General features: G+C 39.4%; 2 protein-coding genes and 3 long non-coding RNA genes across 10 annotated transcripts; 1 reads left to right on the top strand and 4 right to left on the bottom strand.

The window, feature by feature from the left end:
- Positions 1-44,296: 44,296 nt before the first annotated feature.
- Positions 44,297-46,730, bottom strand: LOC137073276 (uncharacterized). The gene is made up of 3 exons (XR_010904767.1): positions 46,235-46,730; positions 45,436-45,643; positions 44,297-44,771 (listed from the first exon to the last, which is right to left on the bottom strand). It is a non-coding gene; the product is annotated as an uncharacterized lncRNA (long non-coding RNA).
- A 429-nt stretch (positions 46,731-47,159) lies between these two features.
- On the top strand, positions 47,160-49,012 carry LOC137073275 (uncharacterized). Its single transcript, XR_010904766.1, has 3 exons — positions 47,160-47,300; positions 47,731-48,520; positions 48,831-49,012. It is a non-coding gene; the product is annotated as an uncharacterized lncRNA (long non-coding RNA).
- Positions 49,013-59,584: 10,572 nt separating this feature from the next.
- LOC137073274 (uncharacterized) lies at positions 59,585-61,879 on the bottom strand. Its single transcript, XM_067441598.1, has 2 exons — positions 61,398-61,879; positions 59,585-61,125 (listed from the first exon to the last, which is right to left on the bottom strand). Exons 1-2 carry the CDS (start codon positions 61,747-61,749, stop codon positions 60,080-60,082), a joined length of 1,398 nt encoding a protein of 465 aa, XP_067297699.1. The 5' UTR covers positions 61,750-61,879; the 3' UTR covers positions 59,585-60,079.
- A 17,701-nt stretch (positions 61,880-79,580) lies between these two features.
- Positions 79,581-276,510, bottom strand: LOC137073273 (MSL complex subunit 3-like). 2 transcript variants are annotated; one of them, XM_067441596.1, is made up of 13 exons: positions 276,303-276,508; positions 275,432-275,514; positions 275,106-275,201; positions 268,712-268,812; positions 236,296-236,390; positions 197,126-197,254; positions 189,897-190,057; positions 180,556-180,714; positions 158,990-159,300; positions 100,772-100,884; positions 96,657-96,756; positions 96,452-96,536; positions 79,581-81,248 (listed from the first exon to the last, which is right to left on the bottom strand). In XM_067441596.1, the coding sequence occupies exons 1-13, from the start codon at positions 276,399-276,401 to the stop codon at positions 81,149-81,151; spliced, it is 1,632 nt and encodes a 543-aa protein (XP_067297697.1). In that variant the 5' UTR covers positions 276,402-276,508; the 3' UTR covers positions 79,581-81,148. The 2 variants fall into 2 exon arrangements, with proteins under 2 accessions (XP_067297697.1, XP_067297698.1); XM_067441597.1 differs by lacking the exons at positions 79,581-81,248; positions 96,452-96,536; positions 96,657-96,756; positions 100,772-100,884 and adding an exon at positions 157,967-158,133 and having other exon boundaries at positions 276,303-276,510.
- On the bottom strand, positions 138,571-145,290 carry LOC137074031 (uncharacterized). Of its 5 annotated transcripts, XR_010904869.1 has the most exons (8): positions 144,924-145,290; positions 144,446-144,524; positions 143,984-144,088; positions 142,417-142,479; positions 142,035-142,152; positions 140,592-140,671; positions 139,361-139,420; positions 138,571-139,085 (listed from the first exon to the last, which is right to left on the bottom strand). It is a non-coding gene; the product is annotated as an uncharacterized lncRNA (long non-coding RNA). The 5 variants fall into 5 exon arrangements; XR_010904870.1 differs by lacking the exon at positions 144,446-144,524 and having other exon boundaries at positions 144,924-145,289; XR_010904868.1 differs by lacking the exon at positions 144,924-145,290 and having other exon boundaries at positions 144,446-144,915.
- Positions 276,511-288,358: the final 11,848 nt, after the last annotated feature.

Here is a 288,358-nt window from a genome sequence, read left to right as displayed (position 1 = left end):
TTCTGACCCTAGATTCTATACAGACTTTATGACTATCTGCTGTTTCATCAGTAGGTCAAGGAAGACATTTAAAAAAAAAAAAAAAATTCTGACCCTAGATTCCATGAACTTGAACTTTCTATACATAGAAATTGATTCAGTCGGATGTTTTATTAGTTCTTCAAGGATGACTTTTAATCTTATTTTTGGCCAAAGAGTCTTTGAACTTGAACCTTCATTACAGACTTATGACTTTCTGTTGTTCATCAGTAGTTCATCAGTAGATCAAGGATGACATTTTCTGACAAAAAATAAAAATAAATTTGTGACCCCGGATCCCATGAACTTGAAGTTTCTTATGCATACTAACAGATTCCTTCTTCTGTTTCATCTTTAGTTCAAGTATGACTTTTTGAATATATATTTGGACAGAGAGCCTTTGAACTTTAAATTTAAATTCACACTCTGGCTCTAATTTTTTTAAAATCAGAAGTTCAAATATGAATTTTTGAAAAAAATAATTCTGCCCCTATGATTACATGATTTTGAACATTCTATACATATAAATTGATTCCTTCTGATGCTTTATTAGTTCTTCAAAGATGACCCTTTGAACTTACTTTTGGCCAAAGAGTCATTGAACTTGAACCTTCTTTACAGTCTTCTGACTTTCTGTTGTTTCATCAGTAGATCAAGGATGTTATTTTTTGACAATAAATAAATAAATCTGTGACTCCGGATCCCATGAACTTGAACTAAAGATGAAACAGAAGAAGGAATCTGTTAGTATGCATAAGAAAGTTCAAGTATTACTTTTTGTATATATTTTTTGGACAAAGAGCCTTTGAACTTTAAATTTAAATTCACACGTATAGGCTTTCTGATTTTTTTTATCAGAAGTTTAAATATGACTTTTTGAAAAAAATAATAATTCTGCCCCTATGATTACATGATCTTGAACTTTCTATACATATAAATTGATTCCTTCTGATGTTTTATTAGTTCTTCAAGGATGACCCTTTGAACTTACTTTTGGCCAATGAGTGTCAGGGTTCTGCTCTGGCAGCTCTGTCTGTTTTGTCTTTGTTTAATGTTTCTATGTTTGTGTTGTGTCTTAGTGCATGGATCTGTCTCTCTTTGTGTCTGTCATGTGTTCCTCTTGTCCTGCCTCCTTGTTTACTGTAACCACGCCCCCTTGTTTAGTCTGGTCTAGTCCTCGTTTCACTAATTGTGCTCACCTGTTCCTCATGTGCTCTGGTCCCTTTATATTGTGCTACCTTCCCTCATGTCTTGGCTGGTTCGTTGTGTATGTTTGTGAGCGTTTGCTTGTGCGTACATGTCTCTAGCTCCTTGTCTAGCCTAGCCTTTTCTAGTTTTAGTGTCTCCTGTTTTTCTAGCTTTGGATTTATTTTCAGTTTTTTCTTTGTTTCTGAGTTTTTGAGTCTAGTGTAGTTTCTGTCTTTATTTTGCTCGTTTTCTCCAGGTTTTATTTGGTCTTTTCTCTCTAGCCTTATTGTTTAGTTTTCTTGGTTTTGATAGCTTACCTTTTTATTTGATTTTTCCTGTTTTCCACTTATTTTAGTTCAGTCTTTTTATAGAGATTGATTTTGTTTTATTTTTTCCTTGTTTTCTAGCTCCAGTTATTATTTTTAAGTTTTTGTTTAATTTAGTCATAGTTCTTAGTTTGTCTGTTTCTTGTTGTCTTGTCTAGAGTCTTGTCGTGTGTGTGTGTTTGTGTCCTTTGTTGTTTCTGTCCAGTGTTTTTCCCTGGCCGCTGTCTCCACTGCCTGTCAGCCAAGACTCCTGCGTCTGTGAGAACATCAAGCCTCAGGTTCCTGCCTGGATTGGTCCAACACCGCCCTGCCTGGTGTTGCCTCCCAAGCTGTCGTGAAGTTCATTGGCTGCCTGGACTGGTCTCAGTGGTCATCCTCCCCTAACCGTCATCGTGGTGTCTTTCCCCTGCCCTAGTGGTTGGACTGTCACTCATCCACTACCCCATTGTGTCTGTTGATCTGTCTTGTTAATAAACTGTCCTTGTTCACTCTGCATCTGGGTCCTCCACTTCCTGATCCCTGACAGAACGAACCAGCCACGATAGGACCCAGCAGAATGAGCTTCAAGATCCGTCCCCCTACCAAGGCTCAAGAGCGACTGTCCCGTCAGCAAGGTCTAGCAGCACTTCGCCAGGGGGGTCTAGATGAGAGGGCCTTTGCCCAGAAGTTCTGGACTATGGCTAGGGGTCTAGAATATCAGGATGCAGCCCTCAAAGACATCTTTAACCTCTGCCTGGACGACCCCTTGCCACAGTCGGAGATGGAGGGGCTGAGATACTTGGGGTATTGGGAATTCACCAACTATATACATCTTCGCAGGCAGTGGGCAGCACTGACACGTCCTGAATTCTTTTGTAATGACAAATTAACACTCTCAACCTCATCAAGTCCAGTTCTAGGCTCTTTACCATCTTCAAAGAAGAGGCGGAGGAGAGCGAGTCGGTCTGCTGTATCTGTCTCCGAGTCAATCTCAGTTGTTCCTAAGCCAGCTCCTACTATTTCATGGTCCACTCCCGTCAGTCCAGAGCCAGTCGAGCCCGCACCTGTCAGTCCAGAGCCAGTCGAGCCCGCACCTGTCAGTCCAGAGCCAGTCGAGCCCGCACCTGTCAGTCCAGAGCCAGTCGAGCCCGCACCTGTCAGTCCAGAGCCAGTCGAGCCCGCACCTGTCAGTCCAGAGCCAGTCGAGCCCGCACCTGTCAGTCCAGAGCCAGTCGAGCCCGCACCTGTCAGTCCAGAGCCAGTCGAGCCCGCACCTGTCAGTCCAGAGCCAGTCGAGCCCGCACCTGTCAGTCCAGAGCCAGTCGAGCCCGCACCTGTCAGTCCAGAGCCAGTCGAGCCCGCACCTGTCAGTCCAGAGCCAGTCGAGCCCGCACCTGTCAGGCCAGAGCCAGTCGAGCCCGCACCTGTCAGGCCAGAGCCAGTCGAGCCCGCACCTGTCAGGCCAGAGCCAGTCGAGCCCGCACCTGTCAGGCCAGAGCCAGTCGAGCCCGCACCTGTCAGGCCAGAGCCAGTCGAGCCCGCACCTGTCAGGCCAGAGCCAGTCGAGCCCGCACCTGTCAGGCCAGAGCCAGTCGAGCCCGCACCTGTCAGGCCAGAGCCAGTCGAGCCCGCACCTGTCAGGCCAGAGCCAGTCGAGCCCGCACCTGTCAGGCCAGAGCCAGTCGAGCCCGCACCTGTCAGGCCAGAGCCAGTCGAGCCCGCACCTGTCAGGCCAGAGCCAGTCGAGCCCGCACCTGTCAGGCCAGAGCCAGTCGAGCCCGCACCTGTCAGGCCAGAGCCAGTCGAGCCCGCACCTGTCAGGCCAGAGCCAGTCGAGCCCGCACCTGTCAGGCCAGAGCCAGTCGAGCCCGCACCTGTCAGGCCAGAGCCAGTCGAGCCCGCACCTGTCAGGCCAGAGCCAGTCGAGCCCGCACCTGTCAGGCCAGAGCCAGTCGAGCCCGCACCTGTCAGGCCAGAGCCAGTCGAGCCCGCACCTGTCAGGCCAGAGCCAGTCGAGCCCGCACCTGTCAGGCCAGAGCCAGTCGAGCCCGCACCTGTCAGGCCAGAGCCAGTCGAGCCCGCACCTGTCAGGCCAGAGCCAGTCGAGCCCGCACCTGTCAGGCCAGAGCCAGTCGAGCCCGCACCTGTCAGGCCAGAGCCAGTCGAGCCCGCACCTGTCAGGCCAGAGCCAGTCGAGCCCGCACCTGTCAGGCCAGAGCCAGTCGACTACAAATTGTCATGCCCTCGAAAGCGGAAGAAGAGGAGAGCCCATGCCTGCAAGTCAGCTGCCATTCTAGATGCCCCTCATCTGTTGGTCCAGGAGGGCCGGAATCAAGCGGCTCCAGCCCCTGAGCGCAGTCCAGCGTCGGCTCCAGCCCCTGAGCGCAGTCCAGCGTCGGCTCCAGCCCCAGAGCGCAGTCCAGCGTCGGCTCCAGCCCCAGAGCGCAGTCCAGCGTCGGCTCCAGCCCCAGAGCGCAGTCCAGCGTCGGCTCCAGCCCCAGAGCGCAGTCCAGCGTCGGCTCCAGCCCCAGAGCGCAGTCCAGCGTCGGCTCCAGCCCCAGAGCGCAGTCCAGCGTCGGCTCCAGCCCCAGAGCGCAGTCCAGCGTCGGCTCCAGCCCCAGAGCGCAGTCCAGCGTCGGCTCCAGCCCCAGAGCGCAGTCCAGCGTCGGCTCCAGCCCCAGAGCGCAGTCCAGCGTCGGCTCCAGCCCCAGAGCGCAGTCCAGCGTCGGCTCCAGCCCCAGAGCGCAGTCCAGCGTCGGCTCCAGCCCCAGAGCGCAGTCCAGCGTCGGCTCCAGCCCCAGAGCGCAGTCCAGCGTCGGCTCCAGCCCCAGAGCGCAGTCCAGCGTCGGCTCCAGCCCCAGAGCGCAGTCCAGCGTCGGCTCCAGCCCCAGAGCGCAGTCCAGCGTCGGCTCCAGCCCCAGAGCGCAGTCCAGCGTCGGCTCCAGCCCCAGAGCGCAGTCCAGCGTCGGCTCCAGCCCCAGAGCGCAGTCCAGCGTCGGCTCCAGCCCCAGAGCGCAGTCCAGCGTCGGCTCCAGCCCCAGAGCGCAGTCCAGCGTCGGCTCCAGCCCCAGAGCGCAGTCCAGCGTCGGCTCCAGCCCCAGAGCGCAGTCCAGCGTCGGCTCCAGCCCCAGAGCGCAGTCCAGCGTCGGCTCCAGCCCCAGAGCGCAGTCCAGCGTCGGCTCCAGCCCCAGAGCGCAGTCCAGCGTCGGCTCCAGCCCCAGAGCGCAGTCCAGCGTCGGCTCCAGCCCCAGAGCGCAGTCCAGCGTCGGCTCCAGCCCCAGAGCGCAGTCCAGCGTCGGCTCCAGCCCCAGAGCGCAGTCCAGCGTCGGCTCCAGCCCCAGAGCGCAGTCCAGCGTCGGCTCCAGCCCCAGAGCGCAGTCCAGCGTCGGCTCCAGCCCCAGAGCGCAGTCCAGCGTCGGCTCCAGCCCCAGAGCGCAGTCCAGCGTCGGCTCCAGCCCCAGAGCGCAGTCCAGCGTCGGCTCCAGCCCCAGTCCCAGGGCACACTTCAAGGCTGGCCGTCCCAAGAGCCCGCTTCAGAGGAGGCCGTCCAGAGCCCACCCCAGAGTCAAGTCCAGTATCTGTCCCTGAAGTCATGTCCAGTCAGAGGTCCCCACCATTGAAGAGGCCCCATGCCTTTGTTGGTCGCGTGCCTAATAACCCTCCCATCCCACCCTCCCTGTTTCCTGGTCCTTGTGGGTTCCCTAGGTCGGCACCCCCCTGGTCAGCCCCTAACCACTCCCCTAGATTAATTTCCTCCCCAGTTCTGCCTCCCATGTTTCCTGTCTGCCCTGGTACTCCTAGTTTTGTTCCCCGCCCACCCTCCCAAGTGTTACCGCCTTTGTTTCCCTTGCCTAGTTTGGACGCCAGGGGGCGTCCATTGGGGGGAGGGTACTGTCAGGGTTCTGCCCTGGCAGCTCTGTCTGTTTTGTCTTTGTTTAATGTTTCTATGTTTGTGTTGTGTCTTAGTGCATGGATCTGTCTCTCTTTGTGTCTGTCATGTGTTCCTCTTGTCCTGCCTCCTTGTTTACTGTAACCACGCCCCCTTGTTTAGTCTGGTCTAGTCCTCGTTTCACTAATTGTGCTCACCTGTTCCTCATGTGCTCTGGTCCCTTTATATTGTGCTACCTTCCCTCATGTCTTGGCTGGTTCGTTGTGTATGTTTGTGAGCGTTTGCTTGTGCGTACATGTCTCTAGCTCCTTGTCTAGCCTAGCCTTTTCTAGTTTTAGTGTCTCCTGTTTTTCTAGCTTTGGATTTATTTTCAGTTTTTTCTTTGTTCCTGAGTTTTTGAGTCTAGTGTAGTTTCTGTCTTTATTTTGCTCGTTTTCTCCAGGTTTTATTTGGTCTTTTCTCTCTAGCCTTATTGTTTAGTTTTCTTGGTTTTGATAGCTTACCTTTTTATTTGATTTTTCCTGTTTTCCACTTATTTTAGTTCAGTCTTTTTATAGAGATTGATTTTGTTTTATTTTTTCCTTGTTTTCTAGCTCCAGTTATTATTTTTAAGTTTTTGTTTAATTTAGTCATAGTTCTTAGTTTGTCTGTTTCTTGTTGTCTTGTCTAGAGTCTTGTCGTGTGTGTGTGTGTGTGTGTGTTTGTGTCCTTTGTTGTTTCTGTCCAGTGTTTTTCCCTGGCCGCTGTCTCCACTGCCTGTCAGCCAAGACTCCTGCGTCTGTGAGAACATCAAGCCTCAGGTTCCTGCCTGGATTGGATCTAACACCGCCCTGCCTGGTGTTGCCTCCCAAGCTGTCGTGAAGTTCATTGGCTGCCTGGACTGGTCTCAGTGGTCATCCTCCCCTAACCGTCATCGTGGTGTCTTTCCCCTGCCCTAGTGGTTGGACTGTCACTCATCCACTACCCCATTGTGTCTGTTGATCTGTCTTGTTAATAAACTGTCCTTGTTCACTCTGCATCTGGGTCCTCCACTTCCTGATCCCTGACAATGAGTCTTTGAACTTGAACCTTCTTTACAGACTTATTACTTTCTGTTGTTTCATCAGTAGATCAAGGATGAATTTTTTTGACAAAAAAAATTTAATTTCTGACCCCGGATCCCATGAACTTGAATGTTCTATGCATATAAATAGATTCCTTCTGATGTAGTGGTTCAAGGATGATGTGTTGAACTTATTTGTGGCCAAAGAGTCTTTGAACTTGAACATTCTATACAGACTTTATGACTACCTGCTGTTTCATCAGAAGGTCAAGGAAGACATATTTTGACAAAAAAAAAAAAAAATCTGACCCTATATTCCATGAATTTGAACTTTTTTATACATATAAATTGATTTCGGCTGATGTTTTATTAGTTTTTGGATGACTGTTAATCTTAATCTTGGCCAAAGAGCCTTTGAACTTGAACCTTCTTTACAGACTTATGACTTTTTGTTGTTTCATCAGCAGATAAAGGATGACATTTTCGGAAAAAAAAATTATAATCATTTTTGACCCCAGATCCCATGAAATTGAGCTTTCTATGCATACTAACAGATTCCTTCTTTTGTTTCATCTTTAGTTCAAGTATGACTTTTGAATATATTTTGGACAAAGAGTCTTTAAACTTTAAATTCACACGTATAGGCTTTCTGATTTTTATCAGAAGTTCAAATATGACTTTTTGAAAGAAAAAAAAATTCTGCCCCTGGATTCCATGAACTTGAACTTTCTATACATATAAATAGATTCCTTCTGATGCAGTGGTTCAAGGAGGACCTTTTGAACTTATTTGTGGCCAAATATTCTTTGAACTTGAACCTTCTATACAGACTTATGAGTTTCTATTGTTTCATCAGTAGTTCAAGGATGACATTTTTTGAAAAAAAAAGTTCTGACCCTGGATCCTATGAACTGGAACTTTCTATGCATACTATTAGATTCCTTCTAATAGGGGTTTCATCTTTACTAAAAGGATGACTTTTTAAATATATTTTTTTTGGGCAAAGAGTCTTTGTATATTAAATTTAAATTCACATGTATAGGCTTTCCGGTGTTTTATCAGAAGTTCAAATGTGAGTTTTTGAACATTTTTTTCTTCCCCTGGATTCCATGAACTTGAACTTTCTATACATATAAATAGATTCCCTCTTTTTCATTAGTACTTCAAGTATGACTTTTGATCTTATTCTTGGCCAAAGAGTTTCTTGAACCTGAACTTGAACTTTCTATATATACTAATATATTCCTTCTGATGTTTCATCACAAGTTCAAATATGCCTTTTTGAAATAATGTTCTGCCGCTGGATTCCATGAACTTGAACTTTCTATACATATAAATAGATACCTTCTGATGTTTTATTATTTCTTCAAGAATTACCATTTGAAATTATTTTTGGCCAATGAGTCTTTAAACTTGAACCTTCTATACAGACTTATGACTTTCTGTTGTTTTCTTCAGTAGATCAAGGATGAGATTTTTTGACCAAAAAAAAGATTCTGACCCTGAATTCCATGAACTTGAACACTCTATGCATATAATTCCTTCTGATGCAGTGATTCAAGGATGACCTTTTGAACTTATTTATTGGGGTTGCCTAGCAACGAGGGGGAGAGGACGCTAGCGTTGTCTGTTTGCCGCTTTTCCACCCGATTTTAGTTTATATACGTTAAAGGTGGGATAGGTAGGACTGATCTAAAATACTTTTGTCCAGATTTGTTTACATTTTCTTTATATGTCAATATATAATTAAAATGTAAGCACTCTGAAAAGGAGAGTATAAAAATCGAGTGACTCTAGACTTTTTAATCTGCAATAAACACCGCTCATTATTTTAATTCGGGACGAAACAAATGATTGGCTTGGGCGACTGTCACTCTCTCTTGCTACCATGACGACCACCACTTTCGCTACAGGATCTGCCCACATGCTCGCGCTCGTTTGATCTCCCTTGATTGGGAGGGAGGGAGGGAGGGAGGGAGGGAGAGTGAGATTGAGTTAGCGTTCACTTCAGTTCGTTACACAGACCCCTTACGGAGTTAAACTCATCCCAAACGGGAATAACACGACCTTTTTAACAGCAGTTTGGATTGTAGAAATAAGAATACTTGCTTTGGTTTTGGCTTCTCGCGTGTGTGCGTGTATTCTGAGTTCAAATGTCCGCCGCGTCCGGTGGTTCTTTCCGAGGTCGGTTTGGTGTGGCGGGTCTCTTGGAAGTGTGCTGAATTCTCCTCTCTGAAGAATGCCCCTCAGGGGCTGGAAAGCGGGTGGCGGATTGCCTGCGGCGGGCGATGCAATGCAAAAGGCAAAAAGTGAGGGTCACATTGGTACTTGTAGATCAGGTAGAGTGACGCCCATTTCTTGGATGGTCCAATCGATCTGAGCGTTTTTGGCGCGAAACAAAGTTCTTTGTTCGGCTGGGTTCCTCCTCCTGGCTAGGGGAAGGGGAAGGTATGCTCATGCATTTTTCTTTACAACGCTGGTATTTTTGTAATAATGCATGTTCTGTAAATTCTTTTACAAGATTCGGTACGATCGCATTTTTCTGATTACAAGGATACCATGGATCATAAGTCTGAGATCTGGGAATACACAAATACAGGCTTTCCACTGCCTGTTGGCCTACACAGCTTGAGTTACATTCATATAATCCTCCTAATTATTCCAGACACATATAAAAACACTTCAAGCAGAAAAACATACATTTGATACGTTTTTGGGGTGGCTTTTAATCATACATTCCCCTGATACTAGTGGAACCTCTATGTGTGTGTGTGTGTGTGTGTGTGTGTGAGAGAGAGGTGTTTGTGAGGTGTCAGATATCCTGCAGGGCCATTTGGGGGCAATAAAAGTCACTACGGAGCCTGCTTTTTATCTCCCAAGGGAGATCAAAAAGTGGTCTTGCAGACATCGTGGTGCCATTTCGGTCATCAATCGTATTAACATGATCTGATAACGCGCCTCACGAGAGGCGAGAGACATCTGGCCATTTGCCAGATGAACAGACATCGTCATTGTGGCTACAACAGTATAACTGATGTCATTGGGAAAACATGATGCTACCCTTATAAATATACACAAATATATTTTAAACTTTACCAGTAACGTTACCGGTATTCTAGCTTGATAGTGAGGACTTAAAGACATCTTCCCAGCTAACAAAAAAAGGTCCCCAGAACGTCCCCTAAACAGCCTCCGCGAACGTCCCCCCGACGTCCATGTGTAGGGTCCTCTTGACGTCCCGCGGACGTCCTCAAAGACATCCTCCGGACATTCACGGGGACGTTCACAGGACGTCAAGCGGCCATTCAGGACGTTTATGGGACTTTCAATTTACCAGCGTTTTATTCGATTTTATTTTGCATTTCGGGAAACCATAGTAAACAGACACATAGGAATTGTAACTAACAAAATATATTTATTTTATTTGAACAACTGTAAAGGTGATGTGCTCTTTCCATGGGTGTTTGTGTGTGTAAACCATGGTGTACGCGCAGGCAGCTGTGTGTGTGCGCGCAGGCAGCTGTGTGTGTCTCTGGTCATCAGCTGTGTGACTGCAGTTCGATGGCAATTATTCTCGTTGGCTTCTAACCTAAAACAACAAAATGAACACATTCAGTAGTGTTATGATTTTATATGTCTAATACTAGACGTATCATCGTTTGTCCATTGAAAAAAAACTTAATTTCGTTAGACCATGGTCCAAGATAACGTCAGGCCGTCCCAATTTAGGCTTTTGTCTTTTGCCTCAGTGTGTATTTACTTTGGAAAGTTCGGTATTTAGTTACTATATTTGTCAATATCAGATAAAGTTGTCTCATTTCAGTTTTAAAAAGTGTTAGCATAACTTAACGTTAACGGTTTGCAGCTTTAACATTAACTTACTACACAAAGGAAACCTTTTGAAATGTGAAATTGTCATTTTTTAAACTTTACAATATTAACAATTGTTATGATAGCTAATGTCTACTAATCTAAAATTATAAATACCTTTTTCAACCGACGAAAGAGAAAACTAAAAGCCGCTTCTGAGCTGAGAAAATCCGGCAGGACCGTTAACGGTAGGGCTGGGAATCGATTCCAAAAAGAATCGATTCCTCGATTCCAAGGCGTTGGGAATCGAGAGTCGATTCCAACGTTTGGAATCGATTCCATCGCGGGGAATCGACTCCTCTTTATTTACTTGTCTCTCGCTTACAAATAATGATTGGAAGTCTATTTAATTTTGCAAAAGGTTCTTTTGAACAGTCAGTTTCAAATAACGAGTTAAAAATAAAGCAATTCAGCGTTTTTTTTTTTTTTTGCGTCATTGCGTGATGACGTCACTAGAACGTAATTCTAACTACTTATTTTTATGGTATGAAACGTTCAAATCAAGTCGTATGTGAACGCATATCGCTGATTATTACTATACCTTTCATTCACTTAGTTTAATAGTGTTTATTGTCATTGTTTCCTTCTGTGATCCTGCATCGTGGACAAGTTTGCTACATTTTGCACACAAAAACTCCATAATTTTAAATTGTGAAATGGTTCTGTTGTCACGGTAGGTTTTGAGCGCTGCTTACAGATGCAGATGTGAGGGTCTTATTTTCATTTTCTATTTTCTTTTATTGTCACGATTCTCTGAAAGAGGACTCAAATGCAGGAATGAGTGATCAGGGGTTTATTGACATAACAGATGATGAAGACAGGGAATGGTGAGGAGGAGCACACAGTCCAAACAGTGGCAGATAAGGAACACAATAGCAGGCAGAAAGAGCAACCACTATAACCAGCTCCAGTAGATTGTAGACTGGAGAGCAGAACTGTCAGAACACAGCAAGACCAGAGGAAACCAGCGATGGCTAGGCAGGAATCCTAGGGCAATGCAATCAGGTATCTCAGGAAACACACCAAACTGCTGCTAGACCAATAGAACAGGCTGCCAGGGAAGCTCTGCTTGCAGGACAGAAATTAGAGACACAGGAAACAAGGCAGGACCAAACAGCAGTACTCACATATAGCCTAACAGCACACGTAGGCACAACAAATAACGAACCAGCAACACATGAGGGAAAAAGCACTCATTATAAAGGGAGCAGAGGACATGAGGAACAGGTGAACACACTCAGACAACCAAGGAGCAGGGAAGGGTGAGCACACTCAGATAAGGAACAGGTGAGCACACAATTAGTGAAACAAGGACCTAAACAAGGGGGTGTGGTAACAGGAAACAAGGAGGTGGGACACAAGGAGCACAGGGCAAACACAAACTAAGATAGAGACATGTGTTCAAGCACAACACAAACAAAGACACACTAAACAGAGACAAAATAGACAGAGCTGTCAGAGGAGAACCCTGACAGTACCCCCCATCCAATGGACGCCTCCAGGCGTCCAAACCAGGCATCGAAATCCCCGATGACACCAACTGGGGGGGCAGGTGGGGCATAAACATTGAAGTCCCAAACTGGCCAGGGAACACAGAAGGAAAGGAGGGGCGGGTGGGAATAGAACCGGGCAAAATTTTACTGGCTGGATTGGGAGGTGCTGGCTTAGGGAAACCATAACCAGAAAACACAGAGGGTGGGAACTTGACTGGGGAGACCCTTCGATACAGGGAATGGCCTAACGGGTCTGGGTTTCCAACTGGGCTTGGTAGATTCAGGGGAAATGACAGAATATGTAAAGGCTCCTGAAACAGACTCTAGGACTTCAGGGACCGACACAGTCTTAGGGATTAAACCTTGATTGGGGAAGGACTTGGGAGTGAACTCAGGGGCCATGGCCAGACTGGCAGGAAGGGTGTGTGTCAGGGGAATGAGTTCAGGAGAGACATAGACGGCCTCAGGCACTGACACAGAACCGTGCCCTGTGGCTGCAGGGATAGCTACTGGACTTAACTCTGGGGTGCCCTTGGGGACTGCAGAGATGCCCTCAATGGCCTCAGGAACAGATCTTGGGCTTGACTCGGAAAGGTCAGTCTGGGCTGCACTGGTGTTCTCTGGGACAGACTTGGGAGCGCCCTCCTGGGCCGCACTGGCCGGCTCGGGGACTGACTCTGTAGCGGTCTCCTGGGCTTGACTGGCAGGCAGTGGGGCGGCCTCCTCTGACGCGGGCTCTAGAAGGCCTCCTCTGAAGCAGGCTTTGGGACGGCCACCTCTGAAGCGGGCTCTGGGACGGCCACCTCTGAAGCGGGCTCTGGGACGGCCACCTCTGAAGCGGGCTCTGGGACGGCCACCTCTGAAGCGGGCTCTGGGACGGCCACCTCTGAAGCAGGGCTCTGGCACAGAAGGCGAAGCCCTTACTGGATTTGGAACAGGAGATGGAGCCGACACTGGACTACACTTAGGGGCTGGAGCCTCTTGATTCAGGCCCTCCTGGAAAAATGGGCTAGGGACCCCTAGAAGGGCATCTGACCTGCCAATATAGGCCCTCCTCTTCCTCCACCTGCGAGGGCATGACAATTTGTACTCGACTTCGGGCTCGGGGACTGCGCTCTCGGCAGCGGGCTCGGGGACTGCGCTCTCGGCAGCGGGCTCGGGGACTGCGCTCTCGGCAGCGGGCTCGGGGACTGCGCTCTCGGCAGCGGGCTCGGGGACTGCGCTCTCCGGAAAATTTAACTCTGTAGCCAGGACAGGCTTGACCAAAACTTGTGTGGCCTTGATAAGACCTGCAAGACATTTAGAGAAAGCCTCAGCAGCACTGTCAATGGGCAGCTTGGGGACTGCCTCTGTGAATATTACAGGAATGGCAGAAATGGTCTCTGAGGGCATGACCTGACTGGTAACTGGCTTAAAAGCTTTCACAGGACTTGATACCGCTGGAGCTAGAGAATGGAGAATAGTAGGCTGCTTTGCACAGGCCTTTTTCTTCTTACGCTTTCGTCGGGTTGACCCTGTGTGCTTGACTGCCTCTGTAGTATCTGCAGCCAACTCGGCCAACCCAGGCAGGATAGCGGTGACCTTCATCGACTCAGTAACTGAAACAGGCCTGGCAGACTCTGAAGTAAAAGGAACAGATCTAATTGACTCAGGGACAACACTTGACTTGCCTGACTCAGGAATAATCTTGGCAGACACCGGAAAACCAGAGGTTGATTTGGGAGACTCTGAAGTGGCTGGAACGGCCATAATTGTCTGAGGCGCAAGTGCGGTTGACTTGATTGGTTCTTGAATAACAGAGGTAGACAGGTCTGGTTCAAGAATGGCAGAACGTGACTTGGACTTAGTGACTGCAACTAACCTGGTTGCCTGGGAGAAGATAGCAGTTGGCTTGATTGGCTCTGGGGCAAGGTTATTTTCGTAAACGAAAACTGAAACTAAGACTAAAACTATTGGTCAAAAAAACATTTTCGTAAACTGAAATAAAATTTAAAAATCTGAATAAATAAAAAACTAAAACTAAACGAAACTAACTACTCTTACTAAAAAACTAACTGAAATAAAATAATAATTAGCAAAAATAAATATTCGTTTTCGTTGTTAATAAGCTCTCTTTAATGTGGTGGAAAATCTGACTGCGGCGGTTGAGGGAGTGTCTATTGCGCAACTGCGCGTGAATTGAGCTGAGGAGATTAACCGCTGTCCTGTGACGGACGCGTGCAGACAGGCAACCCATCGCCAGTCCTAATATAAACGGGAGTTCACAAAGAATCAATGCGTCCGTGGCAGTGAAAGGGGAAAACACAAGGTAATGAGATGCACGTTGAACTTCTTTTAAGCTCACTGTTTTAGAATGCCATTTCTTACTTGACGAGAGACGCAGGCGCAAAAGTCAGCAACTATATTAGCAAATAACGTTACTAGCCTACTGTGCGTTTGAGATTTCATGTTTGCATAATATTGACAGGCTCAAAGGTGTTATCATAATCATTTACTACTAATAATATTATTATCTGTGTGGAGACATTTCCCCACAAAGTAGGGAATACCAGGACACACACACACACACACACACACAGGTTTGTTTCACTATATAAGTGAGGACATTGCATGGACTTCCATTGATTTTATATCAGGTTAATTATATTTTATATCCCCTAACTCAATTCCTATCCCTAAACCTACCCATCCCAAGAACGTGCAAAACAATAGATTTAAATAAAAACATGTTTTGGCCGATTTATAAGCCTTTTTAACTAGTGAGGACCAGTCAAATGTCCTTACTAGTCAGTTATCATAATATTTTACTAGATAAGTGAGGACATTGGTCCCCTTTACAATTATAGCACAACAAACAAACACACACACACACACACACACACACACACACACACACACACACACACACACACACACACACGCACACACACATGTCTGGTGCGCTATCTTTGTGGGGACTTGCCATATAGACGGTTTTTATACCATACAAACCATATATTCTATCCCCCTACACTGCCCCTGCCCCTGCCCCTAAACCTACCCATCACAGGAAACTTTCTACATTTTTACATTTTCAAAAGAACTCATTATGTATGATTTATAAGCTTTTGTACCCATGGGGACCTCAATTTAGGTCCCCACGGTGACACGAGTCCCCATGAGTCTGTGTGCATTCAGTTTGAAGTCCTCACCAGGCTAGAAAAACATGTACACACACACACACACACACACACACACACACACACACACACACACACACACAGAGCAAAACAGTGTGTAGACACTGCTAGCCTACATTGTACTACTGAAGAAGTTAAAATAAGCTTTTAATTGTTTAACAATATTTCATCTGTTATGAGTGAGTTTGTCTGGAATTTATAATTTTTACTTTTATATTTTACGTTGCATCTATTTTGTTCTTTAAGATAGATCCTCTGAGTATTAGCCTATGTCAAAAATATCAAATATCATTTTTTAATATCAAAATATAATTTCTTTCATTTTTAATCTCCAGATCGTTGTTTGTATAGGTCATAGTTTGACTCAAGCTTTTTTGCTCAAAGGTGAATACCCTACTTTACTGCATGTTTGGTAAGACCGTCCTGGGTTTAAACAATAATGCTCGTTTATAAAGTTATTTCACTTAAGGATGTTTAGTAAGATTAAACTAATCTGTTAATTAAACTTTGCTGAAATTAAAAACCTTGATTTGGTCTCTACACTTCATTATGGTAACTCTGCTAAACTATAATTACTAGAACTAAAACTGAAACTAAATAAATAAAAACTAAATAGAAATGTATTTGCAAAATAAAAACTAAACTAAAACTAGCAAAACCATTTGTAAAACTAACTAAAACTAAACTGAAATTTGTAGCAAAATTGAAAACGATAATAAAATAAAAACTAATTTAAAAAAGCAAAACTATAATAACCTTGCTCTGGGGTAGCCAGAGCAGTCTCAGATGACTCCGTGGTAGGGGTGATGGACTGGACCACCTTTCTCTCTCTGGACCTTAGTCTCTTGGTAGAGGCCAGGAGAGGATCATGAACATGACGTGACAGCCGGAGAAGAGTGGAGAGTTTCCTGCAAGTAGATTCAGATGGAATTGGCATACCTCCATGACAGCGAAGACAAAGGTACCGGGAGAAACCCCAGAAATCTAGACTCCTGAGAGAATCCATCTCCCATGCAGGCAGGGGGTCATCTAAGCAGGTGTTAAATATGTCCTTGAGCGCAGCATCATTATAATCTAGCCCCACAGCCATGGTCCAGAAAAACTGGGCAAAACCCCCTATACCCAAGCCCTCCTGGCGAAGAGCAGACAGGCATCGATGGCGGGCCACTCTCTCCCGGAGGTTAGCAGGTGGCAGGATTCTGATACTCATTCTGCTGAGTCCAATGCTGGCTGGTTCGTTCTGTCACGATTCTCTGAAAGAGGACTCAAATGCAGGAATGAGTGATCAGGGGTTTATTGACATAACAGATGATGAAGACAGGGAATAGTGAGGAGGAGCACACAGTCCAAACAGTGGCAGATAAGGAACACAATAGCAGGCAGAAAGAGCAACCACTATAACCAGCTCCAGTAGATTGTAGACTGGAGAGCAGAACTGTCAGAGCACAGCAAGACCAGAGGAAACCAGCGATGGCTAGGCAGGAATCCTAGGGCAATGCAATCAGGTATCTCAGGAAACACACCAAACTGCTGCTAGACCAATAGAACAGGCTGCCAGGGAAGCTCTGCTTGCAGGACAGAAATTAGAGACACAGGAAACAAGGCAGGACCAAACAGCAGTACTCACATATAGCCTAACAGCACACGTAGGCACAACAAATAACGAACCAGCAACACATGAGGGAAAAAGCACACATTATAAAGGGAGCAGAGGACATGAGGAACAGGTGAACACACTCAGACAACCAAGGAGCAGGGAAGGGTGAGCACACTCAGATAAGGAACAGGTGAGCACACAATTAGTGAAACAAGGACTAAACAAGGGGGTGTGGTAACAGGAAACAAGGAGGTGGGACACAAGGAGCACAGGGCAAACACAAACTAAGACAGAGACATGTGTTCAAGCACAACACAAACAAAGACACACTAAACAGAGACAAAATAGACAGAGCTGTCAGAGGAGAACCCTGACATTTATTTTCTTTAATCCATTGATAACTGAAAGAAATGCGCCTAGACTAGAGTACAGCTTAATGACCGAGTCTAATGTTGCTATAGTAATGAACGCAACTTGCTCGTGCATCTGATTGACTAATAAACTGCGCACTCTTATATTATTGTTTTTGTTAATATTGTGGTTATTTTGCCTCGTACATTCTGTGCAAAAGCACTTATTTGAATGTAGTCATTTAACATTTAACTAACACATGCATTTTAGACATGTCATGTAGTTTTAAACATGCAATAAATGCACATCCATGAATAATGTGCTATCCTTTTTATTTATTAGGCTAAATCGCATTTACTTCTGGGCTATGGGCCATTTCAGGAGAATCCATCATTTAAAATTCATCAGAGTTATGGAAATGTATCATCATTTTACAAATAAAGTTTCGGAGAAGCATACTTTCTACATCCTTGTATCCTGCGGTCACAACTAGGTTCCTCCATCAATTTTGTTAAAAAAAGAAGAATCGAAGAATCGAAAAGGAATCGCAAACAACAGTGCGGAATCGATTCTTGGAATCGACTCCATCGATTCCAGAAACAGGAATTGGAATCGGAATCGATTCCAAAAATTTTGGAATCGACCAGCCCTAGTAAACGGTCTCTCGCTCAACGCAGCTAAGCGTTGCCATGGATACGTGCTGCGCATACCCCAAAGAATGACATCACACGGTTAGGCGCATTTGATCGACTCAGTGGAGGCTATATTTCACTTTTTTTCTTTGTGTGTGTGTGTGTGTGCTTTTTTTGTGACATATCAGGACAAAAATGTGTATAATGACATGTGTATGACATAGGTATTACAGAAAAGGGTGACATATGAGGACATTACCCCATGTCCCCACTTTTCAAAATGCTTATAAATCATACAGGAGGAGTTTTTTTGAAAAAGTAAAAATGCAGAATGTTTGTGATGGGTAGGTTTAGGGGCAGGGGCAGTGGCAGTGTAAGGGGATAGAAAATATGGTTTGTACAGTATAAAAACCATTATGCCTATGGAATGTCCCCACGTGTGTGTGTGTGTGTGTGTGTGTGTGTGTGTGTGTGTGTGTGTGTGTGTGTGTGTGTGTGTGTGTGTGTGTGTGTGTGTGTGTGTGTGTGTGTGTGTGTGTGTTATTTGAGGTGAATTAAAAGTCTTAAATCAGTTATTAAAATATTTTTCTTAAAATAGCCTTTCTTTGAATAAAACCAATCGCCTTCATCTGACCAACAATTTGACAAGTAAATGGGTAGGAAAATGTTATTTTTCTTACCTGTGTTATTTCCACCTTCTTTCCAGGAATGTGATTTTTCATTCTTCACGTTTTCATTGACTGCATTCATCAGTTGAAGTCGATTCAGATCCGGAGATTCAACCTTAATTTTTTTTATGCATGTGAAATACATAATAAATTGTAGCCTATGTCCTATTAATATTATTGAAGGGTATCGTATTTATATGTTTAAATTATAAAACAAACTCGTGATTTAAAGACGTCTTTCATTAGTGATACTATTCAGATCATATTTTACTAGGCCTTGTTTATTTGCAATATATTGTCAATCTACAAAACAAAACAAAAAAATTTGCACACTTTCCATTATCACATTTTAAGGAATAACTAAATCCCCTTTTAAAATACAATATGGGTTTATTTTAGTACAATTTGTTACAAAGTGTTACAAAATTTGTTACAACACAAAGTGTTGCTAAAAAGGCAGATTCTGGGCGGATGGATTTTGCAAGTGTTGTTATGGAAATGGCATGCCATTGAGGGACGAAATAGGGACGTTCGCGAACTGAACTGAACAAAATGTCCTCGGAACATCCGCCAGCGAACGTTCCAAAGCGGACAAAATGCGAACGTCCGTCGAAGGTCCGCGAGCGAACGTTACAAAGCGTACCAAAGCGAACGTTACAACTCGGACCTACTGCGGACCTAAACGTACGTTCGCAACGTCCGGGGGACGTCCCCTGTTTGCTGGGTTATTTGTTTATATTCATACTGATAAAGTTAGATTTTTTTATTACATGTGATTCTGACATGATGTCACTACATACACACTGCTCGTCTCAGGTCAATAATGCGTCTTCCAGCTGATTGGTCGGTGAGGCGCGTTCGTGTGTTTTGGGGGCGTGGCTTTGGAAAGAGCCCAGAAGGGAGAAGGTGGAGTGAATGGAAATAATGAGCTGTCTTTAAAACAGTTGTGAGATGTCTACAGACACTAAATTTTATACTTTCTTTTTCAGAGTACTTACATTTTAATTATGTATTAATATATATAGAAAGTTTAAACAAATTTGGAAAAAAAAGTTTTTTAACCAATTCCTACCTATCCTACCTTTAATTATAAACTGTATTTTTATTTTATTTTTTGTCAGTAACTAGTACATTCAGTCAGTGCTAATTTTGGGACATTTTGCTTAGATCTTATCGTCTCAGATAGCTCTTCTCGGCTGTTGACAGTTGGCAGTTTGAATGGACTCCCTCATGACAGGAGAGGACTCTCATTGTTCACTACTTTTATACATCTAAAACCTTTTTTGTACAGATTTTTACATTTTTTCTCCTAATTTCAAAGACTTTTACTCACCCCCTGCTATCTCTTCTAAAAATCGGCTGTTTGCTGGGATTGCTGGGAGTTGGCGCATACACTCCTCTGCTATGGTATGGACCATCATCTCGACAGTGTTCCAGCTCTGTGTTTCTATAATGCAAAGCGCTAGTCAAAACCTTCCAGCGGCCATCATGAAGCTTAAATATTACATCCCACAGCTGCTAAATTTCAACTACCGCACATTTACGGCGTGCATCGCGGTCATTAAGGAACTTGGACTTCTGCGCAGACCGCGTTGGATCCATAGAGGCTCTCGTCGCGGGCTAGTTTATCATCAGCCTGAAAACTCTGCATCAGCCATACCATCCATCTGAACCTCCGTCGCACATCTGCCGCATCATCACAACAGTGTTGCTCTCCGTTTTGGTAACACTGGAATCACCGCGAGATCTCACCAATCTAAGCTGGATTGCACGGGAAACACAGCGAGATCTCACCAATCTAAACTGGATTGCACGGGAAACACCGCAAGATCTTTTAGCACAGCGCATGACAGAAAATGTGGAGTGGATTTTTGTGTTTTACGGCCAATAACGAGATTCACCACCCCATCAACGCTCAAAATAGAACTTTTTAATGCACAATCCCTCACAAATAAGTCATCTTTCATCCAAGACCACATCATTGATAAGAGATTAGACCTTATGTGCTTAATGGAAACATGGCATCAGCCTGCAGTTTACTCAGTACTTATTAATGATGCCTGTCCTCCTGGTTACAGCTACCTGGAGAAAGCCTGCTACACTGGTCGTGATGGTGGCTTAGCTGTAATTCATAGGCAATCATTGGAGCTGTCTTTTCTCCCTCTGCCCACAGTGTCATCATTTGAATACCTTGCTTTTAAATGTAAACCCCCTTTTTCTTTGACAATACTGCTTATTTATCGGCCCCCAAAAACAAATTCTGTTTTTATCTCTGAGATGCATGACTTTCTCACAACACTCTGCTTTACTTCTGCCAACATTTTCATATTAGGAGATTTTAATTTTCATGTAGATACCCCCTCCTGGCAGCTGAGTTTCTGCAATTATTGGACTGCCTCAATCTCCAACAGCACGTGGTTGGCCCCACTCATTCTAGGGGGCACACTCTGGACTTGGTCATTTCCAACTCTCCTCATATTAGAAACCTCTTGGTGTATGATCTGGGTGTGTCTGACCACCAGGCCATCTCATTAGAGCTGCCACGCCCCTCTTCCCTTACCAAAAATACCCGTCAAATTTGCTTCAGGAACCTGAAAAAGATTAACCAAGTCTCTTTAACTACAGACCTTCAGCAATTCTCCTCTGTTGATCTCTCCTCAGTCTCTGAGTCGGTTGACTTCTACAACAAGTCTCTGAGCAGCCTTCTAGATCTTCACGCACCCGTCAAAACTAGAACCTTCTCGCGCTCAGCACCCTGGTACACCAGCGAACTGCGGAAGATGAAGACGGTTGGGCGTGTACTTGAGAGGTGTCTCAAGCTCTCAGGACTCACTGTTCATAGGCAAGCCTATAGAGATCATCAGAAGGCCTACGCAAGGTCCTTGAGCGATGCCCAGTCACAGTTCTACTCTTGCATCATCAACAATAACCCTGGAAACTCCAAGAAGCTTTTCTCCACTATAAATCACATCCTCAAACCGCAAACTCACTCTTTTTCAGAAGCCACAGAAGAGAGGTTCATGACCTTTTTTAGGAACAAAGTAGACAACATCCACTTGCTTCTATCTAGCACCTCCACTCTGCCTGTCCCATCTGTTGATCCACAGCCAGGGACCTTCCAACATCTCTGCTGCTTCTCCATCATTACACAGCTCAAGGTTGAGGACATCATCAGAAAAATGAAACCATCCACCTGTGCACTGGATCCTCTTCCTACAGCCTTGGTAAAATCTAACCTCTGTGTCTTAAGTCCATTTATTACCAAGATTACTAATAATTCCCTCCAGGCTGGCCTTGTTCCTTCATCTCTAAAAATTGCTATCATCAGACCACTTCTAAAAAAACCTACTTTAGACCCAGATGTTATTGACAACTGCAGGCCCATCTCCAACCTCCCATACCTCTCTAAGGTGCTGGAAAAAGTTGTTGCTGCACAGCTTCAGGTCCATTTGGAGCATAACAATCTTTTTGAGAAATTTCAGTCTGGTTTCCGCTCAGGACACAGCACAGAAACAGCTTTGGTCAGGGTCACAAACGATCTATTGATGGCGGCAGATGCTGGTTCCCCATCCCTTCTCATCCTCCTGGACTTAACTGCAGCTTTCGATACAGTTGACCATAACATCCTCCTTCACCGTTTACATTCCACCATCGGTCTCTCTGACTCGGTCCACAACTGGTTTTCTTCTTATCTCACTGGGAGAACTGAATATGTTGCGTTAGGAGAAGCTACATCCCTGTCACACAATGTCACCTGCGGTGTCCCTCAAGGCTCTGTGCTTGGACCCACCCTGTTCATACTCTACATGCTTAACTTTGGCCGTCTCATCAGCCGGCATGGGATTTCTTTTCACTGCTATGCTGATGACACTCAACTTTACTTTAGGACAAGTTCATCTCCCTCTGCAGACCTCACACCATCCAATGTGGGCCACATACAGAACCCTTATTGGGCCTAAATGAGTTGATGACGGTCTATTGATGGGCTCATACTGGGCCCATATGGGTAACCCAGGTAGCACCCATTTGGGGCCTACATGGGACTGCCCATATGGGTTGATGACGGGATCCAGATGAGTGTTATGTAGGGCTCTTATGGGCCACAATGGGAATATAGATGGGCTACCATATTTTCTGTTTGGGTTATCTTATAGTAAACCCCTAAATACAAACATTACATGTAATTCACTAACTACACTAAAATGTTAAAAGTATTCAATGAACAGAAACCAGTAGTTCATGCTTTAGTTTATTATGCAAGGTTTATTTGGAATAATTTGAAAATGACCACATTTACAACTTTATAATACAAAAGTACAAATAATGTACTAAATGTACATGTAATGTAAATAATGTCTAAAATAATGTATTTCACAAACAAATAAAAGAAAAACAGTGCAGCTCCTCACTCCTCTGTCATCGCTCTCCAAACAGCCCTTTGAAAAAGACCAAAGAAATGAATCAACCATTGTGCCACCTTTTGGTACCCCACGTAAGACAAAAACAGATGGCGAAGAAACGAAACACGCTAACTGTAAAATAATTCAGAATGAAGGTGAAGAATTAGGTGTGAAACCATCAGAAACCCTTTAGTCTCCAGCAGCACAATTTCCTAGAACTGCAACCTACCTGGAGTCTCCAGAAGTGAAGGTGTCAGGATCTCAGAGACTTCAGTTAGCTAAAGAATCCTAAAAAATGACCCTCACTTGATAAGAATCACAAGCAGATGTGTCTTAAAATACATGGTTATGGTTATGGTTGCAAACCTGTCTTGGAGTATCAGGTATCACCAGCCCTGCAAATGTTGTATGTCTCCCTATATCTGACACGCCCATTTCAGGTTTTGCAGTGTAATGAGCTTCATTGTTATTCTGACGATACTTAGCTCTATATTTCTTCACGCCCGGACAAAACTCACCAATTCACAAGATTAACGGAATGCATTGCTGATATAAAAAATTTGATAAATAGTAATTTCCTGCAACTTAATTCAGTTAAAACTGAATTTTTAATTATTGTACAGAGAAGCTCCACAAGGCTTCCGGTTATGACTCGCTGCTAAAATATTCACAAAAAATCCTTTTTGAAAGACCAGAACTAGTATACAAGCGTCGGCAAAGTATATACAAGTTTTGCAGGACGAAATGCCAACCAAAACCAGCTACCAAAAAGCTAGTCGAGGCACAAAGCGAACTTAACGCGGCTACAAACGATGACATCCTCAGCGCAACCTAGTCTTTAAAAACTGACCTTACAAAACAATCCACTGACATGCTAGATGGCATAAAATCAGACTTACTGTCAAAATCGCAAAGACTAGGAGAGGCAGAAGAGAGAATCGCACAAACCGAAGAGGACGTCTCAGCCCTCCAACACAAAGTTAAAAAACTCGAAGAAACAAGTGCATTTCTACCAAACAAAGTACAAGATCTGGAGGACCGCGGAAGGCGTTCTAACCTTAGATTAGTTGGATTGCCCGAGAAAACAGAAGGATCTAACATGTGCGCTTTCATTGAAGCTATGCTCCCCAGGGTCCTGAACGACACGGTCAGTTCCACTCCTGTCATCGAACGAGCGCACCGAGTAGGACAAGTCAACCTGAATCGCCCGGCGACTCCAAGAGCAATCATGATGAAGTTCTTGAATTACCAGGATAAGGAGAAGGCTTTGAGAGCAGCAAGAAAATTGAAGGAATTATGCTATGAAGGTCAACGGATCAGCCTGTTCCCGGATCTATCAGCCGAGACGCGTCAGCTCCAACGGCAGTTTGATGGAGTGAAGAGGCATGGAAAACTTAGAGGGCAACTTAGAGGCATGGAAATTTGCAACGGTATGCTCTACCCAGCGCCCCTAATAGATACTCACTCCGACCAGCGCCACATCTTTAAATCCATCCCGGAGGTGGAGGACTTCATTCGGTCATTACATACCAATGCTTAAACACCGAAAGCAAGTGGAGTTTTATTAACAAGACTCATTTCCCAAGTTTATTAAGCAAAGGTTAGGTAGTAAAACAATTGAATTTATGTGAAAACATGATCTACCAGATTCAGAACTGTGACTACTACCTCTACAACATAGCTTATCTATTTAAATGTAGTTTAACATGACATACATATGTTAGGTAAATACATTGGTGATTAAGGGGACTCGGGTCAAATTTAAATTATGCCTTTGTTCTATGAGGGTGGACGAGTGATTGAGTAAGGTTCATGGCCCACTTTTGTTTTTGTTCGTTTTTTTTTATTAGCGAGCCCAAAGGTAAGAATAATGATTGAGGGCTCGCAAAATGTTGCTCCATATTATATGGATCAACCGTGTTTCATAACCAAAGTTGGTTATTGGGGGTACTTTCATCTAGCCTGGTTTTACCAGACTCTCGTACATTTCATTTGTACATAGAATCTGGCCACTCTCCATTGACAAGGGTTTATTTCCGCGAAGACGGGCACCCTGTTGAGGTTTAAAACTATTGGATCTGCCCTGAGCCACTCTGGATCTGCCATAACCAATCGCTAACGTTTGGTCGTGACGTATGTCATGCGCCCTTCGCCTGTTTCACTCATGGAAATCCGACAAAATAAAAGTGCACATGTGCATGCCACCTCAGTAATAAAACTATAGGATAAAACCTAAAACTCGTGCATTCGGATTGTGATTTATTCACGCCACGGTGGAGAGGAGAGTTTTGTGATTGGGTACGCGGCGCTCACGTGGTCCGTAACATCATTGCATGCTGTAAAAAAAATGTCATATGCTTGGTATGATAATAAATGCTGCTATGAATAAAAGTTCAAAAGTTCAAAGTGTGTTTATTGTCATATGTACAGACAGAAAGCATGTTTCCCTGTGCCGTAATTTAGATATATTTTTAAGATGATAGAATGCGGTTTTACAGATGCTAGAAACGTGGCTTTCAAATGAAAGATTGGTATCAAAGAGCACACCCAGGTTCCTCACTGACGACGAGGGCTTGACAGAGCAGTCATCAAGTGTTAGACAGTATTCTCGGTTACTACGTGTGGAGCTTTTCTCTCCAATAATTAAACATGTAGTTTTATCTGAATTAAGTTGCAGGAAATTACTATTCATCCAATTTTTTATATCAGCTATGCATTCTGTTAATCTTGTGAATTGGTAGGTTTCGTCAGGGCGTGAGGAAATATAGAGCTGAGTATCGTCAGCATAACAATGAAAACCAACGCCATGCTTCCTAATGATATCTCCCAGTGGTAGCATATACAGGGTGAAGAGCAGTGGTCCTAACACTGAGCCTTGTGGTACCGTATACTGAACTTGTGATCGGTGTGACATCTCTTCATTTACTGCTACAAACTGATAACAGTCAGATAAGTACGATTTAAACCATGCCAAAGCAGTTCCACTAATGCCAACATAATTTTCAATTCTATTCAGAAGAATATTGTGATCGATAGTATCGAATGCAGCGCTAAGATCGAGTAACACTAATAGAGAGATACAACCACGATCAGATGATAAGAGTAAATCATTTGTAACTCTAATTAGAGCAGTCTCAGTACTATGATACGGTCTAAATCCTGACTGGAAATCCTCACATATACCATTTCTTTCTAAAAAGGAACATAATTGTGAAGACACAGCCTTTTCTAGTATTTTCGAGATTGGCCTGTAATTGACTAATTCTTTAGGATCAAGTTGCGTTTTTTTAATAAGTGGTTTAATTATAGCCAACTTAAAAGTTTTCGGTACATATCCTAATGTCAAGGATGAATTAATGATATTAAGCAGAGGATCTATGACCTCTGGAAGTATCTCTTTTAATAGCCTAGTTGGTATAGGGTCAAGAATACATGTTGTTGATTTTGATGATTTAACAAGTTTAGCCAATTCTTCTCCTCCTATAGTAGTGAATGAGTGTAATTTTTCCTCAGTGACACTACAATGCTCTGTCTGAAGTGATAATGTAGTAGACGGCTGCATGGTTATAATTTTATTCCTAATATTATCAATCTTACTAGTAAAGAAGTTCATAAAGTCCTTACTGCTGTGCTGTTTACAAACATCAGAAGTTGAAGCTTTATTTTTTGATAATTTAGCCACTGTATGGAATAAATACTTAGGGTTGTGTTTGTTTTCTTCTAAAAGAGTTGAGAAATAAGCAGATCTAGCAGTTTTTATAGCCTTTCTATATGCCATCATGCTCTCTTTCCACAAATTGCGAAAAACCTGTTTTCTTCCAGCTGCGCTCCATTTTTCTGGCTGCTGTTTTAAGGGCCCCAGTGTGCTCGTTGTACCACAGCGTTGGATTATTTGCTTTAATCTTCTTTAAGCGCCGGGGAGCAACTATGTCTAAAGTGCTAGTAAAGAGAGAGTCAATAGTTTCTGTTGCAGCATCCTCTTGGCTATCTGTAATGCTGAGGAGATGGAACTGATGAGGAAGATTATGTACAAAGCAATCTTTAGTAGCAGCGGTTATCGTCCTGCCATATTTGAAGCAAGGGGATGGCTTTGCAGCCTTAGGTAAATTAAGTATACATGATATTAGGTAATGATCTGAGATGTCATCGCTCTGCTGCAGAATTTTATCAGTATCAACATTTATTCCATGTGACATTATTAGATCTAAAGTATGATTAAGGCGATGAGTGGGTCCCGAATCTCCCGATACGTGTTGTCTAACTCCAATAGAGTTTAGAATGTCTTTTTCATTGTCTACGTGGATATTAAAATCACCAACAATTAGTACTTTATCTACAGCTAATACTAACTCTGATACAAAACCAGCAAATTCTTTGATAAAGTCTGTATTGTGCCCTGGTGGCCTGTATACAGTAGCCAACACAAATGTCAAATGGGATTTATCATTTACACTACACAGCGTAACATAAAGCACCAAAACTTCAAATGAATTATATTTGAAACTAGACTTCAGAGTAATACTGAAAATATTATTATAAATTACATCAACACCTCCCCCTTTACCTTTCAGACGTGGCTCATGTTTGTAACAAAATTCTCGGGGGGTGCACTCATTTAAAGTAATGTAATTGTCAGGTTTTAGCCAGGTTTCTGTCAAACACAGCACATCTAAGTTATGATCTATAATCATATCATTGACAATAAGCGTTTTTAGAGAAAGGGATTGAATATTCAGCAACCCAAGCTTTATCAATTGTTCATCCGTATTATATCTGTTGTTTATTTGTTGGACATCAATTAAATTTTTACTGTTGAATTTTACTGTTTATTGTTTTTGTATTTACTAATTCGGGGAACAGACACAGTCTCTATGTGATAATATCTAGGTGAAAGAGTCTCTATGTGCTGGGATTTAGCTGACTTTGGTGACGTGAGACAGCTAGCAGACGGTTGGTTTAGCCAGTTTGTCTGCTTCCTGACCTGGGCCCCAGTGAGTCAAGGTTTAGCTCGCTGAAGTAAACCTTTAAGTAATGACCAATATTCTAAAGTGTTACCCACTTCCTTATCAGCCCAAAACAGACCAAATAATTATTGTCTAAAAAGTCTTGCATCTATGACATTTTATGTTGCATCAGGATTCATATTTAATGTCTTTTTCCTGAGGTAAATTATTCCAGGATCATTCCTCACTGCATCTCAAAATGATGTTGATGTGTTTGAGTTGATGTTGAGGTGTTGTGGGCATCACTGGATTGGTTTACATGTACGTTCTTAAGCTGATTATGCCTAATAAGCCGACAACGAACATGGTCATGTAAACGCGGTAACCCGGCCTAGCAATAACCTGGTCGGAACAGGTCGTTTTTTGTCTCTTATCCCGATTTTACACTGCATGTTAATGCATTAACCTGTTTTCTGTCGGCTTATTGAAGTGCGCATGTGTGATAGGTGACAAAAACGCAAACTTAGAGCAGATTTAAACACATCCAGAGCTAGCGAGTTAGCGTTTTGCATGAAATAAGGACATATATCGCAAACGCAGACTCTTTTAAGACCCAGAAAATTGTAAAGATGTGTTCTCATCTCATACAGCAGAAGTAGAAGAGGTTCAGTCAAAATGCTGCATAATTTCATGAGGGATAATATGAGCCGTAAATCTCCCGATGTGCACGCTTTATTTAACATCACAACTGACGTAACATTTAGAATACTCAGAGTCAGATACGGACATAATTATTTTTGACGTCACTACAAAGAAATAACCTAGTCAGGGCCGTGCACAGGGGGGTGGCCTGGTGGCTAGAGCCACTGCGCCTCTGCCCTCATCGGCTAAGGTGCCCCTCTTGCCCCCTTCCCTTCCCCAGAGGATTCCCATAAAAGCGTTAATCCACTAATTCCTCTAATCAATTCCGTGTTTTGCTGCTCGCACCACAGCATCGCTCAAACTCTGCGGCTGTGTCCGCTCTCTGTGGAGACGGCAGTTAAAGAATGTCGTCTCATTAACAGATATATTACGAACTACAATTGACATTACAGACAGTAGTTGATCCGCAGAATTAGATGTTTGGTAGTTTGTTTGTTTCAACATTTGTTTGTTGCAAACATGGATTCAAAGCTCCAGCATGTATATCGTAATATAGCCTACTGTATAGCCTACTGAATATTTAGCTGACAGTTTGTCACTCTTTAACTCCTGTAAAATATATTTCAGATTATTATAAATTTTATGAGTTAATACTAGTATCTATAAGATAGGTCATATTAATGATATTTTATTAAGGCCATATTACTCGTATACACAATTAAAAAAGATAATAAAGGCTATTATAAATATAAATGAGTTGTATCAGGGTACAGAACATTTTTCATACTTTTTCAAAAAAAATCTTTTTAGCAAAGTTTGCAGTATTTTCTGTTTAAAACACTAAATGAATGAGATCCCGTAATAATTTAATAAAGTTTTACAGTAGTGTCATCTAAATATATTTGTATTACAAATATGATTATCATATTTTTATTATAAATATGATTATCATCTCTAAGATGGGCACCCAACTAAATATATAATATTTACCGTCTGAATCTTAACCATGTCATGTCAACAAATGTTAAAGTCAGTCAGCTGTTTATTATCATGTTAAATACTTTTACACATTCTGTTAATTATTTTTTGTTGTTGCTTTATTTACTTTGAACAACATTCATAAGAGCATTGTCTCAAAATATATTCAATAATTTTGTGATTCTCATTTGCTACTTAAATCTCCAATAGAAGAAAAAAAAATCAATTTAGCACAGAATCAACTTTTTGAAAGCATAATTATACAACCACATAAATTAGTACTAAATCCTAACAATTGTATTTACAATATGATTATAAAAGGATTCAATCTATATATTAAGATGACTCAACCCCCTTATAGTGCCCCCTTTTTTGGTTTGGGCCACTGCCCCTCAAAATGCCTGTGCACGGCCCTGAACCCAGTTTATTAATAAAGTCATGTAAACGCGGTTTGCATGTAAATGGGGAAAACTGGTTATTTCAATAAGCTGACTTTCATGATTAATCAGCTTACTGGTGTGCATGTAAATGTGCTCACTCTGATCTCGCGTCAGATTTGAATCTCTAAAGAAGACAGACATGGTGCATTAGCAGATAATGAGACACTTGCGAATGACTGAGATCTCTCCCTTTTCAAACAGATTACATAAACACAGAATATTTGTTTTCGATTTGATTAACATTTAAAACCTGACATTTCAACGTTTCTTTAGACATGTGTCTCATGTTTGTGAGACAAGTATTTACTAAGTTAGAGTTCCTTTTCCGAAGACTATCTGAATGTTAAGCTCTCTCTCTCTCTCTCTCTCTCTCTCTCTCTCTCTCTCTCTCTCTCTCTCTCTCTCTCTCTCTCTCTCTCTCTCTCTCTCTCTCTCTCTCTCTCTCTCTCTCTCTCTCTCTCTCTCTCTCTCTCTCTCGGGAGTGTTTGGGTGTGTGTGAGAGTGTTCACGAGAGGGTGAATGAAAGTGGGTTTTCTACTGTTTTCATTTCTTCTTATTTCTAACTTTTGGGGTTTGTGGAAAAAGTGAGAATTTAGGAAGTAAAGTGTGTAGCATATAGTTTGTTTGTAGCGTCAAGTGTTGACGGAGTTGAGAGATGGCGTCTCGGCCTGAGGGTGGAGGGGCGCCACTGTCACTTCGTCACGGCGTCAGGTGTGAGGTGGACTCAAGTGTGGCGGTGGAGGAAGTTTTAGTAGCTATTGGAGATCAAGTTGGATATGAGAACATCTCTTCAGCGTCCAGAATGAACAGAGCGGTAGTGGTTTTCTTAAAGGACGAGAATTTGGTTAACCGTCTGGTAAGCAGCGGGATTTCGGTAAGTGGACTTTTTGTTGCTATTTCCCCGCTAGTTAACCCAACTCGAAAGGTTATCGTTTCTAACGTGCCCCCGTTCATCCCTAATGATGAAATTGAGCGTGCACTCTTAATGTACGGAAAGTTTGCTAGTCCGTTAAAAACGATTCCTCTCGGATGCAAAAATACGGCATTAAAACATGTAATGTCGTTTAGGAGACAGGTGGCAATGTTTTTGAAGCAAGCTGAACTGGATGTGTCATTCAGAGTATCATTTGAAGGGAAGACCTATATGGTTTATGCTAGTACAGGCAGTCTTAAGTGTTTTGAATGTGGAGATGTTGGCCATAAAAGGTCTACATGTCCACATAAGGCTGGCGGTAGTGGTGTTAGCGTTACACCGAATGTTGTTGATGTAGAGGCTAATGTATCCAATGAAGAGCAAACGATTCGTATTGTGGATCCTATTGCTGATTCAGAGGAAAAAAACGAATCCAAAAGTGATGTAAGTGCGTCATGTGGTGCCGAAGGACATGTAAATGTTGTAGAAACAGGGAAATGTCTCGATGATGTTTCAATGTTAAATTTCAATGCTCAGATGAGTGAAGTGGTTAATGTGGAAATGAATAGGATGCTAAGTTGTCCTGAGGTGGTTGGAGAGGAAGAAACAAGAGATGACGATATGCTTTCAGATATCTCTGAGATAGGGTCTCAGAATATGGAGGATTTGTATTCGTTGGATGACATTAATGATTTTTTGGACACAACATTTGGAAAATCGGTAGAGGTGAAAGATTTTTTTACAGATGAGGAAAAGTTTGTTGTTTCAGTGAAAGCACTGCAGCGTACAGTGAGTTATGATGCATTGAGCAAACAGAAGAGGTTCAGGTTAAAGAAACTTGTTACGAAGTTGAGGAAAAGTAAAGGGCCATCTATTTTTAAAAAGTAATGGTTAAAACGCACTGGGTGACTCCAGTTATGATGTGTTTTCTTTTTTTCCTTCCGTCTCTGTCCATTTTATATTTTAACCTCTTGATGGAGAACTTAAAAGTAGGTTCTTTAAATATAAATGGAGGAAGAGATAGAGGTAGATTAGCAGTAGTATCAGAGTTTTTAAATATAAATCGGGTTAATGTTGTGTTTCTACAAGAGACTCATACTAATGATGAAGATGAAATTGAGTGGAAAAGATGGTGGGAGGGAAATCTGGTATTGAGTCATGGTACAAACAATAGTGCGGGAGTAGCTATATTATTTAAAAAAGGCTTGAATATCAATATTGTGTATACTGAAGAGATTGAAAAAGGAAGGGTTCTTTTGTTAAAAATTGAATATGGGGAACATGTTTTTGTTTTAGTGAATATGTATGCTCCAAATAATGGGTCGGAAAGAGTAAGAGTTTTTGGTAAATTAGATAAAGTGCTTCAAACTTATGATGATAATACTTGGTTAGTGTTAGGAGGGGATTGGAACTGTACTATTAATTTTTTAATTGATAGAAATGGTGAAGAGCCACATAGTCGCTCTGGTGAATCACTGTCCAATATAATGAGAAAATATGATTTAATAGATGTGTGGAGGAGAAGGAATATTGGAGTAAGACGATATACATGGATTAAAGTAGTAGAAAATATGGTTAGTGGGGCTAGACTCGATAGATTTTATTTAAGTAAAATGGTGGAAAATAGAGTAATGAGTGTATCAATACTGCCAAGTGGCTTTTCTGATCATCATTTGATCATTTTTGATTTTAACATTAAGCAAACTTTAAGACCAAGGTATTATTGGCATTTTAATGAAAAAATGTTGAAAGATGTGTTTTTTTGTGTTAGTTTTAAGGTTTTTTGGGAGAATTGGAAAGAAAGAAAATGTGATTTTGAAAACCTTAGTCAATGGTGGGATGTGGGTAAGGTACAAATTAAAGAGTTCTGTCAAAATGTTTCTGCTTATAATTTTACAAATGTGAAAAAGACTATACAAACTTTGCAAAAAGAAATTGAGTGTTTGGAAGATGACTTGATGAATAACAAAGGAGTACAGAACAATGGTACAATTCTTAATAAGAAAAGAAAAGAACTTGGAACTTTGTTACAAGAACAAGTTAAAGGGGCACTTGTGAGATCAAGGATTTGTTCCATTAAGGACATGGATGCCCCAACCTCATATTTCTTTAACCTGGAAAAAAAGACTGTTCAATATAAACAGATGCATCATCTTCGTTGTCCAAATGGAAAAATAACAACAAATCCAGTTGAAATGAGGAAGTTGGCGGTGGATTTTTATTCTATGTTATATAGTGCTGAGGAATGTGATCTGGATAGTACAAATGATCTACTTAAAGATCTACCACAGTTAGAACAAGAAAAAAGAAAAGTTTTGGATGATATAATCACATATGAGGAATTAACAGAAGCAGTGCAGCAGTTATCTGTGGGACGATCTCCAGGAATTGATGGTTTAACAACTGATTTCTATAAACATTTTTGGGGAATATTAGGGCAAGATTTTTATGAAGTTGTACTAGAATGTTTTGAAAACAAAATACTTCCTGTTAGCTGTAGAAGGGCTGTAATTTCATTGTTACCAAAAAAAGGAGATTTAGGACTTTTAAAAAATTGGAGGCCAGTGTCCTTATTATGTTTAGATTATAAAATAATATCAAAATCTATAGCAAATCGGTTAAAAAACTGCTTAAACATGTTGATTCATAAGGACCAAACATATTGTATACCAGAACGATCAATAATAGACAATTTGTTTTTGTTAAGAGATGTGATTGATTATAGTTGGTTAAATGATTCCAATCTGGGTCTCTTGTCTCTTGATCAAGAGAAGGCATTTGATCGGGTGGACCATGGTTATCTTTTTAAAGTGTTAAAGAGTTTTGGAATCGGTGATCAATTTATTTCATATGTTAAATTGTTATATTCTGATGTATCAGCACTAATTAAAGTTGGTGGAGGAATAAGTGCCCCTGTAATGGTCAAAAGAGGTATTAGACAGGGTTGTCCTCTTTCCGGACAATTATATAGTCTTGTATTTGAACCTTTGTTGCGTAACTTAAGGAGAGATTTGGGAGGTTTTTCAGTTGCAGGTGTAAAGGAAACTTTTAAAGTGTATATGTCTGCTTATGCCGATGATATAACGGTTTGTATTTCAGGACAAGATGATGTAACAGCTTTGGAAACAAGCATTAGGCAATATGAGAGGGCTTCCACAGCTAAAGTAAATTGGGAGAAAAGTGAGGGGTTTGCTATTGGCCAATGGAGAGATACTGGACCTCCAAAACTTCCCGGAGGATTGATTTGGGGGAGGGAGGGTATAAAAGTGTTAGGTGTTTATTTAGGAAAGGAAAGTTTTAAAAAGAAGAATTGGGAGGGAGTGCTGGAGAAGGTAGTAGCTAGATTGTCTAAATGGAAATGGCTATTACCACATTTATCCTACAGAGGGAGAGTCTTAGTGGCAAATAATCTGGCAGCTTCCACGTTGTGGCACAAAGTTATTGTTCTGGAACCACCAAGTGAACTTGTATGTAAGATTCAGAGGACCATTGTGGACTTTTTTTGGAGTGGTGAACACTGGACTCGGGCTGCAGTACTTTACTTGCCAGTATATGAGGGAGGACAAGGTCTGGTGGATGTAAAGAGTCGAATCGTTGCTTTCAGACTCCAAGCAGTACAAAAAATGCTCTATCAAGAGGATTTAGCATGGACACAGATAGCATGTGTATTCCTGCAGAAGGTTGAAAAGTTTGGGTTGGACAAACATCTGTTTTTATTGAAAATGAATGAGTTGAGACTGGACAATCTTTCTTCCTTTTACAAGTCAATGTTACAAGCTTGGAGTAAGGTTTTGAAAGTGGAGAGAAATTTGAATGAACTTGGACAGTGGATTAATGAGGAACCTTTGTTTCATAATCCAATAATTCAAACCAGATTCTTGTCATCAGTAAGCATTCAGAGAACCCTCATAAAGAATGGAGTCACTAAACTGGGACATTTACTGGACAATGGCGGTTGGAGTTCAGTGGAACATTTTAAGGAACTGTCTGGTTTGTGTTCAACAAGAATTGCTTCAAAATTGAGAGACGAGTTATTTGCTGTTTTGCCGAGCAGTTACAGAAACATTGTTGCTGGAGGAAGTGTACAACAGCTGAAAGAAGTCTTTCCAAGGGTAAAAATCATTCCTGCTGTCAGTGGAGGACAAGAAGAAGAACTTGATGGATGTATACTGTCTTTTAAGACTCCGCAGCTGGAAGAGTTTGATGTGGCTTCAAAAAAGGCATTGTACTACGTCACAGTGAAAGTTATTCACATAGACTCACTCAGAAGGCAAACATTTTTGAAGTGGACAGAGACAATGGAGCCAGACTTTCTAGTACGGGATAGGTGGAGAGCCCTGTATAAGCCTCCCATTGAGAAGAGGACTGCTGATTTACAATGGAGGCTTATTCACAGGGCGATAGCTACAAACAGACATGTGGCACACCTGAATCCAGCAGTCGGGGTGGAGTGTAGGTTTTGTAGTGATGAAGAAACTATAGAACATTTGTTCTTAAGATGTTTGAGACTTGGAGGTCTTTTTAGGTTGCTTGATGCTTGGTTTCAAGGTTTTGGTGAGGAGTTCTCCCATAGAGTTTTTATCGGAGGACTCAAATACAAAGTGTTAGATAGAGGCAAAGTGTGTTTATTAAATTATTTAATTGGTACAGCGAAGCTTGCAATGTGGAAAACAAGGAAAAATAAGGAGTTGGAACTTGGTTCAACAGATGCAGAAATAATGTTGAAGTGTATGGTAAAAGGAAGGATAAAAATAGAATTTTCATATTTTAAACTGATTAATAATGTAGAGTCTTTTTTAAAAGTTTGGGGTATTAATGAGGTTTTATGTGTTATTGATGATGGAGTTTTATTATTTACTTTTTAAATGTAATTGTTGCTGAGTAAAAACGATAGTGTTGTTGTATATACTGGATTAATGTTATAATAAAGATCTATTCAACCTCTCTCTCTCTCTCTCTCTCTCTCTCTCTCTCTCTCTCTCTCTCTCTCTCTCTCTCTCTCTCTCTCTCTCTCTCTCTCTCTCTCTCTCTCTCTCTCTCTCTCTCTCTCTCTCTCTCTCTCTCTCTCTCTCTCTCTCTCTCTCTCTCTCATATAATAGAAGACCAGGATTCTCTCACTGCTGTTTATTAAAGGGGAGTTTATTGATATCCACACTAGCTCAGGAGCAGATCTCATCTGTGGATTAATGTGCACAAAAATCATATCTCTCCCACTGACATTTCACAAGATATGCCTCTCCACAGCATATGCAATGCAAACTGATTATGTTAAACAATTTGCAAAATGAATGCTAACATTAAAACATTATAGCATTATTCACAGCACAAGAACATAAAAAGGGAATCAAAGTACAATACCAGTGGATTATAGTGCACAAAGATCATATCTATCCCATGGACATTTCATAAGATATCCCTATATGACATAACTGTTAATAGAAGACTCAAAATCATGCCAACAACATATCATGCAATCTACTCAACATAACGATGGGTTACTTAACGTAATCCTGGGTTCTTTGATAACAGAGTGAGGTGTTTCACTGTGGGAATTGCTTTGGGCGTGACCAACTACGGAAGCTCCAATGACACCACGTCTGTCTTGACAGACAGGTTGACCTAAGGCTCCGCCTCCACCTATATCACTCAGGTCGACCCCTAACTAAGTCATTACAGAGAGATTTGCCGTTCCTGTGTGAGTAGGGAAGTTTTGGTGAAACACCTCACTCTGTTATCAAAGAACCCGGGATTACTTTAAGTAACCCATCATTCTTTTTCTAACTTCGCTCAGTGTTTCACTGAGGTAGATATAGACCACTCCCGGATTGCACAACATACGCTATGCTTAATCATAGATGTCACAATGTCCTTGCCCCTAGCACTGCATAAGTAACTAAAGTTACTCAATCCCACAGATACAAAAAGCTGGTCATTCTTTCTTAATCCTTTTCTAAGGATGGCTCAGATACATCTAATCTATAAAACCGCACGAATGTGTAGCAGCAAGCAGCAACTTGCTGCTGCACATCTCCTGAACTGAAACTCCCTTAAGTAAGACCCATGATGTAGCCATGCCCCTAGTGAAGTGGGGCCCTTAAAGGTGCCCTAAAATGAAAAATGTAATTAACCTTGCCATAGTTAAATAATAGTTATAACATCACATACTGAGAGTCTCAAATGCCATTGCCTCCTACTTCTTGTGTAATTCTCGTACATGCAATCCACTAATCTTTGGGACTGCAGGTAAATAAGCTTCACGAGAGGATAGCAAAAACAGCAGCTCTCATGGACACAAATGTCATGTTCCTGGCTGTGCAGGGGACGTGATGACTTTTCATACCCTTCCCACAGATAAAAAATTTAAACAGTCATGGTTGATCTTTATTATAATCTGATACCACAACAATTTAATTCAAAATCATTCGTTTGTTCAGCCCATTTCAAGCATTCTTCTCTCAACATCTTAAACTGAAGAAAGTGGCAATTACAACTATATTCCTACAAGCAGTAAGTAGTGATTTTATCCACTTATTGAATTTTAAACAATTTCTGATTAAATTGAAAGTTTCTTAGAGACAGCATTGTCTAGATAACACAAGATGCAAGTACCATACAAAATAAAATAGTGTGTCTAATGACAAAGGTTAATATTATTTTGTATTACAAAATACAACCGTAGGTACGTTGCTTACAGATCATTCACTCGATCCTTCTAGTAAATGTCACCTTTCCCACCATATAAGTTAAAACAATAGTCATTTGACAAGGCTATTCATTTTGTGTGTGTGTATATATATATATATATATATATATATATATATATATATATATATATATATATATATATATATATATATATATATATATAAAACTTTCAATATATATATATATATATTTTTTTTTTGAGAACTGAAGTATGATGTTTTTCAGAGGACATCACAGACACTAACATTGTGACCTACATTGTGACTAACGTTATATAAACATGCAATATCATTGACAAAAAAGACAAGTCTAAAATGTAGTTTAAAAAAATAAAAACTTTTGTGAGAGGGAAAGAAGAGCGTTCTTGCGGTTGCCAGATTTCAGTAATATAAATCCAAAAAGAACATGTATACTATCCGGTGTTTTACCTAAACATGTACAATCTGGCAAGCATATGCACACGAGCTCTCTCTCGCGGGTGGATGATCTGAAAACAACAATAAACAAGTAGGCTGCATTTTATCAATCCCCATTTGAGATGTTCTGCTTAAAGTGTTATTCAGTCGGTCTGTGTCAGGACTCACGAGCCGCTTTGCTAAACAACTGAACTACTGTGCTGGGAGCTGCTGAAATAAGCCAATCAGAGCAGAGCTCAACATTAATATTAATGACTCTTCCAAATAAGGCAAAAACAGAGCCTTACATCCAAGGGATAATTTATAGGGTTGTAAATGGACCTGTAAAACTGTATCTGGACAATTTTTGCCCTTAAATAAGCCACATACCCTCTATGTAGATATCAGAGAACAATTTAACATATTGTTTCAACTCATTCTAGGGCACCTTTAAGCCCTCAGGGGGTTGAGAACCTCTGCATTTATAAACTACAGATATAATGTAGCTTTTACAATCCAATGGGACAGTTGCCGAGATGATAATGACTTCCCTTTGTGAGGAGTAGCCCAAGATACAAAAAGATGGTCATTCTTTCTTAATCCTTTCCTATGTCCTTTCCATTGTACCTATGAAGCACCCATATTGGACAGAGAATTCAATGGGTGGAAAGCTGTAAGTTCTGTAGTTGGACATCTATAAGATGCATCCTCCACTTTAGGTACAAAAGCAGGGTAAGGGCGAAAGGAAACCCTTGTGAGCCCTGGAGAAAACTGCAAACAAGACAGGCTGATAGACATGGCATTTAAGTCGCTCACACACTTAGCTGTCACCAGCCCTAACAACAGTGCTTTTTTAAAAGAGAAAAACTTCAACCCTATGTCTTCTAAAGGCTCAAAAGGATGTTGAGATTAGAGCTGAAGGTCTTTGCCCGAACCCGAAGGAACCCGACGAGACCCGACAGGTTTGGTCTTAATTTCTATCATTTTACACGGGCTCGGGCCGGGCTCAGGCTTGCGCGGTAAATGAGCAGTCAGGTGATGCGTTTTTCTTTTACCGCGAAAATGGATGCTGAGGAGGTGAAACGGAGGCTGGCCTCTGGCGATTACATTTTGGCTGCACCGGCAAAGAAAGCAAAGTCTGAGGTGTGGAAAACGTTTGACCATGTGCATAATGAGAATAATGAGCAAGTGGGTTATGTGAAATGCAAAAGATGCAACATTCTGTTAAAGAACGACAGCAAAACGACAGGGAATTCGTCGCTGATAAGGCATGTTGATCGAAGCTGTACAACACCTGCCAGTGCCCAGGATCAACCTACAATCACATCGTTTGTTACAGCATCAAAACCCATACCTGCAAAAGTGAAACAAACGGTGACAGAGAAGTGTGTCAGCTTTTGCTGTGAAGACATTAGGCCTTTTAATATCGTAAATGGCGAGGGGTTTGAAGAGCTGACGCAATAACTAATCAATATCGGGGCTGCGTATGGGAGGGTTCCCATAAACTCTGTTATTTCCCGCCATGTGACAATTGCGAAAAGGTGCACTGAGATGGCAGAAGAAAAGAGGGAAGTTTTAGTACAGAAACTTAAGACTTTGTTGAAGGATGACACAGTCGCAATGACCACAGACATGTGGACAGAGGATTATAGGAAGATTAGTTATTTGACAATCACATGCCATTTCATAAGTGAGGATATGGAACTGGTGAATAAAACCCGGACAACTACAATGTTCCCTTTGGAAGAGGCAAAGACGGGAGAAAATATCAGACGGGAGATACTGAAGCTACTGGTGACAAAGCAAACTTTGTCACCAGTAGCTTCAGTATCTCCCATCTCCTGTCATTGACGCTTCCTCTCTCAGCAAAATTGTATGGGTCACCGATGAGGGTGCAAACATTAAATTAGCTCTGAGGCCATACTAGAGATTGGACTGCATTGACCACGTCATTAATACAGTACTGCGCCATGGACTCGACATTGTCAAGTTATCCAAAGCCGACGATGCTCCGGACATTGGAGATACCATTTCTGCTGGGAGACACTCGGTTCAGTACGGTGTACCTCACACTGACTTCTATACATTCCATTTATCATGAGCTCCATGAAAAGCTGGAGGCACGAGGGGAGAGCGCGCGCATTGAAAAAATAGCACCGGACACACTGGGCTTTGTGATAGACTTTCTGAAGCCGTTCTATGAAGCACAGAGGGAACTTGAGGGAGACAAGTATCCAACACTTAATAGTGTGTGTCTCTGGTGTGAGAAACTGAAACGCCACTGTCAGCCCAATGCCTTGGACTCCCCTCAGCAAGCTTTTGTGCGTAAACGGCACGAAGACTGGCTTGCGCATAAAGTGATAATACAAGACCTCCACAAGATCGCGACATTCCTCTGGCCAAAATGTAACCAGCTGAGAATGTTCTCACACTCAGACAGGAATGCCGTACGTGCTCATGTCCGCACTCTTCTGCAAGCCATGGCTGCAGGTGCACCAGATGTGGAGAGCTCTCCGGAGTCGAACCCACTCCTCCGGCAAAAAGGGCGAATTTTGTGGAGTGGGAAAATGTCAGGCAAGCTGACTGGGAAGATGACGAGGTCACTCGCTATATTGAAACGGCTGTCATGGAAAATGAAACGGATGTTCTTGGCTGGCGAAAGGCCAACAAACCAACCTTCCCAAAACTTGCTAAATTAGCCAGATCAGTATTATGCATGATTATGCATCATGCCAGTAGCAGTAGCAGTGAAAGGGTGTTCAGTGCTGCTGGACGCACCATCAGTGAGCGCAGGACTGCGCTGAAGCCATCTACAGTGGATTCAATAATTTTCCTCCACAAAAACATGTAGCCTAATCTTGGTGAGTAAAGTTTTTTTTTTTTTTCATTTTATTAAAATTAAATATTAATTGAGTGTTAAATGCATAATGTAGACAGAGTATATTGGCTAATGCTGGCATTATTCTTTTATTAAATTTCAGCTGCTTGTGGAGAGAAGGGCCGAACCGAATCCAGTGGAGCATTTATCTTAATTTAGTTATTACCAAATGCCCATCTTAATTTACGATTTATCTTAATTTAATTTTTTAATAAATACAATTTTTTATTGGTGCATTGGCCTATTTATATTAGTAGCTATTGGTGATTGTGGAGAAAGACGGCTGCAAGCAAGTCCCGGTTTCGTTTATCTTAGGCCGCCGCCTAATCTCAATTTTATGTAACTTTTAGTTTTATTTCATTATTTAATTTAATTAATTCGTTAAATTTAAAATTTATATTGATTTCATTTGTTAAGAAATACTTTTTTATAGACCCGTAAGCCTATTTAGGCTAAGTGTAAAGTTAAGATGGTACAGAAGACTTAGCTATTTTATTTCTTTGTTCCAACTTTCTGTGGCCTATAGCTTTGTAAGTCTTGAATAAATGATGTTAAAACAATGTAAAAATGACTCATTCTTGACAAAAGGCAAAAGAGCTGTGTGTGTGTGTGTGTGTGTGTGTGTGTGTGTGTGTGTGTGTGTGTGTGTGTGTGTGTGTGTGTGTGTGTGTGTGTGTGTGTGTGTGTGTGTGTGTGTGTGTACACATTTCAATAGCCTAATGTCGGGCTGTAAACGGGTTCGGGTTTGTGAACTTGTCAATCAAAATATACTTTTTTGGGCTTGGGCCGAATTCTGTCAGGCTCAGTCCTTGTCGGGCCTAACTTTTAAGGCCCGATTACAGCTCTAGTTGAGATAGGGCCTCTAACACCATGGACAAATCCCACAACGGGACCATCCTCCTGGCCACTGGCCTCTCACGCCGTTCTCCTTTCATAAAACTACATACTCTTCCTCACAAAAGTATGATGACGATGACGATGGCGCCTGTGTGTTGGGCTTGCCGTCTGCCGCTCTTGTGGTTGCTCGTCTGGTTGTCTGTTCTATTTTTAAACTGTTACACGCTTTTAACCTATGACCGTCAAGCACTTTTGGATATTCGCAACTCGGTTGCGACCTCACTTTCAACCGTTTACACTCTAGATGTGGACTGCTCTTTTAACAATACTGATGAGTCGTCCACATCGGCTGTCCCATGGCATATTCGCCGATGGCCCCTCAGCATCCCGCAGAAAAAACGAAGGAGGAAACGAGGAAACCGCGGAGGTTACATCGTGAAGCTAAAAGCTCACCTGCGGGCTGGTTTTCTCTCGGATCCTTCACCCGCATCACTTCACGGCGGTTCTACCTGGCGCCCACGGGACGTGGCATACCGGTGGCTTCGTCATGTGCTCCCTGTGCACCCAAGCCCGGTTTTTCGTTCCGGTGTCCACCGCATCGGCCTCGGCTCCGGATGTCGGGGACGGGGAGTGACTCACAGTAATCTGCGCACGCTGGAAAGAGCGTCCTCATCTCCCGCTACTATCCCTCCACCGAAGATGGCATTATTAAATGCCCGTTCTCTGGTGAACAAGACCTTCCTTCTAAATGACTTTTATTCAGCACACAACTTGGATTTTATGTTTATCACGGAATCATGGATAAAGGTTGGTGATCTAACTCCGTTTTCTGAACTGATCCCGACTGACTGTACATTTTTTAACTCTCCTCGTCCGAGTGGCCGCGGGGGTGGCATAGTAACTATTTTACGGAACTCGCTCTCTGCACGCTGTCGATTGGTCCCTGGAACGGCCTTCTCCAGCTTCGAAGCTCAGTTTCTTCACTTGGACTGGAACGGTCCTGTATGTTTAGTGGTGATTTATCGTCCTCCGCACTCCACTAAGGACTTTATACAGCATTTCACTGAACTGATTGGCAATATTGCCATAAATTATGACCGCTTCCTATTGGTGGGCGACTTTAATGTCCATGTCTGCTGTCCTTCTAACCCCTTATCACACGAGTTTCTTAACATTATTAATGATTTTAATCTCTCACAGTGGATCAGTGACTCTACACATATTTTGGGTCATACGTTGGACCTTGTACTATCATATGGGTTTGATGTGACAGATGTTGTGCTCTCAGATTTTATGATTTCTGATCATAAGCCTATATTATTCACACTATCCCTTCCAGAGCTGTCACTTTCTTCTAGTACAACTGTTAATCTTTCTCGTTTCTATTCTCCTCAGTTTAGCACAAATTTCAACTTGTGCTTTGAAGAGTATTGTTCCTCACAATTAAATTTGGATCAACCATTTCTTGACTTGGATGCTGATCAACATCTGAGCCTTCTGAACTCTGTCTGGCTTAAGGTAGCAAATGCAACTGCACCACTTAAGCCTCACAAACTGAAATCCAAAACCATACTGTGGCAAAACTCTGCTACCCGCCTTTTGAGACAAAACTGCAGGAAGGCAGAACGTAAATGGAAACAAGACAGGCTGCATATCTCTCTTCAAATGTTCAGAGACTCGCTAATTTCATACCAGGCTGCAGCCAAGTCTGCTAAAGCTGCATACTTCTCCAAATTAATTGAAACGAATCACTCTAAACCTAAGGTTCTGTTTTCTATTATTCAATCTGTTACCAATCCTTCCGTGAACACCCCACCGGTGGCTTCTGATGCTCTCTGTGAACACTTCGGTAACACTTTATTTTGATAGTCCATTCATTGAGACTCTACTAATTATTAGGAGCCATTCAGTATCTTGTCAACAGTGCATCAGTTGACATTCAACAAAACTGTTTCAACAGACAAGTAACATACATTCAACTAACTGCCTATAGACTATAAGGTAAATTTCAAGTGTTAATCTACAGATTTTACAAAAAGTGCCTGTTGACTGTCAGTGTTATTTTGCAAAAGGTTATTTACCAATTGTCAACTAACTTTCTGTAGATTGAGTCACCATCTTCTAAGCTGTCCACCAACAACTTGTCTACCAACAACTCAACATCAATCTATCAGTTGAAAGTCAACAGTCATGTCAGCATATGATCCGTTTATGATAATGTATATCTTACTCAAGGGGTCTCAAATGCATCAAATTAATGATTATTAAAACTGATTAAAAACTTAATTCTTAGAAAAAAATCTTTAGTTTAGCATTTGTTGATAATCTGTTGATAGTCAACTAAAGATTACTTGCTTATCTGTTGCCTGTCAACAAATATATTGTTTACGATCAGTAGACTGTTAATAGACATTCTCCACTAAGGGTTAGTAGACATCTTTTAGGACTATCTAATTAAAGTGAAAAACAGTTGATATCAGTAGAAAGTCTATAACCTATCAACAGATTGCATACAGGTTTCCATTAATTATATGCAACATATTTACCATTTAAAATGAGTCTTGCAAATCTGACTGAAGTAGAACAAACACTATAGGCAGCATATCAGAGGGAGAGAAAAAATCACTTTTATTAAGTAGATACAAAAAAAAAAAAAAAACACTCCAAATAATACAACCCATCATTTACTATGGTATCAGGTTCACATCGGGTTATGTGACAAAATATATTGAGTTTTTCAAAATGAAAACTCTCTTAATACTTGTCTACAACAACATTTCAAATGCCCAAGGCCAAGATCAAAAGTTGTAAACAACAACAAATAATAATAATGATAATAATAATAATAATAATAATAATAATAATAATAATAATAATAATAATAATAACGAATTAATACATTTTGCCTTTCATGACAGTAAGGTTTACAGAAAGTTCCTTAACTTATCTGCGGTTAACATTCCTTATGTCTTTGAGAAGTCTTCCAAGTACTCCATGTTTATATCTTCTTGCTAACCAGTAGGTCCACTCTATGAAGCTGAGCTGTTTTTTTAAGGCCTTCTCAGAACGATTACCCCGCATACGCCAAACTTCTTTCTTGTAAGTCTGCCACGCTCTCTCAATGTTTTGAGTATGTAGTCCTGTTTGTGGGTCTACATAATTCTGGCTGTGGTTGACTCTGACATGCTTGTAGCCCTCCTGGGAAAGACTGGCATATGCTCTCCACTCATCACTCACACCTAGACTTTGAAGTTTAACATGTTTCTTGATAATGGGAACAAGGGTTTCCTTGTTTCTTTTCTTCACAAGGCGAAGAATGGGGCGTCTGCTTGCAGCTTTGATCTCAAGTATACCAAACACCCAAGTTCGCTTTCTTTTCCAGGTGTTACCAAAGCGTCCTCTTGCATACTACCAAAAAAACAGCATGAACAGTATTACAAAATAAGAAAATCTCTGTATCATGTATCAGTTTTTTTCAAATCAGGTGTAATTACATGAGATTGTTTAGTTTATCACTAAAACTCTTTTAAATTCCATATAACACAATAACTATGTTTACATAATAAGAAAATCTTTAAAGGGTCAGTTCACCTAAAAAAGAAAATCTGGAGATTCATGGTTTTGAAAATAAAGTGGAAAATAAAAATTGAGATTAAACCACTGGAGTCAAATGGAGTAGTTTTATGATTTATTCATTAATTTTTTTAAGCGATAGTTGCATAGCTGTCAATGGAGGGACAGGAATTGCTCAGATTTCATGAAAAAGATCTTCATTCGTGTTCCGAAGATTAAATAAAGTCTTACAGGTTTGGAACAACATGCGGGTGAGGATTTAATAACAGAATTTTTATTTTTAGGTGAACTAACCCTTTAATAAAATTTCTTGTGAACAAGTAAAAAAATATTGAGATACATTTTGCCATTAAATTAAACGTTGAATATTCATTTTATTTTTGTGTTAAGAACACATTCCTGTTTTATTCTACTTAAGCATGAGATAACCCTTCTTTGGGTTAAACAAAATAAATAAAATGTCAGTGAAAGTGAAAATTGCACATTTAGATTACACTACCTTGCGTTTGTGGCAAAACTTGCTCTCATCAATGTGAACAAGGACATTAACTCCACCAACTATCTGTCTCCTTTTTTTTCGGTGCTTCTTCAGGCTTTGTACACAAATTCTTCTGAGTTTCTTTGACATCATGGAAAGTGTTGCTGTGCTCTTTGCAATGCCATCTTGAAGCATGTCTACTTGCCGTAGATGTAAACCCTGAGCAAATCTACAAAGATTAACAATAATTATTATTTTTTAAATAAGAACATTGTATTTTCACAAAAAAATAATGTGTGCTTTATCAACCATATTTGTACCAAGTACCTTGTATTTTGAACACTAGTTTTTTACTTTTTTTTTACTTTTGACTCTAAGCATAGCAAAACATACATAGCTGATTAAACAGTACAATATACTGTAAAAAAAAAAAAAAAAAAAATTGAACACATCTATAATCACCAGCATAATCTTCTGTTAGAAGCTTCTGTTGAAGATGTTTTATAAGACATCCTAAATACTAATTCAAAGTATGGTCAAAATATAATCACCTTGATACAATTTTAAAAAAAAAAGAGTTTGTTTTTTTAGTTTTTGGGTTATTGTAAGATATCTGGCAAAGTATGGTGAGATATACAGTATTACATGAAATGCTTTTGCAATAGGATATGCTATGCTATTAGATTGACTATCATATTTTTGTATGCCACCAAAAACTATAACGTGCTGTAATGTAGTTGTGTTCTGTGGACTCAAAAAACACCATACATATAGTGTAATATGTCAAATACTAGTTATGTAATATATTTGCATTGCTTACCTATGTATATACTTCATCCATGTGAACAGACTGCAGTGTGATTGTGAGAAAAGTGAGTTTGTCCGAACACTTCTTCTCAGCCGTCCACATCTTTTACGTCGACACTCCCTGGAAGTTTCAGGACATAAGATTATATAATAAGTTTAAATGTTTAACATAATGTCTTGGACACACACACACACACACACACACACACACACACACACACACACACACACACACACACACACACACACACACACACACACACACACACACACACACACACACACACACACACACGTGTGTGTGATGTTGAGTAATATTAGATTTATTTATCTTTTATAAATTGACTGATTATTGTGCTGATACTTGAAATATCTGTTTTATCTTCCAGCTGCTTATTCAAACTGATTAGATAAAATAGAAATACAATCGTGATAAATTTGGCACTCTTACAACAATCTACATTACATTACAAAACACAAGTATTGTCATTATTCATTAATCGTAAGCAATCACTTGACGTCTATTCATTGCCAACTGAAACTATCCGCCTTATTTTCGAACGCGGAAGTAAACATGGGTCCAACTTCCGGTTTTTGTGCGGAACTTCCGTTCCCTCGCTTCCCTGCGCTAACTAACGTTATCCGAACTAAATTAGGTGACTATGTCGTGGGAACATTTCCAAAAATCGCTGCATAATCGAAATGGCAGGTCAGTGCCTCACCCTCAAACTATTCACGAGTGGGAGGATGACATGAAGAAGTGGCCTCATATAACGTACGAGGACATATTTAATTATTTTGTGTTGTCACTTGGTGCGGATGGGTCTACAATGCGCAATTACAAAAGTACTGAGGCGTATCAGTACCTCCACAGTGGAAAAGTTGGCAAGGTGTTAATCAATAACAACATCGATGACCTGATTTTCATGAAGGCTGATGTCCAACCAAGCCAAAGCAAGTCTGACGTTCACTCTGCGTGGATTCTGACTACATCAGCCGGCACTATTGAGACAGCCGGGTGCTCCTGTGTCGCGGGTCAGGGGAAATCCTGCAGTCACGCAGCGGCGATCTTATGGAAGGTAGGCTAATTAATTGTCTGTTCAGTTGTCTGTTTTATATACAGTATATGGTTCAATGCCATAACATACTAGCTGTTGCCTCGTTGTGATTAGATTGCTAGTCAGTTTATTTTATATAGATAGCCATGCTAAATGTTTGGGATTGAACTAACGTTACAATTTGATATCAAAACTGTAACTGAACTGTTGTCTACCTCATAATATTTAGGTTTGAAGTTTGACACATTGTACCAATCTGATGTGTACCCACAGAGCTCTTGATGCAAGTTTGTCACATTAAAATTTAAGCTAGATTTACATTGAAGCTTCAAGTTTATTTCTATTGTATTTGTACTGTTTGGGTATCAGCGCTGATGAAAACATTGGCTGCTAAGGCATTTGTAAAATAATATTTAGTGTATGACTATTGTTTTTATTTTTTAATCAACAGATGGCGCACCTTTTCCAGATAAGTAAAAGTATAATATCTTGTTCATTGATGCTGCTTGGGTTAAGGTAAGGTCATTCAAGTTTGACTAAATGTAAAATTCTGTCAGCACACCACATTTTGGTGAACCACCACTTCCTTTCTGTGTAGGTAAGTTAGTTTTTATTTTCACTAATTCTAATTCAGACCAGTCTAATCTCGAATGGCAATTTTGGTAAGTACATCATCAAGGTGAATTTAAAAAATATGGACAGTTGTCACCATAAACTGTCCATATTTTCTATATAAGTGTTGTGACACCAAGGACTGTAATACATTCATAATATGTAACTGTTTGTAACCCAGATGATCTAGGTAACCATTAAATGAGTTGAGACATATGTTAAAAGATGGAAAAATAAAGGAAAGAGAAAAAGAGAGAAAAAACGAGTGCTTTAGAAGGAAAGATGTCTTGTCCAATCATTGATTGCGCTGCAGTGACAGGCACTCCAACGAGCCAATGGTAGCAGCGCATTCACACTGTGGCCGGGACACTGCCGCTGTCAGGGTAGACAGAGAGGAGGAGGGAGCGAACGAGTCAGACAGAGCACCTGCACGCTGAGTGATCACCAAAAACTTTGAGAAGATTCTGAGAAAAGTTACTGTAAAAGTTACTTGAATGCAATGAACGGACTCTGATTTCGGGAAAATGTGATAACTTGGAGGAGCTGTCACGAGTGAGAAGAGGACGAGGCAGATATACGGAGCATCAAAGCACCGCAAACTTCCTTTATAGATTAAAATTATTGCCTTGGTGAGTTACATTTCAAATATTGACTTGACATTTTGCAACAAAAAAACTGTTGTGCATTCGGCAGCAGATAATTTGTGATTTTAGCGTTTATATAGGCTGCTTATGCATAATGTGCCAGCTGAGTGCTAATTTGCACGTGGGGTAAAGCTAGTCACATGTAAAGATGCAACGAGTCAATGAAGAGTGACAAATGTGTATTAATGTGAAGATATCGAGTTAATGTGTTGTTGAAAATGTATACATGATACTTGTTTTATTGAAAGTGTTTGAATGGAATATTAATCATTGTTCTGCCTTGTGTTTATACAAGGCTGGGTTTTTTTTCTTCTGGAGAAAATTGTCATCACCTGGACACGTGTGACGCATTTGAGTGTGTATGAAAAGGCGAGCCACCCATGGATTCGATTTATCTGTCTGAAATTTGCTCTTGAACTCATCGAAACTGGTAGGAAAGTCCTTTTCCTTTTTGTTTTGGACAAAACGGGACGTGAATACACTGAGACTCTTTTTTCCCATCTATTTTTTCCTTTGAATGGAGAGACATTGACTCTGAACTGAACGATTCTAAAGAATCAAGACCCTTTTGATACAAGCCAGCTGATTCTTGAACTGACTAACTGAATCAATTCAGCGAATTTTGAATGTTTGACTCATCTGGCTGGAAAAGTGACATTTTCAAGGGAAATACTGACTTATTGAGTTGGGAAAGTTGAAATACGAACCCATACCTTGTATGCTGATTCAAATTGACTGTTCAAATTATTTCTGAGTCATTGAATGTGTAACGTTTTGTTTTGAAAATATTGTTTATCATTTTTTTACATTTTATTGGGTTATAAACAGACCGAGGCTTTTGAGTTTATCAAAAAAAGAGTTTATTTTATCATTTCCATTGTACAAAGATCTGTTTCTCAGTTGAATTGATCTGGTTGAGTCCAATTACCTAAAATTCAAAAAATAAGAGTTATTACAAGCATCGTCATACATTGTATGTTGTTGATGGACAGTATTTGAGATTTGTACACTACAAGCAAACTGTGAATTGAGAAATCCTTCAACGAAAACAAGACTTCAATGAGTAAACAAAACTTTTGCCTTTCACCTACCTGCTGTGTTGTCTCCCTCTCTCCAGTAGTCGCATCTTTTCTTCTGATCAATTGGCCCATATTGAACCATATGCAAGTGTGATACGTCAGACCATACACACACGCTACAACTTTGGCGAGCCAGCCAGGAGAGAGGGTGCAGCAGCGACTTGAGGTGAATAACCATTGTGATAGGCACGTGCAGTGAACCTGACAGAAATGGATGTTGTGGAACGAGAGAGCGTTAATGTGAAAAATGCAGTGCTTGTCAGTGGCATAACACTAACTGAATTGGATCAAGTTCTAGAGGCATATCTTTTGAGGTTTGGATCTATACAGCGCAACTTGCTAATTGATGATCCACGCTCTGAGTTTCATCGTAACGCAGTAGTTGAGTTCTCGCACAATTCTGCCATGTGCAACCTTGAGCCCCACCTGCCGTTAACCATGGTAAATCCCACTGATCCAGACACTGTGTTTCGTGTGCGCACACTGAGTAGTGTCTACACTCCCGCTGTCAGTAACGCTGCCACAGAGTATTTGGAGAAATTGCAAGCAATAGCCAGTGTAAATGGAGAATCCCTACAAGATATGCTCCAAAGGGAGTTGATACGGGTGAGTGGCATGAGAACTGGTGCGTCACCTAGAACAGACCTTGGGCTTGAGCATCGGCCTTTAGAATCAAATCTCCTGACATGTGTGACTAGCACCCCCCAGCGATTGGAAGAGTGTAAGTCACCTTCTGTGCTGAGAACAGAACCCGAAAACCCAGTCAAGACAAGCATAGGCGCTGTGTCGCCTCACTGTTCAAATGACCCTAATGTCAGCTCTGCTGAGACAATCTCTGTGAAATTTCCCATGACTGCTGCGCATCCCCCAGGCATCCAGAGGGTGGTGATGGAACACATTGTGAGGACGAGTGATCCTGTGTCCCCGCACAATGCTTCGTTCCGCCTGAAATCTTTCTCTGGGAGGAGCCCTCGTCCAAACAACGAGCCCGATTTCGACACATGGCGGGTGAGTGTTGATTATCTGTTAAACGATCCATCCCTTCCTGAATCGCACAAGACACGCAAAATTCTAGATAGCTTGTTGCCACCTGCTTCAGACATCATCAAGCATGTGAACCTGAATGCCCCATCAATAGATTGCCTCAGGCTGCTGGAGTCCGTCTACGGGTCAGTGGAGGACGGAGACGAATTATTAGCCAGGTTTATAAGCACCCTGCAGAATCCAGGTGAAAAGTCGTCTGCCTACCTCCACAGATTGCACGTAATCCTGAGTACTACCATCAGACGGGATGGTGTTGCAGAGAGCGAACGAGACCGCTGTCTGTTGAGGCAGTTCTGCCGTGGCTGCTGGGACAACGCACTGATAGCTGATCTGCAGCTCGAAAAGAGAAAAGCAGACCCACCTCCTTTTGCTGAATTAGCAATTCTCATCCGCACAGCTGAGGATAAACAAACATCAAAGGAAGAGAGAATGAGGAAGCATTTGGGTATGAACAAGCATCCATCCGTTCCCCTTAAACTGCGTACAGCATCACACCAACAGTCTGCTTATTGCAGCACATCGGAAGAAGACGCTGATTCCCCAGTCTTCGCTACACCTAATCAGAAAGCCTCTAAGCAGAAGGTTAAAACTCACTGCCCCGAAACGTCTGAGGTTGGTGCTCTAAAGAAAGAGGTTGCTGCACTTCAAAGCCAGGTTGCGGCCATCAGAACAGCTGCCAATCAGGACGTGAAAGAACGAGCCCAAGCAAGTGAACTTCAGGAGTTGAAAGGACAGATAGCGGAGCTGAAAATCCAAGTCGCTACTTCTGGTACACCGAGAAACCAACCTGAAAGGTCCTCTCATCTGAGAAACAGTCTGAGTAGATCCAATGCGAGGGAAGTCGATGGAAGGGCAAATGGGAGGCCACAGTATGGAGAAGCGAGCACCAACCGTCCTCGGCCGTGGTATTGCTTTCGCTGTGGAGAGGATGGTCACTTAGCGATCAACTGTGAGAATCCCCCGAATTCACTTAAAGTTGAAGAGAAGAGACGTAAACTGAGAGAGAGACAAGCTGAGTGGGATCTTCAAAACAAAACTACCACAGTGCCTTTAAATTAAAGGCAGTCTCTGTCGCTGGGCGGATGGAGACTGGGAGAAAGAAACAAAGCCCTAAGCATCGACAAGTTTTTAACAGGCATGCTAATGTCGGAAATTCTTTGAAGTTACCAGCTGGACTGATAGGGATGAAATGCACTGCACAAGTCAAAGTAGAGGGGAAGGAAGTGAACTGCTTGCTAGACACAGGATCTCAGGTGACGACAATTCCCTTGTCTTTCTACAACAGTCACCTGTCGCAGCATCCTATGCAGCCATTAAATCACCTGTTGGAAGTTGAAGGAGCAAATGGACAAGCTGTTCCCTACCTGGGGTACGTTGAGTTAACCCTGAAGTTTCCTCAGGAGTTTTTAGGAATGGAGGCAGAAGTTCCAACATTGGCTTTAGTGGTCCCAGACTTGACACATGTGCCTCAAATCCTCATCGGCACCAATACTCTGGATGTCTTGTATGCTTGTCATGTGCAAGGAGACACGCCAAAGTTTAAGTCATGCTACCATGGGTATCAAGCTGTAATAAGGGTCCTGGAAGTTAGACGACGAAGAGCAGGGACAAGTGTCTTGGGACAAGTAAAGGTGAAAGGAGGCACGCCTGAGGTGGTATCGGCTGGAAGTACTGTAGTTCTCGACGGGTACGTTAACGTCGTTGGACCGCTATCAGAGACCTTGGTGACAGTAGAGCCATCGACCTTATCTCCCTTACCTGGTGGACTGTTAGTGGCGAGTTGTCTCCATTCCTTGCCTCTGAAACGTAATGTCCAAATACCAATAGTGTTGAAGAATGAGACTCAGACGGATTTAATGATTCCTCCTAGAGCCGTGCTTGCTGAAGTTCATGCAGTCCAACATGTGATTGAGGGAGGAAACCCCAAGCATGATCCTGTGTGCAAGGATGTGAACCCCACGATAGCAGAGATTGCTGTCGACTTCGGTGATTCCCCTCTATCATGTGAATGGAAGAGGAGAATAACGGATCTAGTGAGCTCTATGCCTGATGTATTCGCGCTGCACGATCTGGATTATGGCCACACTGACAGAGTAAAACATCGCATCAATCTCAGTGACAATACTCCCTTCAAGCAGAGGGCTAGGCCCATCCACCCCCAAGATGTCGATGCAGTAAGGAGACACCTCAAGGAATTAATCGACGCAGGGGTCATCAGAGAATCCGAATCTCCCTTTGCTTCTCCGATAGTAGTAGTGAGGAAAAAGGATAATGATGTGCGCTTGTGCATCGACTTCAGGAAGTTGAATTCCCAAACTATAAAAGATGCGTATGCTCTGCCAAATTTGGAGGAAGCCTTCTCAGTTCTAACCGGCTCAAATGGTTTTCAGTCCTCGACTTGAAATCAGGTTTCTATCAGATCGAGATGGAGGAGGCTGACAAACAGAAAACGGCGTTCGTATGCCCATTGGGGTTCTGGGAGTTCAACCGAATGCCACAAGGGGTCACAAATGCGCCGAGCACATTTCAACGGCTGATGGAGCGGTGCATGGGGGATCTTAATAGAAGAGAGGTACTGGTCTTCATCGACGATCTTATAGTCTTCTCTAAGACTCTGGAGGAACATGAAACCCGGCTTCTGCAAGTTCTGAAACGCTTAAGGGAGTACGGACTGAAGCTTTCTCCCAAAAAGTGCAAGTTCTTCCAGACGTCAGTCCGATACCTGGGCCATATAGTGTCCCAAGATGGAGTGGAGACGGATCCGACCAAGATCGAGGCCCTCAAGACCTGGCCAAGGCCTAGAAATCTCAAAGAGCTCAAATCCTTCCTTGGTTTCGCTGGGTACTACAGAAGGTTTGTCCAAGATTTTTCCAAGATAACTAGACCTCTTAATGACCTTACTGTTGGATACCCCCCTTTGCAGAAAAATCAAAAGCAAGACCCGAAGAAAAGCATGCAGTACCATAATCCCAAAGAACAATTTGGAGACCGATGGACACAGGAATGCCAGCAAGCGTTTAACACCATCATAGAGAAGCTGACTTCAGCTCCAGTTCTTGGATTTGCCGATCCCAGTCTCCCTTACCTGCTAACCACAGATGCTAGCACCACCGGACTTGGGGCCGCCTTGTATCAGGAACAGGAGGGAAGAATGAGAGTGGTAGCATTTGCGAGCAGAGGACTGACCAAAAGTGAGGCTAAATATCCAGCACACAAGTTGGAATTCCTAGCGCTCAAGTGGGCTGTTACCGCAAAATTTAGTGACTACCTGTATGGAGTGGACTTCACTGTACTAACAGACAGCAACCCGCTTACCTACATCTTGACATCTGCAAAGCTTGATGCGACTAGCTATAGGTGGCTGTCCAGCCTGTCAACGTTCAGTTTCAAGATCCAATATCGTGCTGGTAGGCGAAACCAAGACGCAGACGGGCTCTCACGACGCCCTCATGACAGGCCTTTGGATGATTTTGTGTCCCAGAAAGAGCAGGAGAGGATCAAGCAATTCACCCTTCACCATTTGGCGGAATCAGAACAACTAACGATTCTGCCTGCAGCTGTGAAGGCCCTCTGTGAGAGACATCAAGTTTACCAGGGCTGTGGTGATCCTGAACTTTCATCCCTCCAACCTACAGTGTTTGAGTCCTTGTCGCTTAGTCCTTGTGCGGTACCTCAAGAGTTTCAGCAAGAGGACACGCATAATCTTCCAGTTCTTCCCCGACTGTCTGAAGAGGAGTTAAAAGAAAGACAAAGAGTTGATCCAGAGCTTAAAGTAGTCATTAAGTACTTGGAGTCTGGGAAACGACCTGTTAAGAAGGTTGAACCTATAAATGTGGCTTTGTGGCTGAAAGAGTGGAACAGGTTGATGTTCAAGAATGGCGTATTATTTAGAAAGAGGCAGAATCAAGGAAGTGTGTCATATCAACTGGCATTACCAGTGGACCTCCGGGAGATGGCCTTGACAAGCTTGCATGACGACATGGGCCATCTGGGAATCGAGAGGACTCTGGATCTGGCTAGGTCCCGGTTTTATTGGCCAAAGATGGCGACGGCGGTGGAAAACAAGATAAAAGCCTGTGAGCGTTGCGTAAGGCGAAAGACCCCTCCTGAGCGAGCTGCACCCCTGGTGAATATAATGACTAGCAGACCCCTCGAGTTGGTCTGCATGGACTTCCTGTCGCTGGAGCCTGATCGGAGCAACACGAAGGACATTCTAGTAATCACAGACCATTTCACCAGGTATGCTGTAGCGATACCCACCAGAAACCAGAAGATCCAAACAGTGGCCAAATGTTTGTGGGACAACTTCCTTGTTCACTACGGGTTTCCGGAGAAACTACACAGTGATCAGGGGCCCGACTTTGAGTCGAAGCTGATTAAAGAGCTATGCAGTATAGCAGGCATCCGTAAAGTGAGGACGACCCCTTACCACCCAAGGGGAAACCCAGTCGAACGCTTTAACAGGACGCTGCTCCAGATGCTGGGAACCCTGGGTGACAAAGAAAAGACCTGCTGGAAGGACTCTGTCAAGCCATTAGTCCACGCGTATAATTGTACACGTAACGATTCCACTAGATTTTCACCATATGAGTTGATGTTCGGGAGGCAGCCCCGGCTACCAATCGATCTAGCTTTCGGCTTATTTGCTGATGACTCACCGCAGTCTCACTCACGCTACGTGAGGGATTTGAAGGAGCGTTTAAAGGAGAGCTATAGGGTAGCAACGGAGAACGCCTCAAAAGTGGCAAAACGCAACAAGCAGAGATTCGATGAGCGAGTGGTTGCTTCATTCCTTGAAGTTGGCGACCGTGTTCTGGTGAGGAACGTCAGGCTGAGAGGGAAGCATAAGTTGGCAGATAAGTGGGAGCGAAAGGTCTACGTTGTGGTCAGGAAAGCCGGTGATTTACCAGTTTACACAGTTCGGCCTGAAGGCAAGGATGGGCCACTTCGCACATTGCATCGTGACTTGTTACTTCCCTGTGGATTCTTACGAGAAGATAAACCCGAGGAATCAATAAAACCAAAAAGACCCCGTAGGCCTAGAACTCGAGCCAATCCTAGCGCAGGAGAGTCTGAAGATGAGGCTGAGGATTCTGAGTCTGAAGATGACACTATGAGTTGTTACTTACCAGGGTACCTACCAAACATTGAGAGCAGGATTCTTTCCAACCTTAGACCTGAGGATCAGTTAAAAACTGTGGTGACACCAGAAGTTCCTCCTGAAATGCAAACGGCAATTAGTACAGGAATCGAGCGCTCTACCTCAGAGGAATCACAAGGGAATTTATCTGACCTACCTGATGGTGAAGATGGAAGTCTATCTGATGAACCTGAAAAGGAAAGATTGCAGCCAAATGATCCTATGGGAACTGATGTTTTAAGTTACATACCTGTGCAGAATGAACAGCAGGACCAGGAATCTGATAAGCCCCCATCTGGGACCCTCAGTGGAGGAGATGAAAGGCATGATGGCCTGATACAGAATGAATCTGCTAATTTGAGGAGTCCCCAAGATGACTTAATGGAGATTGGCCAGAGTCTGGCAGATGTTCCTAGACGCTCACAAAGACATTGTGAACCACCAAGAAGGCTACAGTACCCCAAGTTGGGAAATCCCCTTTCCCTGGTCGTGCAGTCATTATTGCAGGGGCTCAGTGCAGCTTTCACTGTGTCATTGGAGGAGCCCGATTCTCTTGGAGATACCCCTCTGAAAGTGTGTAGTGGAAATCATGCTGCAGTGACTTTGCAGCCTAAAGGATGCAGAGGGACCTGCATATCTTCTAAGCGGGGAGAGTGTAACCCAGATGATCTAGGTAACCATTAAATGAGTTGAGACATATGTTAAAAGATGGAAAAATAAAGGAAAGAGAAAAAGAGAGAAAAAACGAGTGCTTTAGAAGGAAAGATGTCTTGTCCAATCATTGATTGCGCTGCAGTGACAGGCACTCCAACGAGCCAATGGTAGCAGCGCATTCACACTGTGGCCGGGACACTGCCGCTGTCAGGGTAGACAGAGAGGAGGAGGGAGCGAACGAGTCAGACAGAGCACCTGCACGCTGAGTGATCACCAAAAACTTTGAGAAGATTCTGAGAAAAGTTACTGTAAAAGTTACTTGAATGCAATGAACGGACTCTGATTTCGGGAAAATGTGATAACTTGGAGGAGCTGTCACGAGTGAGAAGAGGACGAGGCAGATATACGGAGCATCAAAGCACCGCAAACTTCCTTTATAGATTAAAATTATTGCCTTGGTGAGTTACATTTCAAATATTGACTTGACATTTTGCAACAAAAAAACTGTTGTGCATTCGGCAGCAGATAATTTGTGATTTTAGCGTTTATATAGGCTGCTTATGCATAATGTGCCAGCTGAGTGCTAATTTGCACGTGGGGTAAAGCTAGTCACATGTAAAGATGCAACGAGTCAATGAAGAGTGACAAATGTGTATTAATGTGAAGATATCGAGTTAATGTGTTGTTGAAAATGTATACATGATACTTGTTTTATTGAAAGTGTTTGAATGGAATATTAATCATTGTTCTGCCTTGTGTTTATACAAGGCTGGGTTTTTTTTCTTCTGGAGAAAATTGTCATCACCTGGACACGTGTGACGCATTTGAGTGTGTATGAAAAGGCGAGCCACCCATGGATTCGATTTATCTGTCTGAAATTTGCTCTTGAACTCATCGAAACTGGTAGGAAAGTCCTTTTCCTTTTTGTTTTGGACAAAACGGGACGTGAATACACTGAGACTCTCTTTTTTCCCATCTATTTTTTCCTTTGAATGGAGAGACATTGACTCTGAACTGAACGATTCTAAAGAATCAAGACCCTTTTGATACAAGCCAGCTGATTCTTGAACTGACTAACTGAATCAATTCAGCGAATTTTGAATGTTTGACTCATCTGGCTGGAAAAGTGACATTTTCAAGGGAAATACTGACTTATTGAGTTGGGAAAGTTGAAATACGAACCCATACCTTGTATGCTGATTCAAATTGACTGTTCAAATTATTTCTGAGTCATTGAATGTGTAACGTTTTGTTTTGAAAATATTGTTTATCATTTTTTTACATTTTATTGGGTTATAAACAGACCGAGGCTTTTGAGTTTATCAAAAAAAGAGTTTATTTTATCATTTCCATTGTACAAAGATCTGTTTCTCAGTTGAATTGATCTGGTTGAGTCCAATTACCTAAAATTCAAAAAATAAGAGTTATTACAAGCATCGTCATACATTGTATGTTGTTGATGGACAGTATTTGAGATTTGTACACTACAAGCAAACTGTGAATTGAGAAATCCTTCAACGAAAACAAGACTTCAATGAGTAAACAAAACTTTTGCCTTTCACCTACCTGCTGTGTTGTCTCCCTCTCTCCAGTAGTCGCATCTTTTCTTCTGATCAATTGGCCCATATTGAACCATATGCAAGTGTGATACGTCAGACCATACACACACGCTACATGTTCTATTTAAAATTTGTTAAAGGTGCAGTTTGCAGTGTCCAAAGATCTGACTGGATTGTCCTGCACAGATGAACAGTGCCACTGGAACTCAGGGACACAGCGCAATTTAGTCCCAAAAAGGTTGGCAAATATATGTTTCAGGCACCACAAAGTAAGTTCTGATGTCTCTGAGAACATCCTGCCCATCTCTCCACCTCTACCGCCAACCCCTGCCTACAGTTCACATGAAGCACTGAAGATGAGCTTAGAAGTCGCCAATGTTCCAGTGGGCAGCCTTCTGCACAAATGCATCTCTGCTGCACCAGATCAAATTCCAGCAGCTTCCACACAGCTCCAGCAGCCTCATAGTGAACATGGCACGGACATACAGTGCCAGAAATGCATGTCATTTTATGATACGTACATTAAATTAGATGGGGATAAATGTGCCAGTTTGGAGGCGTTCACTAAAATGCAGAGTGCCTCCCACTTGTGGTTTGATGCACGTAAATTAAGAGTAACTGCTAGCTCTGCAAAAAAGGTCCCCATGCGTGCATCTACTAAGCCAGATAATTTTCTTAGGGATCACCTATTTCCTAGGTTCCATGGGAACACTGCCACCAGGTATGGCAAGGAGAATGAGGAGGTGGCCTATGCATGGATGGAGAGCTGTGGGTTTAGTGTTGAGAAGAGAGGCACTGTAGTTAGTGTCACAGAACCATGGCTTTCTGCCAGCCCAGATGGTGTGGTTAACTCCACAGAGCTGCTGGAGATTAAATGTCCTGTTCTTACCAAGAACTGTGCATCTCTGGCTGAAGTGTTTTCCAGCAAGCTCACAGATGTGAAGATGGTGGATGGGGCTCCACAGCTGCAACCAAATGGATCCCGTGGTTACTACCTTCAAGTCCAACTAGGTATGTTTTGTACAAGACTAGAGAGATGCAAGCTGCTAGTCTGGGCTCCATCTGAAAAAGTTGTCATTGATGTGCCATTTGATTTGGAGTATTGTTCACAAGTTCTACCTAAACTCAAGTCCTTCTATTTTAGTCACATGCTACCAAGGATTGTAGATGAGTTTCTGTCAGGCAGACTCGTACTGTCCCATAAATATGTCCATATGTGTAAATAGACTCATGTTGTAGTCTTTAACCTGCTGTACGGGCATGCCAGACACCAGCTTCCCTGTGTCTGTGATGTGTGCAGATACCTAATTTTTAATAGTTGTTCCGCTGACCCTTTGTTAGGCTAGTTCCTTGGTGTTTTTCTTTTTATAGTTTGTGCTCAGTTTTACACATTAAGGTGATGTTTTGCCATTTTAATAGTAATTGTGATTATAATTAATATGTATAATAAATTAAATGGCCTAGAAATAATGCCATACATGTGTGAAATGTTTAAATTGAGTGATGTTTTTCTATTTTAAAAGTGAATTATTGTAATTACATTCAATGTAAACAAATGACATGAGTTAATAAATTCCATTAGTGAAATACTGTATTTTCTTGCCATTTTATATACATGAGTCATGACACTTTGTTATTTACATGTGGTTAGGACAACATCCACTCAATCAAAATACGACTAAATAACAAATTACATTAGCAATTAAATAGCAATTAAAATTAAAACCGATTGAAAAATGTAATAATACACATTTTAGTTGGACACAAGGTAAATAGCATGTTTTTGTATCTATAAACATTTAAATAGTCTTAAAAATAAGTTGCTATTATACAACACTTGAAAAATTATTTTAAAAAATTAAAAAACATCAAGGTGCCAAACACAGACTATTTAGTATAAAACCTGAGATCAAAAACACCTGCTTGTGCATTATAATTACATTGGTTTACAGTAAATAATCAGCAGTGCAGAATAGAGATAGAGAATAGAGATACCTGAAAAATAATTATTTACAAATATTAAGCTACAGTGGAAATCCGGATCTTTTTGACATGTAAATGTCCAGGCTCATTCAGCATCCTCATGGATGATTTCCCCCTGCATGTTTACCAGGGCTGCACAGATTCTGAGGATTTTGTCCATTTTGTGTGCCAAGTTGATAGGTACAGTCTGGGAGATTATTTTAAACACTTTGAGCCTCCTGATAACTCTTTCCACATGTATGCGCACATTCGCAATCCTTCTTGTGGCAGTTACATCCTCATCAGACAACTGCTCTCCTTTATGAGTGAACGCTGGTAGAACAAGGTTAACCCTTCTCTCAAACAGCAGATCTCTGATGGTAAAGCCTCTGTCTGCCATCACTTCATCACCAGGACGAAGATACTCCAGGAAGCCAGACTCCTGAGTGATGAACTTGTCACTACACCTGCCTCCATAAGCAGGAGAAATGAACATAACAAGCCCACATGGGGCAATAGCAACTAAATACTTTATAGTATTGCTAGAATAATAATGGCTGTATGACTCGCCTCTGGAGTCAAGGTTGTGTGGTTTCTGCAGGATGGTCTCAGTGCAGTCAATGATGCAGGTGGTGCTGGGGAACTTCTCCCTGAAGCACTGAGGCATTGTGCTCCGGATTGTCTCCCGTGGCAGCCATGGAATGTAGATTCTCATGTGCTCCTCCATTGTGTCTATCCAGTAGGAGAGGATCCTGCTCACTAACCCCTGGGACACAGCAAAGCGTTCTGCAAGATCACCCTGGAGCAGATTCAACTTTAGTTTCATCATGGTCATCAATATTTGATCCATTACGTACATCTTAAAGTTTGCTTTATAGAACTGTTCCAGAAATTTAACATGATCAAAAAAGGCAATGAGAGACAGGCCTGTGTACAACACACAGCTAGTTTCATTTTTCAGGATGGCATGGGCAAGGGGTTCTTCTCCACCACATTGTGTTTCTCTGTCGCATACGTCTTTCAACTTTTCTCCTAATGTGTAGGTGTGATCCATCAGTGCCTGAACCTCCCACTGGGTGTCAGCATCTTTATGCATAGGTGACTCGGACTCTGGAACGGTCGGGTCAGCCTCCTCATCACAGTGGCAGTCATCTGCCAAACACAAGACCACATAAGCCCACAACCAGTTTAGCAAACAACATAAAACATACCTAGACTACTTTAAACTACGTTAGCACCAAGCTAATATAGCAAAACCTGTATTAGTGCTAATTCAAATAATTATATTGCATTTATTGCTTCAAATTTATACTAGCAGGGATGAAAAAAATAAAAATATATTAAATTACAATATACTGTTGTCAGTGATATACATAGTTCCTTTAACATTGCCCTGTGTAGCAATTAAAAATCCGTTATCTTACCTGTCTCTGCTAACCTCTTAACACGTCTCCTTGGATTTTTTATCGGGACTTCGTAGCCCAGCCACTTTTCTGGTATCGGATGGTCTTCTGTAGGTCTCGAGTGCACGAAATGAAAAGAACAAACATACGGTCGCTTCGGTGGTTTCTTCAAATTTAAAGCTTTTAACCACAGGCGAAGGGATTCCTCATTCTTCGGCGGGGGGTAAAGGTCGTAGGGCGCCTCGCATCCACATTCAGCTCTCGTACGCGTTTGATGAACAAAACACTCCTGCTCCAAGTAAATCTTTCTTTTGTACCAGTTATTATGACACCCTCTAACTGCACAAACAATCCCGGTCTTCCTCGAAGCCATAACGACGAGTTAGTTGTTACGAACGAACACTTGAAAAGTTGTTTCGCTAGGAAATGCCAGACCGGAAGTGCCAGACCGGAAGTCTCGCACAAAAAAACTGTCAAATGGCCTTGTACGTATTTCCGTTAAAAATAAGGTGGATACGAACTAGCGCTACTATAGCCTACAGCCAGGACCCGCACCATTTATTTTTATTTATTTTTTTAATTGTGAAAGTGTGAAAAATTTAATGTGAAAGTTAGCGCTCACATTAATTTAAATAATAGCCTTTTGAAGTTTATTAAACACATTAAGTCATTCTTTCTTCTCAAAGCACCTCTTAAAATAACAACTAATACTATTTTATAGGCTAAGATATTTAAGAGTTTAATCTTAAATCATAAAAATAAAGCATTCTTACCAGACGTAATGGTCCTTGGACTGGAAGGCAACCATGTTCATTTTATGCCCGCAGTTCTTGCATTTAATTTTGCGTTTCAACAAGCCAATCATTTGCAACCATTTTATTAACTTTAAAGACGATTTTTTGGTTTCTCCAACATAAACTTTGTTCAAAAGTTTCCTCTCCACTGAATCCATCGAGTCCGCGACCAATAACCAAAAAATTAAAAATTGGCGCACTTTAATTTCATTGGCTTATGATGTTATCAGAATCCGATGCACCTACCAGGGGTTGTGTGTTGGCAGCGGTTGGCAGCTGGTTGGCAGAGTTGACACATGACGAAGCACTTCTTCAATCTGATAGGCCAAGCAGCACTGCCTACAGGTTGCTCTGCTCCGAACTTTATTGTAGAGATGGTAAGTAAAGTAGGACTATCAAATTCCTTGGGAAATGTTGTTTTGTTATTACTTTCATTCTTTATTACTTGCATATGAAACAATATCTTTATCTCACTTTATTTCAGCATCAACATATGGGCCTATATGATCAAGCGCCTTCAGCTCACTGCCCCTCACCTGGCAGTGGGGGGAGTGCGGATACCATTCATTTTACCCGCGCAAAGGCACGACGGGGAAATACCGAGGGAAAAGAAGAAGACATTTTCATACACAAAAGTGGTAAGTTGTGTTTATAAAAGTGAAATTTATTGTTGTTAGTGTGCTGCTACGCACAATAGCTGATTTTTCTCATGACGCGATTGCATACAAGTCAACACAAATTGATCGTTCTGAGCATTCATTGGTTTGTATGCTATGATGCACTTTTTGTTAGAATGCTACACAAGAGATGTGTTAAAAAACAACACAAAGTGTGTTGATGCTATTTTGACACATATTTGGTTCAACACACACTTGTGTTAGAATGTAACTGGATAGAACAGCACTGGGTGGAGGGCAGTTTGTGTTTATGATAGAAATTATAGGTATATTTTATATGGTTTTCCATAAAAAGCTCAAATAAATAAATAAAATCTTAACTTATAAAAACTTAAATATTAACGTTTTCAAGGCACTTTTTTCAAATGCTGCTTTCACCGCTTTTTACTTGTTATAACTTACAAGACTGTATTTCTGTCAGACATCTACAGAAGCTCTTATTAATATTAACAGAGGTTTAGATGTTGGCGATTCATTTAATGTTTAATTTGAAGTCACCAGAATCGTGACCAGTGGCTCCTTTATTGAGCTCTTGACAATATTATCATCATGTAGTTTTGTAGCTTTCTCAAGAGTTTAATATCTGAAAGATGATTTTTAAAAAGGTGTTTATTATTGTGTGATTAACATGTTGCAGTTATCTTAAAATGTGTTTTAAATACATAAATATAGTGCGTACAGGATCTTGAACTGAATCAGCTCATGAATCTCAATGAGGGTGACAAACCAAAAGCTTGCAGCAATGGGTGCCACCATGTTACAATACTCATGCATTACTCCCATCATGCATTGCGGCATGAAGCTTTTGGTTTGTCACCATTGTTGAGATTCATGTGCTGATTCTTGATGTCTGTGTTTGATTAGTTTGTACTGTAGCCCAAAACTTTATTTTTAAGAAATAATTCTGCACTGCTGGATATCATGATGTAGCTTCACAAGACCGTTATAACTAACAGCACATACATAAATTGAATGCACACCATACAAATACTCAAAAACTTGATCAGGGCAATTGGAGCTCGGGTAGAATATCCTGTCTGAGCCCCTCTAGCAGACAGCTAGATCACTTTCACTAAGATTGTATGGGCACACAAACTTGTGAAATGAACCTAATTAATTAACCTAATTAATTTGCTTTACTTAAGTTGTGTAATGTAAGTGTGAACTTGTGAATTATTAAAGGAATATACAAAAATCCACATTACCTTATGCACAGGCTAAACCAGTACATCAATTAATGTGATTAACTAAAGTTTTTTAGTAATCATCTCTGAGTTAAGCATGTTCATGTCTTCTTCATAGTAGCCTGCAGGTAAATGGTCAGACCCCAAAACTGTCCATAGGCTCAGCACATAGCACATGGATTCTGTTCCCATTATAATACAGTAACGTTAGTCATCATTAACTAAGCGTTAGCTTCTCATGACTTCATCATGTTTGTGGCCCCTCAACTAAAGTGGTGTCATGGTCCTTTGAAACAAAGATGTGTTATTAAAACAAAGATAATAATAATAATAGATTTTATTTATAATGCACTTTTCATTCCGAAGAATCTCAAAGTGCAACAAAGGGGGGGGGGGATAACAACAAAAAATGAATAACAAGTAAAAATATAGAATACTACAAACAATCAACCAACACAAAAAAAAAAAAAAAAAAAAACAGAACAGAACAGAAAACAGAGCTGATGGTGAACAGAAACAGAGCTGATGGTGAACAGAAAACAGCTGATGGTGGAAGTCTCTGTTAGCTCCGCAGCACACTGTGGTCCACTCCATGTTTCAGATTTCTCCCAGCGGCAGTGTCCCGATGACATCGCCGAGGAAGGACAGCTGAAGACCAGATGATGGGTCTTCATGACGATTCAAACGATGGGGATCGCCGCAGCACCATGCAGGAGGCAGAACATTTTTTTCGGGCACTTCTGTGGACACACCGGGGTCGGCGCAGAAGTCCAAGCCGCTCCACGGCCGCAATGCAGGACGGAACAGCGGCGCAGCCGAGAAGCGGAACATCCCAACATCATGCCGGACGCCGATTACGATGGCCCAGATGACGCTAGCCCGGTGCAAACTTCAGCCACCATGCAGCTTAAGCCCAAGGGAGACCACCAGTGAGCAGTCGCGACGAGAAACATCAAATGTCCACCAAACCAGAACCAACCAACCGCAGCAATTCAAACGTAAACATTAGAAGCGGTGGAAAACGGCGAAACGAGGAACAACGTCCTCTCAGTGGCTGCCAGCAATCAGCAACAGCCCCAATTGTAGCTCTGACTGTTAGACAAGTCACAAACATAAGGAAATAAAATAAAATCTAAATCTAATAGTACATTAACATGATCATTTGTGGGTGGAGAAGCGGCGAACAGACGACGCCAGCGTCCTCTCCCCCACGTTGCCTAGCCAAGAAGATGATGTGTTATTAATGAAATTGTGAAATTACATGAATATGTACATGAAAGCTCAAGCCTTTACACACAGTTATCGGAAGCTTTTTCATAGTTTAATGTGAGGTAACGATACAGATGAATATTGAAGTCGATAAATTCAAGTTCAATTAAACTCTTCCCTCCATCGCATTATGACAGTCAACACGATGAAGATTCAATATTCCTGTAATTATACTTAAAATAGTTTACAGAAAAGGCTTAACAAACTATTGCATAGATAAGCTATATTAGGCCTACGGTACGCATCCTTTGTGCTTGTTGTGAAGCGGAAGCGTTGCCTCTGCACGTGTGCATGGCTGCGCGCTATTCAAGCACATAATTCTGCGCACGGGATGTGCATTAGCGCATGCGCGCTTTGTGCTGCCAATTGAAGTATTTCATATTATAATACAGTATGAACTTTACAGTACAGTACAGTAATTAGTTTTACTGGTTTGTTAGCTTAAGTTTATTACCCTCTGTCTTAAGTTATCTTCTGATAATTTATAACAAGAATGGAGACCAAAGAAACCTGTTGTGTCTTGTGGATGTAATTACATAATGTAAAAAACTTTTGACAATGTTCTTACAAAGTTTAGCCACTCTACCCTACTGACATGTATTCCTATTTTTTCATGTCATATTTTGCAGTTAGTAGGATGGACAATCTCAAGCCTGTGAAACAACATATTCTCTGAAAAAAAAGAAGGCGGAGATGCTCCAGTCTCGAGTGAACGAGCTGGAGGAGGAAAATGACTTACTCAAGAAGCAGCTTGAAGAAAAGTCTGCACCAGAACAAGGTTTGTACAGGTAGAGCACATGGCTCTCCGGAACCTCTATGGGCTTTTGAAGAATAATGCTATAGCATAACTGCACATATTTCATGTTTGACAATATTGTTGCTGACCTTTCAATATTATTTTGTACCTGCTTTAGGTTTTTGATTTTTAGATTATATTTAGCACATGCATACATTTAGGTGGACAATGTGTAGGATCTCTAAAGCAGATAACCCTCAAAGTGGAATTAAAAATAGAGAGATATAGAGTTATTTGTGAAAACATTTGCATTTAAAACTAAATGCTGCTGCTTTTTGGACACCTGTTAAATTGCAACTAAAAATGATTTCCTACAGTAGGTATGTAGTTTTTCCATTTATAGGTATCTACTCAAAGTTTTCTCTTGCTAGGGTTTGGAGTTTTTGTAATTGATATTAAATTGTTTGTTTTTATTTTTTTAATATATTTTTAAAATTAAAAATCAGATAAAAAAATATATATTTAAAAAATTGGTCCCACTCTATATTGTGTCTCTAACTACTATGCACTAAAATTTTAAATACTACTTTGATACAGTGCACTTATTGTGTACATACATGTTTTAACATTGTTCTTATATTTAAAAAATATCTGCATGTAATTACATCTGTACTTAATTTCTGTAATTACATTCTGTAATGTACTACATTTTTCATTTAATTTGAGTATGTTTAGGTTTATAACAGGGTCTGGTTCTCACCTTATTGATGAACAGGAATTGTAGTTTGCGATTAAAGCAGCAAATTCTAAGTCAATTGCACTGTGCAATTGTGCCTACTGTGAGTGCATCCTAACTCACCCTTAAACCTATCCATACCATCAAACCTGTCCCTAACCTTTCCCGTATCCCTCCTCAAAAGCAGCAGTGTTTTGCAATACAATATGAGCACAATAAGTACATTGTACTTATTTTTTATGTAAGTACATAGTAGTTAAGGACACCTAATTTAAAGTGTGACCAAAAAATTACATTATAGTAATAGTATTATAGTAATTATAGTCATATTATAATTACATTACACATAGTCTCTTATTTGGGTGACAACATTTAGAGCTTTATCTGTTATTTACTGCCGTTTGTAAGGATTGAACTGACTTCACTTGTGTATAGCCTGTAGACTGCTGCCTTGCCATAGCACATTGGATTTCCATTTACAGCATTGGCTGTAGACAACATTAGCATTGTTTTTTTAGTAGAATTCACTGAAATACTCAAATAGTTACAGTAAAGTTCTTCAAAAAGCACCTTGATTTTACAGTGGGTATAGGTTTACATTATATGTTTATATTACAGATGGGAACTTGGAGATAATGGCCACTGGAAGTGAGGAGCCACAGGCCATGATTTTGGACTCCAGCACTGACACTACCAGTGATTCCAGCACTGACTCAAGCTCTGAGTCCAGCTCTATCTCTGACTCTTCAGATGAAGAAAAGAAGAAAAAGAAGCGTAAAAAAGAAGAATGACAAGAAGAAAAGCAAAAAAAGAAAGAAGGAAAACAAGAAGGTGAAGAAGTCAAACGGAAAAGGAGAGCGAGGTATGGACACACTCTATTTAGTTAGGTATGAAGTATTTAGCTGATTATTTTTATTTTAGTGCTTTATACTTAATTTGTTGCATAGTGCACAGTCACACTTTCCCACAACCCAATCATCATCTGTCTTGTCATCTCTTTTTCGAATGACACGAAATCAACATGTCAAAAGCTTAACTGTTATGTTACAGCCAGTGTCTGGGAATTCTCAATGAATATCAGTGATGATCTGTATCCAACTTGTATTTTTACTACAGCTTTCTTAGAGATTATGTAAGTAATTAAGTAAACACAATATGTGCTTACCTATTATGGTAATCAATAATTAAAAATAAAGAATGTTCTGAACAGTGTTTACCTCAGTGTTTTATAGCAATAATCATCAAATACTTTATTGGCACACTGCCTTCACACTACCGACTATTAAACGTTCTTAAAGGTGCACTATGCAACTTTCCGTCCACTGGAGCGCGCCTATTCAAAACAAATGTGTAGTTTGGTGACGCAAAGTGTGAGCGCAGCATCTTGGGACATGTGGTCTTCACCTCACAGCCGGTGGAAAATAGGACTCGGGCAGAAATCACGTTCATGCATGCGGTTATTAACGTTACTGTAGTGTAAAGCAGAGCAGGACCGAGTGTTGTGGACCTGAGCACAGCTGCTGGAGCGATTGTTAAACAAATACCCGCCTCGTGAATACCGGGACTTTTATTATGACGGGACGGGACTCATTTGCCGGGCGCCTGCACTGATCTGCTCTTCCGGTTATGATTTTGAGCTAAAGCAGCTCTGTTTATCATATTAGATACATTTAAGTGTGTTTAAAACGATGTTATGACGTTACTCCGTGCGTTCACTTGTTCACACTGCTAAGAGTAAAGCGCTCCTGCCAAAAAAAAGCCGAAACCGAGGGTAACGCAGATATGACGCAATTGACAGGCGACTCCGTCAAATGCAATGCTGAAACGTCCCTGTCCTTAGTTAAAATAGCAATTTTTTCTCACAATTTACAAATAGTTGGAAACATCTGGGATATTGTAGGTACTCAACTGAACAAAATATATAACCTAGTGGTCTTTGGATATTTTACTGCAAAAATACTACATAGTTCACCTTTAATCAAAGAATAAGCCGTACACCTTTATCCAAGTTGTAGCCTCCATTTTAAAAAGAAAACATGTGGGAAACATTGTGGCTCACCTTGTGCCTAAGAAACTACACAAGACACAACACAACATTTATTGGTGATTTTATTTACATTATTTTTTTTTTTTTTTTCAGTTGCCTCAATTGCAGATGTGGTGAAAAGATATCGGCGTGTCCTCAAACTTGTGCAAAGAGGCTTCAGGATGACCGCAGCTTTCAAGAAAGCGTGTGTTTCTAGAAATGCTGTGAAAGACACTGCAGCAATTGCAGAGATTTACATTGTAGACAAAAGTGTCCTAGAACAGATCAAGGGTAAATACACACTTTTGCAACTAGCACAACTGTGTCAGAAAAAAATTGTTGGTGAACTTGCAGAAAAGATCATTGAAATGAAAACCAACAAACAGCTCATCCCCTTTTCTGTCAGGAAAGACTGAATGTGGGCAAGAAAATGTTACCCATAAGTTAAGTGGGTTGCTGTTAACTAAATGCAAGTTTGTTTGTTTTTGTTTTTAGTGGTTGTAAACTTTATAATGTTTAAGCTTGGTCTAGGGCAGTGCAACATTTTTTTTGTCACGTATTGAGTTTTCATTTAGAAAAAACTCAATATATTTTGTCACATAACCCGATGTGAACCTGATACCATAGTAAATGATGGGTTGTATTATTTGGAGTGTTTTTTTTTTTTTTTTTTGTATCTACTTAATAAAAGTGATTTTTTCTCTCCCTCTGATATGCTGCCTATAGTGTTTGTTCTACTTCATTCAGATTTGCAAAACTCATTTTAAATGGTAAATATGTTGCATATAATTAATGGAAACCTGTATGCAATCTGTTGATAGGTTATAGACTTTCTACTGATATCAACTGTTTTTCACTTTAATTAGATAGTCCTAAAAGATGTCTACTAACCCTTAGTGGAGAATGTCTATTAACAGTCTACTGATCGTAAACAATATATTTGTTGACAGGCAACAGATAAGCAAGTAATCTTTAGTTGACTATCAACAGATTATCAACAAATGCTAAACTAAAGATTTTTTTCTAAGAATTAAGTTTTTAATCAGTTTTAATAATCATTAATTTGATGCATTTGAGACCCCTTGAGTAAGATATACATTATCATAAACGGATCATATGCTGACATGACTGTTGACTTTCAACTGATAGATTGATGTTGAGTTGTTGGTAGACAAGTTGTTGGTGGACAGCTTAGAAGATGGTGACTCAATCTACAGAAAGTTAGTTGACAATTGGTAAATAACCTTTTGCAAAATAACACTGACAGTCAACAGGCACTTTTTGTAAAATCTGTAGATTAACACTTGAAATTTACCTTATAGTCTATAGGCAGTTAGTTGAATGTATGTTACTTGTCTGTTGAAACAGTTTTGTTGAATGTCAACTGATGCACTGTTGACAAGATACTGAATGGCTCCTAATAATTAGTAGAGTCTCAACGAATGGACTATCAAAATAAAGTGTTACCAAAACTTCTTGAGATACTTCAGTGACAAAATTACAAACTTAAGACTTGACGTCCGTCCCACCTTAACGTTAGCTAATTCTCCAATCATGTCACCCGCCTATGTATTTCTGGACACTTTTGAACCCATCAATCTCCAGGAGTTGAAGGAAGTTATTGACAAAATTAAACCTTCCTTTTGTCCTGGCGATATTATTCACCCCAAATTTTTAAAATTGATTATTGATTCGATTGGGTCTGGTCTGCTATCTCTTGTTAATAAGTGTCTCCTAACGGGTTCAGTTCCTGCTGACCTTAAAGTCGCTACAGTCACTCCTCTGCTCAAGAAGTCTTCTCTGGACCCCACTGTCCTAAACATTTTTCGTCCCATTTCTGTTCTGCCTTTTATTTCAAAAGTTTTAGAGAAAATTGTGCTGAATCAACTTCAACAGTTTATGTCTAGTAATTCTATTTATGAGGTTTTTCAGTCTGGTGTTAAATCCGCTCACAGCACTGAGTCTGCCCTTCTGAGAGTTGTTAATGACATCTACATCTCCACTGACTCTGTGGTTCTTATTCTCTTAGATCTGTCGGCTGCTTTTGATACCATAGACCACTCCTTACTATTATCTAGACTAGAGTCCTGGGTAGGCCTAAAAGCAAATGCACTGAAATGGTTTCATTCTTACCTATCTGACAGAAAGTTTTCAGTGAAACTGGGCAATTTTTCCTCCTCCCCCACCCCTCTGACCTGTGGCCTCCCTCAAGGCTCTATTTTAGCACCCTCTTTATTTTCTCTGTACATGCTGCCTCTGGGCTATATTTTAAGAAAGCATGGTGTGTCCTTTCATTTCTACGCAGATGACACTCAAATTTATCTTCCTGTCAAGAAAAATAATTCAACTGCGATCACCTCTCTTCTCCATTGTTTAGAGGAGGTTAAATTATGGCTAGCCCAAAACTTCCTCTTCTTAAACGAGGACAAAACTGAGGTCATTGTATTCAGTCCCAATGACAACACTCAGCATATAAGCCCTGAGCTAGAAAGTTTATCCGCTTTTAGATCAACAAGGGTCCAGAACCTAGGTATTATTTTTGACCAGCATTTAAAATTTGACAGACATATCTCCTCCGTCATTGGTTCTAGTTTTTATCAGCTTCGTCTTCTGTCTAAAATTAAAAACTTTCTCTCCCCGAAAACTCTAGAAATGGCTGTTCATGCGTTTGTTACATCGCGTCTAGATTACTGCAATTCTGTATATTGCGGTATATCTAAATCTCAAATTGCACGACTTCAGCTTGTCCAAAATGCTGCTGCCAGATTTCTTTTAAAGCGTCGTAAATATGAACATGTCACTCCTATGTCACATGCCTGTCCTGTCTTGTGTGCACATGTGGGTTTTGTCATGTCTCCGGTCTACTGTCAACCCCGCCCTTCTTGTTATCTGATTATTGGTTTATTTGCCCCACCTGTTCTCCCTCATTATCTGCCTTGTTTGTTCCCTTTATAATCTCCTTGTGTTTGTCAGTCTGTGTTGGATCCTTGTGTAATGTCTGCGTCTCCCGTTCCCCCAGTGACTTCTGTTGGTATGTTTTGCGTTTTAGTTTATGTTCTATTATGTGTTTTGCCCCCTCGTGGGTGTTTGTTTTGTATTTATGTTTTATTTGTTATAAATAAATATATCCTTTTCTGCACTTGAGTCCTCGCACCCTTTTCCCTTGTCTGTGACGTGACAGAAGGATCCAACCATACAATGAGGACTCAGCAGAGAAGTTCTCCCTCGGTGCCAGTTCCGGGGGTCCCGAGTCCGGGAATCCCGAGTCCGGACATGGCCTGGAGGGCCGTAATGGGAGGGTTTGTGGTGGCAGTCCTGCATGCTTGGGAAAAGCACAGGGTGTCATCCACCACTCCGGTGGTCCCAGTTCCGGTGGATCGTGCTCCGGTGGTCCCTGTGCCGGTGGATCGTGCTCCGGTGGTCCCTGTGCCGGTGGATCGTGCTCCGGTGGTCCCTGTGCCGGTGGATCGTGTTCCGGTGGTCCCTGTGCCGGTGGATCGTGTTCCGGTGGTCCCTGTGCCGGTGGATCATGTTCCGGTGGTCCCTGTGCCGGTGGATCGTGTTCCGGTGGTCCCTGTGCCGGTGGATCGTGTTCCGGTGGTCCCTGTGCCGGTGGACTCCGTTCCGGTGGTCCCGAGTCCGGAAACGGCCTGGAGGGCTGTGATGGGATGCTTTGTGGTGGCAGTCCTGCATGCGTGGAAGGAGCACAGGGCTTTATCCGAAGCCCCGGAGGCAGTTCCGGTGGTCCCTGTTCCGGTGGATCGTGTGTCGGTGGTCTCAGTTCCGGCGGATCGTGTTCCGGTGGTGGCAGTCCTGCATGCGTGGAAGGAGCACAGGGCTTTATCCGAAGCCCTGGAGGCAGTTCCGGTGGTCCCTGTTCCGGTGGATCGTGTGCCGGTGGTCTCAGTTCCGGCGGATCGTGTTCCGGTGGTCCCTGTGCCGGTGGATCGTGTTCCGGTGGTCCCTGTGCCGGTGGATCGTGTTCCGGTGGTCCCAGTTCCGGCAGATCATGTTCCGGTGGTCCCAATGCCAGCAGATCGTATTCCGGTGGTCCCAGTGCCGGTGGATACTGCTGGACTGGAGAAGTTTCCCCAACGCCCTGCCTGCGCCCCTGAGGCGCCCTGCTCTCCCTGCGCCGCTGAGGCGTCCTGCTCTCCGTGCGCCGCTGAGGCGTCCTGCTCTCCGTGCGCCGCTGAGGCGTCCTGCTCTCCGTGCGCCGCTGAGGCGTCCTGCTCTCCGTGCGCCGCTGAGGCGTCCTGCTCTCCGTGCGCCGCTGAGGCGTCCTGCTCTCCGTGCGCCGCTGAGGCGTCCTGCTCTCCCTGCGCCGCTGAGGCGTCCTGCTCTCCGTGCGCCGCTGAGGCGTCCTGCTCTCCGTGCGCCGCTGAGGCGTCCTGCTCTCACCGCTCCTCCCTGGCGCCCCCTGCACTCACCGCGCCACCCAGGAGTCCTGCTCTCACTGCGCCACCCTGGCCGCCTGAACTCTGCGGGCCGCCTGAACTCGGTGGGCCTCCCGACCTTGGCGGGCCGTCCTGGCCATTCGAACTTTGTGTGCCACCGTGGCCTCTTGAACTTTTTGTTTTTGTCCCTCCCTTGTTTACCCCTCCCTTGTCTGTTTCTTCCTGGTCTGTCCCTCCCGTGCCCCCCTGGTCTGTCCCTCCCGTGCCCCCCTGGTCAGTCCCTCCCGTGCCCCCCTGGTCTGTCCCTCCCGTGCCCCCCTGGTCTGTCCCTCCCGTGCCCCCCTGGTCTGTCCCTCCCGTGCCCCCCTGGTCTGTCCCTCCCGTGCCGCCCTGGTCTGTCCCTCCCGTGCCGCCCTGGTCTGTCCCTCCCGTGCCGCCCTGGTCTGTCCCTCCCGTGCCGCCCTGGTCTGTCCCTCCCGTGCCGCCCTGGTCTGTCCCTCCCGTGCCGCCCTGGTCTGTCCCTCCCGTGCCGCCCTGGTCTGTCCCTCCCGTGCCGCCCTGGTCTGTCCCTCCCGTCCCGCCCTGGTCTGTCCCGCCCGTCCCTAGTGGAGCGTCTGGTAGCCGCTCCTTAAGGAGGGGGTAATGTCACATGCCTGTCCTGTCTTGTGTGCACATGTGGGTTTTGTCATGTCTCCGGTCTACTGTCAACCCCGCCCTTCTTGTTATCTGATTATTGGTTTATTTGCCCCACCTGTTCTCCCTCATTATCTGCCTTGTTTGTTCCCTTTATAATCTCCTTGTGTTTGTCAGTCTGTGTTGGATCCTTGTGTAATGTCTGCGTCTCCCGTTCCCCCAGTGACTTCTGTTGGTATGTTTTGAGTTTTAGTTTATGTTCTATTATGTGTTTTGCCCCCTCGTGGGTGTTTGTTTTGTATTTATGTTTTATTTGTTATAAATAAATATATCCTTTTCTGCACTTGAGTCCTCGCACCCTTTTCCCTTGTCTGTGACGTGACATCCTATTCTTAGATCACTTCATTGGCTGCCGATTTGTCAGAGAATAGATTTTAAAATTCTCCTCTTCGTCTATAAATCCCTTCATAACATAGCGCCTGTCTATCTATCAGAACTCCTTCACTCCTATACTCCTTCCAGAAGACTCCGTTCTTGTGATCATGCTTTGCTGGTAGTTCCACGCGCTAGACTGAAGCGTAGAGGTGAGCGTGCATTTGCGGTAGCAGGGCCACGACTCTGGAATACCCTGCCTTTAGAGATCAGGGTGGCCCCTACCCTGTCTATTTTTAAGTCACTGTTAAAAACTTTTCTATTTACTTTAGCGTACTGATTACCCTGATGTGTTTGACTTTTAAAAGTTGTGCTTTTTATTTTTTACTCTCTTCCGGTTTTATTTTTATGTATGTATGCTATTCTTGACCTTCTGTAAAGCACTTTGGTCAGCCTGGGGGCTGTGGGAAATGTGCTATATAAATAAAATTGAACTTGAACTTGAAGGGTCTTGTCACCAAAACGAACATGACAAGCGGAAATGGCAGCTAAATATACCTTTACTGTCGAAAGCCTTCCCTTTATCCAACAGATCCTCGAGAAAACATAATATGTCCCTCACTGAGCATTGAAAAGGGACAATATTACTCCTTCCACACCATTCTTCAAAGACTCGCCATTTATTACTATAAAGTGAGTGAGTGGAAGAGGTTCTGACACTCTGTATCGTGTGTATGACAGATGGCGGTAAACCTGCCGCACTCAAATTCAACCTCTCATGGGCCAGGCCCAGAGAGCTATCATGTCCGGTTGAGGATGGTAGATTTCCCCTCTTGCTTGTGACAGGAGGTCCCTCTGGGGAGGGAGGGGCCATGGCTGACACGACAGTAGTTGAGCTATCTCGGCTACCCAATGTCTAGATGGCCAACATGGAGATACCAGTATCAGTGACAATCCCATTTCCCTCGCCCTGGCTAGAGTGGATGAAATCAGGCCCAGAGGAGGAAAAGCATACAGCAGGACATTTGGCCATGGGTGGGCTAAAGCATCCACACCCAATGGTGCATTTCTATCAACCAGAGAGAAATACAGAGGACATTGAGCGTTTTCCTACGAGGCGAAGAGATCTATGGCAGCCTGACCGTACTTCTGCCATATCTGCTTCACTACTCGGGGATGACGCTTCCACTCCCCGTACAGAGGATTTCCTCTGGACAACAAAATCTGCCCCCCGTTTAATATGGATTGCTCTGATCGAAATAAGCCTGGTGTTGTAGAGCTTTTTCGCTAACTGATGCAGTTGAAGAGAGCGTGTGCCTCCCTGTCGGTTGATATAAGCGACCACTGTAGAATTGTCTGTTTTCACTAAAACATGCTGGCTCTTGATGTAGCTATGAAAATGTTTTAGCACTAGAAACACTGCCAACAATTCCAAGTAATGTATGGGCTTGTGAATCAGATGTGGAGGCACACACTACTCAACGCTCTGCCCATCAGAGTTGCTCCCCAGCCTTTTAATGATGCATCCGTCTCTGTGACTGTCGCCAACATCACCCCCAAGGGGATCCCCATTCTGAGAGTCGCAGGGCTTCTTTAATGTCTGAGCGTTATGACGCACACATGAGTTATTTTCAACGGTCGACCGAAAAACACAGACGCAGATGCGCGACCCAGTGCTGAAAGTCTCTCAGCATAAGTAGCCCTAGATATATTACAAAAAAATCACTGAGGCCATTAAACCCAGCATTCGTAGGCACTGAACTGAACAGTTTTCCCCGTCTGAAAACGAGAAAGACTGAATGGAGGACGTGATCCTCCCCTCTGTCAGAGTGACCTGAAAGAGAGGGAGTTGAGCACCAGATATTATGTGAACTGAGCTGGCTCTAAGCGGCTCTTTTTCATGTTTATTCTGAATCCCAAGCTGCCGAGATGCACTAACACCATGTCTGCCTCTCTGATTGCTTTTTCTTTTGTTGAGGCGCAAATCAGGTAATAGTCGACAATATTCTTATTCTTGTTTCTCAACGGAAATAGCGCTGCTTCCACACATTTGCTGAAAACTGTTGGCACTAAGGACAGACCGAATGGAATGGTTTGAAACTCGTAAAGCTGTGTTTCAGTATACAAATCTGAGATATTTTCTGTGAGACGGATAAACATCTATGTGAAAATACGCATCCGAGAGATCGATCGTCACAAACCAGTCATTCTGGCGGATAGATCGACAAAGTGTTTTGTGTATCAACATCTTGAATGAATACTTCCATAGGTGCTAATTTAGCACAAGCTCCCTTCCTTTGGCACCACTCTGATGGCTCGTTTGTCTAAAAGAGTGTCTATCTCGGCTATCAGGACGCGAGCTGATTCTCCACTGAGACTATAATGCCATTGAATCTGGGTGGTTTCATGGCAAATTGAAGTCTGTATCCCCGTGAAATTGTGTTTATAACCCACGGATGAGCTGCACGTGCGCCGAGTATGCGAGCCGAGAGGGGTCCCTTGTACACTTATCCCTTGTGGGCACGCATTGATGACGTCATTATTGTCTCTTCGCTGACCCCCTTTGGAGAAGCGTGCACTCCCTCCAGCAGCGAAGCTAGGGAGACGTTAGGGAGGTGATAGAGAAACATTTATTTGTGTGTTTGTTATATCCGGGGAGCATATTGCACTTAGCTCGTGGTTTGGATGCAATAGTGCCTTCTTTATTAAGTATTCCCCTAAAATGATGGGCATTTGAGAACACTGTGTGAGTGCTAGGTGACACTGTTGAACATTTTCTCCCTGTTTTTGAACTGGGTAACTTACAGCGAGAGCCCTTACTGAACTCAGAACAACAGGGCTTGGCCCCTTTCTTCTCTTTGCGGGCTGAGAGAGAAGTGCAGGGGAACATTTGCGTCAGGTTGCACGCTTATTCTTACGGTCCACGGGGTGGGGCAGGTGGTTCGTGGCCACAAATTAATGCTTATCCCATGGTCCGGAGCCCTCTGAACTTGAACGATGGCCAGATTGTTGTCCACTGGGAGCAGGTCTCACATTCCTGGCCCCTATCTGTCTCCCTGCAGCGGCTGCAACAAAGCCCTGCCATGCTGGTTGAGAGGGTGGACGCAGTGTTTGCTTGCCTCTTTGTTTCCTAAGGGAGCTGGTTTCTCTCATTTTCTAGAGAGCTGGTCCGAACAGGCCCTTAGTTGGGTCAAACGCTGCGTCCATCACCTCCCCTTTCTTAGAGTCGCTCAATCTTGACAGGTTTAGCCATAAACCTCACCTGACACGGCTCAGTTTCTCTGACCTGACATGGCTAGGCTCATCACACGGCCACAACCTTGACCACACTGTGGGAAGAGTGGAGAATTAGATCGTTCATAACACATATTTCATCCCAGAGTGCACCCCTGTGGTGTCGCCCCATTTCCTCCAAAATCTCTGCCTGATACGCTGACAGTAAAGTCACAGTGTTCAGCGAGCACACTGACTGTGCCGCATACTTGTATATTCTCTGATAGACGGACATGGTTAAACGTTCCATCTTGCTTGGCAGCGAAATCTGAGAGGAGGCAGAAATGGAGCATCGATTCGGGTGGAGGTGATAGGCCACTGAAGACTCTACCACTGGGGGTCCGGAGGAGCCAACCCCAGCTCCACCATCCCTTGAATCTCAAGCTTAGAGCATTTCTTGGCCGGGAGCTTGTTCTTAAAGGGGTTACTCCAATGGCGGGACATTTCTTTCATGCATGCCGTCAAGGCGGGCAGTAGTTGTCTCACTGTGGGTTGAGCAGGTGGCAGCCTTTTCCCGTCGTAAAGGTCCCTGTCTGCTCCTTCCACTTCCTGTGCCATGGGCCAGGCTAGACCCAGTTTAGCCATGGCTCGTTTGCACACCTCTTGTAGTTTACTGTCTGCCTGAGAACCCAAATCAGTCAAGCTCGGGGGTCTTGACTGTTAGACAGAGAGTTGTCATCCTCCTCATCACCCTCTGCTCTTCCTCTTCGTGTGCGAGAAGGCCATCGAACAGAGGAGGCATATCCAGGGATTTGGCTTTCATCATTTCAGCCCAGCTAGTGGTAGCTCACGTTTTATGGTCGGTAGCCTTAGGTTTCGAGGCAGCTCCGGACAGACATGGGTCTTGTTGGCTAGCCACCCCCAATCTCAGGCTTCTTTCCAGAATTTTCACCGGCATTGACGCACAGTGCACGCATGTTTGAGGGTCCGCAAGCGACGTTTGAGCGTGCTTCGAGCCCATGCACACAATGCACATAGGATGGGGGTCCCTGCCTGACATGACGATGGACACGGGCAGGATGCCCCTTCCTGCTTTTTGGCTCATTACCTTTTTTGTGGGGGTAATGAACGTCGACATAATGGCCGGAGAAGGAGGGATTCAACGACTCGTCACAACACATTAGTCTGATGGTAAAGTAGGGTTGTTAGCCCTTTCAAACGGCTCGCCTTAATGCAAAAAACCCAAAAACATGACTTGACGTCACTGAAAATCCTACCGCCATAGTTTAGTATGCGATAGTCCAAACAGAATAGCTCGCCTTGACGTGGACACTATTATTGTTTTCAATGTCGTTTAACACAGTGCAATCCACTGATGTCGTGTTCGGTGGCGTAATCCAATGACGGTCCGCAAGTTGAACAGTTCAGCGAAAACAGCGACGAATTCGGATGTGCTGAGAGAGCTTGTTGTAGTCCCTCACGGGAAGAAAGCGCGAATGACTTTGTTAGGGGTCGACCTGAGTGATATATGTGGAGCCTGGAGCCTTATCTAAGTTCAACCTGTCTGTCAAGACAGACGTGGTGTCATTGGAGCCGTAGTTGGTCACGCCCAAAGCGAATCCCAAAAACAAAACACTGAGCGAAGTTAATAAAGAACTCCATATTCTCAACTAAAACGTACATCAGACTGCTAATAGTCTCAGTATAGTTTACCATTCATACACCTTCCAAACTTAATTCGTCCATAATTCGAAGAGCTCAGAAAACTGCTTTCCTCTTCCCAGCACATTATGCAATGCAAACTGGCTTGCGCTTATTTAAAAATGGCTTCAGAGAGCTCAATAAGTGTCAAAATAAGAGTCTCTAAAAATGTTTACAGCAAAATAAACAAATAACGCTGAAAGAAAAACAGGAAGCATTACATGCTTATATAGTTCACTTTAACTTGTTACATAAGCCTGCTTAATGGAGTTACCATGGAAAAATGTAATTGCTTTAGTGGAGATTACTGTTGGAACACAACACTTTTAAAATGAATGTGAACCACTATTAGAACATGTTCAACCACAATTTGTCAAAAAAAAAAAAAAAAAAAAAAAAAAAAACGAAACGGATGATGGACTTAACGATAGAGACGGAAAAATGAAACCCTCGTGTAAATACGTGATCAATGGGAACTTCATTTAATTTGGGAAGCGAATTTAATTTTCTGAAGAGGAGCAAGGTGGGGGACAGTCAGGCGTTTTGTAAGTTTTGTAACTGCAACTTCAGCATCCCACATCCTCATCATGTGACAGCGGAAGATCTTTTAAAGTGACAGTAACCACTTATAATGACAATGTAAAGAACAAAAGTAATTGCTCACTAAATATGCTCTGCTCTTAACTAAAAAACTTCAGTACCTTTAATAATGATTAATCTATATATAATTTATAACTTATGCAGTGCAAACTGATAACAATTTATGTATATTTTCTACTTGTTAAGTTGTTATACAGGTAGGAAGAGCACAAGTACAAATTAAATGTATTATTATTATTATGGGTTTATGTGAGGATTTATGAAAAAATTAAACGTGGCGCTTTTCTAAGCAGATAAAAAAAGGAGAACTATAATGTACGATGGAATAGCACTTCTGAAAGTACTTCAACTTGGTGCCGTAAAAAGTCCCGGCTGAAACATCCTCCCTCACATCTGCCCTTCCCCCCTATTGACAGAAATGAGAGAGGGAGGGGGAGATGTGAGACTGTGGCTTAATTGCATCTTTACTTGCAGCTGATTGGTCCAGTTTGGGTTTGCGATCTCTAATCCAAAATAAAACCTGCTCCAGAGCAGGTTAGCCGTGTTGTGTAAGTTACCATGGTGATGAACACTGATAAAAACCAATCCACCTTCTTGAGCCCAAAAAAACAGTTTGCTCAAACTAATAATGAACTTACCTGGGTAACAACTGAAACCGTGAACCGAAACTGGTGAACAGATCTACAAGACACTATTAAAACAAATACACAGAAAGAGGAAAACATGGGAATAACTTAATCATAATAAAAAATAAAAATAAAACCAATATTGTTTAAACCAGCCTCGTCCTATTTTTACACAAAAGAGATGAAAACATTTAACAGTATGAACTTTATACATAGCCATTTACATAAAGAAAATATATAATTTTGTGTGTGAATGAATGACAGCAATGCAATCAGTGGAGTTCATAATTAAAGGAATTATATATAATTTATAATAACATTACAACAACTCTGTGTGTAAAAAAAAGAGAGAAATGTGTAATAAACATCTTATGCTGCTTTTGTAAAGTTGCTTGTTTAAGCACATTCAGACTGAGGAGAGGTAAAGCACAAGTTAGAAGACAGCTGCTGCACAAAATAAGGAAGACTAGGGCAAAAGTAGTCAGTTGTTCAGTTTTAGCCAACAAAAAATCATGAGAGCACAAGAGGTAATAAGTGGCTTCATATAGCATTAAAAACTAAACAAAACTAAATTGTATTTTTGTGAGACTGAATTCAGAATACCTTATAAGGAGAGAACAAAAAAGATTGTCATGAAAGCTCTGTGTTAAATGTCAACTGAATAAGTAAAAATGGACCACTGGAAACAGTCCAGGGAAATTATTAAGATTTGCAAGTAGAAAAAACAAATGCTCAACATTTAGTATCAGGGGTAGCGTAGAAGTTCAGGGGAGCACAGTACAGAAGAAAATTCCTCCCCAAGAGATTTTTAGAAGACTGAGCGTGGTTGCTTCATGTTGTAATGGGCTTCAGTTGCAGACACATATGCAGACTCTGGAAAGAAGTCCTCATGAAACTCTGCCAAAAACCTGAAAAAGGAAGCAAAATGTGTAACTCTAATAATAACAATAATAATAATAATAATAAACAATTTAAAGATGGGAAGAAAATATCTAGTGGTCAGGTGAAGTTAAGACACAATAATGACCTCTGATCCAAGATCAAATTAAAAATAAATAAATAGATAAAAATAATTCAGATATAGTCAACAAACCGGAATTGAAGGTATATTGAAGGCAATATAATTGCAGCCTTAGAGCAGTGTTTATCAACTCCAGTCCTGGTCCACCGATCAGTCACCAAATTCTGTATATATATTTTTCTCATCAAGTCAACTTTCTATATATGGTTTTCAACTCTGGACCTGGGCACCACTCTGCACATTTTATGTCTTTTTCATATAACTGATTCAAATCATCAGCTCATTAGTAAAAAGATCCATGACACTGGACATTCTTGATATCATAATGCTTTTTTGTGCTTGTTTTGCCATGTGTAATGTAAATGCAGATATCAGATATGGGTCACATTTAAAAGAGGATGTAAGCGGGTCATCAAAAAATTGGAACTAGGCAGGCATCAAGACCTGCAGTGTAAATGCACTGTTATAAGTGTTATAATGTTATAAGTGCACTGATCATAGGTCATGGGGGCTGGTAAGGTGGCTGTGCTTATTGTGGTTCATGGTCATAGAACCACCAGCTGGCAGAAGGATGTGATACATACGACTTTAAAATACTCCTATAATTTAACTGCTAAAATGCATTGCCCAGTGTTAATTTACTTCTAAAGTCACAAAGTGGCGGTGGTGCCGTAGTGCCTGTACCCATCTTTGTAGTTTACAGCTACAGGCACATTGGTTTTCTGATCATATTTTTTCCAGGCACATTTGACCAATTTCAAACCACATTAATCTTAACAACTACTATTCATTTTGTATTTAATTATTTTCAAGTGATACAGTGCATCCAGAAAGTATTTACAGCTCCTCACTTTTCCCACATTTTGTTATGTTACAGCCATATTACAAAATGGATTGAATTGATTAAATATTTTCCTCAACTCTACAAACAATGCATCCATCAATAATGAAAACATGAAAGAAGTTTTTTTTTTTAATCTTTGCAAATGTATTAAAAATAAAAGGTAAAAAGCACATACAGTACATAAGTATTCACAGCATTTGCCATGACACTCAAAATTGAGCTTGGGTGCATTCTGTTTCCACTGATCATCCTTGAGATGTTTCTACAACTTGATTGGAGTCAACCTGTGGTAAATTCAGTTGGTTGGACATGATTTGGAAAGGCGCACAACATGTCTATATAAGGTCCAACAGTTAACAGTGCATGTCAGAGCAAAAACCAAGCAATGAAGTCCAAGGAATTGTCTGTAGACCTCCGAGACAGGATTATATGGAAGCACAGATCTGGGGAAGTGTACAGAAACATTTCTGCAGCATTGAAGGTCCCAATGAGCACTGTGGTCTCCATCATCTGTAAATGGAAGACGTTTGGAATAACCAGGACTCTTCCTAGAGCTGGCCGCCTGGCAAAACTGAGTGATCGGGGACAAAGCCTTTGTCAGGGAGGTGACCAAGATGGTACCGCTGACAAAGCTCCAGCTTCCAGAAGAGAAAGGCAGAAAAACTGCTAGATCTGCTAATTTCTCGACTCTCTTAGAAGAAAACAAACACAGCCCCTAGGTATTTTTGTTCAATACAGTGGCCAAATTAACCAAAAATAAAGCTTCAGATTCTGATGGTTGTAAACACCATAGCAATAATGACTTTATGAACTTATTTACGTGTAAGATTGATAATATTAGGAAGAAAATTATAACCATGCAACAGTCTACTACAGTATCATATCAGACAGAACATTGTAGTGTCACTGAGGAAAAATTACACTCATTCACTGTATAGGAGGAGAAGAATTGGCTAAACTTGTTAAATCATCAAAGTCAACAACATGTATGCTTGACCCTATACCGACTAGGCTATTAAAAGAGATGCTTCCAGAGGTCATAGATCCTCTTCTTAATATCATTAATTCATCCTTGACATTAGGATATGTACCGAAATTGTTTAAGTTGGCTATAATTAAACCACTTTAAAACGCAAAAAAAAACAAACAATGCAACTTGGTCCTAAAGAATTAGTCAATTATAGGCCAATCTCAAATCTACCATTTCTAAAAATACTAGAAAAGACAGGGTCTTCACAACTGTTCCTTTTTTAGAAAGAAATGGTATCTGTGAGGATTTCCAGTCATGATTTAGACTGTATCATAGTACTGAGACTGCTTTCATCAGCGTTACAAATGATTCACTCTTATCATCTGATCGTGGTTGTATCTCTCTATTAGTGTTACTCGATCTTGACGCTACATTCGATACTATCGATCAAAACATTATTTTGAATAATCTCGAAAATTAAGGTTGGTATTAGAGGAATTACAATGACATGTTTTAAATCGTACTTATCTGACTTATCAGTAAATGAAGAGATGTCACACCAATCACAAGTTCAGTATGGAGTACCGCAAGGCTCAGTGTTAGGACCGTTGCTTTTCACCCTGTATATGCTACCACTGGGAGATATCATTAGGAAGCATGGCGTTAGTTTTCATTTTTATGCTGACGATACTCAGCTCTATATTTCTTCATGCCCTGACGAAACTTACCAATTCACAAGATTAACGGAATGCATAGCTGATATAAAAAGTTGGATGAATAGTAATTTCCTGCAACTTAATTCAGATAAAACAGAATTTTTAATTATTGGACAGAAAAGCTTCACAAGTAGTAAACTAGAATACTGACTAACACTTGATGACTGCTCTGTCAAGCCCTCGTTGTCAGTGGGGAACCTGGGTGTTCTCTTTGATACCAATTGTTCTCTTTGAGCTTTCATTTGAAAGCCACGTCACTAGCATCTGTAAAACTGCATTCTACCCTCTTAAAAAATATATCTAAATTACGGCACATGGTTTCAATGCAAAATGCTAAACAGTTAGTACATGAGTTTATGAGCTCAAGGCTAGATTATTGTAATGCTCTACTGGGTGGTTGCCCTGCTCACTTGATAAAGGTCAGCCGGAACCGAGAACATATCCCATAACACTTGATATACTCGTTATATCATAAAAAGAGCGGCATCTATGCTAATGTTAGTCTCTCCGTTAATCTCGAGGTTTACTGCAGTCGGCCGGATCCAGGCCGTGTCCGGATCAGATGGTGGACCTGCGTCTGGACATGACCAACGGATCCTGGAGTGTCTGCTGAGACCGTGTCAATTGGTGTCTCCTCTGAATTTGCCTCACCAGCATGTCATCCTCAATAAAACCTGTCTCCGGCGTGATGACTCTGATCTTTCAAATATTCATATTCTTGTGTAATCATGCATTTCTAAATAAACTCGTCTTTGAGTGATACAGAGAAATTTTGAATATTCCGATCTAATATGATTTCTGAACTGTAAGGTTGCCAGTATAATATAATCATACTATGTATATCATAATATACAATATAATCATACACTCTTTGATAATAGGCTAGAGGAGAACTGGCACTCCGACTGAATCTGGTTTCTCCCAAGGTTTATTTTTCTCCATCATGGCCTGATGGAATTTGATGAACTAAGGATTTACAAAACATGACTATGCATGAAATAAATGTTACTAAATTGCTACTTTTTTGTATGTTTTGTAGATTCAGTTATTAATTATTTATAAGTTATTAGATAATGATAAACTAATAATTTACAAATTACTAATATGCTAATGGTTTACAAATCTGTCATAAGTTATTTAAAAAAATAGCATATCATAAAATAATCAAACAGATCCTTAGTAAATGGTTAAGTTACTAGTTAATATATTATTAATTATTATTATTAAAAATTCTTTGCATTTGTAAAAGTAGACATGATTTTATAAATATAAATAGGCTACTTTTATTGCAAAAACTGACCAAAAACAGTATAAAAGTATTAGCTCATGTTGCATTCCAAGTCATATAATATATATAATGTGTAGAACAGAGTTGCTCCTAATGTTTTAATCATTGAAATAATGATCCCTTTATGAACGCATATTTTTCATTCAAATAATACACCTAACTCTTTAGCATGACACATTCGGTCACATGACAGACGAGAGCCAATGGCAAAGCATGACGTGACGTTTCTTCCAGCAAATTTTGAAATGTGGAATATTTGTTGGAATATTTGTATTCTTTGAAAGAATCAGAAATTTGCAAAAGGTGAGGAATAGCAGAACTGAATTTTCACATGTAACACTACATTTGTTGTAGCAAACAATGGCTGCATTTGTAACGTGAGAAATATCTACAAATTATGTGTAAAACATTTAAAAGTGGTGAATAGTCTACACTTTAGATTAGGAGACGCGGAAAGGGTTGTAAATGCTTTGTATACATGTACAAATCATTTGTAACAGGTAAGAACGATCTACGAATGATGTGTAAAACATTTACAAGTGATGAACAGTTGACACTAGATTAGGGGGCGCAGAAAGGGTTGTAAATGCCTTATACATGTACAAATAATTTGTAATGGGTAAGAAAGATCTACGAATGATGTGTATAACATTTACAAGTGATAAATAGTCTATACTTTAGATTAGGGGACACAGAAAGCATTGTAAATGCCTTGTATACATGTACAGATCATTTGTAATGGGTGATAAAGCATTATTAATGCATTTACAACATCATCTAACGTTGTTGGAAGTGTTGAACATTTTGTACACACATGGAGTCTTTACCGTGCACCTGATGTAAGCTTCAGTGGAGGATAAAACCGGTTCCCTTTCAGTCAGTACACTACGAGTTACGTCAGTACTGAAGAAATGGGGGTTTCGCTTAGAAAATCAGCTGCCATCTCAATCAAAACGATCTAATGACATGAAAAAGTCATGGGTCTGCGGAATTTGCCTAATGCAACCCCGCCCCACTGCGTGGGTATAAATGGTGTTGCTTTGCAGTCACGCATTTATGTTTCTGCTTCGAAGCCGAGTATTACTTGCCTTCCTAAGCGTTGTATCTCTTCAAGACTCCCAGAGTGTTGGTGTGACGGCGCATTCCAGCGAATGCTGCATTCCTGTCGATCTGTGCAGTGGTCTGTATAGGTCTGTGTGTTCTCCCTGGGTCTCGCTGCACTCTGCCTGAGTAAAACTCCTCTCTAAAAGAGCTGCACGCGACGCGTCTTTTTAAAGATGTTTCGCCCGTTCTCCGTTCCTGGCTGCGGTCGATATGTTAGTCCACTTGACAGGCATGAGCACTGTTTTGCGTGCAGAGCGCATTCATGGATGCGTAATGTTCTCACTGCGGGAAAATGACAATCGCATTGATCAAGACTCGATGATCTCCGTTCTGGAGCGAGAGTCCCCTCTACCACACCACGATCGACTGTCTCCTCACGAGGCAGTACTTTGGCTGGTGGTCAGGGTGATCTGAGGGTGTCGGTGTGGGCCAACCCGACGAGTATTCCTCGGGCCACACCCCCTCTTTGGTACTGCAACCCGTGGCGCTACCAGATGCTAGCGCTGGTGTTTCCCGTCCTGGGCCCCGCGTTTCATTTGGGGCGCCGGCGGGTGATGCTATATCGATCACCACATCACAAGGCGGGCTAGATTCCTCCGGAGATGAGGATTTGGCAGTGCCGCCTCCCTCGCGAGTGTCGGCATTGCCCGAGTCTGTTCCGGAACTGACAGCCCTGCTAATCCGAATGGCCGAGAGCCTCGGGCTCGAGTGGAATCTTCCGCCGGGTCCCGAGCGCTCGAGGCTGGATGATTGGTATGTGGCGGCGGCTCACGGTCTGGTGTGCTTCTCGAGGAGAAGATCCCAGCAAATGCCCGATCGGGTCCGTGCTCTCCTTCTTTCAGGAAGGGTAGGAGAGAAGGCTGTCTCCCTCCACCCTCAAGGTCTACATGGCGGTAATAGCTGCTCACCATGACCTGCTGGACGCAAGAACGGTGGGACAGCGCGACCTGATCCGCAGTTTCCTCAGGGGGGCAAGAAGATTAAATCCACCTCGCCCCTTACAGGTACCCTCTTGGGACCTCGCAGTGGTCCTAACTGCCCTGCGTATGGCTCCCTTCGAGCCTCTGCAGACAGTGGAGCTTAAGTTCCTGTCTATGAAGACAGCGCTCCTCGTTGCTCTGGCTTTGATCAAGAGGGTAGGGGACCTGCAGGCATTCTCGTTGGACGAAGCGTGCCTGGAATTTGGGCCGGCTAACTCTCAAGTTATCCTGAGAACCTGGCCTGGATATGTGCCCAAGGTTCCTACCACTCCTACCACTCCCTTCAGGGACCAGGTGGTGAACCTGAAAGCGCAGTCCGTGGAGGAGGCAGACCAGACCGGCAAACTCCTCAGAGTAAAAAAGGTGACTGTGTCGGGGGGTGGGAGGGAGAATATATTATATATATATATATATATATATATATATATATATATATATATATATATATATATATGCTGCATTTATTAGGGCCCAAGCCCTGAAAGGGCGCAGAGCCCTATTGTTCTTCTAAGGATTATTAGGGCCCAAGCCCTAAAAAAGGGTGCAGAGCCCTATTGTTCTTCTAAGGATTATTATTAGGGCCCAAGCCCTGAAAGGGCGCAGAGCCCTATTGTTCTTCTAAGGATTATTATTATTATTAGGGCCCAAGCCCTGAAAGGGTGCAAAGCCCTATTGTTCTTCTAAAGATTATTATTATTATTATTTTAACCTGACTATTTGGGGATTTTTGGGGCCCTTCCCATGCTCGAAAACTTTGCACACGCATCAGAATGCGCGGCCATCAGGGCCGGGCTGAGGCTGGTACCCGGGCGTGGCAGGGGGGCTCGACAGCGCCCCCTAAAGTGGGGTCTGAAAACGTGGTCTATAAATCAAACACACTTGCACGTAGATATATGAAACTCGGTACACATATAGAGCTCATCGGGCCGAACAACTTTCAGGCTCTAAGTTATGTGTCAGCTCAACAGGAAGTGAGCTATTATGGGTTGTTCGGAAAACGCATGCTCTGGAATTTAACATACTCTTCCTAGACGATTCACCCGATCAGCACCAAACTCGGTCTAAATGTGGAAATGTGAATATGAATCGTTTTTGAGGAGAAGTTAAAAACTCAGAACGCGCTTTCCACTAAATGTGGAAAGCGCGCTCTGAGTTTTTACCTTCTCCTCAAAAGCGATTCATTCAATCTCCTCCAAACTGGGACAACATAAAGTAAATATACAGAAGATGCTAAAATGCGAACGGTTATTGGATATCTCAAATGGTGTTCCATTGGCAAAAGCTTAAAAAATACAAAAGAGAGACGCAAGTAACTGGTTCATAAATAAGGCTATACTCCCACCTGCTAGTTATTCTATATATCACACTGTTTTTTTTTTCAACACTTTTGCTCTCACTTAAATGACCAGTAGAGGGCAATATTGTATAAGTTTTCAAGCAAAACACCTTGCCTCTGTTAGTGTGTGGTTTTCTAGCCTGGTGGGGACTTAAACTAGCCTGACAAGCCAGACCCACATCAAGATGTTTGGTCTGGAAACTCACCATAGACGGGGCTCAATACGAGGGGCGGGATAAACGGTTGTCTTTCAAACTCCCTCTGCACGTGATAGGATAGCGCAACACCAACCGGAGCAACGACGGTGAAGGGGAGCTCGCTGACTGATTATACATTCGCCGTATCCGGTCGGCTAAACTCCGAACACATCTTCCCTTTTTAAGAATGACTTCAGTGCCGCTCTTTGTTCTTTTCTCAGAGGAAAGCTTAACTCCAAGTCTTCCGGAGGCGCGGGCAGAGCTGATTCGAAAGACCGCCACCGTTCGCCAGTTTCTGTGTTACTAGAAGCACGCAAATGCAACTCGTCCGTCGTCATTATGGCCCCGCCCGCCGACTCTATACACGATGTGATTGGGCCGTCCAGATTCTGAGGAATACAGCTCAGATAGGAATTGAGAGTTGCTAGACCATTTGCTGCCGCTAGGGTGCGTCTAGATTTCTAGGCTAGACTTAAACCTGAACGCACACAGACTCATGGGGACTTCCTAATGGGTACAAAAGCTTATATATCATACAGAATGAGTTTTTTGAAAAGGTGAAAATGCAGAAAGTTGTGTGATGGGTAGGTTTTGGGGTAGGAGCAGTGTGGGAGGACAGAATATATGGTTTGTACAGTATAAAAACCATTATGTTTATGGTGAGTCCCCAGAAAGATAGTGAACCAGACATGAGTGTGTGTGTGTGTGTGTGTGTGTGTGTGTGTGTGTAAGAGTGCCACTCTTCTGTCTAAAAAGATTACCTCTCAATGCTGTGCTTTGGCCTGAATGGTTTTCTAGCCTGGTGGGGACTTAAACCTGAATGCACACAGACGCATGGGGACTTCCCAATGGGTACAAAAGCTTATAAATCATACAGAATGAGTTTTTGAAAATGTAAAAATGCAGAAAGTTTTGTGTGATGGGTAGGTTTAGGGGTAGGGGCAGTGTAGGACAGAATATATGGTTTGTACAGCATACAGCATAAAAACCATTACGTCTATGCTGAGTCCCCAAAAAGATAGTGAACCAGACATGAGTGTGTGTGTGTGTGTGTGTGTGTGTGTGTGTGTGGGTGGGTGTGGATGGGGGATGGGCTGAGCTAATATGAGTTGCCTGCAGCATACTTCAGCATTACTATTTTTTTTTTCCATATTAAATGCCTATTGGCCTGCTGTGCACAGTTAAGGTGATGCCATCAGGATGGCGGTGCCATCGGCTTGGGCCCGTCATCGCTGCTCGCAGCTTTAATTTTAATTAAAAGTGCAGTAAAAAACGTAATACAGTGAAATATTATTCTGATGTAACATCATCTGTTCGCTACGTGAATATATAGTAAAGTGTCATTTATTTCTGTGATCAAAGCTCATTTTACCATCATTTCTCCAGTCTTCAGTGTCACTAATCATTCTCATATTAGGATTTGATGCTCAACAAACATTTATGATTATTATCAGTGTTGAAAACACTGTTTTGCTGCTCATGGTGCTGCTTCATTTTTGCGGAAACCACCTTACCATTCAAACATTTGTGGTAAAATTAAAGAGAAATTAATACTTTTGTTGATCAGACATTAAACATTGGCTACATTAAATTGATCACAAATAATATTTTTAATATTACAAAAGATAATAATTTATTTAATAAATGCTGCCCATTGAACTTTCTCATCAAAGAATCCTTAAAAATAAAATATATCGGTTTCCACAACATTTTTAAGCAGCACAACTGTTACAAAAGATAATAATTTATTTAATAAATGCTGCCCATTGAACTTTCTCATCAAAGAATCCTTAAAAATAAAATATATCGGTTTCCACAACATTTTTAAGCAGCACAACTGTCAACACAATAATCAAAAATGTTTCTTGATTATAAAATCCCCATTATGAGGATAATTAGTGAAGGAACATGTGACACTGAAGACTGGAGTAATGATGATAAATTCAGCTTTGATCACAGAAATAAATTACACTACTTTACTATATTCACATAGAAAAAGGCTGTTTTCACTTGTAATGGTATTTCACAATATTACTGTTTTAACTGTATTTTTGATTAAATAAATGAAGCTTCGGTGAGCAGAAGATAAACATTTAAAAAGCTGTCAGTTAGCACTGCATTATTCATATGATATAGGCCTACTTTATTGTCAATAAATAGCCTTCATTGAGATGGCTTGAAAAACACACAAAGCATATTGTCGCACTCGTCTGATTGTCGTCGTCACGTTTCAGCTCATAACGATTGTTTTCCTTCAGCTGCAGCTCCAGCGCGACAGTACGTTTCTACAAATCCGCTTTTGGACTTTCTGTGAGCGCGCCCTCCTCATATTTACATACGAATAAAATGACAGGTCATGCATAGATTGTTTTTTGTCTCTGAATTTAAATCTTGATGTATTCACATTGATTTCTATGTATAAATACACTTGCCCGTGACCTCAAGAAGCGTGCAATCAGCCGAGGTAGAGAAAGCTGTCTTTAGCGACCCTGTTAACTTGCCCGCCATTGCGCAGGTAACGCCGGTTCGAATCCCACTCGGAGCGGGTCGACTAGGGTCGGGGAGACCCAGTAAACGTGCGGGGGATGAAAATATGTCCCCCCCGTTATCTAGGCCCATGCTTGAATTGAACACTAAGCTTGCTTCCTGCCATCCGTCAGACTCACGAGGTACAAGCCAGGCATCTCATTCAAAGGCGTGCTCAGTTGACGTTGTGTGCTATAAGATTCTGACGCAAGTGAGCTAAGATTCTGATTGGCCCAGAGAAATGTCAGTTATAAGAATTATCCAATAATGTTTCGCATGTCTAGTCTACAGAACTGTAGACCCCCCCCCCCCCCAAATAAAAAACTTTGGTTCTACGCGATTCACGTAAATGACCCAATTGACCAAGAAAGCAGCGATTATCGACGAAAAGCGACAAGTTTGCAGGTCTGAGGCAGACCCAGCCTCGGCACTGCTCTGTCCAGTAAGCGCCCTTTGCGCTTACGTAGACAGGACGCGGTGCTTCAGGACCTCAGACCAGCTCTTTGTCTGTTACGGAAGGAAGCAGAAAGGGGAGGCTCTCTCCAAGCAGAGGCTGTCCCACTGGATAGTGGACACCATTGTCCTGGCTTATCAGGTCCAGGGCTTGCTATGCCCCCTTGGGGTCAAAGCACACTCCACTAGGAGCGTAGCTGCCTCTTGTGAGGTAGCGCGCGACGCCTCGCTGACAGACATTTGTAGAGCTGCAGGCTGGGCGACACCGAACACATTCGCCAGGTTTATAATCTGTGAGTGGAGCCTGTGTCCTCCAGGACCAGTTTTGTTTACGTTCTGGTGTGTGTGCGGGCAGTCGTCCGTGAGGGGCTGCCCGCATTTTATTGTGTGTGTGTGCCAGTCACTGGCCATCGCCCCAGATGGCCAGTGACTGGACACGCTGGTGTATTCGCTTGTTGATGCCGGCACCAGAGTGCATGCCCGAATGGTCCCAGCCCTCGTGTCAGGCTAGGTGCCCTGTGTGCATGGTTTCTCCTGCAGGCCAACCGTCATGTGTATTCTCCATGGTAAGTCTCCTTGAGCGCGTGTCTTCCCTTGGCAAGACCCTTGCCACCCCTGGAGTTGAAAAACTTCCACCTGGATTTGAACCTGGATACTCCGGGTTCTTCCGTATGCAGCCCATATGTGGGTCATAATATGTGTATTCCTAAGTCCTCCCTATGGGTAGGCACTCTGGTTGCATTTCTCCAAGTGGGATATGCCTCCCAGTGTACCTTGGTAGCTGAGCCGAACCCTCATCAGGTTTAACTCCGAGGCAGGGTGCACAGGTCAGCCCAGGATGCTGGAAGACAGCCGCTGTGGCATGATTAAACTAGGACCCCCATTTCGTCAGTAGTGACGTAACTCGTAGTGTACTGACTGAAAGGAAACGTCTCGGTTACGTAAGTAACCCTCGTTCCCTGAAGGAAGGGAATGGAGACGTTACGTCACCATGCCACATCCGCTGTACCGCTGGTATGGCCGGGGCAGTCTGCCTCGGCTCCTCAGCAGGTAACATAAATGCGTGACTGCAATGCAATGCCGTTTATACCCACGCAGTGGGGCGGGGTTGCATTAGGCAAATTCCGCAGACCCATGACAATTTTCATGTCATTGGATCATTTTGATTAAGATTGAAGGCAGCTGGCTATCTAAGCGAAACCCCAATTTCGTCAGTACTTAGGCTGTTTAATTTATCTTTCCGTAAGATAACATAACCCTTCCACAGCCACACTCACTGTTATTTTATGCATCTCTTGCACTTTATTCCTTTATCATTAATGGTATAGTATTTGTGTTAGTTATTCTTGTTTAACTTTTGTTAATAAATAAAAAAGTTTATCCTTGCGCCTTCCTTGTGCTAATAATACAGCAAGAGGCTCTACAAGTTAACTACAGGTCCTTCTCAAAAAATTAGCATATTGTGATTCATTATTTTCCATAATGTAATGATAAAAATTAAACTTTCATATATTTTAGATTCATTGCACACCAACTGAAATATTTCAGTTCTTTTGTTTTAATACTGATGATTTTGGCATACAGATCATGAAAAAATCTCAAAAAATGATAAGATTAGCTTAAACCCTAAGATTAGCATCCTCCCCTTCAGAACAGAGTCTGAAGGGGAGGATGCTAATCTTGTACAGGAGCTAAAACTTTATCATGGCCGGTTCTGCACTTTCTCTGTGGGACAATTTGAGGATCTCCTCCAGAGACGGCAGCGCATCTGACGAGACAAACTGCGCACTTCTGGGAATCAATCGATCCAAGCAGATGTTTCCAGTCGAGTCACATGTAAACATTTCAGTGCCACAGACGTAGCCTACTGATGGCAACACGTTCACTTTCCATAATCGCGGACACAATGTTTAGAAAAAAATCAACTATTTATAAAAGTTAATAACTTATAAGTTATAAGTAATAACTTATAAGTTATAAGTTATTATACTAACTCATAAGTTAAGTTATTGCTGTCTGTATCATACAGTGGGCAAACACAGCTGAAGCTGTACAGCTTACTGTTGTAATCTCATGAGAAATGCCATGCCTGGCAAAGGTTAAAGTTGATTGAATAGCTTGTGACATCAACTGGACATTTCGTCACCTTTGTTTCCTTTTATGTGATTGTTTGAAGCCGTTTTTGTCGCCGCTAGAGTAAAAAAAAAATCGACATCGAAACGGAAAAAATAAATGTCGTTTTTTCACCTCAGCACATTCGCGTTCAGTGTGGAAGCGCTCATTACACAAACAGCTGATCGAAGAAAAAAAAACATTGCGTGAATTATTCGCACGTCAAAATCGCGTCCAGTTTGAAAGGGCCTGAAGAGTGTATAAGTAGAGACGCTGGAGCAGAATGGCATCTAAGCGACTGTAGTGTTCTGTTCTTGGGTGCAATAATGAACACAGCAGTCATTCTGATGTTCCTAAATCCGAACCGCTGAAGATGCAGTGGCTGAGATTTGTTTTTGTTGATGCTTTTATGTCTGCGCGAACCGCAAAGCATTTCTCACCAGACTGCTTTATAATTGAGGGTTAGTATGAAGCAGGTTTTGCTAGAAGCTGCTCCTGAATAAAGACCTGTACCAGCTTTTCGTGTTCCTGCTGCATCTCCAGAAGAAGTGAGTGTAGTTTGAAACGTGTGCACCCTTCTGCTTCATCAATGAAGTGATGAAGCGTCAGTCTCACACATTCGTCATGTTTAATTCATGTTTGCATATTTTGGACCGAAATATCACTGTACGGATAGAGCAAAATTTAACATTTTCCTGTAACTGATATTTGGAATGTACCCCTTGTCATAACTTGTCAGGGGAGGTTAATGTTTGAAACAGCAGTGTAACAAAGTTCGTTGATGGAAGAAAGAAGGCGGGAACCTTCTTCCAGGTTCAACCTTCTTTCGGGGCGAACGTTTAACAACTGTAATTTCAAAATAAATAAACAAAACGAAAGTAAACCGCGGGCAGCCCCTCACGGACGACTGCCCGCACACACACCAGAATGTAAACAAAACTGGTCCTCTCTTGTCTTTCGCTGCCTTCGCTCGTCTTTTTATGCTCCTGTCACTCGGCCACGAGACGAGACCGGTGTGTCGCGCAGCTGGCACTCATCACCACTCGTCACCGGCACGCTCTCACGGCCCCTCGCCCCACTGCTTGCCACAAGCAGGTTATCAACTTAATGAATATGAAGTGCCACTATGCAATCATCACAGCTTTCAGTTTGTCTACCGCATCAGATGTCCACACCGTCCTCTCCAGCAGCTGGAATGTGTTTACGGATGCCATAGCAACTCTCAACGGCCACCAGGACTTATACGGTTTTATAAAAGCTATTTATTTGTTGTAAAGTGCAATAATCATCTCAGAAAAAATTAATTCTAATGTCAGGCGCAGTTGAAGTAGTTATAATAATAATAAGTTTTATTTATATAGCGCCTTTCCAGAGCTCAAGGACACTTTACAATAAACAAACAACAATAAAGCCAATTGACAAACAGAGTAGACAGAACAACAGTAGGCAACTGAGAGTGCAAGTACAATAATTGAGAAATCGGAGTGGAGAAAAAAAGAAAAAAAAAAAAGAAAAAAGAAAAAAAAGTTGATTGTTTGCCTACATGGGTAGGTTTAGGGACAGTGTCATTATGCCAACATTATCTTCATAACTTCTTACGGAAAAAAAAGTTTATCCCTCAGAAAAATTTGCTTTCCCCTCATCAACATTATAGCTTGGTGCATGTGAGCGCGGCGCCCGCTCTTCAGTGGTGAAGGCGCACACTGTGTACATATGAGGACGCACACTCAAAAGTAATCCGGTCAGGTCGTGTACATGGTGACATGTCTCGTTTGATCGATTCTTGAAAAAGTTTAGCCCACCTATCTCAAAACGATTACAATTTCATTCAGTTTGGGCATTTTTATTACGATTGAGGTGTTTATATGAAGCATTTTCAATCAGATTGGACTTTTAAACCGATTACAGTGCTCCATGTAAACGGACCTGACTGTAAAAAATTGCGCTACATGGCACTTTAAAAAGTGCACGTTCTGATCGGTAAAGGGGCCGAGATTTCAGACCTCCGTTTATTAAGGAGATCTCCAAGATTTCTCTTCTTGGTAGGGGGTGGTGCACAGACCTCTCCCAAATCATCTCCAGCAGTAGCAGCCTCCGAACCACCACTAACTCCGCCTCCGTTTCCCTCATCAGCTGATACAATTTCCCCCCGGAGTGCATCTTTTTTTTTTAATTTTTGTAAAAAATATTTTAATAACATGGTTTTGGCGGTTATAGAGTTCTAATGACGGTATTTAACTATAACCGTCGGTCTCACGTTATATACTAACACCCTTAGCAAACACCAGTAAATTAAAGTGCGCAAACCTTTGTAAATCACTGTGAATGATTCAATAACAAAATTATCTGAAAGAGAAACTCCTACAAATACATATGCAATAAAGTCAGCCGCAAAAATAACTATGTTAGCCTTTTCAGCGCTAATTCATGAATTCATAAAACCTGAGAGAGATTTAACGCCAAAAAGTTGTATGTGCTGACACAAGCTATTAGTAAATCTGGCACAAATTATTTATGTGCATTCAAGTGAATCATGTGCATGTCGTGCTAAAAGAAATCTGCACCTGAGGAAAAGCTCAAAGTGTTTCACTAGTGCCCTCAGGTTCTTTTCTGGTATGTACATCTTCTTCAGGATATCTGGAAGTTTCACTAAAACAAAAAGGCATAAATACATAATAAAATATTTGTAAAAATCAATTAAAGACATTAACAGATACTATCTTTAATTTATGACAACTATTTTGACATGAACAAGAAGCTGATATTCACCAAACAGCCGAAGCAAGTGCTGAGAGCCATAGAGGTAAGAGGGAGGTGGAAGCTGGTCGCTCTGAGGGTAGTTATCTGGTGTCAGTCTCCAGCTCAGAACCTCAAGACAATCAGATAGAGGCAAGGCAATTAAATTAGCTAATTTAATTTTAATGCTATATTGCTACTACAATTTTAATTTAATTTTTGCCCATGAAGTTGTATTGTCATTTTTAATTCTCTGTAAAATTGTTATGTTTGTGTTTAGGGAACACATGTACATGTATCTAAAAAATGGTAAAAGGAAAATTGTAAATTTTTATATGATATAAAATATATTTTATGTAATATAAACTTTCACTTTAGAATAGAGGGCCAAATTGCCTTTATTAGTACTGTATTAATGGCAAAATTTAAAATAGTCAAATTTGCTTTATTACACTATTTTAGCCATTTATAATGGCAAAATCAACAGTAATTAAACTTACCTACTAGCTTATTGTTCAGTTAACTTAACAGAATGGCACAGAAATATAATTACATCACTACACAAAAATAATATATGGCTTATTAAGTTGTAAATAATGGCTAATATGCCCTTTCTATTATGTTAAGTTAATCATTAATTACTATTGTGTCCATGCTTAACTAGTGCATAATTGTGAACAAACAGTTAATTAATTACTAGTTTAACTAATGCATTAATCATTACTTACGTGTGTGTTCGCGCTTAACTAATGCTTAATTGTGAACAAGTTAATCATTAATTAATGCTTAACTAGTGCATTATTCTGGACCCTTAAAATAAAGTGTTACCAAAGAGATAAATATAAAAAAACATTACTTACAAAGGAAAAAACACTTTAAAAAAATAAATAAATAATGTGTGTAACTTAAAAATGAGAAGATTAATGCCTTTTGTTTAAGGACAAAAATGAGAACCAATAAGCTACCGGTATATAGAATAACCAGAAGGTGGGAGTGTAGCCTTATTTAGTAACCAGGTTGGATATGTCCTAGGGAACACTGTTTTGAAGATAAAACTATCTATCACTTTATTGTGAAAAAAAGTAAAACAAAAACATATATTATATCTTTAATTAAATACTGGTCTTCTGAACTTACAAAATTTTGAGAAGCAAAAAATACATTTGCACATAATTGAAAGTGATATCCTAATACTTTTAATTGTTTTCTATAACATGGGCTTTAAAGAAGGTCATGTGCTGTGTTTGCAAAGATCACGTATGACACCTCTTTAAACTAATTATTTATTGATAGAATTCAAATGGATAAAAAAAAAAATAATTTCACATGATTTTATAAAAGTGGCTGTTTATAATAAACTTCCATAAATTATATGCACGCATATTACTCTTACCTGACACTGATATTAAAATCATTGTTGCGGTCTCTGTGATTTGGCTTAATTTATTTTTAAGAGAAGTGTAAGGATAATACAACTTCAGCATTTGGACAGTATTCTGCACTCATTTTGAAATTGACATTTGACATCATCTGACATAAAATTAATGAATAAAATGTTGTTGATCTCATAGATGTGACTGTTGTGGTTCCTGGTCATAGCAGCACCAGTTGCTGCAGTTAATGAGGTGAATTCAAATGACTTTGACATAGTCCCTTTATTCGTTTTTTTTCCCCATATTAAATGCCTATTGCCTGCTGTGCACAGTTAAGCTGATGCCACCGGGGTGGCGGTGCCACCAGCTTGGGCCCGTCATCGCTGCTCGCAGCTTTAATTATTTTTTCATATAATTTAATTTAAATTCATATTGTAGCAAATTATAACTTCACATTTGAAATGAATCTATGACAATATATCACTATTTGTTCGGACAGGACTCATTTTCTAAATAACATTTGAGTTACAATTTTTTATCACCTGGCAGCTGTGATTTCATGTACTCATTCAGACAGTAGATTTTTTTTTTTTTTTTTACAGAGTGTGTGTGTATTTTCTATACTTGGGCTTCACAGAAGGTCATGTGCTGTGTCAGCAAAGATCAAATATGACACGTATGTCTTTAAATGAATTATTTACTGATATAATTCATATGTATTAAAATTAACTTTCACATGATTTTATAAAAGTAGCTGTTTATAATAAACTTCCATCAAATTTAGACGTGCATCTTAATCTTACCTGATATTAAAACCATTGGTGATTTGGATCCATTTATAAAAAAAAATATTAACATTTTTTATTGGATGCCACACATATTGAAATGAAAGCATGCCTTTTGGTGCATAAGATTGGTGAACAAACAGTAGCTACGGTAGGTCAAAAACAGATGAAGAGAAATGTTAGGGAAAGTGTTCAGTGATCCAGTAATCTAATTCAAATTCATACAAACAGTCCAAAACAGTGCTAATGTATGTTAACATTATGTTAACATCAGTATTCGGACGGTTTTCTGAACTCATTTCAAATTGACATTTGATATCAGCTGACATGAAATTTGTATTTGCTGTCACAAAGTTGTCTGTCTATAATGTTAATTTCCACTAGATGGCGCTTGTGTACTTCAGCACTCATTTACTTAAGCTACTTTTGACTAGTCTAATTTTGTATATTTTGAATACTTTATAATGCTCATTGTGATTTCTATACTGAATTGTTGTTTATTTGTGCAAGATTTAATCTTTCTAAGAGTTTTTTGGTTATATTTTATTTTATTCCCATCTTTTGTATGTCACTTCCTGTTTTGTCATTCACATGAAGAGAAGGAATGATGTAGTCATCGCAAATTAAAAGGTGTTTCTCTCTTAATCATAAGTCCAACTAAGAATCTTCAAGATATAACCCCCTCTCTTAGCTCACAAGCAGGCAAAAGTGGTATGTGGATATATTTTCTGTTTATTTGCTAATTTAATGTGATATGTTTGTTTTCCATGCAACTGAATGTGTGATTGATACTATGTTGTATATTTCATTGTTGCTCAGTTCTACGGTGTTGGTGTCTATGTCCATGAGATCATTAAACATCTGTGAAAAGGAATCTCAGCCTTCGCATCGTGACTAAGGGCGGCATACAATTTTATTGATCTCATAGATGTGACTGTTGTGGTTCGGTCATTGCAGCACCAGTTGCTGCAGTTAATGTGGTGAATTCAACTAACTTTGACATTTTTATGTTTTCCCATTTTAAGTGCCTATTGCCTGCCGTGCACAGTTAAGCTGATGCAACCAGCATGGGCCTCTCATCGCTGCTAGCAGCTTACATTATAATTGAATTATAATATTTATCAGGGTCGGGCTGAAGCTGGTACCTGGGAATGGTAGGGGGGGCTCAAAAGCACCCCCTTAAAAAACTTGGTCTATATATAAAAAACACTTGCAGGTATGTACAAGAAACTCGGTACACATATAGAGCTTATCTGGCCAAAAAACTTCCGCAATCATAGTCATACGCGTCGCCCAACAGAAAGTCAGCTAATATGGGTTGTTTATAAAACGCATGCTCTGGAATTTGATATACTCCTCCTAGGCGATTGACACGATCAGTGCCAAACTCGGTCAGCATGAAGTCATGGCATTGAGGATGCTAAATTTGCAGCTGCTTTTTGCCATCTCAAACTCTTTGGCTGCGGCGATGAGACAAGTTTATAGTGAGAAAGGGGAAACAAGAGGTGTATTATAACTTCTGCATACATTGATTCATTTTGATGAAACTTCACCTGTGTGTTAATTGTAAAAGGCAGATCACATGGATATTTTATATATATTTTTATATATGGACTTTTGTGATTCAAAGGTATAGCGCCACCAACTGGCAGCAGGAAGTGTGTCACTTTCCTGACCTAATAGGTTCGAGATACAGGTAGTTAGTGTTAGTGAGAGGTGTGGTGGTTTGGGTAAGTTCAAGGGTATAATTAGGTGTAAGGGAAGTATCAGCAGTGTAATTATAAATGTAACAAAATACGTATACAATAAGTGCATTGTATAAAATGATTGATGTAAATGTTAGTACACTGTAGTTAAGGCCACCCAATATAAAGTGGGTCCCAACACAATTTTATTTGCCATATTTTTGATATACTAGTTATCAGATTTATGTCTAATAGAGTCTTTTTTTTTTACTATTGTAATGTAAAGCAAGACTTGAAGGACTCACCTCATTAAGTTCATAGTTCCTCTGGGTTTCCAGCCCTGAGAAAGGCCCTCCAGAGTAATCCTTGCTCGGAGTCAAGGGTAAAGGAGAGGAGGAGCCACTGTGAACAGGAGTCTCTGGATAAGTAGTAGAGAAACATGTAATTTCAAGATATGCAGTAAAAAGATATGCATTGCAAATATGGGCACTGAAGACCATACTTTCAGTTTATTTACCATTAAGTTAATTTGGCAAGTCAGTGCTGCAACTAGGTACTGGCATGCTGTCTGAGAAGCCTCTTTCTTTGTGCACATTTCTGGTGTGTAGCCACAAAGACCCGCTTCACAGACAGCACACCAGTGCTGAATCAAGTTCTCGAGCACTCTTAAACTGACAAAAACCTGCAACATTTTTGGTGAGTATCCTCATAAGCACAGTCTGATTAAAAGTCATGTCATAAAGGCTGATTTTATGATAGGCCTATACAGACCAATGCCGTCAATTCACTGGAAATCAAGGTATGGCAAGTTCAGATGATGTCAAATATCAATAAAATTAAGTGTAGAACGACAGAAGAGAGAATGACAACTGCATTTAAATTATGGCTGTCAATAGATAATTGATAAACGTGTTGCGCAATTAATCACATGAATTTGCTATAACCGTAAGTAAATAGTACACACAACTATATTTTCTGCAAGCTTCAAGGATCATTGGAGACTCCAAAAGGAAATCAAACAACCAAATTTAAGGAGTCCATATCATTATTTTATATTATAAAAATTCTAAGCACCCATGAAAAAAAAAAAAAAAAATGAAAAAAACATTACTAAAGAACCTTTACAGAGTTAATCAGTGTATAGCATGTGTAGAGAGCAACAACAGCAAGATTGTTTTCAGTTTAGACATGTTATGTAAAATGGACATTTAAATGTAGACCTCTCAAGCTGCGATACCAAACAGAACCACACGGAGACGCCAAAAAAACTTCTAAAGAAATGTGTGGATTAGTGCTTACTAGAGACGCAAACTGTTTGGAACGGTTTAGTCCGATTTGGTGAACCGGTTCAATAATGACTCGTTTGCGAACGGTCCACACTAACATTCACACAAGACAAATCAAACATTATACTTCCGGAGTGTGTGTGGAAACAACGCGAATGTACTGAAATGTACATGAATGTTGCGTGAGATCAGATCACCAAAATTGTGCCCTTCAGAAACAAATCTTAGAATATGACAGAGCTCATGTTTTAAAGCAAAGCACACAATGAAATGAGCTAAAAAACGAGCTGTGAGTCTATATTCTCTCTGATGTAGCCTAATAAGCCTGGCTTCTTTACATTAGCACTGTTTTGGACTGTTTGGATGAATTAGATTACTGGATCACTGAACACGTTACGAGAGCTTAATGGCTTAAACTCACAAACCGAGAATCGCAGTTGTGATTGTAAAAATCATAAACGCAGAATTGGGTTAAATAGTTAGAATGGAAATTTCCTCCTACCAGGGTTACAGGTGGAGATGATCAGTGTGATTGTGATAAACTCCCGACTTCTGTGATTGACTGCATGATGCAAATTACGTTAATGTTGCAGCTTCACGTACTTCTGTAATTTATTTGCGTTAATTGTATTAAATTATTTTAACGCGTTAACGACTTTACATTAATCGTATGCGCCAACAGCCCTAATTTAAATAGGCTATTAACCAACAGCATCAGCCAGCATTAAAGGGGGGGTGAAATGCTGTTTCATGCATACTGAGCTTTTTACACTGTTAAAGACTTGGATTCCCATCCTAAACATGGACAAAGTTTCAAAAACTAATGTTGGACTCCTTCCGGTTTCTCACAAGTTTCGGAGAGTTTTTTTCGAGTATGGGTCGGTTTGACGTTAATAGAGCGGAAGGTCCTTGTATGGGCCGTACGGGCTCTTCTCCCGGTAGGGTGCGCGCGTGCGTGACTACTAGAATGAGAGGGGAAATGCACGCCCATAAACACTCTCTCAAGCTGCAGATCCAGTCGTCCGTGAACACTTATGACGCGCCACGCTTCTTCAGCTCCACTTTTTTCCTATGGGTGACATCAAGCAACTTCAACGCTTCAGCACAGCATTCCCGGAAAGCAGCGCTGCATTTGAACCGATTTGAACGCAGAAATGACGGGAAGCTTCACAACATCGCAGATTTCCACAGTCACTGGTGTCACAGGACTTCACCAAATCATACCAAAGAAGTGTGTTTTTGACAGAGCGGTCCCAGCGATAAAGGTTCGGTCCTGCTTTGGAAGCAGCCGGTGAGTAAAACTGCTTCAAATGTCTATGCTGTTGGCTTGTCGCGTGAGTAAACATCAGTAAACGACACGATCGCGTGTTTCATCATTCAAATGCGCTAAAGGTTAACGTTACTCCATTGTTCTTCTATGTATAACGTTACACTAGTCTGACGTGCAAAACCGTTTTGCTTGCTACTGCTAAGGTTTAGTCGCATACAATAGTCCATAAACCGAATCATGTCCTCATAAACTGCAAGTAAAGACACACAAATGTTGACAGGCCACTAAACACAGTACATACCATAGAGACGGACGTCCTGCTGTTGCTGTTTCTTTGGTTCAATTTATTTCAGCCTGATTCTGGATCACGTATTAGCTGAATCCGATCAATAGCATACACGGGTCGATAGCATACATGGGTTTCTCCACACTTGAGGACGTCACCGCTTTGGGTGTGCTCGTCATTCTTTAGCTCCGCCCACACTATACGCCTCCAGGCGCTCGTTTTTTTCCAGAAAGACTCGGTTCAGCCTATATTTCTTTTATAAATTGAATAAAACTAAAGATTTTTCGGAGATATGAAGGATGCAATACTACTCTATAGGTACTCAAGTTTGACATGAGACTGACTGAACCTGAGTGTACCACCCCCCCTTTAAAGAAACTTGGACTGGTACAAGCTGTTTTACGAGTCAGGAAGGTAACATGTTGATCTCACCAGGAATTGTCTGTAGGAGGAAAAAACACATCTCAACCAAGTGGACAAGACCACATAAAAAGAGTGGCGGACTCAGGAGGGTCATCACCCTTGTTGGAAGTCTCCAAAGTAGGTTAAGGCTACGTTCAGGGGCGTGTCTATGGTGAGAAGAGAGGCTCAGTGCGCGTCATTATTCAAAACACACAGGATGGACATTAGCCAAGAAAGAACTAATATATGCTAGCTTTTGCTTGAATTTGCTCGTGTGTCATGTTCGCTTGTTTGTCCATTTGCCATCGTATTGTGGCTCACTTCAACGATGATAAAGACGCCATTCATTTCCACACCGTGAAGCATCTAAATCCCCTTAGTGTTTCAGGGTTTCAAGCGTCAGCTCACAAAATGTGTTCGACAGGTAAGATACTATACTCCTAATATACCGGTATGTTTGTTTCCTCTTTACATCTATATTACCCATCCGGTCATAACTGTAATATATGTCGTTAGCTGGACTATCGAGCTTGTATAACCTACTAACTTTATCGAGATGACCTATATATTGTCATCAGCAGGGCAACAGGCCTTCAAATCAAGCAGTAGTAGGGGTAGTAGTAGGTCTGGTTGACATTTTAGTGTCCACCAGCAGCAGCAGCGGTGCATCTGGGAGAGTTTTACACTTCATACATTTTCTGACCAGATCTATCCGATTGTGAAAAGACTGCAATTATCTGGTTGTTTAAACCACATATGTAAATTTTACTCCTGGCAAATTGTTAAAAAACGTGTGAGCATGTTAAATATTGTATCAATCAATCAATCAATCAACTTTATTTATATAGCGCTTTTACAATCACGATTGTGTCAAAGCAGCTTCACAGTGTCAAACAGGATAATATTGCGACAAAATTAGATTTGGCTGTACAATCGTACTGGAGAAAACAGTGATGTTATCAGCTTATTTTAATTTATCATATAGCAACAATGTTGGCAGATCAGTATTATAGTTTATAGAATTAAATAAGACCTAATTCATACATTTTATTTGTATAATAAGTTGAATAACTTTATTACACCTTAAATAACTTAAATAACACTATTTTTTAGTGTCCCCAACTGAGCAAGCCAAGCCAAAGGCGACAGTGGCAAGGAACCAAAACTCCATCAGGGCGTGATGGAGAAAAATAAACCTTGGGAGAAACCAGACTCAGTCGGGGTGCCAGTTCTCCTCTGGCCTATTAACACACCGTGTAAGATTATTATTCTGGCAACCTTACAGGTCAGAAATCATATTAGATTGGAATATTTAAAATTTCAGGGTATCACGGAAGAGACAGATTTATTTGGAAATAAATGATGGGATGGGGCGTCGATTACACAAGAGTATGAATACATGAAAGATCGGAATTTTTGCACCGAAGACGGGTTTTGAGCATGTCGTGCCAGTGAGCCAAATTCAGAGGAGACACCAATTGTAGTCACATATGATGCGCTACTGCAACATGCATCACCGCTAATGAATAATGCAAGCCAACATGCAAACGAGAAAGGAAGTCTTAGATGCTCAAAAACACAATCATCTTCATTAAAAGCTAATGAGACTAAATTATCTTACCAGTGCTTAGCTCACCCTTTCTCCTATTGCGGTCTTTGATCTTTAAATGAGCTGATGATGAGGTGCAGCTTTAATCTTTTGCTTTATTTCGTTGACATGAACCAAAACTCCATCAGGGCATGATGGAGAAAAATAAACCTTGGGAGAAACCAGACTCAGTCGGGGTGCCAGTTCTCCTCTGGCCTATTAACACACCATGTATGATTATTTCACAACAAAACCCGCCCAATTGCAACTCTAAACTGTGTTAAAGTAGCCCAATTCTGCATGAAAACCGCGGACTTGACAACACTGGATCGCAGTTTGTGCCCACCTGAGTGGACGTCATTCGCCTCCGTCCTTTTTTCAATGACGTACGACTGGCATTTACTGGGGAATATCCGATTTGACCGCTTACATGGCAGACGCTAATGCACGCATCTGAAGCATATCGGATTTATTACCACATATGAGTGAGGCCTGAATCCGATCTGAGGATATCGGAATTCATGCGTTTTTTTACTGCTTACACGTTCACATGTCATATCCGATCTGTGCCACATGAGAGGGAAAAAAATCGGAATTGGGTCACTTGAAACATGCGCCAAGTGGTTCAAGTGACCCAATTCCGATTTTTTCCTCTCATGTGGCACAGATCGGATATAACATGTGAACGTGTAAGAATATTATATCAGAAATATTAAATATGAATTAGCACCTGGCCTGTGCAGAGAAAAAATGGTGTGGTAAAGCACAGATCAAGTGTTAATACAGCAGCAATCATAACTTTTCTTTACAATAGGCCTACGTTTTGGACAAGGGATGATCACTGCAAATACTGTCATGCAAATTGGCTGAGGGTGGTTACTGATGATGGTGAATTTAAATTTAACTCATAAATTGTAACTCATAGCCACGAGCTAGATAATTGGACGAAAATATTTGTATTTATTTTTGTTAATAAAAAATATATAGATTTCTTTGCTTTATATAAGATTTTGTCTTTTATATTGTTGTTTTCAATCAAATAATAGTGAACCACAAAACAACAAATAGTATTGTTACTGCTGCTAGGTGACATACAGGGAAGGCCTATTCTTCATGTTAAACATAAATATATAGCCTAGCCTACTGATACAGGAAAGATGGTGTGGATGGCAGAGTGGCTATGAAAAACCAATGGTGAACATGCAGCAGATTCTGCAGGAAATCCAAGAGTTTAGAAGAGAGAACAGTCAACAGTTAGATGACATAAAAGATGCCGAAATGTCAGACCTCATTTAATCTGGAATGCACAAAAGAGCACAAATTTATATATAAAAAAAGGCACTGTGTCGTTTTGAAGTGGACGTTAGTAGTCAAGAGAAAGCCGCCACTGACTGGCAAGCTAGCATGAAAAAACATAAATGTAACCAGCGAGCTGTAGGTACGTCTTCCCTCTGGTCAATGTAACAAAGTCCGTAGAATAAGGAGGAAGTAGACAGGCTCAGCGTGATTGAGACCCGTGTGGTAACACTTTACTTGAAGGGGTGTGCATAAGACTGACATGACACCTTCATAATTATGTCATGACATGTGTCATGAACATGAAAGAGTTTTTATTCATGTTTATGACAAATGTCATTAAGTGTCAATCGCTCAATTATGTCATTTTTAATGCAAAGATGACATTATGTGAGATGTCTTTGTCATGACAACCTGACATTACCAAGACAACATAACCTGTCATAAACAGACATGAAATGACATAGCAGATTATCAAATTTAAGAAACTACTTAGCTTATAGGATTAACCTTAAACTGTCATGTGGTTGGTTTTGATGTTGACTGAGGCCATTATAATGTGATAATAAAAAAATTCTGTGGCACAAGTTTAATTTGTCATTAAAATGTAATTAGGTGTTAATACGCTGTCAATTTATTTTTGCATCATTAATATTTTTCAGTTCATAATGTTTTTATTTATTTAATTTTTTTAAATTTTGTTTCCTCCACCAATTTCAACAGAAGGTTAGATAATAGACAATTTTCAAATGTCTTAGAAATATGAACAGGAGTTGGAGAAATAAAAATAAATAAATAAATAAAAATAAATGTTTTTAATTTTTAAGACCTGCCCTCTCACAGAACACCACAATGCATGAATTTATACACTGGTGACCAGCACCAATTAACGCAAATAGGGAGAAAACACGTACAAAAATAATGGCCATTACACTAAATAAAGATATATATATCAACATCATATACACACATTAACAAAGACCGAAAATTACACTTTGTCAAATGACTTCACTTTATAAATTATCTTCCGATGTATAAAAATAAGAGGAATAGTCTTTGGAGCCCCACCCCAGACTGAACAAGTTTTCAGTCCGGGGTGGACTAGGTGGTTGCGGCTAGATCCATAGACAGTAAAAGAAATGGACAGAGCTATCCCATTGACTTCAACGACGGAAAGTGATGTCAGTAAAGGAGCACTCACTTCCTGATGGCTGAGCGAACTGCGCAGGCTCAGACTGAGCTTGACGATGTAGATGTGACGTGAGCAACCTGTCTGACAGCTGTAGGTCTTCTAGTAGTTGTAGAAAGTGAAATCTGAATCACGTTGTTTAAATATTTTCTTGATGGCTTGGTTAGGAATGGCCGCCTCTATGGGTGGAACGCTTTCCGAGTGCTAGATTACCCCCTTGGCTAGATCCTGGCCCGGAACAGTATATAACTAATGTTTCCGCCCGAACCCCTTTAGAGGGTGCACCAGCTCACGCGACTCAACCATAGCAAACAGAAATGGTAAGAATAAACTCAAACTATTCGTTAAAGAGTGAGCGAAAGTTTAAATAAAGTATATTAAACCCAAAATAATGTTGTTGTGAATTTTTGTACTTACTGCAAACTAAATTGACATTAAACACCTAAACAAACTAACCTGACTGAGGCTCTGCCAACATTTGTTACAGCGTACACATAACCAGTGGTGCCAACATAGACATCATCATATGGTGTATATGTCTATGCCACTCTATCATTTTGAGTTATATTAATAGTTTTTAATGACTCTGTACAATTTCCTATATGATGCCATATTTCAGGTTAAGCAAACTATTCATGACACTGTTAAATAATTTGACAGAGTATTGACACTTAATGACATGTTAATGACAAATTCAACTTGTACCACTGTAGTTTAGGTCAAGAAATATATTCATGACACTGTTATAAAATTATTTAAGGGGGTATTGACACTTAATGACATGTTAATGACAAATTTAATTTATAAAAAAATAATGACATTATAATGGCCTCATGACAGCCAATGTCAAAACCAACCACATGACAGTTTAATAATAATAATAATAATAATAATAATAATAATAATAGATTTTTTTCATTCCTAAGAATCTCAGTGCAACAAAGGGAAAATATAACAAAACAAGAATAACAAGTAAAAATATAGAATAATACAAACAATCAACCAACACATACCGAACAGAAAACAGAGCTGATGGTGGGCCACTCCATGTTTTACAATTCTCCCAGCGATGTCCTGATGACATCGTCGAGGCATGACAGCTGAAGACCAGATGGAGGGGATCGCTGCAGCACTATGCAGGAGGCAAACAAAGTTTACCGGGCACTTCTGTGGACACACCGGGGTCGGCGCAGAAGTCCAAGCCACTCCACGGCTGCAATGCAGACGGAACAGCAACACAGCCGAGAAGCGGAACATCGAAACATCCTGCCGGACGCTGATGATGCTGGCCGGTGCAAACTTCAGGCACCATTCAGCTGAAGCCCGAGGGAGACCACCAGTGAGCAGCTGACACCCAGAAGGGAGAGCAGCCCCAGCGAGCAACATCAAATGTCCTTCAAACCAGAACCAACCGCAAAATCCATCAAAAACCAGCAGAGAAGTGGTAAAAAACGGAGAACGATGAACAACGTCCTCTCAGTGGCTGCCAGCAATCAGCAACAGCCAATTGTAGCTCTGACTGTTAGACTAGTCACAAACATAATAAAATAAAATCTAAATTTAATAGTACAGTTAACATGATTTGTGGGTGGAGAAGCGGTGAACAGACAGCGCCAGCGTCCTCTCCCCATGTTGCCTAGCAACTAATGTACTGTAATGTTAACCCATAAAGCTAAGTAGTTTCTTATATTTGATAATTAATATGCTATGTCATTTCATGTCTGTTTATGACAGGTTATGTTGTCTTGGTAATGTCAGGTTGTCATGACAATGACACTGACAGGTTATGATGTATTGGTTTATGTCAAGATGTCATAAAGACATCTCACATTATGTCATCTTTGCATTAAAAATGACATAATTGAGCGAATGACAATGACAGAAAACTTCTACTGTCTACTGCCCTCATCGTCAGTTAGGAACCTGGGTGTGCTCTTTGATACCAATCTTTCATTTGAAAGCCACGTTCCTATCATCTGTAAAATTGTATTCTACCATCTTAAAAATATATATATAAATTACGGCACATGCTTTCATTGCAAAATGCTGAACAGTTAGTACATGCGTTCATGAGCTCAAGGCTAGATTATTGCAATGCTCTACTTGGTGGTTGCCCTGCTCGCTTAATAAACAAACTCCAACTAGCCCAAAACGCATCAGCTCGAGTTCTTACTAGAACCAGGAAGTATGATCATATTAGTCCAGTTCTGTCGACACTGCACTGGCTCCCTATTAAACATTGCATACATTTTGAAATCTTGCTTATTACTTACAAAACACTAAATGGTTTAGCTCCCCAGTACTTAAAGGGTTACTTCAGCGATTAGCATATGGCTTTGATATCAGTAGAAACCCTGGAGTATATTTAAATGATTGTGCTTCCCCCCCTCATATCCCCCTGAGACAAGAGATTTATGCATTTTATTTCTGGAAAAATTCCTCCTATGATGCAAATTGACAATATTTGCATCATAGGAGGAACGTTTGCCCAAAGGCTAAAGACTACAGCCAGCAGAGGGAGCCATTTCCTCATGTTTTGAACCCGTGCATGGTGGATGGTTGATAACACTCAGCTGCAGTGTTGTCAAAAATATTGATATTTCGATATGTATCGATACTGGAATATCTGAAACGATACGATTCTCAGTTTTTACAGTATCGATACCAGCTGCGCTCTCCTCTCCGACCGAAAGCGAGTTGACACACACCGGCATATTCTCACTCAGCCCGGTTAACCTCTGAGCACGGCGAACGCACGTTCTGCTGGACTTTTTCCTCATGACAGTGTGTTAGTGTTAGTGTGATCAGTCTGAATTTCGCACGGGATTGCACATAAATGAATTCTACTAATCCCCGCAGATTTCGTGCTCACATCTGAAGTGCACACACATAGCCTACCGTAATAAAGCCGCCTCTGACATGATACAGGTGCAAACATTTGCTTCTTTTTCCAGCTTATTATTGGTCAAATACACTCAAAGAATTATCAGTGCACATCTGGAAGAGTATTAATGTAAACACAGTCGCAAACAGTTCAGGAAGAACGAGTAACAGGAACAGTGTTTAGGATCCATGCATCCTTAAGACTTAAAGGGACCGCAGTCATTTGTTACTCAAACTACAAAAAGACACGATCAACTGCTCTTGACCGATCAAGTTGTGTAACTTAAATAGTTTCATCTGTACGCTATTGAATTTTTTACAAAGAACATTATCCAATGTTGTTTTAAATGTAATTACTATGCATTTTTTTAATTCAGTTTCTTATCTGAATGTTAGACCTACCTGAAAAAATAAAGCAGTCTATTTGATTTGTATCTTCTATACTATTGCATTTATTTGCGCTATTGTTTGTAATGTTTATTTGTTCTTATTTTATTACTGTTTACTCGTCTTTTTTAATTCAATTTACCATTCGAAATCAAGCTTTCTTGTGCTGTGTGTAAACTATTGCAACACAATTACCCCATTGTAAAAAATACATTGAGATAGCAAAAATTTGTGAGATAATTTTAATAGTAATTGATCAATAATTGTTAAAATCAAAACGATGCTCAACCCTAAGGAACATGCTGGTTTAGTAAAAAATAACAATGAATAATAAAATGTTCTGTTGTCATATTAAGCATCTTATCTTTTTTGTCCTTCTTTTTTTACTGTGGTATCAATTTAGTATCGATATTTTAGTCTGGTATCGTATCGAAGTCATAATTTTGGTATCGTGACAACACTACTCAGCTGGCAGGGAGAGCTCAGCTTGCAGCTACAGGCACTCATTTAAACGGAGCTATGGTGAGCAATTTAAATCTTTTAACTTCTCAAATTAATTTCTATGAAAATTAAGCTTGCAAAGGCATGAACTGAACGCGCCAGACTGAACTCGCGTTGTGAATGTACGACGCGAGTGTAGTCGCGATTTCCACAGCTCTCATTACGAGAGCTAATTTTTCTGACTCCTGCAGTTAGTGCTCAGTGCTGTGATACTCACGCGGTGACTCACTCATTATATTGAACGGACACGTTCAGTTTTTAATTGTAGTGTCTTCTCCAACTCAGTCACATTAATCCAGTAGGTGGCTTTGGGAATGGCCTCACAGGGCAGCGAAGCATTCTGGGAATTGCAGTCTTTCATCCCCATGAGACAAAATTACATTTTCTGTCTTTTCTTAGTCTAGAAAGCATCAATTTCAAAAATAATTTCACATTTCTACTACATTGATGACCCAGTTTAAATACGGATTCATCTTCCCAGCGCTGAAGTACCCCTTTAAGCGAGCTCTTAACACATATACTCCATCACGTCTATTGCGGTCTCAAAACTCTGGCCAGTTGATAATACCTAGAATATCTAAATCAACTGCAGGTTCCTATTTAGCACCTAAACTCTGGAACGGAAGGCAGACACACTCAGTGTGAACTTTAGATCATACTTTAGTTTTCAACTTCAGTCAGTTAGTCATCTTTCAACCTTAGTCATCAAGACTAAAAACGCATATCTTTACTATGGCATACACATAGAACATTTTTAACTTTCATTATTCAAATCAATTGACTGATTGTTAGGCTGCATTAACTAGGTCAGCCAGAACCCGGGAACACTAACACCTGATGTACTTGTTACATCATAAAAATAGTGGCATCTACACTAATGTTAGTCTCTCTGTTTATCCCAAGGTTTACTGCAGTCGGCCGGATCCAGGCCATGTCCGGATCGGATGGTGGACCTGCGTATGGACATGACCAACACATCCTGGAGTGTCTGCTGAGCCCGTGTCAATTGGTGTCTCCTCTGAATTTGCCTCACCGGAACGTCATCCTCAAAAAACCCATCTCTGGGCGCAATAACTCCGATCTTTCAAGTATTCATATTCTTGTGTAATCATTAATGCGCAATCCTAAACCTTGCGTGATACCCAATTTTTTTAAACATTCCTATCTAATATGATTTATGACCTGTAAGGTTGCCAGAATAATAATTATACACTGTTTAATAATAGGCCAGAGGAGAACTGGCACCCCGACTGAGTCTGGTTTCTCCCAAGGTTTATTTTTCTCCCTCATGCCCTGATGGAGTTTTGGTTCCTTGCCACTGTGGTCTTTGGCTTGCTCAGTTGGGGACACTAAAATTATGATCCAAGTTATTCAACTAAATATACAAATAAAATTAATTAATTAGGTCATATTTAATACTATAAACTATCCAAATCAAACTAGCCAAATCAAATTTGTTGCAATATTGTCCTGTTAACAATAGCAGCTTTGAAACAATCGTCCTTGTAAAAGCGCTATATAAAATGCTATATAAATAAAGTTGATTGATTGATAAATAAATAATTTTGCAATGTGCTGCTGCTGCGGCTGGACGTGCAAATGTTTGAGCTTTGTTTCTGTTTGATAGAATTGTTATATATCTACTAAAATACTATCTAGTAAAAAATTTACCAGAATATTACATTTTCTAATACACGCATAAATGGTACGTATTCTGTTAGCGCTGCACAAGCTCGCGGTGCCATCTGCTGGAAATTTTCCAGGCTTTAAAGTGCATTAGGCATTAACCGATCAGCTGCTTTCTGCAAATAACTTTCATAAAACATCATATTTAAATCAGGTTTATTTTATAATTGCAAGCAAAAATAATTATTGGTGAATACTGTGTATTCGATACTTATTCGATTCTTATTTCTTAAGTGTATTCTTTTTACAAACATCTATTGAATTTAAAGCAGTACATGCGTCTTGAAAAGAAAGAACGCCTTTTTTTAACGTAAAATTGTTAATGTACAACGCTTTGCAATCTTTTTTAATTAACCGCAAGAAAACCTCTACAGAATGGATGTCAAATGTTACCAGATTATTGGTGGCTTTCTCAAATATTACATGGCTGTATTTTTAATGCTAGCAGTCAAAAATAAAAATAGTCAAAGAAATAATGAAATCTGTTTGTGATCTCTTTTTTTTTTTTTTTTGTTCTTATTGAGAATCATCCATAAAAGAGTAAGCTACATTTTTAGTTTGCAGGGTATACAGTGGAATAACATTCATAGCATTATACTCACTACTCTTGAGTACTTTTAAAAGGGCTACTTTTTACCCCTACTTTAAGTAGTATTTTGGACAGGTACTTTTACTTTACTAGAACTACATTCTTAGACAAGTAACAGTACTTCTAGTTAAGTATGCTTTTTCAGTACTCTTTCCATCATTGACGGTATGGCATGACATGCAGTAGCACCGTCTCAATCTCTGTTTGGCACGGGTAAATTAATTATAATGCTGAAGGTGAGGTACAATTAATTTTCCATTAATTACTCTTTCCCCGCCAGCATTTAAAAAAAAGAAGTTGCCAGCCACCGCCAGGGTTTTTGACCATTGTCACAAAGATTTAATAGCCCATAGAATATTTTGTTTTATAAATATCTAAGCATGCAACATATCAAAAGAAAGAGCCGACCCTCTTCTTTAAACAAAAAGAAAAGTTTTATTCTAGCTTCATGCATTCTTTTTTTATCATTGAATAAAATATGTTTGTTTATCTTTTATAAAAAAATTCAACATTTTGATCAAAAACCTGAAAAAAAAAATATCTAATTTTTGTGAAAGACTACATCCAGATCAGATTCAGAGTGATGATCAAACACAGATGGAGTCCATCAACACCCCTAATGCTTGCACAGTCCTGTAGCTCATCCTGGGTCCATATTTCATTCAGTAACATTAGATAATATTAGATAATATTAGATATTAGATTATTTTTCATATGCATCTGCTTACATACGATCATTTGTTTTACTGCATCTTCCTTGCATGTGTTTTGATCAGGAGATTCAGTTCTCATTCAGAAGATGTGTAATAGTGTTCCCTGGTGTCTGACAGTGAAAACACAAACCTGGAAAATTCAGTTTTTGGCTGGGAAGCGTATTCTCACACATTACCGAAAATTCTGTGTTTGGCGGGAAAAGAGTTAAATAAAGAAATTTGAAAACTTTCTGTGAGATGTAATTTCACAAACAGCGTGACCGAATCACTGTACACAATCTCTCTCTTTCCCTCTCAAAATTCACATCACCACCGTATCACCATTATGAACAAGCTAAACAGTTGACACAGGATTTGTCACTTGCATAATCAAAGTTTATAATTTGCATTTCTTTTTAAGTCTCACTAGTGTTTAATTCTCTGGCGTCGTCAAAGGTGCCAGCACCTTAACCTCGTTTTCTTTCTTATCAGTGTGAAAGAAACTTGTCTGTTGATTTGGTCATTTAAGCAAATGTTGTACATCATTATAATCTATTAAAGTTTCTAGTTGAAGTATTTGCTTTTTGCAAAATAAAGAAAACAAACACCTTCATGGGTTAATCTATTATAAAAAAGAATCGATAGCTGCAGCCCTACATAGGTTGAAAATGGGCTACTCAGTGGTCTAATTCATTCACAGTCAAGACAGTCAAGTGCAAACACAGTAAATTCCAAAGGTTGATTACATGGATATGGCACCCATATAGGAATATAGGAATACGCACCCTTGAAAAAATGTTATCGTTATTTTGACACTTGAACACAATTAATGCAACTTCATTCTAATCAAAATAAAAAATGCCAACACAATAGCAATTTTACCAACTTTTCTGCCATATAAAAGTCCATTAATAAAAAGGCAAAAAAAGAAAAAAAAGGCAAATATCACTTTAAGGTAAGGGTACATGAATTCATGCATGACTTATGCATGACTACACACATTAATATCTCATGAATCATCAGGAACTAACAGGAATTCAAAATCTTTCATTCATGACTTCATGGATGAACAACACCTTAATTAAAACATTAACTAAGGTGAGTTAATCATCATAAGTTTATTACATATGATCATGATATTTAACAAAAAACATTGATCTAATTCATGCATGTAAGACTACTTTAAATTATGTTTTATTTTATTTATCGGGAGGAGCACATTCAGACAATTAACCTAATTAATTTGCTTTACTCTAGTTGTATAATGCAAGTGTGAACTTGTGAATTATTAAAGGAATATACAAAAATCCACATTACCTTATATAGTGGCTATATACTGGTCTAGCCAGTTTATATACTGGCTAGACCAGTATATAAATGAATGTGATTAACTAAAGTTTTTTTTTATGAATCATGATCGCTGAGTTAAGCAAGTTCATGTCTTTTTCATAGTAGCCTGCAGGTAAATGGTCAGACCCCAAAACTGGCCACAGGCTCAGCACATAGCACATGAATTCTGTCGACATTATACACAGTAGTCATCATTAACTAAGCATTAGCTTCTCATGACTTCATCATGTTTGTGGCCCCTCAACTAAAGTTGTGGCATGGACCTTTGAAACAATGATGATGTGTTATTAATGATGGCATTGTGAAATGACATGGATATGTACATGAAAGTTCAAGCCTTTACACACAGTTATCGTAAGCCGTTTCATAGTTTAATGTGAAGTACAGATGAATATTAAAGTCGATAAATTCAAGTTCACGTAAACCCTTCCCTCCCTCTGCTGCGGCGTCGTGTTATGACAGTCAACACGATGATGATTCAATATTCCTCTTATTATACTTAAAATAGTTTACAGAAAAGGCTTAACAAACTATTGCATAAATAAGCTATAAGGCCTACAGTACGCATCAATATCTCTTTCCTTTGTGCTTTTAATGTTGTGAAGCGGAAGCGTTGCCTCTGCACATGTGCGCACTATGGCTCCATGTTGCTTCGAGCACATCATTCTGCGCACAGGATGCGCATTAGTGCATGCGCGCCTTGTGCTGCTCTATAATGAAGTCTTTCATATTATAATACTGTTGTACAATAAAAGGTTGTTATCATTTCTTTTTCAGTCCTGTATATAAATATATATTTTTTGTTGTTTATTTATTTATTTAGACTCAACAAAGGCACATTACAAAGGCCCATTATGTTTTAAATTATTAAAAGATTTGAATACACTGCAAAAAAATGCTCTTCTTATTTGGTATTTGTTTTCTTGTTTTCAGTCCAAATATAAATCAAAATTCAGAACGTTTTTGCTTAAAACAAGCAAAATGTTCTGCCAATCGGGTGAGGGAAATAATCTTCTTTCTGTTTGGGACAAAAACAAGAAACAAGATTTCAAATCAGAATTTTTTTTTTTTTCTTACTTCACTGGCAAATCTTGTTTTAAGCAAAGACTAATGCCATTTTACTTATCTAGTAAATGCATATTGCTTTAATAATGTTTTGACTAAACAAGACAAAAATAGCAACATATGAGATATACAGGACTGAAAAATGAATGGTAATCTTTTATTGCGCTAAAGTATTATAATATGAAATACTTCAATAGGCAGCACAAAGCACGCATGCGCTAATTCACATTCCATGCGCAGAATGATGTGCTTGAAGCTACATGGAGCCATAGCACGCACACGTGCAGAGGCAACGCTTACGCTTCACAACATTAAACGGTTACTTCAGCGATTAGCATATGGCTTTCTATCAGTAGAAACCCTCTGTGCTCCCTCCTCTCATATCCCCTTGAGACGAGAGATTTATGCATTTTATTTCTGGAAAAATTACTCCGGTGACGCAAATATCGTCGATTTGCGTCATCGGTAAAATATTTGGCCTGACGCTAAAGACTACAGCCAGCAGAGGGAGCTATTTCCGCATGTTTTCAACTCGCACATGGGGGATGGGGTCGCACTCAGCTCAGCTCGGCTCAGGCATTCATGGAAACGGTGCGGCCGGTGGAGCAAAGTAAGCATTTTATCTTCTCAAGTTAATTCCTATGAAAGTTAAAGGTGCCCTAGAATGATTTGAAACAATATGTTAAATTGTTCTCGGATATCTACATAGAGGGTATTTGGCTTATTTAAGCGCGAAATTGTCCAGATACAGTTTTACAGGTCCATTTACAATCCTATAAATTGTCCCTAGGATGTAATGCTCTGTTTTTGCCTTATTTGGAAGAGTCATTAATATTAATGTTGAGCTCTGCTCTGATTGGCTTATTTCAGCCACTCACAGCTCACAGCACAGCAGTTCAGCTGTTCAGCTCGTGAGTCCTGACCATCCTGACAAAACACAGAACGGCTGAATGACACTAAGCAGAACTCAAATGGAGATTGCTGAGCAAAGCTTGCTCGAAATGGGCCGAACAAACAAACAATCTGTTGTGGTATCCAATTATAATAAATCTCAACCATGACTGTTGACATATGACAACAGTCCCCGTTTTTTCTATCCTCAAGTGTCTTTACCTGCAGTCCCAGTTACCGTCAGTTCTGCCTGACAATGCACGTTTGGACAGATGCAAATGTTGGGGGCGTGCATATAAATGATTCCTAACGCTTGCGTCACGATTGGGTTTATGTTAAGAAGCACTTCTTTTTCTGTGGTGTTTTTGATTTACGAGATTTACATAAGAAGTAGGAGGTAATGGTGTTTGAGACTCACAGTATGTGATGTCCATGTACTGAACTCTAATCATTTCACTATGGCAAGGTTAAAATTTTCATTCTAGGGCACCTTTAATCTTCCAAAGGCATGAACTGAAAACGCACCAGACTGAACACCCGCTGAGAACTACTGCCGCAAGCGTGGACGCGTTTACCTCAGCTCTCATCACGAGAGCTCATTCAGCTCATCACAATGCCTGTAATCTGACTCCTGCTGCATTTATGCTGACACTTCCTCAGCGGCTAAAACACAATATATTGAACAGACACTTTCTGTTTTTAATTGTAGTGTCTGTTCTCTAACTGAACTGATTTTATGAAGATGAACGCGGTGGTGGGAAAGTAAAAGTTATTCAGTAGCGGTGGCTTTGGGAGTGGCAGGGCAGCGAAGCATTTTGGGAATTGTAGTCTTTCATCCCCCTCAGACAAAAATACATTTTCTGTCTTTTCTTAGTCTAGAAAGCACCAAATTCAAAAATCATTTCGCATTTCTACTACATTAATGACCCAGTTTAAATATAGATTCATCTTCCTAGCACTGAAGCACCCCTTTAAAGAGAAGGGTCTGCAGACAGATGTTATTGACATTAAAAGCACAAATTAAAGAGATATTGATGCGTACTGTAGTGCGTACTGTATTGTACTCTATACTGTACTATAGCTTATCTATGCAATAGTTTAAGCCTTAAAACTATTTTAGGTATAATAACAGGAATATTGAATCATCATCGTGTTGACTGTCATAACACGACGCCGCAGCAGAGGGATGAAGAGTTTACGTGAACTTGAATTTATCGACTTCAATATTCATCTGTACCTCACATTAAACTATGAAAAAGCTTACGATAACTGTGTGTAAAGGCTTGAACTTTCATGTACATATCCATGTCACTTTACAATGCCATCATTAATAACACATCATCGTTTCAAAGGTCACTTTAGTTGAGGGGCCACAAACATGATGAAGTCATGAGAAGCTAATGCTTAGTTAGTGATGACTACTGTATTATAATGTCAACAGAATTCATGTGCTATGTGCTGAGCCTATGGTTAGTTTTGGGGTCTGACCATTTACCTGCAGGCTACTATGAAGAAGACATAACCATGCTTAACTCAGAGATCATGATTAATAGAAAAAAAACTTTGGTTAATCACATTAATTTATATACTGGTCTAGCCTTTGCATAAGGTAATGTGGATTTTTGTATATTCCTTTAATAATTCACAAGTTCACACTTGCATTATACAACTAGAGTAAAGCAAATTAATTAGTTTAATTGTCTGAATGTGCTCCTCCCGATAAATAAAATAAAACATAATTTAAAGTAGTCTTAGTTTTATTTATTTGTTTATTTTAATAGACTTCAGGGTTGCCATTCTACAAAGTTAACATTGCAACTATAACTGTCACGGAGACGAACCCCGTGATTCCCTCTGCTGGCCAGCAGAGGGCCCCATCTCCTGAATACTAACATACACGCACCCATTCACCCATCTACACTGACTTGCACTACATTTCCCATAAACCCCGCCCTTGGACTCTGATCACCGCCCAGCTGCAGCTTATCAGGACCATGTATTTAACAGACTGTGTTCTCTAGGCAGACGCAAAGTCTTGATTCTGCCACGGCCATCATTTCTGAGCGTTATTTTCCTGTCTGATTCCCTGTTGCTGTTGTGGTTTGTTTATCGTCTACGAACCTTTGCTGCCTGTCTACTGACCCTTTTGCCTGCCCACTGGACTGTGATTCTTTGCCTGTTATCCCGACCTGTTTGCTTGTTTACCGACCACTCTTCAGCCTGTTCTACATTGTTGTATCTGCTGTTACCGACCCCTGCCCGTACGACCAAGCGTTCATTCAATAAAGCCTGCTCATGGATCCGATGTTAAGTTCTGAGTCATTACAATAACAACAACATTACATCACAGTAGGTAAAATATACACAAATTACATAAATACATTCAAACATACATAAATCCTGGGTTTGAAAGTAGTCTTACATGCATGAATTAGACCAGTTTTTAAACATATAAAACATGATCATGTGTAATAAACCATAATGTATGATTATTTACTCACCTTAATTAATGTTTTAATTAAGGTGTTGTTCATCAATGAAGTCATGAATGAAAGACTTTGAATTCCTGTTAGTTCCTGATGATTCATGAGATATTAATGCAAGTAGTAATGCATAAGTCATGCATGAATTAATGCATGAATTCATGATAATTCATGTACCCTGTACCAAAAGTGTTACCAAAAAAGTTTGTGATCACAGAACAGCGCCATACAGGGACCATTTTAGTTTTTATTATAAAAGTGTACACATTAAGTGAAATATTTCCATTCTCAAATGTTTAATTCCGATTAAATCTTTAATAAATGTTTATTTAGGCACAGTGACTAGTTTCCGATGAGTAATGACTGCGTGTGCTTTTTTCCCTTTTCTATTTAGTGCTAATTCAAATAACAAATCTACAAAAGATACACAATATAGTAACCAAATAAGTTATGTCTTCTGAAGGGTTTGGTAATACTGAGTCCTTATTAATAGGTAACCTGCTAATAAGCCGAAGGGGGGACAAAGGGTATGTTTCTGAGGGACAATGTGGGACACTGCCTGGCGCGGCAGTGCCCCACCCCACGGGCAGACGGGCAGATAGAGGTTTACCCATTTCTAGCACATAGCACCTTACATGGTATATTAATAATGCCCTATTCCCCTAAACATGTGTAGGCTAATTGCTGATGTATGCTCATGAATATAGGCCAACCAATGTGCATTTTTAACATAATATTTTGAACATTCAATGAATTGACAGATTTACGATTTACTTTAGCTAATTTACTTTACTTATTTTTCATTACAATTTATTCACTTTAAATCAATTATATAATAAAATTATAGGATTAACAGAAACTGAAGTCGCTCAACACCACAGGAACAGTAAAAAAAAAAATGTGTTAAGTTAAACTAAAAGTAAAGTTAACTCCAGTTCACGGAACGAGAAGGGGAAGAAGGATGGTGAACTTCCATGTTAGTAAAGTCTGCACTGCAAAAAAAAAAAAAAAAAAAGCATTCTTACTTAGTATTTTTGTCTTGTTTCAAGTCTAAATATGTAAAAATTCTTACATTAAGAAACATTTAATAGACATGTAAAAATTATTGTCTTGTTTTGGGAAAAAATAGCTCAAAATTAAGCCAAACAATCTGCCAATGGGGTAAGAAAATTATTATTGTTTTCTGATTAAGATTATTTTTCTTACCCCATTGGCAGATTATTTGTCTGATTTTAAGCAAAAACTCTCTTAGTTTTGAGTTATTTGTTCCCAAAACAAGACAATTACTTTTGCTTGATTTTTTTATTTATATTTTGGCAAGAAACAAGACAAAAATACTAAGAAAGAAAAGCATTTTTTTGCAGTGTGAGTCTGTGTCGTGTGACATCGTATTTTACTCTCCATGTCCGATTGAGAAAGACGTTTTGCAAAGGTCACAAAAAGCTCTCTTTTTTGAACACATTTTAGTCACAAATATTAATTTTTCCAGTATTTCTTGTACCCACTCCTTCTCTTTTTAATTGATGATTGCGGAGCCCAAAGACTTTTTCGAATAGGAAAGTGCGCATCTAAAAAGTTGTAAGTGTCACTAGTATGCACGTGCGTGCGCTGTCATGACAACAACGAAAAAGTTGACAACAGCAGTTCAACTGAGGGGTGGGTGGGGCAACAGTAGCACGCTGAACTGTCAAGTAATGTTGGTTTGGCTGCCTGAGGCACGAGGATATAGAGCGACCAACTTCTTTTTGAGCATTAATTATGCGTGACACAGTCTCAATTTGCGGGACGCATGGATTTTGCTTCAAACGCTGTGGGTGCACGCGCTACGCGGGACGGGTGGTCACCCTATTAATAGGTTACACCAGGATCTTTACTTTATACTCAACGCATTTTGTATGTCTTCCTCATTTATCACACCTAATTCAGCTCATTAGTAGAGACTGCAAATCCTGAAATGGGTGTATCAGATATAAGGAGACAAAATCTGCAGGGCTGGTGGTACCCCAAGACAGGTTCGAAACCATAACCATGTATTTTACAATGTTGATCTTGATCATTATACCTTTGTGAGTACAGTCTATAAAACAAAAAACAAAAAAAAGAACCAGATTGGTGCTTGCAACACGGAGCTATTACAGTTAATGCCCAGAGCCCCTATACTCAGCTAAAACGGCAGTTATGGGGGCATACACGTAAAGGTTTTCTTTGTGCCTCATAACAGACACAAAATGCGATTAAAATGTCTGTCCAACATAAACAGGGCCCATGACCATATTACATGACAACGAGATGCGCTTAGCCACTTAGCCATTGTTTAAATTCACCTGGTGTTTTAGACGGCTAGCTGTAGTCTTGCGCTGAAGTCCCGTGGGATATCAATTGTAGCCAGAAAAAAGGCAAATAGTCCAGTTGGGAGGAGAGTCGTGTGTATGAAGAGTGATCTCATTGTTCTTCTCATCGGCTTGTCGGTTCTCAGTGTCGAACGTGTCCGAAAGAAACTTTCTTTTTCAGTTTTCAATTCTGTACTGCTGATCTGAGAACCGCTGTACGTTCAAATACACGTGCATGCTCCGTATCAGCTGCTCGTGAGTTCTCATCAGTTCTCTCAGCAAAACGTCTCAGTTCAGTGAACTGTTGGAGTTACAACATATAATTCAAGATATTAGTTTCAGGGTATCTGCAGGTTTTACCAAGTCAAATTTAAGACTTTTTAAGACCTTTTTAAGACCATTATGAATCAAATTTAAGACCTATATCACGCAATAAAAAAACATGCATAGGAAAAGCAGAATCACTCAATTACTTAAACTTATATTATTTAATTTATTTAAATTGAACAAAGTATTAGTAAACTTATTGTTCATAGCTCAATCCCACCAGTGGTGGTCACTTCCAAAAAATTTTTTTTTAGAATTAGGATGCAACATTAACCATATTATTATGTTAGATGCACAATAGTCACACATGCCAATAAAACTGACAAAATGCATGAATCTTGTTTGGTATTACAAAAACCAAAAAAGGCTGGTTCAGTGGTGTGCTACCTATCTTTAATAACACGATCGCTTGGGGTGGGAAATATGACCAACATCTTAAAAGTAAACCACAGCAATAATTAATATAAGTAAAACGTTTTCAAGTAATTACGTAATCAAGTAATCGGTCCGTAATAAAATATATACTTATAAAAAAATGACAATAGGACAAATAAATACAACATAAAAATGCATATCTACAAAGAGGAACACTCCACCGTTTTTAGAAATAGGGCTTATTCAACTTCTTTAGACATTTAGATATGTGGGCAAATGCATTTGTCTCAGTGCATGCAGTTTTAGTTTGGCTGGGTTGCCGCTAGCTTAGCTTAAAATGCATTTCCCCACATATCTAAATGTAGCAAAGTTGAATAAGCCCTATTTCTAAAAAAGTTGGAGTGTTCCTTTAAGTGTAAGTGCTGTTTCCCCCGTTTGTGTTGTTGTTAAGCTATATTAGTTTGCTTTCACTTTGAGAACTTACTAATGTGCAGATCCAGTGCTTACTGACACGTCCCAAACTTAACTCAAAACAGGATACAGAGATATACATAATGTGTATATTTGATCGTTCAAGCATAACATTAGGCTAATGAGCCTAGAAATAACACATTCAATATACTCGCGCGAGCGCTGACAGGCAGCAAACACACGCCTGACATTGGAGTTCGGAGTTTACATCACTGTTATTTACTTTATTTATCCTTCCATTTGGGCACACACAACTTGAGGAAAGATGTGCAGTAATAAAATAATCATGCTTTACACACAAAAAACACTCTTTCCAACTGGACTATTTGCCTTTTTTTCTGGCTACAACTGAGTTTCCACGGGACTTCAGCGCGAGACTATAGCTAGCTGTATAAAACACTATGTAGGTGAATTTAAACAAATGGCTCAGTGGCTAAACGCATCTTGTTCTCATGTAAGGGCCCTGTTCATGTTGGACAGACATTTTAATTGGCTTTTGTGTCTGTTGAGAGACACAAAAGCTGCGCTTTCACCGCAGAAACTTTACCCAGGAAACAGGAACTTTGGGGTGGTACTCGGTGTGTTTTGACCGCAGGAACCAGGGTCTAAATGAAGTTCTGGGTAAATATTTCCCCCTCCAAACGGCCCTGCTCAAGAGGTAGTACTTTTTCAAAGTTCAGGAACTTTCGAGGGCGGGACTTGGACGCTGAAAATGCTGATTGGTTGAGCACACGCAGCCTTTTATTTCAACTGGCATTTTTAAAAGTCTTTTGCGAGGTTCGTTCTGCCTTCAGTAAATATCAGTCTTGCTCTCTGTCTGATGGCGCGCATTCGTCTCAGCCATCTCACGTTCAATGTCCGTAATAGCTGATAATAATATACATTGTCATTATAAATCTAGCTTTACAAGCTTTCTGAATATGCTAGTGCTCTTTCCTGTCGTTGTTAATTACCTATTTAGTAAACCTATACATAACCAGCAAAAGCAGCACAGCTTGAATTTCTTCCATACTCGTTATAATTTTTTTTACAGTCTATTTTTCACCATGTAAACGACCTGTCCGATTACTTTTATGTGTGCGTCCTTACATGACGTGACAGCGCGCGCCGCGCTTATGTTAACAAGAGAGGAAAATTCATTTTTCTGAGGGGTTAACTTTTCATTTCGTATGTTATGAAGATAATGTTGGAATAATGACACAGCGTATATTGCCCCAGGTAGTTTTTACTTTAACTGCGCCTGACAGAAGAATTATTTTTTTTCTGAGATGATTATTACACTTTACAACAAATAAATAGCTTATTAGTCCTGGTTAAGAGTTGCTATGGCTTCAGTTAACACATTCCAGCTGCTGGAGAAAACAGCGTTGACATTTTTGATGCGGCAGTCATCACATGTAAACACCAGATCGGTTTAGATAACGTCTCATGTAAACAGTCCACTAAATATTTAAATCGGAATGAAAAAAAAGTGTGCTTGTAAACGTGGATATAGTATCACGCAAAAATGATTAGCCTAATGTTCTTCAGTGACTTGGAGGAGCATTTGCGCGCAGTCCTACATTACCAGACTAATTTGCCTAATCTTCACGGAACTTTAGATTGCGGTGGAAACGCAGACAGTTGCAGGTCTGTGGGGGAGAAATGTTCCTGTAAAAAAAGTTCCTGGTACAAATTGTTCTGGGTAATTTTGGTGGAAATGGGGCTAAAGACACCCTTTATATTTATGCCCCCATAACTGCCACAGCTGAGTGGGGGCTCTGGGTATTAACTGTAATAGCTCTGTGTTGCAAGCCCCAATCCAGCTCATTTTTTTATTTTTATATATAGACTGTACTCACAAAGGTATAACGATCAAGATAAAATAAAAAATTCCCTGGATTTATCCTTTAAGTGGGGGTATTTTTTTTAGGATTCTTTAGCTAACTTAACCCTTTAAGTCTCTGAGATCCTGACACCTTTATTTCTGGAGACTTCAGGTAGGTTGCAGTTCTGGAAAATTGTGGTGCTGGAGACTAAAGGGTTTCTGATGGTTTCACAATTATTGCCCTTAATTCTTAATTATTTTGCAGTTAGCGTGTATCGTTTCTTCGCCATCTGTTTTTGTCTGAACCTGCTGAGCATTTTAGCCTGACGTGGTCATACTCAATTCTAGTCAGAATATGAGTCTGATACTGCTCCATTGGGCTGTAATTATGGGGCATGTTTCAGCCGAACCAGGAAAGACATCAATTGGATAGACCTGCAACCAATCAGAGCAACGAAGCGATGCATACCACTAGTTGTTAAATGTCAACAGAACTCAACTGCACTGTGTTGCCAAGTCTGCGTTTCCCCCCGCGAGTTGTTTTCCATGTCCGCAGGTTGAAGCAACTTCAATTATGTGATATATAGACCCAGAAAGGCAAATTTTAGCAGGCAACTTTGCCAAAATAACATAAATAACACCGGGGTTCTAGTGCCACCAGCTTGAAAGGGTGCAGAGCCCTATTGTTCTTCTAAGGATTATAAGGGCCCTAGCCCTGAAAGGGCACAGAGCCCTATTGTTTATCTTAGAACAATTTTTTCCCCCCAACTATTCGGCCGCTTTTGGGGCCCTTATCAAGCTCGAAAACTTGAAACTTTCCAGATACGTCGGAATCTGTGACCATCAGGACTGGACCAAAGTGCCCCATTAAGTGGGGTCTGAAAACTTGGTCTATATATCAAACACTCTTGCATGTAGATGTATGAAACTCGGTACACATATAAATCTCATCTGGCCAAACGACATTCGACAAAGTGAGCTATTATGGGTTGTTCGGAAAACGCATGCTCTGGAATTATATACTCCTCCTAGGCGAGTCACTCGATCAGTGCCAAACTCAGTCAGCATGAACTCTAGACAGTAAGGATGCTAAAATGCGAACAGATTTTGGATATATTGAATGGTTTGACCATAGCGAAGCAACAAATTTATGGTGAGAAAAGGAAAACAGGAAGTGTGTTCTAACTTCTGCACACATTGATTCATTTTGATGAAACTTCATCTGTGTGTTTGTTGTAAGAGGCTTATCACATGGATATGACTTTTGTGAGTCAAAGTTATAGCGCCACCAACTGGCAGAAGGAAGTGTGTCGCTTTCAAAAAAAGCCTTGAATCACATCTTATTTTCACCTGATTAACTTCAAACTACATCAGTATAATGTCAAATCAGGGCAGATATAGACACATGAATGGATTCCTGATATTTTAAAACTGTTGCCATGGCAATGTTTCAAAGTCTAATAATCTTTTTGGGCGTTTTTGAGACTCTTTGCATGCATGAAATTTGGCCAGAAGATGCAAACAAAGACTCAGAAACGGGCGTGGTGAAGGGGCTCAGTAGCGCCTTGTTTTGACAAAAGTGTGTGTGTGTGTGGGGTGGGGGGGGGGGGTAGTTTTATCCATAGTCACCAATCTCGGAATATATATTGTATTGTACTTTTCAAGCCGGACAACTTTCTAATTTACTCTGAATTAGCTCTGAATAAAAGGAAGTCCGATAATTTGGTTTGAATCTGAAAAAAAAGGGAAAAACAGGCACTGAGTTTTTACATTTTTCCTCGAAGGCGGTTTATTCAATCTCCTCCAAACTCGATCAACATGACAAAAAGATACAGAAGATGCTAAAATGCGAACGGATAATGGATATCTCAAATGCTCTTGCCATGGCAAAAGACTAAAAAAGAGAAAAGAGGGACACAGAAATGTGCCTGGTTCATAAATAAGGCTCTACTCCCATCTTCCGATTATTCTATATAACACACTGGCATTTATCTGCTTATTATCTTATTCTGGGTTCGAATAAATAACATAATGTATAGAACCAGTTTATTTGTAGGGCATTGGCAATATTGTTTTTTATAATTGTGTTAATACAAAGAAGGTGGGAGTATAGCCTTATTTATGAACCAGGGTGGATAAGTTCTTGAGAAAAAAGGTATAAAGATAAAACACTTGGCTAGTTTTACCTACAGTCACCAAAATCAGAATGAATGAATTTTGAAATGAATGTAGTCAATAGATCAATATATTGCTTGTATTTAATATTTTGTATTTGAAGATTAAAGGGGGGTGAAATGCTGTTTCATGCATACTGATCTTTTTACACTGTTAAAGACTTGGAATCCCATACTAAACATGGACAAAGTTTCAAAAGTTAAGGTGGACGTTTGATGGGAGTATTTCTTTGTCAAAAATACTACTTCTGGTTAGTCATAAGTTTCGGCAAGTTTTTTGCGATCATGCGTCCACTTTGACGTTAATGGGGGCGAAATTTCCTTGTATGGGCCATACGGACAATTCTACCGGAAGAGCGTGTGAGAGAGAGCGAAAGCAACAGGCTACGCCCATCAAAGCGCTGGCTTGTCGGATGCGCTGCACAGGTGATGTGCACAACTAACAATGTCACCAAAAAAGTGCGTTTTTGGTTGCCAGACCAAGACAGTCCTGCACAGATTCCCCAAAAACCCCGCGTTAAGGCAACAGTGGATGGAATTTGCTTTTCCGGATCAGCAACTGAGTTGCGTGAATGTTTATATCTGTTCACTGCATTTTGGTGCCGACTGTTTCATAAACAAGGCCCAGCTCGAAGCCGGATTTTCCAATCGCCTAATGCTAAAGGTTTGGAGCAGTCCCAACGATAGAGGTCCCAACGTTAGAACCGCGGGCGGTGAGTTAGACTGCTTCAAATGTCTGTGTTTTTGCCTATGCTCATCAAGTAACGTTAGCCCAAACATGATCACGTATGGTTAATTGATCAATGGAGCATGCAATGTGTAGTGCTTGTACATTTGTTTAGCTGGCCACTATATGTGTAACTTTATGTTTGTGTATTGTAAAAGCACTCCAAACAACAATACACAAAGAGTGGGGAAATATGTTGAACTAAATAAGCGCGCTTCTTCATTCAAATGCGCTACTATTCCGTGTCTTTCTATGTAAACACTAACTTAGCCTGCCGTGCAAAACCAGTCCGCTTAATAACGTTACAATTGTCTACACAAACCACGCGTAAACACACACACACACACACGTGCACAACTGCACTTCCCACATGTACACCTTCAAAGACAAAAATACGACGATATAATTCAAGTATAAATATGTAAATAACACAAGTCGCTAAGCATATTATATAGTTAGTGTATAACTTGTACCACATAGAGACGTCCTGCTCTAGTCGTTTTTGCTGCTGCTCCTGTTCAACTTCAGCCTCTGGGTCTGATTCCGGATCATAGATGTATGGCTGTATCTGATTAAAAGCCATATTTTTATTTTGAATAAAGTTTTTCCCGCTGTTAGGGATGACACAGCTTTACGACGCACTCAACCCAATAACAGCGGCGCGCCCTCGTCATTATTTAGCTCCGCTCACACGATACGCCCCCACCCGCTCGGCTTTTTTCGGAAAGACTCGGAACAGCGCATCTTTCTTATATAATTATTAAAAAAATAAAGACTTTTCGGAGATATGCAGGATGCAATGCTACTCTATAGGTACTCAAGATTGACATGACACTGACTGAAACTGAGTGTTTCACCCCCCCTTTAATTATTAACACTAAACATACTAACATTAGAAAAATAAAACACATTTGAGTTCACATTTTCCCTATTGTTTAGTTTTTACCATTATTGTTTAGTTTAAAATCTGAATGTCACTCAGCCTCTCACTCTCTTTCTCTGTGTGTGTATGTGTGGGGGTGGGGTGTCTATCTCACTGTGTGTGTGGGGGGAGGGAGGTGAATGGTAGCACCTGCAGTATTTTGAATGTCTTTCTAAACTCATTAATTTATAGTGTACTGCAAAATGCTTTTATATAATTAGTTTTATAATTAGTTTAACAATTATGTTAATAAAAATACCTTTAGATAAATACTGGACTTAAGGACTTAAAAAACGTATGCTGCAAAAGATAACTGCACTCATTTCAAAGTGACCTATGATGTCATATGACATGAAATGGTAACACTTTAGAATAATGGTCCCTTATTAATAGATACTTATACAGGAAGTAATGCAGGACTAATAAGTAGCACTACATTAACACTTCAGCTACTACTATTAACTAATATAGAAACAAGCTGAACTAATCAGTTAGTAATATTAAATTCAGGACTAAGATAGTTCCTTATTAGGTAATTAATAGTTACTGAATGAGAATGGTGTCACTAATAACTAATAGGTAACAAGGAAAAATTATAAAGAATTACTAATTAATTACTAATCACAACATTAACATATCTGAGATGTGAGAAATTGCCTTTTTTTTTACTCTCAATCTGGTCATAAAATGCATCACTAATTACTTAAGTGTTACCTAGTCATCATGCAGGAACTTCTAGAGATCTTGACCATTATTTTAAAGTGGAAAACATTGTTAGATCACTAGTAGTTCTTAAAAATTGTCCTTTGTTACTCTGAATAAAGTAATAAAATGCATCAATAATTACTCAAGTACCCAATCACTCTTCAAGCACTACTGGTGAAAGACCATTATTTTAAAGTGAAAAAACATATTTTCCACTTTAAAATAATGGTCCAGTTTAGTAGCTCCTGCATAATGACTAGGTAACACTTAAGTAATAAGTGATGAATTTTATGAATTTATTCAGAGTAAAGAATATGATTAATTACATGTCAGACACACAATAATGTTGTGATAATTGGTCAGTTAGTTAATAGTTATTAATGAGGTTAATCTCAGTCAGTAATTATTGATTACTTAATAATGAACTATCTCCTAAATTCGATGTTACTTACTAATTAGTTCAGCTTGTTTCTAAATTAGTTAATAGTAGTAGCTGAAGTGTTAATGTAGTGCTGCTTAGTCCTGCATTACTTCCTACATAGTTATCTATTAATAACGGACCATTGTTCTAAAGTGTTTCCCATGAAATGTATCTACAGTGAAATGATCTCACGGATGAGGCTTAACGATTATATTTTCTGCAGTAAATGGCATATTCAGATGAATTTGATACCGTTATTTTACATTTAATTGCTTTAAAATTATATTGCAGTAAATGATAACTCCACATTTGAAATTAAACTATGACACTATATCACTATTCAGACAGGACTAGTTTTCTAAATTAAATTTGAGTTACAATTCTCATCACCTGACATCTGTGATTTCATTTGTTCATTCAGACAGTACTAATTTATTATTATTATTATTATTATTATTATTATTATTATTATTATTATTATTATTATTATTATTATTACAGAGCAGGGTGTATGTCTTCTATAACGGGCTTTAAAGAAGGTCATGTGCTGTGCTTGCAAAGATCACGTATGACACGTCTTTAAACTAATTATTTATTGATAGAATTTGAAATACTCTGTATTTCAATAATTACTCTGTATTTCAATAAATACTCTGTACATCCATAATTATTTTTTGAAAGAATTTTGAAATACTCTGTATTTGCTGTATTGCTTAGTGTATTAATTACTAGAGGATACATTTCGATTTTGCACTTATTTTTCTATTCATAATTTTATTACGTGAGCTATTTGCAATTGCACTTTAACCACGGCTGTCTGAAACGCCTGCGTTTTGTGCTGTACGCAATTGTCAACTGTTATGAGTCATAGTTTGTGTGGTGTAACAGGCAGCGGGGCGAGGGACCGCGAGAGCGGGCCGGTGATTAATGTTGACGAGTGCCAGCTGCGTGGCACACCGGTCTCGTCTCGGCCATGTGACGGGAGCATAAAAGGAGGAGCAAGGGCAGCGGAAGACGAGAGAAGACCAGGCCTGGATTTTATGTTGTTTTATTTTGTGTGTTTGCGGGCAGTCGTCCGTGAGGGGATGCCCGTGGTTTTACTTTCGTTTTGTTTATTTATTTTGAATTAATAAAGGTTGTTGAACGTTCGCCGGTTCCCGCCTCCTTCCTTCCACCCATGAACTTCATTACAGTTTGGTTTCGATTTGAGTCATTGGCAGCCTGTTGTGCTGATTATTATTTGGGATAATTATAAGGGCGGAATGTACATTTAAAGCCAAGCTGATCAGTAAGCGCTTCTCCAGTCATTAGGAGAAGCGCATCGGTCAGTGAAGAAGCACGAGTCGCAAGTAAGTGTTTTTGAAATACTCTGTATTTCAATTATTACTCTGTATATCAATAATAATTTATTGATAGAATTTTGAAATACTCTGTATTTGCTGTATTGCTTAGTGTATTAATTACTAGAAGGAGGATATATTTTGGAGGTTGCACTTTAACCACGGCTGTTTGCGCGGTACGCAATTGTCAACTGTTATCAACTAATATTGGTGGCTTTTAGCACAGGTAGTGAGTTATAGTTTGGTTTCGATTTGAGTCATTGACTACGTTTACATGGACAACAATACTCCGATATTAATCTGATTAAGACAATACTCTGATTAAGAGGCTACCATGTAGACAGCGATTTCTAATTACCTTAATCTGATTAAAGTCATAATCTAACTACACATAAATCGGATTAAGACACGTGGAGTATGCCTATTTTAGTCGCATTATCGGAGACATGTACACACCTTAATCTAACTATTAATGTCATGTCGGAGATTTCACCGCATTTTGTGACAGGACACATAACGTTACGCACAACAGAGAAGTGCAGAGGGGAGGCTTTGTGGGTTAGCCTCTGCCCTTTTTGAAAATTCATCAAGTGCCCCTTTCAACAATCATCGATAATATTGTGGCCAATAAAACATAATTGGAATTATACTTAATATAACAACGTGTACAAAACAGTAACAAATGGTGGAAAAGTCGCGTTTATCTTTTACGGATCTGTCAGTCTGAAATGTCGTTGCCATAAAGCGTTGCTATGGGCGGTGTGTGTTTTACTCATGGTTTTTTACTTGACTGTTCATTGTGAACACTGCGTCCTCTCTCTATATTTTTTATTTTTGTTGTAATTATTATGCTCATTGTAAAAGTAAAATACAATAAGTTTATATCTGTAATCGCAAACCAGATGGGTCATTCAGTGGCTCGACGGCAGGAAAAACAATCCAAAGAGTCATGATTTTTAAACCTTTTTCATAATTAATCAAAGCTATTATTCTAAATGTAGGCTGTCAATAAGGAGGAAAGATGGGCAGTGTCTCTTAAAAAAAAAACAGAAAGAGGCAATACATAATATTACAAAAATAAATCAACGTAAATGTAGATATAAAACATTATAAAAACGCATTGTTATACTTCTTAATGTAAAGTAACACTGTCCAACAGCGACACCCGCAGGTGAAGTTACAGCGGGTTTCCTGAGCCCATAAAATTAACAGACCTGCCAAAGTCACGCTATGATTGGATGTTGGAGAACCTAGCGTGGCATTGGGGACGTAATGACGTGCCATAATCGATCTATGTTCTATCACATGTAAAACGGGAACATGAACGAAGTACTCCAAAAGCAACTCATGTAAACACCTTAATCAGAATATTGTCTTATTTTGAATAAGGTCAATAATTAGATTACTGCTGTCCATGTAAACGTAGTCATTGGCAGCCTGTTGCGCTTCTTTGGGATAATTATAAAAGTGTCCAGAGCTGTTCTCACTCAAGTAGTGAACAGTGTGTATTTAATAAGCGTGTCAGCACTGGCACGGTAACGTTCAGACACCTTGTGTGAAGTACAACTTGGGTAAAGACATCTTTCGCCTCTACCTACGATCGACTCCACCGAAGAACGAACACAGAGACGAAATTAAGTATGTATATTTCTGTTTTATCCGTCTTTATCCGTCTCTCTTTTCTCATGATGTGCTTTCAATACATACTTACGATCTCTAAAGCACGCTCTACTATCACACGCAGACGGCAGTGCAACACTGCTAATCTGCGTCCTATTCCTTCCTCTACTAATACTCCTCCCTCCTTTTCTCTGGGTCTATGGAATTGTCAGTCAGCTGTAAACAAAGCTGACTTCATTCCAGCCTTAGCCACTCAATCCCCTCTGAATATCTTGGCCTTGACTGAGACCTGGATCCGTTCAGAAGACTCAGCAACCCCTGCTGCTCTCTCTAACAATTTATCTTTCTTGCACACCCCTCGCCACACTGGCAGAGGTGGAGGCACAGGTTCTCTCATCACAAACAATTGGAAATACTCAACCCACACCTCTCTATGCAATAACAACTAATTTGAATACCATGCTATTACAGTTACAGCTCCTGCTAAAATCCATCTTGTAGTAATTTAGTGCCCTCCAGGTCAATTGGGCCCATTTGTTGAGGAACTGGATGTGCTGCTATCCTCATTCCTAGAGGATGGCAGTCCACTTGTAATCCTTGGAGATTTCAACATCCACCTGGACGAACAGTATGCTACGGATTTTCAATCCCTTCTTTCCTCATTCGATCTCAAACTCATCACCTCACACACCCACAAATCTCGCAACCAACTTGACTTCATATACATACGCAACTGCACTACAGAAAACATTTTGGTCAAACCCTTACACTTCTCTGATCATTACTTTATCACATTTAATCTACATCTCACTACTCGTGCACCTCCACTTCCTCTACCAGTTAGTTTCAGACGAAACCTGCGTTCTCTTTCTACCTCTCATCTTTCCTCCGCTGTGTCATCCTCTCTTCCGTCACACAATTCTCCTCTATGGATGTAAACACTGCAACAGACACTTTATGTTCTACTTTAACTTTGTGTCTAGATAGTATCTGCCCTCTATCTTCTAGGCCAGCTCGCTCTACTCACTCTAACCCTTGGTTAACTGATGTTCTTCATGAACACCAGACCAGACTTAAGGTAGCAGAAAGAAAATGGCGCAAATCAAACGACCCATCTGACCTCAGTAAGTATCAATCTCTGCTCTCTTCCTTCTCAAATTATATCCATGCAGCTAAATTCTCATATTTCCACAACAAAATCAGCAGCATCTCAGACACACACACACACACACACACACACTTTTCAGAACTTTCAACTCTCTCCTCTGTCCCCCTTCACCACCTCTCTATCTGCAGACAATCTTGCCCATTTTGTCACAGATAAAACCACAATCATCAGCAGTCAGTTCCCACCTCCACACACACGATTTTAATCTTCATCTTTCCTCTGAGACGGCATTATTGTCAGTTACTGAAGCCCTGCGGACAGCAAAAGCTGCTTACAAATCATCAGTCCCCATCCTCCTTGATCTATCTGCTGCCTTTGACACTGTGAATCATCAGATTCTTCTGTCCACCCTCTCATCAATGGGCATCACAGGGATTCCACTCCACTGGTTTGAGTCCTATCTCACAGGCAGGTCTTTCAAGGTGGCCTGGAGAGGAGAGATATACAAAGAACATCAACTGACCACAGGGGTTCCTCAGGGCTCAGTGCATGGACCTCTCATATTTTCCATTCACACAACATCATTGGGACCCATCATTCAGGCACATGGCCTCTCATATCATTGTTATGCTGATGACACACAGCTCTGCCTCTCATTTCAACCAGATGATCCCACAGTACTTGCATGAATCACAAAGTGCCTGCCGGATATCTCGGCATGGATGAAAAAACATCACCTGCAGCTCAACTTAGCAAAGACTGCTCGTCTTCCCTGCTAATCCGACTCTGCAACACGACCTCACCATCCAGCTAGAGTCATCTTTCATTACCCCTTCAGGATCAATCAGAAATCTTGGAGTAATCTTTGATGACCAGTTGTCCTTCAAAGACCACATCTCAAAGACAGCTCGGTCATGCAGGTTTGCATTGCACAGCATCAGGAAAATCAGACCGTTCCTTACGCAGCATGCAACACAGCTTCTTGTCCAAGCTCTAGTCATTTCTAGACTTCACTATTGCAATGTGCTTCTGGCTGGACTTCCATCATGTGCAATCAAACCGCTGCAAATGATCCACAACGCTGGGGCACGTCTTGTCTTCAATGATCCCAAAAGGGCTCATGTCACACCTCTTTTCATTTCTTTGCATTGGCTACCACTCGCTGCCCGCATCAAATTCAAAGCTCTAACTCTTGCTTATGGATCCACCACAAGCTCCGCACCCACATACTTCGACTCCTACGAGTCTACACCCCCACTGGAAGCCTTCGCTCAGCTAACGAGTGGAGGCTTGTGGTACCATCACAGAGAGGCATGAAATCCCTCTCCAGAACTTTTTCATTCACTGTTCCTGGTTGGTGGAACAATCTTCCGTCCTCCATACGCATGACAGAATCACTCACTTCAATCACTTTGCATTTCTCTGCCTCTTCATAAGTCGCTTTGGATAAAAGTGTCTGCTAAATGCATAAATGTAAATTTACATTTAAATGGATTAAAAAAGTAAATTTCACATGATTTAATAAAAATGGCTATTTATAATAAACTTCCATAAAATTTAGGCCCACATATTACTCTTAGCTGACACTGACACACTCTGTGATTTGGCTTTATTTATTAATTGTTTTATTTAAAGAAATTATTGAATGCCACACATATTGAAATAAAAACAGGCATGCTTTTTGCTGTGAAAGATTGGTAAACAAACAAAAGCTACGGTAGATCGAAAACACGTGAAAAGAAATGTAAGGAAGGATTATACAACATCAGCATTTGAACAGTATTCTGCACTCATTTGTGAATAACATTTAATTGATCACATAGATGTAACTGTTGTGGTTCCTGGTTATAGCAGCACCAGTTACTGCAGTTAATCTGGTGAATTCAAATGACTTTGACATAGTCCTTTTATTTTTTCCCATATTAAAATGCCTATTGCCTGCTGTGCACAGTTAAGCTGATGCCACCGGGGTGGTGGTGCCACCGGCTTGGGCCCGTCATCGATGCTTGCAGCTTTACTTTGAATAAATTGTTTCAACAAAACTCTATTTAAGTGTTTATATCTAAAGTAAAACGAGATCGTTGCTCGTTGTCACCTGGCTGTACCGGACCAGTTTCGGGTTTCTGTGGAGTTTTTGAGGATCTTACAACGTGCAACCGGTGTAAGTATAACTATTTACATTGCAAGTTAGGTTTTAGCCGAATGAGCACACATTTTTTAACTATAAAATGTAAAAGCGTTGCCTGTTTCAGACAGCATTAAGTTTGTCAGTTTTGCTGGCGACGCATAAGGCCTACCGAAGGTCGTGAAATTAACAATAAAAGTTACGTTAACTGTTAGGTTTGTAGTTACTGTTATCCCCGCATGGCTGAAAAATTTGAGGACATGACATAATATATTCCTGGTGTCTCTCTGCAACGTGGTATCATGAAAATTAGTAAATGTGTATAACGTTGTGTTGCAAAGCAGCTGTTTATGGACCTAGTCCGCATCAACATTGTTTTATCAGTTTTAAATGCTTTAACTTAATCTGTTGATATATTTGTCTGAAATATTTTGAAACCATTTGATCTAGTAAAAAGATTATATATTTATTTTGCATTGCATTAACATCAATGATCCTGATATTTTCCTAAATAAACTTTTGTTTCATCTGTGTTGCTTCTTTAGAAGACCACCAAATCTACTGGGAGGAAAAGTTCATGGAGTAGGTACCCAGATAGCAAACTGACATTGAATCAACATAGAAACGACGTTTCTCGTGACATCGAAACGACGTTGATCTCCGACGTCGATCCGGCATCGTTTTGCTCATCGAAGTAATGTTGAACCAACGTCAGACACGCCATTCAAAACTAACATAAAATCGACGTAATTGGTTTGCTTACCTAACGTTGAAACGATGTTGATTTTCAGTTGGGTGAAACAACGTTATAGAATCAACTTAAAATCGATCTAATGGTTTATACCTAATATTGATGCTGATTTCAGTTAGGTGAAGCAACTGTATAACAGTCATTTTCTACTTTTTTTAAAATCTTAAATACTTAATACTAATAGATAAATACACACATCACATTCAGTTAACATTGCTTTAATATTTACCAAATACAGTTACAAATAGCCTACATAGAGTATACAAACCTTCTGTATAAAAAACATTCCCTTATGAAACAAAAATATGCTGCAGTATATTGGAAAATATGTAATACATTAGGCAATATATTCACATATATAGGATTATAGGATTTAATATTTTTATTCTCCAAAATATTGCAATATATGAAAGCGGCAATCATTTGTATATTTTGCAATATATTACAGAAATATATAATATATTGTATAATACCATCAATATATTATTCCATGTATTTACAATATATTATAATATATTTCAAGTAATATATTGGTAAATATATTTTCCTTTCGTATGGGTTTACAATATAGAAAAGGCATTTACACTCAAATACACAGAAATATCAAAGTTAATTATATACCAATTTTAATTATATACCAATTTACACAAATGCGATATTTACTCAGGAATAAAACTGGTCATGTTCTTTTGCACCAAATAGCCTATATTATTTTTATTAGGGCACAAAGGAGATTTTAGGCAGAACATTGTCACAATTCACTATCACTGCTTCTTTTCTAACTGTGACTGAGACTATTGATTAAACTATTATGAGACAAAATGATTTCTGAAGGTTCATGTGTCACTGAAGTAATGATGCTGAAAATTCAGCTTTGATCACAGGATTTACAGAAGTCAATTAAAATAGAAAACAATTATTTTAACTTGTAGTAATATTTCATAATATTACAGTTTTTACTGTATTTTTGATCAAATAGGTGCAGGTTTGATGAGTACCGGTATATTGTTTATAGTTAAGAAGTTTGATGTAATTGGCATTGTTAAATGTGCTTGGGAAAAAAAGAGATCTGAATATTGACTATACTGATATCTAGTATTAGTGTAGCAAAACTGAACAACTGTGACAGTGGAATTTGTAGACAATATTTCCATTAAATCATCAAGAAAAAGTTAAGAGTTGCAAGCTTAGTAGTTTTTTTTTCCTTTCTCATTCCCAAACACAAAACAACCTTTTTAAAATCTTCATTGCAAGTGCACAAATCCAATTCTACAAATTAAGAAACTCAGGCTCAAACGTTTGTAGATCAGTAAAATTTTGGCCAGTCATGCGCATTTCTGTATGATTTACATTTAGTGATGTGTGACTATTCTTTAAAACTACACATTTCACTGTCACCGGTGCTCAGTTTTGCTGTAATAATAGCAACACACACATAATAATATAGCACAGAACATGGTAGTAAATCAGCCATCTATGCAAAAGCAGAGGTCGGTGTGGTGGACTGTTGGTACATCTGTCCAGGCAAACATCTGGGGTCTTGATGCCTTTAAACTGGGTAACCCTGAAAACCTGCAATAAAAATAGAACAGTTCTAAATCCATCATACATACCCTTTATAAAGCATCTTCTCTGGTATACAGTATCACAAATGATAATTTCCAATTTCAATTTCAATTTAGCTCAATATACAATATTTGTGGTATGATATTCCCCAAAAGGAATGATTTCTCAACTCACCCATCTGAAAATTGCTTTAACATGGCATTTTATGAGAAGACCAGTGACCTTGTCACATTTCTTTTAATTTTCATATAGAATAAAAAAACCTCCACGCATTTACTAACCTCATTTGGATAAATGGAATGGTGGAAATCTTGAATCCGTGTTACAAAGTCAGTGATGTGCTGTAAAGTAAAAGGAAAGACAGATATAAGTAAAACTGTATTTTCATAGTAAGTCATTTTCTAATTAGGTCATTATTTTTATTTTTTTTAAAGATCTTTGTTAATAACTTTGCTTAATAATATTAACATAATAATAATAGTATTAGTAGTAGTAGCAGAAGTAATAGTAGTAGTATATAAATGCTATAAAAATTATATCATGAGCTAATGAGAGTAGAAAGTGAAAAACTTTTCAATCAAGTCAAAGGAATCCAGCAGCACCCGTTCTAAAGTTATAGTACACAAGACATAAAAATGGGAGGTACAGCCTCTCACTAATCTTACAAAATAACAACCATCCTGACAAATACTGTATAAAACACCTCTTCTAATCCTCACATTATATCTAAAAATACAAATAAATAAGTTATTTTAGTAGTTTATCCTCCTCAAGTCCATATTTTCAGTTCAGAAATCTTCTTGAAGCCATCTTACAACCTCCATGCAGTAGATAGGTAGTTAGAGATGTTCCGATAACCTTTTTCCTTCTTGACTCCGATACCTGGGCTCAGGGTATCGGCCGATACAGAGTACTGATCTGATACTACTAGCTCTGTATGAGTTGCTAGAATTATTTTATGGTGTGCTTCAGACTTAACCCTTAATAGAACATGAACAAATACATACAGTAAACTACTGTATTTAGTACAGTATTTTTATTATCTGACATGCATATGACAGTAATATTTATTTTTCTTATATATTAGCGAAAAAGAACTTCAAATGCAGCCACAAATCTAGCACGCAAACTGAAAATAGGGATTTTAGTTTTACAATATAACTGTATTAAAAGAACTGCAAAAAAAAAAAATCTAGGATTATAAAAAAATCATCAGAGATGATTAGATAAGAGACACAGCCATGTGCACGTATGCTGAGTAAATACTATATTCATATTATCATAAGCAAGGTAGCTTGTAGGGCTGGGTAAAAAAATATTGATTTCAATCCAAATCTCCCTTTTACAAAACAATATTCATTCTTAAATCTGTTTTCAGTTAATGAATGAAATAAACATTGTAGTGCGCCTCCCATCAAATAAATCGCAATAAATGTATGTGCTTTAAGACTTTACAAAGTCTCAGTTTGAAAATGTTTTTTTTTTTTAAACAAAATTTAAAAACATAAATACCGTTTTGGTGTTGTGATGTGAGATTGCTCTGCCGCAGCTCAGCTCAAGAGAACCAGTGCCAAATAAACATGGATGAGCATCTGAAAGTGTGTTAAAAGATACAGGACAACTTAATGAAATCCGTATCACTTGAGAAACATGTCAGTAACGGATTGTAAACAATGTCATGTAACGTCACATTTACAGAAAAAACTTATCCAGTGTCCATAAACTCGTTAGTCTGCTAGAAAAATTTACTCTAGAGAGGAGCATTTTGCTAATTATATGCACCACATTACATGGGTTATTCTTTGTCATTTTTAATGTTCTTCTATATTTAATGTATGTATGAATAAATCTGGCAAGTTTTTATGACAGACACCATTTAAATGTTTTTATATATATATATATATATATATATATATATATATATATATATATATATATATATATATACTAATTAGAGTAGAAATATGATTATGTAATTGTAAAGTTAATATTATAACATTATTATTTAAAACAAAATTTTGTGTAATTTAAGTGTTTGAATACAAATCAGTTAATTTAGTATGCTAATGTAGTATCAACTGACTCCCATAGTTTACAGCATTAGTTCAGAGATTAGTTTTCCTTGAGAAAATTTGCCATGTATTGTACAAACCTGATATATATCGAAAAGAATCAATTTGTATTGAATCAAATTGAAAATCGAATCGAAAGCTTGTGAATCGAAATCAAATCGAATTGTGAAATTTGTGTCAATACCCAGCCCTAGTAGCTTGTGACGACATGAACAGATGAACTTCATCTCCCAAGCCGTTCTGAGATTGTACTGATTAATTTGAAAAAAACAACTAGTCATATATTAAGTAAGGGATAATGTACACCCAGGCCGGTTGTTATCGCAAAATAAACCCCGACAGAGTGATCAGGACCCCGAGGCAAAGCGGAGCGTCACTCTGAAGGGGTTTATTCTGCGATAACAACCGGCTGGGTGGACATTATCCGGCTTATTACACGGCTACTAGTCTCAAATAAATAATTATTAGACACAAAATATTGTCTTGAGATTAAATATTGTATTAGCTCTTACGCAAAGCTTCCGCGAAGAAAAACAGTTCCAGACTGCTTTAAGTCTTTATCTATTGCTGCTAAATGTTGAGAATGAATGCTGAAAGGGTTAGTTCACCCAAAGATGAACCCAAGCCTCTGATTTACTCACCCTCAGGTCATTATAGGTGTATATGACATTCTTCTGTCAGACAAATACAATCAGAGTTATATTTAAAAAGTCCAGGCTAATGTTAATCCCAGCAGTAGTTGTGTTTGAAGTCCATAAATGCAGCTGTCCGTCAAATAACGTGCTCCACACGACTCCGATGGGTTAATAGAGCCTTCTGATTCCAATCGATGCGTTTGTGTCAGAAAAATATCCATATTTAAAACTTTATAAAGGAAACCTGCCTTGAAGTCTTCCATTGTAACCCACGGCTGTTTAAGCCACAAGATGGCGCCAGCGTTAAGCATAGAAGTAGAACCGGTCAAGATAACTCGTAGTACCCGGATGAGCGGTGTGTGTTATCTGGAAATAACATACCGCTGGAATGAGCGATTGACCAATCAGAATCAAGTATTTCACAGAGCCATGTAATAAAGACAGATACTTCAAGACCTTTACAGCAACTAGGCTTGCTGTGATAGTCAGTGTTAGAAAAGTAGTTTTTGTTGGTATATGGTGTTAATTATTAAAAGAAAATTGTCAAAAATTGGTATCGGTGGGTCACAAAATTACAAAATCGGTGCATCTCTAGTAAAAATACATACATACAAATAAATAAATAAATACCTTTGAGTGGAACACTGTGCAGTATGGTCTCTGTCTCATTGGCAAACATAACTCGAAACAAACCTAGAGAAATAAAATAAAATATATTAACGAACATGACATCCTGCTATCATAACAGTTAAATTAATTATCATAACTATTATTATATACTATTATTATATATTATATACATTACATTATATTTAGGGATGCATGATATATCAGCAACATATCGTTATCGGACGATATATGAGCATTTTTTTATATTATTCTTATTGATCCGATAAGAAAATGTGACCGATATATTCAAGCCGATAGATAATGTCTTATTTCCTTAAGCTGAGACACAGGAGCGCTGTCCGCCATGATGGGCTTGAATTGCTCGAAATATGATTGGAATCACTTCAAACAGGAAACTACATTTTTGTGCAACATTTGCAGCGCGTTTGTTGAGGGAAGAGCGAGTCCACGGAGTTACACCTTCATGACAAGCACTGTCAAGTTCGCTTGTGCATTCGCAGCCTTTTGTGCCATTGTAAGTTGTAATATTATATTTAATCTGTGTATGTAATTATAAAGTGCTTCATTTTATCGGTCTAGCTTCAGCGTGCGCAGTTCAAACAGAAATGCTTAGCATTAATAACTACTGGGACTGTCATATACTTAACACTGTATTGAGGTTTTTTTTTTGTAATAAAACGTTGTGAATTCTCTGGGTTTAGTTGTGTTTTAGTGCTGTTGTGGGAAGAGCGCGTCACCAACGCATTCTGACCAGGAGTAAAGATCGCTTGTGCATTTGCGTCATTTTAAGCATGTGTCGTAATATTAAGTTTATGTAGACAACATCTGATTGATCTCATATAGGACGCATTTTGTTGAGTTAATAACCTGCAGCCCTTTATTGTACCAATTTCAGGGAAGAGCATCCACAGGAGTTTTAGGTATTCACCTGTGTGTGATTTTGTGCGAATATAAGTTGTAATAATATATTTCCTAAGACTTGTTTGCAATATTATTTAGGCTTTTTTTTTGTTTTTGTTAGGCAATATAATTGTTGGTAACATTTCACAAATAAGGTCTCATTTGCTAATGCATTAACACGAACAGAGAGCAATAACATTTGTTAATGTTACTAATAAAATGTTTGTTTATTAACAGTCCATTTACAGTGTATTACTTAATCTTAACACACAATTTTGGATCTGAAAATGTTAAGATTAACATGAACTAAGATTGATAAATCCTGTAGAAGTATTGTTAATTCATTGTTGGTTAACTAATGCTAACAAAAATTATGTTCGGCTCATATATCGGTTATTGGCTTTCAAATATAAAGTTCTCAGTATCAGCCAAAATTTTCATAACAGTGCATCCCTAATTATATTTGTTGCCTTCTTCATTTAGCTGATTATTTAGTTTACGGGCTTTTCAATGACAATCTCACTTTTTCTTGAGATTTATTTTAATATAAAGAGCATTACACATAAAATGTATTATTATTATTATTATTATTATTATTATTAAACAACCTGGGGTTAATGATTTTAAATGTGAGACTTATTTCAAAAACATAAAAAATCTTACAGACCCCAAACTTTTGAGCTTGAGCTTACTCAAACATCATATGGTTTTATAGCCTTGGAGATTGTGCTCAACTCTGCTGGGATGCTGCAGGCCATCAGCATGGGAGGATCTAGGAACATAAAATGCAATTTGTCAAAGAGTCAAACATATTTCATATATAATGCCAGGTTTATTACAATGAACCAAGCTCTAGCTTGCAGAGGTTAAAATGTAGAAAAGAGGAAGAACATAAAGTAAATAATATAAATACATTTCTTAAGATAACAGATTTTATATTTTAAGGTTTGATCATTCAGTATTGTTCATATATATATATATATATATATATATATATATATATATATATATATATATATATATATATATATAATTTTGTTAAAGAAAACTACAGATGCATGGTGATATAGGTGAGATATATTTTGAAATTAATGCAATACATATTAAATTATGAACTTCCTCTGTTCACCTTATTCTGTCAAAAGCTCCATTGAGAAATGTTGAAACCTTGGGAGCTTCCTCCTAGGTTGTAGAGGGTTTTTTCAGTCCTGTAATAATTTTTTATGATATCAATATTTGTTTACAATGAGTTTTCATCTGATTTTCGGCTACGTGTAAGTGACGTCACCGATTAGTGTTACATCGCATACTTTTAGGTTAAATAAATTAGCTTACTAATTACCAGCTAAACCTTTGCATAACTATCAAAAAATGTTTTCTACACATAAAGATGTGATTAAAAGCCCAAACTTTCATAAGCAAGAGCTCAATCGATAGCCTGTTATGTTAGCTCTTCTGAAAACGGCTAATGCTAACTGAAGTTTTCGAAGACACGTAACCATTTCTATAAAGTAAATATTCAACAGAAGCGTGTCAATTACAGGTAAGAAACGTGTCAGGAACAGTTTTATGTATTATTTGTGTGATTTTAGAGACTATAAACTCACCTGAAACCAGTGAAAACAGCGAGAGACAGTTTTGCTGCTTGTCAGTTGACGGTTCCCAGTTTCCATGGCAACTCCGAGCCGCTCCAGTGTTTGAACGGTTTGAACGCAACTCGAATATATTAACGCGCACGCACATTAAACACGTCACAATCAAGCAACATTTGCACAAATAAACATACAGTTAACATAGAGTTAAACCATGACATCATTTAAAATCTCATTAAATATGTAATTATTACAAAAACGCTTTTGTGATCCAGTCTTTAGTGCTTTCAGATTCTTTAAACCCATATAGTAGACATGAAATAGCTTCAATCATACAAATCAAAAGTGTTTGCTGTCAAGATGCTCCCCCCCCCCCCCCCCATCTGACCACAGAAAGTCCCTTCTGAAGTCAGTAGTGTCACTTTTCAAACGTTCTTTGATGGGTAATTATTTTAATTAATTAATTATTTTAGTAATTATTTTAAACTCAAGATGGGTTTGGTGCACACAGGGATAAAAACGTACCTAATGTTTAAAATGTAATTACTCTGCATTTATTTTCTCTAATGTTGTTGGCCTACATGGTATCATGGATTCTAGCAAACAAATACCAACAGATAAAAAATATTTACCAATGAATTATATATATATATATATATATATATATATATATATATATATATATATATATATATATATATATATATATATATATATATATATATATAGGCTATAATATAATACAGCCTAGCTTTAGAAATAGTAAACATGCAAAAACTCACTTGAAACTATATGATGCATGAATATATTTTCAGATAGCCTATGTACACATATTTACACATAAAATGAAATATCCTCTTTAAGCTTTATTTTCTATGCATTTTCAAATATAGGCTATTTCAATATATTTAATTGTTTCACGTATTGTAGCCTAAATATTATTTCTGTGTGGGATTATCGTTCTTCATGTGTTTTTGACCTGTGCTTACGCACCAATCTTTCATTCTTTTTACTGCTTTCATTTAGTAATTTTAATTCGTCGGCATCCGACGACAAAAAAAAAAAAAAAAAAAAAAAAAAATCTGGCAAACTTCAAAGACTTTCCATTTAAATATCAACCACTTCTATAAACTTGTGGAGATTACTTAAATATTTTTTTCATAATGAATTAAAAGACATAGGCTATCCTATTTCCATAAGAATTCAGTTCAGGCGATGGTCTGATTCCTCTAACCAAGTTTCAACATATATTAGACGTTATTTTGACCATATCCGTCAGCCGGGTATATCGTTGGAAAGTCAACCTCATTTCAACGTGGAATCAACGTTATATTTTCGACGTAATAACGTTCTGATGTACCGACCAAATAGTGAACGTTGATTCAACGTTGAAATTTGATTGACGACTGATACTGACCTTTAAAACCAAAAATCAACATTGAAACGACGTCTGTTTGCTATCTGGGTAAGGTTTTGAGTAGGTTGAATTGAGATACATGTTTTTTTAGAGGTTTATGTTGTTATCTGTCATTTAAAGGCAGTGCCGTTTCTAGGCATAGGCAAACTAGGCGGTCGCCTAGGGCGCCAACAGCTGGGGGGTGCCAATGAGCCCCCGCCCCAACAAGATTTTTTAGTTATTTCATATATATTTTATTATTAATATTTCGTACTTTTGCTATTTCAAGGCATTATGATTAGTTGCGATTATTGGAGTGAAGTCGCCATGGTGATAGTGGCGCTGCTGTAATGAAATGAGATCATGTAGAGGGCGGCAGGGAACGTCGTCATCCGTGGCGTTGTAACGCTTGTGTCCGAGTGAACAATGCGGATAGCTCACTTAATGTAACTGGAGTGGATGCAAACACGGAGGCGATTAACATCAAACAGATCGCACTTTGTTCCCCGCTGAACTCTCATCACAAACTCCCTTTCCGTCCACAGCATTACTTAATAAAACAAAATAACTGACTGTTAGCAACAGAAAACAGAAAATAATCCCCACACATGGGAACTCAAGACTCAGTGCGCACATACACAAAATGCAGACTTCGTTTGCAGGGAGCGCGCGCAACTCTTAAAGGGGCCACACTATATTTCTACTCGTTACAGCGTGCTTTAGTTTCATCATCATGAAAAGGTCAAAGCCATCAGGGGCTCAGTATTGTAAAAAGAAAAAAGAGGAAATATAAAAAAAGAAAGCGAAATATACAGGTATGTTAGCCTACTTATTGGTTACTTGTTCTCTACTAAGCTGGTTGCTAACATTGAGCAAAACATTACACTCAATATTAGTACTGGACGGACCACACGCCATGCTCATTTATTACAGCTGCAGAACATTATAGCAGTTCATTTGAATATTTTTTTTTTCATTAGAGATAGCTGTTTAGTGTAAATTGATCAAGTAGGCTAATACTGTCATAACCATGGGCCTCACTAGGCCCTTTTTTTATGAATTTATGCATCAAGGGTGGAGCGGTTGGTCAACGGATCTTAAAAATGTGTTCTTGTATTAATTTATTATGTTTTAATAACTATGAAAAGGTAATGTACTGTACATTTTATGTATCGCTCAGGTGAAGAGTCACTATTTTAATGTCAGTGTTAAGAGTACACAGATTAAACTTTGAAGGTGTTCAATGCTGCACTTAAAGATGAGGTCAGAAGTTTCTGTAATTTTTAATGTTACAAATGTTTACATTACCATTATTGTTACATTAAAATTGATTACAGAAAATGTACCCAATTGTTTATGACAGCTGTTATAGAGCAATAAATGTTGGAAACGAATACATCGCTTTCCTTATTTATTAAAGTTATGGCAATGGTAACTAATTATTTAAAGTGGATTAAGAAATAATTTGTCTAAATGAATGAGTAAATTAATTAATTAAAATAAAAACAATTTTTATTTTAAATTTTACTTATTTTAACTAAGTATGATTTGGTCGATATGCTGCTCTTTAACACAATGGTTAAACTCAAATGTTTTACTTTATCTTGTAGACTCTACTTAATTTTTTAGCATACAGTAAAATAGATAATACTGATTTTTACCAACTCAAAAAACCAAGAAGTTCACTAAACTTACAAAAAGTAGTTGGAAAATGTTGCCTTAATTTTTTTGAGTCGAATTTAAGTAACAGTTTTTACAGTGTAGATAGGCTACTATTACTATTCCACTATTCCAAACATGGCAGAGAGGGCTAACTTGGTGGCAAAGCCAAATGTCACGTCTCCAATAGCTGGCAAAAAAAAAAAAAAAGCCTTCAGAAAGAACAAACTGAGCTACACCTGCCTCAGCACTGCTTAGTACTAGTAAGTTTTAACTCTCTTCCAACTCTATTTGGGAAAGATTGACTACAAATAAGCTGGGCCTGTGAGATTTCATTCAGTATAATCAATAAATATTCTGTTGTGGGCAATTAAATTTAAGTAGGCTGTGTGATTGTGAAATTCCAATTTCATTAAAAGGCTATCAAAAAAGATATCCATCTGGCAGGCTTACAATCACAGTATTGTGTGACACTTTGTTAAATTAAATAACCTTTGTTTAATATTTGAACCACTGAGACAAAAGCACACGAGATATATAAATCAATATAAATGAGTAAAAATGTAATATAAATATAAAATAATATTTATTTTGTATTTTATATATATATATGTGACCGGTCACGGAAAGTAGGGACACAAGTCGGTTCTGGTGCATTTTGAGTTATTCACAGATTCTGAAAGTGTAGTCTCCAAGCTTTCCAATGATGTGTAACACATGGAAATCTGATAATATTTGGAGAAGTTGTGGCCATCTGAATGTATGCCTTTAGAAAAGTGTAAACGAGAGAAAACAGCCTCTAAAGTTTTGCAGTTCTCACCTGCTGGGAGTGACAATAGGGCTCATTTACATCTCATTTAGATAAGCCATACCCCTGTAAAGCTGCATGGTTGCTAGTAACGACAGACGCAATGGGAAAAATCGGACCGCATACTACTAATAATAAAGATGCTAACATTACCATCTAAAAGCCCATTATAGTAATGTTTTTTTTGGCAAGTGATACGATGCTAACGATTACAATTAAAACGACCGTTAAGAACAATAGGTAGGTATGGGAAGGTCTAAACATGAAATAACGTGTGTGTTCTTAGAAGGAACACAAAACGACAAACTAGTGTTTCTGGAACACTCCATAAGAAACAGAAAAGTATTCTTGCAAATCCTGTTGCCTCCAATGAAATAAGTCGTTCGGGCACACTTTCTGTTTGCCGGGGTCTCCTTAGTGGATGTAGTGTGAATCTGTTCGAAGGGGATAAAGACAGAGATGTGGGTACAGTCCTTAACCGTGGCTGTAGTGTAGGGGTAAGGCGCATGTCATTAAGTTTTGACACATATCGATCAGTGGTTCGAATCCGCCTTTTGCCACACACTCTAACCGAGAAACACTTATTAATAAACACATGTTAGATGCTTTATTTCCACTGACATTTTCTCAATTCTCTTTGAAAATAAATGCCTTTCCGATCTGATATGTGATGGGAAAAGGGAGTAGAGAGAGTGTGGCAAAAGGCAGATTCAATCCTCTGATTGAGTTGCGTCAAAACTTGATGACATGCGTCTTTACCACTACACTAAAGCCACGGATACAGATCTGAGCCATTTCTCTGCCTTTATCCCTGTCAAATGTTACTATTGATATAGTCTCTGATTTCTTACGGTCCAACTCGTCTGACGCCTGTCTGATACATTCTTCCTCTTCTTCATCTTCGCTCAGTTGTAGATTAGGGAATTATTCAGTCTTATTATGCCGTTTTCATCGTCGCTCAGATCATCTCTACAGCCGGCCAGAGCGCTGCATAAATAATTAGCCACGCGTACCTTGGACGGCGGGGCAATAGCAAAGGCCAGTATGGAAATACACACAGACAAAACAAGGCGATTTCAACCTCAAAATATACGCTTTTAAATATACAATTAATGCCATCTCAAACACGGAGAGGCTTCTTTGTGATTTCAACTAACAGATTCTGCAAAAAAGCGAAAATCACATAATTTGAAAAATAATAAAATAAATAAAATAAAATAAATAAAATAATATATATTTTATATATATATATATATATATATATATATATACACACACACACACATACACATACACACACACACACACACACAGGTCCTGTGCGAATGTGATGTGCGAAGCCCAGGTGTAGCTACAATTAAGGAGGTCTATATTGACAAACAATTTGTTATTTATGTGGATATTTAAAAAAAAAATAGTATATTCCGTTTTAACAGCATTGGGTTCAAGAAGTTAAGCTGTAACTGAATTGCGCAGTGTCCACATTTTGACGCTTAAATTATGTTCAATGAATAGGTCAAAAGTGCTTGCTAACCTACCTGAATCCACTTGAATTAAATTGGACTGCTCTCTCAGTAGCCGCGTTTCCATTACAGATTTGCACATGCAAACGTGTGAAATGACGGTGTTTCCATTAACAGCTGTTATGCGTCTAAAAGTTTTTTTTCCCCTCTCATAAGTCATGCAAAGTATGCAACATAAGTTTGTGTATATCCCAGCACTGCAGTAGCCTATTTTTTTTAATGGAAGGATAGGCGTTTTATACACGCACTAATTAAAAGAAGGAAATGTTTGAATTTGCATGGTGGTAACTCAAAGTTTTGTTTTTCGTTATTTTGGCTTAGAATTTCATTTGTTAGAAATATGAACTAAATTTAGAAATGCTTTTAAAATTAAAAACTGCATTTAATAAACAAAATACATTTTTAAAAATGAAGACAGTGTTTGGAGTGAGTGCATGCTAAATAATCCGTTCTCTGAATGAATATGCGCACGCTTATATCCACCGATTAGGCAGGCCAGGTAATACAAAAATAATATTCCAATCAATCCCGAGTGGATGAGAGATAAATTATTGTGTTTGTTTGATAAAGATGTTTTGCAAGCCCTGTGAGAGAATCATTCTGGTTGCTGCTTTCAAAACAATCCCTCACTCATGTGAATTAAAAAGGGCGCAGAAGCTCATTAAATATGCAAATCTTATCCAATTCTAGCCATGGACGTTTACTTCCAAGTCTACAGTGCGGCATGCCCGTCAAAACGGAGCCTTCAGCAAAAAGCCACAAAAACAGTGTAGATAATAGCCTATTACTTATTCATTTTGATGTTTGTAATGTAAAAAACACACAAATGTCATTAGTTGACCTCAGGCAACAGTATAAAACATAAATAATAATACCTAGTTCATGGAACCTTTAAATTATAAAATGTATGCCATTCATCAACAGTTGGTCTCTTTGGCTACTCTTCACTATAGTTCATTATACAGTGTATAAGTGATTTTCCCTTTACTTTGCTTTCTTCATTTATCGTGCTAATCGGAACAAGAAATTTCTCATCTTATTCACAAATCTAAATATTTCACGTTTAATTGGTCCTATACCAACTCATTTGGTAAAGGACTGGTATGCTTCTCTAATAACTTGCATTATTCATTCCTCACTTAGCTCCAGCATTGTTCCATCATCTTTTAATTTCATTGTTATGCTGATGATACACAGTTTAATGTATTAACAAACCGGGATTGCATTCGTCCACCTGCATCTCTTACCAACTGCCTTCATGAAATAAAAGTCTGCTTTTCTGCCAATTTTCTCAAACTTAAAAGGCAGCCCTCATTGGCAATGAATCTACTCTCTCCAAGTACTGTAGTTTTTCTTTATCCATTGATGGTCCCACCGTTTTTCCTCCCCATAAGGTTAGGAACTTGGGGTCATCTTTGACAGCACCCTTTCATTTGAATCACCCATTAACAACATAACCAGGTCTTGTAATTTTCATCTCCGTAATATTGCTTGCCTCCACCCATTTCTCACTCCACAAAGTTCTACTATTCTTGTTCATTTGCTTGTCACCTCTCTCATTGACTTCTGTAATTCTCTTTTATATGGTGTTCCACACAAATATCTAAATAAACTTTAAATAAACTTTTTCAGAATTTTGCCACTCGTATCGTAACTAGGGGTGTCCATGGTTAACCAATTGACCGATTAACCGTTAAAAATTGCGTAACCGAGTGAAACATTTTGCAAGTGGCGTCAATGACGTGCCTTGAATTTAGTTGTAATATATGTTTGCACCCCTATAGACCGCCAGAGCGCTCCCAGACATTTGTAGTATCCATAGGGTTAGGGTAGTATCCACAAGAAGAAGTCATGACCAGCTTTCTAAGCGGGCAAAGAAAGCGTGGGAGCACTTTAAAAATGAGAGTGACGGGGCGAAATGCAAGTATTGCAATGCAGTGCTTACCGCATTTTTCAGGCTATAAGTTGCTCCGGAGTATGAGTTGCATCAGTCAAAATATGCGTCAGAGGAAAATAACATACGTCGCAATAACATACGTCGCACTGGACTAAAAGTCGCATTAGGGCAGAAGCAGAGCGGGAGCCGCGCGCGCTGTGCATAACGGATCAGAAGAAAGAAAGTTTGAAGTGAGAAACTTGTGAATGACTAGAGAAAAGCAGACGTTACTTTAACTGTAATGAAGAAAACAAAAAAGCTAATGCGGACTGAAAGCAAGATGGCCAGAGCTGAAGGGACGAGTCAACAGATGCTTGAACTCTCTGCCGGGAGAGGCTCATCAGCCGCGCGAGTCAAACGCTGAGTCTGTGTGAATCATTCTCGGCTGCATATTTTACTAACGTTACATGCTCTAATCGTGCAGGCGCCCTCGAGGCCACTCGCATTGCTCGTGAACTGGAGCGCATCTCATCCTAATTTAACATGGTGAAATAATAAGAGTTCAGTACGTGGACATCACAGTGAGTCTCAAACATCATTGCCTCCTACTTCTTATGTAAATCTTGTGAATCCAAAACACCACGGGAAAAAAGTGCTTCTAAACATAAACCCAACCGTGATGCAAGCGTTGGGGATCATTTATATGCACGCCCCCAACATTTGCTTCGGTCCAAGCATGTTTAAAAAAATGTCAACAGTCATGGCTGATGTTTATAATCCGATACCACAATAATTTAATTCAAGATTGTTTGTTTGTTCGGCCCATTTCAAGCAAGCTTCACTCAGCATCTTAAACTGAAGAAAGTGGCAATTACAACTGTATTCCTGCAATCAGTAAGTAGCGTAAGTAGTCAGATTTTATCCACTTATTGACTGTTTAAACAATTTCTGATTAAATTGAAAGTTTCTTAAACCCCTTTCACACTGCACGTCGGACCCACAATATCCCTGGAACATTGCCAGGTCGCCTTCTGTGTGAAAGCAACCACGTCCCGGGATTGATTACCGAATTCGACCTGGGTCGGGGACCTAGTAATATAGCGGGATTCGACCCGGGACGAGCGCTGTGTGAACAAAAGCCGAAACTAATGCCGCAACGTGTACGTAGTTATCGTGCGACTCCTAGAGCTTGTTTTTTCAATAATACAACCCTGCAGTGCCAGAAGAGCTGGTCGGTGTTTTAAGCAGAGAGTGTTCGTATAAAAAAGAAACTAAAATTAAACAAGCAGAAATGTGCGCAAACTGTCGAGACCACGGAGCTCCTTACTATCCGCGCTGAAGCTGAGATCGCTCGCCATTATACGTCACATCAGGATGTCACGTGTCAACTCGACCCGGGACCGTTACGGGTTGCGTGTGAAAGCGCACATATTACGGTATTTCGCTGGCAGTGTGAATGGACCAAATGGACCAAATGGGCCGTTCCCGAAACGGCCCGGGAACAAATGCCGGGTCGCATTATCCGTGTATTTGCCGGAATCGCAGTGTGAAAGGGGCTTTAGAGAGGCAGCATTGTCTAGATAATGCAAGATGCTAGTACAGTAACAATAGGAAACACCAAGTACCATACCAAACTAAATAGTGTGTCTAATGACAAAGGGTAATATTACTTTGTATTAAAAAATACAACCTTAGATGCTTTGCTTAGACCGCTCACTCAATCCTTCTAGCAAACATCACCTTTTCCACCATTCAAGTTAAAACGACAGTCATTTGACAAGGCTATTCAATTTGTAAAAATTTAATTATATATTTATATTTTTGAGAACTGAAGTATGGTGTTTCCTATGATGTTTTTGCCTATTTGTATTTCAGATTAGGCTACGTCACAGTCACTGCGTAACGTTAGCCTACATTGTAACGTTATATAAGCATGCAATATCGTTGACGAAAAAAGACAAGTCTAAAATGTAGGCTGAATGACACACTTTAAGCAGAACATCTCAAATACAGACTGATAAAATGCAGCTTACTTGTTTATTGGTGTTTTCAGATCATCCGCTCGCAAGAGAGAGCTCGCGTGCATATGGTTGCCAGGTTTAGGTAAAACACCGGATAGCATACGGGGTTTTTTTCACAGAAAAGCTGTTTGGGGGATTTAATTACTGAAATGCATGAACACAAGCTCTTTCTTGCGCGAGGATAGTCTGAAAACACCAATAAACAAGTAAGCTGCATTTTATCAATCTCCATTTGAGAAGTTTTGCTTAAAGTGTCATTTAGTCGGTCAGTGTTCTGTCAGGACGGTCAGGACTCACAAGCTGAACTGCTGTGAGCTGCTGAAATAAGCCAATCAGAGCAGAGCTCAACATTAATATTCATGACCCTTCCAAATAAGGTAAAAACAGCATTACATCCTAGGGACAGTTTACAGGGTTGTAAATGGACCATAAAACTGTATCTGGACAATTTTTGCCCTTAAATAAGCCACATACCCTCTATGTAAATATCAGAGAAAAATTTAATATATTGTTTCAAATCATTCTAGGGCACCTTTAAATATTTGGGAATACCTTTTTCATATTTTATTAGGTTCTTTGATAAGTTTACAATACGACAGCCGTAGCAACGTAACTTGCGTAATTTCCCCAAACCTTTGGCGTCACATGACACGTCAAGAAAGCGGCTATAGCCAAGCAGCTCCTGCCAGCCAGCTGACTGAGTCAAAGATAAATGAGTTTAGTGAGTGGGAGAATGATAGTGAAGAAGTTGCAGAGAGAGACAAGGTTCGTGCTTTGCAAATGTTTATCATTATCTTGTTATTAGTATGACCTGATTTATGGTTCATATTTGTTTACAGGGCAATGTTTTCAAGCACTTTCAGGCTTAAATAAAGTCTGTTTTCATTTACATTAGAATGCCTAGTATGTCTATTTATTGGTCACGGGTGCAGTGCGGGTTGTAAAAATATATACAGTGATGCGGGGCGGGCCAAATAATTTCATAAAAGCAGGACCTGCGGGTTGGACTCACGGGTTGGTCCCGCGCATCACTACCCTGAACACTGCTGGAGGAGTTCATATGCAAGTGTTCTGTTTGCGTCGCGTGTGAAATGTCTTCATCCCAGGTACAGTGGCATATGTTTCAGCATGTCATATGAATATAATTTCATGGGTTTTATTTTTTTCAAACGCCAAATGATCGCGATGCTCAAGTTTACAAGCCAGCGTCATTTTAGTAGCCTAGTCTATTGGTTACCGTTTTACAGAATCTATATGATACTTCAATTCAATGTTTGAGTGGTAGATAATAACCATAGTATATTGTCAATATCATAATATCAAGCTACCATAGATGAATCTGCAAATTTGAAAAATCGATTTGCATTATAGCCTGAGGGAAGACCAATAAACAAATATCACAGACATGTTAGGTATCCTAAAATATGATAAGATTTTTTGTACGTCTTTTGTATTTACTTGTGTTTACTTGGGGGTGGTGGCGGTGGTGGAAGTGACGTATAGCCGTAAAGCAGTCAAATTTTGTAGTTTTTGTCTCGGGTTACTACCCGAAACCCGAAGTTTAAAAGTATGATTAAAAACTATACAGACCCCGTCAGGCTATGGCAGACGTGTCATTCAACCTATTGTAAGTCGATGTAATATCACAAGAGTCTTGTAAATATATTATGAAGGTTGAAAAGTTACCTAGTGCTGCTTTAAAAAACTCTTAATAACCTTACTCCACCTTACCTCTCAGATCTCTTACAGCCTGCACTCTCTGTTCCTCTTCATTGGGTCTCCTCCATTCAACCTCTGCTCATCTTACCACTATGGGCCATAGGGTTTTTAGCAGGGATTCTCCTCGCCTTTGAAACTCTCTCCCAGTTGACATCAGTAACTCAAACTCGTTATCTCAATTTATTACACGGCTCTGTGAAATACTTGATTCCGATTGGTCGATCGCTGGCGCCATCTTGTGGCTGTTAAATACTTAAACAGCCATGGCTACAATGGAAGACTTCAAGGCGGGTTTCCTTAATAAAGTTTTAAATATGGATATTTTTCTTACACAAACGCATCAATTTGAATCAGAAGGCTCTATTAACCCATCGGAGCCGTGTGGAGCACGTTATTTGACTGTTAATCTGCTTGGATTAACGTTAGCCTGGACTTTTTAAATATAACTCAGATTGTATTTGTCTGAAAGAAGAATGTCATATACACCTATAATGACTTGAGGGTGAGTAAATCATAGGCTTGGTTTCATTTTTGCGTGAACGAACCCTTTCAGCATTCATTTTCAACATTTAGCAGCAATAGATAAAGGCTTAAAGCAGTTTGGAACTGTTTTTCTTTGCGGAAGCTTTGCGTAAGAACTAATAAAATATTTAATCTCAAGACAATATTTTGTGTCTAATTTATTTGAGACTAGTAGCCGTGTAATAAGCGGGATAATGTACACCCAGCCGGATGTTATCGCAGAATAAACCCCTTCAGAGTGATGCAAGACCTGATCACTCTGTCAGGGTTTATTCTGTGATAACAACCGGCTGGGTGTACATTATCCCTTACTTAAAATCAGACTTAAAACCCATTTATTCAGACTAGCTTTCCCTTCCTGATTATGCTATGCACTCAATAAAATTATTAGTATTAATAATACAATAATTGATCCTGTTATAAGTATATAATGTTTTCCTTTTCTTTCTTTTATCTCACAGATTTGAGAATCATAGTGAACTGATGAATCCTAATGTCCTACATAGGACATTGTGCCTTTGGCTCTCACTTTATATTGTTAACTATACTCTAAATAAACTACATACATATATATTTTTGTCCTGTCCCTTAGCTCCCTCTCAGTTACATACCAGATTCAAAGGCTAATTCATTATGCGGTTTAGTTCCTTTGTTTTCTTTCATGTTTAAATAACAGCATTATTCATGATCGTTCACAGCTCCACACATATGGGCATTGTAAAGAAAAAGCGTCTTAAAAAATAAAAGCAACAACACTCATTAGTGAACACATATCTATTGCGTGGCCTTAATTCAGTGACTTAAAATTTATGTTTAAAAAAAAAAATACATGCATAAACATCATATTAGCCCAGTTCTGTCAACACTGCACTGGCTCCCTATTAAACATCGCATACATTTTAAAATCTTGCTTATTACTTACAAAGCACTAAAAGGTTTAGCTCCCCAGTACTAGTGTAACCCCGGCATCCTGGCCAAATTTGCCCATTGGTTTCTGTCCAATTTCTGTCCTTTCCTCCTAATAATCCCCATATCCTGATTGGCTTCATCACTCAGTCTCCTCTCCACCATAAGCTGGTGTGTGGTGAGCGTTCTGGCGCAATGTGGCTGCCGTCACATCATCCAGGTGGATGCTGCACATTGGTGGTGGTTGAGGAGATTCCCCCTTCTATGTAAAGCGCTTTGAGTGCCTTGAAAAGCGCTATATAAATCAAACGCATTATTATTATTATTATTATTATTATTATTATTATTATTATTAGTACTTAAGCAAGCTCTTAACACATTATACTCCATCACGTCTATTGCGGTCTCAAAATTCTGGCCAGTTGATAATACCTAGAATATCTAAATCAACTGCAGGCGGTCAATCCTTTTCCTATTTAGCACCTAAACTCTGGAACAGTCTTCCTAGCATTGATCAGGAAGCAGACTCACTCTGTCAGTTTAAATCTAGACTAAAAACACATCTCTTTACTATGGCATACACATAGAACATTTGTTACATTTCAATACCGATTTGGTATTGCGGCCGGTACTTTTGACAACACTAGTCAAGTACACACAAATGTATGTACAAAATAACATCTTGGCGAGTATGCATGTAAATACGGTTGGCTTGTCTCAAGTGAACAGTTGAGAAAGTTGTGTAAAAGTATATAGACCATTTGGATGATGACATACTTTGTGGGCACAGCATACCTGGAGGGAGAAAATGTCAGTTTTTTAAACTTAATTGTATAAGGAGGATTAATCTGTATTTAATGTATTCAGGGAATGCCATCCAGTATTATTTTGCATTTAATTTCTTATTAAATGTCTAGTATTACTTACCTAAACACTACTGGTATACCTACCTGTTTATTTTATTTATATCTATTCAATTTTATTTATTTGTGTTACTGCTTGAAAATTGTTTATTTGTTTTTATTTCATTACTGAATGTTTACTTGTCTTTTTGTGAATTCAATTCAGAGTATGAAACCAGGCTTGTGCTGTGTGTAAGCTATTGTCTCTTTGGTTTGCTGGTATATGGGGAATTTCATGCGCAGGGAACGTGGTCCGCAAATCACTCGCCCAAGTGGAAAAATGTGCTGTTGCTACCGATCTCAATCAATGAAAATCACATTGTATTTCATATGAAACTAAATAGACTAAATCAAACGAAAAAAAGTCTAACTATTTTCACAGTATTTCATTTTCTCTATAGGAAAAACTTAAAGGGATAGTTAAAAAAAAAAGGAAATTAGGTCATCATTTACTTACCGTCAAGTTGTTCCAAACCTGTATGAGGTTCTTTGTTCTGCTGAAGATAAAAGAATATGTTTTCCCCCTACTATGGTATTCAATGGTGGCTCTATTTGCTTGATTACAAACATTCTTCAAAATATCTTATTTTGTGTTTAGCAGAAATGTATACACGTTTGGAACAACTTGAGGGTAAGTAAATTTTCATTTTTGGGTGAACTATCCCTTAAATTAGACCTACTGTAGGCAAAGTATGTAGACAAAGTTACAGTTTTATGAAATACAACAGGATACAGAAAGTGTGACTCACTCTTCTCTAGGTTGAGGAAGAACTTGGGTAGTGGTGCTTGAACCTCAGTAAGCCTTCGCTTTGGTTGAGGAGAGGCATTGCTGCTGCCTCCACCCCCAGCTTCTGCTGCCCGATCCCCTCCGGATGTATTGCGCGTTGAGCGACGCAAGGATTGTGTGGCATCAGAATCCAGGTAGGCGCAGCGTCTGCGCTTAGGCGGTGTTGCCATGATGACAGGGACACAGGAGGATTCGCTCAGAGCTGCTTGGCTGTCTGTGGACTGGGGGGTGGAAGGATTCTGACCAGGACTGGGGGAACGTTCTCTGAGATTTCTTTAATAAAAGTGAGAATTATGAATAATCTTAGCTGATCTTAAATTCTAAAAATGAAAAAAGGAAAAAAAAATAAAAAAATGTAACATCAGTACTAATTCCACATTAACACTAGGGATGCAATGATTATAGATTTTGTTGGTACGATTATATTCTGATAAATAATCATGGTTTCGTGATTTTCATGACTATTATGCATTAATTATAGCCTGACAAGCCAGACCCACATCAAGATTTTTGGTCTGAAAACTCACCATAGACAGGGCTCAATCAGAGGGGCGGGGTAAACGGTTGTCTTTCAAACTCCCTCTGCAAGCGATAGGATAGCGCTACCACCAACCAGAGCAACGAAGGTGAAACAGAGCTTGTTGATAGATTAAACATTCGCCGTATACGGTCAGCAAAACCCCGAACATATTTTCCCTTTTTAAGAATGACTTCAGTGCCGTTCTTTGTTCTTTTCTCAGAGAAAAGCTTAACTCCAAGTCTTCCAGAATCGCGGTCAAAGCTGATACGAAAGACCGCCGCCGTTCGCCAGTTTCTGTGTTTACTAGAAGTACGCAAACACAACTCGGCCATCATCATTATGGCCCCGCCCAACCGACTCTATACACGATGTGACTGGTCTGGCAAGAGTTAGGGGAATACAGCTCAGAAGGGTATTGAGAGTTCCTAGACGACACTTGCGGGCAGATTAAATGTGCTGCCGCTAGGGTGCGTCTAGATTTCTAGGCTACATTAATTAATTATTTTCACAATAATGTATAAAATCACTAGCTTAGAAATCTAGACACACCCTAGCAGCAGCAAATTTAATCTGCTCACAAGTGTCGTCTAGCAACTCTCAAATTTTGGCCTAGCAACAAGGGGGAGAGGACGCTGGCGTTGTCTGTTCGCCGCTTTTCCACCTGATTTTAGTTTATATACGTTAATTATAAACTTTATTTTAATTTTATTTTTTGTCAGTAACTAGTACATTCAGTCAGTGCTAATTTTGGGACATATTGCTTGGCTCTTATCGTCTCGGATAACTCTTCTCGGCTGTTGACAGTTGGCTGTTGACAGTTGGCAGTTTGAATGGACTCCCTCATGACAGGAGAGCACTTTTATACATCTAAAACCTTTTTTGTATGGATTTTTACGGTTTTTCTCCTAATTTCAAAGACTTTTACTCACCCCTGCTATCTCTTCTAACATCGTCTGTTTGCTGGAATTGCTGGGAGTTGCCGCATACACTCTGCTATGGTATGGACCATCATCTCGCTGTGCCTGACAGTGTTCCAGCTCTGTGTTTCTATAATGCATAGCGCTAGTCAAAACCTTCCAGCGGCCGTCATGAAGCTTAAATATTCCATCCCACAGCTGCTAAATTTCAACGGCCGCACATTTCCGGCGTGCATCGCGGTCATTAAGGAACTTGGACTTCTGCGCAGACGGCGTTACATCCATAGAGGCTCTCGTCGCGGGCTAGTTTATCATCAGCCTGAAAACTCTGCATCAGCCATACCATCCATCTGGACCTCCGTCGCACATCTGCCACGTCATCACAACAGTTTTGCTCTCCGTTTTGGTAACACGGGAAACACGGGAATCACCGCGAGATCTCACCAATCTAAACTGGATTGCATGGGAAACACCGCGAGATCTTTTAGCACAGCGCATGACAGAAAACGTGGAGTAGATTTTAGTGTTTTACGGCCAATAACGAGATTCACCACCCCATCAACGCTCAAAATAGAACTTTTTAATGCACAATCCCTCACAAATAAGTCATCTTTCATCCAAGACCACATCATTGATAAGAGATTAGACCTTATGTGCTTAATGGAAACATGGCATCAGCCTGCAGTTTACGCAGCACTTAATGATGCCTGTCCTCCTGGTTACAGCTATCTGGAGAAAGCCCGCTACACTGGTCGTGGTGGTGGCTTAGCTGTAATTCATAGACAATCATTGGAGCTGTCTTTTCTCCCTCTGCCCACAGTGTCATCATTTGAATACCTTGCTTTTAAATATAAACCCCCTTTTTCTTTGACAATACTGCTCATTTATCGGCCCCCAAAAACAAATTCAGTTTTTATCTCTGAGATGCATGACTTTCTCACAACACTCTGCTCTACTTCTGCCAACATTTTAATATTAGGAGATTTTAATATTCATGTAGATACCCCCTCCTGCCACCTGGCAGCTGAGTTTCTGCAATTATTGGACTGCCTCAATCTCCAACAGCATGTATATGGACCCACTCATTCTAGGGGGCACACTCTGGACTTGGTCATTTCCAACTCTCCTCATATTAGAAACCTCTTGGTGTATGATCTGGGTGTGTCTGACCACCAGGCCATCTCATTGGAGCTGCCACGCCCCTCTTCCCTTACCAAAGATTCCCGTCAGATTTGCTACAGGAACCTGAAAAAGATTAACCAAGACTCTTTAACTTCAGACCTTCAGCAATTCTCCTCTGTTGATCTCTCCTCAGTCTCTGAGTCGGTTGACTTCTACAACAAGTCTCTGAGCAGCCTTCTAGATCTTCACGCACCTGTCATAACTAGAATGGTCACCTTCTCGCGCTCAGCACCCTGGTACACCAGCGAACTGCGGAAGATGAAGACGGTTGGGCGCGTACTTGAGAGGCGTCTCAAGCTCTCAGGACTCACTGTTCATAGGCAAGCCTATAGAGTTCATCAGAAGGCCTACGCAAGGTCTTTAAGAGATGCTCAGTCACAGTTCTACTCTAGCATCATCAACAATAACCCTGGAAACTCCAAGAAGCTTTTCTCCACTATAAATCACATCCTCAAACCGCAAACTCACTCTTTTTCAGAAGCCACAGAAGAGAGGTGCAATAAGTTCATGACCTTTTTTAGGAACAAAGTAGACAACATCCACTTGCTCCTATCTAGCACCTCCGCTCTGCCTGTCCCGTCTGTTGATCCACAGCCAGGGACCTTCCAACATCTCTGCTGCTTCTCCATCATCACACAGCTCGAGGTTGAGGACATCATCAGAAAAATGAAACCATCCACCTGTGCACTGGATCCTTTTCCTACAGCCTTGGTAAAATCTAACCTCAGTGTCTTAAGTCCATTCATTACCAAGATTATTAATAATTCCCTCCAGGCTGGCCATGTTCCTTCATCTCTTAAAACTGCTATCATCAGACCACTTCTAAAAAAACCTACTTTAGACCCAGATGTTAATGACAACTACAGGCCCATCTCCAACCTCCCATACCTCTCTAAGGTGCTGGAAAAAGTTGTTGCTGCACAGCTTCAGGTCCATTTGGAGCATAACCATCTTTATGAGAAATTTCAGTCTGGTTTCCGCTCAGGACACAGCACAGAAACAGCTTTGGTCAGGGTCACAAACGATCTTTTGATGGCGGCAGATGCTGGTTCCCCATCCCTTCTCATCCTCCTGGACTTAACTGCAGCTTTCGATACAGTTGACCATAACATCCTCCTTCACCGTTTACATTCCACCATTGGTCTCTCTGACTCGGTCCACAACTGGTTTTCTTCTTATCTCACTGGGAGAACTGAATATGTTGCGTTAGGAGAAGCTACATCCCTGTCACACAATGTCACCTGCGGTGTCCCTCAAGGCTCTGTGCTCGGACCCACCCTGTTCATACTCTACATGCTCCCCCTTGGTCGTCTCATCAACCGGCATGGGATTTCTTTTCACTGCTATGCTGATGACACTCAACTTTACTTTAGGACAAGTTCATCTCCCTCTGCTGACCTCACACCATCCACTTTGATCACTTGCCTGGATGAGATAAAGGCGTGGATGAAGCAAAACTTTCTGCAGCTAAACAGCTCCAAAACTGAAGCTATCCTAGTCGGCACTCCACTTCAGGTCCAGAAGTCCGTTATGACCAGCATTGCTTTCTCTGATCAGGTCATTCCTCTTTCCACTTCAGTCACCAATCTGGGGGTCAGAATGGAATCACAGCTTACTTTTGAAGCGCACATCAAACACCTGTGTAAGACCTCCTTCTTCCACCTCAGAAACATTGCCAAACTTCGTCCCATTCTATCACTGGCTGATGCGGAGAAGCTTGTCCATGCCTTTATCTCCTCCAGGCTGGACTACTGCAATGCGCTCCTTATTGGCATCCCTAGCAAAAATCTCCAGAGGCTGCAGTGTATTCAGAACAGCGCTGCTAGGATCCTCATGAGGGTGCGCAAATACGACCATATCACCCCCATTCTAAAATCACTCCACTGGCTTCCTGTGTCGTTCAGGATCGAGTACAAGATCTCTCTCCTTACCCACCAGTGCATCCATGGTGATGCTCCCTCCTAACTCAAGGAACTCCTCACCACACAAACAGCCACTCGTAACCTCTGCTCTGTTTCGCTGTATCGCCTCAAAACTCCCACAGCCAATCTCCGTACTATGGGGGATCGGGCCTTCTGCTCTGCAGCCCCCAGTCTGTGGAATGCTCTCCCTGACCACCTGCGGACTCCACAGACTATAGATACTTTTAAGCGTGGTCTTAAAACCCACCTTTTTAGCAGAGCTTTTAATTGACTTGCTACTTGTTTAATTTATTTTATTTTATTTTTCGGTTTTATTTATTTATTGTTGTTGATTGTTTTGTTTTGTTTTTTTAAATTCTGTAGCACTTTGAGATTTTGTTTAATATAAAGTGCATTATAAATAAAATTTAGTATTATTATTATTATTGCTGTCTCCTGAATTAGTTAATCAGTCCCTCAATAATCATGTTAACTATGTCTGAATCCCAAGCAATTTACTAGCGTTGCCACAGGAATGCTTCAGCTTTTGCCACCCGGAAGATCGTTTATTACTGTTGTGACGTCATGGTGAATTGTCGTATAGGAGAGAAAGTTAGCCTTGATTTGTCTATTTCTGAAGAGGACCAGAATCACTGTCTGCACAGTAAAGCAGTAAAGATGGTACTGAGCAGTTTTCTCTCAAGCTGCTTGGTTGAGAAATCATGCTCCATTGATCCATTCTCCATTCTTCTCCAAATTCACATCACTCCTCTCATGTTCTCTCCTCGTCGCTCTTATCCTATCCTCTCCTGTTCATTTCACTCATCCTCTCCTTTCTCCTCCATGCATCTCCTCTCAATTCTCTCCTCTTCACTCTTCTCTCTTGTTCAGTTCACTCCTGTACTCTTTACCCTCTCCTCTCCTCTCCTCTCCTCTCCTCTCCTCTCCTCTCCTCTCCTCTCCTCTCCTCTCCTCTCCTCTCCTCTCCTCTCCTCTCCTCTCCTCTCCTCTCCTCGGACCACACCTTCATATAAGCATTCATATAAGCTTATTTCAAATGATTCCTCGCTTCAAACATATCCCTGTAGCAGAATTTATTCTCATATCTAAAAAAAAAAAAAAAAAAAAAAAACTCTTCCTCCTCTATTTCTCTTTTCTTCTTCCCTTTTCTGGTTTTTGCTACTCTGAGCAGTATACAAATCTTGGTATTTGGGGCACTTTTTTGTGTTTCTTTGCCTCTTCTTGACGGATCGCTTCCTGTACTCCTGAGTTGTAAGTCGCTTTGGATAAAAGCGTCTGCTAAATGCATAAATGTAAATGTAAATATCTATTTCTTTACCTAGCAAGTCCAGTTGAAATTTTCGCAATTTTTCAACTTCTGGTGTAAGCAAAATGGACATATAGGACATACCTCTTGTAGAGCATAAGATTCGAGAATTAAAAAAAAAAGTCCCAACCCCATTCCTGTGAGGAGTTATGGTCATTTAAAGAAACCACCAAAATTAGCTAAAAGACTGACATGGTCCTTTCAGTTAATAACAATAATAATAATAATAATAATAATAATAATAATAATAATTAAATACAGCTGCAAGCAGCAATTCCGGGGCCAAGCGCAAAGAAGAAAATGAGACATGCCAACATGGCTGGGAGTGACCAGCTTCAACAATGAAGAATTAAAGACCTATTAAAATAAGCTTAGACAAAATGGATATACAATTATATATAAAGTAAAAAAAAAAAAAAAAAGATTTAATAATGTATCACTTTCGACCAATAGGTGGTGCTCTGACCAAATTGGTGTGGTGTGGTCAGTGTGAGGTGACAATGACACATGCACAGTTTGGCGTCAATTTGTCAAAACATTGCTGAGATACAACCTTAAGATTCATTTTGGAAAAACGCTGCAGGTCACTTCAGGTCATGCTTGTGATGATATGTACCAAGTTTGGTTTGAATACGATAAAGCGTTACGGAGATACAGCTGTAAGTGTATTTTTGCACCGGCTACGTAAAATTTGTTCGCGCGTTTATCAAAAACGTTTCGACGAATCAACTAGAATTTAAAAACTTTGTCAGCATGGCCTGAAGATGATCTGCTTCAATTTTCGTGAAAATAAGCCTAAGAGGATTTCGAAAAACTAATTTTTTTTGGAAAATTTAAAATGGCGGGAAAATATTCATGACAGAAAATTACATCATACGGTGCAATCGGCTTGAGCCAAGGAATCAAATGAAAAATGATTTTTTTTTTTAGCCCTTATGTTTCAAAAGAAATTAGCATAAACATGAGTACACCTTTTGACAGGTTGTGGCGCTAGAAGGATTGAGTTAGAGACTCAAAATATGCTATAGTGACAGTTGGGACTATCCTTTAGCTGTGTGCCAAATCTCAACAACTTTCCTGCAAGCTGTTCTATGGGCTGCCATAGATTCAAGAGCTGAAGAAGGAATAAGAAGAAGAAGAACCGGAACTGATAAAATAGGTGCCTAATGAGTGCCGATGAATGTTTGTGGAGCGAAGAGAACGTGCTGAGATCTATGAAGTAATGAGTTCTTTAAGGTAAGTGGGAGCATTCTCATCAGGATCCTAGTGGAACTGTTCTGTATGTGCTGGGGTTTCTGGGTGCTAGGAATCTCAAAGAGGAAACAAAGGCATGAATGAGTTTCTCAGCATCATGAAGAGTGAGTCTGGCTATATTCCAGGTGACAAAAAGATGTTTTGCAAAGATATTTAATGTGTGTCTCAAAGGTTAAGTCCGGATCAAACCTAGCACAGAGATTGGGGACTATGGATGATAGAGGAATGTCCTGGCCTACAGAAAATGTAATACAGATTATGGCGGATGATCTGATCTGATGAGGGGAACCAATGAGGATGGCTTCTGTCTTAGAAGCGATAGAAATCCAAAATGCGGCTTAGTGTCTTATTGTGGAATTCCACAGAATCAGTAACTGATGGGATATCTGCAGAATCGAGATGTTGAAGGATTAAGCTCAGGTTCACTCTGTTAATAGTTTTCAGGTTTCTGAAACATATTTCACGTTTGGCCTGGATATAGGAAGACAGAAAAGGCAGCTCTATGGAAATTGCCTTATGGTCAGATACACCCAGATCATACACAAATGGTGCACTTAGAGAGGCAGACTCGGTAATGATCCGATCAATAATATTCCCCTTGATGTGTGTAGGAACATCAACATGTTGCCTGAGATTTAAGCAGTCCAATGACTGCAGGAATTCTGTAGCAAAATGGCAGGAAGGATTATTGACAATGTTAAAATATCCAAATATTATTATATTGGAAGAGGTTGCACAGAAAGTTGAAAGAAGAATGTACATCTCTGAAATGAAGCATGAGTTTGATTTGGGTGGCCGGTAGATTAGTAGTATAGTCATTGAGGAGGTGGGGGGGCTTACAATTAAATCCCAAACATTCAAATGAAGACAGCTCAGGGAGGGCCAGAAGGAATAGATCCAAATGACTGCAGTAGAAAACAGTCAGGCCACCACCACAACCAGAGCTACAAGCTTTATGGAAATAACAGTAGCCTGAAGGACATGTCTCATTCAAAACAGAAAAAAACATCTGGTTTCTGCAAGGCACATTATGTCCAAACATTTGTCCTGAATACAGGGCCGGCTCTAGCTCTTTGATTGCCCTAGGCGAGATGGAGTTTTGCGCCCCCCACCCCTCCACCCCACCCCACTCACTTTTATCGTCTCTATTCTAATTCAGCACGTCTGTTTTCCTAGGCCTACCCCTAACCGAGAAGCACTTATTATTAAACACGTTTGACGCTTTATTTCCACTTTTCAAACATTTTCTCACTTTTTATTGAAAATAAATGCCTTTCCGATCTGATATGTGATGGGAAAAGGGAATAGAGCGAGTGTGGTAAAAGGCAGGATCGAACCTCTGATTGATCTGCATCAAATCGTTATGCCATGCGTCTTACCACTACACTACAGCCACTGTAAAGAATTTAGTGAACACAGCATATTTGTGTTTAATGTAAAAAATATGGTATCTATCGTTAGGCTGCTTCAGTAAAACAAAACAAAACGAGAGGCCGTATTTATTTCCTTCTGACGCCCACGTAGAGAGCGTTTGTACTTTTTATAACTAACGTGCATACGTTATCCATATTCATAACGAACTGGACTTTTGATATTTAAATGACATCCATGTAGGTTATTGTCAGTGAAGTTATGTTTGCAATACGTATAGTAATTATGTAGAAAACTAGCAAGTGATAGCTTGGTGACAATATTAATAATATTTATAAAATAAATATTAGTTGATAAGATTGCTACTAACTAATTTTTTGTTTTGTTTGACAACTTATTGGCTGAGATAAGAAGACTAACCTCTATACCGGGCTTTCTTTCGATTTTTCTTTCTTTTTCTCTTTTTCCGTCCCTGTGCACCCGCGGGTTTAGGCGCCTCATTTTTGATGAACGCGCAAGATGAGCACTTGCCTGACCTAACGCCTGAACTAATAATCAATAATCACCATCAATTCAATCCAATAATCAGGTTGATAAGTAATTAAACGTGTGGCTGAGGGGGCGCCCTATGATGATCATGTTTCATGAACATTATGTTGTATTTCGCTTGTTCCGATTATATGCTTAATGGGAAGTAATGGGCGGCACTGGAGCGCGCTCGCGCCCCTAACACAATTGTCGCCCTAGGCGACCGCCTAGCTCGCCTATAGCAAACGCCGGCCCTGCCTGAAAATGATATTGTATGAAGAAGCATTTGTTTGTAAGGCATTGTATATTTAATAGCTCTATTTTAACTGTTAAATTATCTCTGTACTGGGTGGAGTAGACCAAAATCCACTCCACGGTTTCATCCATCTCCATCTGTTGCAGTGTCTGCAGTGCTAATAATCCTCGGCATATCAGTCCTCTGATGACGTGAAAGAGACGAGACAGGGTGCACAGCAGTCCAGATAGTAGGGATGATTTCACCAGACCAGGAATAAACAAACTTTCGTCTACTTCTGTAGATGTAACGAGGCCGTCACAGGAGTCCAAGTTCTTGAATGACTGATAAACATGATGGAGCATTGTAGTTGTTACATTCCATCAGCTGAGTGGCGGAGTAGTTAATTATGCCAGACACACGGACTCCACGTATGTCTTTAACCACCAACCATAGAGGCAATATGCAGAATAAGACTAAACTCGGCACCAAACAATCATCTGTGACTACTAGGGAGATTGAGACCGCTGGTGATGCAGACAGCTATAAAAATCCATTGGCCGGTTAGCTAACGTTACACAGACGCTTGCTACCAACTGTTAACAGCCAAGTGGAGTCATCAGAGACGGTAAAATCCATGCAACAGTCCTAATTATAGCTCTGCCTGATTTGACTGTTACAGCAATAAAAAATTAAAATAAAATCTAATACTAACATTATAGTTAACTTGATTCGGGTGGAAAAGTGGCGAACAGAAAGCGCCAGCGTCCTGTCCCCCTTGTTGCTCATTCCTCGTTATAATTGCCATTACAATATTCATATTACCATTCTTTTTCCAAAATACTGGGGCATCTGTCAACAAGAGGTGGGAGTAAGTCACATGTGCAAGTCAAAAGCAAGTCTCAAGCAAGTGCAAGTCATTTGTGACAAGCAAGTCAAGTCACTGCTTTATATCAAACAAGTAAAGTCAAGTCATGGCTTGGGTCAAGCAAGTCACTGGCAAGTCATACAAAGGTTTGATGACAGGCTTAAAATGTTAATTATTTAAGCTATCTGGGTCTTTTTGACCACAAATTAAGTTTGCTGGAAAATTATTATTATTATTTTTTTTAAAGACAAAATGTAGCTAATATTACTCCCTTAAATCATGTTTTACTAAAATGTTTTACATGTGTGCAGTGTTGGCTACATTACAACATTTTTATTTATATACCATTTCAAATCAATGGGACACTGTAAAAAATACTTTTTTAAAAACATAATTTGTCAAAAAAATCAGCTTCAATGCAGAACACACAGCAATGGTGGAGTGGCTTTAACCCAGCCGTCCAATCCTAAACACAACACTGACACACCATCATGTTTTGCTTGTACAATGTCAACAGTTGACAACAAGAATCATTAAAAGGACACAAAAAGCTACGCTGTCGAAAGTTGAAATGCTAACTGTAGGTGTCTTCAGCAAAACTGGTTATTTATTAAACAATAGAAATATTCAGTTATCCATCATTGTGCAACACAAGTCGGATACCACATTTCAACTTACAGTTCTTGATGGTTTCATAGTGAAGAGTTTGGATGTGTGCAATTTTGAACTGATTGCTGAAAAAAACGATGGATACAGCACGACCCCGAACCCGCTCAATCTGGCAACAGAGCATGAGTACGTGGTGAGCATGTACGTGCGGTGATCCACAAGTAACTGATTACCATGGAAACGTGGCGTAGCGCCTTCCATTTTCATTCACGACTCTCATATAGAGCTTTCTCTGCTTGCCTGCTGCGTCATGTTGGTAGGTTGCGGTGCGTTCAAACACAGATATTTATTTACAAAAACAAGTTATTTTGAGTCATTTAACTCAAGTCTGAGTCAAGTCTCAAGTCATGAATATCAAGTCAAAGTCAAGTCAAGTCCTAAAATGTGTGACTTAAGTCTGACTTGAGTCAGGTCATGTGACTCGAGTCCCTCACCTCTGATGAGCAGCTTCGAAGTCTGTTGGGACCACTGGTTACCATTTGTTGCTTGTTCCAAACTCAAGTGTGGGTAAAAGTGTGCCATAATGCTAAATGTCCAGTATGTTTTTCAGAATTTAGTTTTGGTTGTATTTTTCTGTGGAATGAGTATACTGTTTGGTGAAAACAATGGCATATTGACTGATGTCATAACTTGGGGAAATAGTTGATTGCAATGAAGAGAAAGATGAAAATATTGTGGAAAAAAGTGAGAAAACGACTATATTTTGCATTAAATTGAAACAAAATCATGTAGAAATGTGTTTTAAGTGTTATTTTTCAGTGGATGTTGTACGCACATGTTCTGTGTATCTGGAATGCATTTATTGACAGCCTAACCAACCCACTGCAGATTCAAGGAAAAAAATATCATTTTCTTTAGAACAATGAAACTTGGCTCTCTTGTACAATTTTTATGATTATATTTATATATACATTTTGTTTGATTTTGTTGTAGTAAATAAGGGCTGTCAATGAATATTCTAAATTTGAATATATATTTAGTTGAAAAAAAATTTGAAGGTGAAAATTAATATTCAAATAAAAAATAAAAAAAAAGTCTTAAAAAAAAACGCCCATGGTAGTAGAGGTGTGGCTGTCTGCTTTGCGAGTGGACATGCTCAAGGGGTGCAGAGACAGGTCACAGGAGTTGTACTGTCTGGCACAGCTCAAAGTTGTCTTGCATGGAAGATAGCAGAAAGTCCAGAGACCAACTTGACCACAGTAAGAGAAAGCGATTTTAACCAAAATATAAAAAGAATTCTCGAAAATATAAAAAGCCATGTCTGGAAGTACTTTGGATTTTGGTCTGTAGGAGGTAAAATTGTTGAGCCACGAGATAAAGCTGATGCAAGCTATGTAAGATACAGTTAGCATAACCTGCCTTATTTTATTTAACATTAAACAGAAACATTACTAAAGTGTAGGCTACTGTACTGACTTAAGATATTGCATGATTAAAGGATTAACCGTTTCATGTCAGGGAAAAGTTCCATGTTTACCACACCACAGCTCGCTCGGAGCATTGAATAAGCTGTGTAAAACTTAAATTAATATTAATAATATTTGTTTCAATCACTGAATGAAGCCTGATATATTTGGGACAAGAGTCGCAACCTTAAATTGCTTGCACAAAACTCTTGATCAGCACTCAAAGTTTGTTCATTTAAAGGTGCCCTAGAGTGATTTGAAACAATATGTTAAATTGTTCTCTGATATCTACATAAAGGGTATGTGGCTTATTTAAGGGCAAAAATTGTCCAGATACAGTTTTACAGGTCCATTTACAACCCTATAAATTGTCCCTAGGATGTAATGCTCTGTTTTTGCCTTATTTGGAAGGGTTATGAATATTAATGTTGAGCTCTGCTCTGATTGGCTTATTTCAGCAGCTCACAGCTCACAAGTAGTTCAGTAAAGCGGCTTGTGAGTCCTGACCGTCCTGACAACACAGACCGGCTAAATGACACTTTAAGCAAAACATCTCAAACGGAGATTGATAAAATGCAGCTTACTTGGTGTTTTCAGAACATCCGCGCACGAGAAAGAGCTCGCGTTCGTGCGGTTGCCAGATTTCAGTAATTAAATCCCCCAAACAGAGCTTTTCTGTGAAAAGAATTCGTATACTATCCAGTGTTTTACCTAAACATGTCCAATCTGGCAACCATATGCACGCGAGCTCTCTCTCGCGCACGGACGATCTGAAATCACCAATAAACAAGTAAGCTGCATTTTATCAATCTCCATTGACTATCATTTTAACTTATATGGTGGAAAAGGTGACGTTTGCTAGAAGGATCGCGTGAACGATCTGTAAGCAAAGTATCTACGGTTGTATTTTGTAATACAAAATAATATTAACCTTTGTCATTAGACACACTATTTAGTTGTGTATGGTACTTGGAGTATCCTATTGTTACTGTACTAGCATCTTGCGTCATCTAGACAATGCGGTCTCTCTAAGAAACTTTCAATTTAATCATAAATTGTTTAAACAGCTAGTCAATAAGTGGATAAATGACTTACTGCTTGAAGGAATATAGTTGCCCCTTTCTTCAGTTTAAGACGCTGAGTGAAGCTTGCTTGAAATGGGCCGAACAAAAACAATTTGTTGTGGTATCTGATTATAATAAACCTCAACCATGTGTCATGAGAGCCGTTTTTGCTATCTTCGAGTGTCTTGCCATCAGTACCATCAGTAGATTCGGCTTGTTTGGACAGATGCAAATGTTGGGGGCGTGCATATAAATGATCCCCAACGCTTACGTCATGGTTATATTTATGTTGAGAAGCATTTGTTTTCTGTTGAGTTTTTGATTTACGACATTTACAAAAGAAATAGGAGGCAACGGTGTTTGAGACTCACAGTATGTGATGTCCATGTACTGAACTCTTATTATTTCACAATGGCAAGGTTAATTCAATTTTTCATTCTAGGGCACCTTTAAACCCAGAGCGTGGGGATGAGGGCGTGAGAGACTGAGGTCTGTGGTCTTGGCCATTGCGAGATGATTCGGTTTTGCATGCAATTATTTCAGTTCCTAGTTATAGTAGCCTAATAGCATCTGATTAAAATTTGTGCAGCAATATACCAAAGTTGTATGTAACTTTAGAGACGGTCCATAGATCCACGGATATTGAATGACCATGTCAATCCAGCTTTACTTCAGTTAATTTCACCTGTAGTAAGTAAGTCTGGCCAGTAGGAATGTACTACAAACTTTGGAACGCAAAAAAGCCTTTTGGTGTGTTACTGTGAATTTGCAGACGGTCCCTAAAGCAGCCTCAGCGGATACTTTACCTTGTTAAATTAGGTACTGCTCCTTTAAGGCGGAACGTACTCTCCTCTCACTCGCTGATGAGATGGTAGTCCGTAGTAGATGAAGTGCGAGCTGTGAACGTTTAGAACGTGGATGCGTTCTAAATTTCTGTTACTCTAAAGCCTAGTTCAGACTGTACGATTTTCAAACTCGTCGGGTCACTGCTCTTTTGACACTGCAGGACTATCTGGGGTATCATTCAGTCACTGCTGTGTTCACACTGCACGATGGTTTGACGACGGAGGAGTTCACACTGCATGACTGAAAAAGAGGAAGAATCGCTGACCAACTCTCTCTCTCCTGGGGGAAAATACGTTTCCCAAACACACGTGCGATGTGACAAGTAAACAACGCGAGATCACACGTGCGTCAGACCGGAGATCTCGCGCGAGACTTTGAATTGTTATTAAAAATGATAAACTGCACAAAGTTTGCTTCAAATTGTATGTGCGCTGATTTGTGGAGAAAAAGAAAAAAGATTATGGCGGAAGAAATTGTTGGAGAGACAGAGGGTTCACACAGCAGGAGTTTCAATCGCCGACAGGTCCAGATATTTAGCATGCCAAATATCTCACCGGCGGCAGAACTCAAAATCGACTCAACCGACTCAAAATCGGGGCAAAAATCGGGCAGTGTGAACTAGGCTTTAGCCGGTTGTTTTTCTGTTTAGTAACGCAGTTGTCAGTGGAGTGTTTAACTGCCCCCTGTGTGCGAGGGATTTTCGGTGATAATAAACCCCCTTTGAAAGTCTGATACGTGAGTTTGCTTCACTTGGCTAGAAACCATTCAAGCCAGCTATCCGGCCTCTCTGTGTGAAGCATGTAATACGAAATACAATATTAGTCACAATAAAGAAAACTGTAATTTTTAATAAAATTCGCTTTGGCATGAATGTGCGCAATTCATTGTGAAGCATGTGACTGAAGCATTGATGTGCGAGCCCGTAGAACGCTCAGATCTGAAACGTGAGGCTCACACATCAGCTGGTTACAAGTAGTGGCTGATCGTTTGGCGTAATATGCGCTTTGTTTTGAAATCTTTTAGGGATTAGCTTTACCAGTAAGCAACATTATATTAATAGTTCATCACCTGCAACCTGTGCGGGTCCATGATGAATGCAATTGTCGCGTGTGAAAAGTATCTGTCTGTAGTACGCAGAGGCAGCAATCGCAAGAAAGATCGATGCCTGTAAAAATTATTTAAGATCGTTTTCTATTTCTGTTGTAGTTTCCCCTGTTGCAAGTCTGCGGTATGCAGTTTTTACGCTGTCCGAGGGCGACTGTCGTCATTTTTTATTTATTTATGTTCTAAAACAACCACTGTTAACACAACATTACCTTAATTAGGGAACAATGATTAGACTTTAGAAGACAGAAACGCAATTGTGAATCGTTGCAAACGCAATTATATTGAGGAAAAGCAGAATTGGTTTTACCATGATGGAAGCGGCCGAAATGGCTTAGAACTCTGTAAGGAAAAAATAGCGTTAGCAACGTCTTGACTACCTAGCATGCCAGAACTGACGCTTACGCTCAATTTGATTTTGTTTTTGTTGGTGGGAATATTAGAACGTCATTTTTTAGCAATTTTGACAGCCCTACAGTAAATTGTCAAGCAGAATCAGCCCAGAACAATGAAAGCTGATAAAAAACAAGGTTAATTTTAAAAGGCTCTCATAAAGACATAAGCTACTTATACAGATAGTATTTATATATCTGTCACTGTTCCACAACAGTTGGCTGGCTCTATTGACTGTGGGATTATTTTTATTTTTTTTAATTCAATGCTTCTCTTCGTTAGGATGAAAAACATGATTTTTTTTTCATGAGTGGAAAACCCCTATGGCAGCCACATACACCTTCAGAGTGGATGGGGTCAAACTGGCGGAGACACAGTCTTGGAGGAACTCCAGCACTGAGGCCTTCACGCAGTTAACTGGGTCCACCCTCCGTTCTCTACACTAGCTAGTGAAGACATTCCACTTAAGACTATACAGTTTCCTCGTAGAGGGAGCCCTAGAGCTGAGAATGGTCTCTACGACCTATTGTGGCAGGCCATCCTCTAGGTACTGGGCCCCCTCAAGGGCCAGACCCAGAGGTCCCACAACTCGGGCCTGGGGTGGAATATCATTCCCCCTGCCTGAGACAGCAGATCCCTCCTCAGAGGGACCTGCCATGGGGGCCGTCTAGCAGTGCCACAATGTCAGAGAACCAAACTCGGGACAGCCACCGGGGTGCTACTAATAGGAGGCTGATGCCCTCCCGGCGGACTCGCTCTAGAACTCCCGGGAGCAGAACGATCGGGGGAAATGCGTACAGACGCCGCCTCGGCCACGTCTGTGTCATGGCATCTAGCCCCAGCGGGGCCGGATGCCTGAGGGCGAACCACAGCGGGCAGTGGATGGTTTCTAGAGATGCAAACAGATCCACTTCCACTGGGCCGAACCTCTCGCACATGGCCTCCACCACTTCGGGGTGGAGCCGCCACTCCCCGGGCCTCAGCCCCCATAGCCAGCCTCAGACGCACCCACGACACACCCAAAATCGAGAACTGAGGGTTCGATAGGCGCGCCGAGTACAGTTTTCCCCAAGATTTACACAACTCGAGCCCGGCCGCTCTCTGTGAGCACGGCCAGCCGTGAGCGCAACACCCGAAGCGGCAGCCTCTCACACTCGCTGCAGGCGGCACCCTCAAGCGCCGCCTGAGCGTGCTGCGCCCCGAGACACTGCACACACAGCTGGTGTGTCCGAGCCCGTAATGAAGCGCGGGCACGGGTGCACACACCGACTAAACTGCTCGCTTACCATGCTTTAAATTGATATTGGTGACAGACAACAATAAACAGATAAACAATATCAACACAGAGCGCCTCGCTGAAGAGCAAAGACTGTCTGTTGTATGAGACGGCGCCTTCTTATAGCTTCCACGTACGCCGTCACCTACTACGTCATGACGTTGCACCAATCGGATTGGTGGCTGATTTCATTCATACTTCAGAGCAGTCACGCTGGGGGCGTTCCCCAGTGTCGTCACTCGACGACGCAGTGCGAGTTCCCTTGAGATAGGGAACTAAATTGGGTGTATCTGATAAAACCATAGTGACTTAAGCCAATTTGTCACTTTGTCTCTGCCGTCAAGTTTCTAACATTTATGTTTACCATTTTTAATTAGTTGATTATTTCATTTTAAACCCTCAGTTGAATTTGGACACAGGTGTTTAACCGATTAAGAAACTGCAATCTTTAACTTTACAATTCCACTTCAACTAATCCAAAGATTATCACCATCATAAATGACAAAATTAGTCATAATTACCAGTAACAGACAGAGCTTGATACCAATCCACTAAAAGCTCATCCCATGTTCTGGATCAACTTTTCACCAGATTCCTTCAGAATTAGCAGTTTCTTTAAAAGTTGTCGTTTGCCTTAACCCATCTGTAATGATAAACACTCATTCCAGAGGTTAATGACCCTTCCACAACATCAGGATAGAACAGTTTCACAAACCAACACATGCAAAACATAAAGTGCAGTCATCAACAAACATGCGCACATTAAACATATAACTATGAATTGCTCAAAATTTGGTTTGTGTTAACTAAAAATTACTCAGTTCTTACATGGTTTCTTCACCAATTTCAAATAATGTCTGTTCATTATTCTTTCATTTTTAGAGAAGTCAGCTGGTTTGTTTTGGTTTTGATATCATTGCTTTTGTTTTGTTTTAGCTTTAGCAGGACGATAACTGACAGAGCACTGTAAGCCCGCCCAAATCGTCCCAATGGAGGCTAACGATCGGCGGGTGAAGGTCGCTGCGCGTTCGTCTTTTCAGTGGGGAAAAGGGATTTTATTCCGTTATCTGACTCCATTTAATCACAATTTAGAATATCTATCTATCTATCTATCTATCTATCTATCTATCTATCTATCTATCTATCTATCTATCTATCTATCTATCTATCTATCTATCTATCTATCTATCTATCTATCTATCTATCTATCTATCTATCTATCTATCTATCTATCTATCTATCTATCTATCTATCTATCTATCATGAGCTGTATACAATCCAGGCAAATGGATGATGAAACATTTATTAAAATTAAAATATATACAGGTTAAAATATATAAATTAAACTTTTATATATTTTAGATTCATTGCACACACTTTTATTGTTTTAATACTGATTATATTGGCATACAGCTCATGAAAACCCAAAATTCCTTTCTAAAAGAATTAGCATATTTCATCCGACCAATAAAAGAAAAGTGTTTTTAATACAAAAAAAGTCAACCTTCAAATAATTATGTTCTGTTATGCACTCAATACTTGGTCAGGAATCCTTTTGCAGAAATGATTGCTTCAATGCGGCGTGGAATGGAGGCAATCAGCCTGTGGCACTGCTGAGGTGTTATGGAGGCCCAGGATGCTTCGATAGCAGCCTTAAGCTCATCTAGAGTGTTGGGTCTTGCGTCTCTCAACTTTCTTTTCAAAATATCCCACAGATTCTCTATGGGGTTCAGGTCAGGAGTGTTGGCAGGCCAATTGAGCACAGTAATACCATGGTCAGTAAACCATTTACCAGTGGTTTTGACACTATGAGTAGGTGCCAGGTCGTGCTGAAAAACGAAATCTTCATCTCCATAAAGCTTTTCAGCAGATGGAAGCATGAAGTGCTCCAAAATCTCCTGATAGCTAGCTGCATTGACCCTGCCCTTGATAAAACACAGTGGACCAACACCAGCAGCTGACATGGCACCCCAGACCATCACTGAATGTGGGTACTTGACACTGGAGCATTTTGGCATTTCCTTCTCCCCAGTCTTCCTCCAGACTCTGGCACCTTGATTTCCGAATTACATGCAACATTTGCTTTCATCTGAAAAAAGTACTTTGGACCCCTGAGCAACAGTCCAGTGCTGCTTCTCTGTAGCCCAAAAGTTGCTTGACCTGGGGAATGCGGCACCTGTAGCCCATTTCCTGCACACGCCTGTGCACGGTGGCTCTGGATGTTTCTACTCCCCAAGGTCTGGAATCGGTCCTTCTCCATAATCTTCCTCAGGGTCCGGTCACCTCTTCTCGTTGTGCAGCGTTTTTTGCCACACTTTTTCCTTCCCACAGACTTCCCACTGAGGTGCCTTGATACAGCACTCTGGAAACAGCCTATTCGTTCAGAAATACCCTCTCGCTTGAGTGTGTCAATGATGGCCTTCTGGACAGCAGTCTTACCCATGATTGCGGTTTTGAGTAATGAACCAGGCTGGGAGTTTTTAAAAGCCTCAGGAATCTTTTGCAGGTGTTTAGAGTTAATTAGTTGATTCAGATGATTAGGTTAATAGCTCGTTTAGAGAATCTTTTCATGATATGCTAATTTTTTTAGATTTTTGGTACTTCATGAGCTGTATGCCAAAATCATCAGTATTAAAACAATAAAAGACCTAAAATATTTCAGTTGGTGTGCAATGAATCTAAAATATATGAAAGTTTATTTTTATCATTACATTATGGAAAATAATGAAATTTATCACAATATGCTAACTTTTTTAGAAGGACCTGTATATATAGTATGTAAAGCTTGAAAATAAATAGTCAAGCAAAGCACACTGTTTACGTGAGCTGACTACATAAGCGGTTCTGTTTAAAATGCTGCATACTCCATCACTGCATGTGCTGTGAGAGTTTAATCTGTTTTTTCACTAATCCTATCACCAGAACTTCCTGTAAATGGTCTTAAAGCCGAACTATACAGAAAAAGCTTTCACACAAGAAACAAACCGAACCTTTGTTCAGTTTGATCCGGACCAAGAATACCTCTTTTCGTCGGACCAAATTTTGTCTGTTTGGTCCGGACCATGGTCCGAGGGAGGTTTCACACCTGTAATTTTGATTCGGACCAAGCTGAAAATTCTGAAAATCCGGACCGAACAAGGTAGGTGTGAAAATGCCCTCATTCTGACAATTTCAGACTAGCTTGTTGTCTGTTACTAGCTAAATATAATTTTCCCTGATGTAGGTATAAAGATCGTTTTTTTCTCAAACATCAACACTGCAAAGAGATGGAGGAGCAGCAGAAGGTGTCTGGAAGAGAAGCAGAAAAGCAGGAGGATCTGGGGGAACCACCTGCCAGAAAGCTATGCAAGACCCAGGCCAGCAGCACTCTGGACAGTGTTTGATGAGATAGCAGCAGATGCGCAAGCATCAACATCACTGAGCAGTGCACCTGTGGTTCCTGCCATTCAGTTAGAGACATACCTTGGAGAGACCACAGTACAGTACTGGGGTGTTAACAAAGTGTGCTTGCCCAAATGTCACACAGATACCTCTCGGCACCATGCAGTAGTGTTGAAAGTGAAAGGCTGTTCAGCTCAGTGTCACACATTGTTGATGGAAAAACAAACAAAAAAACATCAGGCTCATAGCTGATAATGCAGAGAAGCTTCTTTTCATCAAATAAAATCTGCCTCTCACTTTTCAAAAATAAAAGCTTAGTCTCTTGATACTTTAGTACTGTACTACAACTGTATATATTTTCAGTTCATCTGCTACTGTTGTGTACTGAAATACATAGAATGTGTTATAGGTTACGTTTATGTCAAATGAATTGAATATTAAAATGTCAGCAACAGCATCAAGTTGTATATTTACTTTGTTACAGTTAGAAAGTAAAAAACATCTGATGAAAATAATACATTGTTAGAAGAACTGTAATAGTAATACTCAGGGCTCAACATTAAGTCTGTTCACGGGCTTGTCCTTCAAACAAGTGAATGACAGATTTAAAAAAAAGTTAAAATAAAGTTTAAAAAAAGTTTTATTTTGTTGTAAATATAATCTATTCTGATGCAAAATTCTCACCAGTGTTCAATCAGCTTTGACATATTTAAATGTGATGTTTTTTACCTTTTATAAAGGGCATTTTCCCCATAATCTTATTTAAATATAGGCTATAATTCAGCTTTCCTTTTATATTCTTAAATTTGATCAATAAATTAAATTCGAATAAGGCACTATAGGGCTGTTACCAATCCATAATTTACAACACTGATCAATTACAACTACATCGAACAATGTTATAAGATTGTTTTAAATATTTTTACAAATAAGAAATGTTGGAAACAATGTTTAAACATGAAAATAAACTGCCAGTAGATGGCAGCAGGTGACCAGTTGAAAAATGTGGTATCAGTGCATCCCTAGTATTAAATAATAGAAATAAAGTGGTGTCCCAGGATCAGGACCAGGACTAAAAACCACTGCTGTACAGTGACTTTTGTTTACTTTAGTTGCAGCATTGCAAGCCATTAAAAAAAATCCCATAGCATTTCCATCACTCTAAAACATTTGTAAACCATAAAAAAGTTAAAATGTAACATTACATTTTTAACTAAATTTAATTACAACGTTTTAAAACAAAATCATGGCTTCAGTACATTTTACTAAAATGTTAACTCTCTTACCTACTGGTGCAGGCTGCGCTGTCAGTAATTGGTTGGAAGAACTTGGAGGAGCTTATTTTTTTGAACTGGGCTTGTTCGTTTGGGTACAGTAGGATCAGTGGAAGGGTAAAATCGAATGTGATCCTCAAACCATCCACCATTTCTTTACATAGCTCCTCACTGTAATAAGAGAACAAAGAAAGCCTATTTAGCTTCAAGATCTGAGTAATTTCTGTAAAATTTCAAGTCAACTTTAAATGGCGTCTTCACATAAAATACTAGAATGTATTCTTGAATGTATACTAATGCATTTTGTAGACAAAATGTATTCATTTAGATAGAATGAGAGGTTGTATTATGAAAACAATTCATGTTATGACAAATCTCCTCACTTGACTGTGTCAGTAAACTGCAACAGAATGCTCCCCAGGCTAGGGACATGTCCCTACCAATATCCAACAACTACTGAATTCAGGGTTCGTACACATTTCTAACAATACATTTGTATGACTTTTCAATGACTTTTGAGGCAAATATTCATGACCTAATGTTTCATGAAACATCTGTGTATTCATTTCAAATCACAGCTAATTAATTGGCAACACTGTTTTAGGGTTCAATTACGGTACTTATTAGCATGCATATTACTAATATATTGGCTGTTTATTAATAAAGCACATATTAATGCCTTATTCTGCATGACCTTAGTCGACATCCCATAATCCTACCCAGTACTTAAACTTAAATGCTACAAAAATACCGTACTAACGATTAATAAGCAGTAATTAAGAAGTTTATTGAGGCAAAGCTAGTTAATAGTGAATGTGTTCTCCATACTAAAGTGTTGCAAGGTATGTAGTTTAAACCCCTTAAAAGGCAAAGATCGCTGACGACCCTAGATTATTGTTGTTCAACATTCACTGCACGTTAAAACATTACACTCTTACTTGATCTGGGGCCCATTGTCTGTACATGGATTACTAAATTAGCTTGACAATTTGACATGTTCCAGGATTGTTAGGATTGTCGAAGCGTACATTGCCTAGGAGTATTACAGGCAGAGGGGTAAATCTTTGCGCTTTCTTTAGTCCCTCTACATGTTACCACTGGGAGATATCAGTAGGAAGCATTTCATTGTTATGCTGACGATACTCAGCTCTATATTTCTTCACGCCTTGACAAAACGTACCAATTCACAAGATTTACGGAATTCATAGCCGATATAAAAAATTGGATGAGAGATCATGTGACGCTTCGTACGTGATGGCTGCTGATCTTTAGAGCTCCTAGAAAGCTCCCTCTTTTATCAACATTTAATTGATAAAAGAGGGAGCTTTTATCAAAGCTCCCTCTTTTATCAACAGGTTAAACTTCATAATTCTAACAGCTTAAACACACTTTTAAACCAGATGAGTGCCAACAAGAAGGCTGCATACTCGCCCGCAAAAACCCAGACTGGAAAACAGATTAAATCTTCAACGTGCAGTGAAGACATGGCGGACGTCATTTCTCTGGCATTAATGAAACATATGTTGGAAGAAGTTGTCCGGAACGCAGTGCATATTGCGATGAAAGATGTGAAACAGTGCATGCAGTCACCGAGTGACTACCGAATTTGAATCACAGATGGCAGTCGTACGAGTGCTTGTCGACAAAATGGACAATATACAACGTGAGACGAGTGGCACGAAACAAGACATAGTCAGCTGCAAATCAGATGTGTCTAAACTTAAAGCAAAGCTGGCAGAATTGGAAGATCGAGAAAGACGCAATAATGTTCGAATTGTTGGTCTCGCCAACAGTGAGGGTGGCAACGCGATACGCTTTCTCACAGAAATGCTTCCGAAGTGGATTCCCTCGCTCTCAAACAGGCCGATAGAGATCAAAAGAGCCCACCGCATCTATGGACAGCAGAGGTCCACGGAGACGGGTCGCACTATGATTTTTAAAGTGCTGAGATAAAGACCATCAGTCTATCTTAGAGGCAAGAGAGGACCAATTCTGGATGGTGAGAATCGGCTGAAATTCTTTGCTGACTACAGTGCATACACTTCGCAAAGGCGGAGAAGCTTCGCTGACACACGGAAAGATTTGTGAGCTTCAGGAATCCAATCTTTTTTGATCTATACAGCCATTCTACGCGTTATGAATAACGGTGAAAACTGTCTTTCTCTTCGCCACAAGAAGCAGAGGAGCAAAACGGCATCTGACTTGCAGCGATGTTAAGCCATAAGAAATGGACATGAATCAAACTGTTAATTAACCAGCCATCGTTACTGGTAGGGCTGTCAATGTAACTGTACGCTTAAGGACACTCCACATTTACTTTAGATAAACATAGGCTACCAATAAGTTAAGCTAGGAACACCAAGCCGACGCCAATCAACTAGTGGCGACGAAAGCAAACTGCTGAGATGGCTCACGTTGGCAGCGTCTTGGGTCCAAAGCGGTCCAAAGTTGCCCTGACACACCAAGCCGACGCTCGACATCAGACGGCCAATAGCGCGTCCGTTCTGCGCCTGCGTTAGAGGAAATACCTTTCCGTCCCAGTTGGTGGCAGTAGTCTGTTTTCGTTATTCGAAGCGGGAAACCGGAAGAGCTATAAAGATATCAGCTGTCGTTTTCGTTTCCCCACACAGACGGATTCGTGCATTTCAGAACGTTGCAAATGGCATTGCCGTTGTCAGCCCTTGGGCTTTTACTTGTGGAAGAGGAAAGGTAGAAGCGGACGCGAAAAATACGAGGAACGCTCACTAAATGGGTGAAACCATACCCGAAGTCAAAATGTGAAACCATAGATTATTACACTTGTTCACCTATCAATGAACCATAACAATAACAGGGCATAGCTCAAACAATACCCTGCAAATTGGCTCATTCAGATGCATTGTGGAAGTTAATGTGACACAATCTGAACAATGGCCACTTATAAGGATTGTTAAAATAAATATATGTGTATGACGCATTCTGATTTACAGTAAATTATGTTTGTGACAATGCTTGGTGCTAGTTCAATGAATTATGACAGAATTTGTATATATTTTTTTCATTGGAAACATGCCTATGGTGACATTTCTTCAAAATGATATCATGCTGCTTCTTGCACATCACATAACAGCAGTTTGGAAATGAAATCTCCAGTGGCACAGAAATGTTAATGAAAATAATGTAACACTAAACCATACACTGAACTTAACTGACAGTAACCATGCTAACTATTAGTTTACAGATATTGCACTTTGATAACATTGTATTGTGGAAGTAACACATTATGAAAATATGTCTCTATTAATTGAAAATCTATTTATTCTTAAATTAAAACATCAATACAGATGTGTTTATTTACCCTGCTAGTTAGATGTCAAATAGCAAAATAAGGGTTAGAATTCTGCATCATCTTGTGTCTTGTGATCCTTTTTTACATAAAGAACTGTGAATGCAAGTACCCAAAGTCAAAGTTTTTTATTTTCCAATGTTCAGTACAATGGGCACAAATAGCTATATAGAGAATAGCTATAAAAGTAGCTATATGTGTAGATTCAGCCAAGGGTGTACTGGGCCGTAGCTCAGCCGTAATGAAGCTGGGCTCCTCACGGGTGCCAATCCAGGTGTCACTGTTGGTACCATCTGAGGGTGAACAGGATTCACTTTTAGACAAAGGTTCCTTAAACAAACAATCAAAATGTGAACAATGTGATACAATAGATTCTTACACTTGTTCACCAATAACCCATAACAATAACAGGGCATAGCTAAAACAATACCCTGCAAATTGGCTAAATGGATCTATTCAGATGCACATTGTGGAAGTTGATTTGTTGAATTACTTGTAAATAGACCCATCTGAACATTCATTGGCCACTTTACAAAAAGCAAAATGTTCATTTGTTCAAATGGAAAGAAAAAATAAATAAAATAAATTATACACACACACACACACACACACACACACACATATATATACATATATATATATACATACATATATATGTGTGTGTGTGTGTGTGTGTGTGTGTGTGTGTGTGTGTGTGTGTGTGTGTGTGTGTGTGTGTGTGTGTGTGTGTGTGTGTGTGTGTGTGTGTGTGTGTGTGTGTGTGTGTGTGTGTGTGTGTGTGTACCCTGATAGTTAGATTTGAGGTGCACTCCTTCCTTTTCGTGTGAGGTTCTAGAAACTGCAGGTGGGTCTTCTGAGCTCCAGAACACATGTACTGGGTTCGCAATGAATCCCACCGCTTCTTGAGCTCTTTCTCTGAGGGACAATAAAAAATAAAAGAAAAACATTACGCTGAGTTATGTCAATTTCATGGCTATTGTAATGTTCATTTTTGTTCTACTTTTAACTGGATGTATTCTGGATGACAGCATTTTTTTTACAGTCGCTAGAACACATTTCTCAATACATTTAGGTCACTTTTGCAAAACTCTCCACACAGTTAGTACACCCGAAATATATGAGGGCTAAACTGTGGATTTATCATTGCTTTTGGACATAAAGACATGCATTAAGTGTTTTGATATCTTTAGTGCATTTTGAATGTGAAATTAACTGCTGTGCAAAGATGAAAGTTGCACACAACAATCTAACATGTAGTTTTTTTAAAAATATGGACTGCTGAAGAAGAAAAAACTATTGCAAAAAAGGAAATCTTACCTGACATGACAACTTTATTTGCGATCTCACGCCACAGTTCTGCTTTCGCCACAGTTGACATAACGTTAACATTTTCCCGTAGTGTGATACTAAGCTGGCCTTTGCTGGATCATGCTGATCAGTTTGTCTTCACTTGCCTCGGTCTACACAGCCATATATATTAACATGTGTTAACATGTATCGTAATGAGGAATATAATCAAATGAGACGACACCTTTCTTTTACTGTCTATGGAGGAGACAGGCGTTCTGTGTTCCCTCTTGACTCTGTCGTTTACTTGCTTCGTCACTTCCGTTTTATTTTCTCGTGCACTGGTTCGCTAGCTGAACAGCAAATCAGAACGATCATATGTCCCGACTGACCGACATGCGGCGACGCCGATTTAACATGTCGAATCGGCTGAAAAACAGCCGACGAGGACCAACGCCAGCCGACGGCGTGGAACTGTGTGGAACACACCGAGGAAACTTAGTTGGCCGACGCACAAAAACTGCCCGACGGCCGACCGTCGGCTTGGTGTGTCCCGGCCTTTAAAGGGGGAGGTGAAATGCCGTTTCATGCATACTGAGCTTTTTACACTGTTAAAGACTTGGATTCCCATCCTAAACATAGACAAAGTTTCAAAAACTAATGTTGGGCGTTTGATAGAGTATTTCTGTGTCAAAAATACTACTTCCGGCTTCTCACAAGTTTCGGAGAGTTTTATTCGAGTATGGGTCCGCTTGACGTTGATAGAGCGGAATGTCCTTGTATGGGCCGTACGAGTTCTTCTCCCGGAAGGGTGCGCGTGCGCGACTAGAGCAAGACAGCAAATGCACGCCCCATAAACACTGCTCTCAGGTGCAGATCCACTCATCCTTGCAACACTTCTGTGGCGCCGCGCTTCACTTTATTCCTATGGGTGACATCAAGCGACATTAACACTTCAGCACAGCATTCCGGGAAGGCAGCGCTGCTTTTGAACCGACTTGAACGCAGAAATGACGGGAAGCTTCACAACATCGCTTCAGTCGTGTCGCAAAAGTGGATCTTCACGGTCACTGCTGTCAGGACTTCACGAAATTGGTAACAGTTACCAAAGAAGTGTGTTTTTGACGGAGCGGTCCCAACGATAAAGGTTCACGGTTGTGCTTTGGAAATAGGCGGTGAGTAAAACTGCTTCAAATGTCTATGTTGTTGGCTATCGTCGCGTAAGTAAACATCAGTAAACAACACGATCGTGTATAACGTTAGTTAATTTATCAATGGCGCATGCGATCTATGGTTTGTGTTTAAATACATTTGTTTAGCTGACCAATATAGGTGTCAGTTTGTTTATTGTAAAACCACCCAAACATAAACCTAGGGTACATTCTCACAAAGCGTGCTTCGTCATTCAAATGGTAACGGTTACTCCATTGTTGTTCTATGTATAACGTTACACTAGTCTGACGTGCAAAACTGTTTTGCTTGCTACTGCTAAGGTTTAGTCGCATACAACAGTCCATAAACCAGATCATGTCCTCATAAACTGCGAGTAAACCCACACAAATGTTGACAGGCCACTAAATACAGTACATACCACAGAGACGGACGTCCTGCTGTTGCTGTTTCTCGTGTTCTATTTCAGCCTCCGAATCTGATTCTGGATCAAATCTGTATTAGTTGAATCTGATTGATAGCCATGGTTTATTTAGGGTAGCGGTTTCTTCTCCACGCTTGAGGACGTCACCGCTTTGTGCGCGCTCATCATTCTTTAGCTTCGCCCACACGATACGCCTCCAGGCGCTCTGTTTTTTTTTCCGGAAAGACTGGGTACAGCCTATATAACTAAAGACTTTTGGGAGATATGAAGGATGCAATACTACTCTATAGGTACTCAAGATTGACATGAGATTGACTGAAACATGTATTCCATGCCTGTGAATAAAGTGTGTCACCCCCCCATTTAAATGCCGTTTCATCCTCAAGGTCATACTGTAAGTTTGGTATTTTTACGTTCATGATTGTTTTTCCTGTTTCACGCAACGCCACATTTGATAATATACGCAGAAAGGTGTGTTTTTAGTTGAACGTGTAATCATTCTATTGTTCCAGTCAACCTTTGTTTTTGACGTCTACACACAGGAGGGAGCGTGTGAGTTTCAGATCAGTGGAACGTATGATATTGTCACGGTTTTACTCAAGTTGGGGAATATCTAGCGGTCGGGGGGAGGAGGAAGTGCCGTCCTAATTTCAACGCACCGCTGGACGACTAGTTGATAAAGTGTTAAAGGTTCATGAAACTCCATAAAAGTGGGCGTGGTTTAGCGGCGGAGTGCAGGGGGGTGAGGGGAGACTGACAACTGATGGCACAGCAACGGCTTTTTCTGATTCAAACAGTTTTATTTTGCTCTCATTAAAAGCACCAAAGCTTCCCACAAATGCACGCTGCAAATTACCACTACATTACATGCAACTCAATACAAACCATGGATTTGTAAGCTCACCATTACACAAATACATATATCCTGTGACAACTATAATTCAATGCACAATTTAATGCACAGTCATTCACAGTTTGTTCTCTGCTTTGAAAATATATGTGAACACGCTGTTGTATAACTTTGATAACTTCTGAAGCTTATTTTGTGAGGTTTTCATGCTGTTTGGTTGGTTAAATAGCCGTGAAGAGCGGTTACACTCACAGCGCGGACGAATCGCCTTAGTGTGAAGACTCAGGAGCTATTGAAGAGAACACAGGCAACGCAGACACTCATACAAAGCGGAAAAAAACACTTGTTTTTGATCCGTTAATGCATCTCTCACTTACTGTATGCGATCTCAGTTAGAAGCGCCGCTGCATCAGTCAAAGGAAAATACCTGTCAAATGCATGCTGTCATGATTAAGCATGTGCTGTCATTAATTAAGCAACGCGTCTTCTCATAGGATTAAGACATGCAGTCTCGTGAATAATTATGAGACAGCGATGAGTCATCGCCATTACGGTTCCTTTCACTGTAACTCAATACCCCTTTGAGTTATTTGATCCAAATCAATTCCTTACAAACATCAGAGCTTTAAGATTAAAGATTAAACTCAAAGATTTAATCCTGAGGTTCGAGTTATAATGTCCATAGGGTTAGGGCTATCTATTCTGATGCTTTCGGAGTTGTGTGATCCAGGTGATCAGCGATCATTAAGCCCGCCGAGAGCAGCCTTACCTCGGCTAGTTCTTTTAACGTTTGCCACTGGCTCTGATGCAGTGTAGTGGTTAAACCATGCAATTAGTCAATATCCATGGACATTACAACTTACTGTTAAGAGTTTCTAGCATCGATTTAATTATTTCACCGTATATCCCCCTACTGGTCGCGTCAGGAACAATAGGGGCGTAGAACTGTCTGGGCCGTATATATCTGTCTGCTCCAGGTCTGCAGCCTTCCCCTTCTCATAACTTTTGGCATAATTATAATAATTAATTTGTTCGATTTATATAGCGCTTTTCAAGGCACTCAAAGCGATTTACATTGAAGGGGGGAATCTCCTCAACCACCACCAATGTGCAGCATCCACCTAGACGATGCGACGGCAGCCATATTGCGCCAGAACGCTCACCACACACCAGCTGATTGGTGGAGAGGAGACCGAGTGATGAAGCCAATCAGGAGAGGGGGATGATTAGAAGGCCATGATGGACAGGGGCTAATGGGCAAATTTGGCCAGGATGCCAGGGTTACACCCCTACTCTTTTATCGATGGACATCCTGGGATTTTTAACGACCACAGAGAGTCAGGACCTCGGTTTAACGTCTCATCTGAAGGACGGTGCTCTTTGTCAGAATAGTGTCCCCATCACTATACTGGGGTGTTAGGACCCACACAGGCCACAGGGTGAGCACCCCCTGCTGGCCTTACTAACACCTTTACCAGCAGCAACCTAGCTTTCCCAGTTGGTCTCCCATCCAGGTACTGAACAGGCTCAGCCCTACTTAGCTTCAGTGGGAAACCAGTCTTGGGCTACAGGGTGATATGGCTGCTGGCTATGGCATGACTTTTGAATCCAGCCCTCCAGCCCTTTGGTTTGCTGCTGTTCTTAAATTATAGAATGCATATAAATAAGGACTTTCAAATTAAATATTGCATTCAGTGAGATCTGATGTGTGATTTAAGCGTTAATATCATATTGCATAATAGGACTGTCATTGTACAGCTAAAATATCAAGTGAATAACACCAAAAGATGTGCATATTCAAGTTAAAAATTGAGGGTACATACAGATTTGTAAGCATTTTTCCTGCACTTTAAAGTCTAGGTACTTTCTGTGGCAATAAAGCAATAACACTCACAATATGAAATTATCCATGATTTGTTTTTTTAATAAATAAAAAAATATTTTTTTATAATTTTCTTTCTTTCTTTCTTTCTTACAACTGCCATTTTCAAAGACTATATTCAAAATTCCAGCACATTTTAACCCCTGAAAACACAACAGGTAAAATCAAGCATTTTCAAAACTCTGAACAAATCATATAAAACACTTGTACGTAGGGTTATGGGAAAGCTGGAACCTATCCCAGTGTCTCAGGCCAAAAACAGAGGGACAGACGGCCAATGTACCATTATATATATATATATATATATATATATATATATATATATATATATATATATATATATATATATATATATATATATATATATATATATGCGTGACAAATTTAACAAAACAAAAAAATTGCTACAACTTACTTCCTCTCAGGTGGCATATAGTGTAGACTCATATTGGTCTGCGTGGAGCTCTGAGGGTGCCGATATCGGTCATTTGCTGAGAAAGCTGCATTTAGTGTGAAGTGTTTCACATAGGACTCCAGAATGTTTACTATATTCATCAGGCATGGAAGCTTCACCAGCTGTTGTTAATGAAACAAAATAAAATAATATTTTTTGTTAACATTAGACAATGCCCTTAAAGGAGACTAATTATGCAATCAAGAAACCAAAGTCAATTTGAACATTTTGGTAGACCAAGTGATGTTTGTTTCCATTGTAATCATCTTAACTTAGAATTGAAACATTAAATTAAATCTTCTTTAATTCATGCTCTTTTATGGACCCGTTACCGGAGGGGTAACATGTAGGCTGTGGGACAAGTCTGTTTTACTCTTTTAGTTTTCGATTTGATAGATCTTCTCCAGGGAACTGGTTCATTTTTTTATAACTGGCTATATACATTTTTGTTGAGCACATTAATGCTGGTTTCCAACATCAATTGTTGCATATTACAAATATAATGTAGATATAAACTCGCTAGCTAACCACAAAATGTTAGCCAGAGTAAGAACCAATCAAAGCTTGTGTTGTTACCTTGTCAACTTGAGTCGGCCAATCACTTCATTATTTAAACTGGTGCCCGGAGACTCGGATGTGAACTGACCGCCGCTCTAAACTCGCTTTCGGTGCAGGCTCCGCTCTCAAGTTAGTTCTGCTGCCAGACAGGTAATAATAAACTTTTTTTTGTCTCCGAAAAGACGTAACTTCTCCGTTGTTTTGGCAACAGTGTATGGCTGCATCACACATTGTGGAAACAGTAGGAAACTAATTAGCACTAGCATTATCTGAAACACTGTAAAAAAGTCTGGGTCTTGGAATATATGAACACCACAAGCTAATTATTTATTTAACTGTGTTTGACTTTATTTACTATGACGCTGAAGTTGGATTTTTTTTGTGCCATCCAGATAAAGATAAGATATGTTTTTCCCATCGTTCAGCCCCTTCTGTGTAGACTAGCAATATGAATTTATCTTATTTGAAGTAAAGCTTATGTACAGTGTATGAAGCAGTGTTTCCCAAACATCTCAAGGAGTAAGTTACACCTTGTCCTGCCTTAGACATCTCCCTGCTCCAAGTACTACACCAAATAGTTAAAAAACAAAGGTCTGCCCTAAGGCATTTATAAGTTTCCGACTGATGAGGAAAAAAAAAAAAACATTTCCCAAAAACTATTCTGTGTGATGACCTTTTGATAACTAAAGTAAATTGTAATATTCCCTCTCGTTTCTCCATCCATGCTGCATTGGGGGAGGCAAGTCTGGCATGTATGAGCCTCATAAAAATGGCTATGTAATGTGTATCAAAATAGTACAGTGTTGAGTATTTTAAAAATGCAGAAAATAATTTCGACAAAATTTGTGTCTGCTTGGACAGAATAACCATGCAGGCATTAAAGATTTTTGTCGCTCTCTTTGATTGGATATCAAAAAAATTGGTGCATGTTTTTTGACATGGCTAGTGTCATCTACTTTGCTAAAATAATCCCCATTATGATACAGTGCTTCAAAGCAGATTTGTAACGTCTTTTTAAGCAGTGAAGTGCTGTCAATTATGAACAAATGTTGCTTTAGAAACATTTTAGTATTTTTAAAATACAAAATACTGTTTATTTTGATATTTCATGGTTGCTGTAATTTGTATTTTTATCTATATACCTTTACAGCTTCAGAATTTTGTATCTTATTTCAAAATACATTTGGATATATTATTGTCCATTCCTGAGTAACATTGGAATTTGTGGTATCGCTTGTCCTTACAGTACTAATTCGTTTTTTTTTCTGTGCCTAGGTTCTGTACCTGTGTATAGCAGCTTGGTAGTTTGTCCGCTGAATATGAAGGTGAAGGGAGTCATAATTTGCAGGAAGACTTCTCTCCAAACATTTCCCTGGGTGGATACTTTTAATCTAGTAATCTCACTGTTTAAATTTGTAAGAATACCATGTAATGTCTTTGTTTCAAATAAAACAATGCTAAAAAACAACAATGACTTTTGTGGTCAATTCATTGTCAACTTTACACTATTCACTGTAATCTTACATTGACTCTATGCTTTTTTCCCTTATTAAAATGTCCAGCTTTTCAATACAAATTTTAAGATACAAAGTGTCCAAAAATATACATTAATTAAATATCACATTGCGTAATTAAGATTAACTGGTTAACTAATTAAGATTAACTGGTAGTGAGAGGTTTATTTAACAAACATTTTTTAAACTAACTACAATACACACGCATACATAGCGTACTACACATTGTCGCATACATGCTGTCAAAGCATCCTGCTTTATTGTTATACGGTCTATGTAAATAAATTCAATAACAAAAGACCACCCATGGGTGATCAATAATGTTAGAGGTCTTCTGACGTTACAGTATCAACTATGCTGGTTGTCAAGGAGATGGGTGATTTGTTTAGGTTTTCTGATACTACGATTTAGTAATCCTACAAATTTGCCCGTTTAAAAATTTAGGAGTTTAAATCGAAAACTTCATCAAATGTGGACAAATCAATGTTGGAAACCATGCTTACACAACTTATAGGGTACAACAGGGCTAAAGGCACACCTCCAATGGTTGATATACAGAAAAATATATACAGTTGGTACAGAAAGTATTGAGACCCACTTAATTTTTTACTCTATGCTAATTAAGTACTTTTTTTTTCCTTCTCATTAATGTACAAACAGTAGGGGTGCGTCCTATCATACCATCCACGATAATACCAGTATACATTTTTACATAATGAAAAAAAATATATATATATATCACGATATCAATGATATAGTGACGCGATGATGTATGGCACATTTACTTTCCCCAGCCTCCACAACACCTGTCAGAGTAGGGTGTACACAAAGAGCAGCTTGTCAGCCTCCGATGGCGATTTAGTACCTAAAAAGGCAGCTACTTGGTTACAAGAAGTCAGTCCTTGACAAATGACATAACATTGACAACTAGGAGCTGTTATTGATAGGGGCGTGATTAGGGGCGGCAGTGGCTCAGTGGTTCATGTTGGTTGTCTACAAACCAAAAGGTTGGTGGTTCAATCCCCAGTTCCACCTGACCAAGTGTCGAAGTGTCCATGAGCAAGACACCTAACCCCAGCTGCTCCCGATGAGCTCGATGGTGCCTTGCATGGCTGACATCGCCGTCGGTGTATGAATGGGTGAATGTGAGGCAAAATGTAAAGCGCTTTGGATGGCCATAGGGTCTGTTAAAAGCGCTATATAAATGCAGTCCATTTACCATTTATTTGATGTTTGCAGCGTAATATTTGACCAGAAGCTTAAAGGGTTAGTTCACCCAAAAATGAAATTTCTCATTAATGATTCTAATGTCCAGAAAGCTAATAAAAACATCATCAAATTAGTCCATATGTGACATGATTCGGATCGCCAATGTCACATGATTTCAACAGTTTGGCAGTTTGACATGCGATCCAAACTGCTGAAATCACGTGATATTGGCGATCTGAATCATTGACCGATTCACTGATTCATGAAACGTTTGAATCTTTTTTGAGGAACACGGAAGAGAAGACAATGCTGAATAAAGTCATAGTTTTTGATATTTTTGGAACAAAATGTATTTTCGATGCTTCAAGAGATTCTAATCAACCAACTGATGTCACATATGGACTACTTTGATGATGTTTTTATTAGCTTTCTGGACATGGACAGTAGGAACGGTCATAGACTGGGAAGTGGGCATAGACTGCATATGCTCTGGGACTAAAAAATAATATATCTTAAACTGTGTTCAGAGGATAAACGGAGGTCTTACGGGTGAGGAACGACATTAGGGTAAGTCTAATGTTAAAGTTTTTAACTTTAGTTAGTGTGTAATGTTGCTGTTTGAGCATAAACAGCATCTGCAAAGTTACAGCGCTGAAAGTTCAGTGCAAACGGAGATATTGCCTTTTAAAGTTATGGCAGTTTATTGCCTGCAAAAATGGCCGGTTTGGACTACAACAACCTGTTTCCTGGTTCGGTGACATCATAAACCCTTGCTATTAACATAAACACTGCCCCAGATGTGACTACTGCCTGTAATGGTAAGGGGCGTGGCGTTTCCGGACAACCTGTGCTTGGCACTTCAGCCAATAAAAATACATGAAACTACATTTGGCCATCTAACCAATCTAAGACCATTGCATTTTTCGGAGGTATGGGCTTCATAGAAGCAGGAAGCAAACGAGCCGTTCAAAGGACAGTGGAGACAGCGGTGTGGAATAAAGGTAAAATATAAGAAAAATACGGCGTAAAAAAGAAGAAAAAAAAAAGAAGTATTAAGACACGTTATACTGTGCCCCATAAACACAACCAAGCCTAGAAAAAAACCACGGAACCACACCTTTAATAAAGTTAAACTAAAATGTTGTTATAATTTTACTTATTTCTAGTAAAAACACTAATGACTTGTACCAAAGCTACTTGGCTTTCATTTGACTAATGCCGTGCATCACTATAAAGCTCCTGCTTTCCGCCTTATGACAATAGATTTACACTTTGAATTAAATATTCTCTCGTCTATGACAGTATCTCAATGGAAAACAATGGTCAATGCCCTTCATTTTGTTTGCACATATAAATGCAGCTGCCTACAAGCTGCAATCACCAATAAAACATTGTTCCATATATATTTTTCTATATCGTGATAAATATAGTTATCGCAAATATTCTTGAAATATCGTGATATAATTTTGAACCTATATTGCCCACCCCTAAGACACAGCACCCCATATTGACAGGAAAAACACAGAATTGTTTAAATTTTTGCAGATTTACTAAAAAAGAAAAACTAAAATATCACATGGCCCTAAGTATTCAGACCCTTTGCTATGACACTCATATATTTAACTCAAGTGATGTCCATTTCTTCTAATCATCCTTGAGGTGTTCTACACCTTCATTTGAGACCAGCTGTGTTTAATTATACTGATTGGACTTGATTAGGAAAGCCACACACATATCTATTTAAGACCTTATAGCTCACAGTGCATGTTAGAGCAAATGAGAATCATGAGGTCAAAGGAACTGCCTGAAGAGCTCAGAGACAGATTGTGGCAAGTCACAGATTTGGCCAAGGTTAAAAAAAAAATTCTGCTGCCCTTAAGGTTCCTAAGAGCACAGTGGCCTCCATAATCCTTAAATGGAAGACGTTTGGGATGACCAGAACCCTTTCTATAGCTGGCCGTCCGACCAAACTGAGCTATCGGGGAGAAGAGCCTTGGTGAGAGAGGTAAAGAAGAACCCAAAGATCACTGTGGCTGAGATCCAGCGATGCAGTCGGGAGATGGGAACGTTGTACAAAGTCGACCAACACTGCTGCCCTCCACCAGTCTGGGCTTTATGGCAGAGTGGCCCGACAGAAGCCTCTCCTCAGTGCAAGACACATGAAAGCCTGCATGGATTTTACCACCTGAATGACTCCAAGATGGTGAGAAATACGATTATCTGGTCTGATGAGACCAAGATAGAACTTTTTGGCCTGCATTCTAAGCGGTATGTGTGGAGAAAACCAGGCACTGGCAACCAGACCTGTCCAATACAGTCCCAACAGTGAAGCATGGTGGTGGCAGCATCATGCTGTGGGGGTGTTTTTCAGCTGCAGGAACAGAGACGAAAACCTTCTCCAGAGTGTTTAAGACCTCAGGCTAGTTCGATGGTTCACCTTCCAACAAGACAAAGACCCTAAGCACACAGCTAAAATAACGAAGGAGTGGCTTCACAACAACTCCGTGACTGTTCTTGAATGGCCTAGCCAGAGCGCTAACTTTAACACAATTGAGCATTTCTGAAAAGACCTGAAAATGGCTGTCCACCAACGTTTACCATTCAACCTAACAGAACTGGAGAGGATCTGCAAGAAGAAATGGCAGAGGATCCCCAAATCCAGGTGTGAAAAACTTGTTGCATCTTTCCCAAAAAGACTCATGTATGTATTAGATCAAAAGTGTGCTTGTACTAAATACTGAGCAAAGTATCTGAATACTTAGGACCATGTGATATTTTGTTTTTTCTTTTGTAATAAATCTGCAAAAATGTCAACAATTATGTGTTTTTCTGTCAATATGGGGTGCTGTGTGTACATTAACTTAAATGATTTTAGCAAATGGCTGCAATGTAACAAAGTGAAAAATGTAAGGGGGTCTGAATACTTTTTGTATGTTTGTATTGAACATTTTTGGAACAACAGATTTTGTGTGAAAATAAATCATAAAATTGGTTTATTTTATTTAAAAATCTTCAAAATGTATGAGGTGACGAGGGGGGCCTTTTACCCTACACATGGGGCAAAAGGCTCACCAGCATAGGACAAATGGCACACAGTATTGATACAAATACTTTCGCTAAAATAATATGTTTTTAAAAATGTTTAAGTTAATACTTTTTCAAAACAATCAGTTTGGCAAAGTTTTAACTATTTTCTGTTTATTTTTGATCAATAAATAAATACATTTTTGATCAATTAATAGGCTGTCATTAAAAAAATGTTAATATAGAAATATATCTGAAAAATATAATTTAAAAAAATTCTGAAAGCATTGAAGGAGATCCCCTAATAATTTAATATTAATTTACAGTAGTAAAAATAACTTATTTTATTATGATATGATAAATATCACATTTTTAAAATATTATGGTTCAATTATAAATATGGTGATTATCTCTAAGGTGGCCACCCAACTTTATATACAAAACTTACCATCTGAATCTAACCATGTCATGTCAACAAATGGATTATAATTTTTCTTTAATTACCTTGAACAAAACTGACAAACATTAACAAGACCTGTGTTTCAAAATATATATTAAGTTGTATTTGCGACTTAAATCTACAACATTTTTAAAAACATCAAATATTAGATCAACTTTGCGCTGCTGCCTGAGATCACCTCAAAGATCAGACAAATTTCCACATTCATCTTGAAAAGCGGATGTTTTGGAAAGGGCTGAGGCAAGTTTTGCCATCTAATGGTTTAGAGGAAAACAAAATCAAAGGAGCCTTTTACACCGTGGAGCCTTTAGCCCCATTGCACCCTAATCATTTTTACATGCCATCTGTAAACAAATTACTTAGATCCTTGGCAGGGATCAGTGAAATTCACAATTTTGGGGTTCGGCCCACGGCCTAATGCATACCTTCTTTCTTTTGTTGATATAGTAACAGTCATCCTCCAGCTTCTTCTTGAGAACATCAGGGATATCAATGTTTATAGTGATGCTCTTGTCTTCACTCTCCCTTTTGGTCTGTGGCTCTTGCTCTTCCCTCTGTGTAAAAACATAGTATTAAGGTTAAAAGAGCATGTAGAATTCCATGTTCCAAGTCATGCAAATTCAGATTATCAATTAATATTCAAATTATTGAAATAATAAAATGTAGCTGCAGGACCAATCAGACACACAATTATTTATTATATTTAATGAATAAATCAGCAAACCCCTTCATCCAACAATACCCTGTGACAACCCCCAAAAATGGCCAGAACTAGGGCTGGGCACCGTTTGACAATTGTTTTAATGGTATCACTTAACCAACCAAGTGTCGAGGCGTCCATGAGTAAGACACCTGACCCCAGCTGCTCCCGACGAGCTGGTTGGTGCCTTACATGGCTGACATCGCCGTCTGTTTATGAATGGGTGAATGTGAGGTGATATGTAAAGCACTTTGTATGGCCATAGAGTCTGTTGAAAGCACTATATAAATGCAGTCCATTTACCATTTTATGTTGATAACTATGCAACATTTGCAAGAATCTTTACTAGTTTTTAAGGGGTCACGAATTGAGAAATCAACTATTTATTCAGCCTGATATATAGAAGTCGATATAATATTCTGCAAGGTTTGAAAACTTCCTTGTTAGTCAAATAAAAGCCATAATTAAATTTAGACCCCATTGACATGCATTACACGAGCAACGGTTTGAGTTAAAAATCTTAATTTGTGTTCTACTGAAGAAACAAACAAACCATCTTGGATGCCCTGGGGGTAAGCAGATAAACATCAAATGTTCATTTTTAATTAAAAAATTCAAATTATGAGGTAAAATTAAAGACAATGATTGAAAAACATGAGACAAGAATATATATAAATAGTGACAAAGGTTTAAATGACAAATTTATGAAAAAAGTGGTTCCTGTTCCTCTAACTCTTGAACAATTCTGATCCTAAAATGTTGGTAAAAACACTGTTTGTAAGATAAATTGGTGTTAATATGTTAAAAACCCTAGATGATGTTTTGGTTTAAAAAGATAAGCTGGTGCTGAGCTGTAATAATACTTTGTTTATCTGAATCTGGCCCCCACCATTTCTGATGCTATGGCCAAACTTGACAGAGACTTAATCTGAGAAACGTATAGTTTCTAAATAAATTGTATGGGCAAAAGACAAATATAAAGTTGTTTTTGTGTGTTTTTTAATGGCCAGAAGGAGTCAAGATTGTTTGTTAAATCATAATGGTACATTGCTATAATAACATGCAACGCAACCATGATTACAAACATTTGATAGATTTTGGATGTATGGATGTGTCATTTTGAGTAGAAAATTTAATTCAGATGACAAAATTGTAAGTAACTAAACCTAACAATAAAATATGAACTAACTTATAACGATTGACTTTATTTCTGTTTTAATGAAAATAATAGTTTAGTTGGAAGTCACCATGTGGGAGATAAGTGTTTGCTTTAGTTGGCCTCTTGACCCTTGACTATATAATATTAGTGTTTCTCTAGCTGCTTTGTGTTTGTGAGACAGATTTGTTATGGGACAAAAAGACAAGAGAAAATATCATCAAGTGATGTTGTTTATTCATTGATGATAACATCATGTATTGGCAAAATCCCTGATCTCATGCAATGTCTAATGCTCTGGTTGCCGAAGCGGTTATTAATAGTTTTGAAGTATTAATAATAATAATAATAATAATAATAATAATAATAATAATAATAATAATAATAATAATAATAGCCATGAGATTCTTCACTGTTGTGGTAATTTAACTATTTAACTATTATAAATTATGTGTACAAAATGTTTAAATCTACAGCATTAGTTAGAGACTCACAAATATCAAGAATCTGCGTATGAATCTCTACAATAGTGACAATAAAAAATAAAATTAAAAAATATTCAGATAAAAAGATCAACTCTGAACATAAACCAAGCTACAAAAAGCTAAACAAAACGAAACAGAACAAAACAGCTAAAGTAAAAGCAAATAGTAAGAGTCAAAGAAAATGTCACAACTCAATCCGCATAATTTATTCATGACGCAATGCATGTTGGGACCCTTGGGGAAGTTTTGATTGGTCAGCATGGTGTACTGAACTTCTGGTGTACCCAGTTTGGTGAACTTAACAATTGAAGTACAGTGAACGTGAGCACCAAGTTCAGTAAACTTAAATATACAAGTTTTGGGAGACTCCATTACTCAACTGAATTGAGGGAACGAGTTTACTCAAATCGATTGAGTTAAATCAACTTATTAGGGATTTCAGTGTTTAAAGGAAATCATAATTAAGAGATTTCGAATGTTTTACAAAAGCATGACTTGAAAAGTAATTTTGAGAAATAATTGGGTATTGAGTGAAACTATTGAGTATGATTAAGCACAATGTCATGAGATAAAGATGTGAAAAGCTGATTGAATGTAATACAAATGGATAATTATGTCTTTTTAGGGCTGGGACAAGGCAGCGATGTCATCGACGCAAAAAATACTTTGACTCAAAATATGCGCGTCGATTTGTCAGACCCAAAACAAAGATGGCGGTGCCGGAGAGTAGTAGCAACTATAGATATACATCATAAAGCATATTATGTAATTAATATATAAGTATATTATTTATTATATATCTATGGTAGCAACACGAGTGGCTCCTCATACTTTCAGAAGTGCAAGGCTTGCGGGTTGGCGCGTGGAGCAACTAGCACTCTTAACACAGGCACGGATGCACGCGTTTCGTTGTCACGGCTACATAAACAAATTTCTGCACACAGGAAGACAGATGTTTTGGTAATATTTTTTGTATTTTAATCACAAAAACAAACGTTTGCATCAAGTGAAAGCATCGGGCACATTGGCTATCTACATAATAAGCTGTTTTAAATTTAAAATGTTCAATGTCTTATCGTGCTGATATGACCGAGGGTATCCTCTAAGTGAGCACAGTTTCATCCCAGGACTATTCCGGTTTTAGACGGAATATTGGCGCCCGTAATGCACCCTACATGTAACCGTTTTCACTGTCATGCCGCGACTGTGCGTGCCGTTTCTGTTGCATGTCAGCCACGGGGCGGCTGTGTGGAGTTTTCTCTGTCTTCGCACACTAGAAGCGTGTCTGACGCGGCACTGCTGCTGCTATTGATGCGGAGGGAAGCCCTATACTTAAACATAAATTGCCTACTGATACAGCAAAGCCAACGTCGGCAGTAGCCTATTGACCACATATCTATGGTATTGACGGCAAAATAGGCTACGGAATATTTAGTTTCGTATTGACAGTTGCAATATTTCAAAATCGATAATTGTCGTTTTTTATCATTACAATTAGGCCTATATCTGCATTTATGTTAACCTAGAGACTGTCAAACATGAAAATGTCATTTATTAATATGTATTCGTGTCAAAATGATACATTAACTACACAACAGATGCGAATTTGCGTCATGGGAGGGGCTTCTGCCAGGCAGCGGCAGTCGTCAGAAGGACGAGTCGACAGAAGGCTGCTCTCGCCGGGGTTAATGAGCGTTGAGCGCCTGGGTCTCACGCCTCCGAAACCTTGCTTCCATAAACCATGCAACATAAACGGACCCGTTTGACATGTTCGCTACACACTTTTTTTTAATCAACATGAAAATAGATGCCTGAACTTCAATGAATTTAAGTGCATTGTAATAAAAATTAACATTTCATTGCTGTAAATGTAATTATTGAGTTTTAAATATTAGTTTAATCTATTTAAAATACTGCTGTAAAACTGTATAATTTTTTTGCAAGGGGTATGTTTATTGTTTTCAATAATTTACAGATTTTATGTGTAGCAAGAGCGCTCCAACAGCCTTACCACATTTACATTTACATTTAATCATTTAGCAGACGCTTTTATCCAAAGCGACTTACAAAAAAGGGTAGAGCAATAGAAGCAACGAAACAAACAAGGCCAACAACCTGTAAGAGCTGTAAGAAATCTCAATTAATTAGCACAGTACACAACTTTTTTTTTTTTATATAGCCAGCTACAACAAATACTCACGTACGGAAAATACAGAACACTGGATTTTGATAGCTATGATAACAACCCATTAGGACTAAGGCTGATGCCCCAACTGTTGTCGTTAATGCGGATTCAGTGGCCCAATGGGTTGGTTTTGTATGGCATTCTAGCTAAACGCGCAGCAATAGCCATCGACAGCAAAAACTCACGTACGCAAAATACAGAACACTGGATTTTGGTAGCTATGATAACTATGTAACATACCCGCCTGAAGGCACAAATCCGGATGAGAGACGTAGATATGATCAGTAAGTGCTATTCTGTATTGGTCAAGTGCAATAGGAAAAGTGCAATTGGAAAAGATGTGTCTTAAGATGTTTTTTAAAAATGGCTACAGACTCGGCAGCACGAATTGAGATCGGCAGGTCATTCCACCAGGTGGGAACGGTCCAGGAAAATGTCCGTGAGAGCGATTTCATGCCTCTTTGGGAAGGAACCACGAGGCGCCGCTCATTCGCAGAACGCAAGCTTCTGGAGGGTGTGTAAGTCTGAACAATTGAGTTTAGGTATATTGGTGCAGAACCAGTGGTTGTTTTGTAGGCGAGAACTAGAGCCTTGAATTTGATGCGAGCAGCCATTGGCAACCAGTGCAGTTTGATGAAGAGAGGCGTAACATGCGTTCTCTTCGGCTCATTAAAGACCACTCTCGCCGCTGCATTCTGGATCAGCTGCAAGGGTTTGATAGTGCATGCTGGAAGCCCAGCCAGAAGAGCATTACAATAATCCAGTCTGGAGAGAACAAGAGCTTGAACCAGGAGTTGTGCAGCCTGTTCTGATAGGAAGGGTCTAATCTTTCTAATGTTGAATAAAGCAAATCTGCAGGACCGGGCTGTTGCAGTAATGTGGTCAGTGAAGTTTAACTGGTCATCAATCACAACTCCAAGGTTCCTGGCTGTCCTTGATGGAGTTATGGTCGATGAACCAAGCTGAATGGAGAAATTTTGATGAAGTGCTGGGTTGGTTGAGAAAACAAGTAATTCTGTCTTTGCAAGATTGAGTTTAAGATGATGCTCTTTCATCCAGTCAGAAATGTCTGTCAGACAGGCAGCGATACGAACACTGACTGTAGGATCATCTGGTTGAAATGAGAAGTAGAGTTGAGTGTGATCAACATAGCAGTGATAGGAAAAGCCATGTTTCTGAATGACGGAACCTAATGATGACATGTAGATGGAGAAAAGAAGTGGTCCAAGGACTGAGCCCTGGGGAACCCCAGTAGCTAGATGATGTGACTTAGACACTACACCTCTCCATGACACCCTGTAGGACCTACCAGAGAGGTAAGACCTGAACCACTGGAGGGCAGTTCCTGAGATACCCATCGTCTTAAGTGTTGACAGGAGGATCTGGTGGTTAACTGTGTCAAAAGCAGCAGACAGATCCAGCAGAATGAGCACTGAGGATTTGGAAGCTGCTTTTGCCAGTCTCAGTGCCTCAGTTACCGAGAGCAAGGCAGTCTCAGTCGAATGGCCGCTTTTGAAGCCGGATTGGTTGTTGTCTAGGAGGTTGTCCCTTTCAAGAAACATAGAGAGTTGATTGAACAACTCGCTCAAGGGTCTTTGCAATGAAAGGCAGAAGGGATACCGGTCGGTAGTTTTCTAAAAGTGCTGGATTCAGAGAGGGTTTCTTAAGCAGTGGGGTTACCCGAGCCTGCTTAAATGCTGTGGGAAAGGTTCCCGTGTGAAGAGAAGTGTTGACAATGTGAGTGAGTGCAGGAGTGATTGAAGAAGAAATGGCCTGAAGGAGGTGAGTGGGTATAGGATCAAGAGGACAGGTAGTAGGGTGATTTGAAAGGATGAGTTTAGAAATATCTGCCTCGGAGAGCGGCGAGAAGGCTGGAAGCGTGTTCGTGTTAGTTGTTGAGATGTGCTTGTCAGTTTGTGATGAGGAGAACTGTTTGCTGATGAGGGATGTTTTGTTTGTGAAAAATGATGCAAAGTCATCAGCTGTAAGAGTTGATGAAGGAGGGGGAGGAGGAGGACAAAGGAGAGAGGAGAATGTTTTAAAGAGTTTGCGAGAGTCAGAGCATTTGTTGATTTTGTTGTGGTAGTATGTTGTTTTAGCAGTGGAGACATTTGTAGAGAAAGAAGAGAGAAGAGACTGATACAAGGTAAGGTCAGTATAGTTTTTAGATTTCCGCCATTTCCTCTCTGCCGCCCTGAGTCCAGAGCGATGTTCACGGAGAACATCAGACAGCCAGGGGGCAGATGGGGTGGGGCGGGCTGGTCTGGATGAGAGGGGGCAAAAACTGTCTAAGGAGGATGTTAGAGTGGAGCAAAGTGTGTCGGTAGCACTGTTAGTGTCCAGTGCTGAGAACTGAGCAGGTGGAGGGAGTGAAGATGAAACCATAGTGGATAGGCGAGAGGGAGAGAGGGAGAGAGGGAGCGTAGATTACGCCGAAAGGTAATCTGTGTAGGAGTGCGTGTTGTATCAGGAGTCAGTATGTGGTTAAGAGTGATGAGAAAGTGGTCTGAGGTGTGTAATGGAGTAACTAAAGTGTTGTCCGTGGAGCAGTTGTGTGTGTATACGAGGTCTAATTGGTTACCTGATCTGTGAGTCTGTGATTACTATCCAAATAGAGACCTGCACTCTGTTGTGCTGACCTCCACCCAGCACAACAGAGTGCGGCGTGGGATAATATTTAATGGGTGCATGCAGATGCAGGTGAACAAAATAAATAACTAGAAACAAATAAACCTTTATTTATAATAAAATAAAATCGATTTACAGGCGCATGGACGGAAGGTAACTCTCACGTGGTTCATAGGAACAGCCAAGCCTACACACAGTGGCAAAATGTCTGCGCCGCAAAACTCAGGTGAACCGCTTAATGCTACAGATATTAGCAAGTTCTTGTAAGATAGTCAGATCCATGCAACCATCTTGGACATGTGACATTTTGCCTGAAGCGTTGTTGTAAAATTCTACTCCTGAGTCCTGATAATGCAACCAAGCGTTTAGCTGAGAGCAGTATAGACTAACATAAACCGGAAGTTCGTTACCGGCTTGTTCTACGTTACCATGGGAAAGGTTAGAGTTCGGGAAAGTTGTGGATAGTCTTTTACTTTGGAATTTTAAGAGCAATAAACATATTTCAATCTAAAGGAATTTGTTTTTTCATTCAAATAATTAAATCAACATGTATAAATTGCTATTAGGCAATTAATGGGGAGATAATTGATAATCGAACACACAAAATTAATTGTTAGATTAATCGATGTATTGAAAAAATAATCGCTAGAATAATCGTTAAAAAAAAAAAAATGTTTATCCCAGCCCTAGTCATTTTGATAAAGTGTTCAAAATTAACAATTTTATGGTTATATTCATTTAAGTTAAATATGATGTGGGCTATCATGAATGAATTGGGTTTTACAAGAAGGTTGTTGAGAAAAAAATCTGTGAATAATGACTGAAATTGGTGTTATGAACATGTTTGGGAAAGAAATGAATGGGATGTGTAATTAAGACGGAACATGTATGTAGACTGTAAACTGAAGGATGTTTTATGCAGAGACTGCATGTAATTGGATGGATTATTCTGTCTATTTATTTAGTTTATTTTTATTTCAGACCACTATTGTTTTGAAGATGAAAAAGGTCTGTGTTTTGAAAAATGTATATTTAAAATCCCTATTTTGAATGAGATATCTTGGTATTTATAATGGGGTGCTAATGTAGTATGTCCTACTGAGGATGAATATATACATGTTGTAATCAATCAAGCCAATGATAAAACCAAATTAGATAAGATTAATAATGGTTGAGTTAAATCCTTGAGGGAAAAAGAGATTTTCTGTTTTTCAAAAATTATAAACTGGCAAGAGGAGCGTGGGAAATTATGAAGCGGCCTAAATTGGTAGACCAAATTTAGGGGGTCAGCAGGACCCCAAAATTGGCCTTAAGGGGGACGGAAAGGGGGATTCTACAATCCACTGCCGCTTCAATATACCTGTATGTATATATATCCTAATTAAATTCATAATCAAAACCTTAATCAATAGTTATTTTTCCAATATTATTATAATGATTCTTTCCAGTTATGATTTTGTGTTTAGTTTTTTGTTTTCTAAAGTTTATATTTGGTCCGTGAGGAGTGAATAAGGGTCTGGCCTAGAGATGTGTGATGAGTCACTTAACACTTGCAACAAGGTTGTGTGTTTGGATTTATGAGGTATTACACACCCCTAATATGTCCGGAGTGCAGTAACAGTGTTTGCTCAATTAGCCCGGCTTCCAGAGATGAAATATGGATTTGTCTTTATTTAATTTATTATATTTTATTAATTTTATTCCTTTTACTGAGACACTAAAGAGTTAATATGAATAGTGCCTGTACTATTGTCTGTACCTCTCACTAAGAGAAAGCACGTTATCATTATGATTTGGAGAAATGTTTTGTTTATAATTAGTTAAGATGTTCTCAAACGTGGAGGAAACCAGTATTCTCTGGAATTTGCAAGGCTACAGAGAATGAAAATAGATTGCTTCAGTGTGTGTGTGTGTGTGTGTGTGTGTGTGTGTGTGTGTGTGTGTGTGTGTGTGTGTGTGTGACCACGCGTCTGCTTCAGTGTGTGTGAGTGTGTGTGTGTGTGTGTGTGTGTGTGTGTGTGTGGTGTACCAGATCTTTGCAGGCCAGACTTAAAGACGCTTTTCTAGACGACTTGTCTACCTAGTCTGGCGATATATGCTCCTATCTGTCTGTGTGGAAAGTTGTTTATGTTGCATTTTATCTGAGCCAACCAGAATGCTGTGGATAGACCTTGAAAACAGTATAACTGTTGGGACAATTGTATGTAAGATGAGGCAACAAGACTGTGAGAGAGGGAGCGTGGCCTACAAATCCTTGTGAGACTTGAAGCTTCTGCTTTTGAAACTGCAAATTATTCTTAAGTACATTTTTCTTTAATTAATTATACTCCTGACTCTTGGTCTTCATTTCTTCACTGCTGGTCCTGGGTCATAAGCTGTTTACCCCTAACAGCACTCATCTTACTGGATCTGTCTGCTGCTTTTGACACAGTTAACCACCATATCCTCCTCAACTCTTAAGAAGATGGGCATCTCAGGAACTGCTCTCCAGTGGTTCAAGTCTTACCGTCCAGGTAGTTTCTTCTGGGTGTCATGGAGAGGTAAAGTGTCTTAAGTCACAATAGAAGCAATAGAAGCAACGAAACAAACAAGGCCAACAACCTGTAAGAGCTTTTTTTTTTATTTTTATATAGCCATCTACAATAGCCATCTACAATAGCCACCTACAATAGCCACCTACAATAGCCACCTACAATAGCCACCTACAATAGCCACCTACTAGGGATGGCTCGATACCACAATTTTGGCTTCGGTATGGTACCACAATCTAATACCGAAGTACCGATATTAAATCGATACCACAAGGTCTGATATTAGCGCGGGTATATTGCACGCGAATGAGAACAATTATGCAAGTTTTGAGTTTATAAAGTGGGAAATTACCACAAATGTTTATTAGTAAATTAATCAGCGAAGCTTATCACATCAAATCAGTCATTTGAAAACTTTCTTGTGAGAAATTATTTCAGCAAAAATCTCTCAAAATTAGCTAATTGCTTCTGGTTTCAAAAGACATCGCACTACACTAAAGCAATCTGCATAATCCGATTCAACATTTCACGCTCGTCTCGGGACGGATAACGGAAATCATTTGAACACGCAAGAGATTTTATAGCATTTCGTAATAACAGTTACAGGAGATATGAGCTTATAACAACGACACACACACACACACACACACACGCCTGTCACTTAATCACGCTCGCACATTACACATTACGTTTCCTTAAACAGTCAAATAGACAGAATTATGTACAAATGTCCGTCTTTAGTGAGTATTCACATAAACACAGTCGGCGGTGTCTAACGCGAATGTAAACAGTGCAATAGTATGCGTGCAAATATAATGAGATCTAAATGTCATTGGTTGAAACGAACGCTGGAGATTGTGATATTTGATCTTATGTTAGGCTGTGTGTGTGCGTTGATCAGTGTTAAAAAAACAAAAATGTCTAAATGAGATGGTTTGAATGATTCACTGACCTGTCGATCTCTTAAGAAGTCCTAAAGTCAGGATAGTGACAGATGCTTCTTGGCTAGGTTTGATGGTTCTTCATCAGTTTTATAAGCAAAGTCATTACAAATGTCACTTCTACTCCTCTCTTTATTAATTCGTTTTGGGCATCTTGAGTGAGATTCAACTGCTTTATCCATTTTGTTCGTCTGTTGTTGTCACATTTGCCGGTTGTTTCGGGTCAGTTTGGGTAGCGCGCTGCCATCTAGCGGTGAACTTCGGAAAAGCAGCATATACCGAAATGTGCCAAATCATGATATCGTACCGTTTTAAATAAAATATATACCGGTATTTTTCCAGTACCGGTATATCGCGCATCCCTACCACCTACAACAAAAACTCACGTACACAAAATACAGAACACTGGATTTTGATAGCCATGATAACAACCCATTAGGACTAAGGCTGTTGCCCCAACTGTTGTCGTTAATGCAGATTCAGTGGCCCAATGGGTTGGTTTTGTATGGCATTCTAGCTAAACGTGCAGCAATAGCCATCTACAACAAAAACTCACGTAAGCAAAATACAGTACACACCTGCCTGGAGGCACAAATCCGGATGAGAGACGTAGATATGATCCGGGAGTGTGCGGTTTTTAGGTCGTTGCTGTAGTGATCAGTAAGTGCTATTCTGTATTGGTCAGGTGCAATTGGAAAAGATGTGTCTTAAGATGTTTTTTAAAAATGGCTACAGAAGCGGCAGCACGAATTGAGATCGGCAGGTCATTCCACCAGGTGGGAACGGTCCAGGAACCACGAGGCGCCGCTCACTCGCAGAACGCAAGCTTCTGGAGGGTGTGTAAGTCTGAACAAGTGAGTTTAGGTATATTGGTGCAGAGCCAGTGGTTGTTTTGTAGGCGAGAACTAGTGCCTTGAATTTGATGCGAATCAGCCTGCAAGTTGTGCGGCCTGTTCTGATAGGAAGGGTCTAATCTTTCTAATGTTGTATAAAGCAAATCTGCATTCAGAAACAGGGCTTCTCCTATCACAGCTATGCTGATGACACTCAACTCTACTTCTCATTTCAACCAGATGATCCTACAGTTGGTGTTCGTATCGCTGCCTGCCTGACAGACATTTTTAACGCAAGACATTCTGGCTGGATGAAGAAATGTCTCCATTCAGCTCGGTTCATCAACCATAACTCCTTGCAGGACAGCCAGGAACCTTGGAGTTGTGATTGATGGCCAGTTAAACTTCACTGACATTACTGCAACAGCCCGCTCCTGCAGATTTGACTTATACAACATTAGGAAGATTAGACCATTCCTATTAGAACAGGCTGCACAACTCCTGGTCCAAGCTCTTGTTCTCTCCAGACTGGACTATTGTAATGGTCTTCTAGCTGGCCTTCCAGCATGTACTATCAAACCCTTGCAGCTGATCCAGAAAGCAGCTGTGAGAGTGGTCTTTAACAAGCTAAAGAGAGTGCACTTTAAAAACGTGCCGAAGAGAGCGCTCCATTAGTTTGCACTGGCTGCCAATGGCTGCTCGCAACAAATTCAAGGCACTGGTGCTTGCCTACAAAGCAACCACCAGCTCAGCACCAATTTACCTAAACTTGCTTGTTCAGACTTACACACCCTCCAGAAGCTTGCGTTCTGCAAGTGAATGACGCCTCATGGTGCCATCACAAAGAGGCATGAAATCACTCTCAAGGAGCTTTTCCTGGACCATTCCCACCTGGTGGAATGACCTGCTCATCTCAATTTGTGCAGCCATTTTCAAAGAATATCTTAAGACACATATTTTCCAGCTGCACCTGACCGATAAAGACTATAACTTAATGCAATTCAATTTTCTGTTTGTTTGTTTGATTATTTAAAAAAAAACTATTCGTTTGTGTAGTGTGCTGAGAATTTTTACAGCACTTGCATGCTGTTGCGCTTGTTTTAGTTGCTTCTATTGCTCTCCTCTTTTGTAAATCACTTTGGATAAAAGCGTCGTCTAAAACCTCCGTGAAGTTGCCCCCCACCCATCCACCCAATGCAAAACTACAGCAAAATAGTCTCAATCGTTTGTGCTCCATTTGTGGCGTAAAAATCTTTGTTTGTGCTGCTTTGGTTTTTTAGATGTTAAAATACATTTATAGGTAATTCTGAGGTCACTCAGCCCATTTTTAAAATATTATGCATTAAATTATAGATGATGACATCACTCTGCCCCCTCACAAGCTCCAAATTCACCCAAACTAATCTTGTTTGTTTGAGCTTAGTTTGTGCTGGTTTTTGCCATAAAACATTTAGTTTGTGCTGCTTTTGTTTTTAAAATATTAAAATAATATTTATTGGTCATTCTGAGGTCACTCAGCCCCCCACATGCTTCAAATTCACCCCAAACAGTATCAATCGCTGCAAGTTATCTTGACCGGTACTACTTTTATGCTTAACGCTGTCGTTGACTCTCTGGCGCCATCGTATAGCTGTTAAAATTTTCTTACACAAACGCATCGATTCAAATCAGAAGGCATCTATTAATCCATCGGAGCCGCGTGGCGCACGCTATTTAACAAATAGCTGCATTTTTTATGGACTTAAAAAAAAGCTACAACTACTGCTTGGATTTATGTTAGCCAGGACTTTTAAAATATACATTAACTCTGATTGTATTCGTCTGAAAGAAGAATGTCATATACACCTATGATAACTTGAGGGTGAAACTCATGTGCTTAGCTTCATTTTTGGGTGAACTAACCCTTTCAGCATTCATTTTCAACATATAGCCCATGTTAAAAGCAAATCTTCAGCAATAGATAAAGGCTTAAAGCAGTTTGGAATTGTTTTTCTTTGCGGAAGCGTAGCAGAAGAGTTAATAAAATATTTATAATCAATATTTTGTGTCTAATTTACTTGAGACAAATAGCCGTGTAATAAGGGTACGAGTCCGCTTCGCGACGTGTTCTGCGATAACAACAGCCTGAATGTACATTATCCCTTACTTATGTAACCTGTACATTTACATTTCTGTCCAGTCTAATCTTTTGACTATGGGTGAATCTCCAGTTGTCACTGACAATGTCATTTGAGCCTTTCTGGATTACAATCTACCATCAAAATGATAAGTTGAATTACTCCAGCTGCTGTAAGAAAAGGCTATAAATGACAGGACTCCAGACTGCAACTAAAACGGTGGCATTTGCGACCAGAAATATTCATTTGCGAGTGATATTTTTGCTGAGATCGCCATTGGTGACTATTCTGTGATGAGTAGCCTATTACATCTTTTGTTGTGTGTTGATGTAATAAAATGAATATGAATAATTATATGAATATGAATAGTAAAAATGAATAAGACGCTCAGAGTCTGAAAATACGCGGTAGAAATAGATGTCATAACGGAAAATATGCTTTTTCAAAGCTCTCATTTCTATCGAGCAACAGCGCTGACGGCTGTGACAGCATGAGAGAGATCAAAAGCGACGGAGGCATGTCAAAGAATGAACATCCAAGTACTGTAAAGTGCAGGAAGGCAGTGTCTATTTCTTGCACACAATGTGAATAAACTACAACAGATAAACATGTTAGCTGTGAGGACGCCAACTAATTGGTAACAATTCTCGTTTTGAATTGATATATGGATTGTAATTCTCCATACATTTTACTATTTGCTGTTTTCTGTTACTGCCTGAACTCAGCTAGGGCTCGCAAAATCGCTAGCCCAATGTCCCAGGGCCATATGGTATTGCAGCCGGCCAACCAAAACGTATCACGGCCCTGCCCCATGGGCTATTTTAAATGATGAATAAAATTCCTTTCTTGTTTTGCATTGTTGACTCTCGACTTGTTATCTGAAGGAAAATAATATTGCGGCTGTTTTTGATCATGCATGCCAATTTGTCCTCAGTGAAGTTTAGCTTCTGTGTGTGCCTATAAGCCTATAAGCCTACAGTGGAAAAAATGCAAAAGTCATTTGATAACTGTGTGTGTGCGGGGCACATGCATGTGTGCATGTGTGTTACAATGTTAAGAGGTGCATAGGTGTGTTTATTTTGTGTAGGCCAATATTTAATGGACTTCTCATATAGGATGCATTTGGTTAAGAAATAACACGATATAAAGCATGGCGGTGATCATCTTCAACGCATGCAGCTCAAAGAGTAATGCAGCTTGATATTCTCATCTTGTATGCAATTGTTGGTGTATTTGAGCTGGCAGCTAATTTCCTCTTAATCTTAAACTCTTAATTAGAGTCTTTGGGGCAATGGTATTCAGTGCCGCCCTATAATGCAGGGGACCCCACCTCTATTTTAAATGCTTGAAAAGCCATTGGTGGGCGGTTCCAATCGGTTATCAGCAAAAATCTATACCAATAGTTTTTCCGGTTTGCGTCCGTTGCGGGAGCGGCTGAGAAGGGTGCGCTGTCGTTCCACAGTAGCCTACAAGAGCTCTGAGAAGGGTCTGCTGACATTATATAGCACGAGAGCGGCCACTAGAGGCCAAATAAAAAAACTATTACTGACGTTGTTTATATTAACATGTGAGGCTGCGCGCTTCACGGAAAGCACACCCGGCACAGTGTGAGCTGACACATCTGATGCACGTTTAAAACACCGAAAGGGAAACGGCATGAATACAGAACACTTCAGTACATATTGCAAAATCAGTATAATGCTTAAGCAGGGAAAGAACAGCAGTATGTATGTACTTTGTCACATCGTACAGGATGATGACAGGATGGACAGGATGCTAATATTAGCAGTAACGGTTACCTCAAGTAGTTAAAACGATGTAACAACTAGTGATGTGAGAAACCAGACTGTATGGTCATGCATCCAACAGAAATATAAACAAATCAGAAACGCATTCGATTTCATTATATAATATTCAATACATATTTTGTTATTTTGATTAGAAAACCTTCAAGTGTTCTAGTAAAGCCAACCATTTGGATTTATATGAAATGATAACACTAAATATAATGCAATAATATTCCATTTTTAACATAAGTTAACAAATGCTGTAATAAAAATAGATTGCTAGATTTTTTTTTGCGCACGAAAACGATTTTCTTCTCTTCGTAAAATTATTGTACAGCCACTGTAGTGAGATGGACATCTCACATCTCACATCTCATCTCATGGACATGACAAATAATGTCATCTTTTGTGCCTTTTATGGGTCTTGTGAGTGGGTCAATGGGAAAGTACTCAATGCCAATGGAGGCCTTTTTGAAGCCTTTCTCAGCCATCAGTTTTCAACAAAAATATCTTCATTTGTGTTCCGAAGATGAACGAAGGTGTTATGGGTGTCCAACGACATGAGGGTGAGTAATTAATGAAATAATTTTTGGGTGAACTAACCCTTTAACCTTTTATGCAATGTGAACTACCATGAATGATTAAGGTACAATTGTATTGCTCAAATATTAATACATGCCGTAAAATGTGTACTGAATAATGCATTTAGTTTATGTAAGCTAGCTAGATAAGCCAATACATCCTTGTTGGAGTAAGGATGGAACAAATGGGACTGGCAGTCTGTTACCTATGACATTCACATGCATGTTTCTAGGTTATAGCTAAAGAAACATTCATTTGTAATATTTTAATGTTTTAGTTATTTTCTGTAGATTTTTTTCAGTTAGAACTTATTTTAATATATATTAATATTTACATATGCAATTTAGCACATTTTCATGGTACATTAATGTACTTTGCAAAAGGCTAATCATAATTGTGTGTCTGGCGTTGTAAAGGTCAATACTATTGTGCAGTCTTTCCTACAGTACAGTTGGCTGAGTGGATCTCTGAGCTGGTGTGAGTGGTGGCGGGCCCAATTAGCATATTCATGGCATTAATTATTTATTGATAACCTTTTATTTAAGCTGTGATTAAAATATATATAGAAAGTGATCAAAGAATGTACCCTTTGTAATCGCTGGAGCTGTCAATCAAACAAATTTATAGGTGACCGAGCATTTGCACCAAAACTCCAGTTATAAAATCAACAAATCTTTTTTTTTTTACACTGTGTTTGCACTGTTAGTTATGATGAAAGCATTCATTAGTGTTCAGAAATCTTGTCGCACTGATGAGATCATTTTATTCATGCACTTGTCTGTGATCGGCTACAATGCTCAGTGCTGCAACCTTTCATTTTGTTAACCTTGACAGCTGTAATAGTACAGGGTTCCTACATGTTTCTTCAAGTTAAATTCAAGTCTTTTTAAAGGTGTTATGAACTGGCTTTTAATTTTTTTATACTGTTGTCTGAGGTCCACTAATGAAGTTTGTATGGTTTTTACATTCAAAAACATCATAACTAATAAGTAATAGGCTTATTAGTTATGGTTTTGAGGCCCTCTCCAAAACGCTGGGTTTTGATAGGCGTGGCGCACTGGAGACGAGTCTAGGATTGGATAAGATTTGCATATTTAATGAGCTTTAGCTCCCCTCTCAGTTCACATGAGGTATTGTATTGAAAGCTAGCCTGACAAGCCAGAGCCACATCAAGATGTTTGGTCTGGAAACTCACCATTGACAGGGCTCAATCCGAGGGGCGGGATAAACGGTTGTCTTTCAAACTCCCTCTGCACGCGATAGGATAGCGCTACAACCAACCAGAGCAACGAAGGTGAAGCAGAGCTCGCTGACAAATTAAACTTTTGCCGTATCCGGTTTCCAAATTCAGAACACATCTTTCCTTCTTAAGAATGACTTCAGTGCCATTCGTTGTTCTTTTTTCCCCTTTTTTTTCAAGTTTCACTTTATTTATCCTTAGAAAGGAAATTTAGTGTGCAGCAGGATATCTAGAAAGCAAAAACAGGATAAGAGCACCACCAGATGCCAACAACATTATACACAACACGGAACACACATCAACACAACAATGGAGACACTCCTACACCAGAACCAATGACAGAAACCAATACAACACACGGACAGTATGTCATAATAAACAATGACAGGAATATAAAAAATGTACTATAAAAAATGAAATAAAATAATTCATAAGATATCGCCTAAGTGAATTCAGATTCCTAATAGCCACAGGAATAAAAGAATACCTGGCACGTCTGGTTCTTAACATAGGTAGCCTAAAACGGCGACCTGAGGGGAGCAAATTAAATTCCCCAAAAAGTGGGTGATCAGAACAATTTAAAATGTGGTTAGCCTTACCCCGGACCCGTTAATCATATATATGTTGCAGCTGTGGTAGCTGTACCCCAACCACCTTAGAGGCAACATTTACCAACCGCGCTACCTTATGCTTATTGGTCATTGAAAGGCCACGGTACCATACCACAATACAAAATTTCAAAACTGATTGAATAAAACACTGGTAAAACAAAGTCATCAGAGTTCTACACATACTAAATGATTTCATCTTCTTCAAGAAGAAAAGTCTCTGTTGAGCCCTTTTACAAGCAGCAACTGTGTTGCTCTCCAAAGATAATTTGCCGTCAATGGTTCCTAAATATTTATATTCGTCTACTGTCTCAACATTCATGTTCTGAATAATAGTTTCTGAACCATTGTGCTACGAAAATCAATAATCATGTCCTTTGTCTTGGAAACGTTAATAGACAGATAGAAGTTGTCACACCACCACGCAATAAAATGATCAACTACAGGGCTGTGCCCATCCTCATCATTCTTCAAAAGGCTCACTATAACAGTATCATCTGCAAATTTCACACAATGCCTATTCTCATACTCTTACAGTCATTTGTATATAGAATAAAAAGCAAAGGTGAAAGAACACAGCCTTGTGGAGAGCCTTACGGCTTTTGAAGATGAAACACCATTTACTCTAACACACTGCGACCTGTTCGACAGAAAATCCGGTATCCAGCCAATTAAATTGGAATTCAGATTAAAAAGAGACTGAAGTTTCTCAGCCAACAAAAAGGGCTGAATAGTATAAAATGCCCAAGAGAAGTCGATAAAGAGGAGCCTAGCATGAGTTTTTGAGGATTCCAGATGTTGATAAAGGAAATTTAACAATGTAAGTATTACATCCTCAACACCTCTGCTAGGCCTATAAGCAAACTGGAGAGGGTCTAACTGCTCCTCTCCCTGCTTCAGTAACTCCTGTTTTATCAACTTCTCAAAAGTCTTCATCACCAATGAGGTGAGATCTACAGGGCGAAACTCATTTAAGACCTTAGGGTTCTTACACTTAGCTACAGGAATAATTGTAGTATGTTTCCAAATCTTTTGCACTGTTTGCGTCTGTAGTGATTGAGTAAAAATGACTTTAAAGATCTCACTTAACTGACCAGCACAATACTTAAGGACTTGACCACTTATGTTATCAGGGCCAGGACTTTTTCTAACATTAGTTTGTTTAAATAATGATTTGACCTTAAATACATCAATATTAAAATCAAGAATACATTCACTAACCAAATTAAATCACACGTGACTGTTTTTTTCAGTAAAATCACCGTTAGGCTGCATTTACACTGCAGGTATTGCTGCACAATTCTGATTTGGTGACTATATCCGATTTTTTTGATGCGATGGACGCAGACAAAATGATTGTACAATGTTTTGCTGTCTGCACTGTTCGACACATCTTTAAAGGACGGCAAAACATTTCTCTCTTAAGACGGAGAAAAAGAGGAGAGCCCTTGACGGGGTTGCCAGGCTTTCACAACAAAACCCGTCCAATTGCAACTCAAAACTGTGTTAAAGTAGCTCAATTCCGCATGAAAACCGCAGACTTGGCAACACTGGATCGCAGTTTGAGTCCACCTGAGTTGACCGCATTCGCCTCAGTCCTTTTTTCAATGACGTACGACTCTCATTTACTGGGGTATATCCGATTTGACCGCTTACAAGGCAGACGCTAATGCACGCATCCGAATTTATTACCACATATGAATGAGGCCTGAATCCGATCTGAGGATATCGGAATTCATGAGTTTTTTTCCTGCTTACACGTTCACATGTCATATCCGATCTGTGCCACATGAGAAAAAAAAAAAATCGGAATTGGGTCACTTGAACCATGCAGTGTAAATGGGGCTTTAGAAAATCTTATGTAAAAACTGTTTAATTAATTTGCTAGCTGCTCAGACTCAAAAACATTTAATGACACAGTACTAGTGCCTTTGTGTAGGCCTGTCATTAGCTTCATTCCATTCCACACAGATCTGAGATCAGACTCACTGAATTTAGATTAAATTTTTCTTTTATACTGAAGTTTAGCCTTTACTATTTCAGCTTGCACAACCTTCCTAATTGCAGCATATGCACTTTTGTCACCACTATTAAAAACAGTCCTCTTTTCTCTTAACAGATGTTTCAGTTATTTAGATATCCAGGGCTTTTATTAGGATAGGAAACAACTGTCTTAGTTGGGATCACACTGTCCACACAGAAAGAGATATAACTGCATACTGCATCAGACAGATCATCAATGTTGTTGGATGAGTCTAGAAAAACAGACCAATCGGTACAGTCAAAACAGTCCTGTAGGGCCAAAGCGCTCTCCTTGTTCCACACCTGTACCAGCACAGGTCTGTATGTGGGGAAAAGATGCACCACATAATGGTCAGATAATCCTATAGCAGGACCTGCAACAGACTTGTAGGCTCCCTTGATAGAGCCATAGCAGAGATCCAATAGTCTGTTCCCCCGAGTGGGACAGGTGACATACTGTGTGAAACAGCTCAGCGACACTTTACAGTTGACATGATTAAAATCACCAAGAAAGAAGCACGGTGCATCAGGAGAAATAGATTTAAGTTTTTGAGCTACTGAAAAAATGACATCAGAAGCGGATTTTATATCTGCTCTTGGGTGGATGTACACTACTGTCAAAAATATTTAGGGAAATTCCCTAGGCAGATACAATGGTCTAACGGACACCGACAACAGCTCAATGTCCGGTAAACAAATCCGTTCACGCACAGTGGCACCATTGCACCACTTTGGATTGATGTACAGGCAAACACCACCGCCGTTGCGCTTCCCCGTCGTCTCTGGGTCACGGTCCAAGTGGATCGGGACCCCAAAACCATCAATGTTCACGGTAGAATCCAGGTCAGTGTCAGACAGCCACGTCTCAGTGAAAGCCATCACACAAGCGTCTCTGAACTCGCACAGAGAGGCCACACACGTTTGCAGTTCATCAATCTTATTCCTTAAGGACTGGACATTAGCCAGCAGTATCGTTGGTAGGGAGAGACGTTTCTTTCCTATTCGTTTTCTTAGCCGTTGCCGCACTCCGCCACGTTTCCCTCTTTTCCTGATTTGTTTACCAGGTGTAACCGGACGCCTAAAACTTTGTAACGGAGCATTGTCATCAACTAAAAGGTCCAAACAATTAAACTCCCCGCAACTTAATAGCAGAGTTGCGTCTAGGTCCACCACATAGTTGCTTGATTTAAATCCCAGGAGAAAGCCCCTTATGTATTGGATCCTGTCGGGCTTCACAAACAAACCCTGAGCGATGTTCAGCACGATTGTCAAAAGTAGGAAGAGAAATATCTCCATTGTTAGGCCCGATAAGCACGTCTAAAACACCTGTACACAAACTGAAGTAATAATAAATTAATTAATTAAAACGCCACAGACAGTAAACAAACACAGACACCTGCTACCTGGTCGCCTGCAATTGAGCCGCACCCAACCGGAAGTTATTCTCAGAGAAAAGCTTAACTCCAAGTCTTCCAGAATCGCGGTCAAAGCTGATTCGAAAGACCGACCACCGTTCGCCAGTTTCTGTGTTTACTAGAAGCACGCAAGTGCAACTCGGCCGTCATTATGTTAAGCCCCGCCCCCCGACTCTATACACGATGTGATTGGCGCGACCAGAGTTTGGCGTTTACAGCTCAGAAATGTATTGAGAATTGCTAGACAACACTCGCGGCAAATTAGATTTGCTGCTGCTAGTAGTCCAGGCAAAGTAACTCATTTTGGAGCCAAAAATAGAACTAATTGTAAAATAATTTTTTTCAGCTTAGATCTTTTCTATGAGGTGTCCAGAACAATATACTAAAAGTCCTAAGAAATCCTAGTTGAAGAAATATGTTAAATTCTCATCAATCCGAGATGTGTGCCAGTAAGGCCAAACAACAATAGACCCCAATGGGGCTATTTTTGTCCTTTACTCCTATCAAAATGAAACTTTACACAATGAAAGTACACATGAAAAGTAACATTTTTTTACTTTCACTGTGTGAGGTTTGATTGTGATAGGAGTAAAGGAAAAAATAAGCCCTTTAGGGAATATTTTGGGCATATTCGATAAGTATATTGCTAATTTGCATATTCAAATTAATTTTCAAAGAAACTTCTAATACACAATGTTTTACTTTTCATGTCGACTTTCATTGTGTAAAGTTTTATTGTGGAAGGAGTAAAGGAAAAAATAAGCCCATTTGGGTATATTTTGGGCATATTCAATTAGTGTATAGCTCATTTGCATAGTAAAATTAATTTTCAAAGAAAATTGTAAAACAAAACAAAATTACTTTTCATGTGTACTTTCATTGTGTAAAGTTTCATTTTGATAGGAGTAAAGGAAAAAAAAATAGCCCCATTGGGGTCCATTGTTGTTTGGCCTTACTGGCACACAACTCGGATTGATGAGAATTTAACATATTTCCTCAACTAGGATTTTTTAGGACTTTTAGTATGTTGTTCTGGACACCTCATAGAAAAGATCTAAGCTGAAAAACATTATTTTACAATTAGTCCGTCGTAAAACGCTATTTTGCCTGGACTATAGGGTGCGTCTAGCCTAGAAATCTAGACGCACCCTAGCGGCAGCAAATTTAATCTCATCATGTATCGAGTCAGCGGGCGGGGCCATAATGACGACGGCCGAGTTGCGTTTGCGTGCTTCTGTTGTCTAGTAAACACAGAAACTGGTGAACGGCGGCGGTCTTTCGAATCAGCTTTGACTGCGATTCTGGAAGACTTGGAGTTAAGCTTTTCTCTTAGAAAAGAACAAAGAACAGCACTGAAGTCATTCTTAAAAAGGGAAGATGTGTTCGGAGTTTAGCCGACCGGATACGGCGAATGTTTAATCTGTCAGCGAGCTCTGCTTCACCTTCGTTGCTCTGGTTGGTGTAGCGCTATCCTATCGCGTGCAGAGGGAGTTTGAAAGACAACCGTTTATCCCGCCCCTCGGATTGAGCCCTGTCTATGGTGAGTTTCCAGACCAAACATCTTAATGTGGGTCTGGCTTGTCAGGCTAGGGTGCGTCTAGATTTCTAGGCCAATTGAAAGCAGCAATCGGTATGATTCTTTCAGCCACAGGGTTCGTAAACATCTTTATCAAACAAACACAATGATTTATTTCTCATCGATATTGATTGGACTATTATTTTTGCATTACATGGCCCGCCCAATCGGTCGATATAAACTGCAAACCGCACGCACACATGCGCACGCATATGCATGCCCTTCATTCGTCACGTCGAGAGAGTGAATAGTGTAGATCAAGAAAGGAATATTATTTCAGTATTTGAGATTAATCGGCCTGCTGAATGGTGGTATTTTGATGCCAAAATAATTGAAAATGGACAGAATAAAAGTCACAAATAGATATTACAAATTGTAAACAGAAAACAATCTACAAATAGAAAAAAAATCCACAAAAAAAGTCTTCCTGATCCGCAAATGTAAAACAAGATCTACAATTAGATACAAAGTCCTCAAACAAACTCTTTGTGATCCACAAATATAAAGCATGGTCTACAAAAAGATTAAAAATCCACAAATAAACATTTCCTGATTCACCAATAAAAATCAGTGACTTGTACTTGAAAACCAGAATTTTAATGAATGTAAAGTGACTTGTTTGCAGGTGAAGATCATGTCCTGTTTGTAGATTGTGTCACGTTTGTTTTGAGAATTCTGACACTATTGTTTCACTGTTGTGACAAAATAGAGTCAAAAATGCATATTACAATTTGTAAACACAAAACAAGATCTACAAATAAGTAAAAAATCTGCAAACAAACTCCTCATGATCCGCAAATGTAAAACAAGATCTACAAATAAAGTTATAAATCTGCAAACAAACTCCTCATGATCCACAAATGTAAAACAAGATCTACAAATAGATTAAAAAAAATCCACAAACAGACTCTTCATGACATACAAATAGACATGTGCCGATTTTCGATACTGCGATTTATCACGATAATGAATATGGATGATATTGTTATCGTGGGCACTTTAAAATATCGTCAATAATAATTTATTAACAATTTATATTTTTTTATAATGCACTCAAGAATACTTTACCCATCAACCATATAAATGCTCAACACCGCTATTCTACGTCAAAGGGAAGCACTCAGGTGTAAATAATAAGCACATGAACGAGTGAAGGACACGCGCTGCTGAATGAAGTGCCGCTCAATGACAGCAGAGGGCGCTGATGAACTGCAGAATGCAGCGATTACCCCGGAAACCCCGCAAAAAAAAAAAAAAAATAGTGTAGTTTTTAAAACATCCATTCGTTTTTTGTAATCTCAATGTTGTTCATCACAGCACCAAATACTTAATACTTAAAGACTTAATATTCTATTTATTTTCAAACTTAAACATTTTTATGTTTTAATCTGGACTACAACATGCCCTAATGATTAGAACTGTTCTAATTATTTGTTATTGTTCAGTAAAACTTGCATATGACTTCATTAGTTAACATGTTAATTCATTATTACCAAACTAACAATGAAAAACACTTATAAAGAATGAATCATTCTAAGTAATGTTAATTTCTTAGTTACTGTTTAATAACATTAAAGGGATCCCCTGGTGTTGAGACTTGTATGGCTTAATATAACATAAATGATGTCTCTTACTGAATTATGTAGAACAAAACCCATGAAAGATCTTCGTTATTTTAAAAAATCGATTTTATATTTGGACCATGGGCGGCGCCATTTTGTTTGTGTTCTAGGTTGATGACGTAGATTGGTTGAACTCCTCAATCAGCTGGCATTACCCGTAGCTATTTTTACCACAACGCAACTCGAAAATTGTTTCAGAGTTAAACAAAACCAATTAATTGCTTTGTAATTGTACTTAAAACACACTCAAACATACATGTGCACACAAACTCACCTACACAAGTCACAAACAGATCGGCGGGCGGGCACACACACCTGACAGACTGCTCTGTCTCAATCGAGATGTTGGGCTGCTCAGTCTCCACGACAGGGGCTGAATCCGAAATCGACCCCCTAAACCTTGAAATAGGGCATTTTTTGAAGGGGTCGGCCATTGTAGTGTTGTCCGACACCATAGGGACATGTTCGAGTGCAGTCATTCAGTCTCACGTTCACCGCAATAACGAGTGTACAGCCGATTTACACACAACAGCTGTCCGACTTCACGCACTCGATCGTCTTCATTCACTCCTTCAAGTTGTATTAGTGAACAAAAGTAGAGAAAGTAATTTGTGTCTTAAAAGTGAAAGTTTAAAGATTGAGGTTAATTCACTGAGCGTGCTCAAACTTTAATGCACAAACCAATCCCATGCATCATCACCAAAACATCCTGCCTCTCTTCCTCACGTTAACTTATCCCATCATCCTACCTAGATATTTCCCTCTGCTGGATACATTAGGCATTACAGTTAATCTACTGCATATCAACAGTCTATCTATGATATCAACACAGGGAATAGTGATGTATGCGCGCACGCAGTGCGTGTGTGTTCGCGCCGATCTGTTCGCGCCTCATATGTGTGTGTGTGTGTGTGTGTTCGCGCCGATCTGTTGGGGTGTGTGTGAGTCTGTGTGAGCGAGAGAGTTTGTGTCCACATGTATGTTTGGGTGCGTGAAGTCGGACAGCTGTTTGTAAATCGGCTGTACACTGCGGTGCAACGTGAGACTGAATGAATGCACTCGAACATGTCCACTACGATGTCGGACAACACTACAAATGGCCGTCCCTTCAAATAATGCCCTATTTCAGGGTATAGGGGGTCGATTTCGGATTCAGCCCCTGTCATGGAGACTGAGCAGCCCAACATCTCGATTGACACAACGCAGTCTGTCAGGTGTGTGTGCCCGGCCGCCGATCTGTTTGTGTAGGTGAGTTTGTGTGCACATGTATGTTTGAGTGTGTTTTAAGTACAATTACAAAGCAATTCATTGATTTTGTTTAACTCTGAAACAATTTTCGAGTTGCGTTGTGGTAAAAATAGCTACGGGTAACGCCAGCTGATTGAGGAGTGCAACCAATCTACGTCATCAACCTAGAACGCAAACAAAATGGCGCCGCCCATGGTCCAAATATAAAATCGATTTTTTAAATAACGTAGATCTTTCATGGGTTTTCTACTACATAATTCAGTAAGAGACATCATTTGTTATATTAAGCCATACAAGTCTCAACACCAGGGGATCCCTTTAAAATCAAAATCAAAATAACTTTTTTAATGGACCTAAGATAAAACTAACAATGATCAGTATTTCTTAACTAACATTAACAAAAACATTATACTTTCTGTAACAAATGTAGCTATTGCTCAATCTTAGTTAATGCATTAAATAATGAGACCTAGGGCTGGGCGATATGGCCAAAATTTCATATCCCGATATAGCTCATTTGATATCCCGATAACGATATACATAACGATATAGCAATTTTTCTGTTAATTCAGTTTATGAATAGATACAAAATTGCAATGTGGAAATGCAGTTTGAAATGATATTCAAAACAAATAAAGGTAGTATGGACTACATTTTTATTTTATTTAGAACCTTTTTTTAAAGCAAGACTGTTGGTAAAGTTAACACCTGCCTAGGGATGTTAACCGATGACCGTTTGACCGATGGCTGACCGTATCAACATTAACCGATCAAAGTTGTCGGTTAAAATAAATAAAAAAGTGATCTCTAAATTAGGCTATTATAGACAGTGGACTAAACGCTACTACAGTTGGCCGTCTCATTCCAAAATCTTTTTGTGTGATTAAACATATCCCTCGCACTCACTTTTTCATAACTCGCCTGTTTGTACTTAATAAACCAATAAAAACATTTGGCGCGGGGTTACAGCGTTTGGGTTTGCGCGCTCACAAGGTTTGCAAAAAGTAAACACTCAAGGTTAGAGTCAGGGCAGACGACAGTATGAAGCGTGCATTTCGCTTAAGATGGGCTTACATTTGGAAATATATTACATCTTCATTTCAGTGGTAACACATAAGGTGTTGATCGTCTTTCTTTATTATTGTTAGCACTACCTCGAACTAAAGCAGCGTCTCTTCGGAGCTGTCATTTTCTTAAATGAGCCGCGGCAATGATTCAAATGAGCTTCTAACGCTGGACAAACGCCTTTATTTACAACGCGATCACCTTGTACCTAAACCATTTCGAAACTAAGGAGCCATTTGTCCTCTGATTACAAACAAGTGACGTGAGTGGAAGGGAGGCGTCAGCGCGTGTGTGTGTGAGTGAGAGAGCGAGAGAGAGACAGAGGGAGCGCGGCTCGCGGCTGTTATTTCAAATAGCGCAGCATATTTTAAACTAAACGGTTAACCGGTTTCAACCGGCTAATGAGGCTCGGTGGTCGGTCAAGAAAATGTTTAGTTTTCGCCATCCCTACACCTGCCATTAAAATATTTCAATATATGGCTATATAGTGTGCCACGCGTAAAAGCCCGTTGCAGCATCTGTGCTGGCTTATGCCACTATTCTGGCATAATTACTCTGAGAATTACCCTGGTCTGAACCGCCTCTACTACCGTCTTCCTCCACGTTTGTTTATGTATTACAGCGTGCATGGGCATGCCGTGGCGTGAGGTGCATCTTGACGTAAAATTCTGCCATAAACGCCTTATCGTGGCGTAAGCGATAGAGCCTTATATAAAACGATAGACATTTTCTATCGTCCAGACGATATATTTCGTCATATCGCCCAGCCCTAATGAGACCTTATATTAATTTGTTACCTGTTGTTCTTTATAGCCTAATTTTTGTAATTAACTAACTTTTGCACTTTAATATGTTTGATAATTTTTTTTACAGCTCTGAAAAAAATCAAGAGACCACTTACCATTGATTTCTCATTGATTTCTCAATGTAAAGTGGTCTCTTAAATTTTTTTCCAGAGCTGTATATATTTTTGGTGCATTATTGTATAAAAACATTCATTTATTTTTGTTATTACAAAAATAGTTCTTAAAGCTGTTATGCTGTTCAATATTGTGATAATATCATATATAGTGATAAAATTTCAGCAATTAATCGCAACATGAAAAATTGATATCGGCACATGCCTACATACAAATATAAAATGCAATCTAAAAATAGATTTAAAATCTGCAAACCAACTCTTAATGATTCACAAATAGAAATCAGTGACTTGTACTTAACGACCAGGATGTGAATGAATGCAAAGTGATTTGTCTGCGCATGAGGGTCACTATTTGTTTGTAGATTGTGTTGCATTTATTTTCAGAATTTTGGCACAACTGTTTCGCTGTTTTCCCATTAAAAAAAATCTACAAATGCCCTCCTCACAATTTGCAAACAAACACAGCCTAACTTGTATTTTCAAAGCACTGTAAAAAGACATTCTTACACATTCTGTGCAAAGCTCAGCATGCAAGTGTTAAATCCGTGTTTGCAGATCAAAGGGCATTCACAGATCACTCTACACTGGTCTACAGATCTTTTTGGCACTATCTTTCCGCAGAGTTGCGCGACTACGATCCACACGTATAGTAGTGTTGGGCGATATGCCTAATTTTCCAATCGTCATATCGTCAGCCTGTGAGATCGCCGATACACGATCTTATCGCGTTGGGGCGGAGCAATCAGTGGCGTAACTTTGTTTTAAAAAGTGGGTGGGACAGTCTCACGAAAATGCTTATAAATAGTACGAGTGTGCAATCTCGTGAATGTATACGTCAAAATGAGCTTTGGCTTACGAATGGTAGGCTACGCAGGTTTTTGTGTGCATATGATACACACTTTATGGCGTATTATAAGGGGATGCATCTAAACACAATATAGCGTTAGTGTCCAGATTTTTCACGTGAATAAAGGCATAGATTTGCACACTTTAAATCCTCGTATTTTTTTCTCATTAAAACCGAATATCATCAGTGATTGTACATCAAGAGCAGGGACAGTTTTTGTGCATTTTGTTTAGTGATTTTACCAGAACGAATAAAAAAGTTAGATTAAAGTGCTCTGCACATGCACAAGCCACGAGAGAAATCTGCACCACTGAAAACGGCAACGAGCGCCAGATCGCCTCTTATTTAACAAACAAAATTATGCTCTTCTAGTTAACCAGATGTGTTGTGTTTGTATTAAGTTAGGTTCATCGGTGAAGCAATCCGTGTGCAACTGGTCCGCTGTTGCATACCACAAACAGCATTTATTCATTATTTTTTATTTAAAATCCAAAAGTTTTTACTGAACATGGCTCGTCAGAATTGCAATTCTCTTTGTTTACTCTTCTAAGTCAGGTAAACGTACTAGCCTACATAAACAGCATTTTATTAAATTAATTTATTCATATTTAGATTAAGCTCATACAAGTGGCAAAACATTTAAACATAGGTTATAGCCTAAATCACAAACATTTTAAATTAGAAACTTACAATAGGCTATTCAAAAACAGCCGACTCTCGTCTTTTCTTTCGTTTTTAAACCTTTTAAAGGAAATCCTGCAGTCTCGTTTCCTTGCTTAACTTGAGAAAAAAAACCATGTGTTGACTTTGAAACAAGAGTATATTTTAAATTATATGCATCTGTGGTTAAATTAGGACTACTAGATTTTCGCGTCAGTACATGTTTATTTTAATGCGAACAATGTTCTGTAGCTTTAATGCAGCAGCGCAGCGCAGCAAAGAATAGACTCGGTACGAAAACGATCCGTGCACTGCTGCAGACGCAACGCACCTGGAATGGACTGACGGACAGCATCCGCGTGCAGTGTGAAAGCTGTCATCCGTTAACATGGGTACGGAAAAAAATACGCGCCGCACACGCACTGCAGACGGTGTGAAACAGGCTCCATCGGAACGCGTGTTCAGTGCAGCTGGCAACATAACTCCCCACCGCATGCAACCTTCTCAAACCTGAGAGAGTAAACCAGCTGGTTTTCTTATACAAAACATTTTTGGGAATAGATAATTGCATAACAATAATTGTTGTCTTAATTGTTTCTGGCCTTGTGTTTGTTTTAGCAATAAGTTCATTCGAGTAGCCTATACATTTGAGGTGCTTTAATTGTTTTGCCGTTTTATTTGAGTTCTTTCATTGTGTTTTTTATTTATTAAAGCCTGGCCTTGTGTTTGTTTTAGCAATAAGTTAATTCCAGTAGCCTATACATTTGAGGTGATTTAATTGTTTTGCCGTTTTATTTGAGTTCTTTCATTGTGTTTTTTATTTATTAAAGCCTATTTCGTTATTTATTATTTTTAGGCTACCGACAACCTGGTGTCGCAGCCTGTCTATTTTAATGGACTATTTATTTCTGTAGCTCATACAGCGGGCAAGGGCTAAAACACATTATTAGAAAATACATTGTCTTCTGACATTTAAGTATTTCACTGCACTTTAACAAGAAATCTTAGCTTAACGGCCAGTGCAATATTTTTTGTTCATTGTTGTTCAGTCGTTAAGTCGTTTGAAATAAAGCTGCTTTTACTTTTTGACTGATCCCTGTTCAAATTTATAGGCTATATAGCCTGTAATTATAATATAGCAATTTGTTATTGTATTATTATAAGTATAAAATAAATGTACATTTATGAAGAAAAAAAATGCTTTAGCCTGCATGCCGTTTTCGCCGTGGCTTATGTGAATTTGTGAATATAGGGCCGCTAGGTTGATCACCTTGCAATTAAATTCTGAAACTACGTAGTTTTTAGTCTTTAAAAAAAACTTTGTCACTGAAGAGTAACTCATTTTTACATTTTAAAAGCGTGTGGGTGTGGCACTCGCAGTAGCCTATATATGCGGCACATAGCCTGTGAGTGCAACACCACACGCTTTGATGTTGATGTGAATAGTAAGGCTAAGCAGAATAAGTACAATTAATGTAATGATGATAATAATAATAATAATAACTATGATCATAATATTTTCATTTAATAATTTAAAAAAAAAAAATTTTATTAATGGGGAGCGAGCCAAATATCGCCTTGAAATCGCCAACAGCTTCAGCTTTTGGCGATCTCTCTGCCTATCGTCGATACACGATACTATCGTCTATCGGCACAACCCTAACGTATAGTCAGCCAGTCAGGGGTATTGCTTCAATGTGATACCACGCACCCTCAATAAGCCCTCTTCAAAATAAGAGCGGACACTTCTCTGATGAGTGGGCTGGGCTCGCTGCCGTTTACCGGTGCTGGTGTCAGAGCACTGCGGGTCGGACCGACCAATGGGTTGTCAGGGAACATGGGTTGTCAGGGAAGCGGGCGATCGACTAAGTAGCTGAGTGACATTTTGAATAACTTTAATCGCAACCAAGTACGTTAGCATTATGCACTATCTTTGAAACTGGCCAGAACCGGACAATCCGGACCGGAGGTGACCCAATCTGTTTCTAGACCTGCCAAACGGCTGTTTGTGTGCGTGTGCGTGTGCGCGTGTGTTTCTCTGTGCTGGAGTTATTTTATCAAACTTGTGTCTTTATTACACACAAAATAGCTAGTCGTCAAGCATATTGGTTTTAATTGTATTACCATTAATTTCGCACGGATAGTGACAATGCTTTCTTGCTGTATGTCGATTCAGCATTTTAAACGTCTCTGGTGCAATCTCAGCTGGATCTCACGAAAAATGCGTATAAATAGTACGAGTGTGCAATGTCGTGAAATGTATACGGCAAAACTCATTTGTTTTAACAGATTACTGTTAAAACAAATGAGTTTCGTTACTTTTCAAGTAACGAGTAAAGTAAGGGATTAAAATGCAAAAACAGTAGGCTAATTAGATTACTTCCCTTAAGCAAACTGCGTTACTGCCTTAACCATGATTTTGTTTCGCGAGACAGTTTCCTGAGTGAGAAGGGCGTAGGAGCGCCGCGACATCAGTGTTAATACCGACGTGTGGTTTTGAACAAGACACAACAGAGCGCGGGAGAGCAGACCATGCAGCGTTTAATGCTTGGAAGTACCCAAACTACTTTGAGTTTGACTCGTTAAAGGTGACAAAAACATCAGCGTCAGATAATTTTTATATAAACTAAAATCTGAGCAAGCACATAGGCCCTATAGCAGACACAGAAATGTGCTTTTATGACATTGTTGCAGGCATTAAAATAGTTCAGTTTTCTTTTTAATGTCAAATTTGTTAGATTTTGTTTCGTTTCTTTATTACGTTAATTTAGAAAAATGTTTAGAGCATTTTTTTGTTTGTTAAATTTTAGTTAACATTTTTTTTTAAGTGATGACCAAGCAGCCGACAGTAGCCTAGCCTAAGTTAACGGTGAATCCGTTTTATTGTTTACTTTGTTGTAGCCATTACACAATGTTTTTTTATTTATTTATATTTATGTTTAAATATTATATTATTTATGCATTTCATCTGATTATGATAAGTGCAAAGATGTGATCGAGTGGGTCAGAAATTATTTTGGTGGTTATGTTTAGTTTAAAGCATTTATTTCGTTTGGTTTAAATTGTATCTTAATTGTAATAAAGGTTTCTTCTGCAAATTTTTAATAAATAATATTTAATAAATATTTAATAAATAATAAGCAAATAGCAGACATTAATCATGACGAAGTCGTGGGAGTGATCGCTTTCATTGCTCATGAACTGGAGCACGTCTCATAAATAAACCGAAACTCAGCAGGCTACTTGCCTCACAGACATGAAGAATATGCGTAAGCCTATAAAAAGCTTGAAATGTACACTTTCAAATGAAACGATTCGAAACGAAAATTGAATCAAGCAAAGTGCAGTGTTGATGAGCAGCTCAAAACTCAGAACATTTCTGTTCAGAATGCTGCGCTTCATCACTGCACGAGCTGTGAGTTTAACGCACATTTTTACACTAATCCTGACTTGTGTAACTTTGTTTCTTAGTTGTAGTGTTAGTTCTTACTTTGCTAAAAAATATATATTATTTCTGATTATAGCATAGCTTTCTGCCCACCCAATTAGACTAATAAAGTAATGATTAAAGTAACACAAAAGCTTGATTTGGGCCCAGCCCGAGGATAAACATGACTTAAGAGACAATTTTAATGTTTGCATATGATATACATTAAAATTATTATAACATTTTATTTTTTTTATAACTTTTTGATTTTAATGTTGTTAGATATTATATTAATAATTATACATTTTTATTTTAATGTTTGCATATGCTATACATTAATTATTATACATTTTATACAATATTATACAATTTTAATTGTACTACTTTTTGATTTTAATGTTTATATATATATATATATATATATATAGCTATATACATTATTTATTACTATTAATTAATGTAATTAATGCCATTGTTATACATTATTGTTACTTTTCTTTTTTTATTTTAATGATTGTATATGCTATACATTCCTTATTCTTCATAATTTATTAATTTTAATTGGATTAATTTTTAATTTTAATTGTAATGTTTTTGTAGGTTATGTATTAATTATTATACATTCATAAAAATATTTTCTTTATATGTTCGCTCATTCTGTCATTTGATATTTGTTCACAGTGAATGTGACTGTTACTGTATTTGTACTTATACAGTGTAAGTGTTTAAATGCACTTTGATTTTTGGGGCGAGTTTGACTGTACTTTTCTCGAAAAGTATACAGTAAAATGACTTGTAAATAAATATATTAATAGTCAGGGTCACTTAACAAATATCGGACCCACTTTATATTAGGTGGACTTAACTACTATGTACTAGCATTGTAATTAATCATTTGATACAATGCACTTATTGTGAACATACATGTTTTTACATTGTACTTATATTTGAAAAAATGCCTGCATGTAATTAATTTCTGTAGTTACACTTGTAATTACAAAGTTGGCACTTCCCTTACACCTAACCCTACCCTTAAACTGACCCACACCACCACACCTGTGCCGAACTCTACCCATATCCACCTCAATATCAGCAAAAGTGTTTTGCAATACAATTTGAACACAGTAAGTACATAGTACTTAAGGCCACTTAATATAAAGTGGGGCCCAAATATCAAATGACAGAATGAGCAAACCTATAAAAGGAAAGATGTGTATTAATTATTGAAAATTGGACACAGTGTAAGTGTTTGAATGCACTTAGATTTTTGCCCGAGTTTGACTGTAAAACAAAAACTATTCAGTAAAATGACTTTAAACATAATGCATTAATAGTCAGGGTCACTCTGAACTAGGGATGTCCCGATCAGGTTTTTTTGCCCTCGAGTCCGAGTCATTTGATTTTGAGTATCTGCCGATACCGAGTCCCGATCCGATACTTCTATAATACATCAAAAAAGAATAAAGAAGAGCGAAAAAACGAACCAGGATGTTCCTTATTTTTTATTTTATTCACCTTATTTTAACATTCAACAACTCTAACAAACAGAGCACTTCTGTGAGGTAGATTGAACAATCAAGTAATAAATAACAAATTCTTCACTTTTGGATTTTAGTGCTACAGTAAATATAAAAAAGTCCGGGACCGGAGTTGCGCAGAGCAGGAAGTACAATGGCGATATCAAAAGCACACCCATACTCTCATAGATGCAGAACAATTAATTATGTTGGTGTGAAATAAACAGTTATGGAAATTAAATTAAATTAAATAATCTGCTCCCAAAAATCCTGAAAAAATCTGTTAGTGCCTCAGTGACAACTTCACTCAGAGAAGACGTCGATCTCAGCTGTCAATCATGACATCACACAGCTGTTTTTATAGCATCAAATAACTAACTAAAACTAAACTTATTGAAAAAACAAACACTTGAAATGAAATCATCGTGATGATAACTGCCTACAATGACAAATCAACTTTGGGGAAAAAAATATTTGAAGTGTAATTTGACTGAAGTGTAATTAACAATGCTTTTCAGGTTTTTATAGGTCTAACATTAGTTTTTAGGTAGAGAAACTGAATAAAGTAGGCTAAAGAAATAATAATAATAATATATTTTATGTTAAATAGCTGCATATTTAACTGTTTAAATTAAAGAATAATCCTTACAAAAGCTATTTAATCAAGAGCAGTGAGTGACTCCTTATCTTTTGTTTGACATTAAACAGACAGCAGTAAAGGCTGCCACTTTAAGACCGAAGGCTCTGCGTCGTCTTTCTCGACTGTATAAAGTCCTCTTAAGGCATATTCAGACTATGTCTGCTTGGATACTCATCAAGATGGACATGCTGACATACTTCTGGTGTGAGTTGGTCCGTTTAAGCGCAAGTCTCGAAAGAGAACTCAATATTTGCGCGCTGCGAGACGAGTGCGCGCTTTCGGATGATGCACAGAGAGAGATCAGCGCGCGCGCTCTCATTCGCGTCTTCTGGCAAATATACCCGGGTGATATTAGCGCTGTTGTAATTTATCACCGAGGAGCCAGCACGTGTATCCATCTACAGAAACATACATAAAGCATTATTTTCAAGTTACAACCCATATGCGTCATCATGCTCAGCTCACCCCAGAATATACATTATATCCGAGTCCTGATGGGGATGTAACGTCCGATTCCGATCGAGTCTGAAATCACTGTAACACAATGTACAATTTAATGTTTTTTTTAAATAAACATGACTAATTTTAATTTTAATGTTTGCATATGCTATAGGCCTACATTAAAAATATTATAGGCTACATTTATTTTTTTTAATAACTTTTTGATTGTAATGTTTTATACGCTATATAGCCTATTAATTCATATTATTTGTGTCCTAATAAGATTGAAAATAGCAATATATAAAAAAAAATGTAAATGTTGTTTATGGTCTTAATCTTTTTAGGGACAAATACAAAAGTATAAATGAAACTCCTTTATTACAGAGTCTTTAAATCCGATTTGACCGCTTCCAGCACCCATTAGACGGATTAGACGCCTATAGCCTACTGAAAAAAAGTGCGGCTGGCTTGACCGTGTATTTTCGAAGCGCAGCTGGCTTGACCGCCCTTTTTAAAGAGCATATTGCAGGTTAAAAAATTGAGATGAAGATATAACCTTGTATGCAAATGCCATATGAAAAGGTAATGCAGGATTTAAAATGTTTTTAAAAGGCCGTTTCATTGGCTGTTTGTAAAAAACGCTGTTTTTTCCCCCAACATCGCGTCATATTAAATTACGAGAGGGAGTCATCTACAAAACTATGCATTGCCTCAGTGCAGAATAGGTTGGTATTCTGTAGTAATCAGTGTATTTTCGGTAGTTTTTCTATTTAAAGCTACACTGTGTAACTTTTTTAGTTTATTCTTAGCTAAAAACACTTAGTTCTTTCAAAAATATATGTGCTCATTAATGTATATTTACTTCTTTCAAGAAATAAAGTATTCTCGTAAGTTTATAATATGCCATTGAAAATACATACGGGTGAGGGGTTCGAATGCCGGTCGCCATGTTGCCCCTCCATCTTGAAAGTACATTAGCCAAAGAGGGGCATACCAATAAATTCAAGCTTCATCTTTCGCATTTTAGCACTCGATGGCACCATGTTGAATATGAAGAGGGGGATTGCCATGTTAATTTTGGACTAAAACGGCCACCGTAGGAGTTAAAACGAAATCAGAATTAAGAGGAACAGAAACTATTATTCACTGGATGGGCATATACCTTTCCACCACTAGATGGGGGAAAATATCACACAGTGTAGCTTTAAATGTATCATTGTCATGGAAAATTATTGTGTCCAGCCTTTTGTATTATTGTTTAAATTATTGTGTCAGGACATTGAGTCCACAGGCTTCCTTAAAAAAAAAGTTAGAAAAGCTGCTTTGTGGCATTTTGTGCAGGTGAAGAAACGGTAGGATTACTTCACTTCTGCATCTGCTTTGACACACGCGGTGGTGTGTGTGTGTGTGTGTGTGTGTTCACTTTACACCACGGATTTACAATTCTTCTCACACTTTTTAAAAAAAAGTCAGGAATTATGTGCTGATAATGTATACATATTTTATTCAAGCCATATGTACATCGTTCACTCAAATACATACTCAAAACATCATACATCATACAGTGAATAAAGGATCACAATAACACGTTATACTGTATGTGGTTTGGCCGCGGCGGAGTGTGGCGGTTTAATGTTTATGTGAATGAATTGACAGAACAATTAAGTGATTGTAAGACGTGTGCTTGACAATATTGTAATTAATCATCTCATGTATGCTGACGATCTTGTTATTTTCTCACCGAGTAGCGCTGGCTTTTAACAGCTGCTAAATGTATGTTATGTCTATGGTATTCCATATGAGGTGCACTATAAAGCAAAAAAGATTTCGTACGGGCTCTTCTCCCTGTAGGGCGCGCGCACGCGGAGCGAGAGAGGAAATGCACACTCATAAACAATCTCATGGTGCAGATCCAGTCATCCGTGAACACGTCTGACACGCCCTATGGTTGCGCCGCGCTCCACTTTATTCCTATGGTTGACGTCAAGCGACTTTAACGATTCAGCACAGCATTCCGGGGAAGGAAGCGCTGTATTTGAACCGATTTGAATGCAGAAATGACGGGAAGCTTCACAACATCGCTTTAGTCGCGACACAAAGTGGATCTTCACCGTTCACAGCTGTCAGGACTTTACCAAATCATACCAAAGAAGTGTGTTTTTGACTGAGCGGTCCCAGCGATAAAGGTTCGGTCCTGCTTTGGAAGCAGCCGATGAGTAAAACTGCTTCAAATGTCTATGCTGTCGTCGCGTGAGTAAACATGAGTAAACGACACGATCAAGTGCTTCGTCATTCAAATGCGCTAACGGACTCCATTGTTGTATAACGTATAACCAATGAGATCATCTATGTATAACGTTACACTAGTCTGACATGCAAAACCGTTTTGCTTGCTACTGCTAAGGTTTAGTCGCATACAATAGTCCATAAACCGAATCATGTCCTCATACACTGCGAGAAAAGACACACAAATGTTGACAGGCCACTAAATACAGTACATAGCACAGAGACGGACGTCCTGCTGTTGCTGTTTCTCCTGTTCAATTTATTTCAGCCTCCGGATCTGATTCTGGATCATTTATCTATTAGCTGAGATCGATAGCGATGGGCTTCTCCACACTTGAGGACGTCACCGCTCGTCATTCTTTAGCTCCGCCCACACGATACGCCTCCAGGCGCTCGTTTTTTTCCGGAAAGACTCGGTACAGCCCATATTTCTTTTATAAATATAATAAAACTAAAGACTTTTCAGAGATATGAAGGATGCAATACTACTCTATAGGTACTCAAGATTGACATGAGATTGACTGAAACTGAGTGTTTCACCCCCCCCTTTAAGCCACCGCATGAACAATCCCCCAACTTTCCCCAAGAATCGCAGGGACCAGAGTCTAAATGAAGTTACAGGTACAAATTTCCTCCTACGAAAGTGTACGAGTAAGTACTTTTTCAAAAGTTAAGGAACAGTTCATTTCAGTGGAAACGTGGCTTTAGAAAAGCCATGAAAATTATTTCAGACCATAGATAGGCATCCTCTGCTTTATTTGTTTATTTATTCTCTTTTGGTTGGAGATTTGTTTTTTGTTTTTGTTTTTAAATAAGGAGAAAATGCTTGAAATTAAAGTGTTAATTGAGCAGGTCTTTGTGAGTGTTGGGGGATTGTTTTGACATTTTGATTTAGCAATTTTTATACTGTGATTTTCATATTATGTACATTGTTTGTTTTTTTGTGTGATCATTTTTAAACTCATTGAAACTCATTTTCTCCATGGGGATAATAAAAGCCACTACACTACAAATGTACAGTGTGAAAGTTTACGAATACACAGGATTTATTGTTAACCCTAGTGTTACGAGCTATGAGTGTATCGGCTGTTGTTAGGGTTTTTTTTTGTCTGACTTTCTTCTCTCTGGTTGTGCCGTCTTGCTCTCAGGTCTCTGCTGATTGGAGGAAGCGACTTTCACTCTTCATAAAGGTGCCGTCTCTGCAGCCAATCAAGTTCCGCCTTGGTGGATAAAGTCTTTCAGCGTGTCCTGATTAAGCAGTGTGTGTGTGTCAGGTGTTTCAGTTGGAGTTTGACATTGTGAATCTTTCATTATCTTGTGTTAACTCCACACTTGATTTTGTACGGTGAGATGTTGAGAGTTAAGCGTGATTTAGTAGCCTACTTTCTGGGGAAATAGAGAACAGGTAAGCAGGTCGCACGATATATATCTTGCCCGCAGTTATCACATGCTAAACACGTCAGGAAAGAGGTGAGCGCCCTCTTTGTATTTCTTTGTTTTTATTTAGTGTAAGTTTAGTTATGGCGTCAGATACACCGAAGATTTCGTTTTTTCTTTTCACATTTTTCTTTGGTTAGGAAGGTTAGAGGGTTTTGGGGAATTTAGCTTAGGAACTATTTCTGTTTTATTCTTTTCTTTAATTTGGCGCCACCAAGTTCCTTTTTCCCCACTAGTTTATTGTATTTCCTTAAATGCATTGTAATATAGCGCATACAAAATGATTAGTGGCTTCGGCTTTAAGTATTAATAAATCAATTGGCCTTATCAACTTCTGTGTCTGGTCTTTTCTGCTGCCACTCCATTACAGCAATGTTAACATCTAAATGTTACGTTCTGACCCTAGACCTTTAAAAGTTCGTAACACTAGATAAATTATGAGCAGTGTAAAACGTAGCAAGATAAGATTCCATTTGCGGAGGATTTTGAATGACCCAGTGTTTATTATTTAACGTGTGAAAACCTTACAGACACTTACTTAACCAATATATATAAATTGAATGGTTATGGTTAGATAATGGATTTGTGTGGTGCAATGAAATTCAGGACTATAATATGTCTTAATAATAATATAATATAGAGTCTATAATATGCTCAAACATTATGCAATCTCTTACCATATTGTTTAAATCCTCAGATGAGTCACTCTCACTTTTTAAAGATGCCTGGTCTGAATCATCTTCATCACTATCATCAGATGGCGAGATCAAAGCTGTAAAACATATCAAGAAAGGAGAACAGGGTGAAAATACAGAATGGAAGAATTTTGGTTAGCATTTACATTTAACAAAATATTTTGTTTGCATGCAAGTGAAGGCTCAAGTAAACATTAACCCCTTACCTGTCACCCCCCGATTTGGCAAATGGCGCATTTAGACATACTCATATTAAAAAAACAGCTGCTCATAAGTTATTCTGAATATACACATAACCAATATATATTTAGAAAGCCAACACATGAGTTTACAGCTGAATACTCAGAATTACTCAGACAGTTATTAAAATAGAGATATATAGGCTACAACATAAGAATAAAACATTTAAATATTTTTCTTCATGTATAATTAGGGCTGTCAAACGATTAAAATATTTAAAAATCGCATGATTGTCATGAGTTAACTCGCGATTAAATCGCAATTTAATCACAGATTTGTATTTGTTGTAAATGTATCTTAAATTAAGTTTGAATTCAGTTTTTAATACTCTAATCAACATGGGTATATGGACAAATATGCATGCTTTATGCAAATGTTCGTTTATTATTAGTGAAACCATACTTATTCAATAATAATCAATAAAACAGCATGAAGACTAGACATGTATCAAAGGTGAAGGGGGGGATTCTGAAATCCACTGCCACTTCAATATACCTGTATATATTCATATCCTAATTAACTTCATAATCAAAACCTTAATTAATATTTATCTTCCTATATTACCTATATTATTATAATGATTCTTTCAAGTTATGATTTTGCTTTGTTTCTTGTTTTCTAAAGTGTGTATTTGGTCTCTGAGGAGTGACTGAGGGTCTGGCCTAGAGATGTGTGATGTGTCACTAAACACTGGCAACAAGGTCATGTGTTTGGATTTTGGAGGTATCACACACCCCTAACATGTCAGGAGTGGAGTAACAGCGTTTGCTCACTTAGCCCGGCTTCCAGATATGAAATATGGATTTGTCTTTCATTTAATTTATTATGTTTTATTCCTTTTATATTTCCTTTTACTGAAACACTAAAGACTCAAGATGAACATTGCCTGTACTATTGTGTGTCCCTCTCACTAAAAGAAAGCACATGTTATCAGTATGTTTTGGTAAGAACTAGTTAGAACTGGAGCTTAATCAGCTCCAACCTTGGAGAGACTGTGAATCTGTGTATGTGCGCAATATTCTATGCTACAGATCAGAATGGTGTTCAATGGGCACCCTAAGAGATGGGTGGACTTGTTGTTCTGGGCAAGCTGGTGCCTGCTCCAGATCTGGAAGGTCACTACGGGCCTAATTCTGGGTGAGAGCATCAACAAGTGACACGTCAGTGGAAACGTGCATCAGATTAACTGACTCGAGTGGAAATTTACCATGACTGTGCATTGTCTCTGAGCCAATCAGAATCATCCACATTGCAGTAATGACGTGGATAAGACCTTGAAAACGGTATAACTGTTGGGACAATTGTATGTACGATAGGGCGAGGCAACGAGACGGTGAGAGAGGGAGCGCGGCCTACGAACTCCTTGTGAGACTTGAAGCTGGCCTCTGCTTTTGAAACTGCAAACTATTCTTAAGTAAATTTTTCTTTTATTTAATTGGAATCCTGACTCTGTCTTCATTTCTTCACTACTGGTCCTGGGTCATAAGCTGTTAACCCCTAACAGTTTTGGTGGAGGATGCACGGGCAATCATTCCTTGGTGACACCCCTGGCAAAACAACAAATAAGGTAGTAGAAAGCTTTAATTATTTGGTTAGGGTTGTCTGAATGGAAGAGATTGGAGAAGGAGAGCAGTGTGCTTCGCTTCATTCCACTGGTGAAGAGTGAGGCATAATTATACTAAAGGGTAATAGTATAAGAAGTCGCTGAGAGCATCGTGACGTGCTGAAGGCATAGGTAAAAACGGTAGCGGACAGTGCAAAGAAGCGGACTCAATAAAGGGGAGGCCCTGCGGGGCAGAGGTAACGTCCTCTACAGGAGCCGTCTTGGATCAACTGGTAAGGTCCAGGAGACATTGTGAACCTGCTCCATCTCTTCCATCTCAGACAGGGGTACCCCGAACTTAGAGTTTAGAACTTAGAGAATCAGGCAGTCAGGGAATAAAATATTAGTTATTAGTTAAACAAAATAAAAATAGATTCAGGAGTTGTTTGCCAGGGATGCATCTGGAACGATCCCGAGTAAAATAAAAATTGTGACCCAAATTGGCACGGACCAGTATGTGTGACGTTTTCGTACAAGTGTCCTTTGCAGTTTCATCACGCAGAAGCCACAGCTGTGTTGGGTAAAGATCGCCGCCTCCATCTCTTTCTGTTTCGGTGAGTATGAACTTTGACTAAAATATGGCTGATAAATTGTGACATGATCAGTAACTTGATCAGTCTTGATAATATATATTGAAATGAAAGAGAGCAAATGCTGTAACTAGCTTTGCTCTGAAGCCCTCACTTAAAATAAATTTGCAGAACATTTATAAAAAAAAAATTAAAACATGGAAGCAAGGTTTTAATTCAGACTGAAAAGTTAAATAGCAACTTGACTGGCTGCAAACAAAGAGTGCTTATTAATGAATTTGTAGAATGGGTGGGGTTTAACCCCTGAAAGAAAAATCCCAGAAGATTACTGAGGGATGGTATAGTCTGATTGCCAAACGTAATAATGTCTGAAATTACTGGAATTGAGGTATAGCCTGAAAAAGGGCTTGAGATTGTTTTGAAAAAGCGACAACACCAAGATGTGTGAGCAGCCAGTCTTATCTGCCCCCTCCCCTCTCGCGCGCTCTTCTCTGACTGTCCGAGCGAGTGCCGCTTTAGGCACCGCCTTACAGACTGGGAACTAGACTGAAACATGCCAGTTGCTAAATGACAGAGTGTTTTAATTGTGGTCAGCAGGGCCATTTTGTATGTAACTGTAACCACCCACCCATAAGGTGTAGAAATGGTGGCAAATCAGCCCATCAGATTAAATTTTGTAGATGAAACAAAGTAAGAAAGTAACAATGAATACAATGAATATAAGGTCTTAAGTAATTATTTTTTTAAGGAAAGATCTATGATAATTAATTAAAATTATGAGGTAAAATTAAAGACATTGACTGAAAAACGTGAGGCAAGAAAATGTATAAATAGTAACGTAGAAGTTTAAAAGACAAATTTATGAAAAAGGTGGTTCCTGTTACTCTAACTCTTGAAAAATTCTGATAATGTTAATTTGCCTCAATGTTGGTAAAAAACAGTTTTTATAAGATAAATTGGTGTTAATATGTTAAAAACCCTAGATGCTGAGGTTTTGGTTTCAAAAGATAAGCTGGTGCAGAGCTGTAATAAAACAATTAGCTTATCTGAATCTGGCCCCCACCGTTTCTGGTGCTAGGGCCAAACTTGCTACAGTAACAGAGACTTAATCTGAGAAACGTAAAGTTTCTAAATTAATTGTATGGGGAAAAGACAAATATAAAATTAATTAATTGAAAATGTGATCTCTGTCTAAGGATAGAGTTTAAAGGAAATGTTTGATGTCTTATTTGAAAAAAAAAAAATCAATTTCTAGCCAGATCTTGTCTAGATCTTCTAGTGCGAGTAGTATAAAGTTTATGAAAACACAGTGAACCATCCTGAATAACTCAGAGTCTCTCTCTCATTCAAAACCAGCTCAAAGCTGTTATCTGAGCTGTGTCTTAGGTGATAAGAGATTTATAGTAAAAGCACAGTGCATCAGTTGAAAATCATAGAGACAGTGATTTGTTAAAAAGAGTGAAAGTGTCATTAGGAGGGCAATAATAAAGGTATCAAATGTTTTCAAATACAGAATTTTAATGAACTGACATTTTTAAATAAATTATCCCATGACCAGTGACATCTTTGTCTAATCTTAGCCGCCACCATGCACAGGACCAATGGATCAGGTCAGAGTCAACATGCAGGACATTAAATTGAATGGACAGTTGTTATGGCTAAATTCACTGAGTATAATCTACGCACTAATATGTTGCGGTTTGGAAGATGTAATTGATATCAGTGATTAAGTAGTGTTATGATTAACCTGTCTCCATGTTTTACCTATAGTAAGCAGACTAAATGGCTCTGGTGACTCTTGAATGCACTTTCCCCAAGGCTCCAGAAAAACATCTGATCCATTTTAAGGGTCAAAGATCTCAAGCGATGACCAATGTGAATGAGGGTGATTCGCCTAAGACGGGTAAGATCCTCTTTTGGCCAGCGGGGGACAACCTAAGACATGGGGGTCACCGCCATTGGGCACTTCCAAGAAGGGAGGTGTTTTATGTGAGGTGTGTATGAGAGTTGAACCGATGTCTGTGAGGCCAGCAGCATCAGTAAGGGGGGACGCTGTGGTTGTAGGGGCCGAGAGTCCAGACAGGACACAGCAGGGCCTGCCCTAATAATGGCTCCTCCATACCGCTCACTCAAATACCGCACTGTTTGTGAATGCCAGGGAAGACCCTGAGTGAAAATTATGATGGGTAAAGGTCATTCAAGAGCCAGCTGAGACCATGAGGTGATTGTCAATAACTTTTGTGGAGACCAGAACAAAAATGCATTAATTGAATCAGTAAAACTGTGTGATATTAAACTAATATTTCCGTTTAATCCTGCAGGTCATTAGATATGGCAGTGGAGAATTTGAAGGCATGGTGGTGTCTAAAGATAAGGACAGCTGTTGAAGTTTAAACAGGAGGTCTGGATAACAAAAGGTATTTAACTAAAGTAACTTGAAGAAAAAAATTCATAGCATAACTTATTTTGAAATGATTATATAGCTCTAATTGGAAAGTTAAACATTTAAATTTCTGATACAAATTTATTCTTTAAGGATAAACCAATTTCTAAAACTTTGTGAAGGTTAAAGGTTAATGAATTGAATATAAGAGACTATCCGTGTAAGAGAGAGAGAGAGACTGCTTGAGAAGGAGGAATGGTGCTCTTGTCTGTTATCGTCGTGCTAAAGCTGAAACAAAACAAAAGCAATGATATCAGAACCAAAACAACCCAGCTGACTTCTCTAAAAATGAAGGAATAATGAACAGACATGATTTGAAAATTGGTTAAGAAACCATGTAAGAACTGAGTTTAAATATTTTTTAGTTAAACACTAAAAGCAAATTTTGAGAATGAGCAATTCAAAATTATATGTTTAATGTGCGTATGCTTGTTGATGACTGCACTTTATGTTTTGTATGTGTTGGTTTGTGAAACTGTTCTGTCCTGATAGTGTGTGTGTGAGGTCATTAACCTCTGGAATGAGTGTTTATCATTACAGATGGGTTAAGGCAAACGACAACTTTTAAAGAAACTGCTAATTCTGAAGGAAATTTCTGGGAAAGTTGATCCAGAACATGGGACGAGCTTTAAGTGGACTGGTATTCAGCTCTGTCCGTTACTGGTAATTATGACTAATTTTGTCATTTATGATGCTGATTTGAATTAATCTCTGGATTAGTTGAAGTGGAATTATAAAGTTAAAGATTGCCGTTTCTTAGTGGGTTAAACACCCATCTCTAAATTTAACTGAGGGTTTAAATTGAAATAATGTCAATTGATTAGAAATGGTAAACATAAATGTTAGAAACTTGACGGCAGAGACAAAGTGACAAATTGGCTGAAGTCACTTCTAAATTATCCAGAGATTCCCTCATATTTCTGAAGGCAGAAGGGCGGCCAAAAAGATAACTTCTAAAAGAAAAAGTTTTATTTTTATTTTTCATCCCTTAAATGGATGCAGGACATTAGATGTCTAGTAATAATGTCTAATTAATGTTAAAGGAGCAAGTGACTAAGTTTTTCGGTGTGACTGGGATTGAAAGATGAATAAAATAATATTTTGGTTTCTGTAGAGCAGTAGAGATAAGACTGAAACAATAACGATCACATGGTGCACTAGAGACTTACTATTTTGATAAAGAATAATCTGACAAGTTAAAATGAGAGAGACATAGCCCTAAAGATTAATGTCGTGAAAATAAAACTTCTGACAGAATTTATTTTACCTGAAGTCAAATTAAATACATTGAATGCTTTTCAAAATACAGATTGTTTTAAAACAGTTTTAAAGAAATTGATGATGACAGTACAAATTTGAATACTTTATAAAGTAATATGGGAGATTATGAAAATTTGTAAGTTCTTGGTAAAATTATAACAATTTTGGTGTAAGTGGCAAAGGAAGGCTAGTGAGGATTTGATGAGAAGTATCATTGCCAGATGACATGAATCAACAGGGTTAAGATTTTAGTCATTTGGAGCTTACGCCTAAAGAGTTTTAATGGACAAGACATTGAAAGAAAAATGTTACTTTAAAGGAAACCCTAATGAATTGATTTTGAATGGTTTACTAAATAACATGGGTTTGAAAAGTTATTGTGAAAAATAATTGGTATTGAGTATGATTAAGCACAATGTCACAAGATAAAGATGTGAACAAGTTGATTGAATGTTATACAAATGGATAATTATGTCATTTTGATGAAGTTTTCAACATTAACAATTTTATGGTTCTGTTCATTTAAGTTAAATATGATGTGGGCTATCATGAGTGAAAACTGGATTTGATGGAAATAGCAAGTGTAACAAAAAGGTTTGAGTATGTGGAAACCTATGGAAAAGAAAAAGATGTGTTATGAAAATGGGTTTAACAAGAAGGTTCTTGAGTAAAATCAGCGAAAAGCGAATGAAATGGATGTTATGTACATGTTTGAGAAATAAATTAATAGGATGTGAAATTAAGATGGTACATGTATGTAGACTGTAAACTGAAGGATGTTTTATGCAGAGACTGAATGTAATTGGATGGATTATTATGCCTATTTATTTTGTTTATTTTTATTTCAGACCACTATTGTTTTTGAAGATGAAGAAGGTCTGTGTTTAAAAGAAGTGTATTTAAAATCCCTCTTTTTAGATAAGATATATTGGTATTTATAATGGGGTGGTATTTAACATGGGGTGCTAATGTAGTGTGTCCTCTTGAGGATGAATGTGCTTATTGTAATCAATCAAGCCATTGATAAAACCAAATTAGATGAGATTAATAATGGTTGAAGTTAAATCCCTGAGGGGAAAAGAGATTTTCTTTTTTTTTTCAAAGATTATAAACTAAAAAGGGGAGGGCATGGAACATTATGAAGCGGTCTAAATTGGTAGACCAACTTTAGGGGGTCATTGGGACCCCAAAATTGGCCTTTAGGAGGGAGTGAAGGGGGGGATTCTGAAATCCACTGCCACTTCAATATACCTGTATATATTCATATCCTAATTAACTTCATAATCAAAACCTTAATTAATATTTATCTTCCTATATTACCTATATTATTATAATGATTCTTTCAAGTTATGATTTTGCTTTGTTTCTTGTTTTCTAAAGTGTGTATTTGGTCTCTGAGGAGTGACTGAGGGTCTGGCCTAGAGATGTGTGATGTGTCACTAAACACTGGCAACAAGGTCATGTGTTTGGATTTTGGAGGTATCACACACCCCTAACATGTCAGGAGTGGAGTAACAGCGTTTGCTCACTTAGCCCGGCTTCCAGATATGAAATATGGATTTGTCTTTCATTTAATTTATTATGTTTTATTCCTTTTATATTTCCTTTTACTGAAACACTAAAGACTCAAGATGAAAATTGCCTGTACTATTGTGTGTCCCTCTCACTAAAAGAAAGCACATGTTATCAGTATGTTTTGGTAAGAACTAGTTAGAACTGGAGCTTAATCAGCTCCAACCTTGGAGAGACTGTGAATCTGTGTATGTGCGCAATATTCTATGCTACAGATCAGAATGGTGTTCAATGGGCACCCTAAGAGATGGGTGGACTTGTTGTTCTGGGCAAGCTGGCACCTGCTCCAGATCTGGAAGGTCACTACGGGCCTAATTCTGGGTGAGAGCATCAACAAGTGACACGTCAGTGGAAACGTGCATCAGATTAACTGACTCGAGTGGAAATTTACCATGACTGTGCATTGTCTCTGAGCCAATCAGAATCATCCACATTGCAGTAATGACGTGGATAAGACCTTGAAAACGGTATAACTGTTGGGACAATTGTATGTACGATAGGGCGAGGCAACGAGACGGTGAGAGAGGGAGCGCGGCCTACGAACTCCTTGTGAGACTTGAAGCTGGCCTCTGCTTTTGAAACTGCAAACTATTCTTAAGTAAATTTTTCTTTTATTTAATTGGAATCCTGACTCTGTCTTCATTTCTTCACTACTGGTCCTGGGTCATAAGCTGTTAACCCCTAACAAAGGTCATAGACGTTTATCAAAAAACTTGTTCATGTCTCTTAAGCCTAGCTTAAAAATTCAGAATAAGCAGGTATTTCTCTCATTTTAAGAATATAAATAAAGGTAATATTACTGGCAGTTTAATTCAGAACAGGGCACAGTTCGTATGAAAAACTGGTAATGTGAAAGCGGTCATGCAGACCTGAGAGCGCATCAGCTCCACACCATACCTGGAGGTCCATATTCCACGAGTAGGAATATAGTGTGGCCCCTTTAAGAGATGCGCTATCTATTGAACTGCCAGTATTTTGCGTGTGCGCACTGAACTATGCATGGACTCGGGAGCGTTCTTGTTCAGAAGAGTAACCTGTGCATTCGTTTTAGCTGACTGTAATACATTTAGTTCAATATAACACATGTACTGTAAGTGGTGATGTCAATGATTTACCTCATACATGAGCAAGAGTGAGCTTCAGTGTATTCAAGCATCGCGCTAGGCCTGCAGAGAATGTGCTCAGTGTAAACAGACTTTTCTTTCGACCTGGTGTCTAATATGGTTAAACAGAAAATATGGTAGCTTATAGGCAATAACTGCACTTTTGGTTTAGAATATTAATGTTATTAACCCGTTAACTTTGACAGCCCTAATAAAAATATTACGTGAATGTAGTATAACGACTTATAACTACAACTAAATTGAAGGCACAAGTGTGGTTATGCTTTATTTAAAATTTGAGGCTGTCATGTCCAAAACTATGAATTTCATGAAACATTTTCTAAGACCATGTCTGGATTTTTTTTAATCATTTCTTTTATCTAAGATTAAAGAAAAAAAATCTAAGATTTTTGGCATTACAACAGTTAAAATGTGTATTCTACCAAAACTCCTTTATCTATTCAATATGACTCTTGTACAACCAACTAAGAAATGGTTTACATCATTAAATCAAATAATTAACAAATTCTATTGGGGAAAAAAATCCTAAAATAAGCTTACAAAGCTCAGGGCAGTCTAGTAGCACCAAATTTTCAAAACTATTACTTAGCATCCAAACTACAACACTTTTGCAAATGTTACAGCTCCCAAAACCCATTGGTAGATTTAGAACAAGCAGAATGCAAATAAATAACCATATCTGATCTTCCATTCCTCACATAAAAAAATAAATAAAAATAAATAAAATAAAAATCAAACATAACCTTTTTAAAAACGTAACGATTAAACTAGGGCTGCACGATATTGGAAAAAAATTACATTGCGATATTTTTCCCCCAACGATATATATTGCAATATTGAGAGCCATCAATCCAGGCTAAAGTCAATAATTACCATTCCATGATATTAATAATTTCAGTAATAAGCAAGCTTCATTACAAGTGAGAAAAAGAAATGTTGGAAAGTATGTGCAAACATGAAACTAATCCTCCAGTAGGTGGCAGCAGGTGACCGTCTTAATGAGTGAGTCACTGAGTCGTTCATTCAAACGATTCATTCAAACGCTGAATCGTTCACGCTTGTTGCTATTGTGAACGATTTTCACTGCTGAAATAAAACAAAAACACAAAATATTGCATCTAAAATGTAAGTGACTAAGTAATTGTTAATACCACTGACAAGGCTCAAAACAGCCTCACACTAACACGGACACGGTAGCACAATGAGGGTCCCTACATGCAAACCGAAGCATTGAAAATGCTGTCAGTGTACAAACTGTTAAATAAGAAGATACTTTATAAACACAGTGCATTACGCGTTCACGGACAGGCGCCATCTTGGAAAACAGTCTCGACGAATCGATCCATGAGCGCTGTTCTAAGTGAGCTGGTTGATAGGAATTAAGTTTGTGAAATGTAATAACATGGACATTTTTTTTTTCATTTATTTATTTTCTCTGTTGCTTTCAGTGTTTTCTTCCGGAAACAACGGACCATATAATATTCCAAGTCACAGTTCATCACTTAGAACAGCGCTCGTAGCTCGACGAGTCGAGACTTGAGTCGAGAGTTGTTTTCCAAGTTGGTGCCTGTTCGTGAACGCGCAATGCGCTCTGTTTATAAAGTATCTTCTTATTAAACTGTTTGTACACTTACAAAGTTCTCGATACTTCGGTTTGCATGTAGGGACCCTCATTATGCTACTGTGTTAGTGTGAGGCTATTTTTAGCCTTGTTAGTGGTATTAACCAGCAATTTAACTTCACTACCCGGTGCCCCATAGACTAGAGTTATAAGCTAATCGGTTTTTAGAGATAAAACACTTTACATTCGATTTCCATAAAAACGAATCACAGAGAACGATCTAGTCTGTAACCATCTGTTAATTACACCTAGGTTCATTTCTCACCGGAGTTGTCCTTTAAGTCCACGCAAGCATATTGATCAATGCATTCTATTAAGCGGTGGTAGTCTTTAGCCTACTTTTATAAACTAATGTCCAGGGGCAGCCTTATTAAAAGTATGAAAGTTACGTTAATCCAAAAATATGGCATGAAAAAAATCAATGACGTGATACGTTTAATAAGTTTAATATGAAACTAAAACAGACAGCAGGTGGCAGCAAGTCACTGTCTTAATGAGCAAGTTCAGCCCATTCATTTGATTCTTTAAAGGTGCTCTATGTAGTATTTTTGCAGTAAAATATCCAAAAACCACTAGACCAGTGTTATATATTTTGTATAACCTACAATATCCCAGATGTTTCCAACTATTTGTAAATTGTGAGAAAATTGGTATTTTAACTAAGGACCGGGACGTTTCAGCATAGCGTCTGAGGAAGTCGCCTGTCAATTGCGTCATATCTGCACTATCCTTGGGTTTCGGGTTTTATTTGGCAGGAGCAGTGTGCACAAGTGAACGAACAGAATAACGTCATAACATCATTTTCAACACACTTAAATGTATCTAATATGATAAACAGAGCCGCATTACCTCATAATCATAACCGGAAGATCGAAAATACTGCAGGCGTCCGGCGAATGTGTCCCGTCCCGTCATGATAAAAGTTCTGGTGTTCGCGAGGCGGGTATTTGTGTAACAATCGGCCATACTCAGCTCCACAACACTCATTCCTGCTCTGCTTCACACTACAGTAACGTAATAACCGCATGAATGAACGTGATTTCTGCCCGAGTCCTATTTCCCACCAGCTGTGAGGTGAAGACCACATGTCCCAAGATGCTGTGCTCAAACTTTGCGTCATCAAACTACGCATTTGTTTTGAATAGGCAACCTCTAGTGGACGGAAAGTTGCATAGTGCACCTTTAAAATACGCAAATCAAAAACAACACGACGTGTTGAAGCGGTTCATCTGTATATTTGTTTCTGATCATTTCTATTTAAGCCTATGCATTATTAAAAAATATATAGTCGCACCGTTTAAACATGAATGCCTGACGCCTGTTTTACACCGCAAGCGTGAGCAGCGCGTGAGCAGCACTTCAGCGTAACTACACCGTGACTGCAGCTGTAGACGCGCGAGAGTATTCACACTGGAAGCGTTGGTGCAGCGTCACAGCAGCGGCTCCCACAATACTAAACTAAAATAAAATATTATATTTTCTGGCTAGTTTACTTTACTTTTTATAATACTTTAACCCAAACTGAATAATTAAAACAAGTTTAAATGGGTAAATCTTCTACAGATGATTTTTATTGTTAGTTTTCTTTAATTTCATACTCCAGTTATTGGTAAAACACACCACGTGCTTCTTGTGTGCATTTTGAGCACTTTTGTGATATTATATTTATTTTGTCCATCAAAACCGTGCTTTCGCTTTACACCGTGACTGCAACTGCAGACAGAGAGCCTATACCTATCCGAGTAGCCTATTAAATACTAAACTAAACGAAAGTTTGTTATATTTTCTGGCTAGTTTACTTAATTTTTTATAATCATAACCATACTTTCACCCAAACTGAATTATCAAAAAAAGTTTAAATTGCTAAAATCTTCCACCGATATTTTTTATTCTTCGTTTTCTTTTCTGACATACTCCAGTTATTGTTTTTTTTTTTTTTTTTTTTTTTTAGAGAAAAAAAAATTATAGCAAATTAACAAATTACAGTAGCTTATACAATGCAAGTGATCATAGACATACATACATGTATAGTGGGTAGAAAAACCAAACCATAACAAATAGAGAGAAGAACCAACAAAGAAAACAAAAAAACAAAAACAATACAATAACAAACAGAGAGGAAAACCATCAAAAAAAAACAAAAAAAACAACAACAACTGAATATAAATATAGTGATGTATGCAGGTATATTTGGTAAGTTTAAGCAATGGAGTATTAAGGGATAAGGGTAATTTGAGATGCTTATAGTAATAGTAACACATTTATACTTGAGGTAGTAATCATAAAAAAAAATAAATAATAACTGTAGTAGTAACAGTAATAGTAGCAGTAATGGTGGTAGTAGTAATAGTTAAAAGTATCAGTAGTAGTGACAGTAATAATTGTAATTATCGTAATAGTAGTATTGATTGTAGGTAACAGTAATAATAGTAGTGATAGTAATAGTAGCTAATAGTAATAGTAGTAGTGATAGTAGCTATTAGGTGATAGCATTAGCTATAATATTGTAAGGCTGGAAAAACCTAGATGATGCCGAAATGTCTAATCGCTCTGAGAAAACAAAGAAAATTAGCATCTGAACTCATTCATACAGTTAGAGTCTCTGTCCGAGACGACATCACACTGAGTGAACCATCTATGAATGACTCTTATTTTCATGCCTTTCCTTTCACATGAAACTTCCCCCAAACTACTGCTCCCCCAAACTTGAGATCACCTGAAAAGCACCAGAAATCTCTTAGTTACAATATCAATCCTCACGATACAATATTATATGTGTTTGATATCATTTGAAATGTCTCAGTGCGACTGGTACAAATATCTCAACTCCACAGAAGTTAACCAAAAGATAATCAATGTTTTAAGGGTTTAAAGATATCTTTCCTTGGTGTATGGTGGGTGTGGCTTTCAGCCATTTGGCCTCTCTTCTAATCAAGTCTATAGAACTTGATCAATGCAAATTCCTATTGTGATGGGTATGTATCTGGTTCTGGGTATTTAAGGAAATGTTGCAAAGAGCTCAGGGCTTGACACTTTAAACCGGTCAGCCCGTAATGTTGGATGTCTCAAGATAGCCAGCATTATGTAATTTTCAGAAGTCAGGTATACATTTCATTCTTTACTTCAGAGTATTTGGTGTTATATATGGATTACCTTTAAATTGACTATGTAATTGGCTTTATACATTTACCTGACTGTTAAATAAATTGTTACACTTTGATTGATTCTGCTCTGGAATTATTCAGGTTGGGTATAATTTCAACAAAGGCTAAACGGAATAATTAAATGTGTAGCCCACTTAAACTATTAAAAATGAATGACCAAATAACCAAATGGCATTCTAACCCAAATTCTAAATTATGATTAAATGGAGTCAGATAACGAGGAATTGGAATAAAATCCCCTTTTCCCCGCTGAAAAGACGAACGCGCAGCGACCTTCACCCGCCGATCGTTAGCCTCCATTGGGACGATTTGGGCGGCCTTACAATATATATGATAATAATAACAGTAATAATAATAATAGATGTTATGTTAGGATTAGACATTCAAAGTAATATAAATCATGATATTGATGGAACGATAAACCAGGCAATCCAGTTATTGTGGAGGGACACTATGGTCTATGTCCGGGAGCCGCTCCAGCGCTCTCAGTGACCACCACCCACAGACCCCCCCCGGACACAGTCACCTTCATCTGATCCACCTGGGACCCTCCCTGCCGCCAGCGACACACTCCTCAAATGATCCTCTATGCTCTGTTGAGTCCTTGATCAAATACACTGGGGCACCCTAACAGGCACCTCCAAACCAGGCTCCCCTAGTCTGGATGTGGCCTGATAAAACAAAAAATACATTTTTGTTGCCCAGCCCAGTTTTTTTTTTTTTTTTTTTTTTTTTTTAATCTGTAGTATGGACCCTGGTGTGCACTGGTTAGCTCCCCAGCCAGAGACACCACATCCAGCCCAGATATTGGTAAATGTTTTTTATTTACATGAGAGGAGTGATTTGAGGTTGAGGTGGCAAAAGGGAGAGGATCCCAAGCACCGAGTCTGTGTTGATGAACCCGCCAGCAGGACATGTCAGCCATGCCCACCAACAGCACCAGAGCAGCAGCCCGACCCAGACCATTTATATTTAATAAATTCAAGTAGGCTACCCAGAATGTATACATAATGTTTCTGAAATGTCATTCATGATGGAAGAGATGAATATCCAAATTCCTACTACCACCATCACCAACAACAAAAAGTATTGTTAATATGCAGCTTTACATATATAATAATTTTAAGTGTATACTAGCTTATAAATCATTGCAGAAGTATAATACATTGTAATGTAATATAACAAGTATAATTTAATTTTTGTGTGATTATTAATCCATTTAAAATACCATAAATCTTAATTGAGGCATCAACTCATCAGCTAATTTTAATCAATATGTAACGATGAGAGTAGTGGATTGAAAGCTGTATTAAATTTGTGCAATTGATTTTTAGTTGCTGATGTTTGTTTCTCTTTAATAACATGGTCTCTTAGTAGATGAAGCCATTGTTTAATTGATATTTGGTATTTATTTTTCCAATTGAGAAGTATTGTTTTCTCGGCGATAGCTAGAGATAGGAGTAGAGGTTTTTTATGTTCCAAAGGGAGGTTAATTTCAGATGTGTCACCTAGAAGACATAAGAGTGGAAGTGCGTTGATAGTACTTTTAAAGAGATCTGATAGTTTATTAGTGACATCTAACCAGAACTGATGAACCGGTGGGCATAGCCAGAGTGCATGAAGGTAAGTGTCTGGTGTATTTAAACTGCAGTTAGTACATTTATCAGAAGATGTCAGCCCCATTTTAAACATGTTATGCTGTGTTATGTGTGTTCTGTGTATAATTTTATACTGAATTAACTGGATGTTTGTGTTTGTACTTAATATAAAAGTATTTCTGCAAACTGTTTTCCAAAATTCATCATTTGTGGTGATATTGAGATCTTTTTCCCATTGTTTAACTGGTGCTGCAATTGCTTTAGTATCTATAGACAATATTAGAGTGTATAATTTACTAAGTGTTTTTACTGAATTACTAATTTTGGTGATATGTTTAAGAATTGGGGGAGGTTGTGCGATATCTTGGTTTCCAACTGTGGTTTTAATAGAATTCCTGATTTGAAGGTAGTAGTAATAATGTTCTTTTCCCAAGGTAAATTTCTGACTTAATTCTGTAAATGTAGCGAATGTGTTCCCAGTAAACAGGTGATGTAGATGTGTGATACCTTTCTCTTTCCATTTAATATTGTTTAGTGGAGTTTTGTTTATAGTGAAATCCGGGTTGTGCCATATAGGTGAGTTGATGTGTGGTGTCAGCTCATGTTGTGTCACTGTATTAATTTGCCACCAAGCAGTGAGAGTTGGTTTAATCGTTATGTTTTTAAAAAGGTTGTTCTGTTTGATTTTTTTTGTGATAAATGGAAGATCAGATATTGTTATTTCTTTGCATTCTGCTTGTTCTAACGCTAGCCATGGGTTTTGGGAGCTGTCACCTGTGATCCATTTGCAAAAGTATTGAAGTTTGGATGCTAAGTAATAATTTTGAAAATTTGGTGCTGCTAGACCGCCTTGGTCTTTATTTTTTTGTAGTGTTTGTAAGCTTATTTTAGGATTCCTTTTTTTCCAATAGAATTTGTTAATTATTTGGTTTAATGATGTAAACCATTTCTTAGTTGGTTGTACCGGAGTCATATTGAATAAATAAAGGAGTTTGGGTAGAATACACATTTTAACTGTTGCAATACGACCAATGATGGAAAGTGGTAGGTTCATCCATCGAATTAAATCATCTTCTATTGTTTTCAGTAGTGTGATAAAATTGAGATTGAACAAGTCAGAGAGGTTCTGGGATAAGTTTATTCCTAAGTATGTAATATTATTAATTTTGAATGGTGTGTTCTGTATACTTCTGTCTTGTGGTTGTATATTCAGTGGTAAAATTGTTGATTTGGTCCAGTTTATGGAGTAGTCTGATATGGCAGAATATTCGTCGATGAGTTTAATTATTTCTTTAAGTGATGTTTCTGGATTTTGTACAAATAATAGGATGTCGTCTGCATACAGTGAAATTTTATGATTAGTTTTACCTGATAAAACTCCAGAAATGTTTTCATTTTGTCTTATTGCAGCAGCAAGAGGTTCTATGAATAAGGCGAAAAGTAATGGTGATAATGGGCATCCTTGGCGAGTGCCTCGCTGGAGTTGAAATGGTGATGATATTATGCCATTAGTTAAAACAGATGCTAATGGAGTATTATAGAGTGTTTTAATCCAATGAATGAAGCAGTCTCCAAATCCAAATCTTTTAAGTGTCATATGAAGGAAGTACCAATTAACTTTATCAAATGCCTTCTCTGCGTCTAGAGATATGATTATGGTCTTTTTTTTGTTTTTATTGCATAGGTCCATGATGTTGAATAGTCTTCTGGTATTGTTTGATGACTGGCGTCCTTTGATAAAACCTGTTTGGTCTGGATGGATGAGAGATGAAATTACTGATTCGAGTCGTGTTGCCAAAGTTTTACTAATAATTTTTAAATCAGTATTTAAGAGATAATGGGCGATAACTAGTGCATAATGTTGGGTCTTTATTTGGTTTAACGTCTTAATCCGCACCGGATCGTGGGCGGGGCGTCTGACGCAAGTGGGCGTGTCTCTACTTATAATTACTTTTGTTTTATACAAACTGTTCAATCAACTATCACAAACTATGCATCATTTGAAAGCTAAAACACTCAAGATTCATGTTCTGAACTCGTTTTTGCAATAAATACACCAGAGAGGAAAGGGTTAAATTAAATGCTAAAGCAGTGGCTATTTAAACATTAGCATAATGAACGCGGTACTCATCTTTCATCTCCTGACGTTCAGATCAGATCGGACGAATCCACGAAACAACAGCATACATGTCTGTGTAAGAGTCCACTCTTCAAAATGCATCCCACTTTTAATCCAAAACAACGAAAAAACAAGGGGAAAAAACTAAAAATCCTCCGTTGTTTGCATAAGCGTTTTGTGTTAAGAGTAATCAATCATGTCCATTTTCAATGAAATAGCGATTGTAAGCCTTATTTTGACAATCTCCCCTGTACTGTGGACTGTTCCGGTCTTGTTAAACCCTCCCAGGTCTCTCTCCTTCAATCAAAAGCTGACTAGGACACATAAATAGAAAGGGAGCGCGTCACTGGGTGATGCATCTGTCAGTCAAACTCGCCGGTTGTTTTAGTTGGATAAGCCATTCAATGCCTAGCCAATGCATAGCCAGCATAGATTTGATTGATGGATGTAGTAACGAATCAAAAGACAATATTTTGCGTAGTTTCTGTAAGAGACGTCGTAAGAAGCATTGGTGAATACCTCATGCTTACTTAGCTGTTACTTAGCGTCGTCTCCACAGTATTCATTCATCGTATCCAGCGCCTGCCAGTGTAAGCGCACACACTTACACACAACGCGCAGACTAAATAAGAGACTGTTTTTATCAACTAAATGAGTTTTTTTACACTTGTAAATTCTGTAAATAGTTGTTTTAGTTATCAGGGACTGCAAATGCATTATAATTAGCAGTTTATTGCAGATTTATTTGAATAAAAACTACTCTTTACTATTACACAAATGTTCTAATATAATTGGACTTTATTGAAAGGACGCCCAGTCTTTTTTGACATAAAAGCTTACAGAAGCTACATTTTTGAGAGAATCGTCCTCAAATTTTAATCAAAGCATGATCAGACATTCAGTTTTATATTTAGGTTATTTTCAGGGCATAAAAATTAAAATCTAATATTTTTTTCCATAAGGGAATAATAAAAAAATAAAAACGTGAGTCACTTACATGCATATTTCCCCTTGTTTTAATCTGTCCCTATACTATTTGAGTTATTATGACTTTTGGGTAACATAATTTAAAGTGTCTAGTTTAAAATAAGACCACATTTATGGATATAGACCATAGGGTTTAAGAGCTGCAGACATTTTTATTTGGAGTATGTCATTTTTTTATTTATTTCTCAGCACAGGGCGAGGGTTAAGAGGTTAAGCAGGACTGATATTAGTGCTGAATTCATATGAGGTGGGATAGAAGAAGTGTTTTTAATTTCTGCCGTCATTCGCATGAATAATGGTGATATGGTTGTCCAAAAATGTTTGTAATATTCTGGTGGGTATCCATCTAAACCTGGGGCTTTATTGTTTGATAGAGAGTCCAGAGCTTGTTTATATTCAATTTCTGAAATAGATTCTTCTAATGAATCTCTTTGTGTTGTGGTCAGAGTGGGTAAAAATAAGTTGGAAAGAAACAATTTAGTGTCCATAATTTTCGGTTCTTTAGTATTACTGTATAAACATTTATAAAAAGTGCGAAAAGTATCATTGATGTCTTGTAGGGTGTGGAGTGTCTTTCCATCTGGATTCTTGATTACCGGAATAAGTGACTTTTCTCTATTATGTTTGAGTAAATTAGCCAGGTATTTACCTGATTTATCATTATGTTCAAATTGTGTATATCTGAGGCATTGTTTTTGGAATTCTATCCTTTTATTTAATATGTCATCATATTCATCTTTTGTTGTATTTATTTCCTTTAGAATCTGTTCATTGGGATTTTGAAAATAAACATTGTGTAATGTATGCATTTTATTTTCTAAATCTTTTTCTCGCCTTTGTTCCTTTTTGTATTTGTATGTGGAGTATGAAATTATTTTTCCTCTAAGTACAACTTTAGCTGTTTCCCATAGAGTTACCGCAGAGATGTCTGGTGTGTCGTTTATTTCCATGAAGGATGCCCATTCCTTTTTAAAGTAGTCATTAAATTCTTTGTCTTGAAGTAATGATATGTTCATCCTCCATCTGAATGATTTTTTAGGGGCCAAGCACCGAAGGTGCGGAGGCACCTATTGAAACCGTTGTCGCACTTTCTTCTTCCGCCATGGAGGTCTATGGCAGCCCATAGAACCGTTTGCGGGAAAGTTGTAACGATTTGACATTCTGATAGAGGGCAGTCCCAACATTAAATACACCAATTTTGGTGTCTCCAACTCAATCCCTCTAGCGCCACCACCTGTCCAAAGTTGCACTCATGTTTATGCTAATAACTTTTGAACCTTAAGGGTTAGAAACAAAATTCTTGTTTCCTCAGATTTCTGAGCTCGTGCCAATCCGAAAGCACCCTATGACGTCATTTCCGACATTATATGTTTCCCGCCATTTTGAATTTCCCCAAAATCCTACTTTTGCGAACTCGTCCTAGACTGTTCGTCCGATTTGCACGAAAATTGAACCAGATCATCTTCAGCCAGTGTCGACAAAAAGTTATGGAATTCAAGTTGATTCGTCAAATCTTTTCCGTTAAACGCGCAAACAAATTTTACGTAGCGCTTGCGAAAACAGACGTATGGCTGTATCTCCGCAACGCTTTATCGTATTCAGACCAAACTTGGTACATGTCGGCACAAACATGTCTTGAGGCAACCTGCTGCGTTTCGGCGCAGCGCCACCTACTGGCCCGGAGATAGGAAAAATGGCTTTTTTTGGTTTTTTTTGCTGAACCGTTTGCCCAAAAATCACAAAAGTGGTCTCGTCAGATTCGAGACGTCATGCCGAGTCGACTGATGTCCAATTTTACCATGTCGGCCATTTTGGCTGTCGGCCATCTTGAATTATGTGCCAAAATGCTGTATTTTATGAACGCATGAATGGATTGTTACGAAACTCGGCATGGGTCATCACCACGATGCCCTGAAGTAGCCTGAGAAGTTTCGAAACAGCGCCACCTAGTTGAGATTTTTTTTTAAAAGTGCTTATAACTTTGGGTGTGGTTGACTTATTTTCACGGGACTCATCTCCTTAGACTCCTGAATCGTTGCCGAGTCCAACGATACCACACTTGCCAGGTTTCGGCGTATGGTTTGTGCACTGTTGTAATTTAGCGCTTTAAGAAAATTAGCCGATATCTACGAATCCACTGGTCCGATCGAGACGAAACCAGCGTCAGAAGTTCGGAAACAGGTCGCTAGGCACAGTCGTGAGGCCAAATCAAAATTTTGATAGTAAGGGGTAGTAAAATCCAATCAAAGTCAGGCGTCAGGCTGAAAGCCTATTGGAACTGTTCATTTCCCCATGATGCATCATTTTCCAGCTAAAACTGCTCGGGCAGACCAAACCGTAAGTCGTAGAGACTTGAAACTTTCAGGGCTGGTAGTACTCACAACCACTGCAGACGTCACCGAAGCCCGGCCCGATCGGCCTGACGGGGGCGCTACAGCGATCAAAAGTACGAAACGGCGGCCAAAAGTACGAAACGGCTCATAACTCCTCAACCGTAAGGCTTAGCCTCGAGTGTCTTATATTGCTGGAATCCTTGGCTCGAGACGGACAAAATGCATGCCCCGGATTGGCTCGGAATAGTGGGAAAAAATTCGGGTATTTCGGTTTTTTTGCAAAACCTACTTTTGCCAACTAGTCCTAGGTTTTTGGCCCAACCGGAACCAAACCAGCGCAGCGAGATTCTCTGGAGTCTAATTGTCAAAAGTCATTTAAAAAAAACGGAAATTTGGGTTCCTGGACCCTAAAGGCAGCCAAAACGTTGGAAGGGGGAGTAGCCCCTTTTACTAAATTGGCTAAAACTCGTGAACGGAATGAGGTATTTTCACCAAACTCAGCACGCCTATGTAAGAGCTCATTCTGTGGCCAAGTGAAAAAGGACGTGGGGACCGGCCACTTGGTGGCGCTATAATGGTTAAAAAAAGGGGTCAAAATGATGTATTTCTATGGAAAATCCCATTAAAGGCCTGAAAGCGGCCCTCTTCCTGCCTGATTGGCATACAGCTTTACGAAATCACGCGTGCGCATGCGTCACGTGACCCTAAAGAGGCTTGCAGACTTTTATGGCCGCCGGGGCGCTTTAACTGTTAAATTGGTGAAAACAAATGCCCTATTATTATCCTATGCAAATTGACATTTAAATGACTAAAAATTGCCTGCTCTGCGCAGAACTTCACCAAATCGGCTGGGCATGTGCGCCGCATTATTGTAAAGACGCGTGCAAACTTTGGCGGAGATCGGGCCCTCCAACTGTTAAACTGGTGAAAAACAAATGCCCTATATTATCCTATGCAAAATGACATTTAAATGACTAAAAATTGCCTGCTTTGCGCAGAACTTCACCAAATCGGCTGAGCATGTGCGCCGCATTATTGTAAAGACGCGTGCAAACTTTGGCGGAGATCGGGCCATCAGTAGAGGCATACCAGTTTAAAAGGTAAAAAAATAAATTAAAAAAAACACCCCATTTTCATGATAAATGAGCTGAAAATGCAAAAATTGACCTTTGACCTCTGCAATATGCACATGTCACCAGGCTTGATAAAGTTTTAGCAACCAGCAGCTCAAAACTCAAGTGCTCAAACCCTATGGTCTATTTTTTATAGGCCTTTTTATACCCTTTTTATTGCCTTTTTATTAGGGGCCAAGCACCGAAGGTGCGGAGGCACCTATTGAAACCGTTGTCGCACTTTCTTCTTCCGCCATGGAGGTCTATGGCAGCCCATAGAACCGTTTGCGGGAAAGTTGTAACGATTTGACATTCTGATAGAGGGCAGTCCCAACATTAAATACACCAATTTTGGTGTCTCCAACTCAATCCCTCTAGCGCTACCACCTGTCCAAAGTTGCACTCATGTTTATGCTAATAACTTTTGAACCTTAAGGGTTAGAAACAAAATTCTTGTTTCCTCAGATTTCTGAGCTCGTGCCAATCCGAAAGCACCCTATGACGTCATTTCCGACATTATATGTTTCCCGCCATTTTGAATTTCCTCAAAATCCTACTTTTGCGAACTCGTCCTAGACTGTTCGTCCGATTTGCACGAAAATTGAACCAGATCATCTTCAGCCAGTGTCGACAAAAAGTTATGGAATTCAAGTTGATTCGTCAAATCTTTTCCGTTAAACGCGCAAACAAATTTTACGTAGCGCTTGCGAAAACAGACGTATGGCTGTATCTCCGCAACGCTTTATCGTATTCAGACCAAACTTGGTACATGTCGGCACAAGCATGTCTTGAGGCAACCTGCTGCGTTTCGGCGCAGCGCCACCTATTGGCCCGGAGATAGGAAAAATGGCTATTTTTGTTTTTTTTTGCTGAACCGTTTGCCCAAAAATCACAAAAGTGGTCTCGTCAGATTCGAGACGTCATGCCGAGTCGACTGATGTCCAATTTTACCATGTCGGCCATTTTGGCTGTCGGCCATCTTGAATTATGTGCCAAAATGCTGTATTTTATGAACGCATGAACGGATTGTTACGAAACTCGGCATGGGTCATCACCACGATGCCCTGAAGTAGCCTGAGAAGTTTCGAAACAGCGCCACCTAGTTTTCACGGGACTCATCTCCTTAGACTCCTGAATCGTTGCCGAGTCCAACGATACCACACTTGCCAGGTTTCGGCGTATGGTTTGTGCACCGTTGTAATTTAGCGCTTTAAGAAAATTAGCCGATATCTTCGAAACCACTGGTCCGATCGAGACGAAACCAGCGTCAGAAGTTCGGAAACATAGGTCGCTAGGCACAATCGTAAGGCCAAATCTCAAAATTTTGATAGTAAGGGGTAGTAAAATCCAATCAAAGTCAGGCGTCAGGCTGAACCCCTATTGGAACTGTTCATTTCCCCATGATGCATCATTTTCCAGCTAAAACTGCTCGGGCAGACCAAACCGTAAGTCGTAGAGACTTGAAACTTTCAGGGCTGGTAGTACTCACAACCACTGCAGACGTCACCGAAGCCCGCCCCGATCGGCCTGACGGGGGCGCTACAGCGATCAAAAGTACGAAACGGCGACCAAAAGTACGAAACGGCTCATAACTCCTCAACCGTAAGGCTTAGCCTCGAGTGTCTTATATTGCTGGAATCCTTGGCTCGAGACGAACAAAATGCATATCTCGGATTTGCTCGCCCTTCAGGCGCCAATTTCGAGATATTTTAGGTTTTTTGTAAAACCTACTTTTGCAAATTACTCCCAGCTTATTTGACTGATCGGAACCAAACCACTGCAGAAATGTTCTCTGGAGAGAGACTATCAAGAATTATCAAAAAAAAAAAAAACATTTTGATTTATGGTTGCTAAGGGGAGCCAAAATGTTTGATGTGACCGGGACCTTATTTAATAAAATGGCTATAACTTGTGAACAGAACGAGATATTTCCACCAAATTAAGGTCACGTGTGAGTGAGATCAGTCTGAGATCACATGAAAAAAATCGCAACGATTGATCACTTGGTGGCGCTATAACAGGGGAAAAACTCATGAAACTGGCAATATACACACCCAAACATTAGTCAGATGAAAATGGGCATTCATTGTCTTTATCCTTGGTGCCATGATAGTCTATGAGGAAATTCTGAATACTTACATAGGTCAATAGCTAAACAATAATGACCAAAACAAAGCCAAAATTTTGGAAGAAAAAAAAAATCCAATCAATGCAGCCCATGCTCTCAAATATATTTTGCTATAACTTTAAAAGAAAATTAGATATTTACAACAAATTTGACATATATTTATGGACCCCTTTGAGGACACCTAAAAAAGCTATGATATTATATTTTTCCTTAGTTAATTTACCCATGAATGCTCTTTCCCATCTATGATCTAAGTTTATTTGTTTATTTGGATCCCCATTAGCCAATACCTAGGCAGTGACTACTCTTCCTGAGGTCCCAAAAAGTAAAAAATACAAAACTACATTGAAGCTAAAAGGGTCCTCGCAACTGTGCCACCACTACCTTGTGGTTGTAGGAACACAGAGCACGGTGGGCAATATGCATTTAAGTATATAAAAATAGGAGGACTATATCAATCATTTGTATTTGCCACACTTCCTGCTACTGGGCTGTACTCTGATCAGAGGGTGGACCTGTGCCAGGACATGACCAATGCATCCCTGAAATGTCTGAAGAGAGTGTGTCAATTAAACTCTGCCCTGTAAATGCAGACTCGAAAAGATATAAACTTATAAACTTGTCTCCGGCACGACAACTCCAATCTATCAAATGATCTTACGAATATCTATTTATCTAATATGACTTCTGAACTGTAATGTTGCCAGTTTAAAAGGTAAAAAATAATCATACACTGTTATACGCAAAATAATAATCATACACTGTTTGTTCGTCGGCCAGAGGAGAACTGGCACCCCGACTTAGCCTGGTTTCAAGATTTTTTTATCTCCATCCTGGCCCTGAAGGAATTTTGGTTCCTTGCCACCGTTGCCTTTGGCTTGGCTTGCTCAGTTGGGGACAACTAAATTTCAACTATATTACTGATCTGCCCGCATTGACACTACATGATAATTGAAATTAGCTGGATAACATCACCATTTTCAACAGAGCAGTTGTACAAAATCTGTTGCATTATTTTCCTGTTAAAACTGTGAAGCTGCTTTGAAACTGGACTTGTTAAAAGTGCTATATAAATAAAGGCGACTTGACCAGCTAGTGGCACTATGAATAACTAAAATTTTGCCGAAACATCAGACTTTGTCAGGATACCACGGACATGTTCAACAAAACTCAAGATCTTTGAAATTTAACATCATTAAGTCTATTAACTATTAGACTGACCAAATATGATGTTGTTTTGGTTCAATCTTAATTAGTAGTTAATCACAATTTACTCTTGCCCACAAGTGACAATATAACTGACTAAATATTGACATGTAGACCACCATCAGTGCTCGGGCCCTAATTAAATCCACAACAATAAAATGAAACATACAAATCCCATTAAATGTCCCTTCCTTTAAAAACTCATTTTACTTCTTAAAATATGTAATATCTAATAGTAGTTCATTCTATATTTTCATTCCGATCGAGACGAAACCAGCGCCGGAAGTTCGGAAACATAGGTCGATAGCTATACACTAATTCCCAAATGTCAAAATATTGATAGTAAGGGGTAGTAAAATCCAATCAAAGTCAGGTGTCAGTCATTTTTTACGTGTTTTTTTCATACAACTGTTTATAACTCAAAATGAGATATTTTCACCAAACTCGACACACATATGTATGGGCTCACTCTGAGGACATATAAAAAATGGTGGGATTGTGCCTCTTGGTGGTGCTATAATAGAACAAAACATGAAATTCCCATTGACTTCAATGCAGTATTAGGGTGTAAAATGCATATGCTATACTTTACGAATGCATTAGTGTATAATTACAAAACTCAGTATGTGTCTTCCGCTCTATGTCCTGAAGGTACTCAAAAAGTTTTCGGGCAACGCGACCTTGTGGTCAAAAGTTGTAATAAAGTGTACAAAAATGCTAATAACTTTTGATTAAATTAGCCTATTGCAATGAGACTGGTTATAAAACATTCTATGGCTCATGCCGAGAACATAGATACCAATTTTTCCCATATTTGGCAAACCTCTCTCCCCTCTATCTTGTTATTGGTTAAAAACCTACTTTTTCAAACTCGTCCTAGACCGTTTGTCAAATTTTCACCAAAATTAAATCGTATCGTCTTCAGACCATGTGAACAAATAATTATGGATTTCGTGTTGATAGACAAAACAGTTGTCATATACCACAGCAACGCAGTTGAGCTCTGATGCAAAAATGACTCTTGAGGCTGTATCTCTGCAATGCTTTGACATATTGACACCAAACTTTGCATGTGTCATTGTCTCCTCAATCTGACTACACCACATCAGTTTAGTAACAGTGCCACCTATTGGTCGAAAATTATAAACCATTAAATCATTATTATTGACTGTATTTAATATTGTACTGCTTTTTTGCCTAAAATCAACTTAATAATTCTTTAATGGCTCATTGTTGCAGTTGGTTTGACACTTCCAGCCATGCTGGCATGTCTTGTCTTCTTCTTTGCGCTTGGCCCCGACAATTGCTGCTTGCAGCTATATTTAGTATTGTTTCTATTAGACATAGTTATAGAGATTGGTGCATGATCAGAGATGATGATAGGGTTTATTGTTGTATTTAAAATATCCGGGATGAGGGAATTGCTTGTCAAAAAATAATCAATGCGTGAATATGATTTATGAACTGCTGAAAAATAACTGTATTCTCTTGAGTTTGAGTTTTTAAGTCTCCAGCTATCGCCAAGACCTAGGTCATTCATGTACTGTTTAATGGTTTCTGTAGATTGCCATGGTTTAAAATGTGGTGGTGTATTCGATTTGTCTTGAGTTGGATCTATAACTGTATTAAAGTCTCCTCCGATTATGATGGCTGATTGGGAAAGGCTAGCTATTGAGGAGAAAAAATTATGGAAAAATTGGGGATCATCTGTGTTTGGTCCGTAGATATTAGCAATGGTCAGTGATTTATTGTCAAAGATTATATTGATAATAACATATCGTCCGTCTGGGTCACATATGGCTGAGTGATTAATAACAGTTATGTTTGTATTAATTAATATAGCTACACCTCTTTTCTTTGAGTTAAAGGATTTTTTGATGTGGTTTAAAATTTTGGACCTTTTAGCTGCTGAGTTGATGCCTCGTACGTTCCAGCTAACTAATTTAAGATGTGACATTCTATGTTATGATGTTTATATAGCTTTGTTCAATATTTATCATAAATATCTGTACCCTATTATATGATATAAAATATACAAGTAGTATATATTCAGTGTCAGACAAACTCCACATGCAACAGTAATAACTCTTTTTTCCAAACGAATATACAGAAAACATTTGAATACGTTAAGTAGGTGATTATTATTTATCTTGTAGTGCATTCATTGGCGGCATGTTTTTTTTCTTTTCTTTTTTCTTCGTGATGGATTATAACCAGTACATAGTGTCATTCCTGTAAAGTTGGCCGTCTACATATAGTCGGTCTACAGTGAGAACTGCTTTCCTTCCATTTTGGCGAAATTGTTTCATGACCGGAATCAATATTCTCCGTCTGTCCTGAATCTCTCGAGGGTATTGATCGTTAAGCCCGAATGTAGTTCCGCGCAGTTCTCTGCCCTTGCTCTTAACCAATTCTTTCTGTTTGTAATGCTCGAATTTTGCAATGATGGGACGCGGTCGTTTAGTGCATTTTTGTTAGATCCGAGGCGGTGGACGCGGTGGAAGGTAATATTGTTGACAGATTATAGTGGGAGTTTAAGAGAAGAATGCATGAAATCTTTAATTGCTTGTTCCGGGTTATCTTGGATTTGTTCTGGTATACCCGAAAAGATCAGGTTGTCTCGCATGCTGCGGCACTGGATGTCTAATACGGAATCTTTCAATAGTTTATTTTCGTTTGTAATATGTGTAATTGTTGCTGTGAGTTCTGATATCTTTGTATGCATTTCTTTATTGTCTTTTTGCAATGAGTCAATCTGTGATTGACTGAACTTAAGGCTGGTTTTAAGATCTTTGATGTCTTGATGGAGCAGTTCAAGAATTGCCAGTTTATTGTTTATGGATTCTAGAAGTCCCACCTCTATTGTTGTAGTAGTTCCATCCTCGGACTCTGCTGAGTATTCCCGGCGCGGTTGTTTCTTTTGGGGTTGTGGCATGTTGGTCAAATTGTTGAAGTAGCTGTCTATGAACTTTTCCAGGTATTCCACGATGGGCTTTAATCCGGTTCTGTTATTTGAAGTGATCGACGTTGAAATAGTAAAGTACTTACGAGGAGATCGTTCTGTTTTGTTTTAGCTGAGTTCAGGGCGCCGCCATGTTAGATCGTACCTGATGTCTCGCGAGATCGTCTCGCGACCGTCTCCAGTTATTGTTCAAATACTCTACACATGCTTCCTGTGTGCATTTTAGGCACTTTTTGTGTGAAATCACATTTATTTTGTCCTTTAAAAGTGTGCTTTCACTTTAATTGAGCGTCAAGAGCGTCAGCAGCGCAGCAAAAATAGGCTCGCAGCCGAAACCCCCGCTTCACTGCTGCTCACGATCCGCTCCTGCTCGGCGCTCACGCGCTGCTCCTGCTCCCGGTGTGAATGCACTGATTCATTAACATGGGCACCGAAAAAAATGCGCGCTGCTCACACGCCGCTCACGCTTGCGGTGTGAAACGGCCATGAGGCTGCAGTTGAGTGCTGTGTGATCTCCCATCCCCCACGCGCAAGTTGAAAACATGCGGAAATGGCTCCCTCTGCTGGCTGTAGTCTTTAGCCTCTGGCCAACAATTCCTCCGATGGCGCAAATTGACGATAGGCGTTTCTCAATGTCAAGGAAGGATCCTCGGAAGCCAGAATTCTAAGGATGCTACGTCATCGACATCCGATGAAGGACTGTTTCAATGTCGAGGATCCTCGGAATTTCAACCAAGGACTGAGTCCTTCGTTCGAAAAATATGTCATATACAGGAAAGGATGCACACGAGTAGCCTTTGCGCTCTTCCCGTTCTCAAATCACCCACGATCCTATGCGCGCAGCTTTGCTATCTTCAGACGTTCGCGGAGTCGGAGTGTGAACGGGGCAAATATGCTTGTATGGTGTTTGTAGATGTGAAGGAAGGAGGCGGGAACCGGCGAACGTTCAACAACTTTATAATAAATAATAAACAAAACGAAAGTAACGCGGGCAGCCCCTCACGGGGGACTGCCCGCACACACATATTAAAACATAAACAAACCATCACATAAAGTACAGGCCTAGTCCTCTCTCGTCTTCCACGCCCCTCCATTTATACTCCGGTCACTCTGCCGTGAGCCGAGACCGGTGTGGCGATCAGCTGCTGCTCATTATCACTCCACCGGCCAGCTCTCACGGTCCCTCACCTCGCTGCTTGCCACAATGCTTTTATTTACGTTACCAAACATTTGTTATAACCCTAGTAAATATAAGTAAAGTTTAATGTTTAAATGCCAGTACAAATTACTAACTGTATTGATATAAAAAATATATACAAATAACGTTACACATAATGTTATTGATGGCCAACGGACCTTTTCAGAGGGAAGCACAATCATTTGAATATACTCCAGGGTTTCTACTGATACAAAGCCATATGCTAATCGCTGAAGTAACCCTTTAACTAAAGTTTTTTATTAATCATGATCTCTGAGTTAGGCATATTCATGTCATCTTCATAGCCTGCAGGTAAATGGTCAGACCCCAAAACTGGCCACAGGCTCAACACATAGCACATGAATTCTGTTGACATTATATTACAGTAGTCATCATTAACTAAGCATTAGCTTCTCATGACTTCATGTTTGTGGCCCCACAACTAATGTGGTGACATCCTATAAAGCAATGATGCGTTATTAATGATGGCATTGTGAAATGACATGGATATGTACATGAAAGTTCAAGCCTTTAAACACAGTTATAAGATTTTTCATAGTTTAATGTGAGGTACAGATGAATATTGAAGTCGATAAATTCAAGTTCACGTAAACTCCCTCTGCTGTGGCGTCGCGTTATGACAGTAAACACGATGATGATTCAATATTCCTGTTATTATACTTAAAATTGTTTTCAGAAAAGGCTTAACAAAATATTGCATAGATAGGCTATTAAGCATAGAGTACGCATTAATATCTCTTTCCTTTGTGCTTGTTGTGAAGCGGAAGCGTTGCCTCTTCACGTGTGCACTATGACTCCATGTTGCTTCAAGCACATTATTCTGCGCACGAGATGTGCATTAGCGCATGCGCGCTTTGTGTTGCCTATTGAAGTATTTCATATTATAATACTTTAGCACAATAAAAGATTGTTATCATTTATTTTTCAGTCCCGTATATCATATGTTGCTATTTTTGTCTTGTTTGGTCTAAATACCTAAACATTCTTAAAGCAATATTCATTTACAAGTAAAAGGACTTAAGATATTTTTTCTTGTTTTGTTGAAAATAAAATCCAAATCAAGTTAGTTTTTGCTTAAAACAAGCTAAATGATTTGCCAGTGAAGTAAGAAAAATAATATTCAATATTATTGTTTCTGATTGAAATCTTGTTTCTTGTTTTTGTCCCAAACAGAAAGAAGATTATTTCCCTCACCGGATTGGCAGATCATTTTGCTTGTTTTAAGCAAAGACTCACTTAATTTTTATTTATATTTGGACTGAAAACAAGAAACAAATACCAAATAAGATAATTTTTTGCAGTGTAGTCAAATCTTTTGATAATTTAAAACATAACAGCCTAGGCCTTTGTAATGTGCCTTTGTTGATTCTAAATAAATAAACTACCAAAAATATATTTATACACAGGACTGAAAAAGAAACGATAACAGCATTTTATTGGCCAACAGTATTATAATATGAAAGACTTCAATATAGAGCAGCACAAAGCGTGCATGCGCTAATGCGCATCCTGTGCGCAGAATGATGTGCTTGAAGAAACACGGAGTCATAGCAAGCACACGTGCAGAGGCCATGCTCGCTTCCGCTTCACAACATTAAAAGCACAAATGAAAGAGATATTACACGGCTCTGTGAAATGCTTGATTCTGATTGGTCAATCGCGCATTCCAGCGGTACGTTATTTCCAGATAACACCCGCTCATACGGGTACTACGAGTTACTTGACCGGTACTACTTCAATTCTTAACGCTGGCACCATCTTGTGGCTTAAACAGCCGGTTACAATGGAAGACTTCAAGGCAGGTTTCCTTTATAATGTTTTTAATATAGATATTTTTCTTACACAAACGCATCGATTCGAATCAGAAGGCTCTATTAACCCATCGGAGCCGTGTGGAGCACGTTATTTGACGGAGAGCTGCATTTTTATGGACTTCAAACACAACTACAACTAGGCTACTGCTTGGATTAACGTTAGCCTGGACTTTTTAAATATAACTCCGATTGTATTTGTCTGAAAGAAGAATGTCATATACACCTATAATGACTTGAGGGTGAGTAAATCATAGACTTGGTTTCATTTTTGGGTGAACTAACCCTTTCAGCATTCATTTTCAACATTTAGCAGCAATAGATAAAGGCTTAAAGCAGGTTGGAACTGTTTTTCTTCGCGGAAGCTTTGCATAAGAACTAATAAAATATTGAATCTCAAGACAATATTTTGTGTCTAATAATTATTTATTTGAGAATAGCTTCGCTTTGGGGTCCTGATCACTCTGTTGGGGTTTATTCTGCGATAACAACCGGCTGGGTGTACATTATCCCTTACTTAATGCGTCCTTTAGGCCTTATAGCTTATCTATGCAATAGTTTGTTAAGCATTTTCTGTAAACTATTTAAGAATAATAACAGGAATATTGAATCATCATCGTGTTGACTGTCATGACGCGACACCGCATCAGAGGGAGGGAAGAGTTTACGTGAACTTGAATTTATCGACTTCAATAATTATCTGTACATCACATTAAACTATGAAAAACTTACGATAACTGTGTGCAAAGGCTTGAACTTTCATGTACATATCCATGTCATTTCACAATGCCATCATTAATAACTTTAAATGCTTTAAAGGACCATGTCACCACATTAGTTGAGGGGCCACAAACATGATGAAGTCATGAGAAGCTAATGCTTAGTTAGTGATGACTACTGTATTATAATGTCAACAGAAATCATGTGCTATGTGCTGAGCCTGTGGCCAGTTTTGGGGTCTGAACATTTACCTGCAGACTATAAAGAAGACATGAACATGCTTAACTCCGAGATCATGATTAATAAAAATAAAAAAACTAGATATCAAAATTAGATTAAAAAACATAATAATAAATTACATTTATTGTCAGTATTGGGCTCACAGATCACGCGGGTAGATACTTTTACTGCTGGTGTGTGTGCGCATGTGTGCATGTGCATTCGTGTATGTGGATGACCATGTCTGGTCAGCCACCACCGAAGTCCATTTCTGACCCTGGAAAAACCCTGGCATGCCTATGGAATCTTAACTTTCATAGGAATTCATTTGAAAAGTCTAACTATACGATCATTCGAATATACTCCCGTGTTTCAAATGATACAAAGCTTAATGCTAAATCGCTGAAGTAACCCTTTAAATACTCACAAGCATCATCACTCTTCTCTTTTTCCTCTTCAGTCAGGGACTTCAAGTTTGGGTTAACACCTGGCAGACGACAACGTCGCTTCTTCCATCCCTTTTTCCTCCTGTACAGGAAATAAATACAATTTTTAAAATACAATATACTGATTTCATGGCATCTAATCGGCCTTAAGCAGTCACACTATGATGAACTATAACAGGCATCCTCAAATTGCGGACTCGCGGTCTGGTTAGAACCAAGCCAGGGCCCAGAACCAGACCAGCTAGACAAAATGACAATGAGACAAAACTGTAGCACCATTTTACCATTTCTACAGTTTAAAGTGAGCCGCATGTCAAACCAAAAGAGCAGTTCACACCAAAAGCGCTGAGGGTCGTTTATAGTAATGATCTTCCGGTGCTATATTCTCTAATATTTTTGTCTAGAGGCAAAAGCAAAAAATTAGAGATTAAGAGTTATTTTAACAGTAAATGAAAGATGGTGAGTTGTAAAATATATTTATACTTTCACTAAAACACTGCAGAGAATGAAAATGCAGCAAGTACAAATATTTTTCCTATTATATTAGTAAATATATTAATAGACAATTTAAATAAAAGTTGACAAAACTTTTTTCCATCTGCATTTATCATTATTAATCAGGAAGTTAAGGTAATTCTATAATAAACTATGCAATAATTAGGGAAAGAATTAGTAGATGGCAAGGAAAGACAAATAAAATATTAAAATTACTAGTAACCTTTGTTTTCGGTTCATGAAGGCGTTTCGATTAGTATGCACACTTTGCCTGTGTTTAGTAATTAAAGCAAAATTTAGGGGGAAACTTTTTTTTAGGAGAAAACATTTAAGAGGAAAACCCTGAACCTTCATTATTTTGTAGCCTATAGTAGCCTTCAGATTTACATATGTATCTAAATGTAAAAATAATAATGCCCTAATCTTACGTTTTAATATTCATATATAACAGGGCTTAACTGAAGTTGTTTTTATTTTTTTATTCTTAAACACCACTGCTTTGAATCTTTGATGACTATTTTGATTGTTTAGGATTACTTTTCTTTTACAAAGTACTACTGTTGCCCAAATGTAAATGTATAATTACTCCAAAAAAGTATTGTCCAGAGCCCGTATTTATCAAGCTTCTCAAAGTGCTATTTTAGTCTTAAGTGCTGAGAATTCATGACATTTACTCCTACTTTCAAACTTAAGTATAAAAGCAAGTTATCAAATTTCTTAAAGCTCTTACTCTCCCAGTTATTTAAGACAGCTGGCTTGTGATGGCGCTGAGGAGACAGAGACGTGTGCAAATCTTTCAATAGAGGGAGAATGTGTTCGAAAATGTTTGATGACAAATAGTTCATCAAACAGTATCGTTTAGACAGAGCAGACATCATCTTTTTCAGCGCTGGTTAATGTTGGGTTTTATAAAAAAATAAAATAAAATAAAAAACTGTTCGAGTAATTCAGCAAGCAGTAGCAATCGTTTCTCTCTCCTGCCATGTCGGTTTTCTTTTGGAATCCATGGTGGCTGATTATATATATATAAAAAAAATCTAGGATATATATAGGCAATTTAACAGTACACCAGTTTAAAAAAATTAATTACATGGATGAAAACATGTTTATCTTTCATTTAAAATGTGTATATTATAATGTATTCTCTTGAAAACTTTTTATTGTCAAATGTGTATTGAATGTAAACTCCTCTTAGGAATTTCACCATTCAATGTGAATTTATCTTTATATTCTTAAAGGGGTACTTCAGCGCTGGGAAGATGAATCTGTATTTAAACTGGGTCATCAATGTAGTAGAAATGTGAAATTATTTTTGAATTTGGTGTCTTCTAGACTGAGAAAAGACAGAAAATGTATTTTTGTCCCATGGGGATGAAAGACTACAATTCCCAGAATGCTTCGCTGCCCTGTGAGGCCATTCCCAACACCACCAACTTCATTACTGTGACTGAGTTAGAAGACACTACAATTAAAAACTGAACGTGTCTGTTCAATATAATGAGTGAGTCACCGCGCGAGTGTCACAGCCCTGAGCACTAACTGCACGAGTGATGAGAGCTGAGGTAATCACGACTACATTCGCGGCATACATTCACACAGGAGTTCAGTCTGGCACACGTTTCAGTTCATGCCTTTGCAAGCTTAACTTTCATAGAAATTAATTTGAGATGTTAAAAGACTTACATTGCTCACCATAGCTCCGTTTAAATGATCCTGTCTGCAAGCTGAGCTCTCCCTGCCAGCTGAGTGTTATCTCCCATCCCCCATGCGCAGATTCAAAAAATGCGGAAATAGCTCCCTCTGCTGGCTGTAGTCTTTAGCCTCTGGGCAAACATTCCTCCTATGATGCAAAAATCGTCATTTTGCATCATAGGAGGAATTTTTCCAGAAATAAAATGCATAAATCTCTCGTCTCAGGGAGATATGAGGGGGGAAAGCACAATAATTTGAATATTCTCCAGGGTTTCTACTGATACAAAGCCATATGCTAATCGCTGAAGTAACCCTTTAAATAAGGACATCTATTCAGTGATTGGTTCATGCCTATGACATCATCCAAAATTCCATTTGTGGCACAGCAAAGTGTCGTAAATGCACTCTAAGACTAGCACTTAAGATTTAGTCCTACACTTTACTTAAAGTATGATTGGGACACTTGATAACTAACTTTTTAGCACAGCTTTGAGCCAAGAATTTTTTTACTCTTAAGTCAATTCTTAGCAGTGTTCTTGTGAGTAATTCTAAGATGTTTGATAAATACGGGCCCAGACCTCTGCTGTGTAAGAAACATAAGAGACCAGGGCCCGTATTTATCAAACATCTTAGAATTACTCACAAGAACACTGCTAAGAATTGACTTAAGAGTAAAAAAAAATCTTGGCTCAAAGCTGCACTTAAAAGTTAGTTATCAAGCATTCCAATCACACTTTAAGTAAAGTGTAGGACTAAATCTTAAGTGCTAGTCTTAGGGTGTTTTCACACCTGAAAGTCCGCACCAAGGTCCGAACCAAAGTTTGTGTTTGGACATTTGGTTCTTTTTGGTTTGCTTTCACATTGCAGTTATGTCAGCGCACCAAAGAATTTTACATGACGCACTGGCGTCCTGTCGTCATCATCTATGTGGGCTGCATCTTAACATTGATTGGTTTGTTCGCGGACGTGCGTCTGACGTCAGTGTGTTGTCAACAGCGGCTTACTTTGACAAGAATGAATGAACAGACGCATATCGTTGGCAATACTGTTAATATTATGGCATTACTATCTGCAGCACCAACTATACTCGAGGCAAATTCACAGAATGAACGTCCTCGTTGTGCAAACATTATATCGGCGCCGACAGGAAAGGAGGAGCTCCTAGAGGATAGGCTTTTTAGCTAAACAATGTGTTTTATTTTATAGTTATGTTAAATATTATAATGTTATTTTTAAATTTCATCTAGGCTATATTGATTATGAAATGTGCACAGATGTGCAATATATGTCAAAGACATCGAGTCAGAAATAATTAAGATTTGTGTTGTAGAAAGCTTTGTATTTTGTATCTTAATTTTAATAAATGTTTCATCATTTGCCTGAATTTAATAAATAAGCTTAAATAAATAATATAGCAGACATCCCGTGACAGAGTGATCATTTGCGTTGCACATGAACTGGAGCGGTCTCATAAATAAACCGAAACTCAGCATATAACGTTACTTGTCTCACAGACATTTCATATATATATATATATATATATATATATATATATATATATATATATATATATATATCCTCCTGGGACCCAGAAAAAAAAAGTTTTTTGAATTTTGTATTTTTTCATGTCATTAGATTGTTTAGAGCATAAGAAACAAATTGACAGATAATTTTTTTGTAAAATTATATTATATTCATATTTTATGATATGTCCTCTGTAGTTGACACCAGGACTCAGTTGTTAAAATTTTTTAATGAAATGAAATTGCATGTATAGGCAAAAACAATGGGATTTATTTTTAATTCACGAATACATTTTTAAGTTTCAGGATTTTTTTAAAACAAACTTTTTTTAAAGATGATTCTGAGCTATGTTATAAAAGATATAACTGAATGCTTTGATATACCATCTTACTTTATGCAATATGTGGGTAAAATGGCCATACTTGGATTTTCCCATTCAATACAATGTATCAGTATATTGCATCTAATTTGCATATTATTGTGTTCTTGGTGCAACATGTAATGAAAAAAAGAAGTGTAATAAGGGGAGTAATAATTGGCAACATTTTCATAATAATATGTAATATTTCATAGAAATATTGATATGTAATTTATTTTTCTATTTACTTGTTGTGTCTCCAAAATGCCTTATAAACTTGATTTAAGTCCCGGTGTCCTCTACAGTGGACATTTATGAAATCAATGCCCTGTTTTGTAACAAAGAGTCATATTTAGATTAGAAACCCCATAGCATTTTCCTGAGATGTTGATTTATAACAAACAATTAGAAAATTAATCAGATTTAAATTATAATTACAAAATATGATCATATTTCCATAAGAGTTCTAAACATTTATGTCAGCCATTTTTAAAGACCAAGAAGTTGTTGTTGTCCTGGTGACACCTCTAAACATTTGGTATCTTTGCAAAGCCCTGAATGTGCTCTATAAAGGACATCCTGACTCAAAACTGTGACGTGTGTGATGTCACAGAAACTCACTAAAATATAATGTCCACTACAGTGGACAAAAGTCTATTACTGGGTCCCAGGAGGATATATATATATATATATATATATATATATATATATATATATATATATATATATATATATATATATATATATATATATATATATATATATAGGGAGGTTTCACACCTATAATTTTGGTTCGTACCAAACTGAAAAGTCCGAAAATCCGGACCAAACAAGGTAGGTGTGAAAGCACCCTTAGAGTTGATTTACGACACTTTGCTGTGCCACAAATGGAATTTTGGATGATGTCATAGGCATGAACCAATCACTGAATAGATGTCCTTATTTAAGAATATTCTCAGATAAATTCACATTGAATGGTGAAATTACTAAGAGGAGTTTACATCCAATACACATTTGACAATAAAGAGTTTTCAAGAGAATACATTATAATATACAAATTTTAAATGAAAGATAAACATGTTTTCATCCATTTAATTAAAAAAAATTAAGACTGGTGTGCTGTTAAATGACCTGCCTAAATATAGCCTAGATTTTTTTAAATATATAATCAGCCACCATGGATTCCAAAAGAAAACTGACATGGCAGGAGGCAGAAGTGATCGCTACTGCTTGATGAATTACTCAAACAGTTGTTTTTTTTATTATAAAACCCAACATTAACCAGCGCTGAAAAAGATGATGTCTGCTATACCCAAACGATACTGTTTGATTAACTATTTGTCAAACATTTCGAACACATTCTCCCTCTATTGAAAGATTTGCGTACGTCTCTGTCTCCTCAGCGCCATCACAAGCCCCTACTGGAAACTCCTAACCACTTGAGACCTCTCTAGCTGTCTTAAATAACTGGGAGAGTAAGAGTGATTCTTAGCTTTAAGACATTTGATAACTTGCTTTTATGCTTAAGTTTGAAAGTAGGAGTAATTTTCATGAATTCTCAGCACTTAAGACTAAAATAGCACTTTGAGAAGCTTGATAAATACGGGCCCAGATTTCTTGGAACTTTAATTGAATACCAACCCCTTAACTAATAGTAAAATGTCACACTGCGTACTTTGTGACATTTTGTGACATTGCGTACTCCCCAAATACATAGTATTATTTATTCATACTTAAACTGCCACTTTAATTTAATGAATTCTTTCCAGAAAACTTTGATTTAACTCCTTAATTTATAAGGGTTACTTTCGCAATGTCTTTATGTACGTTTATAGCTTGAATTTTTTGGATGGGTTGACTTGCAATGGAAGGACAATAATGATGAGGAAATTGATGAAGAAATGTCTGTTTTAAGGTGAACAAAAGTCTCATGGATTTAGAAAAAGGTGTGAATGAGAGTAAGTTAAATGGTGAAAATTTATTTTTTTGGATTAACTATCCCTTTAAAGCTAGTAGATATCTAAACACACATATATACATATATATATATATATATATACATATATATACATATATATATATATATATATATATATATATATATATATATATATATATATATATATATATATATATATATATATATATATATTACACACACACACAATGGAGATCTGGCTTTAAAGACCCTGGTCTTTAAAGCCAGATCTCCATTGTACCATTACTGGTAGTATGCCTATCAGTTGTAGACAAAAACATTTACACAACTGAACAATCTGAACAAACAGCGTCTCATAGAAACTCACATGCGAGCCAAAGCTTTGCGTGCCAGTTTTCGTTGTAATTTGCGATTATTTTCAGAATCTCTGAGCACATGATCCTCTGCAGCCCAGCGATCCCAACTGCAAAACAACAAATGCTTCAGCAAACGGATTCGCCGCATTGAACGTGGCTAACATTAGCAGTTTCATTTCATTTCATTTACTAGATAGATAGTACCGTTAAAATATCAAATACTTACAATAACGTTAAAACCCTAAATAAAAAAAATAAAAAATAAAAACACTGTACCGCGGAAATGCGAAATAATTATACACAAATGTTAAAAGCCTAACATGCGGCCTCTTCTTACCTTCTGTTCCAACCACTGAAATGAATCAGATACTTTGGGATCCTTTTTCCCTTGTCATCTTTTACTGTTGCTATGTCAACAACCTGAAACGCAAAAGGCAAATGAACACAAATGTAAGAATCCCACGATATAATGTGTGGAATACATATGTAAAACATACATTATATTTTATATAAGTTATATACGTGTGTGTTATACGTTATATATTATATCTCGTGTGTGTGTGTATCTCTCTCTATATATATATACACACACGCACACACACACACACACGTGTGTGTATGTGTACCTTACATTACTGGCTAGTGAGGATTCATCCCATCTGCCCTTCCCCCACTCTGCCACCTCAGCAGTCTGTGCGGCGCATAATGCTGACGTCACAACTGTTGCTAAGTTGGCTGAGTTTAATTGTATGCATGCAATTTTATTAATATTAGGTGTTACTAGTGTAACGCAGCATATACTCAAAATGTATTGATGCAACTCATTTTCTTGAAATGTTTTGCTTCATCGGGCATGATGAGAATGGAGGCCTCGGATGCAGCGCTAGCTACTTCTGCGAGCTAACGTGCTATAAGTTTTCCTGTTTCTTAACCACGCAACGCCATCGGCTTTTAATAATATAAATCCGTTTAACGCTCACTATGGTCGATTGTATATGTTTACATGTTATTAAAGTTGGTTATATTGGTGATCCTTAGAAACTATAATTGCAATCCGCTCCCGTTCCACGATGGTGCCGAAAGATGTATTTGAAGAAATGTGGAGAGAAAAAAAAGAATATCCATACATGCTAGAAGGAAACCTTTACTTTTCTGCAGAACACCAAAACAAGACAAATATGTAGCAACATGATCTTACTGTATCTTACCTTTGCATCGTAGAGCACCTTGGCCTTGGATGGGTCAGGTTCAAAACAGAGAACTTTTTCTCCTTTATGGAATTTAAATTTCATTCCCCAAGAGTTCATTTGTTCATCGTGGCGAACAAGAGTAGACTCTGAAGCCCCGCTCCTTAACCCGTTGCATACCTTGTTGAGGAAGATAGAGAGAGCTGTGCGCAAGAAGAAGAAGAAGAAGAAAATGACGTTTATTTATGTTCACGCTTAGGGAAGTCCCTTAAAAGTTCGGCAATTTGAAATTATGACCATATGTGCATGAAATGGTGATTTTTGGCATAATAAAATAGATTCGCTTGACAATTTAAGATTTTTCTGTCTTTTAATCGCAGACAAAGATGTAAAGAATTGACATGACAAATTATGAAACGCAAAACAAACTATGCTTTATCTGGGGGGTATTCCATGAAGCAGCTAGGTTATGTGACCTGTTTAAGCGGATAACCTCAACGGAGGTAACTTTCAGGGTATTTAAGTAGCCATACCTCACTCTCTCACAGTTATAATGCAACATATTATACAATAGGCTACATAATAATACAATATATTATGTTATTATTATATATAATATGAGATTCAGATTCACACACATCTGAATACATCTTAAGCAAACTAACCCTGGAACATAGGCTATAACCTGGTCTGGAGCAGGTGTTCAAAAATCATAGAGTAGGCCTAACGTTAGCACAAACAGAATCAAATGTTCTAATTTGTAGGCCTATCTGTTTATTTAAGTTATGATGTAATATTTCCCCTATTATTTTGATGTTTATTATTATCATTAATGTTTATGTATTATCTATGATCAAAGATTGTTATTTATGTTCATATTATTATGTTCATCTATTAGCTTAGGCAATATCGTATTATTTAAATTAATGCCAATCAAGTGAATTTGAATTGAAATGAAGGGGGGGGGGGTGCTTAAACTCCAATGTCAATCATTTGACAAAATAGTAACTATATAAAATATAAGGGCACTATATTAATTGTTGTCTTTACCCTTTACAGTCGCGGTTCTACATTGAATTGCACACTGGGCGAGACCCCCCCCCCCTTTTTTTTTTTCTACACACTTATATTTTACTATAACAACATGATTGACATAGAAAATTATATTTCTACACAAATTGTTCATTAGAAAAACACACTTAAAAGGGATAGTTCACCCAAAAATGAAAATGTGATGTTTATCTGCTGACCCCCAGTGCATCCAACATGCGTTATATAAAGTCAGAATTCAAGAAAAAAAGTCAGAATTCTGACTTTATATCACGCAATTGCGACTTTATATCTCAGAATTCTGACTTTTTTTCTTGCAATTGCGAGTTATAAAGTCAGAATTCTGAGATAAAAAGTCGCAATTGCGAGTTATAAAGTCATTGAACTGCCATGTCACGACACATGATGAGTTGTGAACACATTATAATAAGTATTTTAACTGTAGTTTTAGCTGCTAATGATGGAATGATTGTCTTATTATCTGAGCAGCATTAATATCTCTGTGCAAACATGCACTTGAGGGGAATTTAAGTGCAAGCTTTGGCACTGAAACAGAACGGATGCGAGGTGGCAATGTTCATATTCTGATGTGTTATTATGGAAATATAATCCCTATAACACCACCACCTTCAGAATGTGCTGTAATTCACAATTTCCTTAGAGAACGAGTGTGTTCAGTAATGACACGTCCAGTTGGGCCTATGTCGCTATACATACAGTCACCTGAGCGTGGCGCTGTTCTGGGATCATATTTCATAAATAACCAATCATTGAAAACATATTTCCTAACTAACGCATCAGAATATGCTGTAATACAAGATTTTGTTTGAGAATTAATTTTATTGACCTCCATATGCTCTGTTTTGATAATATTTGAAATAATAAATTAATTGTAAAAGGCTGGTTCTGTTACCACTTCAGTTCAAACCTCAATGTCAAGGTTATATTGATGCATGAGCATGCACACACATACACACACGGTTGAATGGTGTTGTACCTGACAGAGAAACAGTGAGTTCTGCTGCCGAACAGTTGCAACAGAAATATAAGGTTGAGATGGAGCAGTTTTCATTAAACAGCAATAGCCTACTCCTGTAAAAATTGATCTTACATGTTTAAATAAATGCCGCACATATAGAGTTAGGTGGTATTCCCCTTTAATTGCCAGCCCCCAGATATATGACGTAGGGGAGAGAGCGCCCGAGGAGGGAGGTCTGTGGCCGTGCTCTGTGTGGCATGAGTGTAAAACATAAATGACTGTACGGATCAAGACTGTTTCTTGTTATCGGTTCTACAAAAACATACATGGTGTCAGAAGTGGGATAAAATGGCTCAGGGACTTCGCCGTATCGATCCGCTGGTCATTGATGACAACATCGCTGATAACTGGAGGAAGTTTGAAAAGGAATGGCGCATCTACTGCTATGCCGGCCTCTCTGATAAATCAAAGAAAGTACAGGCCTACACATTGTTAAACCTGGCCGGTCCCGAAGCGGTCGACAAGTCTGAAACATTTGTGTATGAGGATGGGGAAGATCATGAGGACCAAGAGGTACTTCTAACCAAATTCTCTGAACTGTGCTTACCCGCAAAAAACGCCATCACGGATAGACGTGTTTAATACCACTGTTCAAAAACCAGGTGAATCAGTGCAAGCATACGTCTCCACTTTGAAAATCCTGGCAAATAAATGTGAATTCGGATCACTGCAAGAACTCATTAGAGGCTGCATAGTTTGCGGTATAGAAAATGACACTTTTCACAAACAGCTACTCCGTGAAAAAAAACTCACACTGGATTTGGCTGTTAACATCTGTTTGCTGCATGAACAGTCCGAGAGAAGTGTGAGAGAGCTGAGAAAAGACACAGTGGTATGTGCTTTTCAAAAAACACGCTGCTCAAACTGTAATGGGCAACATTCTTCAGAAAAGAGCAAGTGCTATGCATACAACAAACTCTGCAACAACTGTGGTAAACTAAACCACTTTGCGAGATGTTGCAGGTCTGCACCAACACAACAAGTGATGATAGGTGGTGCTAAAACATTTTACCAGCCCAGGACCCAGCAGAGGGATAGAATACATGAGCTGGATGCACAACGTGATGATAACATGCAAGACACTTTCTTCTGTGACCCTGTTGAGCTCACCAGTCAGAAGGGTGAGATCTTCACAACTCTGAAATTAAAAAACGGAAAGGGCCAACCGAACGTAAAGGTCGATACGGGTGCCAAATGCAATGTGTTATCAAAACGAATGCTGACTAATCTGGATCACACCATCCCCATCAACACAGCAGAAAAAGTCAATCTAGTGGCTTATGGAGGAGAGACAATTGACACTGAGGGAACGACAGTGACTACGTTTACATGGACAGCAGTAAGACAATATTCTGTTTAAGGTGTTTACATGAGTTGCTTTTAGAGTACTCCGTTCATGTTCCCGTTTTACATGTGATAGAACATAGAATGATTATGGCACGTCATTACGTCCCCATGCCACGCTATGTTCGTCAACATCCAATCATAGGGTGACTTTGGCAGGTCTGTTAATTTTATGGGCTCAGGAAACCCGCTATAACTTCACCTGCGGGTGTCGCTGTTGGACAGTGTTACTTTACATTAAGAAGTATAAAAAACATGCGTTTTTATAATGTTTTATATACATTTACATTGATTTATTTTTGTAATATTATGTATTGTCTCTTTCTGTTTTTTTGAAGAGACACTGCCCCTCTTTCCTCCTTATTGACAGCCTACATTTATAATAATAGCTTTGATTAATGATGAAAAAGGTTTAAAAATTGTGATTGTTTGGATTGTTTTTCCTGCCGTCGAGCCACAGGCGTTCACTGAATGACCCATCTGGTTCGCGATTACAGATACAAACTTATTGTATTTTACTTTTACAATGAGCATAATAATTACAACAAAAATAAATAAAAAACTATAGAGAGAGGATGCAGTGTTCAGAATGAACAGTCAAGTAAAACACACACCTATAGCAACGCGTTATGGCAACATTTAAGACTGACAGATACGTAAAAGATAAACGGGACTTTTCTGCCATTTGTAACTGTTTTGTAGACGTTGTTATATTAATTATAATTCCAATTCTGTTTTATTGGCCACAATATTATCGATGATTGTTGAGAGGGGCACTTTTGATCTCATTTTCAAAAAGGGCAGAGGCTCGAACCCAAAAAGCCTCCCCTCTACACTTCCCTGGTGTGAGTAACGTTATGTGTCCTGTCACAAAATAAGGCGAAATCTCCGACACGACATTAATAGTTAGATTAAGGTGTGTACATGTCTGTAATGCTCTCCGATAATGCGACTAAAATAGGCATACTCCACATGTCTTAATCCGATTTATGTTTAGTTAGATTATGACTTTAATCAGATTAAGGTAATTAGAAATCGCTGTCTACATGGTAGCCTCTTAATCAGAGTATTGTCTTAATCAGATTAATATCGGAGTATTGTTGTCCATGTAAACGTAGTCACTGTTGCTGTGCGTCCGTGGGGAATTCAAATTCCATGTGGTTGACCGTGATGTGAAACCCCTTCTCGGTCTCCAGGACAGCATCGTTATGGGACTCATCCAACTAGGACCTGATGTACATATGCTGCGTCATGAAGCGCCAGAGGTACATGAATACAGAGATCTGTTTGATTGTGACGTAATTGGCAACTTGCCAGTTGTATATAATATGAGACTGGACAACACAGTGACCCCGGTAGTCTGTGCACTACGCAAAATACCAATAGCCATGAAAGAAAAAGTCAAAGCTGAACTGAATCACATGACTGAGCTGGGTGTGATAACACCTGTGACTGAGGCAACAGAGTGGGTATCAGCCATGGTTGCAGCAAGAAAAAAAGATGGATCAGTGAGGATTTGACTCTGAAAAGGACCCTGAAAAAACCAAAGCGGTATGTGACATGCCAACACCTCAGGAAAAACAAGCTCTGCAGCAGTTCTTAGGTATGACAAACTACTTATCCATATTCATTCCCCAGTACAGTGACATCACTGGTCCTTTTAAACAATTGCTTCAGTGTGGTGCTGGCATCAGATAGCCTGACAAGCCAGACCCACATCAAGATGTTTGGTCTGGAAACTCACCATAGACAGGGCTCAATCCGAGGGGCGGGATAAACAGTTGTCTTTCAAACTCCCTCTGCACGCGATAGGATAGCGCTACCACCAACCAGAGCAACGAAGGTGAAAAAGAGCTTGTTGATAGATTAAACATTCGCCGTATCCGGTCAGCAAAACTCTGAAAACATCTTCCCTTTTTAAGAATGACTTCAGTGCCGTTCTTTGTTCTTTTCTCAGAGAAAAGCTTAACTCCAAGTCTTCCAGAATCACGGTCAAAGCAGATTCGAAAGACCACCGCCGTTCGCCAGTTTCTGTGTTTACTAGAAGCACGCAAACGCAACTTGGCCATCGTCATTATGGCCCCGCCCACTGACTCTATATACGATGTGATTGGTCCGGCAAGAGTTAGGGGAATACAGCTCAGAAGGGTATTGAGAGTTGCTAGACGACACTTGCGGGCAGATTAAATTTGCTGCCGCTAGGGTGCATCTAGATTTCTAGGCTAGGCATCAGACGCATGACGAGGCCTTTGCAAGAGTGAAACAAGCCCTGACAAATCCCCCAGTTTTGCAGTATTTTGACACGTCCCTACCAGTGGTTCTTGTTGTATAAAAGGAATAATTGTTTAAGATTTGTGGTTATTCGGACGTATATGTATGGTGAACAAACCGGAAGTAAACTTGGTTATAGTCTGCTACTTGCTGTGTTCGTCTCATATTTTCCCAATAACATAACATGGTGTCAGAAGTAAAACCATAGTTAGTGAGGAGGGTACGAAAACCCCCGAGGGAGAGTGTTTGCACGTCTCTGAGCACGGACAGAAAAACAAAGCTTAAAGAGATCGGAGGAGCTGTGAGAATGACGGCGGCGGAGCGAAAAAAAAAGAAAAGAAAAAGCGGCGAGCGAGCAATACAGAGAGGAGAACGTGTGAGCTGGAGAGGAAAGATAAAAAGAAGTGACAATGGATGAAGCAGCAAATGTGCCACATCCGATGGCGTCGCTGATGCCCCCAGGCAAGTTTGATTTCAGCGATATGAGTGAATGGCCGAAATGGGAGCGGCGCTTTGAGCGGTATAGAATTGCGTCAGGCCTAGACAAGCAGTCACAAGAATATCAGGTTAATACATTTATGTATACCATTGGTGACGAAGCTGAAGATATCCTGAATGTTCTTCCCCTGTCTGAGGAGGGAAAAAAGTCATATGAGAGTGATAACAGCGTTCACACTGCACTGTGTAAGCAAACGTAATGTGATTTTTGAACGTGCACGTTTTAACAGATGTAATCAAGAGGCAGGAGAGAGTATAGAAGCTTTCATCACGGCAGAACATTGTGAGTTTGGAGCCTTAAGAGACGAACTGATAAGGGACCGAATTGTCATTGGCATACAGGATGCTAGACTGTCTGAAAGTTTGCAACTTGATCCTGAGCTCACACTGGAAAAAGCTATGATTAAAGTGAGGCAGAGTGAGGCTGTGAAGAGGCAGCAACCCATCCTGCATGGAAGCTCACGAGAAGTACAAGTAGCTGGGGATGTGCATGCTTTAAGTTCAAAATCAAAACAGTCACAAAAGAAAGTGAAATGGCCAAAACAGAGGGGACCCAGCAAAGACAGTAAATCAACGGGGTGTGGAAAATGTGGATATAAAAACAGGAGCATCAGGAGCGAGAAGAGCAGAGCATGACAGACTTTGCTTTCCTGGGAGAGGTGAGGTCAGTAGAGACAAGTGAGTGGATTGAATTGGTCAGATTGAATGGTCAAAATACAGAGTTCAAGCTGGACACTGGCGCAGCAGTTACTGCAATCCCAGAAAGCAGTTTTTCACTGGCCATTCATGGCAGACTCCAGCCACCTTGCAAAGTCCTGTATGGGCCCGGGAATCAGGCCCTAAATGTTCGGGGACAGTTCTTGGTTGAGTTGAATATCAAGAACAAGCGATCAAGACAGGACATTTATGTGGTGAAGGGGCTGTCCAAAGCACTATTGGGGCTTCCAGCGATAGAGGCTTTGCAGTTGATTACATGTCTACACACAGTGCAGACAAAAGTGGAAGATTTTGTCGCTCACTATCCATCAGTCTTCAAAGGTTTGGGAAATGTGAAAGAGCCGTACAAGATTGAACTAGCGCAAGGAGCTATACCTTATGCACTGTCATCTCCACGGAGAGTTCCACTCCCTCTGCAAGACAAAGTGAAAGTGGAACTGCAACGCATGGAAGCTATGGGAGTGATATCCAAAGTCACTGAGCCAACTCCATGGTGCGCAGGGTTGGTAGTGGTTCCTAAAGCTCAGGGGAAAATTAGACTGTGTGTAGATCTTACTCACCTGAACAAGTGGGTTCGCCGAGAGAGACACATCTTACCAGCAGTTGACCATACTTTAGCCATGTTAGCAGGGGCTAAAGTGTTCACGAATCTTGATGCGACGTCAGGGTTTTGGCAAATTCCCCTGACAAAGGAAAGTTAGTTTCTGACCACTTTCATTATGCCATTCGGTATGCTTTTAACCGGTTACGTTTGGGATTTCGTTGGCCCCGGAACACTTTCAGCGCCGAATGACACAGATGTTGGAAGGCTGCACTGGAGTAGTTTGTCATGCAGATGATATTGTGGTGTACGGGGAAAATCTACAACAACACAATGAAAGATTGCATCAGGTCCTGAGAAGACTTGAAGAGAAAGGATTAACACTGAATGAGAAATGTGTCTTTGCCAAGGACAAAATAATGTTTGTTGGACACAGTGTTACTTCAGATGGGATCGCACCTGATCCAAGCAAGGTGAGAGCAATACAGGATATGCCTGAGCCCAGCTGTGTAGCAGATGTTAGGAGGGTCATGGGCATGGCAAATTATTTGGGCAAATTTGTGCCGCACCTGGCTTCAATCACATGTCCCTTGAAAGATCTGCTGTCGGAAAAGAACGAATGGTGTTGGAATCCACCTTAGCGAGAAGCCTTCCAGAAAATAAAGGAGCTCAGCTCGACTCCAATACTGGCCCAGTACTCCCCAACATATGAAACCAGACTGTCAGCAGATGCTTTGTCGTTTGGATTGGGAGGAGTGCTGACCCAAAAACAACCCAATGATGGATTATGGAAGTCAGTGGTTTACATTTCCCGAGGGTTGTCAGATGCAGAGAAACACTACGGGCAGATAGAGAAGGAAGCTTTAGCAGCGACGTGGGCTTGCGAAACCCTTTCTTCCTATCTGTTCGGGTTGAAGTTCACCCTAGAAACGGATCACAAGCCTTTGATCTCTTTGCTAAGTATCAAAGCATTGGACCAACTCCCTCCCCGAGTCTTGAGATTTCGCCTAAAGCTAGGAACACACCAAGCCGACGCCGATCAACTAGTGGCGACGAAAGCAAACTGCTGGGTCGGCTCACGTTGGCTCACGTCGGCAGCGTCTTGGGTCCAAAGCGGTCCAAAGTTGCCCTGACACACCAAGCCAATGCTCGACATCCGACGGCCAATAGCGCGTCCGTTCTGCGCCTGCGTTAGAGGAAATACCTTTCCGTCCCAGCTGGTGGCAGTAGTCTGTTTTCGTTATTCGAAGCGGGAAACCGGAAGAGCTAGATATCAGCTGTCGTTTTCGTTTCCCCACACAGACGGATTCGTGCATTTCAGAACGATGCAAATGGCATTGCCGTTGTCAGCCCTTGTTCTTTTACTTGTGGAAGAGGAAAGGTAGAAGCGGACGCGAAAAAGACGAGGAACGCTCACTTAATGGGTGAAACCATGGATACCCGAAGTCGAAATGTGAAACCATAGATTATTACACTTGTTCACCTATCAATGAACCATAACAATAACAGGGCATAGCTCGAACAATACCCTGCAAATTGGCTCATTCAGATGCATTGTGGAAGTTAGTGACAATCTGAACAATGGCCCAAAGGATTTTTAAAATAAATATATATGTATGACGAATTCTGTCTGATTTACAGTAAAATATGTTTGTGACAATGCTTGGTGCTAGTTCAATGAATTATGTCAATTTGTATATATTTTTTTCATTGGAAACATGCCTATGGTGACATTTCTTCAAAATGATATCATGCTGCTTCTTCCACATCACATAACAGCAGTTTGGAAATGAAATCTCCAGTGGCACAGAAATGTTAATGAAAATAATGTAACACTAAACCATACACTGAACTTAACTGACAGTAACCATGCTAACTATTAGTTTACAGATATTGCACTTTGATAACATTATATTGTGGAAGTAACACATAATGAAAATATGTCTATTAATTGAAAATCTATTTATTCTTAAATTAAAACATCAATAAAGATGTGTTTATTTACTCTGCTAGTTAGATGTCAAATAGCAAAATAAGGGTTAGAATTCTGCATCATCTTGTGTTTTGTGATCCTTTTTTACATAAAGAACTGTGAATGCAAGTACCCAAAGTCAAAGTTTTTTATTTTCCAATGTTCAGTACAATGGGCACAAACAGCTATATAGAGAATAGCTATAAAAGTAGCTATATGTGTAGATTCAGCCAAGGGTGTACTGGGCCGTAGCTCAGCCATAATGAAGCTGGGCTCATCACGGGTGCCAATCCAGGTGTCACTGTTGGTGCCATCTGAGGGTGAACAGGATTCACTTTCAGACAAAGGTTCCTTAAAGACACAATCAAAATGTCAACAATGTGAACAATAGATTCTTACACTTGTTCACCAATAACCCATAACAATAACAGGGCATAGCTAAAACAATACCCTGCAAATTGGCTAAATGGATCTATTCAGATGGACATTGTGGAAGTTGATTTGTTGAATTACTTGTAAATAGACCCATCTGAACATTCATTGGCCACTTTACCAAAAGCAAAATGTTCATTTGTTCAAATGGAAAGAAAAAATAAATAAAATAATTATATACACACACACACATACATATATATATATGTGTGTGTGTGTGTGTGTGTGTACCCTGAGTTAGATTTGAGGTGCACTCCTTCCTTTTTGTGTGAGGTTCTAGAAACTGCAGGTGGTTCTTCTGAGCTCCAGAACTTCCTGAGGGTCCATGTTTCTTGTAACACATGTACTGGGTTCGCAATGAATCCCACCGCTTCTTGAGCTCTTTCTCTGAGGAGGAAAAAAAAAAAAAAAAAAAAACATTACGCTGAGTTATGTCAATTTCATGGCTATTGTAATGTTCATTTTTGTTCTACTTTTAACTGGATCTATTCTGGATGACAGCATTTTTTTTTACAGTCGCTAGAACACATTTCTCAATACATTTAGGTCACTTTTGCAAAACTCTCCACACAGTTAGTACAACCGAAATATATGAGGGCTAAACTGTGGATTTATCATTGCTTTTGGACATGAAGACATGCATTAAGTGTTTGATATCTTTAGTGCATTTTGAATGTGAAATTAACTGCTGTGCAAAGATGAAAGTTGCACACAACAATCTAACATGCAGTTTTTTTTAAATATGGACTACTGAAGAAGAAAAAACTATTGCAAAAAAGGAAATCTTACCTGACATGACAAGTTTATTTGCGATCTCACGCCACAGTTCTGCTTTCGCCACACAGTTGACATAACGTTAACATTTTTCTGTAATGTCATACAAAGCCGGCCTTTCCTGGATCATGTTGATCAATTCGTCCTCACTTGCCTCGGTCCACACAGCCATATCTTTTAACAATATTCACGTGTATTGGAATGAGGAAAATAAACAAATGAGACAGGCGTTCTGTGTGTTCCCTCTTGACTCCGTCGTTTACTTGCTTCGTCACTGCCGTTTTTATTTTCTCGTGCTCTGGTTCGCTAGCTGAACAGCCAATCAGAACGATCATATGTCCCGACTGCCCGACATGCGGCGACGCCGATTTAACATGTCGAATCGGCTGAAAAACAGCCGACGAGGACCAACGCCAGCCGACGGCGTGGAACTGTGTGGAACACACCGAGGAAACTTAGTTGGCCGACGCACAAAAACTGCCCGACGGCCGATCGTCGGCTTGGTGTGTTCCGGCCTTTAGACTGATGCGCTTTGATTATGACATAGTTAACGTGCCTGAAAAGCAGCTGATCACAGCAGATGTGCTGTCAAGAGCACCTGTGAAGCGCGCACTCTCAGAAGAGGAGATGGAGCATGAAACAGATCTGAAGGTGTTTGTTGATTCAGTTGTGCAGAGCTTGCTGGCCACAGAAAAAAGGCTGAAACAAATAGTCGAAAAACAAAAAGCTGACACAGTCTGTGAAAAAATTTGTCAGTACTGCCAGTCTGGATGGCCGGAGAAAAGTCACCTGCAGAAAGAGCTGTGGCCATATTGGCAAGAACGAAGTAATTTTTCCATAGCTAGAGACCTTCTTTTGAGAAGACAAAGGATTGTCATACCCAGATCTATGTGGCAAGAGATACTGAAAATTCTTCATGAAGGCCACCAAGGGATCGTAAAATGTAGGGCCAGAGCATGTCAGTCAGTGTGGTGGCCTGTCAGTACACATCAGCCAGCTGGTGGAACGATGTAGTGTCTGTGCTCAAAACAGAAATGCTTGGAGTGAGAGGACATTCTGAAGGACATTCTTATGTGACCCGCTCAGGAAGAGTGTCACACCCACCTAAGAGGATGGACTTGTAGAGAGAGAGAGAGAGAAAAAAAAAGTTCTGGAATAAGGGGGAAGACAATGTGTTGAGTTCTTTGAGTATATTGGTTTTTGTTATAAAGTTACAAAAGGGGGGTTTCTTTATTTAACAGGGTAGGTGTTGTATAAAGGGAATAATTGTTCAAGATGTGTGGTTACTCGGACGTATATGTATGATGAACAAACCGGAAGTAAACTTGGTTATAGTCTGCTACTCGCTGTGTTTGTCTCGTGTTTTCCCAATAACATAACAGTTCTCTCCGCGGATGCCTCCCAACATGGCCTTGGTGCAGTTTGCCTACAACAAGGAC

The sequence above is a fragment of the Pseudorasbora parva genome, chromosome 4 (assembly GCF_024679245.1).
Source record: "Pseudorasbora parva isolate DD20220531a chromosome 4, ASM2467924v1, whole genome shotgun sequence".
In the NCBI taxonomy this organism is placed as follows: Eukaryota; Metazoa; Chordata; class Actinopteri; order Cypriniformes; family Gobionidae; genus Pseudorasbora; species Pseudorasbora parva.
This window is presented reverse-complemented; position numbering and strand designations above follow the sequence as displayed.

Excerpts from the sequence above, each read along its gene's own strand:
- LOC137073274 (XM_067441598.1), bottom strand. The coding sequence starts at position 61,749 with ATGGCTTCGAGGAAGACCGGGATTGTTTGTGCAGTTAGAGGGTGTCAT. Across the intron at positions 61,126-61,397 it reads TAAGAGGTTAGCAGAGACAG|ATGACTGCCACTGTGATGAG; the intron begins GTAAGATAACGG and ends TGTGTTTGGCAG.
- LOC137073273 (XM_067441596.1), bottom strand. The coding sequence starts at position 276,401 with ATGAACTCTTGGGGAATGAAATTTAAATTCCATAAAGGAGAAAAAGTT. Across the intron at positions 190,058-197,125 it reads ATATCAACAAAAGAAAGAAG|CTGGTGAAGCTTCCATGCCT; the intron begins GTATGCATTAGG and ends CATTAACAACAG. Across the intron at positions 96,757-100,771 it reads GGAACTATGAACTTAATGAG|GTTCTGAGCTGGAGACTGAC; the intron begins GTGAGTCCTTCA and ends GATTGTCTTGAG.